This window comes from Prionailurus bengalensis, chromosome C1 (assembly GCF_016509475.1).
Source record: "Prionailurus bengalensis isolate Pbe53 chromosome C1, Fcat_Pben_1.1_paternal_pri, whole genome shotgun sequence".
In the NCBI taxonomy this organism is placed as follows: Eukaryota; Metazoa; Chordata; class Mammalia; order Carnivora; family Felidae; genus Prionailurus; species Prionailurus bengalensis.
This window is the reverse complement of record NC_057345.1, coordinates 104,283,184-104,510,138: the sequence shown is the minus strand read 5'-3', so window position 1 is coordinate 104,510,138 and position 226,955 is coordinate 104,283,184. Positions and strand designations below refer to the sequence as shown.

Here is a 226,955-nt window from a genome sequence, read left to right as displayed (position 1 = left end):
TGATGAATTGGATCAATTTGAGATCTAAAAAGTTAGATCTCACTGTTGTTTTATTTTGCATTTCCATATCTAGTGAGGGGGAGGATCTCTTCATACATTTATTGGTCAATAGTATTTCCTCTTCTATGAATTGCCTGTTCATTTTTTTTGCATGTTTTTCAAAATCACCTTTTTAAAAAATCAGTTTTTTCTCTGTTAGAGATAGTAACATGACTTTTTTGTTTTAACAAATATTTTCTCCCAATTCATTGTTTATCTTCTGATATGATGTTTCTTTCCATCAGGAAAATTCATGTTTGTGTGTAGTTAAATACAGTGCATCTATCTTTTAAGTCCTCTGTTTCCTGTATTAAGAAGTTTCCCTCAGGTTGGACTTACAGTTTTCTTCCAATATTTTTATTGTTTTACCGTTTATATCCTCTCATCCTAGCTAAGAAAAAGTATCCTCATGTCAAAAAACCCCAAACTGAACCAAAACAGTATATTGCGAAAAATTTCAGAAATGAAATTGAGGACAAGGAACAAGCCACTGTAACTGTAGGGGTCTGCGACATCATGACCTGAGCCGAAGTAGGACCCTTAACTGAGCCACCCAGGTGCCCCCTATGCATTGAATCATTTTAATCTTCACAGATACCATTACCTCCTCTTTTCAGGTAAAGATACTTTGCATTTCTTTCCTTCAGAGTGTTTCTTAAATTTTCCTAAACCTAGAAAACTTGGTGGCACTCTGATCCCAACTCTTGATGATTCTGTCCTCTCGGGCTTGTCTCAGGTCCTCACCTGGCCCGTTCCCTCACCTGTATAATGAGGTGGCTGTCTACTTCAAAATATTGAAAAACAAGCCTCAGCAACACAGATCTGAATGTGGCATTCTCCCCAGTTAAAAGATCTCAGTGACTCCACACAGTTGACATTTATCATTCTTCTGGCTACCCAGTAGTATCTTCTGGTGGAACCAGCCTCCCTCTCTTTTCTCCTCTCAGTACCTCCCTGTGAGTCCTCATAGAAAGTAGAGCTCCGATGCTCTCTTCAGGAGCCCAAAGGACCAGATACACTTTCTTCCTACCCTCCGAAAGCTGGGGTTGGGCCAGTGAGGTGTTCCCATCAGGCATTTGGGTCCTGAGGACATGCTGCAAAGATGAGGTAGAGGTAGAATGACACTCCCTCGTGGGATTCCTTCCTAGTCTGGTGCTTCCTCCTCCCACCCCTGAATCACCATCCTAGCCGACCCAAGATACAATTCACTGAATACCCTAAGCTATTTCAAATCTGCAGATTTCTGCCCATTTTGTCTACTCTTTCGGAGATGCCTTCCTTTCTGTCTCTGCCTGAGAAACTCTTTTTTTCATTTCATTTTTTTTTAAATATTTATTCATTTTTGAGAGAAGAGTACAAGTGGGGAGGGGCAGAGAGGGAGACACAATCTGAAGCAGGCTCCAGGCTCTGGTCAGCTCAAACTCATGAACCATGAGATCGTGGCCTGAGCTGAAGTTGGATGCCCAAATGACTGAGCCACCCAGATGCCCCTCTTTTTTTTTTTTTTAATTAAAAAAAAAAAGTTTATTTATTTTGAGAGACAGAGAGGAAGAGAGAGAATCCCAAGCAGGCTCCACACTGTCAGTGCAGAGCCTGATCTCACAAACCATGAGCTCATGACCTGAGCCAAAACCAAAAGTCAGATGCTCAACTGACTGAGTCACCCAGCTGCCCCTCTGCCTGATAAACTCTTAATCATCCTTTAAATTCCAGCTTATAGCCCAATAAGGGGAAGCCACAATAAAATAAAATGAAAATAAACTAATGGAATAAAGGGAAAATGGAGGAAAGTGAAAATTAGGAATAAGAAAGAAGAAAAAAATCATAAATGTAATTGGAACTAAAAACGAAAAGGGATATTTTTGTATTACCTTAAGCTGAAGAGTTAGAAAATCTGGTTGAAATAAATAATTTTCTATGAAAATACAAATGGCCAAATTGACTCAAAAAAATAGAGGAAACCTAAAGGGCCCAATGACCATGGAAGAAACAGAAAATTATTTGGTACTATCTTTCCAGAAAGCACTACTTTGGATAGTTTATAAATAAATTCTTTGAGATATTTTGATGTTGTTCAAACTGATAGCATAGAAAAAGAAGGAAATCTCATTTCTTGTTACTAACACCAAAACTTTAAAGCCTAAAGAAGACTGCAGACCAATCTGACTTATGTGAACATTCGTGTAAAATCCTAAATAAAACGTTAACAAATCAATCAAGCAGGATATTAAAAATGTAACACACCATGACAAATGGAGTGGAATTTATCTTAGAAATTCTTGGATGATTCAATATTAGGAAATCTATTAATATCAGTTACTATGTTAATAAATCAAAGAAGAAAGTCAATATTCTGATAAAATCTCATATTCATTCCCATGAAAACTCTAAGGAAAATGGTGACAGTTGAGTATTATTCAACATAATGGAGAAATATCTATCTCAAATAAAATTCTAGAATCATATTTAATGGTAAAATATAAGATCATTTCTATTAAGATTAGGAGAAAGGCAAAGGTGCTTCCTATTAACTTTATTATTTTCTATTTTTCTGGGAACATTAGTCATTGCATTTAGACAAGAGAATAAAGTTAAGGGTATAAATACTGGAAATCTTGAGGCAAAATATTTCCACTTGATGTAACTTTTTTTTTTAATGTTTATTTTTGAGAGAGAGAGAGAGAGAGAGACAGAGTATGAGCAGGGGAGGGGCAGAGAGAGATACACAGAATCTGAAGCAGGCTCCAGGCTCCGAGATGTCAGCACAGAACCCGATGCAGGACTCAAACCCACAAACTGGGAGATCATGACTTGAGCCAAAGTCAGACACTCGACTGACTGAGCCACCCAGGCGCCCCTGATGTGACTTGCATTTGGAAAACCCAAGAGAATTAAGAATATTAGAAACAATGAAAGAATATTAGAAACAACAGATATTCAGGGAATATCTGAATAGGCAGTTCACAAAATAGGAAATGTAATGAAAAGTTGTTCAGTCTTAATAGGGAAGTGCAGTTTTAAAAGTTCAGAGTCCAGGGGCGCCTGGGTGGCTCAGTCGGCTGAGCATCCGACTTCAGCTTGGGTCATGATCTCACGGTCTGTGGGTTCGAGCCCTGCATCGGGCTCTGTGCTGACAGCTCAGAGCCTGGAGCCTGCTTCGAATTCTGTGTCTCCCTCTCTCTCTGCCCCTCTCCCACTCATGCTCTGTCTCTCTCTGTGTCAAAAATAAACATTAAAAAAAATTAAAAAAAAAAAAAGTTCAGAGTCCAGAATTTCAGAATTACCACCCAACAGATGAGCACAAATGAAAATGATCAATAAATCCAATTCAGGGTGCCTGGGTGGCTCAGTCCGTTGAACTTCCGACTCTGGCTCAGGTCGTGAGCTTGTGGTTCGTGAGTTTGAGCCCCGCATTGGGCTTTCTGCTGTCAGCACAGAGCCCACTTTGGATCCTCTGTCCCCCTTCTCTCTCTGCCCCTCCCCCACTCATGTGCACGCACACGCTCTCTCTCTCTCTCTCTCTCTCTCTCAAAAATAGATAACCATTAAAAAAAAATAAATCTGATTCTACTGAGAGTCTTGGGAAATACGTACAATAGTTCACCCTGGGTGAAAATATACCCTGTACTTTTGGCTCTGCTTACAGAAATAAAAACATGAGTGTGATGGAATATATGTTTAAGGATATTTGCTGCAACAGTATTTACAATGCCAAAAAACTAGAGAAAAGGTAAACACCCATCGGTCAGAGAATGGTTGAATAAATTATGGCATATCCATAGTATAGAGTATTATGTATTTATAATTTACATAAAATAATAAGATAAACATATAACATAAATAAAATTTAATCAGATACTCACAAAATAAATACATAAAATTATAAGTATTTCCTGGATACAACTGCTAGTCAGAAAATATGATAGAAGTAGAAATGCCACTCATAGCAACAACAACAAAAATCCCATAAAATTCCCAGGAATTTAAAATGTAGCAAGATTGTATTAGGATCTATAGGATAAAAACTGTGAAGTGCTGTTAGCAAAAGAAAATCTAAATAAAGACAATTGTTGATTTTCTCTATACTTCTCTATTAATGTGCCACGATCCTAATAAAATCCCAGTGATCTGGCCCCCAGTGCTGCTGCCCTAGCCCTGACCTCTTGTTCCCTGTCCTGTGTTGTTATACTTTCATGCTGTTCCATGTCTTCATCAGAATGTCTGGCTGACTCTTGAAGGAAAACATTGAAACATTTAGTGACATGCTTTTGTGTCTAGCTACAAAGTAACATCTGACTTGAAAAGGAAGATAAAGAAGGATTGCAATTACTCATTTAGCCTAGGTTTGTAGTTAAAAGCATAGACTCTGGAGGCATCTAGGTGGCTCAGTCAGTTAGGCGTCCGACTTTGGCTCAGGTCATGATCTCAGTTTGTGGGTTCAAGCCCTGCATCAGGCTCTGTGCTAACAGCTCAAAGCCTGGAGCCTGTTTTGGATTCTGTGTGTGTCTCTCTCTGCACCCCCACCCCACTCACGCGCTATCTCTTTCTCTCTCAAAAATAAATAAACATTAAAAAAAAAAAATGCATGGGCTCTGGGGCCAGACTGCTTGTGTCTAAGACCGGATCCAAAACTTACTAGTTGTGTGACAGGCAAGTTTCTTAGGCTCCTGGGACAGGAACTGTGCTCAGCCCTTAATAAATAAATGGGCATATTTGACAAACACTGAACACCTCTGATGTGTCAGGCACCATAGGGCACAGAGAGATCATTAAAACCGAGGCAGACTGTCCTAGTGGTTCTATGCAGCCTTTAGTCAGAAGGACAGGTCTATAATCTGGCTTTGACACTTACCAGCTAGCTGTGTGATGTTAGGCAAGTTTCTTAACCTCTCTGAAAAACAGCTTACTGAGCTATAAAATGGTGCTAATATTCTCTTCCCAGGGCTGTTGTTGGGGTTAAAGGAGGCAACCATGTAAACTAGTTACCTGGTATAATGCCAGTATAGTGGCTGGCATAGAGTAAGGGCTCAGTAAATGTTAGCTATGATTATTTTTATGCTTCCTCATATTGGGGGCAATTTACAGTGTCCCATGCAACATACACAATTGTGTTCAGTTCTTCTAAAACACAGCTATTATGGTTATTTAAAAATCTGTCACTTTTACTAAGCATATGGAAGCTTAGAGAGGCACTGTGAGTAGCTTAAAATCACCGCTTCTAAGTAAAGGAGCTAGGATTCTAATTCCCAAGGTATGTGAGTCTTTCTCATGTCCTTTGTCCCTCTTCTCACAGCTATCTAGCCATTCAGGAACAGCTGCAATCCAAGGAGGGCTTTGATGACAATAATAAGGTCATAAAGTATATCAAGGAATAGGAAAAGAGAAATTCTGAACGAGGGGTCTGGAAAGGCTGCAAGAAGGGAGTGCAGTTAGGCCTTGACAGATGGTTGCTGACTTTGGGGAGCCGGTGGTGAGGGCTGGGGAGATTTGGCCTCCAATCCGGGCTCTGCATTAGCTGTGAGATGTTGAGAAGGTCATGTTCCTTCTCTAGGCGTGTTTCCTGAGGGACTGGTGCAGTGGGATGGGAGGGGGCAGGGTAGGGACTGCTTCCAAGAAGAGAGCTGCAGACTGGCGGGCCGGCTGGCAGGCGCCAGGCTTTTCCCTGTGGCTGGGCCTCGCGGTGCCTAGGGCCGAGCTGGAGCAGAGAGTGTAAGTCTATCGTGGGCGGTTCAAGAGGGCCGGGACGGGTGGGGGCCATGGGGGAAAGGATGCTCTTGGTGTAGGTGACCTTGGTGCCCGGAGGGGGGGCACCCCGGCGTGACGCGGGCAAGGCCCGGCGTGGTAGGCACAGCCGCTTCTGCACTCTGACCGCCAGAGGGCGCTGCTTTCCAGATGGAACAGGGAAGGCCCGTGAGCCGCCGGGGCGCGAGGCAGGGCGTACTGCCACCCGCGGAAACCCTGAACTACTGGGAGAGGTGTAGGGGGTGCAAGGTCGCGTCCGGTGGGTCCTGGGGGCGCAGCCTGTGCTAGAACAGCAACTGGCCCTCCACAGCGGGAAGAGATGGTGGACAGGGAAATGGGACTCTCTGGGCAAGCCCCGGAATCGGCAAGGGTGACAGGTGAGGATGGCATCCTCAACTTTCAGCCTTCCCTGGGCCCCCTGAACTATGCTGGCTGCCCAGGGCCTGTGGATGCGGAGGATGCGCCTCCGGAGGTAAGCACCCTCCTGGCCCCTGACCTTGTAAAGGTGGGGGCACGTGAAGTCCCAGATTCCAATCCAAGCTTCCTGTGGCCTCCGGCGCGTTACTAACCTTGCCCAGCCGCTCATTCCTCTTGTGTTTAAAACTCCTTTCTGCGAAATGTTGCGATAATTGATACATGAATCTGTGCCCGAGGTTTTCTGGGGCGTGGGGACTGTCGCTGGTGGGGACACGACGGTAAGGAAGAGGCTCTTCTCTTTGCTGCTAAAGCCCAGATCTGACCTCTCAGGGGGGCTGGAAGGTTAGCAATCAGCCTCACAAATACTTGTTTGCAACTCTCCCGCGAAGCTGAGAATGATGCCCCCAGACCCAGAGATGGGATTGCATCCGCCTCAACCCCGACTTCCTTAAACTAGAAACAGATTAGTAAATACACTGAGGTTAGCATATTAGGAGGCCCTGGAGCAGTTGCCTGCTTTCTCAGGCTTGTGGCTCTTAACCTCCTGGGCACACCCAGCCAGTAACCATCAGTAACCATCATAACTTCATAGTAGTGATGAGCGTAGGCAACATTTTGAGAAATCCATGACAATTGTAATGAGATGTGAAAATATTTCTGATTTCTGTTGATGGCAAATTCTGTCGAGGCTTCGTTCATAATCGAAGCAAAGGCTAACTTTCAGCTAGAGACTGGTGGAAATAAATAATGTTTCTCCCAGATTCAGGAATCCCATGAATGGACCCCCCCAGTTAAGAATTCCTGTAGAACAGGCTCCTCATTTTGCCATTAGGGAAACTGAGGCAACCAGCTCTCCTGATTTCGAAGTGAAATGTCTTCCACTAAAGTGCATAACTCTGGAACTTGGAGGAAAAATATTTATTTATTTAATTTGAGAGAGAGAGCTCAAGCAGGGGAGAGGGTCAGAAGGAGAGAGAGAGAGAGAGAGAGGGAGAGAGAGAGAGAGAAAGAGAATCTTCAGCAGGCTCCATACTCAGCATGGACCCAGACTCAACTTGAGCCCACGGCCCTGGGATCATGACCTGAGCAGAAATCAAGAGTTTGATGCTCACCGACTGAGCCACCCAGGAGCCCGAAGGGAAACTGTTTCTAAACCATTATTTTCACCCTGAAATTCCCAAGTTGACTCTCCAAAACATGCCAGTTGGCCTGAAGCCCCCTCCTGTTGGTGTTACTCCCAGAGCAAACATCTGCAGTGTGAAGTTCCCTCCTCCGGGGTGCCTTACAGGACCAAGGAGCCCAGAGGCTTGTCCTAGGCCAGGCTTTGAGGGATTCGGAGGAGAGTTGATCCAAAACTTGGTAACCTCCTCTAGTAACCACCTCCTTTTTCTTGGTGAGAACGACCCTTTGTCACTCATCACCTGTGAGCACTGAACAAAAGACCGTGGCCTAGAGGCTCCAGGACCACAGGAGAGGCTCCCTCGCGTACAGTTGCTTCAAGGAGCTTCCCCAGATTTCCCTGCCATGAACACACAGTACGGTTCTTTCTCACTTGAGGTGCCAGAATGGGGCCCGTACCCCTGAAAGCCTGCAGGGGAAGGGCGAGCATGGTGGCCCAGCTGGCACCGAGTAACACTTCTGTTTCCCAGGCTCCCGAGGGTAAAGGACATTTCAAAAATCAGGGTTTCTCAGGGACCCCACCGGGAGCCTGTCCTTACGTGAGCAGTTCTGTCAACTGTCGCATCCCTGCTCCTGGACCCCGGGTCCCCAGCGGGCCTTATTACCTCCGGACTGACGTCCTTCTTTCTTGCTCGTAGGCCGGGGGCTCTGGTGAAGGCACTTTGATGGAGCCTCAGCCCCTGACTTGCTCCTCGGGCGTCTCCCACTTCCGTCACTGCTCACACCTTCACGGCTGGTATATATGTAGTCTTTGAAAACCACAGCATGGGTTTTTGTAGCAGGCAGGGGTCGGCCTACTTCTCTCTCCTCCACCCCCACTGTGCCTTTTTTTTCTCTACCACCCCATCCTCTGCTCCTTTCTCCTTTTCCTCTTCCTTTCTTTGTGTGTTAGGGACAGACTCTGTCTGCTGAGAGGGCTGAGAAAAAGTGCTCTTGGAAATTGCTTTCTTCACATTCGGGGACAAAGGCTTTTCACTCGGTGATTCAGAATAAAGACAAGACGGGTAATAGAATGACTAGGAGATGTAAGGACAGCCACGTGCTGTCACGTATAAAGAAGAATAGCAAGTCTTCCTGAGAGACTTAAAGACAGAACAGAGTAGGGGCACCTGGATGGCTCAGTCGGTTGAGCGTCTGACTCTCGATTTTGGTTCAGGTCATGGCCCCAGGGTTGTGGGGTCGGACCCTGCGTCGGGCTCCGCACTGAGCATGGAGCCTGCTTGGGACTCTGTCTCTCCCCTTTGCCTCTGCCCCCTTCCCCTCTCACACACTCTCTCAATCTCTCTCTCTCTAAAAAAAAAAAAAAAAAAAAAGAACTGGGCAGAGTAGAGAGCAGCTCCAGGTTGAAGGGAGAGAAGGAGGGTGGGGCTATGAGGGAGGCTGGGGCGGGCACCTGAGACAGGGAGCGAGGCAGCCCAAACAGTCCTGTACAGGTGAGCAGGTAGGTGGCTGACCTGTGACGCCTTGAGCCATTTCCATTCTGCTCTGTTCTGTTCCTTCTTGGTCACTGGTGGCTGGGGGGATTGCTGGGATTACTCCTAAACTCTAGTGTTGTGCACTTTGGTGGGAAGAGCACCGATCTGAGTGAGAGTGAGAAGCTAACTTCTGCAAGGTCCTAACTTCTGCAAGACTGGGCCAGGCTCTGTGCCAGGGGGCACCCAGAGCAGCAGGAAGCCCCGTGGTTCTGCAACAAACACCCAGCATGATTGCTAACCAATGGCAGGCTCCCCAGGAGCCCAAGAGGTGTCATCAGAAGTGGGGTTGGGGAAATTTTTCATGACTGATCTAGAGTCACTCTCACCCGTGTGCGGCCAGGGAGTTCCTGTTCTGGGGCCCTCTGTGGTCCCCAGTAGAGTGCTCTAGGGTCTGAGGTCCTTTGAGGAGGCCCCACCAAAGTCATCGTGTTGTCAGGTGGACAGCCATCAGTTCTGTCTCCTGATTCTGCTACACTGCTCAGCTTTCACAACACAATGTGCTGGTTCCTGGGGGATGGAAACCAGCATCGGGCGTTGGGGTGGGGGGGGAGGCCTTTGCTCCCATCTACGGTCTCTCACCGCCACCCGGGGCACAGGGTGGTCCACCGCAGCCCAGAGGATGCCTGGCTCCACGGACGTGAACTGCTGAATGGGGCCGGGGGTTTGCTAACCCAGTCCCCACAGCAGTGGTCGCATTCGTGACTTCTCTGTTCCTTCAAATGGAGATTTGTCCATGCTTGTCTCTGTGGATACTCAGAAGGCTGGCCATGACAGCCTTCAGCCTGTCTCATCGGCCGGGAGGCTGTGCAACAGTGAGGAGGATGTTGAGGGTAAGAGGAGCTGAAGGTGAGAAAGCCGTGGATATGCGAGCTTGGGGCCCGACGGAGCACCGGCGGACACTCGTGTGTTCGCACTTAGTTGCAAACCCCGCCACTAAGTTGCACTTAGTTGCAAACCCCTCCACGTTCTGCAAAGAGCTCAGGCGTGAAACTGAACGGCAGAGGACTGCTCTCGCACCAGTCGGGGAGCGTCTGTCCATCGTGCAGACACTTGCGTACGTGATTTCCTTCAAGGGCTGCTTCTGTTCCCTCCTCACTGAAGCTATTGTGTCCTGGGCACCGTGGGGTTGGCATGACCGAGCCCCGGCTGGCCCATTCTTCAGCAGAGCGTGCTTTGTTGGGTCTACGTGGTGTGGGACGAGGCAGAATGTGCCCGGTGCTGTAAGCGCCCCAGAAGTGGGAGAAAACCCAGGAAGGAGAGACAGAAGGGAAGAAGAAATGGAAACGGCCCCCATGCCAGACAGGCGCTTTAGTGGACAAAGTGACATTTGAATTGAACTTTTAAAGAAGGTAGGATTTCAAAAGGCAGGGGAAGCATTTTTCAGATGTGAGAATGATAGGAACATACAAGGTGTAGGGGGCACAGCGGGCTTGTTGGGAAACCAAGGAGGCGACAGAAATGGCTGGAGTGTAGGCTGCCTGCTGCCGGTGGCTTCAGGGACAGCCCCTGGCCCACAGCCTCCCAAGTATTTATCCTGTCAGCCTTTGGATATCTAAGGTTCCTGAGGCCAATTACACAATGTAGCAACTGATACAATGTTTTCCAGGTATTACTAGTTAAGTGCTCAACATGAAAAGAAGATCCGGTTGGGTGTTAAATCATATCCCACTTCTGCAGCATTGTGAGGCCTGGCCTGGTCCCTGGCAGGGTGCAGAAACTTCGATGCCAGGGGTTCTCAAACTTGAGTGTGTATTCAAGTCACCGGGTGATAGTTAAAATACAGATGGCCGGGCCCTGCCACGGAGTTTCTGATTCAGTGGGTTTGCAGTGGGCTTCAAGAGTATGTGCCCCTAACAAGTCCCTGCTGCTGCTGAATCGCTCCTTGCAGACTCTTCTGTGCAATACCTCTTGCATCGTCTGCTTTCGTCTCCCTCGTGCTGTGTAGCTCACTGCCACCCAGAGCACCCACTCGGTACTCTCTGTTGCACACGTCCAGTATAAAAATTCATTCTCGGGGCGCCTGGGTGGCTCAGTCGGTTGAGCGTCCGATTTGGCTCAGGTCATGATCTCGCGATTCATGAGTTCGAGCCCCGCGTCGGGCTCTGTGCTGACAGCTCAGAGCCTGGAGCCTGCTTTGGATTCTGTGTCTCCCTCTCTGTCTGCCCCTCCCCCACTCTCTCTCTCTCTCTCTCTCTGTCAAAAATAAAATAAAAAATAAAAATAAAAATTCGCACTCATCGTGCCTTCAGATCTGGCTCCCCTTAACTTTCGACCATCGCTCCCAATTCTGCGGGGAGGCCTCCTCATGGAACATGTGTCTGGATGGTGGTTAAGTCACAGGCACAAGAGTCACACTTCGAGGTCCATCTCCTGACTCCACTGTTTATTATGTGACCTTGGGAAAGTCACTCAACTTTTCTTTCTTTTTTTCAAATGTTTATTTATTTGGTTAGAGAAAGAGAGAGACAGAGAGAGGCAAGGAGGGCACAGAGAGAAAGGGAGAGAGAATCCAAGCAGACTCCATGCTGTCAGGGCAGAGCCTGAGGCGGGGCTCCAACTCACAACCCATGAGATCACCACCTGAGCCAAAATCAAGAGTCAGATGCTTAACCGACTGAGCCACCCAGGCACCCCACTCAACTTTTCTTAATTTCCTCCTCCACAGAATGGGCCTGATAATGGCACTTTTGTCATAGGATTGATGTGCAGTTTCAATGAGAAAATGCACGTCAAATAGCGTGGTACTCGGCACGCCTGTTTTGTGACTGCTGGGACCGCCAGCATCCCAGGCGACCGTGAGGAAGTACGTCAGAAGCTGCAGATCTGCTGCCCTTCTGTGTCTGGGCCTCGGCCCCTCTTGGCTCCAGGGGCTTGGTGGGCGACCCAGTGTCTCCCCTGGGGAAGGGTGAATTGACCCCTCAGGTACAGCCAACAGTTGTCTGGAAGGAAACCAAACCTCAGAGCAGGAGGGCACCAAAAGCAAAGCTGTGTAGGCATTTTGGCCCCCACCTCCAGCCGCTGTCCCCACCGGCCTGTTGCCCAGAGTTCCTGACGATCTATGAGCAGAACGTCAGGATCGTTTCATATGGAGACGAGGTGGCAGCCTCGGGGGTTTGGTATCAAGGCGACAGAACAAGCCTTGGGAAGAATGCGTCTCTCGGTTGCAGTTTTAATTTCCAGTCTGTAGTGAGTGCTTCTCCAGCAATATCGACCTCAGGTTCTGTCTTTTTAAAGAGAAGGCAGAGAAAATCCACTCCGGTCACTGTGGCGTGCTGGCCAGTCTGTCTTGTCTCTCCCTGGTCACAGGGACACCAGGGGCCTTTGCAGCCAGGCCTTGTGCTGACAGGGGCCCCGGGCCTGCAGGACTGCTGGCTCACCTGCCCCACCACAGATCTGCACGGTGTGGGGGGTGGGGGTGGGGGGTCCTGACCTTCTCCAGGACATTACTGGCCTCATGCTGGAAATGGCTACAGTCACAGGTTTGTCTGTTCTCTGGGCTGGTGTGCCCTCTCTCACTGCCACTGTGGAGCCACACCGTGCCGTGTGAACAAATAGGAAAAAGGCTCCTCCTGGCAGCTCAGGGCCACACTGCCCCCTGGACCCCAAAGTCATGTAGCACGTGGGCCTGTAGCTGCAGATCCCCCATCGTCCTCGGTGTCTCGCCTCCTGGGAGCACCTGTGTGAATCCAGTAAAGGCCGTGTGAATCCAGTGAATCCAACCTCCCTGAGGGTCCTGCCAAGCTCTTTCTTCCACCAGAGGAGTTGAGGAAACCAGCCTCTGAAGGCAGATCTGAAGTTGGGGTAAAAATTTGGGGCTCTCAGGGATGGATCTCAGATACTGTGTGACATCTGTGCTTTCTCGGCCTCCCCACAGCCACCAGGGACCCCAGGCCTTCCTGATGCCTAGTGCTTTGAATCAGGGACTACCATTTTGTCCTCCAGGGTATTTCCAGTCTGATCTAGGGGAAAGGAAAAGATAGTGTTTAGCAGAGGATTCTTCGCAGGCACTCGTCTGGCTGGCTGGGCACAGAGGCTGCTCTTCACCTTCAGGCAGATTCTTGTCTTTGTCCTTGTCCTGACTTGGGCTTCTGAGAAGAAAGCGTACATTCTTCAGTGGATAATGAAAGCAAGCATTGCTTTTATCTTTTTTTCCTGGCACGTTAGAATTCCAAACAATGGGAAACAGGAGGAGGCACACAGATGAGTTTGCCCTCCAAGCTGGGATGTCAGGAGACACTAGAACCGTCCCAGAGGAGGCCATACTTTGAGGCAGGGGTGTCTTTGAAGTCGTGCCACAGACTTGAGCCCACAAGGCTGTTACTGGTCCTGATTCTCTCTCACTGCCCTTCCCCCCCGCATAGGCTGGTCCCCAGTGTCTCTGTGAGGGGTACGGTCAGGCCGAGGCTGTGGCCTTGACAAGCCCGGCACTTTCCTTGCTGTTCTCCTGCTCCAAAGCGTGTCCCTCGGGGCCCTGAGAAGCTACTAAAAAGACAAGGTAAGACGGGTAGGTAGATCGAAGATGGGGTCCAGCCTTCGCAAGGACCACTGATCTTCTGTTTCTGTGTTTCTCAGAAAGAGGCAAGTGAAGACCCCAATCCATACTCTGAGAGTGCCGGGACTTCTGTTCAGGCAGGAACCCAGGGCATGGCCCTGTTCTTGCTCTGCATGTCCATTTTCCTTTTAGGGGAAATGTATTGTGTATTCTGCCCCCTCAGCTGGGAAAGGGAAGAGGGAGAACATGACTGCTAAAGTATCATTTGCAAAGGTTAATAATTCGCAGCTCTCCAGGGGTACTCGGGCCTCCCCTGACCTGCCCCCCGGTTGCTGAGAAAAAACACAAAAGTTCAGATCAGCAATCACGTGGGGCCCAATGTGTGAGACATGGCAGAGCCGAGTGGCCTTGCGCTGCTGTAAAACATTTATCTCAGTTCTGCATCTGGACCCTGGCCTAATAAATTCCTCCAAAGGTATGCGGACTGCCTCTTCGGGTGCAGGATGAGGCCAGGGTCACCTGGGTAGTCAAAGGAGGGGACTGTCATAAACATGGACTCAGGACAGGGACAGAAACCCACTGGAGCTTAAAATTCCAGGCTCCAAGTTAATGAGCTACTAAAAAGACAAGGTAAGACAGGGGTAGGCAGATCTGAAGTTGGAGTGAAAATTGGGGCTGTCGGGGATGGACCTCAAGTGTGAGGGAGGGAGGCTGGAAACTTGCACTGAGCCAGGCAGATGGGTGTAGTAGAAAAGGGCCTAGGCCTTGGAGACAAAAGCGTTGGGTTGTAGCCATGGCTCTGCTATGAACCTGGGGTGGCCTTGGCTGGGTCACTTCCCTTCTCTGGGTCTTTGTTTCCTAGTCAAAAAATTGAGGCCGTACAACTCAACAACACAGAAGCAAATGAGCGGATTAAAAAATGGGTAAAAGACTTGAACAGATGTTTCTCCAAAGGAGATACGCAAGAGATCAATAAACACGTGAAAAGATGCTCAACAGCGTTCATCTTTAGAGAAAAGCAAATCAAATGAGACGTCCCCTTGTGCCCATTGGGATGACCACTATCAAAAAACCCCGAGAAGGAGCAAGTGACGGTGAGGATGTGGGGAAATCGGAAGCCTGCATGCTGTTGGTGGGAATGTAAAATGGCACAGCTGCGGCCGAAAACGGTATGGCGGTTCCTGAAGAAAATTAAACATAAAACCACCATATGATCCAGCAATACCACTTCTGGGTACATGCATCCCAAAGAATTGAAAGTGGGGATTCGAACGGATACTCGGACACCCATGCTCATAACAGCATTACTCACAAGAGTCAAAAGGTGGGAGTAACAAATTCATCACCAGATGAGGGGATAAATAAAATGTGGATAAATAAAATGTGTGTGCACGCAGTGCAGTGTCACTCAGCCTTAAAAAGGAAGGGGATTCCAACACGTGCTGTATGATGTGGATGAACTTGAGGACATTTGCTGAGTGAAATAAGCCAGTCACAATAAAACATACCGTATGGTTTCACTTATCTGAGGTACCTAGAGTAATCACATTCATAAAGACAGAGAATAATGGTGGTTGTCATGGGCGGGGGGCAGTTGTGGTTTAACGGGTGTGGAGTTTCCCCATGTCGGGCTCCGTGCTGACAGGTCAGAGCCTGGAGCCTGCTTTGGATTCTGTGTCTCCCTCTCTCCCTGTCCCTCCCTCACTCACGCACTCACTCGGTCTCTCAAAAATAAATACATTAAAAAAAAAAAAAAAGATTCTGACCAGGATGTAGAGGTGATGCCAAGGTATTGATCCCTTCCAATTTTTAAAAAAAAATTTTTTTTAATGTTTATTTATTTTTGAGACAGAGAGAGACAGAGCATGAATGGGGGAGGGGCAGAGAGAGAGGGAGACACAGAATCGGAAGCAGGCTCCAGGCTCTGAGCCATCAGCCCAGAGCCTGACGCGGGGCTCGAACTCACGAACCGTGAGATCGTGACCTGAGCTGAAGTCGGACGCTCAACTGACTGAGCCACCCAGGCGCTCGGATCCCTTCCAATTTTTTACAGAGCAGGCAGGACCAAGGGCAGCTGACACCCTCAGGGTAGGTCACTTGCAGCCTTGAAGAGCTTTCTCTGTTTACCCCAGTGTGCCTTACACATAACTTTTAAAATTTCTTATTTCTTAACCTTAGTGATCATGAAACATATGTATAGGAAAAATGCATAAAAGCAAAATGCAGAGCTCAATCTTTAATCATACACACCTGTGTAACCACCACTCAGTTCAAGAGCTGGAATCTTGTCAGCATCCCGGAAGTCAGGAGATTGTGTTACCACCTAAGAGGCATCACCCTAAGTCCTGCCTGATATTTGGGCCTTACGTACATAAGTGGAACCCCAGGATGAAAACAAATGGACTATAGCTACACTGAGCACCATGGATAGATCTCACAAATATAGCGAAAGCAATAAATCAGAACCAAGAAGAATACACCAGAACAATTTATGGAAGACCAACCTTTCCCTCTGTTCTTTGTCATAAATCAACTGTTTTTATTTGTATTGGTCTGTGTGGAGGGTTTCTAATCAATTTGGCCCATTTGTCTATCTTGTGCCCATGCCAGATTGTAGTAATTACTGTCACTCTCCTGTCTTGTTACCCTTCCTTATTTTTATTTTTTGGAACTAGCTTGTCAACTTCCACCAAAAAACCCAACCAAACAAATAAACAAACATGCCCTGTGGGAAGTTTGATGGGAAATACATTCATGTGTAGATCGGGGCGCCTGGGTGGCTCAGTCGGTTAAGCGTCTGACTCTTGGTTTCAGCTCAGGTCATGATCTCATGGTTTGTAGGATCGAGCCCCATGTCCGGGCTCTGTACTGACAGTGTGGACCTACTTGAGATTCTTTCTCTCCCCTTCCCTCTCTGCTCCTCCCCTGCTTGTGTGTGTGCCCATGTGTGCATGCACTCTCTCTCTTTCTCTGTCTCTCTCTCTCAAAATAAATAAACTAAAAAAAAAAAAAAATCTGTAGATCAGTTTGGGGGGAATGAACATCTTTACAGAGCTGAAGTTTCAATCCATGAGTATGGTATGATCTTCATTCACTTCAGTTTTCTTTAGTTGCTCCCAATAATGTTTTATAGTTTCCTCATGGTGTGGCAAAGTATCAATCCCTTTAAACGTTGAGGAGTCTGGGAAGGCTTGGGGCAGCTGGCCCATTGTGAGTCACTCCAGCTTTGAAGGGCTTCATCCCCTAGTTAACTAGACAACTATTATCAATTTCTCTGTGTGATACGATGGGAAAAAGTATTGGGAAGCCCTGGAGGTCTTTGTACTTTTCTGTTTCTGACCGGTTGCACAGAATGCTGTGTTGTGGGTGGGCAAGAATGCTATCCATAATGCCCCCAAACATCATGAACTCCTGAGTTGCCCATGGTGTACTCCCAGCCTGTTTATTTGCATAAGCTTGTTTGTACAATGTGTGCCCATAAATCAAGAGGGCATAACTTACAAAAACAATAGTAATAATGTTAGTATACACTGAGTATTTACCAGGTTCTGGGTGATCTACAAATGTCTTCTTACTTAAGTCTCCAAAATATCTTATGAGGTTGTTAATATCTCGTGCTCTTTCTCTCTCCCTCAAAAATAAATAAACATTAAAAAATACATGTATCAAATTCTTTTTCAATAGATAGCTAAACTTGGAGGGAAGGAAGGAAGGAGGTCTCTAAGGTCCAGAAGTGAAGAGGAAGCTGAAACAGCAGTAAGTAAGCGGTTTGTCCTCACAGAGTCACTTTGGGATAGGAGAGAGGACCTAGGGACTGAGACCCTCAAAAGGTTACATTCTCAACGAAAGGGTGGGAAACAAGCCAGTCATGCTGGCAGAATGAGATTCCATTTTTTGAAAGCTTGCTGTAATTTAGACTTCTATCCCAGGTACTTGGGATGCTGTGACAAATACAGATCCCTGACCCTGGGAATTTATATTGTGGTGGATGAGAGACAGAAAATAATTTAAAAACATAAGATATAAGTATGATGAAGAGGAACCTATTTAGAGTAAAAACAGAAAAGGGAAAACCCGATCAGGGAGAGCAAGGAAACCATGTATCTTGGCCTGCACTCTGGGAAGAAGAAAGAATTTCCTCCTGTGAATTCCCAATCATAGATTTGCCTTCAGAAGGGGCTGGGGTTGTAGCTGGGGTGAATGCTTTGCATGGTCTAGAAACACCAACATTGGCCCCAGGTTGTTAGCGGCTTTCTTCCTCATCCTAGCAGTATGGAGGGGTGCTGCCTCACAAAAACAAAAGCAGACCCTCCACCCGGGCTGCTATCTATCTATCCGATAGATAAAGGCCAAACTTGAGCTCGCAAGAAAAAAAAAATACAGAACTATTCATGGGTTCCATGCTCCATATTCCAAAGCCCACACTCACACCTCTTACCTTCATGCCCTTCTACCCACACACCAGGCTTATCCTGCACACCCTCATGACACTGTTGTCTTCGATCCATGGTGTTTAGGGTCACAGAAACTCCGAGCTGGAAGAGACCCAAGCTGGAAGACCCACGTCTACTAGTGGTCTATTCCTTCCCCCTACACCTACTCTGAGCTCCCCAGCGGTGCGGGATATCTCTCTGTAACAAGATACAGAACCATCAGCCTCCATTGGCATACCATACCTCTAAACAAGGAAAGCTCAGTCCCTCCCCGGACTGTCCCTTATCCAACAGGCGCAGTGACACTCACAGACAGGCTCCTTAGTCCTTCTGAACCGCGTCATCTTGGGCAGGATAATTGACCAGGTGAGTCTAGGCTTTTCTTATCTGTTAAATGGAGACAGTGTCTCAAAGGGTTGGGCTGAGGGTTAAACAGAATCATAGATATAAAGGCTTAACAGTCACATAATAGATGTTATTTTCTCTTCTCATTAACGTCTAGATCTAAGTAATCAGTAAAAAGACTGCTTTGCGTTAATCACATCATATCCATTTACAGGCATGAGAGCTTTTAAAATTCAAGTTTTAGTGAGAGCAAACCTCATTCCGTTCAACCAACATTCCACTGAGAAAGGGTTTTGTCGCTTAAAAAAATAATTGCTTGTTTCTATTTGATTTTGAGCCAAAACTTTCTCTGCATTTCTCTGCATTTTCTGTTTCCAGTCTCAAGGCTTGTGGCGATTTCTTCATAATGCTGGGGTAAAGGGCAAGTCTGAGAAGTCTCCTGGTTAATATACCCGCCACTGGGAGGGCTGTCTTTATTTTATTTTTGTCCAACTTTTTTTATTTTAGAAGTTTCAAGAATAAACATTACTGACTTAGGCTCCTTAGCAGTGGAGGTATTATTTCCATGCAGTGTAATTCACCTATTTTACGTGGATAGGTTGATGGAATTTGGTAGTTAAAAAAATTTTTTTTAATGTTTTATTTATTTTTGAGACAGAGAGAGACAGAGCATGAGCAGCAGAGGGGCAGAGAGAGAGGAGACACAGAATCCGAAGCAGGCTCCAGGCTCTGAGCTGTCAGCACAGATCCTGATGCGGGGCTCGAACTCACGAACCATGAGATCATGACCTGAGCTGAGTCGGACGCCACTCAACTGAGCCACCCAGGCGCCCCTAAAAAAGTTTTTTTTTAACATTTGTTTATTTCTGGGAGACAGAGAGAGACAGAGTGCAAGTGAGGGAGGGGCAGAGCGAGAGGGAGACAACAGAATCCAAAGCAGGCTCCAGGCTCTGAGCTGTCTGCATAGAGCCTGACTCGGGGATCGAACTCACAAACCGCAAGATCATGGCATGAGCTGAAGTATGTTGCTTAGCTGGCTGAGCCACCCAGGTGCCCCTGAAATTTGGTAATTTTAGGTAATTACATAGCCACGTGAACACTCAAGCTATAGAACAATTCCCTCACCTTAAAGCTTCCCTTTTAGGCCCTTGATTTTAAGAGAGACATTGACAGATTGGCTGGGGTCCAGGGTGAGAAGCCATGAAGTCATGGCCAAGGAATAAGGGGTATTCACAGAATCCCAGAGAAAAGAAGGTCTATGGAGGATGTAAGGAGCCTTTTAATACTCAAAGGGCTGCTATGTAGAACAAGGAGTAGACTTAGGGTAGCTCCGGAGGGAACCATTTGGATTTATGAGCAGAAGTGAGAGACATTTTGATTCAGTAAAAAAAGAAGATTTCTGAAAACAATATAATAACCACTATTTATGGATGATAAAGTGAGTCTCGGAGTTGGAGTGGATTACTCTAGATCAAACAGCTGGGAAATGGCAGAGTCAGCATTTGAACACAGGTGTTCCAGTCTTAAATTCAGATTTCCCCATTATGTCCTGCCTCTTGGGAAGACATCCACCCAGGAGGCCCAGGGCACATGGCAATACAGCTGAAAATGACCCGTTTTGAGTTAGCGGCTCAGATGTTTGTCGTTTTTGACCATTTACTCTGTGGCTTGGCCCCTGCCTTTGCAGGGGAAAGCCAAGGCCCAGCTGAGATCAGCAGCCCCTGCGGCTTGGGTGGAGGAGGGTTGAGGCCACCCGGTCCTCCCTGGGCTTGCGGTTTGCTTTGCTTTACTGCCTGGAGCGATTTCTTGCCCCGATTTCTAGTGTGGGCCAAGGATCCAGGTCAGTCAGCCGCCCGGCGTCGCGGCCTGCCCGTGTGGGTGCTGCTGCTAAGGGATCGTCTGCTCAGGGCGGCTGGGGGGCGAGGGGCTGACGCAGGGCCCCTCCCCACCGCCCAGGCGGCCACAGCTACACTGAGGACTTGTGGTAACACCTCCCACCTTCCCCGGCTGGGCTTGCCTGAGAGACTCTCAGTGGGTGCGAGAGGAAGGCAACTGTCCCTAGTTTGGAGAATAGAAACAGAGCAGCCTCAGGTGAAAAAACTAAGGGGTGAGGAGAGGGCATCTGAGAAAAGGAAGGGAATCTGGGAAGTCGGAGCAGGTTTGGCCTGCAGGCCTTCTACTCAGCGGGGGTTACATGGGTTACCCCTCCCCAGGAAGGTCTCAGCATGAGGATGCCCAGGGGGTGGCCCTCAGCCCTGAGCCTGTGCGGGGGCACAGTGGACATTCTTAACACACTGCATATGGAGGTGTTGGTTGGGGTGACCATGACACCTGGCACGGAGAGGACCGAGGAAGGCAGAGGCGCCTCCTCCCCAGCTGCCCTTTCCCTCCTCCCCCTCCTCTTCTCTGGGAGGGGCGGACAAACAGTCGCATCCCCGCAGGGTTAGGCGGACCCAGTGCTGACTGGCGTTAACACCAGCTCCGGGCCCACCAGCTGGCAGGAAGCAGGACAGAGGTCACTGGAACTCAGACCACAGGTCCCTGTTAAATACATCAGCTTTTAAATCAATCTTTGTTCAAAGTCCAGTGAGTTCCAAGACTAGAGCCGGCCAGCAGAGAGAGAATTCCCTGGTGAGCGGACCAGCTTTTCTTCTTCCCAGATCCAGGTAAGAGCTGACACTGGGTCCCCCTGCCTGAGGACGCCGGCTGCCTGGGCCTGAGCCACCTTCTTTCTCTTCCTTTCTCCTTTTCCAAGCATTGGCTGGCTGCCAGGGCACAAGGGAGGCTCATGGGGAAGGAGCTAGGGCCCTTTCGTGGGGTGGCGGGGTATTGCCCACACTCTGAGATCCTCTCTGCTTGTGACTCCTGACCCTCTCAGGTCAGGGTCTGCTTCACAAAGGGATTGGCAAACTGATCCTCAGAAAAAGCTTTCCCAGGGTTGCCTGGGGGGGGGGTGTTGGCGTGCACCCATAAGGGAGTGTGACAACAGAGCTCCCAGGAAGAAATGAGGAAAAACCAGGGGGTTTCTAGGCTGGCTGAGTTTTAAATCGACTTCTCCAGGCTCCACCCTTTGGAGTTTATAATTCTAGGGTCTTGTGTGGGGCTGAAAATCTTTGTTTCTTTAACACGCTTCCAGATGATTTAGGTGTGTAGCCACATTTGGGAACCACAGGCCGCTTCCTCAGCGGAAGGAAGAGTCAAGGGACTTCAGTGTGACTTCACCTAAGGGCTCACTGGCCAAGGTTGGGTCTGGGCTGGTTCCTCCCTCCTCAGCTGTCCCCGCAGGGTTGCACCGAGGTGTTCTCAGGCCCGGATCCAGAAGCCACGGGGGCTGGGTGTCTAGTCACCTGTAGTCACATGTTCTTTTCCTGCAGCAAATAACTCAGGGACTTTGAGTTTGTGTGTTATGACTAAGTAAATGGTTCTTATCTTTGACTCTTTTGTATGTTCTTTGCACCATAAACTATGAAGTAGCTGGTAATGATGTCTTGTGTTCCTAGACCGCTGGCTAGGCAGCTCCTTCTCCTCCAGGGAAAAGGACTTGGGACTAGAATTCAAAGAGCCTGCCCTGGGATTTGGTTGTTAGTGACAGACCGTTGGAGGAGTCAGCCAACTGGAGCTTCAATTTCAGCATCTATCAGTGAGGGCCTCTCCTTTTTCCCTAGGGCTGTACTGAACATAAAATTATAAACAGGATGTGTTTGAGGAGATTCAAAGCACAAAGGTAAGGTGTGTGCATTTCCAGTGTGTGTGTCCCAAGGCTCTGTGGGAAGAAACAGGCTCGTAGTCCATTGGGACTCCTTGTCCTGGTGTTTCATCGTGAAGAGCCTCTTTACTCACTTGTAAGTCAGGAGTCGAGAATGGATCGCTGCTAATGACTAGCTCACCAAGTGTAAGGTGGGGCTCTAAGTATTCGGAGCTTCCCGGCTGCTTGGAAGGCTGGCTCTGTCCCATCATCTGGGTCTGAATCCAAATGTTACCTTTCCAGGAAGTGCTAAGCCTACCCGCCCCCCCGCCCCCCTCGCTGTCCCACCACTGACTCTCCTCACACATAGCCTTTGTTACCAGAAATCCTCTCGTTTACCTTCTACTTGTCACCCGTGCCAGATGTCAGGCTTCAGGAGAGCAGGGATCTTGTCCTTTGTGTCACCTGCAGTAATCCCAGCTCTTAGGGCGGCTCCTGGCAGAGAGTAGACGCTTAGATATTTGGCTGAATGGAAGTTAGTGTGGCAGGGAAGGAGCTGCAAGAATAGAATCAGGATGGTTTTTTGTTGTTTATTTTTGAGAAAGAGAAAGAGAGCAAGCTGGGAGGGGCAGAGAGAGAGGCACACACAGAATCCGAAGCAGGCTCCAGGCTCTGAGCTGTCAGCACAGAGCCTGATGCGGGGCTTGAACCCATGAACTGCAAGATCATGACCTGAGCTGAAGTCGGAGGCATGACAGGGGCTTAACCAACTGAGCCACCGGGGTGTCCCAGAATCAGGATGTTTTTGATAAACTTCTCTTAAGGAGAGGACACTTAAGAACTCTGACACTGTCCGATCATCTGAGGTCCTGGGTCTGATCACATGGGCATGGGCATCTCTGGGTTGCATCTTGGTTAAATGATTTTCATATTTGTTGCATAGGAATTTGAGGAGGTTAGCAAGTTCAACTGGACAAGTTTCCTCAAGATCTCGGCAACTCCTCTCCTTGGCATTTCGTGAAGGACCGTCCAGCTTTTCTTAATCTCGTTGCCTTGTTGTCCGGTGGCTGTGAAGGGTATGGGCATTGGCATTGGCAAACTGCGTGGCAGAGCAGACACATTCTTATCCTCTGAGGCTCTGTGTCCGCATCCATCAAATGGCACAACAGTACCTCATTCTAGTGTTAGGAGGATCAGAGAGGGGAAGGCACACAGGGCCTCGCACACTGTCAGTGCCGCTGTTTTGATGATCTTCGGACACCTTTGCCACAGGCAAGACCCCAGGGGAGGAAGGAGCTCAGGCCGTGGCAAGGAGTATTGATAAACAGCAAAGATAGCCTTGAGGCAGCAACGCAGGGTTTGCTGTGGGTCTGAGATGGCCTCCGGCATCCTAGGCTCTAAGCCTCGACTGCTCTCAACACTGACGGGCTCGCTCGCTCTTCTGTAATTGACAGGACGGAGCCTAAGATTCCTCACAGTCTCACCTGACCTGCTTCCTCCTTTCAACATATACCTGTTGTCTGGGCTTGCTGAGCCATTCACGTTCCTGAACACATCGCGCTCTTCACCTGTGGTGCTTTCCTCCGTCCAGCCTAACTGCGTGCGTCCCCTAACCCAGCATAGGCCTCATGGTGGGGAGGCTGGGGAGATGGCCGAAGGAGCCCTGACTCAAGTGGCTTTGAATCCAGGCTCTGTCGCTTTTCAGAATCTTTTTTTTTTTTCCCCTTATGGAATGGAGCATTTGGATTGAATGCAAACTCATAACAGGTACCGAGGCTGGTGCTTGGTGCTTAGTAGGAACTCGATAAATATGTAAAACAGCAGCAAAGCATTTTCTTTTAAATGTTCTAGCACCCATGCCATTGTTGGGTAATTATGCTTGTGACTTTCTGCGCCTCACTAGTGGGCTCTGTGAGGGCAGAACAGTGTCTAACCTGGCTGGGGCCTTGGTATCTGTCCCATAGTAGGAACTGAATGTAACTTGTTGATTATATAAATGCTACTTGAAATTTGGATGATGGAGTGATGCCTTCAGATGGTAGTGGTCAGGAAGGGATTTGTGTTTAACTTAAAATTTGAAAATTTCAAATGGGTAGGTTTTGAATTCATTGACTTGGAAAGAATGTTTGCTTAGGAGCTACTATGAATAAGTAATCAGAGTGAGGAAGGTGCTTCAGGCAGAGCAGGTAGCACCAGCAAAGGGCAGGCTGGGTGTCGGTGACCACGAGGAGGCCAGTTTGCTGTCTGCTGAGGAGCTCTGGGGAATGAGACAGGGCTGGGTTATGCTGAGCCTGAGCAAGGGGTTTGGATTCTGTTTCTTCTGTTTGTTTTTAATGTTTATTTATTTATTTACTTTTGAAACAGAACGAGAGAGAGCATGTGCATGCCAGTGGGGGAGGGACGGAGAGCGAGGGAAGGACCGAGAACTCCAAACTGTCAGCACAGAGCCCGACACGGGGCTCGAGCCCATGAACCATGGGATCGTTTCCTGAGCCGAAATCAAGGGTTGGACATTTAACCGACTGAGCCACCCAGCTGCCCTGGATTCCGTTTCTTACACAATTCTTTTAGCGCCTGACAAGATGAGGGCAAGATCTGAAGGCAGTGACCAGGAGAGCCCGGGGGCAGGAGGACTCTGGCACACAGGAAAACAGGGAAGGGGTAGAAATGCAAGGTCAAGGGGCGCCTGGGTGGCTGAGTCGGTCAAGCGTCTGGCTTCGGCTCAGGTCACGATCTCACGGTTCGTGAGTTCGAGTCCCACGTCGGGCTCTGTGCTGACAGCTCAGAGCCTGGAGCCTGCTTCAGATTCTGTGTCTCCCTCTCTCTCTGCCCCTCCCCTGCTCACACTGTCTCTCTCTCTCTCTCTCTCTCTCTCTCAAAAATAAACAAATGCTAAAAAATTAAAAAAAAAAAAAAGAAATGCAAGGTCAAGGGGTCTTGTGATACAAGATGCCAACTTGGGGGGGGATAACCCCTGTTCCAGCCGCTCCTCAGGGCGGTCTGGCTATTTTCAGGTTTTCTCCGTTTTGCAGCAGTTTCACCCACAGCCAAGGGGTACCCTCTCGGACGGTATCTTTGTTCCTACCTGGGATCGATTCCATCCCTCTCCCAGTTTGCGGAACTCTTAGGCAAGCAAGTCGAGTACGAAAGACCCTGACCTGCAGCCCAGAGTCCTGCTGTATAGGACAAAGTATCATTCGTGGTGCCTGGAGGTTGGGGGGTGGTATTCAGCAGCAGCAGGGCCAGATGGATTTTGAGACCAGCAGATTCATTCCTTATCATAAATGAGAAGTAAGTATCACTCACTGGGCCGGGGGTCACTCTTCTCTACGTAATGCTCAATGGAATGCCCTCCATTAATTTCCTGCATTTGGAATCTGTGGCTGGCTAGGCCCAGATGGTAGCTGTGATGGCGGGAAAGTAAAGTCAGCAAATACATATTTTAGAGCCCCGTTTATCCTTCTAGTTTTGAGACTGATTCTTTGAAATGAATACACGCGAGTGTTTGAATTTCCACAGGTCTTGCTTTTCCAAGGAGGAATCCAGGTGGCCTCATCTGTGGCGAAGACACAGGATCTGCCCCAGGTGACGTGTTTTTGAAGGAAGATTTATGTCTTTATGTCTGCTTTGCCGGAGACGTCTGTCGGTACCAGCTGAGACACAATAGGGTTCCTCCTATGCTGTTGGAAGAAATGGCACTTGTGAGGCCCTGGGGCTGGCTCTGAAGGAAGGCGGGCACGCGGGCACAGGGCAGGAGGGGACACCAGGAGGTGCACCTTGGGCAGGGCCGGTGGCTGTAGGGAATTCTCGGTCCGTCTACAGTTGCTGACTTAACATCTCCGTCTCCACCAACTGTGCTTTTGCGACGGGAGTCTGGTGTTCTGTTCATGTCACAGATGCACTCCGGTGGTGTAGGAGCCCCGTGCTCCACGCGGGCCCAGTGTGCGGCCATTCTCAGCCTTGCCGGCGACGCTGTTTCCTCCTTGCTGAAGTTGCAAGGCTTTTCTAGACCAGCAAGGCGTTCAGTGCAAAGCGAGCGGCATTCGGGCTGAATGTTCCGCTGGGCCCCTGCCCTCTCTGCCCGGCCCGCCTTTGATGAAACAGACATAATTTACTTTTCGGTATCTCCTAGGTATACAATCAGATATCTATCCACAGTCACAATTCCTAGGGTTAAACATTATTCACCTGCTGTCTCGTGAAGGTGTTGTTGTTTAGTTTTTTCTTGGCTCCGGCGTTGGTTACGTAAGTGCCTTGCGAAGAGAGGCTGTGTTTTGTACTCGCTGCACCACTGGTTCCCAACTAGGAGAGAGGGCGGCACTAGACCCATGGTGCTCGTGGCTGGCGGTTGCGGGGTACCCTGTTTGTGGAATAACCCAATTGTATCCTCTGCAGAAGACAGTGCCGGGGTCCCTTTGCTCCTGAAGTCACTGCACCTGGCTGTCACCAGTGACAGCCCTCTTCTGTTTTTCTGCCTCCAAACAGAATGCAGCTCCCCCTACATCCTTTCTGTAATCTTCTAGAAAGTCAGTGATGCTACGTGGCCAGTGGGCCTTAATCACCGGTTACTCCTTGGCTACGGATGATCCACACCCGGACCAGCTTTCTGTATATTGGGTCGTGCCTCCCTCATTCCATCTTCTCTACCCTCGTCTGTTCCTTGGTCCCTGTGCTGGTTACCTCGTGTGCATGTCTGTTAGAGCTCATCTGCCTCAGGTGCCGGGACCCCCTGGCCCACTTAGCCTTGAAGTTTTATAAAGGCTCCCTGGCACTTTTTTTTTTTCTTAAATGTTTTATTTATTTTTGAGACAGAGACAGAGAGCAAGCAGGGGAGGGGCAGAGCGAGAGGAAGACACAGAATCCAAAGCAGGCTCTAGGCTCTGAGCTGTCAGCACAGAGCCCGACAGGGGCTCAAACCCACGGACTGCAAGGTCATGACCTGAGCTGAAGCCGGACACTTAACTGAGCCACCCAGGCACCCCATCCCTGGCACTTTATACTTCCTTGATAGGTGGTATTTGGTTCTATTTTTGTAATTCCCTGGCTATCAGACTTACATGAAACTTCTGGGTTATGAGGAATCTGAATTCATTAAGTTCATTATTTGCACTTTATTCTGTGAGGAACAAAATCCTCAGCCCTGACTTCCTAACAGCTAAAGCTGACTTTGCAGAGATGGCATTCAGGCCACGGATGGAAAATCGCCAACCTACTAATCAAGGGGCCTGCCTACCCCCCAGCCCATCCCTCCTTGTCTGCTTCAAAAAGAAAATGGGGAACACTGTTCAAATATTCTCACAGAGGAGGGGGTCCCCAGGGCATCGGGGCTCCCACCAGAGGACAGGGAAGATGACGCAGTGGCCTTCTGTGCTCCAGACACTGTGCTTAGATGCTCCACAGGTTCTGTGTTAAGCAGTCTTCACCGTGCCCATATGCATCTCTGATTTCAGGCACACTTCTGTCTTTCAAAATTAGGGAAGTCACCCATATTCTTGGTGCTAGTAAGTGCCAACACTGGGATTAAAAACTGGGTTATTTTTTAAAACTCTTTTTCTTACTGATATCCTTTACCCAGACTCGAGTGATGTGGGAAGATGGAAATAAAACTACAACTTCCCGGGGCACCTGGGTGTCTCAGTCAGTTGAGCGTTCGACTTCGGCTCAGGTCACGATCCTGTGGTCCTCGAGTTTGAGCCCTGTGTCGGGCTCTGTGCTGACAGCTCAGAGCCTGGAGCCTGCTTCTGATCCTGTGTCTCCTTCTGTCTCTGTCCCTCCCCCGCTCATGCTCTCTCTCTCTCTCTTTCTGAAGAATAAATAAACATTAAAAAAAATTTAAAAAAGTATAAATTTCCTTTCTATCACCTGCATACCTAGACATTTCTTTTAGACTTTTCATGACTAGAAATTACTCTGTTTTAAAGATCTTTAAAAAAAAAAGTTTACTTCTTTATTTTGAAAGAGAGAGCAGGGGAGGGGCAGAGGGGAGGGAGGGAGAGAATCCCAAGCAGGCCCCAAGTTCAGCGCAGAGCCCAACATGGGTTTCGATCTCATGACTGAGATCATGACCTGAGCTGAAGTTGAGAGTCAGACGCTTAACCAATTGAGCCACCCAGGCCTCCCTGTTCTAAAGATCTTTTAAGATGACTTTTCCAGGTCGATCCCTTGTTTTTTGGAACTACTCCTTCAGTACCTCCTTCCTTCTCCTCATTCACCCTGCTGAGTCAGTCCCTGACCGCTCCTCTCTCTAGCCCTACACTGGTCTCCCGTTCCTGCTCTGTGCTCATCCTAAGTATAGAAATCCTCATCTTCTAGCCTTCTGTTTTTTACATAGGTCAAACCCCACCTTAGGGTAAAAGTTACCACTTTCTCCTATTTTTTTTTTTTTTATTTTTTAAAATCCAAGTTAGTTAACATATAGTGTAATAAGGGCTTCAGGAGTAGAATTTAGTGTCTCCTTCTCTTGTTGATGGACCCACTGGTGAGAAGAAGCCATGAGAAACCATCCTGATTGGCCCGCTATAAATTAGTAAGATCGACCTAACTATCTGAGGGGAAAAATTTTAACTGAAGTTGTTTCTTAGATCATTGTATTCAATTTGTTGACTCATTTTAGTGAAACAATGCTGTGGCTACTGGAAATCTTTTGGCCAGTGGTTAATAAACTGCCAGCCCAGGGCTCGAGTCTGTTGCGTTTACATGGAGTTTCTTAAAAAACTGGAAATAGCTGTCATTTTTTTTTACAATGGGGACATTCTGCATACATCCAGATTTCCAGATTCTCTTGAGAAGTCGGCAGATCCAGCTTTCTGGGTTCCTATTTCCTCACTGCAGCTGTCTTTTCCTGCCAAATACCAGCTAATTCACAGGCCTCTCCCGGCCAGCCTCTGCTATTTGTCAGTTTGAGCCCACGGACACTTGGTCTGTGTTCCCAAAGATCCTCATTTGTCTCAGCTACTTTGCAGGAGGGATTGAAAGTCAGGTGAGTGGCCTTATTTTCCTCTTTCTCTCATTTTGTTTTTAACTTCTGCCCCAGTGGAAATATTTCATCCCATGGAGGTTAAACCCATTTCCTGTCCTGCCTTGATGGCAACATGCTGCTCATTTTCTTCACGTTGAAAATAAAACCATCATCTCTGCTTTCCCCTATCCCAATACTGCTATCCCAATGCTCTCCATCATCCCTTTTTTTTTTTTTTAATTTTCTTTAATGTTTATTTTTGAGAGAGAGACAGAGTGTGAGTGGAGGAGGGGCAGAGAGAGAGGGAGACACAGAATCCGAAACAGGCTCCAGACTCTGAGCTGTCAGCACAGAGCCCGATGCAGGGCTTGAACTCATAAACCTCGAGATCGTGACCTGAGCGTCAGACGCTCAACCGACTGAGCCACCCAGGCGCCCCATCTCCATCATCCCTTTCAAGATGAGTCTATATTCATTGCCTCTGTTATTTACTATTCTTTTGCTTCTCAGGCCCACTCCATCCTGGGCTTCCATGCAATTTTTTTTTTTAATGTTTATTTTTGAGACAGAGAGAGAGTGTGAATGGGGGAGGGTCAGAGAGAGGGAGACACAGAATCTGAAGCAGGCCCCAGGCTCTGAGCTGTCAGCACAGAGCCTGATGCAGGGCTCGAACTCACGGAGTGTGAGATCTGACCTGAGCCAAAGTCGGATGCTTAACCGACGAGCCACCCAGGCACCCCTGGGCTTCCATGCTATCTATGTATTTATTTTATTTTATTTATATTAAGTTTATTTATTTATTTTGAGAGAGAGCATGCACGTGTGGGAGGTTGAGGGGCAGGGAGAGAGAGGGAGACAGAGAATTCCCAAGCAGGCTCCGTGCTGTCAGCACAGAGCCCAACGTGGGGTTTGAACTCCTGAACTGCGAGATCGTGACCTGAGCTGAAATCAAGAGTCAGATGCTTAACTGACTGAGTCACCCGGGCGCCCCTTAGACTTCCATGTCCTAAGCTTAGTGACATTTTCCGTTCTCCTTCTCTCTACCTCTTGCCATCATTTCCCACTGTTAATTACCTGATCTTGAGATTCTTCTATTAGTTTTGACTACACTATAAAATCTTGGCCTTCTGATTGTTCTTTCTCTGCTTCCTCTTCTGGTTGCCCAGATATAGGATTACCCCAGGCTTTATCCTGCGTCCTTGTCCTTTTGTGTTCCCACTCACGGAGCTTCACCTTGCTCTGCCGTGCACACCCAGGCCACCGTCTTTGAGCCCACACTCCTATCTACCTGCAGGATGTGCTGTCCAGTCCTCTGATCTAAGCCCATCACAAACTGACTTTGCCACAGCATTCGTTACCATGACACCATCTTTTTAAAAACATTTTTAAAAATGTTTATTTATTTTTGAGAGACAGAGGCAGAGCACGAATGAGGGAGGGGCAGAGAGAGAGGGAGACACAGAATCTGGAGCAGGTTCCAGGCTCTGAGCTGTCAGCACAGAGCCCGATGAGATCATGACCTGAGCTGAAGTCAGATGCTCAAACAACTGAGCCACCCAGGCGCCCCACCATGACACCATCTTTTAATGGTATCGCTTTTCTGTCAGTCACCAAGGCATGAGCTTGGTTTTCTCTGACACCTTCCCTTTGCAACACTGAACTCAAGCAGAAGCCTTGTGAGTCTCCTCACTGCCATAGTAAGAATACCATAAACTGGGCGGTGGAGTGTGTGTGTGCTTAAACAATAGAAATTCATTTCTTCACAGTTCCAGAGGCTGAGAGTCTGAGGTGAAGGCATCAGCAGGGTTGGTTTTTCTGAGGTCTCTCTACTTGGCTTGCAGATGGCCACCTTCTTAGTGTGGGCTCACCTGGCCTTTCTGTGGGTTGCACTCCCTGTGTCTCTTCATCATCTTGTAAGGATTATTGGATTATTTCCCTACCCTGTGACCTTATTTAATCTTAATGATCTCTTTGTAAAGTCCAGTCTCCAAATATCATCACCTTGAGGGTTAAGGCTTCAACAGAAGAATTTGGGGAGGGACACAGTTCAGTGCATAAGAGAGGGGAGTCTGGGGCTTGAAGCAGGAAAGGCATCACAGTTGGATAGTAGGAAAAACTGAGCTAAAGTAATAAATCTGGGAAACAAACGGCCTTCCTGGAGCAGCAGGTAGAAGGAGACGGTGATGGCAGAATTAGAGCGATCTTGCAGCTCAGAACTGCGAGGAGCCAAAAGCACCCTGTGCGGGAGCCGGCTGTTCCTTGTGAGGGCAAACCACAACCCAGCTGCGTGTGAGAGAGGTCAGATTAGGGGGAGGAACAGGGGCCATTATACCCCCGGGGGCTGCCAACCTGTTGCACCTGTCCTCTGGTCACAGTGGGTGTAAATGAGTATTGTGGACACGGGTGCTGTCGAAACGGCCCTGGCTGTGGCCACCTCTGCCTCCAGAAATCTGAGGGAACAGGACTGAAGGATTGATATAATCTGTCGCTTTACTGCTGTTGCCTCCACTCTGTTCTCACAGCTGCCATGCCGGGTCAGGGCCTGACCGTCTGTGAGTAGGATTATCACAACAGCCTGTGACCTGGCCGCCCCACGGGGCTTCTTGGCTCCAGTGCATCCCGCCTGCCATTCTCGTGGAGCCCAGCTCTGAGCCTGCCCTTCCTCTGCCTGTAGTGGCATCTGCTGACCACGAAACTCAGGCCAGCTCCTCGGGCTGGAGTTCAAGGCCAAGATTTTACAGTGTAGTCAAAACTAATAGAAGAATCTCAAGATTGGGTAATTAACAGTGGGAAATGATGGCAAGAGGTAGAGAGAAGGAGAACGGAAAATGTCACTAAGCTTAGGACACGGAAGTCCAAGGGCCCGGGTGGCTCAGTCAGTTGAGCATCTGACTCTTGATTTCAGAAAGGCAAATTGGCCGTCCTTTTTGTCATGTTGGGCCTTTAACTCTTCTCTGACCACACCCAAGCACGTTCCCACTTCCACACCTGACGTCCACATCGTTCTCAGTGTTTAGAATGTTCTCTTCCTACTTCCGTACCTATTGAAGTCCTACCTATCTGTTGTCAAGATCTACATCAAGTCCTACCTAATCTGTGAAGTCTTCCTGAATTTGCCCCACGTTGTAGGTCTTATGGCGTTTAGATTGTGCTCATAGAGGTAGCTCTTTTTGTACTAAAACTTTTCCTTTGCCCCTATTCAACTATAAAAGTCCCTTGAGAATAGAGGTGGTGTTTAACTTTATCCCATCAACCATTTAAGACTATTTTGCATTTTTAAATGTTTAAATGTTTATTTATTTCTGGGGGGTGGTGGGAGAGAGAGAGCACATGCCTGCATGAGTGGGGGAAGGGCAGAGAGAGAGGAAGAGAGCAGCAGGTTCCTCACCATCGGCATGAAGCCCGACATGTGGTTCAAACACATGAACTGTAAGATCATGACCTGAGCCAAAATCAAGAGCCAGACGTTTAACCCACTGACCCACCCAGGTGCCCCAAGAGTATTCTGCATTCAAGTCAGGGCGAACATGGGTGGCCTGGACAAATGAAACCAGGGTCATATGTCTTCTTCTTGATGTTCAGTAGAAAGTGGAAGAACCTTTGATCACGATCCTAGTGGCCTTCACCCACTCCAGTATGCTAACTGAGGAATTTAAGGAGGGGGAAAGTGCTTGGAAGGGAACAAGAAGCTGAAGTAGAGCTGTCACGCACTCCTCTTGCCCAGGGGCTCACGGGATGACTGGAAGAACCACAGGATGACTGGTAGGGCCTCAGACAGGAATGGAGCTTAAGACTCCACCCACAGGGTGCTGGGGGAGGAGGCATGGCTTCTGCTTTTAAGGTTGGTTAGATTTAGGGGGTGGACAGTGGCCCCACAGACTTAACCCATAGAGTGAAGATCACATGGGAGCCGTTCAAGGTTGCTTTCACCTGCTTGATCCTGTTTGCCTGGCTCAGAACTGGAACTTGGGGAGGGAGGCATGAGGGACAGGCTTCAGGTCACCATGCACTCCTATACTGTTGGCCAAGGCATTGACTGGTCAGGCTGGATCCCGAGGACTGCACATGGTGGCCAGGGCCTCTCCTATCCCAGCTGCCCCCTTGGTTTCTCATGTTGAGTACAGGTGAGCTTAAGGTGGCTGTTAATAGTTCACCCAACCTTGACATTCTTTTCTGATCCATGAGGGTGTTATCCCAAGACTGAGGAGAATAAGTGGGAGTTAGGACAGCAAAGGGTGGTTTTAAGCACTAGTTTCTTAAGTTAGTGGGGCGTTCTAAAAAGGCTCCTGTTCAGGTTTCAAGCCTGGAGCCTGAGTCAGTAGATCTGGGGTGAGGCATAGGCATTGATGTCTAGAAATCTCTATAGGTGATTCTGGGGGCCAGCTAGGGTTGAGAATCCAATCTGTAAGGTGCTCGGGAGGTTCAGTGAGGTTGTGTACATGCCTGGCACACAGCGAGTTTTCAAATGGCAACGTGATTTATTATTGCATCACCTGAAGGTCTATAGATGTATACTCTTTCGACGAAGTATATCTGTTCACTCAGATGAAAGCGGATGGGGCCTTTGGGCATGAGTGGACAACTCCCAGGATTGAGGAGATGAACGAAGATCTTACAATTCTTGCTTTACTTCACTTTGCTAGGAGCTGTCCTTTCTTTTCCTTCCTCAGAAGAATTTGATCTCCTGACTTGTGTTTTATCTGATCTTTAGCAACTTCGGGATTCCTTTATGAAATACCTGGAGGCTCACAGGAGTTAGACAAATAACTCTGCTTTGGAGTAGGGCACGTTTCAGAGAACCCCATGTTCACTTTTGTATTGGGAAATGCTTTGTGTTCTTGTCAGGCTCCCACTGACTTTGAGACTCTCAAATATTTCTTAGGAGATCATGGAGTTTTCATGAGCTAAGTGGCTTTAAGATCCCTTCACTCCCACCCGTTTCCTGCACTGGGTAGGCTTATGAGCATTCATGTCTATGATAGTTTTCTTTTCTTTTCTTTTCTTTTCTTTTCTTTTCTTTTCTTTTCTTTTCTCTTCTCTTCTCTTCTCTTCTCTTCTCTTCTCTTCTCTTCTCTTTTAATTTTTTAGAGCATGAGTAGGGGAGAGGGGCAGAGAGAGAGAAACAGAGAGAGAGCAAGCGAATCTTAAGCAGGTTCCACGCTTAGCACAGAACCTGATGTGGGGCTCGATCCCCCGACCCTGGGATCATGACCTGAGGCAAAATCAAGAGTTGGACGCTTAGCAGACTGAGCCACCCAGATGCCCCTATGATAGTTTTAAATTAGAAATTTCCACATATAACAATTATCTTAGAACAGAGAATGTTTTATTTTTAATTTTTGTCTTTTTTGTAGTTGGCACACAATGTTATATTCTTTTCCGGTGAATATAGTGATTTGACAACTTTATACTTTATGCTATGTTCAAGTGTAGCTACCGTCTCTCACCATACAACACTATTGCAGTACCATTGGCTGTATTCCCTATGCTATACCTTTTATCCCCATGACTGATTCATTCCATAACTGGAAGCCAGTATCTCCCACTCCCCTTCCTCCCTTTTGCCCATTCACCAACCCCTCCCATCTGGCAACTCTCAGTTAGTTCTCTGTATTTATGGGCCTGCTTCTGCCTTGTTCACTTTTTTAGATTCTATGTATAACTGAAATCATATTGTATTTGTCTTTCTCTGACTTATTCACTTAGCATTATACCCTCTGTGTCCATTCATGTTGCTACTAATGGCGAGATCTGATTCTTTTTAGTATGTGTACTGCCAAAGCGAGCACAAGATCTCATTCCTTTTTATGGCTGAGTAATATTCCATTATATAATATAATGAATATATTACCTATTAATATATTAACAATAAATATATATTTGTACATTATATATTAATATATCATAATATATCATCATTAATTTATTAATATTATATATTAATATAATGTAATTAAATTATATATATAATATATATATTTCCATCTTCTTTATCCATTTGTCTATTGGTAGGCACTTGGGCTGCTTCCATATCTTGGCTATTTTAAATAATTCTGCCATACACAGGGGTGCACGTATCTTTTTGAATGAGTGTTTTTGTTTTCCTTGGGTAAATACCCAATAGTGAGATTACTGGACCGTATGGTAGTTCTCTTTGTAATTTTTTGAGGAACCTCCATACTGTTTCCCACAGTGGCTGTACTAATTTACATTCCCACCGGTAGTGCACAAGGGTTCCTTTTTCTCCATATCCTTGCCAGCACTTTTTATTTCTTTTTGTTACTGGCCGTTCTGGCAGGTGTAATGTGACACCTCTGTGGTTCTGACTTGTGTTTTCCTGATGATGAGTGATGCGGAGCATCTTTTCACGTGTCCTGTTGGCCATCTGAATGTCTTCTTTGGAAAAATGTTTATTCAGGTCCTCTGCCTATTTAAAAAGCAATCAGATTATTATTATTATTATTATTATTATTATTATTTTGTTTTGTTTTTGTTTTTGTTTGTTTTTTGTTTTGGTAGAACAGGGAAATTTCTGATGTGCAGGGTGACAGGTAAAGCACACTTCACTACAAGTCCTGTCGCCTTCAGGATCAACTGAGTGGAGCCTCACTGCTTCCCCAGCCAGCCCTGCCGAGGAAAGTCCGGCAGCTTCCAGACCCAGACACACAAACTGAGGGGAAAATGAGCCGACTTCTGAGCCTCGGCCAACCAAATCGAACTCTCTTGGCTTTTTGGGTCTGGTTTTTGTAGATCATGAACCCTTAGGAACAGCTCCTGGCTCAGACTTCTCTGTGTGCAGGCTGGTGGTGAGGGGGTGTTGACTTGGGGTCAGAGATGGGCCCATGTTGATGGTTGTCTGAGAGGTTAGAACCCTTGGCCGGCTTGGAGCTCAGAAGAGTCCTCTGGGTCCCACCAGCTATTTCTTTCGTGTGGTAAATAGCCCAGCGGCTTCAATTCTTTCTTCTCTGGCCACATCCAGAGGTCCTGTGTGCCCTCCTCTGTCGTCATTGCCTTGCCTTCCCAACTTCTAAAATGTGCCGCGTTTTTCTTCTGGGCCATGGGCATATTATTCTCTTTCCTCGTAGCAATAATCTACTCCTTTTGGAAGAAGGTGGGGTCTAAAGGTAAGATTAATAATTAAGATTGATTAGAAAAAATATCTGGCTCTCAGCCCTGAGTCTCTCCTGTCCACCAGCCAGCACTTTGTTCTCTTTCCCACAGACAAGCAACTTGGTTGCCAAGAATTGACTTTCTTCCCAGAGCTCAGAAATGGTTACAGCTTTCTTTCGTTTCTAGGGTTGATGTGAACTGGGGGAATAACGCCTGTTGAAGATTTAATGGGCTCCAGCACTGGATTATTGCTGATACAGTATTATAGAAATCCATACGCTTTCGCTAGTTAAACACTTGTCCACCATAGGGATCTGGGCTGGATTTTCTCAGGAAGCAGAAGACGGAGATTGGGGCTGAAGAAACAGGGAATGAGTACCCTTAAATACAAAGATCCTTCCTATTAGGCCCTGTGTTCCAGAGTCCCGGGCATCCTCACCACAAAGCAGCAGGTCATCGTGGATCCCAGCCCCGATTTAGGGGCCAGTGTAACACCAGGATGCGGATTAGATGGACCCAGGCCTGGAGCTGGACTGGAGCCCAGCCCCTTTGACTCCTAGCTGAATTGTCTCTCAGCAAGATGGCCAAGGAAATCGTTTCAGGGCTCTGAGGGTCCAATGGAAGGCCCGGCTTTGGGGTTTCGATATGTTTTTCTCTGCTGCTGTGGTGGAAGGGGTTACATATTTCATCAGTGTGGCATGGGCACCGGCATTAATCCTTCAGCGGCTGACCAGTGGGGAGGGCTGACGGGTGGCAGGAGGATGTAGGGGGCCGGCGCCCAGGCTTCAAAGACACAAGTGCGGATCTGAGTGATTGCTGTCTGGCTGTTGGAAAACTTTCATCAAACAAACAATTTGGGATTTTGCCAAGAAGCAGTGATCTGTCTTTTCTTGTGTGTTGAGCTTTTGGGTCTCTACAGAGACCCAGGAAAACGTTGCCTCTTCCCCCCTCCCCAAACACAGGACTAGTCTCCTAGCAAGGTGGTTTCACGTTCTATCCTCCCAGACCTGCAGAGAAAGAGATTTTGATCCTGTGGCTGACTCCCAGGGTGGGAGATAGCTGAATTTTAGGGGTGAGGGCCTGAGAAATGGCCTTTATTTTGATTATAAGGACTTGTTGCAGATTTTGCAGGATTTGGTTGAGGCTTGTTTACAATTGCTCCCAAATTTCGGAGGGCTCTGGGTTTTTTCTAGCTTTTCAGCTCTATGAAATTGCAAGTTGAGAGGGATCTAGAGGTGAGTGGACAGCGATGTGGATTCAAGCTGGAAAATGGGAGTGATACTTGCAGGCCAGATGCTCAGCAGAAAGAAAAAGTAAAGGCCCAGGGAGCCCGGGTGCCTGCATGCAAGGAAGCCCTGCTCTGGTGATGCCCAGTCCCTCCTAATGCCCTCCCCTGTCTCCTCCCAAAGCGGTGCTTTCCTGGCGATGGGTCATGCTAGGAGGGCTGCGAAGCTCCCCCACGGGTGGGTGATGACCTCACGATTGTGGCTCTATTTTTCTCTTCGCGGGAGACACAGCGGGGAGGGCTCAGCCCCGGGCCCTCGGTGAGAGATCACTTGGAACAGTGTCTATTTGTTTGTTCTCTTGGCCGCTTAGTCATTCAGGCCGCTGGTGGCGTGGCCGCCAGACTCCGCTGAGACTGTAATGGCCAAGTTGTCAGGCAGCGGGAGGCTTTCTGCCAGGTTTGAACTGTATGCCTCTGTGGGCATGAAGGTCAGAGATGGCTATCTGGGATCACCATGAGGTGGCTTCTAAGGAGCCTGGAGCACTTTGCTGTCTCTCCTCCACGCCCCACCCCCCATACCCCACACGGTCATCTGTTCCTGTCCCTCCAGGAGGGAAGGGACAGACGGTTTATTCTCTGATTTACTGGTAGGGAACTGTGACGAGCTGAGCACGAGGCTTGCGCAGCAGGCAGCGTGACCTCAGAGTCCAGCCTTCTGCTCTTGGACCTCTGCCTGGCACCAGCCGATCTGGCTTCTGTTCTCACTCTCCTGTGGAAGAAGATGCTTACGCTAGGAGGGATCGATGATGCTGGCAGGAGCCTTCCCCGTACGAACCGAGTGCCAAAGTCCCAGCTGGTGGTTTTCATACTTGTCCTTGCTTCCTCCTGTGGCCCGGGGCCCTGCTCCGCCAATGGGGCAAGAGGAAGGGCAGGATGGATGGGAACAGAAGCTGCTTCAGACAGGAGAATCTGACCCGGCCACAGGAGTCCTTTCTCTGTTGGGTATCCCTACTTTGCTCTAAAACTTCAGGGTCCTGGTTCTCTGTCTCCTCTCCAGTAGGCCAGGCCAGCTCTGAGGCCTGGCTTCTCTGGTTTTTAGTTGTTTGAGGTCTTCCTGATCCTGTCCTACCTTACCTGCCTCCCACTAGTCCTTCAGGTCTTGGGAAAGGCGTTTTCCCAGGAAGCCAGTCCCAGGGACTTCTGCCCGTCCCAGTCCCTGCTCCCAGCGCCCTCTGTTATAGTCTGCCTTATCACTGTGTTCTTTCCTAGCATATCCCTCACCACGTGTTGTTGTAAAAATGTGTGCTCCTCTGTATGAGAGGCAAAGTAAAGGTCCGTGTTGTCCACAGATTTATCCTCAAGGCCTATTACTTGGGAGGCTCTTTAAATATTTAAATGAAAGTGGGCTTGTGTCTTTCTTTCTTTCTTTTTTTTTAAAGTTTATTTATTTATTTTGAGAGAGAGAGAGAGAGAGAGAGCATGAGCATGAGCAGAGGAGGGACAGAGAAAGAGGGAGAGAGAGAATCCCAGGCAGGCTCCATGCCATCCGCACAGAGCCCAGCATGTGGCTCGATCTCACGAACCATGAGATCATGACCTGAGATCAAGAGTTGGACGCTTAACTGACTAAGCCACTCAGGTGTCCTGGGCTGGTATTTCCTTAAAATATTTAGGTCAGGTGTTAAACCTTTCTTTAGGAAACAAAGAGGAATTTGGGTTTGGAGCTATTGAAACTGAAAAATCTATGTCTGGGACCTAGCCAAATACATGGGTCTGAAACTCAAGTAAAAAGTTCATCCTTTGGGAAAGAGATTTGGAAATCCTTGGCAGGTCCTGGAAGGCGGCCTCCTAAACCTCAGTGTTGCTACAGTCTAGATTTGGTGTGATTAGAAGAAGAGAATTATGGGAGATGGAACACATGGGTTCTTTCTCCAAGGGGATTTTCTGTCCCCTGGGTTTATCCGATTTTTTTCATCACAGAAATGGCCTCCACCTTCCACCCACGAGAATGTGAGCTGTCTAAACAAGAAGGGCAAAGCTATGGCTTCTTCCTGCGAATTGAGAAGGACACTGATGGCCACCTGGTCCGGGTGGTTGAGAAGGGTAGCCCAGCGGAGAAGGCGGGCCTCAAGGATGGAGATCGAGTTCTTAGGATCAATGGTGTCTTTGTGGACAAGGAGGAACATATGCAGGTGAAAGGGACATTTGGGGTTCTTCTAGGATCTCTTTGGCTCCCACATATCTGCTGATTAGTGTTTGGGGTCAGCAGAGGTCTCCCAGCTGCCACTGGCAAGGCAGACGCCCTATGGCTGTACTTTCTGCCAGTTAATCGTCTCCTCCAAATTAACTGAGAACCACAAAATGGTTCTTAGATTGAATAGTGTCAGAGCTAATAGGCATTGTGTTTGCTCTAGGCTAGGAACTCTGCCGGGCGACTTCATAATCATTATTTTGTTGAACCTTTGTCACAACCCATGAGGTACGTATTACCATTCTGCAGATGAGGGCTCAGAGGCTCCGATGACTTACTAATGTCTTGATGCAGTGAACATGTGGGACGGTCTGACCTCACCCCACTTCTGCCTGCCTCCCCATGCACGCCCTTTCCACCACACCATGCTGTTTCCATGAGCCCAGCTGGGATCGGGGCGCTCTAAGTTCTAACAGTGCTAGAGCCCCGCCCCCTCCAGCCCGCACCTGGTTCTTGGGAGGGGTGGGGTAGAGACGGCTGGACACTGTGCTGACTGTTTGGGCTTCAGAGACCAGCATTCGGAATCCTCTGGATCCAGAGACTGAGCCAGATGGTGAGCATCCCCTGGAATCGCTTCTTGGTTCAAGTTATCTTTTTCTTTCTCCTAGGTTGTGGATCTGGTCAGAAAGAGTGGGAACTCCGTGACTTTACTAGTCCTGGATGGGGATTCCTATGAGAAAGCCATGAAAAAACGGGTAGACCTGAAAGAGTTGGGTCAAAGTCGGAAGGAGCCGAGTTTGAATGATAAGAAACTGCCCCCTGTGGTGAAGGAAGGAGCAGAGACTTGGACGCAGCCGCGTCTCTGCTACCTGGTGAAGGAGGGGAGCAGCTATGGCTTCTCTCTGAAAACTGTCCAAGGTGGGCTTGAGGGCAGGATTTCCAGAAGAAAGATACTGTTATTGGCTAATGGCTTCTTTGACCACCTTTTCAGATGCTATGGCTGTCTAATTGTAGCTTCTCCCTCCCCTCTCCCTCCTTCCCTGACCCTTCCCTCGCTTTGACTATTGTGCAACAAGGGATCAAGACACTGGACCCATCATGGGGTGACGAGGGGCCACTGGGCACTCCTGTCCCCTAGTGTTAGGCTGAGCTTTGAGATCAGAGTGTTAGAGGGCTGATGCTTCTTTGTTATTCTTTCGTAGCTTCTTTAGGGTGAGGGTGGAGGGGAGAAGGGGGAATAAAAGGCAAGAAAAAGGAAATTTTTCATAATAGCTACTTTTGAGTAAGGATGCTGTCTTCCCACTTCAAGTGCCCAGGTGATCACACATTCAACAAATTCTTGAGGGCCTGTTGATGTGCCAGACACCATTCTAGTGGCTGAGGATGCTATTAAAAATCCCACCCTCCTGGGGTGCCTGGGTGGCTCAGTCGGTTGAGCATCCAACTTTGGCTCAGGTCATAATCTTGCAGTTCATGAGTTTGAGCCCCGCGTCGGGCTCTGTGCTGACAGCTCAGAGCCTGGAGCCTGCTTTGCATTCTGTGTCTCCCTCCCTCTGCCCCTTCCCCGCACAGGCTCTGTCTCTCTCTGTCTCTCAAAAATGAATAAACGTTTAAAAAATTTTTTTTAATAAAAAAAAAATCCCACCCTCCTATGACATTTAAATAGTACCTTCTCAGCTGTGGCCCAGCCTCAACTGCTCTGAGGTACATCCCTGACCTCTGAGAGGTACACAGTGATTTGAAAACTCCTGACCACCAGAAAGTACTAGAAGCTCTGTTTGTAGAGTTTCAGAGATACAGACTATGCAATTGACTGTGGTTCCGTAATGGTGTCTCTGGGATTTAGAGCCATAGAGGCTACTGGTTCCACCTTGAATTTGTTCCTCCCATGTTCCTTCTGATACTGGAGAAGCACTGGTCATAATTAGGTAAGTGATAAAGAACAGACCGATAGTAAACATAAAACTTGTTTCCAAGGCCTATTTAACCTATAGCAAGAGATATAAACTAGGGAGAAGAGGCATTTCTCAAGTTTGTCCACTATTAAACACAGTGGTGTAGGTGGTCAAGGGAAGCCTGGCATTTCTTAGAAGTCCATTATCAGCAAAATGGTAAAAAAATTATCATAATTCAGATTCAATCCATTTGGCCCTTGTGTTAGTGAACATAATGCATGGTTTAAATGAGCTTTATGAAGAAAATGTTTTCTACGTGACAAATATATAACAAGAGAAATTGTAATGGGAGAAATTTTAAGACAGCAGTTTCTACTGTTATTCCTTACAAGTGATTTATTTTGTCATTATGAAGCTGCCCTTTGCCTAGGTTGAAATATTAATATCTTGAAAGAATTGATATCATTTCTCTATCTCTAACTCTATCTCTATCTCTATCTCTATCTCTATCTCTATCTCTATCTCTATTTGTATCATTTCTATATCTAGCTGCCTTCTGTGGCTCTGTCCTCCTAGGCTTGCATCGGTGAGATTTGGTGACCTCATTGGTACATGACGGTTGGTGATAGAACTAATTAAAGAGGACAGGGGGCACCTAGTGGCTCAGTCAGTTGACTGTCTGTCCGACTTCGGCCCAGGTCATGATCTCACGCTCTGTGCGTTGGAACCCCACGTCGGACTCTGAGCCCTTACAGCTCAGAGCCTGGAGCCTGCTTCCGACTCTATGTCTCCCTCTCTCTCTGCCCCTCCCCTGCTCACGCTCTGTTCTCTCTCTCAAAAATGAATAAACGTTAAAAAGAATTAAAAAAAAATAAAAGGACAGAATGGAACAGATGCTTTCTAATTCCACAAATGCGAAGAATGGGAGTGTGACAGCAATACAGCCCAGGCACAGCTCGGTGCTTTTCCGGTTCAAAAGGCCAGTGCCACCTGAGATTCCTTCCTTGCGTTTAGTTGGGGTCGGAAATTCTATTAGAATCAACAAAACTCAACAAAGCTCCTAGCACAAAGCCAGGAGCTGTAATTATAATTCTAGATCAGAAGGCAAAGTTAGCCTTAAAATTGGAGGTTGTAATTTTTACGTTATTGGGAGGAAACCCCTTATTGTTGGACTTTCTGTGTGATGGAGTTGTGATGCTGGTCCACTCCCTTTCAGGCAAAAAGGGAGTGTACATGACTGATATAACACCTCAAGGTGTGGCTATGAAAGCTGGTGTCCTGGCCGGTGATCACTTGATTGAAGTAAATGGAGAGAATGTAGAAGACGCCAGCCATGAGGAAGTCGTTGCAAAGGTATAGCCCAAAGGGGCACTTTTCTTACCTTTCACTCTCCTCCTGTTGGAAGTGACAGGAAGACAGGAGTGGTAGTTTATGATGGAAGGAATATAATGATGGGAAGCTAATCCTTTGTTTTCAGAGTGAATAGACTCACTAGTGGTGTCAGCAGGGTTAGCATAGGGTTTTGGAACAAGGCTAGTTTCGTGTTATTTCAAAGAAAAGTGTTCTAAAGAACTGTCAACTTTATCTTTTGGATCTTTTTGTACCTGATTGGGAGCTCCGTCTGAATTTATAACAAATTGAGTGTTTCACTAAAATGTTTTAGCTCAAGCTGGCAGAAAACCAATGTGATGATGAATATAGAGCTACGTGTAGGAGGTGTTGGAAGACCTGTTACCCCAGGTCTCATGCCCTGGGTCCATGACACATGGATTACGCTCTCAGGTTTTCCTTTGAGGTCACGTGGAACCATGAAAACTAACCAAGTTCTCCTGGTAGAATAATTTTTCACAGTAGACCTTTACCTTCTTTTCCAAACTCCTTCTCTAGACGTAAGTACTTCGCTTAAGTACCTTTCTGGGTTTTCTGAATCCCAGCTCTCACTTGGGTTCAGTTAGCATCTGTGTGGGTGAGGTCATACTTAACAAAGGGGAAAACAGCTGTAGAAGTGGGGATCGAGAAATCCCAGGGAGATCAGGAGGTAGTGTTATAGTTCAAACTCAGGCCTCACATTGCATATTTTCTGTCGAACCTAGAGACTGCGTGCCTCTGCGCAGAAGCTCTCCTCCTCCCCCGTGCCGTTCTTGGAGACCGCTGTCAGTCTTACTGTGTGTGCTGTTCCAGGTGAAGAGTTCTGGAGGCCGTGTCATGTTCCTGCTGGTGGACGAGGAGACTGACAAGCTCCACACCGAGCAGAAGACCAGATTCAGGAGAGAGACGGCCAGTTTGAAACTGCTACCCCACCAGCCCCGGCTCGTGGAGATGAAGAAGGGGAGCAATGGCTATGGTTTCTACCTGAGGGCAGGCCCGGAACAGAAAGGTGAGGCGCTAGACGAGCAGAAAGCGTGGCAGTGGAACCAATTGAACAATGAAGTCCAATTCTTCATCCTAGTCCGACTCCAGAGTTCTGTTAGGCCCCCAACTTCCGAGCTGCTGCACGAGGGGATAGTAAGAGACTAGAAGGCATGGCCGGGTCATTTTCCATGGGGGCCTGACAATGGGTGTCTCGGGTTTTCCTTAGCAGAATGATAAAGCAGAATTTTAGATCTGGGTGGTAGTGTGCTGTAAATTTGCTCTCCAGGGGGGAAAAACCCACCTAATTTGTAGCATTTGTTGATCTATTTTATTTTATTTTATTTTATTTTATTTTGGTGGTGCAAATACTCCCATTACATCTGATTTCAAGCTACCAATGTGCTGTCACAGAGTGCAATGTTGAGAAGTATTGGCGAGAAAGGGTTCTCACGAGCTTGGACAAGCCAGCTCCAGTACGCCACCAGATCCGAGGCAGAGGTGTGGGCTGGGGCCTGGGAATCCAATAGAACCAGGAATCTTTCTAATTCCTTGCAACTCAACAAGAAAAGAACTACAGTCCTTCTAGGGAAGCTGAATATATAAAAGAACGCAGCTTCAGGCCATTTTGCAAACTGTTATTCTCCTAGAAGTTGCTATGTTCTGTTCATTATGTATATTTGAATTAATCAAATGTTAATTTGATTCATATTATATAAAAGCATCCTCAGGGCCTTCTAGAATATCAAGTGGATCAAATAGGAGTTCTTCAGTCAAGGAGCCTCCTGTTTAGTAGAGGAGATGCAATACTTATGTCCGTAACTGAAGGTAGTTGTGAGGAGAACCTTAATATGGGTTAGATAAAATACTGTTGGAATTCAAGGTTGGAACACATTTTCCTTACTAAAAAAGTACAGGAAGACCTCATAGTAGAGATGGCACCTGAGCTCAGGCTTTGCAGTATGAATAGAATTTGGACAAACAGATGGTGTGGGAACAACGCAGGCCATTCCATTAGGATGGGATTGTGTGAATAAAGCAGGGAAACATGGGCACAGTTTGGCATCTGAGGTGTAGCACAGGAAACCATGTTAGAAAGGTAGTTTGGAAAGAGATGATGAAGGGCCTTTAATACCAGGTTGAAGAGTTTAGACTTGGCTCTGTGGTCGATGGGGAGTTAAAAGTTTTTTCAACAGTGTGATAAGAAAAAATTAAGCCTATAGCACCTTGGGGGCTTACACATCTCAAACACAATCCTAATAATTCTGCAAGAAGAATTTCTGAACTTAAGGGCTTGGAGAAGATACAGTAATTATTATAAAGTCAAATAGTTGTGGTTTAACTGGGACCAAACTCAGGTCTGTTCTGTTCTTTTTTTTTTTTTAATTTTTTTTAATTTTTTAATGTTTTTATTTATTTTTGAGACAGAGACAGAGCATGAGCTCTGAGCGGGGGGGGGGGTGGGTGGGCAGAGAGAGAGGGAGACACAGAATCCAAAGCAGGCTCCAGGCTCTGAGCTGTCAGCACAGAGCCCGATGTGGGGCTCTAACTCATGCACTGTGGGATCATGACCTGAGCCGAAGTCGGATGCTTAACTGACTGAGCCACCCAGGCGCCCAGGTCTGTTCCGTTCTAAAGCCCACACTCGTGCTGTTGCCCCGGGGAATGACTTGGTCCGACATTGCATCAAGAAGAATCTGAAGGCAGATCTGTATTGGAGAAGGCAGAGATCAGGGACAGGGAGAGCAATTCATAACTGAAGGTAGGTAGAGTTTAAGGCAGGAACTAATACCACCTGCATTGAGGGTAGAGGAAGTGGCTCCAGAGAAGAGGAGATGTGTCAAATATTAAGGCAGCAACAAAGGACCTAGGAGTTGATTGGAATATGGGGAGTGGACACTGAGGAAGAATTGTTCCTACGTGTCAGTGACTGGAGTGATGGTGCTCCCATGAACAGGTGACCTAGAGGAGGAGCTTTGGGATGGGGGTGATGGGCAGAGATGGCTTTTGGTTTGAGTATGTTACATTTGAGGGATCTATGGGATACCTAGTTGGAGATGCCCAGCAGCCAGCTGGAAAAGTGAAACTGGAGCTTGTTACAAAAGTGGGAGGGACAACAAAAAAGACAGTGTGGGAGATCTGAAGGCATCTGGTAAAGACAGTTCAAGTCGGGAGAGGAAGGCGGAAGACACATTGTCGAGGCACGCCCACAAACACATTCACAGTCAAATATACCTAGTGGCTACTAAAATGCCAGCATGGGTTTCCTAGGCTCTGTCTTCTTTGGTTTTGTTCTTTCTTCTTTCAACCCTCCTTTTAATGGCTTAGCTTCTCCATAAGATGTATGGGTTACAAGAGCTTCCTGGAAACTAGCTGACTCCTAATACTTAGCATGTTATTTTGTCAAGATTGAGCCTCAGACACTTTTAGTAACATGATTTTTTTTTCCTTAAGGTCCTTTCATTGGTAATGGCTAAGTTTGTTCCTGGAGTAAGTTCTGGGCAGGGAATGAGGCTGGATAGGGTGCTCACAGGCTTTCTCTGATGCCAGTGGGAGGGGCAGTAGCATTCAGCACGCCTTTTACATTTATTTATCAGATCCATCGCTTCTCGGCCTTTTGGCTAAGATCAAGTGTATTTATCAGATCCTTGGGCTCCAGCAGAAATGCCACAGTTTAATTTAGGGATCTTTCTGATAATTTTATTTAATTTTCTGGGAGGGTAGGTCAAGTCGTCAAGGACATAGATTCCGGAAGTCCAGCAGAGGAGGCCGGCTTGAAGAACAACGACTTGGTAGTTGCTGTCAATGGCGAGTCTGTGGAATCCCTGGATCATGACAGTGTGGTGGAAATGATTAGAAAGGGTGGAGATCAGACTTCGCTGCTGGTGGTGGACAAAGAGACGGACCATATGTATAGACTGGTAAATAATTCAAGGCCACGCATTCGTGCATTAAGGTTGGGTCCATTCCCTCAAGTCCTCAAACTTTGGCTAAGTTACCACTTTGATTTTCAAACTGGAAGGGGTGTAACGGTCATCATTAAGGCTGAATTGAAGGTCAAGTTGGTAGTGACAAGAGAATGCCAAGTGATTGGTACGTGAGTTTTAAATCCTTAGATTCAAGATTTTGAAAGAATTTGCGAATGTAACTACAGAATTACTCTTGCTGATCTGAGAAAAATCTACGAACATTACCCTGGAAATAGGCAGATACAGCCCTAACTGTGCCAAATAGCAAACAACTGGATTTTAAACTATAGACTAATAAATGCCATTAACCCTGCATAAAAGCCTAGAAAGGATTATTAAATAGCTCCTGAGCCCTTAGCAAGGGAATAGAAACATGGATTCACCAAGACTAACATTAGTGTCACACTAACCTTATTTGCTCTTAACTTTTAATCACAACAGGTGGTACCTGCATGTCTTTTTTTTTTTTTTTTAATAATCTTTTAATTTTATCACAAGAACTGAGGTTCGGTCTAGTTTAAAAGACATTCAGGGACCTTCAATATACCATCCACCTTGCTAGGTGGTGGTCACACAGATGAACAAGGATGAACTTATTCTATGTGATATACAATAATGGCAGCATCCGAAGGTACATAAATGATAGCGAGGAATATGATAGGGGTGGAGTTAGCCCCTTTTTACAGATTTGTAATTTCTTAGTCTCTCTAAACTTGATTTTTTTAAGTCACCCATCCCAGCCGGTATTTGAACCCAAGTTGTTTTGCCGAGTGCAGGGCTTGAACTCGTGACCCTGAGATCAAGACCTGAGCTGAGATCAAGAGTCGGATGCTTAGCTGACTGAGTCACCCAGACACCCCTGAACCTAAGTTCTTAATTCATTCCACCATATTCCCTCTCAGCACATCTTGATTAGGTATTTCAAGATACTTGTGTAAAGAAAATTGAAGAGTAAACTGGATGATAGAAGGATTTGTGGGTTTTTAGCTAGTTTACGGCCATACTTGAAGGAAAATTGATATTGGAACAATGTCGTTCTGCATAGATGTCTCCAATGGTATTCTGCGTATCCTAAGCTGTTTATAATCCAATTTGGAAACATGGAAAATGTTTAACATACTTTAGTCATACAGATGGCTTAATGTGTTGATGGGTAATTAATTTACTAGAGATTATAATATTCAAAATATCCAGTCAGGATAGAAAGAAGCATAAAAACTAGTAAGTTTAACTTTAAACAGGAATAAATTTCACATACTAATTTAAAACTAAATTGTATGCATATCAAATGGTGAGACCTGATTTGAGGACTATAAAAAAAGAACAGAACCTGATGATACCCTACATAGCTGCCCCCACCCCAAAAAGGCAATTTAAACGGACACTTGGCTTTTGGAGAGGACAGTTGGTCAGACCATACTTAAAATGACTAGTAAGTAATGTATGCTTGGGCAAGTCACCCTGGCTGTACTTGTTTCCTTAGTTGTAAAGTGGGGGATAGCTACTGTGCAGTGTTATATGAGCTAATATTTAGAACATTCAGAATAATGTGTGGCATATAGAAATGTTGTTTAAGTCAACATCGTGTCCAGTTCTGAGAACATGACTATAAGAAGTCCAGTATCAAGAAAGGTAATTGGAGCAGAGGTTCTAGAAGTCACAATGTGAGTATTTAGCTTGAATAAGCATAGACTTTTGGGGAGGAAAGGAGAGTATCTTCAAGAATTCTAAAAGCAGGGGTGCCTGGGTGGCTCAGTTGGTTAAGCTTCCAACTTTGGCTCAGGTCATGATCTCAGGTCTGTGAGTTTGAGCCCCGCATCGGGCCCTGCACTGACAGCTCAGAGCCTGGAGCCTGCTTCCGATTCTGTGTCTCCCTCTCTCTCTACCCCTCCCCTGCTCACGCTCTGTCTCTCTCTCTCTCAAAAATAAACATTAAAAAAAAAAAAAGAATTCAAAAGACTAAATGATAACATGATGACTGTGTAAGGGGACAGATATGTTAATTAACTTGATTGTGGTGATCACAATGTGTATGTATATCAAATCACACTGTACATACACCTTGAATATATACAGTTTGTCAATTACACATTAATAAAGCTGGAAAAACCATGAAGCACAAATTGACAAACTTGGAAGTGGAAATAGACAATTCCACAATAATAGTTGGGAGATTCCTCGTTCTTAATCACGGATCAAGCCACCAGACAGAAGATAAGGAACTCAAGGACTTGAACAAAATTAACTAGATCTAACAAATATAGAGCACACTCTACCCAACAACAGCCCCAACTGAAGCTGCCAGGAACAGGGTGAGCCATTTTTGCTGAGTGGTGACCTCCCAGCTTGTGGAAAAGTTCAGACAGAAGTCAGGAAGTCACTTCTCAGGCTGCTATAAAGGGGATTCTAGCATTAATTCTTTTCCACTCCCTCCTAATTCTATGACAGTGATTCAACTATAATGTTTTGGTTAATACAAGAGAGAATTTTGAAAAACATGCTTTCCCCATCTTCTTCCTCCCTCTCCCTTCAGCCCCTGTAAAGCAGGTTCCACACAGGGGTGGGTGGATCTTTGAGATATAACCGTGAATGAAACAAACACCTAAACAAGTTCCTGGCACATACTAGGCACCCAGATATCTGAAAGTGAATGAAAACTCGCTGAGTGTTTAATGTTACTATGCTTGTCCTCAAGATTAGCTGCTGTGATCACATACAGTTGATTTGCCCTTTGGGTAGTGATGTTGGAGGTATTTTTGTATGTAACAAGTCACTGATAACTTTCCACATTTCATTTTATTTTATTTTTTGTTATTTTTAAAATAGAATTCATTGTCAAGTTGACTAACATACAGTGTGTGAAGTGTGCTCTTGGTTTTGGGGGTAGATTCCCGTGGTTCACTGCTTACATACAACACCCAGTGCTCATCCCAGCAAGTGCCCTCCTCAATACCCATCACCCACTTTCCCCTCTCCTCCACCCCGCCATCCACCCTCAGTTTGTTTTTTCTCTGTATTTAAGAGTCTTGTGGTTTGCCTCCCTGCCTCTCTGTTTGTAACTAGTTTTTCCGCCTTCCTTCCCCCATGGTCTTCTGTTAAGTTTCTCAAGTTCCACATATGAGTGAAAACATGATACCTGTCTTTCTCTGACTGACTTATTTCACTTAGCTTAATACCTTCCAGTCCCATCCATGTTGCTGCAAATGGCATGATTTTATTCTTTCTCATGCCAAGTAGTATTCCATTGATATAAACCACATCTTCTTTATCCATTCATTAGTTGATGGACATTTAAGCTCTTTCCATAATTTGGCCTTTGTTGAAAGTGCTGCTATAAACATTGGGGTACATGTACCCCTATGAATCAGCACTCCTGTATCCTTTGGATAAATTCCTGGTAGTGCTATTGCTGGGTTGTAGGGTAGTTCTATTTTTAATTTTTTGAGGAACCTCCACACTGTTTTCCAGAGTGGCTGCACCAGTTTGCATTCCCACCAACTGCAAGAGGGTTCCTGTTTCTCCACATCCGCACCAGTATCTGTTGTTTCCTGAGTTGTTTATTTTAGCCACTCTGACCAGTGTGAGGTGGTATCTCAGTGTGGTTTTGATTTGTATTTCCCTGATGATGAGTGACGTTAAGCACCCTTTCATGTGTCTGTTGGCCACCTGGATGTCGTCTTTGGAGAAGTGTCCATTCATGCCTTTTGCCAATTTCTTCACTGGATTATTATTTTTTTTTTGGGGTGTTGAGTTTGATAAGTTCTTTATAGATTTTGGATACTAACCCTATGTCCAATATGTCATTTGAAAGTATCTTCTCTCATTCCATTGGTTGCTTTTCAGTTTTGTTGATTGTTTCCTTCAGTGTGCAGAAGTTTTTTTATCTTGATGTGGTCCCAATAATTCATTTTTGCTTTTAATTCCCTTGCCTTTGGAGACATGTTGAGCAAGAAATTGCTGTAGCTGAGGTCAAAGAGATTGTTGTCTGTTTTCTCCTCTAGGGTTTTGATGGTTTCCTGTCTCACATTTAGGTCTTTCATCCATTTTGAGCTTATTTTTGTGTATGGTGTAAGAAAGTGGTCTAGTTTCATTCTTCTGCATGTTGCTGTCCAGTTCTCCCAGCACCATTTGCTAAAGAGATTGTCTTTTTTCCATGGGATGCTCTTTCCTGCTTTGTCAAAGATTAGTTGGCCATCCATTTGGGCCCAATTCTGGGTTCTCTATTTTATTCCATTGGTCTATGTGTCTGTTTTTGTGCCAATATCATACTCTCTTGATGATTACAGCTTTGTAGTAGAGGCTAAAGTCTGGGATTGTGATGTCTCCCGCTTTGGTTTTCTTTTTCAACATCACTTTGGCTATTCAGGGTCTTTTGTGGTTCCGTACAAATTTTAGGATTGTTTGTTCTGGCTTTGAGAAGAATGCTGGTGTAATTTTGATTGGGATTGCACTGAATGTGTAGATTGTTTGGGTAGTATTGACATTTTAACAATATTCTTCCAATCCATGAGCATGGAATGTTTTTCCATTCTTTGTGTGTTCTTCAATTTTCTTCATAAGTTTTCTATAGTTTTCAGCATGTGGGTCTTTCACATCTTTGGTTAGGTTTATTTCTAGGTTTTTTATGGTTCTTCGTACAATTGTAAATGGGATCGACTTCTTGATTTCTCTTTATGTTGCTTCATTGTTGGTATATAGAAATGCAACCAACTTCTGTACACTGATTTTGTATCCTGCAACTTTGCTGAATTCATGTATCAGTTCTAGCAGCCTTTTTGGTGGAGTCTTGCAGGTTTTTGTAGAGTATCATGTCATCTGTGAAAAGTGAAAGTTTGACTTCTTCTTTGTCAATTTTGATGCCATTTATTTCATTTTGTTGTCTGATTGCTGATGCTAGGACTTCCAACACTATGTTAAACAACAGTTGTGACAGTGGACATCCCTGTCATGTTCCTGATCTCAGGCGGAAAGCTTTCAGGTTTTCCCCATTGAGGATGATATTAGCTGTGGGCTTTTCATATATGGCTTTTATGTTGTTAAGGTATGTTCTTTCTATCCCGACTTTCTTGAGGGTTTTTATTAGGAAAGGATGCTGTATTTTGTCAAATGCTTTTTCTGCATCTGTTGACAAGATCATATGGTTCTTATCCTTTCCTTTATTAATGTGATGTATCACGTTGGTTGATTTGCAAATATTGAACCAGCCCTGCAGCCCAGAAATGAATCCCACTTGATCACGGTGAATAATCTTTTTATATGCTGTTGAATTCAATTTACTAGTATCTTGTTGATAATTTTTGCATCTGTGTTCGTCAGGGATATTGGCCTGTAATTCTCCTTTTTTGTGGGATCTCTGTCTAGTTTGGGAATCAAAGTAATGCTGGTTTAACTTTCCATATTTTAAAGACAGAAAGAAATGTGGAACATTTGCAAGTATATAACTGAAAGGTCTGAAATGTAGTTGAATTGGGTAACTATGAGGTTCTTGGCTATTCTTGTTTAGAAAGGAAGATGTGGTCTTGTGGTTAGTCAGAGAATTGATAACCAGAGGACCCCAATCTAATTTTAGCCAGGCTGCTGAACAGCACAATTTGGGGCAGAGCACACATTGTACTCACTTTCAGTTGCCTGATTTTGTACTCATTGCCTAATAAAAGTCCTGGACACTCGTGGGCAGCAATTTAACTGCTGCCATACTCAAATCTACCTTTTTGATTCTCTCAATTAAAACCCACAGTCTAAGCTGTTAATTCTATTTAAAAAAAACAGTCATATGTTTCCTGTTCTATGCCTCTTTTGTATTCAAGACCATCACACTCTTCTTCACATGGATGGTCTGGGAGTTGAGATGGATTAGAAGTATTTAAAGATGACTTTGGCATAACAGAAGTTTCAACTAATGGTTACAACAATAAATAATAAAAACGAGTATAACAAATTAGTACGTGTACTTCAGATGGTGATAACAGCTTTTATTTTATGTATATGTGTATTTGGTTACATGTTTATACACATTACTCATGACCAAGCTCAATATTTCTTTATACCTTTTCTGGTTAGGGTGGTAGAGAAATTTTACTGCCCCCAATCAGACGTATCTGCAAGAGCTGTGGACCATGTATGACACCTTGTAAATTAAGCCAGCGCATTTAATAAAATATAACTACTCATACTTACAATTCATGTTTTTTTTTTTCCCTTTCCTTTCCTTTCCAAAGGCTCACTTTTCTCCATTTCTCTACTATCAAAGCCAAGAACTGCCTAATGGTTCTGTCAAGGAGGCTCCGGCTCCCGCTCCCGCTCCTGTGGAGGTTTCAAGTCCAGATACTACAGAGGAAGTAGGAGATCATAAGCCTAAACTCTGCAGGCTGGTTAAAGGTGAAAATGGCTATGGCTTTCACTTAAACACCATTCAGGGTCGGCCAGGCTCGTTCGTCAAAGAGGTATGGTAATCTGGTTCTAGCAGCCCAATGAACACGCCACAGTTAGGAGAGTCCTAGTCTCTCCCACTCATTGATGGCTTAGGTTATATTGAAGGCCTACATTGATGGTTTCACTTGGGTTTAAATAAATGCTGTCATGGTCCCGTACCCTTTAAGGTAGTAATGAGTACATCCTAAGCTCACATCTTTTATTTTTCTTAAACATCTAATTGTCTTTAGGTACTTTCAAGTCAAATAGAGTGAATCGACATGACTGTAGTTGACAGTCACTACCAAGTCTGACTGGGAGTGATACTTGTTTACTCCTGTGCATTTGGCGTAATGCTCCCAGCCTATAGGGAGTGGCAGCGAGACTATCCCCATAGCTCTCAAGTTGGGAATGAAGAAGGGGAACCTATGAAATCTAATTAATGCTCCAACTCAGAAGACCTACAATATGGTACTCAACCACTGTAATGCTACTTATTTTCTTCTGATGATCTTCATGATTTTTTAAAAATTGAAGTATAGTTGACATACAATGTTCTATTAATTTCAGGTGTACAATGTAGCATTTTCACAATTATATGCATTACGAATTCTCATCATTGGTGAGTGTAGTTACCACTGTCACCATACGGTTATTAAATATTATTGACTATATTCCCTAAGCTGTACTTTTAATTCCTGTGATTTACTTATTTTACAACTGGAAGCTTGTACTTCTTAATCCCCTTTGCCTATTTTGCCCATATCCCTCCCCCATCTGCCTCTGCTTTGGCAACCACCAATTTTTTCTCTAGATTTGAATGTTTGTTTTGTTTCTTGGATTCTACATATAAGTGAAATAATAAGGCTGATTTCTGTCTGCCTTTGGTCCATCCATGTTGTTGTGAATGGCAAGATTCCATTCTTTGTTATGGCTGAGTAATATTCCATTGTGGACCCCTCCCTCCCCCCATCTTCGTTATCCTTTCATCTATTGGTGGACACTTAGGTGGCTTCCATATCTTCGCTATTGTAAATAATGCTGCTGTAAACAAAGGGGTGCATAGATAGTTTCAAATTGGTGTTTTTGTTTTCTTTGGGTAAATACTGAGAAGTGAAATTGCTGGATCTTATGGTATTTCTATTTTCAATTTTTTGACGAATCTCCATACTGTTTTCCATAGTGGCTGCACCAATTTACGTTCCCACCCACAGTGCACAGGGGTTCGTTCCCTTTTCTGCACATCCTTGCTGATACTTGTCATTTCTTATCTTTTTGATACTAGCTTTTTTGATAGGTGTGAGGTGACATCTCATTGTGGTTTTGATTTGCACTTTCCTGATTAATAATGGTGAGCATCTTTTTATGTGTCTCTTGGCGTGTGTATGTGTTTGGAAAAATGCCTATTCAGGTCTTCTGCGCATTTCTTTTTTTTATTTTTTATGAAACAAATTTTTTTTAACGTTTATTTATTTTTGACAGAGAGAGAGCATGAGCGGGGGGGTGGTGGCAGAGAGAGAGGGAGACACAGAATCTGAAGCAGGCTCCGGGCTCTGAGCTGTCAGCACAGAGCCTGACGCAGGGCTTGAACTCACAGACCACGAGATCATGATCTGAGCCGAAGTTGGATGCTCAACCGACTGAGCCACCCAGACGCCCATTCTGTGCATTTCTTAATTGGATTATTTGTTGTTGTATAAGTTCTTTATATATTTTGGATATTAACCCGTCATTGGATGTATCTTCTCCATTCAGCAAGTTGCCCTTTCGTTTTGTTGATGCTTTACTCTGCAAAACCTTTTTAGTTTGATGTAGTCTGAGTGGTTTCTTTTTGCTTTTTTCCCCTTGTCTGAGGAGACAGATCTACAAAAATGTTGCTAAGGTTGATGCCGAAGTAATTACTGCCTGTGTTTTCTTCTAGGAGTCTTATGATTTCAGGTCTCCCATTTAGGTCTTTAATCCATTTTGAGCTTATTTTTGTGTATGGTATGAGGAAGTGGTCCAGTTTCTCCAGCACCATTTATCGAAGAGACCGTCTTTTCCCCACTGTATATTCTTCCCTCCTTTGTTGTAGGTTAATTGACCATATAAGCGTGGGTTTATTTCTGGGCTCTCTGTTCTGTTCGTTGATCTATGTGTCTGTTTTTGTGCCAGTACTACACTGCTTTGATTACTGTAGCTTTGAGGATACCTTAAAATCTGGGATTGTGAGACCCCCAGCTTTGTTCTTCTTAAGATTGTTTACCTATTTGGGATCTTTGTGGTTCCACACAAATTTAGAATCTTTTGTTCTAGTTTGGAGAAAACCACTATTGGAATTTTGATAGGGATTGTATGGGATCTGTAGATTGCTTTGGGTGTTATGAACATTTTAACGCTATTCTCCCAATCTATAAGCATGGAATGTCTTCCCATTTAAGTGTGCCATCTCCACTTTCATCAATGTCTTACAGTTTTCAGAGTACAGGTCTTTTACAACTCTTTCTTAACTTCCTTGGTTAAATTTATTCCTATGTATTTTATTCTCTTTGATGGAATTGTAAATGGGATTGTTTTCTAAATTTCTTTCTGCTACTTTGTTATTAGTGTATAGGAACACAACAGATTTTTGTATATTAATGTTTTCACTTTTGCAACTTCATTGAATTCATTTGCTCTAATAGTTTTTGGTGGAGTCTTTAGGGTTTTCTACATATAGTCTCATGTCATCTGCAAATAGTGACAGATTTACTTTTTCCTTGCCAATTTGGATGTCTTTTATTTCTTTTCCTTTTCCAATTTTTGCAGCTAGAACGTCCAGTACAATGTCAAATAAAGGCGGCAAGAGTGGACATCCTTGTCTTCCTCCTGATCTTAGTGGAAAAGCTTTCAGCTTTTCACCGGCTACGTTAACCGAGGGTTTGTCATATAGGGTCTTAATTATGTTGAGTTATGTTCCCTCTAAGTCCACTTTGTTAAGTTTTTATCATGCTGAATTTTGTCAAATATTTTTTCTGCATCTATTGAGCTGGTCATTAGATTTTTAACTCTCATTTTGTTAATGTGGTGTATCACATTGATTTGTGGATATTGAACCATTCTTGCATCCTTGGAATAAATCCCACTTGATTGTGGTTAATGATCCTTTTAGTGTGTTGTAGAATTTGGCCAGTTAATATTTTGAGGATTTTTGCATCTATGTTCATCAGGAATATTGGTGTGTAATTTTGTGTATGTGTGTGGTGTGTTTGTCAGGTTTTGGTATCAGGGTAATGCTGGCCTTGTAGAACGAATTTGGAAGCTTTCCTTCCTCTTTGCTTCTTTGGAATACTTTGAGAAGGATAGGTATTAATTCTTCTTGAAATGTTTGGTGGACTTCACCTGTGAAGCCATCTTATCCTGGACTTTTGTTTGTTGAGAGTTTATGATTCCTGATTTTGTTACCTGTAATCAGTCTGCTCAGATTTTCTATTTTTTCCTGACTCAGTCTTGGACGATTCTGTTTCTAGAAATTTTTCTATTTCTTCTAGGTTGTCCAATTTATTTATTTTTATTGAAGTATGGTTGACACATGTTCTATTAGGTGTACAACATAGTGATTCAACAACTCTAAATGTTATGCTGTGCTCAACCACAAGTAGAACTACCATCTGTCCCTGTACAACACTATTACAATATCATTGACTTGTTCAATATCAATAACTTGTTCTGTTACTTGTTCATTCTATAATTGGAATCCTGTATCTCCTACTCTCCTTCACCCATTCTGTCCATCACCCCAATCCCTTCCCCTTTGGCAACCATCAGTTTATTCTCTATTTATGGATCGATTTCTGCTTTTTTTTTTTTTAGATCCTATATATAAGTGAAACTATATGGTATTTGTTTTCTCTTATTTTACGTCTAGGTCCATCCATGTTGTCTCAAATGGCAGATTTCTTTTTTTTTTTTTTTTTAATGGCTGAGTAATGGACACTTAGGTTGTTTCCATATTTTGGTTATTGTAGATGATGGTGCTATAAACATAGGGGTGCATGTATCTTTTCAAATTAGCGTTTCCAGTTTCTTTGGGTAAAATACCTAGTAGTGGAATTATTGGAACCTATGGTATTTCTATTTTCTTTTTTTTTTAATTTTTATTTATTAATATTTAATTTATATCCAAGTTAGCTTACAGTGCAACAATGATTTCAGGGGTAGATTCCTTAATGCCCCTTTTAGCCCATCCCCCATTTAGCCCATCCCCCCTCCTACAACCCCTCCAGTAACCCTCTGTTTATTCTCCATATTTAAGAGTCTCTTACGTTTTGTCTCCCTCTCTTTTTTTATATTATTTTTGCTTTCCTTCCCTTGTGTTCATCTGTTCTGTGTCTTAAAGTCCTCATATGAGTGATGATATTTCTATTTTCAATTTTTTGAAGAACCTCCATACTATTTTCCATAGTGGCTGCACCAGTTTACAGTCTCACCAACAATGCATGAGTGTTCCTTTTTCTTCACATCCTTGCCAACACTTGTTATCTCTTGTTGTTTTGATGTTAACCATTCTGACAGGTGTGAGGATATCTCGTTGTGGTTTTAATTTGTGTTTCCCTGATCATCAGTGGTGTTGAGTATCTTTTCATGTGCCTGTCAGTTATATACATGTCTTTGGAAAAATGTCTATTTAGGGCCTCTGCCCAATTCTTAATCAACTTATTTGTGCTGGTGTTATCATTTGCAAATATCTTCTCTCATTTAGTAGGTTGCTCTTTCATTTTATTGATGCTTTCTCTGCTGTGTAAATTTGTTTTATTTTGGTATAGTCCCAGTAATTTAGTTTTGCTTTTATTTCTCTTGCCTGAGAGCATATATCTAGAAAAATGTTGCTAAGGCCAATGTCAAAAGCATTACTGCTTACATTTTCTTCTAGGATTTTTATGGTTTCAGGTTTCTCACTTAGGTCTTTAATTCATTTTGAGTTTATTTTTGTGTATGGTGTGAGAAAGTGGTCCAGTTTTGTTGTTTTGCATGTAGCTGTCCAGTTTTCACAGCCCCATTCATTGAAGAGGCTGTCTTTTCTCCACTGTATATTCTTGCCTCCTTTGTTGTAGATTAATTGACCAAATAAGCATGGGATCGTTTCTTGCCTCTCTATTCTGTTCTATTGATCTATGTGTCTATTGTTTGTGCCAGTACAACACTGTTTTGATTACTGTAGCTTTGTACTATATCTTAAAAAAAAATTTTTTTTAATGTTTATTTTTGAGAGAGGGAAAGAGTGTGAGCAGGGGAGAGGCAGAGAGAGGGAGACACAGAATCTGAAGCAGGCTCCAGGCTCTGAGCTGTCAGCACAGAGCCCGACACAGGGCTTGAACCCACGAATAGTGATAGTTTCTTTGGTGGAGTCTGTAGGGTTTTCTATGTATAGTATGTCATCTGCAAATAATAATTTTACTTTTGCCTTATCAATTTGGATGCGTTGATTTCTTTTTCTTGTCTGATTCTTGTGCCTAGGTTTTCCAGTGTTGTGTTGGATAAAAGTGGCAAGAGGGAAGGTTGTCCCATTTATTGGCTTCTAAGTTTTCATAATAGTCTCTTACAATCCTTTGTATTTCTATGCTGTTGCTGGTAAGTTCTTTCATTTCTCATTTTGAGTCCTTTCTTGATGAGTCTGCCTAAAGGTACACAATTTTGTTTATATTTCAGAGAAGTAGGTCTTGATTTCATTGATCTTTTCTATTTTTGTCATTTCTATTTCCACTCAGATCTTTATTTCCTTCCTTCTACTAACTTTGGGTTTTGGTCCTTTTCTAGCTTTTTCAGGTAGAAGGCTAAATTGAGAATTTTCTTATTTCTTAGGGCAGTATCTCTATAAGCTTCTTAGCACTGCTTTTACTACATCCTGAAGGCTTTGAATTGTGTCTTTATTTTCATTTGTCTCCATGTTTTTGTTTTTTTCCCCCCTTCTTGATTTCTTGGTTGACCCATTCATTGTTTAGTAGCTACATGGAGTAGCAAACTCCGTATTGGTGTTCTTTTTAGATTTTTTTTTTTTTTTTTGTGATTTCTAGTTTCATACTGTTGTGGTTGGAAAAGATGTAGGATATGATTTCAACCTTAAATTTATTGAGACTTGTCTTGTGGCCTAACATGCGATCCTGGGGAATGTTCAATATATACTTGAAAAGAATGTGTATTTAGCAGTTTTTGGATGGAATGTTCTGTATATACCTGTTAAGTCTGTCTGGTCTAATGTGTTGTTCAAAGCCCCCATTTTCTTATTGATTTCTGTCTGGATGATTATATCCACTGATCTAAGTGGAGTGTTATAAATCACCTACTGTTATTGTATTACGGTCAATTTCTCCTTTTATGTATATTAAAAATTGCTTTACGTATTTTGGTGCTATGTTGGGTGCATAGATATTTATAATTGTTACATGTTGGATTGTTCCTTTTATCATTATGTAGTGCCTTTCTTTGTCTCTAGCTATAGTCTGTTTTAAAGTCTATTTTATTGGGGTTCCTGGGTGGCTCAGTTGGTTAAGTGTCCAACTTCAGCTCAGGTCATGATCTCATGTAGTTTTGAGCCCCATGTTGGGCTCAGTGCTGACAGCTCAGAGCCTGGAGCCTACTTTGGATTCTGTGTCTTCTTCTCTCTCTGCCTCTCTCAAAAGTCAATCAACGGGGCGCCTGGGTGGCACAGTCGGTTGAGCGTCCGACTTCAGCCAGGTCACGATCTCGCGGTCCGGGAGTTCGAGCCCCGCGTCAGCCTCTGGGCTGATGGCTCGGAGCCTGGAGCCTGTTTCCGATTCTGTGTCTCCCTCTCTCTCTGCCCCTCCCCCGTTCATGCTCTGTCTCTCTCTGTCCCAAAAATAAATAAACGTTGAAAAAAAAAAAGTCAATCAACATTAAAAATTAAAAAAAAAAACTTATTAAAAAAAGTCTATTTTATCTAATGTAAGTATTGCTACTCTGGCTTCTCCCCCAGCCCCCTGCTTCATTTGCATGGTATATGTTTTCTAGCCCTTCACTTTCAGCCTGTCTTTAGGCCTAAAGTGAGTCTCCTAGAGGCAGCATATAGATGGGTCTTGTTTTTATATCCCTTCAGTTACCCTCTTTTGATTGGAGCATTTAGACCATTTACATTTAAAGTAATTATTGATAGGCATGTACCTACTGACATTTTGTTACTTATCTTCTGGCTATTTTTGTAGTTCTTCTGTTTCTTTCTTTTGTTCTCTTCCCTTGTGATTGATGACTTTTGTGTTATGCTTGGATTCCTTTCTAATTTTTTGTGTATCAATTATAGTTTTTGGTTTATGGTTACCATGAAGTCCCTACATAACATCCTAAATATATAGCAGTGTATATTAAGTTGATGGTCGCTTAAATTCAAGTATATTCTTTTTTTTTTTTTTTTTAACGTTTATTTACTTTTGAGACAGAGAGAGACAGAGCATGAACGGGGGAGGGGCAGAGAGAGAGGGAGACACAGAATCGGAAGCAGGCTCCAGGCTCTGAGCCATCAGCACAGAGCCCGATGCGGGGCTTGGACTCACGGACTTACGGACCGTGAGATTGTGACCTGAGCTGAAGTCGGACGCTCAACCGACTGAGCCACCCAGGCGCCCCTAAATTCAAGTATATTCTAAAAGCACGTTTATTCCCTCCTCTCCACATTTAACGCATGTCTTATTTTACACATCTTTTTATTTTGTAAATTCCTTATTTTTTTTTTTAAAGATATGATTGATTTTACTACTTTTGTGTTTCAACTTTCATATTAGGTTTAAAAGTGACTGATTACCACCTTTACTATAGGTTTGCTTTTATTGGTGAAATTTTTTCCTTTCATAATTTTCTTCTAGTTATGGCCTTTTCTGCTTAGACAAGGTCCTTCAACATTTCTTACAAGGCTAATTTAAGGGTTGTGATTTCCTTAACTTTTGTTTGGGAAACTCTTTCCCCTTCAATTCTGAAAATAATCTTGGTTGGTAGAACATTCTTGCATGTAGGTTTTTTCCTTTGAGCCCTTTACAGGCCCGAGGGAGAGTGGCATCTAGCTCAAAGTTTCTACTGAAAAATCAGTTGAGAGCCTCACGGCATTTCCCTTGTATGTAGCTAGCTGCCTTTAAGATTCTCTATCTTTAATCTTTGAGATTTAAATTATTATGGGTCTTGGTGTTCCTCCTTGGGTTCATCTTGTTTGGGGCTCTCCTGGACCTGAGTGTCTCCCCAGGTTTTAGGGAGGTTTTCAGCGATTATTTCTTCAAATAGGCTCTCTGTCCCTTTCTGACAGGAATGACATGAGTGTTACTATGCTTGAGATTTTCCCAGAGATTCCTTAACCTAAACTCAATTACAATTTTTTCTTTTTGTTGCTCAGTTTGGGTGCTTTCCACATTACCTGTCTTTGCAGATCACTTACCTGATTCTTCTGTATCATCTGTTGATTCCCTCTGGTGTATTTTTTCCAGTTATTTTAAGAAAAAACCAATCAGAGTTAAAGAGATAGAAAATATATTCTGTAAGTTCTGAGTTCATCCACTCAGCAGGTTGATTGCTCATCTCCATTTTGTTCAGTTCTTTTAAGTTTTGTCTTCTTTCCATTTGGAGCATATTTTTTGTTCTCATTTTGTTTGACTTTTGGTGTTTGTTTCTATGAATTAGGCAAAACAGCCACCTCTCTCTGTCTTAAAGGAGTGGCCTTGTGTAGAAATGTCCCCAGTGCAGACTGTGTGTGCCTGGTGGCTTTGGTTGGAGCCAGCATCGGTGGCATGGCTGAAGCAGGCCTGGGCTGGGGGCGGGGGATGGTATTTTGGGGTGCTTTGTGCCCTGGCAGCACAGCTGGAGCTGTAGCAGGCAAAGGCTGAGGGTGTCCTGGTGGGTGCCATCCTGGGGCTGCCTTGCGCTGGTGTGGGCTAAGGTCCAAGGGCTTGCCGAGGTGGCAGGATGGCTAGAGTGCCTGGCCCTGGGCCCGTCTGCACTATCAAGGTGGAGACGGAATGTAAACAGTGGTACCTGCCAGTAGCTGTGACGCTGGAGAAGTTCAGCAGTTTTCCTCCCATTTGGTGGATGCTCTAGGGTTAGTGAGTTGGTTCTCTTCAGTTAGTCTAGCTGCTCTTTAAACTGCTTTTTTGCTGCGCCCCAGTCTGTGTGCAGACCCCTCTGTGCTCTGTCGTTCATGCAGCGCGGTTTTCATCATGACCGTGTCTCCATGTCTCCTGCCGTTCCTTATGTGGTCTCTCTATCCTTTGTCCTGCAGATACTGTTCAATCAGCCCTCAGTTCTTTAGGAAGAATTGTTATGTAGGTGTAGATTTGGTGTCCGTGAGGGGGGGTGAGTTCAGAGTCTTGTGCTATCATCTTGGACCCCTCCAATGGTATTCATTTGAGTATGGAAGTTGAAGCTTTGAGAAGCAGAAAAGCATTAGAGCGCCTTTCTTCTGTACCTCAAGGAGAAATAACATGGTTAAGAAGAAATTCTCAAAGCCCTCTCTCCTCTGAAGGGAAGCCAATCTAACATTCCCTTATCTGTGCCTGGAAGTGATAATTCAGAACCTCTTTTTCACAGGTACAGAAGGGCAGCCCTGCCGAACTGGCAGGGCTGGAGGATGAGGATATCATCATCGAAGTGAATGGAGGGAAGGTGCTGGAAGAACCCTATGAGAAAGTGGTGGACAGAATCCAGAATAGTGGGAAGAACGTCACACTCTTAGTCTGTGGAAAGAAGGCCTATGATTATTTCCAGGCTAAGAAAATCCCTATCGTTTCCTCTATGGCTGATCCACTGGATGCCCCCCCTGATTCCAAAGAAGGAACATTGGCAGAACCAGAGCACGACTCACACGTGGCAAAAGAACGGGTGAGTGGTGATAGGTTTCTCTCAGTGATCTAACCTATCAGAGTATGATAAAGTCTTTCATAAGTACACCTCAGGTCTATGTTTGCCACAGATTTCCTAGAACACTAGAAAATTACAATGTAAAGATAAGTCATTTTGGTGGAGAGGAAGTGGTATGAGGACAAGTTTCTTTTTCATAGCATGGAGTTGACAGTAACTGTCCAGAGAAGGTAAGTTTATCAAAATTATAATGGAACCACCAGAAGAACCTGAATCAGACTAGCTATGTACAAATTCTGGTTCTGTCACTTAACGTCCTTGGGCAAATGGATTTATTCTCTCTTTGCCTCATTATCCCCACCTGTAAAACAAGGAGGATTTGTAGGACTGTTATTAGGATTATATTATCTAAGACTACTAAAGCACTTCAAACAGGGCCTGGTTAATGGTAAGCATGAAAATGAACTGTGGTGTTTAGGGACATGTTGTTTTTAAGATCATTGGCGGTGTATTATTGCTAGGGAGGAATAAGCACGACTCTGTATTTGGATTAAATTCCTTGATAAGTCTTTTGCATCATTCTTCTTTCTATTACCTTTAATTCTACTCTATTTACAATTAATTATTGGTAATATAAATTAAATACTATTTGTTAATGAATACCCACTTAGTCTGGAGGGCTATAATAAAAGACCATACACTGGATGGCTTATAAACAACACAGATTTATTTCTTACAGTTCTGAAGGCTGGCAAATCCAAGATCAGGGCACTGACAGCTTTCGGGTCCGGAGAAGGCCCTCTTCCAGGCTGCAAACTGCCAACTTCTTGCTATGTCCTCACATGGTAGAAGGGGATAGGGAGCTCTGGGGGTGGGGGCTCTCTTATAAGACATTAAACCCAACCACAAGGGCTCTGCCCTCATGACTTAATCACCGCCCAAAGGTCCTACCTCCCAATATCATCACCTGACCTCGGGATTAGTATTTCAATAGACGAATTTTGGAGACATACAGTCAGACCACAGCACACATAATAGCCACTGACCTGGCATTCGTGACTGCTTCACGAAGAAAGCATTCTAGTTGTCTTTAAAAAATTCAGTGATAGCTCTATAGCAAGTCAATTATAGGACTGTGCTAGCTTTATAGAAAAGATATATAGACATTAAGAAATTTGTTAGTGTCAAACAGCAAGCTGGAAACAAAGCCAAATGTAAAATCCAGATTACCTGGCTTCTAGTGAGGGACTCTACTCCCTGTCTCAAGTCATGCAACTGCTGACATTCATACTCGCACTTACAGATCTTTTGTTCTCTTTTGCACAGGCGCACAGTACAGCCTCACATTCTTCTTCCAATTCTGAAGACACAGAGATGTGATGAGAGCAAATAGTGGCTTTGGCTGACAGCTGTTTCTGGGCGTTCAGAAAGAATCCTTTCCCAAGGAATGAGCTGCCACCCATTTACTGTCTCTGTTAGAGAAGAGCTCCTCTGGGAACCAGTTCATCACGTGTGACTCTCTTCTGTTGTCATTTGCCTTGGGGGCAGATACCGCAATAGATGGCTTATTTATGGTCAACTTAAGGCAGGAACCAGATTCTTTTCAAGTGATCTCTTTCAAGCTTCAACTTAACTACATTTCTTTGTATGATGCTCTCTCTTAATTCTATAGGCTCCTTGAGCACCAAAGATGATTCACAAATCTGTACACGTGAGAGCTCATTATAGTATCTGAGCAGATAAGCCTATTAAAATTATGGTTTTGTAAGAATATTGTGGTTGCTAAAACAGATGCCATTAAGAATGCCTTTAGAGTCTTCCTTGTTAGCTGATCAAACCTTAATAGTGCTTTTGTTTTTGGAAAACTTGCTTTTATGCTTTAACTTTCATTTTGCCTCTGGAAGTCCCAGCACAATAAAATTCAGGATTTCCTTAAATTGCATTTCCGAATATTCTATAAACTTTCCAACATTTTCCTTTCACAGATGGAGAAAAGTAGGGTCTACAATAGGAAAACTTATTTCAGTTAACAGTTATTCATTGTTTTACCCCACAGCATGAGGGGGCAGATGGAAAGAAAAAAAAAACCTGAGACATCATCACCAACTTGAATGCACAGTAATTTACTCTCAAATACGGACTTAAAAGGAAACCAATAAAGATGATATACCTGACCTCTCTCGGTAGAATCTATTTCAGTAGCACACCATTCCATCCCCGGACAAGAACAGATAACCTGTTGGTAATTTTTATGGGGCGGGGGTTGGCTGGGGGATGCCAACTCACGTTAGATCACACAAGCACACTACCAAGTTATCCTTGATAAAATGAAGCTAAGGCCAAAGGGTTCCAATCTGATTTTAATGATTGTCAATCTTAAGGGAAAGCCAGAACCTCCTCCGTGTGAGCCTTGACAGAGATCCTGTGTGTTTGGCCCAGCTACCTCAGACTTCCCCTTACCCTAGGGCTCCAGTGTATTCTCCCAGACTAGTTTCTTGGCTCTTTTCCACCCCTCTTCCGCCATGCTGCATCAGCCTCAAACCCACGTGGGATGCGCTCCGCTGAGGGCTAGCTTGAGTTTACTTCACGCTCATGTTCTAGCTAATGCTACATGATCACAGTATCAGCTGAGGAGGAAGGCATAAGCTGGAGGTAGAATCTGCTACCTCAGTGTTTTGATTGTTTAAAAAATATTAGGCCCTGGTCCCCTCCATTGTTTTCTCTTAAATCCAAATTCTGACGCTACTGGCCCGTAGCAGTCTGTAACAGGCATGAGTTCAAGGTGCCATATGCTTCTCTGGTGCCTGTTTGTGAGCCAAATAGAGGAACAGTATGCTGGAGAGAGCACTGACCAGGAAGATCACATCAAACCAACGGTGATAGAAGTTGAACTGTAGCTCCCCCAGGACTTCGGTGATTATGGTACGATATTCTAGAGGCATGCTCATTCGAATCAGCAGCACAGAGGAGACAAAGTACATGCCCTAGAAGTTAAACAAATTAACCCAGAGGTCACTTTGTGGTCAGGGATCAAAGGGAATTGTTAAAATATTCAGAAGTACAAAACACTTCTGGTATTGTACAGTTGTAATCATAAAGCTAGTTCGTGAAACTTACCATTATCTGTGCTAACAGCAGGACAATGACGTTGGAGGACTTACTGCTAGAGATGGCATAAAAGAACTGTCAAGAAAGGGAGGAGAATTTATGCGGTACTGCTAGACACATGTCAAGTGCATTAAGTAGCATAATTAAAAATGTCTCTTCCGGGGCGCCTGGGTGACTCAGTCGGTTAAGTGTCCGACTTTAGCTCAGGTCTTGATCTCATAGTTCATGGGTCTGAGCCCCGCGTCAGGCTCTGTGCTGACAGCTCGGAGCCTGGAGCCTGCTTCGGATTCTGTGTCTCCCTCTCTCTCTCTCTGCCCCTCCCCTGCTCATGCTCATGCTCTGTCTCTCGAAAATGAATAAACGTTAAAAAAATAAAGTCTCTTCCATGCAGCAATCCCATAGGGAACGACTGATACAGTTAACGCCATGAAGAGAAACTGCTTGCTATGTTGTGCTCAGAGGGATATTTGGGGGTTTTAAGAATTACGTTACGACATGAAGGGATTCCAATCTGTATCAAGTTTGTCAGAAACTATGTGACACATATGACTTTCATATCATTATGAAATATTAGAGCAGATTACCTCAGGCCACTCCAAGCTCTTAGAATTATTACTAGGCTCCTGAGCTCTTTCCCAAATTGTGTGAGATGCCTGTAGATCCATCCTTCCTCCTCCCCTCCCAACCTCTTCACTCGTTTCATTCAAACCCTTCTTGGATTTCGAGATTCCCCACCTCGTCTCCAAGAGAAAATTTACCTTCTGCCTCCATGAAGCCTTCCTGTGTTGATCAGAAAATAGCCAAACATTCTACTTCTCCTACTCCCATGTCCTCCTTATAAGGGACCCTCACAGTTATTCTAACCTCAAACACCTCAGATACTCAAATTCTAACCCAAATACCTCCAATCTTCTTCATCCATTCCAAGTATCCCTGGAACACCTACTGCATGCCAGCTTCTGTTCCCAGATGCTGGTGCCGTATCAGTGAACGCAACGGACCATGATCTCGTTCTATGACCTTTGGTAAAAGTACGCATCTGATGGGCGTGGGATGTAAATCCAACTATTTGTGACTGTTGTTTAAGATCTCAGAAGGCAGAAATCTTAATTAGGTAAAATTATCTTGTGGTGCCACGTGTAATTAAGCAAATAAGAAATTTAAACTCAATGATACAACCTACCTTGGTAAGAGTGATCAGCAGTCCTCGGATAGATGTAACGATGATGATTCCAACCAGAATGAAGGAAATGTGTTGAGACCAGAACTTCACCTGCCACCATAGAAAGAAGGAAAAGTATCTGTGAAATCTCTGTTGAGAGACACGTGAAGGCTATTCTCCTGATACATTCTGATTGCTTATGTGACTGTGAGAGGGTACTTCATTGGGCCCTACCTGATTAAAAAAATTTTTTTTAGGAAGGGAGAAAAGTAAGGTGCAACTAACAACACCTAAGAAGGTGGCAGTGCAAATCTTTTTTTTTTTTTTAATGTTTATTTATTTGAGCAAGAGAAAAGGAGCATGAGTGGGGGAGGGCAGAGAGAGGGAGAGAATTTCAAGCAGGCTCTGCACTGTTAGCGCAGAGCAGGCCCGACGCGGGGCTTGAACTCACCAACTATGAGATCATGACCTGAGCTGAAATCAAGAGTGAGACACTTAACTGAGTCACATAGGCATCCCTGCAGTGGATATCTTAATGAGACTTAATCAAGACAGGACGGAAGCAAGTGCAGTGGAGTGATGAAAATAACACTAGTCAGTCTGAGGAAACAGAGATGGAGCTAATGATGCAGCTTCAATGTATTACGTGAAAAGCACGGATTAAAAGGAAATTAAATAGCAGCTAAATTACTTTTAACATCTGTGAAGGATAGTCCCCTCATTGCCCATAACTTTAAGAAATTATTCTTTTTATAATAAAAGAATATGTCAACATTCTCAGCTACAGTCTAGGACATAATTGACCTTCACTTGAATTACACGAGGGTAACTTTTTCTCCTCTTGGACTGCTTCATAGTGGCAGGCAGCTTTGGAACCCTGTGCTTGATTCGGGTCTGAAAAGTAGCTGCCAGGGAAGTGCTATTACTAACATCTAAAGGTGTTACTCAGAATTCTGAAATGTGGAGTATGCAGATGAATTGTAGATTAAATATATATATATACACACACACCAACTAAGTAGCCTCACAAAGCACTGATAAGGAAGAACACTTCTAATAACTGAGCCCAGGAAAAAATGAAAAGAGGAGAAGAAAACACATATGTAACAACAGTGAAGCATGGGTTATGGGATATTTTATAAACTACTTGAACGAAAGGTACCATGTTCCTTCATGTGAAAAAGTTTACACCTTTGGTTTATCATCAAAAAACGTGCTTTGGGGTGCCTGGGTGGCTCAGTCAGTTAAGTGTCCAACTTCGGCTCAGGTCATGATCTCACAGTTCGTGGGTTTAAGCCCCACGTCGGGCTCTGTGCTGACAGCTCAGAGCCTGGAGCCTGCTTCGGATTCTGTGTCTCCCTCTCTCTCTGTTCCTCCCCCGCTCATGCTCTTGTCTCTCTCTCTCTCTCCTTCAAAAATAAATAAAAACATTAAAAACAAAAACAAAAACATGTGCTTTGAATTGTTTCTCAAGGACTGGAGCTCATTTTGCTCTGGTTCATTTTCATTTTATCCAGCATCTAGCTACCAGGAGCATGTCCAGCTGAGACGGATGGCTGGGGGTAGCATGCAGTCTGTCACTAGGATCCTAGCCCAGCTAAATGGTCCTCACAGGGACTAAGAGCATGACTCTGGGCTTACTATCAAAGTGCTAATCAACTAGAATCATTGGCTATATATGTGTGTGTGTGTGTGTGTATACACACACACACACACACATATATATATATATTTTTAAAATATACTCTATTAATAAAGACAGAAAACATAAATCGGGACAAGAGTGTTTAATGATAGTGGTATCATAAAACAGGTAGAAAGAGAATTAAAACTGCACGGGTTACACTTACCATCTTTAGCTCAAAGTCCACATTAATTAATTGATAAAGATAAATTTTTTACAGCAGACATAATTTCACTTCTAACATGGAACGCTAATTAGTAGTTAATCTTCTACTAGAGGAATCAAAGGTGAGTTTTGGATTTGAAGATCTCATTGTATATCACAGAGAGAAGTATCTAATTTTTGGTGGGGAGAAACTGGTGAGGAGCAGTCAGCTACAGAAAAGCAGAAGACGAACTATAGAAATAATCGGCATCTAAGTCAGTAATAAGTACCAGCCATCACTTACGGTTTTATGCCCTCTACAAATTTGCTATAAGAATATGTCAAAAAACAATGGAGAATGGGAAGAACAAAAACAGACTTAATTCTTACATCAAATTGGATCCCCAGATAATTCACAGTGATCTCAATGCCTCTTGTGACAGGATCAGTTTTCCCAACCCGGTCAAAAACGATATTAATCGTTGCCTGTAAAGACACAGACCTTTATATATTAGAGCATCTCAATAATCACTATTTCAAAAAGTGACTCAAAATAATGAATTAATCAATATAACATCCTACAGGTAGATGTTCCATCCTACCTATCCTATAGGTAAATGTTCTTAAAAATTCAATTCTACTCTCAATCTAAATCACATATAAAACATCTATTATAGTTATTCACATATAGGCAAACAAAAGTCCTTATGTACCCTACATTTTCTGTAAAGAATAAAGAGAAAAAAAGGCTATGGCATATGGCATGTATACCTTCGGTTAACAGAAGTCAGAAAGGTAACATTCTGGTGATACAGTTAGAGTGAAATCAAGGAATTCCAGGGTCATTCCCTCTGGTTATTTTCTGAATGCTCTAAGAGCAATCACTAAAATAATGAAAAGAGAGTTACAGCTAACAAGGCAATAAGAGATCAGATGGAATTATGAAAAATATCCAATTAATCCAAAAGAAGGCAGAAACAAAGAAAAAATGGAAAAAAGAACAGATGGGACAAATAAAAAACATAACAACATGGCTGTTTTCAACCCAACCATATTAATAATCACATTAAATGTAAATGGTCTAAACCAGGGTTGGCAAACTCTGACACTGTAGTGACAGTAGCCACAGATGATACGTAGATGAATGCCCTTGGCTGTCTTTCCAGTAAAACTTTATTTACAAAGGCAGGTGGTGGTTGGATTTGATCTGTGAGCTGTAGATGGCTGACTCCTGGTCTAAACATGCCAATTAAATGGCAGAGACTGTAAGACTGGATAAAAAAGCAAGACCCAATTGTACATTGTTTATAAAAATCCACTTTAAATATAAATATACAAATAGGTTAAAAGTAAAAGAATGGAAGAAGATATACTAACACTAATAAAGAGAAAGAGAAGTCTGTATTAATATCAAAGTAGATTTCATAGCAGAAAATACTGCCAGGGATTAAAAGGGTCATTTCAATAAGGGGTTCAAAATGACCCAGAAGGTGCATGTACCAAATAACAGAGCTTTAAAATACATGAAGCAGAGGTGTCAGGAAGATGGTAGAGTAGGAGAATACTGAGCTCACCGTGTCTCAAACACATCAAGATAACAGCTATATCTGTGCAACTAACTCTACTCTGAAAACCACTGGAAGATTGGCAGAACAGACCATCCACAGTTAAGTGTTGGGAGGCCACATTGAAAAGGGTAGGAGGGGCTGAGACACGGTTGGGAACCAACCCCCACCCGTCTGTGAGACTAACCACAAACAGGAGGGACACCACAAGCACAGAGGAGAGGATCAGACCCCACCCTAGGCACGCCAGGCAGTGGGATGAGGAATTCTGGTAAAATGTGGCTTGGAAAACCAGTGGGGCTTAACTTTGGGAGCTCGTAAAATCAGCAGGGCTAAACTCCAGGTACTTTAAAAATTAGCAAGGCCTAACTCTGGAAGAGCCAGAGGGCAATAGGAAACGAAGTCCCTGCCCTTAAAGAGCTAGAATAAATAACTTGGCCTGAGAGACAGCAAAGAAGCAGCAGTTTGAAAAGTGCCCAGGGTATATGTGAAGAATATTCATTTATTAATCTCAGTATGTGCTGGAGGCGCAAGGAGACTTCAAGAACAAAACTGCTGGGCACCATTTCTCTTCTCCTCCCCCAGCCTAGATAGCCAGACACCTGTGGGCACCAGGGCTAATACTCCCTACCTATCTCGCTAGCACCAAGTGCCCTGGCCCCATGGTCACCTGGGGACCTGCCTGCCTTGGCAGGTGGCCCTCTAGCACAGCTCCTGCCCTACTACAAGCAGCCTTAACAGGGACCAGCACCACTCCAGAGGGACTGCTGTCTTGGGGAAGGGGAGAGATTACATCAGTGTGCCCACAGTTCCAGCAGCTGAGCCTCTTAGTTGGCTGTGCAGGGACCAAACCCTGCCCAGTGTGCCCAGAGCAGGCAGAGCAGGTCACTGCAGCCATCTGGGCTGAAGGCAAATGCAACTCAGCCACAGCATGTTTCCCACAGAGGAGACACCCTTGGAGCACCTGGTTTTGGTGACCAGGGACACTGCACTACAGGGCACTACCGGGTCTCTTCTACATAAGGCCATTACTATCAAGACCAGGAGTCACAGCTGGCCCCCAATACACAGAAACAAACAGAGAGCTAGATAAAATGAGGAGACAGAGGAATATGTCCCAAATGAAAGCACAGGACAAACAAAATCATAGCAAAAGAGCTAATCAAACTGAGAAAGGCAATATACCTAGATAAAGAACTCAAAGCAATGGTCATAAAGATACTCATTGGACTTGAGAAAAAGTGGATGAACTCAAGGAGAACTTCAACAAAAACATAAAAAAGAACTAGAGATGAAGAATGCAATAACTAAAATTAAAAAAAGCACACGAGAGGGAAGGGCAGATTAGAGGATGCAGAATGGATCAGCAATCTGGAAGACAGGGTAATGGAAAGCAACAAAGCTAAACAGCAAAAAGGAAAAAAAAGGAATAAAAAATGAGAAAAGGTTAAAGGAACTCAGCAACTCCATCAAGTGTAATAACATTCGTATTATAGGGATCCCAGAAGGAGAAGAGAGAGAGAGAAGGGGGCAGAAAACGTCTTTGAAGAAATAACAGCTAAAAACTTGTCTAATCTGGGGAAGGAAACAGACATCCGAATCCAGAAAGCACAGAGAGCCCCTAACAAGATTAACCCAAAGAGGTCCACACCAAGACGTGTAATAATGAAAATAGCAGGAAGTAATGATAAAGAGAGAATTTTAAAAGCAGCAAGAGGGGTGCCTGGGTGGCTCAGTCAGTTGAGCGTCCGACTTTGGCTCAGGTCATGATCTCACAGTTCATGGGTTCGAGCCCTGCGTTGGGCTCTGTGCTGACAGTTCAGAGCCCAGAGCCTGCTTCCGATTCTGTGTCTCCCTCTCTCTCTGCCCCTCCCCCACTCACCCTCTGTCTCTCTCTCCTTCAAAAATAAATACACATTAAAAAAATTTTTTTTAAAAAGCAGCAAGAGAAAAATAAAACCAGTTACTACAGAAGGGAAACCCTACAAAGCTATTAGTTGATTTTTCACCAGAAACTTTGTACGCCAGAAAGCAGTGGCATGATACATTCAAAGTACTGGAAGGAAGACCCGGAACCAAGAATACTCTACAAGCAAGATGATCATTCAGAATAAAAAAAGATACAAAAAGTTTCCCAGACAAAAGTTCAAGGATGAAATCACCACTAAATAAGCCTTACAAGAAATGTCAAAGGGAATTCTTTGAGTGGAAAGAAAAGGCCATAATTAGGAGAAAATTATGAAAGGAAAAACTTTCACAGGTAAAAGCAAACATATAATAGACAGTAGAGGGGTGCCTGGGTGGCTCAGCTGGTTGAGTGTCTAACTCTTGATCTCAGCTCACACCATGATCTCACGTTCATGGGACTGACCCCTGCATTGGGCTCTGAGCTGACAATGAAAGCTTGCTTGGGATTCTCTCTCCCCCCATTGCCACCACCCCCCACCGCCCCTTCTCCCCTGCCCGTGTGCACTCTCAAAATAAATAAACTTAAAAAAATTATACACATAATAGATTAATCACTTGTAAAGCCAGTATGGAGCAAAAGTAATAAAATCAATTATCTCTACAAAAACCAGTCAAGGAATACACAAAATAAAGAGATGTAAAATATGACATCATCTACATAAAATGTGGAGAGGGAATAAAAATGTACTTTTAGAGTGTGTGTGAACTTAAGCTCGAACTTAAGTTTGATCAACTTTACAGACTGCTATACACCTAAGATGTTATATATAAACCTAATGCCAATCACAAATCAAAATCCTACGATACATAGAAAGTAAAAAGAAAGGAATCCAAGCATAACACTAAAGAAAACCAACAAAACACAAGGGAAGAGAGTAACAGAAGAAGAAAGGAGCAGACTACTACAAAAACAACCAGAAACAATGAACAAAATGGCAAGAAGTACATAAGTATCTATCTATCTATCTATCTATCTATATTTATTTATTTAGAGACAGACAGACAGACAGACAGACAGACAGACAGACAGACACAGACAGTGCATGCTCATAGCATGCACATGAGCGGGGGAGAAGGGCAGAAGAAGAGAGAGAGAGAATCTTAAGCAGGCTCCATTCTCAGTGTGGAGCCCGATATGGGCTTGATCCCATAACCCTGGGATCATGACCTGAGCTGAAATCAAGAGTCTGACATTCAACCAACTGAGTCACTCAGGCACCCCTCAATAATTACTTTGAATGTAAATGGTCTAAATTCTCTAATCAAAAGACAGAGGGTGACTGAATGGATTAAAAAAACAAGACCCATCTATATGCTCCTTTAAGAGGCTCACTTCAGACCTAAAGACACATACAGACTGAACATGAAGGGCTGGAAAAAATGCACCATGCAAAAGGTAGAAAAAAAAGGTAGAGTAGCAATACTTACATTAGATAAAGTAGACTTTAAAACAAAGACTATAGCAAGAGACAAAGAAGGCTACTACGTAATCATAAAGGGGTCAATCAAATAAGAGTATATAACAACTAAATATCTATGCCCTCAACACAGGAGTACCTAAATACATAAATAATAACAGACAACTAACACTCCACCTATATCAATGTAGATTATCCAGACAGAAATCAATAAGGAAACAGTGGCTTTGAACAACATATTAGACCAAATGGACTTAAAAAAGATATACTGAACATCCCATCCAAAAAACCATTGAATACACATTCTTTTCAAGTACCCATTGAACAGTCCCCAGGATAGATAACATGTTAGGCCACAAACAATCTCAATAAATTTAAGAAGACTGAGATCATACCATGCATCTTTTCCAACCACAATGATATGACACTAAAAATTGATCACAAGAAAAAAAATCTAAAAAGAATACCAATACATGGAGGCTAAATAGCATGCTCCTATACAATGAATGGGTCAACCAAGGAATCAAGGAGGAAATAAAAAAAAATACAAGGAGACAAATGAAAATGAAAACACGATGGTTCCAAGTCTTTGAGATGCAGTAAAAGAAAGCCATTCTAAGAGGGAATTTCATAGCAATACAAAACTAACTCAAGAAACAAACAAAAAATCTCAAATAATCTAACCTCACACCTAAAAGAGCTAGACTTTGAAAGAACAAAGCCCAAAGCTAGCAGAAGGAAGGAAGCAATAAAGATTAGAGCAGAAATAAATGAAATAGAGGAAAAAAAAAAAACCCACACAAAACCAAAACCCCACAAATCCAATGAAACCAGAACCTGTTTCTTTGAAAAGATCAACAAAATTGATAAACCTTTAGCCAGACTCATCAAGAGAGAAGACTCAAAATCAGAAATAAAGGAGGAGAAATAACCATTGACACGACAGAAATACAAAGGATTAGAAGAGACTATAATGGGGGTGCCTGGGTGGCTCAGTTGGTTGAGCCACCGACTTCGGCTCGGGTCCTCATCTCACAGCTCGTGAGTTTGAGCCCTGCGTCGGGCTCTGTGCTGACAGCTTGGAGCCTGGAGTCTGCTTTGGATTCTGTCTCCCTCTCTCTCTGTCCCTAACCCACTCGCATTCTGTCTCTGTCTCTCTCAAAAATAAATAAGCATTAAAAAATTTTTTTTTAGAAAGAAGAGACTATAATGAAAAACTATGCCAACAAACTGGACAACCTAGAAAAATTGGATAAATTCCTAGAAACATATAATCCTCCAAAACTGAATCAGGAAGAAATAGAAAATCTAAACAGAGCAATTAGTAGCAATGAAATTCAATCAGTAATAATAATAAAACAACAACAACAACAGAAGCCCAGGATCAGATCGTCCCACAGGTGAATTCTACCAAACATTTAACAAAGACTTAACACCAAAGAGGCGAAAGACCTACACTGTGAAAACTATAAAGCACTGATGAAAAAAAGTGAAGATGAATCAAATGGAAAGATATTCCATGCTTGTTGTACACCTTAAACTAATGTAACATTATCTACAGAAAGAAAGAGAGTTAATACCTATTCTTCTCAAACGATTTCAAAAAATAGAAGAGGAGGGAATCTTCTAAATTCACTCTATGAGGCCAGCATTTAAAATCCCTGATACCAAGACCAGACAGACACTACAAAAACAAACAAACAAAAAAGCTACGGGCCAATATTTCTTTTTTTTTTTTTTTTTTTTGAGGCAGAGAGAGACAGAGCATGAACAGGGGAGGGTCAGAGAGAGGGAGACACAGAATCTGAAACAGGCTCCAGGCTCTGAGCTGTCAGCACAGAGCTTGACGTGGGGCTTGAACTCACTGACCAGAGATCATGACCTGAGCCGAAGTCGGCCGCTTAACCAACTGAGCCACCCAGGCGCCCCTACAGGCCAATATTTCTGATGTACATATATGCAAAATTCCTTAACAAATTTTAGCAGACTGAATTCAATAATGCTCTTAAAAAAAACCTGTCCACCATGATCAAGCAGAATTTATTCCAGGAATACCAGGGTGATCCAGTATTTACAAATCAAACATGATAAACCAAATCAACAAAATAAAGGATAAAAACCATATGCTCATCTCAATAGATGCAGAAAAAGCATTTGAGAAAATACAACATCCATTCATGATAAAGTGGTTTTAGAGGGAACAAAGTGGGGTTAGAGGAACAAACGTCAGCATAATAAAGGCCATATATGAAAAATGTACACCTAACACCATACTCAATGGTGAAAAACAGAGCTTTTCCTCTAAGACTGGGAAGAAGACAAGGATGTCCACTTTCACCACTTTTATTCAACATTAATATTGAAGTCCTAGTTCCAGCAGTCAGATAAGAAAAAGAAATAGAAAGCATTCAGAATGATAAGGAAGACATTAAACTGACTGCAGATGACATAATAATATATACAGAAACCCTCAGAGACGCCACCAAAAACTATTAGAACTTATAAATAAATTCAGTAAAGTTGCAGGTACAAAATTAATATACAGAAATTGGTTGCATTTCTATACACTAATAATGAAGTACCAGAAAGAAAAATTAAGAAAACAATCCTATTTACAACTGCACCAAAAAAGACGATCTAAGAATAAACTTAAACAAGGAGATAAAGACGTGTACTCTGAAAACTATAAAATATTGATGAAAGAAATTGAAGGCAACAAAAACAAATGGAAAGTTATTCTGTGCTCAAGGACTGAAAGAATCAGCATTATTAAAACGTCCATGCTACCCATAGCAATCTACAGATTCAAGCAATCCCTGTCTAAGTACCAACTGTAAGTTTCACAGAACTACAACGAATAATCCTAACATCTGTATGGAACCACGGAACACCCTGAACAGCCAAAGCAATCGTGAAAAAGAACAACGCTGGAGGTCTCACAATCCTGGAGTTCAAGATATGCTACTGAACTGTAGTAATCAAAACAGTATGGTAATGGCACATAAACAGACAGCTAGGTCAATAGAACTAAATAGAGAGCTGAGAAACAAACCCATGCTTATACGGTCGATTAATCTATGACAAAGGAGGCAAGAATATACAGTGGAGAAAAGGCTGTCTCTTCAATAAATGGTGTTGGGAAAACTGGACAGCTCTATGCAAAAGAATGAAACTGGACCACTTTCTTATACTACATACAAAAATAAACTAAAAGTGGATTACGTATCTAAATGTGAGATCTGAAACCGTAAAACTCCTAGAAGAAAACATAGGCAGTAATTACTCTGACACTGACCATAGCAACATTTTTGTAAATACGTCTTGCAAGGCAAGCGAAACAAAAACAAACATTAACTACTAGGACTACACCAAAGTAAGAAGCTTTTGCACAGTGAAAGAAATCATTAACAAAACGAAAAGGCAACCTACTGAACGGGAAAAGGTATTTGCAAATGATGTATCTGATAAGGGATTAATATCCAAAATATATAAAGAACTTATACAACTCAACACCCCAAACACAATCCAATTCAAAAGTGGGCAGAGGAACTAAAGAGGTATTTTTCCAAAGAAGACAAAGAGATGGCCCGCAAACACTTGAAAAGATGTTCAACATCACTAGTCATCAGGGAACTGCAAATCAAAACCACAATAAGACATCACCTTACACCTGCCAGAATGCCTAGAATAAAAAAGACAAGAAATAACAAGTGTTGGTGAGGATGTAAAGTAAAAGGAACCCTTATGCAGTGTTGGTGGGAACGTTAATTGGTATAGCCACTGTGGAAAACAGTATGGAGGTTTTTCAAACAATTAAAAATAAAAATACCATATGATCCAGTAATCCTGCTACTGGGTATTTACAGAAAGAGTATGAAAATGCTAATTCGAAAAACTATAGGCACCCCTATATTTACTGCAGCATTATTTACAACAGCGGAGATATAGAAGCAACCCAAGTGCCCATCAATAGATGAATGGATAAAAAAGATATGATGTATTCATACAATGGAATATTACTCAGCCACAAAAAAGAATGTGGTCTAGCCATTTGCAATAACGTGGACGGTCCTAGAGGGTATGATGCTAAGTGAAATAAGTCAGACAAGGAAAGAAAGAACACCTGGTTTTACTTACATGCAGAATCTTAAAACACATGAACAAAGAAGTAAACAGACTCTTAAATACATATAACAAACTGGCGGTTGCCAGAAGGCAGGTAAGTAAAGGAATGTGTGAAATGGATAAAGGGGATTAAGAAGCACAAATTCTTAGTTATAAAATAAATAAGTCACAGAGATGCAATGCACAGCATAGAGAATATGCTCTATAATATTGTATAACATCGTATGGTGACAGACAGTGACCACACTTATAGTGGTGAGCACTCAGCAATGTATTGAATTGTTGAATCAAATATATTGTACACCTGAAATTAACATTGTATGTTAATTATAAGTAAAAAAAAAAACGCACAAAGCACAGAGAACTAAAAAGAGAAATAGACAAATCCATAACAATGGTTTGAAATGTCATCACCTCCTCTCAATAACTGAGAAGATAGAAAAATCAGCAAGGATACAGAAAACTAACAATACTACCAACCAACTTGATCTAATTGAGATTTATACAACATTCTAACCAGCAAGAGCAAAATACACACTCTACTCAAGTGCACATGGGATGGATATTAGCCATGGTTGAAAATATTCCGGGCAGAAAACAAGTCTCAATAAATTTGAAGAGATCAAATTTAAGACAAATCAAAGTATGTTCTCAGATCACATGGTTTAAACTTGAAATCAATTACAGGATGATATTCCTCTGATCACCAAATATTGGATAACATACTTCTAAATAACCCATGAGTCAAAGAAAAGGAATTATACATATTTTGAACTGAATGAAATAAAAATACAACACACATCTGAAATGCTACATTTTGAATCAATGTAATATACTATACCTGCCAACTAAAAAGAAAAAATATCATATGGTCCTCTCAATAGATGCAGAAAAAGCATTTGACAAAATCAAACACGTGTTCATGATTAAAAACACTCAAGAAACTATGAATAGAAGGGACTTCCTCAACCTGATAAAGGGCATCTAGGAAAAGCCAACAGCTAACACCATACTTTATGGCATAAGACTGGATGCTTTCCCCCTAAAATGAAGAACAAGATTAGGATGACTGCTCTTACCACTTGTTTAATTTTGTACTTTGGTGTGATATGGCTGAAGGAGAAGAAAGATGAGATAGAATGGGACAGGATGGATGGGATGGGAGGGGAGGGGAGGGGAGGGGAAGGGTAGGGAAGGGAAGGGAAGGGAAGGGAAGAAAAGAAATAAAAGGCATCCAGAAAAGAAACAAGGAAGCAAAACTGTATTTGCAGAGAACAGATTGTCTATGTAGAAAAAATCCTATGAAATCTACAAAAAACTTTAAAAATAAGCGGGTTTAGCAAGGTTGCAGGATATGATATCAACAGACAAGAATCAACTGTGTAGGGGCGCCTGGGTGGCGCAGTCGGTTAAGCGTCCGACTTCAGCCAGGTCACGATCTCGCGGTCCGTGAGTTCGAGCCCCGCGTCGGGCTCTGGGCTGATGGCTCAGAGCCTGGAGCCTGTTTCCGATTCTGTGTCTCCCTCTCTCTCTGCCCCTCCCCCGTTCATGCTCTGTCTCTCTCTGTCCCAAAAATAAATAAATGGTGAAAAAAAAAAAATTAAAAAAAAAAAAAAGAATCAACTGTGTAACTACATAATTATACTAGATACAATTGTGTATCTACTAACACTCAGAAACTGAAATTATAAAAACATTCCCATTTATAATAGCATCAAAAATATATTTGAGATAAATCTGAAAAATGTAAAAGATCTATACACTAAAAACTATAAACAATGCTGAGTGACACTACAGAAGATCTAAATAAATGGTTACACCGTGTTCATGAATTGTAAGACTCAATATTAAGTCAAAATTAAGTCAAATTGATCTGAAGATTCAATGACATTCTAATACATATTTCAGCAGGTATTTTTGTATTCAGCAGTAATTAAAAACTGATTCTAAAATTCATATGGAAATGCAAAGGGCACAGAATGGCCAAAACAAATTTTAAAAAAGGAGAAAAAAAGAGTATTATTTATTTCAAGACTTACTAACATATATATCAATAGGAAAAAACAAATAGAAAAAATATATGGTCAATTAGTTTTTGACAAAATTGCAAAGTCAATTCAATGGAGAGAGGATAATCTTTTCCACAAATGGTGCTACAACAAGTAGATATCTATGTGAAAAAAATGAACTTGGATCCACACTCCGACATCATATGAGAAAATTAACACCAGATGGATCATGGACCTAAATGTAAAAACCTCAAACTATAAAATGTGTAGAATAAGACAAGAAAAATATCTTTGTGACCTTGGGTTAGGCCAAGATTTCTTAGATACAACACCAAAAGCATAACCCATAATAGAAAACAAAAGATACAGCAGACTTCATCGAAATTAAGAACTTCAATTCTTGGGGCGCCTGGGTGGCGCAGTCGGTTAAGCGTCCGACTTCAGCCAGGTCATGATCTCGCGGTCCGTGAGTTCGAGCCCCGCGTCAGGCTCTGGACTGATGGCTCAGAGCCTGGAGCCTGTTTCTGATTCTGTGTCTCCCTCTCTCTCTGCCCCTCCCCCATTCATGCTCTGTCTCTCTCTGTCCCAAAAATAAATAAACCTTGAAAAAAAAAAATTAAAAAAAAAAAAAAAAAAAAAAAAAGAACTTCAATTCTTTGAAAGATACTACTAAGAGAATGACAAGCCAAGCCAGTGACTGGGAGAGAATATGTGAAAATCACATTTGATAAAGGGTTTCCAGAATGCAGTGAAAAAATATGCAAAACCCAATAAAAAAGGAGCCTAATTTAAAAGATGGCAAATAGTTACCCCACCCTCTCACATATACCAGGTGGCAAATCAACACATGAAAAGTTGTTCAACATCATTAGGCATTAGGAAAATACAAATTAAACAATTCAATGCCACCTCATACCTATTAGAATGTCTAAAAGACTGACTACAAAATGTCAGCACGGATGTGGAGTAAACGAAATTCTCAAACACTGCAGGTGGGAATGTAATAGGGTACAACCTCTTTGGAAAAGTTTGGCCATTTCATACATTTGCCATGTGACCTAGCCTAAGTGTTTCCTCATAACAGGAAAGAGAGCACATGTCCACATACAAACTTGTACACAGATGTTCATAGCAGCTTTATTTGTAACATCCCCAAAGTGGAAACAAATACCCATCAGCAGGTGAACAGATAAACAGACTGTGGTACAATAACACAACGGAATACTACTCAGCAATGAGAAGGAATAAACTATTGACCACACGATAACATGAATGAAACATAAAGTAATTATGCTGAGTAAAAGCTGCCAGACAGAAAAAGGGTACATAATTTAAGACTCTATATACATAAAATTCTAGAAAATATAAGTGGTTACCTGGGGACACATGAGAGAGACATTACAAGGGGGTACAAGGAAGCTTTTGGAAGTGATGGATGGGTATGTTCTCTCCAAAGTGTGGTGATAGTTGTTGGACAGGTGTCTACATAGGTCAAAACTTACTCAACTATACCCTTTAAATATGTGCAGTTTACTGAATGTCAATTACACCTCCATAAAGCTGTTAAAAATGATATGCTCCTCTAAAGGCTATGTCTTGGGAAAAACTTTTTAGTAGCTTAGTTAATTGAACATACTATCTTCATTTATCTTCTCCACTGAATGAATCAGGATTTAAAAAGGTCCTCTGAATAGGCATTGACATCAATTTACTATAACATTAGATCCATTAAAATCCAGAATCTTCCATTCATCTATACTGATCAAAATTAACAAGCTGACAAAGCTCCTCTTTGTGCAAACACAGCCCCAGTAGGAAAGCCACCAAAACAGAAAGTCCAATCAGCCTTTTCTGTAATCACACTGAAATCCACGAATACCTACAGATGAGACACAAAATGAATGTACACAAAATGCACATAAAGAATATGGCATTGAGAGTGCCACATAAGATGAATTTATCTGTAGAAATAATGTTTCAGAATTTACTTTGTATTTAATTTTTTTAGGTATATACAGATGATTAAAAAGGAGAAGTAGTTTCTGTTCTGAGCTGAAGGTAGGGATTGTATTACATAGATATACTCATGGGTAATATGGAAAGCAGAGTGTAAAATAAAAAAAACCTTTGTATTCCTTTCATGTAGTTTATAAACTAAGACCTTACTAATGATTTCTGAATGAATAAAAATACAATTCCTCTTTTCTATGTGACATAAAACTGAGATGTGGGGGGAGGGGCACCTGGGTGTGGCTCAGTCCCTTAAGCATCCAACTCTTGATTTCGGCTCAGGTCATGATCTCATGGTCCATGAGATTGCACCCTGCTTCGAGCTCAGAATTGACAACGTGGAGGCTGTTGAGGATTCTCTCTCCCTCCCTCTCTGCCCCTCCCCTGCTCATTCTCCCTCCCTCTCTCTCAAAATAAATAAACATTAAATTAAAAAAAATTTTTTTTTAATGTTTATTTATTTTTGAGAGAGAACGTGCACAAGCATGACAGGGGTAGAGAGACAGGGAGATCCAGAATCTGAAGGAGGCTCCAGCCTCTGAGCTGTCAGCACAGAGCTCAATGTGGGGCTCAAACCCATGAACCATGAAATCATGACCTGAGCAGAAGTTGGACGCTTAACTGGCCGAGCCACCCATGCATCCCAAACATTAAAAAAATTTTTTTAAAAAGAAAAGGGGGAGAGTCAGGCTCGGGGATGTGAAAGATATCATTCTCTGTTGACTCCTTTGGATTTAGAATTTACAAACCTACTTTTCTCTCTGCCATTACCAGGGAAAATAACCTAAACCCTGACAGTTAAAACTAATATACTTACCATGAAAATTTTCCAAACACAGTAAATAGAGAAAAAGTAACCCAGAAAATTGAAGTATTTTCCCTTAAATGTTTTGGAATATTCTATTCTCTCCTGAGGGAAAACAAATACAGAACATGGTTAGTCTCAGCAAAATGTAAACTTTATACTCAGCTAAAACATTCCTGCCTCTATGAATCACTGTTTTGCCAGAGCGAAAAACCCACACATGGCTTCATAATATTAAAATAATACTAGTGGGAAACATTTACTGAATGCTTACTTTAAGCACCAAACTGGGATAAACACCTTACATACATTATCTCCTTTAATTTTTATAACAACTCTTCTATGTTCTATTATCTTAATCTTACACAGGAGAAAACTGAGGCTTACGGGGTGGGGGGTGTGGTGTTAGGTAACTTGCCCAAGGTCACACAGATAGTGAGTAGGGGAATTGAAGCTCAAGTCGGTCTTCAAAGCCTATGCTACCTCTATATTATGGCTATTCCAATGAAGTGATCCTTAAAAAGGATAAAAATAGTTTGAATGATCTTAGCTAATAGATTTTACATACTTAAATTATATGGCATTTTTACATAAATTATATGGCATTTTAACTTGAGGAAAGTTAGGTCACTTCTTGGTCTGGATCCTTTAAAACATGGCTAGATCATGGCATCACTCTTGCAATATTATTAACTTCTATAGGAATAAAAAGCAACCAGAGGAGCTACCATCTTGACCCTGAATCAGTAGGGGGTGGTGTGAGCCATCTTCCCAGATGTTGAAAAAACCTCGCCTGACTATCCCACTAATTTTTATTATTGAGAGCGTTCCATTAAGAATTTTGCAAGGGGGTAGGAACAATGTCATGAAGAACAGACTCTTAATGCTTCATGGCTGATACTGGAGCTATGAGGTCTCTCTTGTGCTGGGTGGCCATAGAGGATGCTACAAAGCTATTTAGTCTTGTTCTGCCTTCAATCGTACTGATTAAAAACCACACTTCCGTTTCCTTTCTCTGTACCTTGGTAGCATACAGATCAGCTGTTTCCAGAAAAAGCTGCCTGCTTAGTTCTTCCAAAGCGTCCACTTCCTGTTGGATAAGAGTGAGATCTGGCACAAAATGGGCATCAAGGTTTAAATCACATAGAAGTTTCAATAAATAGCAGTGAAGAAATGATATGTTTTTGGTTTCTCCTAGCCTGGATATTCAATTTCCTGCTTCATGGCCAGCAGTACTCCTTCAGAGCAGTTTTCCCAACCTCCAACACAGGTGTGAAAAAGCTTCTCCCCCAAGAGCATTACCAAATACCTACCATTCAGTTTCTCACTAGTTCAAGTGGCTCAGACAGATGGTTTTGTTGTTGCTTTTCTTTATCTAATTAGAGTAAGTCAAATGTAATCTTGAAATCTCAAATAGTTACATAGTAAAACTCCTATAATGTAGCATAATTTCCCCCTAAATTATCTGAATAAATATAATGTTAGGAAAGGGAATTAATACTACTGAGTTTAATACAGGCTGGGATTTATAAACATTCCCTTCTTTAGTTCTTTATAGACATTATCTTCTATTATTCTCATAAAGTCCCATGAGATAGGTGTTATTACCCATTTTGCAGATAAGGAAAGTAAAGCTCAGATATGCCTTCCTCCAAGGTCTGCTCTTTCCATTACACTATGCTACTTTCCAAGAACTCAGTGAGGGCCTGTTATTGTCTCCATTGAGGAAACAGGGGCTCAGAGAGGGAAATAATTTTAATCCTGATACTTTTGCTGATTTGACTTACTATCACTAAGATAGCTTAAACCTAAACTTTAGCTTTTATGGACTTTAAAGTCATAAAAAATAGTGAAAATAGCCCAAGTCAGAAGATTCACTTTGGTCCAGAGCCTCCCTAACTCTGTGACTTTTCCTGCCAGAGGCAGGCATTCTACTGCCTTCTGCAGATACTGCCCCCTTCACCCCTCCTTTTTTTTTTTTTTTTTTTTTTTTAAACAAATGGAAGGTTGTGGCAATCCTGCATTGGACAAGTCTATGGGCACCATTTGTGTCTCTACCAAAATGTATCACCTTTTGGTAATTTTCACCGTATTTCAAGCTTTTTCATTATTATTACATTTGTTATGGTGATTTGTGATCAGCGATTACCACTCACTTAAAGTTCAGGTAATGATTAGCATTTTTTAGCGATAGTTTAAACTAAGGTATGTACATTTTTTTTTTTAAGAATGCTATTGCACACTCAATAGGATACAGTATAGTGTGAACAAAACTTTTATATGTACTGGGAAACCGAAATATTCATCTGACTCACTTTATGGCGATATTTGCTTTATTGCGATGTTCTGGACCCACACCTGTAACATCTCTGAGGTATGCCTGTACTGCTCAAATCACCATAGTGCCCTTCGGCTCCTTCTTCAGTAGTGGCTGCTACTGGGATGGTCCAGGCCACCAAACAACAGGGTTTAACTAGTTACATGTCTGCCTCTCCCATGATTAGATGGTCAGCTTCTTGAGGAGAGAGGGTACATACTCTGTTCATCATTTTATCCCTTAGGACTCTGCCTGGAAATAGAAGATATGAAATAAATGTCTCCAGGGTAAATGAATTCAATGTAATCCTTTTTTTCTTCTCTCATGGTCATCCTGCCTTTCTTCGGTCCAATTCTTACCTACATTTGACACCGGAAAGATATGTCACAATTTATAGCAAGGACAGATTATATCCTTTTCCTCCAATTGAAGCAAAAGGGAATTTGTACTTCTCTCAGGCTAGAGAAGGAAGGAGGAACATGCTATCTCACCCCAGCACCCCCCCCCCCCCCCGGCAATTTCGACTTAATAGCCTGGTAGACACAAAGAGATTTTGTTGCTCAATCTGGGAATCAAACACTGCAACCAACTGGGCCAAGAACAACCCATTAAACCCAATATCCTTGATCCTTCAAACTAAAAGTCGATGAAGATACAGTGCTGCTTAAAAGTTGTTTAGCAATACCAATTGCTTTAGAAATGGGACCTTACCAGCTCATATACATACAAACCATCCATTTTCGGGAGTCACTGTGTTTTATGCTAGTTTTTCAGACCTGGGAAATAGAATAGTGTAGAGGAAAGAACTAAAAGGAGGTCCTATCTTTGCCACAAACCACAGTGTGACTTAACCTCTCTGGGTCTATTTTCTCATCTGTAAAATGGAAAGAGTGACTTTTAGGATTTCTTGAGCTCAAAGACAATGGTTTTATGATCTTTTAGGGGCACTGGAGAGATGACTCTGTATTTCCTAAGCCTAGCCCTGGCCAGCTGGACTCTGATGCAGTCAGGTACCTTAGAGAAGACCATCCCAACACTACTTTTTTCTTCTGGCCTTGGTCCAGAGTTGAGAAAAAGAATCAGGCAGAGGGATAAAGGATACTTTCACTTCCTGGTGCTGAAGTGGTAACACTTTTTATCATTCCCCAGAATCCTGATGGTTTGTTATGCACCTCCCCCTTCTGGAACATAGTTCTCCGTGTCATTGCCATCCTGAAAGGAGAGAAAAGATAAAACCTCAGCAGGGAGCTTTAATCCTCATAGTCGGTATTCATCCACCTTCTAGTCTCATAACTGCCCTTTTCCCTTGCTGAGCTGTTCAGGAAAGAATGCAAACTCCGGAGTCCCGCTTTGCCACTACTCACAACCAAGGGGAAACTATACACTCCCAAGAAGCAATGTGGCCTACGCAGAGGAGCACAGAATTTGGCGAAGGCAAGAAATGTGAAGATTGGCTCTAACTGCGAAACTAGAAGACTGCAGAGTTTTCATTTCCTCATCTCTGGCTGGGTGTGAAGATCACTGAAACCGTATATAAGAACTCATGCCGTCAACTACAAAGCTCTATACTTATATTAGTAATTTTTACCATTATCATTTAAGGACAAAATAGTTAACACACCTGAAGGGCCAGGTTCAGGGTAAGAACTAAAAAGTTTCTTTCCTTCCTTTTTGAAAGCAGACAAAGAACAAAAACTAAATGCAGGAAAATCACATAAATCTAGCCTCTTCTTTTTTTTTAAAGTTTATTAATTTTGAGAGAGACAGAGACAGCATGAGTTGGGGAGGAGCAGAGACAGAGGGACAGAGAGAGAGAATCCCAAGCAGACTCTGTGCTGGCAGCACGGAGCCAGATGCTGGGCTTGAACCCACAAAACCATGAGATCATGACCTGAGCCAAAACCAAGAGTCAGACACTTTAACCGACTGAGCCACCCAGGTGGCCCTCTGTGGGCTAGATTCTTTAAGACAGTGATTAAAGGTATTAACAATAAGAATATGAGGTATATTGGGTCATGCTGACTTAATTTTCTTCTCAAAATGACCTTTGCCTGGATATTGAGTGAATGGGATATAGCTCCAAGTTTTAGCTCTTTAATTACACATGTTCACTATAACTTAGCATTGTTGGAAGAGGTCATTAACAACCAAGAAGGGGCTCACTAGGAAGCTTTTGACTTGGGAGAACTAAGGGTTATGAGTCTTGCCATTTTCATAGGTGGAAAAGCTGGAGCAAGTGTATGAAGAAGGAAGACGTTCTATCTTACTCATTTGAAAGTTCACTTCAGTTTACTGGGCTGGATTAAAAGAGAGGCAGTGGGAAGAGAGGGAGCACTGAGGCCCATTTCTATTGTCCTTAGTTTCGATGCCTACAGCACGACAAATGCAACGACTGGCTGTGGAGTGGAACTGGTTGATGATGTCAAGGTGACCGACACTGTATCGTGGCCCCGGAATAGGCAGGGAGGCACAATCACTGGAAGAAGTGAAGGCTGGCTGCACACAACAAGCGTGACCTTGTTTTAAATGACTCACTTTCACTTTTAATTTTATCACTTTAGCCTAAACCAATTTTGCTCTTTCTTACCATAAGTTGCAGATGAGAAATAAACATGTATTTTTAAAAGAAATGGTTAACATTATCAGACTTCCGGAGATGTGGTAAAAAAGAAAGAAATAGTACAAGGTACTTGTACTTTTATCTTGAACTTTTTGTCACTATCATCAATACCACATCCTGTGACCATCATCATTATTGCCTCTTTATGATAAGGGCAGTCCAGAACGAGAAATTATTTTTTCATTATTAGCTGGATGCCATTAAAAAACCCCACAGTCTGGAAAAACATGCTCCTGGCTGAGGTTTGGTGGTAGTCAAAGTCAAGTAGTTTGCAAGTCAAGAGGCTGAAAAGTGTCTACTGTGGTTTAAATATACCATTCCACTATTCTTCTGGTACAAACTAGAAAGGTGGGAAGAAAGCAATTACTTTTCCTTTCTAATTAAACATTTTGAGGTATTGTAGATTCACATGTGGTATAAGAAATTACAGAGACATCCCACGCACCCTTTCCCCAGCTTTCCCCAATGGAAACATCTTGCAAATTTATAGTACAATAGCACACAGGGTATTGACACTGATACGGTCAAGATACAGAATATTTCCATCACTACAAGAATCCCTCACAATGCCCTTGTACAGCCCACTGCCCCCCTCTCCCCTCTGACTCCTCTTTACCAACCTAGCAACCACAAATCTGTTTTCCGTTTCCATTCTGTCAGTTCAAAAATGTAATAGAAATAGAATCAGATGGCATGGAACCTTTGCAGATTGGCTTTTTTCACTCAGCATAATTTTCTGGAGATTCACCCAGGCTGTTTCAGCGACAGTTCATTCATTTCGTTCATTTTTATTACTCAGTAGTATTCTGTACATGTGCGACCCCGTAACCATTCATTCACTAAAGGATATCTGGGTTATTTCCAATTTGGGCCACTATGAATAAAACTGCTACAAACGTCAGTGTACAAGTTTTCTGTGAACCCAACTCTTCTTTTCTCTGGCATGAATGCTGAGGAAGGCAGTTGCTGGGTTGTGTGGTCGTTGCAGGTTTAGTTTTTAAAGAAAGTGCTAAATGTATTCCCGAATTACTATTCTACATTTTAACCAGCAATGTATGAGTAATCTAGCTTCTCTGCATCCTTGCTAGGATTTGGTGTCGCTTATTTGTGTTAGCCATTCTAATACGTGTATAGTGGTATCTCAGTTTTAATTGCATTTGTCTCACGTTTTAGGATGTTAAAACATCTTTCCACCTACTTCATAGCAATCTACATATGCTCTGCAATGAATATCTCCATGTCTTTTGCCTATTTTCTAATTGGACTTTTTTTTTTTTAACTCTGTTTTGAAAGTTTTTATATTTTAGATACTAGTTTTTTCTCAGATCTGTGGTTTGCAAATATTTCCCCCCAGTCTGTAATTTGTCTTTTCACCCTGAGCAGGGTCTTTCCCAGAGCAGAAGTTTGTGGTGTGGATGAAGTCTAATTTATCAATTTTTCCTTTTATATGTTTGGTGTCAAATCCATGAACTCTTTGCTTAGCCCTAGAGCCCTCCTAAGACTTCCTATGTTTCTTTCTTCCTAAGTTGTAAAGTTGTACCGTTTGAGTTAATTTTTGTGTAAGATGTGAGATTTATATTGAGATTTATTTTTAAAAAATCTATGAAGGGGTGCCTGGGTGGCTCAGTCAGTTAAGTGTCTGACTTTGGCTCAGTTAAGTGTCTGACTTGTGGTTCCTGAGTTCAAGCCCCACACTGGGCTCTGTGCTGACAGCTCAGAGCCTGGAGTCTGCTTCAGATTCTGTGTCTCCCTCTCTCTCTCTGCCCCTCCCCTGCTCTGTCTCTGTCTCTCTCTCAAAAATAAACATTAAAAAAATGTTTTTTAAATCTATGGATATCCAATTGCTCTAGAACTATTTGTTGAAAAAGCGATCTTTGCTGACGTGCTCTTGGATCTTTGTAAAAAAATTACTTGGGCATATTTGTGTTGGTCTATGTCTGAGTTTTCTGCTCTTTTCTATTGATATGTGTCTACCCCTCTGCCCATACCACACAGTCTTGGTTAGTATAGCTACATAATAAACTTTGAAATCAGACTGATTCTTTCCATTTTATTCTTTTTCAAATTGTTTTAGCTATTCTAAGTACTTTTGCCTTTCCATATAAAATCTACAAAAAATCTTGTTGGGATATATGTTAAAGCTGTGTATCAGTGTGGAGAGAACTGACATATCTACTATTTTGAGTCTTCTAATCCATAAACTTGGTATGCCTCTCTATGTAGATATTTGATTTCTTTGATTAGCATTTTATAGTTTTCAGCATGTAAGACCTATATATGTTTTGTTAGACTTACATCTAAGTATTTCATTTTTTGAGTGATTGTAATTGGTATTGTATTTCTAAATGTCAGTTTAAAGAAATACTTTAAGTCTCTGTGTTTATTATGTACCTGCAACCCTGTTAAACGACCATTATTTTGCATTGTTCCCCTGTGGAAAATAAGCTTAAGAATTCTGTACACTTGCACCAGTGGGTTAACAAGGCTTAGGGCAGAAAGCCACTATGGGGCAAAAGTGCCCAAGGTTAGTCACTAAGTAAAACAAGGCTTAGGGAGAAAAGCCACCTCCACAGGACAGAAGCCTCTGAGAATAGAGGGACAAAGTCACTACGGGGCGAAAGTGCCCAAGGTTAGCTAGTAGAGAGGTGCCTTGTTAGCCTTGAGGCAGCGCGCTCCAGCAATCTTACACTTTGGAGAGAACAGCTACGTGGCTGTATCGCCCACAGAGAAACACTGTCCATCTGGTATCTGGCGCCAATATATCATTGTGCTTGAATCTCAACTTCTACCGCCACTTGCCCCCCAAACCCTTTGCTTCTTACAAATTAATGGTCACTATCTTATTGTTTGTTTCTGCACATTCACCATGTATGTAAAACCTTGAGAGATCAATACATACAGAGGCAAAACCCCTGTTCGGGGCTCTTGTCTCCTCCTGGACATTAGCTTCTCTCATATTCAATTCTGCATCCAATCTCTTGCTGGACAAGAGAGAGCTCCAGATTCAAAGTCTGCAACATTCCCCTGTATCATTTTTCTCTTGCTGCTTTCAAGATTTTTTCATCTTCATCTTTTAGTAGTTTGATGATATGAACCTCAGTAGAGGTTTGTGTTTACCCTACTTGGGGTTAAGCTTCTTGGATCTGTAAATTAACATTTTCCACCAAATTTGGGAAGTTTCTGGCCATTAGTTCTTTAAATGCACCCCCGCCCCCTTCTTTGAGAGAGAGCGAGCGAGCATGCAAGCACGCGCACGTGCATGCACCTGAGCATGGGAAGGGCAGAGAGAGACAGACTCTTAAGCAGGCTCCATGCCCAGTATGGAGCCTGATGCAGGGGCTTGATCTCACGACCCTGGGATCATGACCTGACCCAAAATCAAGAGTTGGATGCTTAACCAACTGAGCCACCCAGGCACCCCTCTTTAAATACTCTCTTTCTCTCTCTTTAGGACCCCAATTACATTTTGAACTGCTTGATACTGTTTTATACTTAAATACCCTGCATTTTTTCCAGTCTTTTCTCTATTCTTCAACTGACTAATTTCTTTTTTTTTTTAATTTTTTTTTTTTAACATTTATTTAGAGAGACAGAGCATGAGCAGGGGAGGAGCAGAGAGAGGGACACACAGAATCTAAAGCAGGCTCCAGGCTCTGAGCTGTCAGCACAGAGACCGATGTGGGGCTTGAACTCACGAATCACGAGATCATGACCTAGGCAGACGTTGGACACTTAACCAACTGAGCCACCCAGGCGCCCCTCCAACTGAATAATTTCTATTGATCTATCTTCAACTTGATTCTTCCACCTCTCAATTCAATTCTGCTAGGCCTACCTAGTGACATTTTCATTTCAGTTATTGTACTTTTCAGTTTTTGAATTTGTTTTCTTTTTAAAATACAGTTTCCATTTCTCTTTTGGGATGCTTTATCTGTTCACTGATATTATGTTCTCCTTCATTTCTTAGAATTCATAATAGATTTCACAAAAAGACTTAAAGGCTATTATTTGGGCCCACTTGAAGTTAAGTGTCTTATTATCTGCTTTTTATCTTGAACATAGATTGCTTGGTCCCATTTCTTTGTATGTTGAGTAAGTTTTGGCTGAAAACTTAACACTGCAGATAGTATGTTGCAGTAACTTGGGAATCTATCACCCCCCTCCCCCGAGGACTCTTTTTTTTTTTTTTTTTTTTGGTTGGTTGTTGTTCTATTAAGCAGTTAGCTTACCTGGGCTCAAACTGTGAAGCCATCATACTTACTGCATGCAGCAACTACTATCTTTGCTTAGTTTTTCAGCATCCAGCTGCTCTCTTTGTAGCTGACTCTGGTGGTCTCTGCTGAGCCTGAGCAGGTTAGTTAGTGGTTGACAAAGAATCTGAACAGATTTTATATTTTAAGGCCTATCCTTTCTCTGGTCCCTTTGTTTCTAGGGGTTCCTCTAAAATTTCTAATTGCACCTTGCCAGTCCTGAGTTCTACCTTGTGACACCTTAAACCAGTTAAGAATTTCACTTTCAATCATTCAAGCTGTGTGCCCATCTTACACACAGTTCAGGGAATGCACGCAGCCAAAGGCACCACACACCTGCAAATCACATTAAGAGGGAATTATGTCTTTCAAGGGTAGACCCCCTTCTAGTTTCTCCCTACTTTTTCTCAGGCTCTCTGGTATCTACTCTGCAAATGTATTGTTTAGTGATGAGGCAGGGACTTGGATAGTTTATACCTCGATTCTATTATTTAGTACTTCTACATGTCTCTTGCCTCCAAAATTTCACTTCCAAGTTCAAACCAGAGTAACTGCAAATTTATCAGTCTGAGTGGATGCTAGGATAGTGGGCAGTGGCTGAAGAGCAACCCCGAGCAAGAAAGCCACAAAACGTGAGGTAACGTGATACTCTTCAAAATTTTTACCTCTGTTCGTTTTCCAGTGTCTTTGAATAATATCTTTTATGATTTTTTTCTAGTTTTTATGATTCTCTATAGAAGGATTTACTTAAACTCTTTGCAGTACCATGGTTTGAAGGCAGTTGTGGTTGGTGCTGAAATTTCACCAGTGAATGTATTTTTTCCCCTATCTCTACAAGTTTTCAAGAGAGCCTAAAAATAAATAAATAAATAAATAAACCAACTCAAGAGTATAGGTTAAGATTTTTTCTTTATAGTAATAGCTTGCATTAAACTTTTACATATTATAATACTCTAGTTTTTTTTTAGTCACAAACAGAAACATTAGAAATTCAGAATTTGTGGTTGGAAAGGGGTCCTAGAGACCCTTTAGCCAACCCTGTCATTTTCCAAATGAGGAAACTAAGTCTAGCATTTGCTCAAGATCACTTAGCATGTTTACTGTAAAGTGACTGGCTCAAATTCTTTTCATTATACTATGGGAGAGTTGCATAGCTGTATTTTCTATCTTCCACAAAACCACAATTTCAAAGTTGTATTAATACTGTTTGTGAGTACAGACTATAATTTAGCTATATCCTAGATTACCGAAACAAAAACTTTGACATCGAAGTCAAAAGAAAAAGAAAATAACAGATCTCTTAATTCTTTTAACCTGAAAAAAGCTGAAGGCTTTGATCACTGAACCAGTGTGTTCATACTAATTGAAGTATGGTTTAAAAAAAATTATTTTTGAAGTTTATTTATTTATTTTGAGGGAGACATCAAGCAGGGTAGGGGCAGAGAGACACAGAAAGAGAGAGGGAAGGAGGGAGGGAGGGAGGGAGGGAGGGAGGGAGGGAGGGAGGGAGAGAGAGAGAGAGAGAATCCCAAGCAGGCTCCACACTGTCAGCAGAGCCTGATGAGGGGCTCGAACCCACGAAATGTGAGATCATGACCTGAGCTGAAATCAAGAGTCATATGCTTAAACAACTGAACCACCCAGGCACCCCTGAACTAGGTTTTTGATGAATGTTTTCCAAATACTATAAATCTCATCTTCTCTTTAGTGTTCCCAGGAAGAACACAGTGTGCCTCTTTCCTACCCCCATTTTTAACCATTAATTCTTTTGTACATAACAGATGTTATATTTCTTGTAGGTCATCTCACTATGGCTCTCTGCTGGTAAATTAAAAGATGGTTTTCTGGTCACTACTCCTGCCCAACTAGGAGTATTTGTGAAAACAGTGTTTCTAGTGTGAATCCCAAGGGCCCCAGTGTTGTCATGTTAGCTTATTTGCCCTGACAGCTCCACTGCGGTGATAATTAGGCCAAGTTAGGAGGCTGACTCTTCTGAGAGCCACTCAAATTAATAAGATCTACTAGAGGATCACAAACCATCCCAGATTCTGACTAGACAAAACCTGTAGGGGTACATGTAGGGATCAGGGTCAATTCCTAACCATGACTTGTGATGAAATGGCTTAAAAGTACACATCCAAGGAAAAGGTGTCAAAGATGGTAATGTAGGAAGACCCTGAACTCACCTCCTCCACTGACACCCCAAATCTAAGCTATTTATAGAGCAATTCCTCCTGAAGAATAACTGAGGGCTGGGGTGCCTGGGTGACTCAGTCAGTACGTGTCTGATTCTTGATTTTGACTCAAGGTCATGATCTCAAGGTTTGTGAGTTCGAGCTGACAGTGCAGAGCCTGCTTGGGATTCTCTCTCTGCCCCTCCCCAGATCTCTCTCTCTCTCTCTCTCTCCCTCAAAATAAATAAATAAACATTAAAAAAAAATGACTGAGGGCTGACTGAACAGCTTCTGCACAACAAAAGGTAGACAGACCACAGAGAATGGCAAAATAGTGGAGACTCAGTATTAAAAGGAACCTCCTCCTCCCTCCCCCCACCAATGCTGTACAATGCAGGGGGCGCAGGGGAGAGGAATTGTACTGAGGGACCATGAACAGATTTGTCTGGCCTGAGGCACAGAAAAAAAGGCATGGTTTACAAGAATGACTTGAATATAAAGGAACCAGCTCTACAAGCCTACCAGACAGCTGGGGAGCTGCTGGAACTCTCTCTAGCTGGCCAGGGCTGGCAGGTACCACAGTTTATGTTCCCCCTCCACCTTAATAGTACAGACAGGAGCAGGATCTGAACACCCTAGTCAGACTACCACCTCAGTGAGCCCCGAGCCCCTGGACCGCATCAGTCCCAGCTGTCCCAGCAAAGCAGCCCCAGAACTGTACACGCTGGGGCACCCCTGGTCAGCGTTCACTACAGCTCCAGCCATCTCACCATGTGACACAGGCACAAAGCACCCTGGAACACTCTATGCTGACACCACTTCAGCTCCAGATAGCTTGCTAGGGCACCCCTAGTGCAGATCGCACTGGGACCTCCTGGCTCACGTGTGTTTCAGCTCTAGCCACTTTGCTAGGGCACCCTGTGTATGGAGCCTCTCGAGAACCTCTGGCCTGTGCCCACTTTAGCTCCAGCTGTCTTGCCAGGGCACCCCCTGAGTGGAATACCTGGGGACCCTGGCCCATTCCCCACCTCAGCTCCAGCCATCCCCCAACTGGGTGCCCCTGGAGTGGAGCATCTTGGCCTGTGCCAGCCTTGGCTCTAGCCACCCAGTCAGGGTGCTTCCTGCATGGAGTGTCCTGGGACACCGTAGCTTGCACACATTTCAGCTTCAGCTATCTTGCCAGGGTGCCCTCTGCACAGAGAGGCCCAGGACCATCCTGGCCCACACCCACTTCAGCTCTAAACATCTCAGCAGGGCAGACCCAGAATGGAGTGCTCCAAGGCCCCCAGCCTCTGCCAGTCAACAAAAATTACCAGTCACATACAGTCTACACAGAAGATGATGATACCCGGAGCATTTCCTCAAGTTTGGAAGTAGCTGTTTCACCAAATTCGTAGAATAAAAACAGAAAGGCAAAATGAGGAGGCAGAGGAAGATGTTCCAAACTAAAGAGTAGGACAAAACCTCAGAAAAAGAACCAAATGAAATGGAGATAAGCAATATGCCTGATAAAGAGTTTAAAGTAATGATCATAAAGATGCTCATGAAATTGGAGAGAAGGGTAAGAAGCCAGTGAGAACTTCAACAAAAAGACAGAAAATATAAAAAGAGCCAATCAGAGTTGAGGAATACAATAACTGAAAAGGAAAATACACTAGAGGGAATTAACAGATTAGTGGATACAGAAGAATGGATTAGTGATCTAGAAGAAGGGTAATGGGAACTACCTAAGCTGAACAGCAAAAAGAAAAAAGAATTAAAAAAAAATAAGACTAAGGGTTCTTTTGTATCACATTAAGCAAGTAAACATTAACATTATAGGGATCCTAGAAGAGAAAGAAAGGGGCAGAAAACTTATTTGAAGAAATAACAGAAACTTTCCTAGCCTGGGGACGGAAATAGACATCCAGGTCTAGGAAGCAAAGAGTTCCAAACAAGATGAACCCAAGGAGGTCATACCAAGATACATTGTAATTAAAATGTCAAATGTCAAAATCTTAAAAGCAGCAAGAAGCAAATAGTTACATACAAGAGAAACCCCATAAGGCTATCAGCTGATTTTTCAGCAGAAACTGCAGAACAAAAAGGAATGGTAACATATATTCAAAGTGCTGAAAGGAAAAAAAACCTACATCCAAGAATACTCTACCCAGCAACGTTATCATTCAGAATTGGAGAGTTTGTCCCAGACATCCAAAACTTAAAGGAGTTCATCACCACTAAACAGGCCTTAGAAGAGATGTTACAGGGACTTCCTTAAGTGAAAAGAAAAGGCCATAAGTAGAAGAAAACAATGAATATAAAGATGTAAAATATGACAACATATAGATATAATGGGGGGGAGGGGAGTGAAAAAAGTTCTTTCAGAATGTGTTTGATCTTAGGTGACTATCAGCTTAATATACACCATTTCATACTTAGGATGTTATATCTGAACCTCATGGTAACCATAAACAAATATGTATAATAGATACACAAAAAATAAAGAGGAAGAAAGCCAAGCATACACTAGAGAAAGTCATCAATTGCAAGACAAGACAGCAAGAGAAGAAAAAAGGAACAGAAGCACTACAAAAACAATCAGAAAACAATGAACAAAATGGTAATAAGTACAAACCTATCAATGATTAAATGTAAACAGTCTAAATGCTCCAATCAAACAACTTAGAATGACCGAACGGATAAAAAAACAAGACCCATCTGTATGCTGCCTACCACAGACTCACTTCAGACCCAAAGACACACACAGACTGAAAATGAAGGGCTTAGAAAACATATTCCATGCAGATGAAAGCGGGGGTGAGAGGTGGGGAAGCCAGGGTAGCAGTACTTACATCAAACAAAATAGACTTTAAAACAAAGACTTTATTTATTTATTACTTTAAAAAATTTTTTTAAATGTTTACTTATTTTTTGAGAGAGAGAGAGAGGAGAGAGAGAGACAGAGCACAAGGTGGGGAGGGGCAGAGAGAGAGGGAGACACAGAATCCGAAGCAGGCTCCAAGCTCTGAGCCATCAGCACAGAGCGTGACGTGGGGCTCGAGCCCACAAACTGTGAGATCATGACCTGAGCTGAAGTTGGTCACTCAACCAACTGAGCCACCCAGGTGCCTCTAAAACAAAGACTTTAACAAGAGACACAGAAGGGCATTACATAAAGATAAAGAAAGCAGTCCAATAAGAGGACAGAACAACTGTAAACATCTTTTCATGCAACCACTGAATCATCCAAATACATAAAGCAAATGTTAAGAGACATAAATGGAAAAACTGACAGTAATACAGTAATAGTTGAGAACTTTAACATCACACTTACATCAATGCATGAATGGAATATCCAGGCAGAAAAATCAGTAAGGAAACTGGATTTTTTAAAAGGAAACTTCATCTTTGAATGACACATTAGCCCAGATGGACTTAAAAGATATATACAGGACATTACATCCCAAAACAACTGAATACACATTCTTTTCAAGTACAAATGGAACATTCTCCAGGACAGATCATATGCTAGCCACAAAACAAGTCTCAATAAATTTTTAAAACACTGAAATCATATCATGCATCTTTTCTGACTACAATGGTATGAAACAAGATATCCATCACAAGAAAGCAACTGGAAAAAACACAAACAAACACATGGAGGCTAAACATGCTACCAGGCAAACCAACAGGTCAGTTAAGAAATCAAAGAGGAAATTAAAAATACATGGAGACAAATGAAAGTGGAGAAACAATCATCCAAAATCTTTTGCATACAGCAAAAGCAGTTCTAAGGGGGACACTTACAGCAACACAGGCCTACATCAAGGAATCAGAAAAATCTCAAACAATTTAGTTTTACACCTAAATTAGGAACCAGAGAAAGAACAAACAAAGCTCAAGGTTAGAAGGAAGAAAATAATAAAGATCAGGCAGAAATTATAAATGAAATAGACTCTAAAAACAAGTAGAAAGATCAATGAAATCAAGAATTGGTTCTTTGAAAAGGTAACAAAATTGACAAAACTTTAGCCAGATTCATTATGAAAAAGAGACAGGACCCAAATAAATAGAACCAGAAATAAAAATGAAACAACTGACACCACAGAAATACAAAGGATTGTAAGAGACTACCACAAAAAGTTATATGTCAACAAACTAGACAACCTAGAAGAAATGGATGAATTCCTAGAAACATAGAATCTTCAGAAATTGAATCAGGAAGAAATAGGATATCTCTGAACAGACCAGCTACTAGTAACAAAATTGAATCAGTAGTCAAAAACCTCCCAATAAACAAAAGTCCAGGACCAGAAGGAATTACAGGTGAATTCTACCAAACATTTAAAGAAGAGTTAATATTGGGGCGCCTGGGTGGCTCAGTCGGTTGAGCTTCCGACTTCGGCTCAGGTCATGATCTCACCCTCTGTGAGTTCAAGCCCCGCGTCAGGCTCTGTGCTGACAGCTCAGAGCCTGGAGCCTGCTTTGGATTCTGTGTCTCCCTCTCTCTCTAACCCTCCCCCGCTCATGCTCTGTCTCTCTCTGTCTCAAAAATAAAATAAAACATTAAAAAAAAAATTAAAAAAAAATAAAGAAGAGTTAATACTTATTCTCCTCAAACCACCCCCCCCAAAAAGAGAAAGCTTCCAAATTCATTCTACACGGCCAGCATTACCGATACCAAATCCATCCAAAGACACTACAAAAAAAACTACAATACCTTTGATGAACATAGATGCAAAAATCCTCAACAAAATACTAGCAAACTGAATTCAATAGCACTTTATTATTTTTTTTTCAACTTTTTAAAATTTATTTTTGGGACAGAGAGAGACAGAGCATGAATGGGGGAGGGGCAGAGAGAGAGGGAGACACAGAATCGGAAACAGGCTCCAGGCTCCGAGCCATCAGCCCAGAGCCTGACGCGGGGCTCGAACTCACGGACCGCGAGATCATGCCCTGGCTGAGGTCGGACGCTTAACCGACTGCGCCACCCAGGCGCCCCTCAATAGCAGTTTAAAAGGATCATTCAGCACGATCCAAGTGAGTTTTACTCCAGGGATGCAAGGATGGTTCAATATTGACACATCACACATTAATGTGACACATCACATTAACAAAACAAAGGATAAAAATCATGTAATCACCTCAATAGATACAGAAAAATCATTTGACAAAATTCAACACTGGATCATAAAAACTCTCAACAAAGTAGATTCAGAAGGAACATATCTCAACATAAAAGGGACATATATGAAAAACCCACAGCTAACGTCATACTCAATGATGAAAAACAGTTTTTCCTCTAACATCAGGAAAAAAGAATGTCCACTCTTACCACTTTTATTCAACACAGTACTGTAAGTCCTAGTTGCAACAATCAGACAAGAAATAAAAGGCATCCAAATTCATAAGAAAGAAGTAAAACTGAAACTAATTGTAGAAAGAGAAATTTGGAAAACAATCCCATTTACAACTGCACCAAAAATAATAAAATACCTAGGAAGTAAAAGACTTGTACACTGAAAACTATAAAGTATTGATCAAAGACACTGCAGCTAACAAATTAATGGAAAGACAGACCACGTTAATGGATTGCAAGAATTTATATTATGAAAATGTCCATACTATCCAAAGCAATCTACAGATTGAATACAATCCCCATCAAAATACCAACAGCCTTTTTCACAGAACTAGAAAAAATAATACTAAAATTTGTATGGAACCACAAAAGACTCTAGAGAACCAAAGGAATATTGAGAAAGAAGAACAAAACTGGAAGTATCACTAACCTGGAGTTAAAGATATACTACAATGCTATAGTAATCAAAGTAGTATGGATCAGTGGAACAGAATAGAAAGCCCGGAAATAAATCCACACCTATACAACAATCTATAACAAAGGAGGCAAGAATATACAATGGGAAAAAAAGTCCTTTCAATAAAAGGTGCTGGGAAAACTGCACAGCTACATGCAAAGAATGAAACTGGACCACTTTCTCACACTATATATAAAAATAAACTCAAAATGGATTAAGAACTAAATGTGAGACCTGAAACCACAAAATTCCTAGAAGAAAACACAGGTGGTAATCTCTTGGATATTAATCTTAGAAATATTTTTCTGGATATGACTTCTCTGTTGAGGGAAACAAAAGCAAAAAGAAACTATTGGGACATCAAAATAAAAAGCTTTTGCACAGTGAAAAAAACCATTAATAAAATAAAAAGACAACCTACTGAATGGTAGAAGCTACTTGCAAATGATGTATCCAATAAGAGGTTAGTATCCAAAATATATAAAGAACTTATACAACTCAACATCAAAAAGGCAGTCTGATTAAAAATGGGCAGAGGACCTGAATAGACATTTTTCTAAAGACGACATACAGATGGATAGCAGACACATGAAAAGATGCTTAACATCACCAATCAGGTAAATGCAAATCAAAATCACAATGACATATCACCTCACACCAGTCAGAATGGATAAAATAAGAATTAACAAGTGTTGGCAAGGGTGTGGAGGTAAAGGGAACCCTTGTGCACTGTGGGCAGGAATGTAAACTGGTACAACTGTGGAAAACGGTACGGAGGTTCCTCAAAAAATTAAAAACAGAACTATAGAACTACCATAGGATCCAGTAATTCAACTACTGGGTATTTACCCAAAGAAAAAAAAACACAATAATTTCAAAGCTACATGTACCCCTAGGTTTACTACAGCATTACTTATAATAGCCAAGATACGGAAGCAACCTAAATGTTGGGCGCGTGCGCACACATGCACACACAGAGAATATTACACGGCCAAAAAAAAAAAAAAAAAAAGGATGATACCTTGCCATCTGCAACAACATGGATGAATACAGAAGTTATTATGCCAAGGCAGACATAAAGATATCATATGATTTCACTTATATGTGGAATCTAAAAATAAACACAAAACAGAAACACTCAAATACACAGAAATGATGGTTGGCAGAGGGGAAGGTGGTGGGGGATTCATTTATCTCTATATGAATAAAATATAGTAAAAAGGAGAACAATCATGGGAATCAAGATAGTATTATTCCTTTACAATTATCTTTCAATACTGAATAATGTTGCTCTTACTGTTATATTTTTTAAATCTACATTCATATTCATTCATGTAAAATAAACTGTATAAAATGAATGTGGACAAAACCCAGAGAACAAATGTATATCCATGTGTATCTACTTTCAATACCCTCGGACAGATGTACAGAAATGGAGACAAATAATTAGCTGGTAAATCTCATCCTCTTTATCATTGTAAAGTCTGTTGTCATCTCTTCCATTAAAGCCTTCTTTGACTTTGACTTGATGGGTCTTATTATAGAAAAATGTTGAAGGACGAAACACGAAATGCAGAAACACTCATGCAATTTAAAACCTCTATGTCACAGTTTTTATTTGGGTAACAGGACTTTAATAAAGACAGACTAAGTAGCTTCATGAAGACAATAACTTACTATATTGTTCCTCATTCTATCTCTATGACCGTTCAGCAATTAGCAAAGTGCCTAGCAGAAACTGGGCTTCTTATATTGAGAGAATGAAAATACATGAATGCATAAATGAAGACAAAGCACTAAAACCTAATGACTGTCCTCCAAGACTATTAATAAGTTCGATAGTTTTCCTTAGCTATGTATGGTTCACTGTTCTAGAGTTCTACATGTCAACTCATTCTTATTATTTCCATTTTACAGTTGAGGAAACCAAGACATGAAGTAATGCTCAAGGCCACACTGTGAACTCTACGGCAAGGATTCAAATTCAGAAAGTCTGAGTCTAGAGCCTAGGCTTTAACCCACCGTGATACAGATTTCTAGAAATGCCACTTTAAATTTTTTTTTTCAACGTTTTTTATTTATTTTTGGGACAGAGCGAGACAGAGCATGAACGGGGGAGGGGCAGAGAGAGAGGGAGACACAGAATCGGAAACAGGCTCCAGGCTCTGAGCCATCAGCCCAGAGCCCGACACGGGGCTCGAACCCACGGACCGTGAGATCGTGACCTGAGCTGAAGTCGGACGCTTAACCGACTGCGCCATCCAGGCGCCCCTAGAAATGCCACTTTAAAAACACACACTGTAAGTCTACTTCTTAAAAATGACAAAAAGGACAACAGCTAGAAGACTGGAAGGATTTTTCAAAGTAGTTGGAGAAAAGGAAGTTGAAAAGATTGAAATCAGGCATGCAGATTTTGTAAAAATGTAGGACAACAGACTTTTAAAGCATCCAATCAATGTAGAATACCTTCAACTATAGAAGTTATTCTAACAACTTATCTCAAGAGAATTAAAGTCAGGAAATAAATGGAATTTGAAAATTTCATTCACACAAGACTAAACATTAAGTCTTTGTTTTTGTTTTTTTAAGTTTATTTTTGAGAGTGAGCGAGTTGAGGAGGGGCAGAGAGAGAGGGAGAGAGAGAGAATTCCAAGCAGGCTCTGCACTGTCAGTGCGTGGAGCCCAATGCGGGGCTTGAGCTCATGAACCATGAGATCACGACCTGAGCCGAAATCAGAGTCAGATGCTTAACTGACTGAGCCACCAAGGAACCTCAAAATCTTTGATGGTATCTTATTGTAAAAATGAATATGATGAAACTCCCTGTTATCAATTCACAGTCACATTTTCTTGTTGAGAAATTCTAAGAGTACATGTTTTTTAACGTTTATTTATTTACTTTTATTTTTGAGACAGAGAGAGACAGAGCATGAACGGGGGAGGGGCAGAGAGAGAGGGAGACACAAAATCTGAAGCAGGCTCCAGGCTCTGAGCCATCAGCCCAGAGCCTGACGTGGGGCTTGAACTCATGGACCGCGAGATCGTGACCTGAGCTGAAGTCGGACGCTTAACCGACTGAGCCACCGAGGCGCCCCAAGAGTACAGGTTTTTTAATGTGCTGGTATCTTACCTTTTCTTTTTGCTGATGATCATGTCCATGGTTTGGAGCAGTCGCCGTTCCAGGGCGAGGATATCTGCATCAGTCACATTTCTATAATAAGCACAAACCGTTAGCAATGTTTTGGGACCCCATCCTTGGGCATAATAAATACAAGGCCGCTGACAAACACATAAACCTCAATTGTTACCCAGTAATTGAAGGACCTCTTTCTAGAGAATATTAACATGATTATAATAAACAGAAGTCCTTTTGTTGCCATGTTTTATAGCTAATATTTTTTGCAGTCTCAGGGTAGTGGAAGGTAAGTGGCTCTCTTATATAGTCTTTCTCAGCTCTGATCCAATGACATTTTTAAAAAATATTTTTAATGTTTATTTTTGAGAGAGAGAGACATTCATGAGCGAGGGAGGGGCAGAGAGAGAGGGAGACAGAGAATCTGAAGCAGGCTCCAGGCTCCGAGCTGTCGGCACAGAGACTGACATGGGGCTTGAACTTGGGAACGGGGAGATCATGACCTGACCTGACATCAGAAGCCCAACCGACCGAGCCACCCAGGCGCCCCTGATCCAGTGACATTTATGAGGTATCTGTAAGCACGCCTGCAGCTTGGCAAAGCTTTGTGCAAGGGCAGTCTTGTAGCCAATGAGGTTTATCCGAGGCACAATTAGTGCTACTTTTGGGAGGAAGCGATTGACTGAAGTTGGGATTAGCTCGCACTGCTGTCCACAAGAAATGTGCCTTTAAGAGGAGGTAGAGGGTCTGAGTGAAACAACCATTTTAAAAATAAGTGAATGTAGGACAAATAAGGACAAACAATATAAGTGATAAGACTTATTCAGGAAGACTCCTAGGATAATGCCCATAAGGGCAGAGGGAAAGAATAAAAAGTCCGTGTCACAGATCTAATACTTAAGTATTAATGATGGCAGCATGATATCACGTACGTATGCATGAAGTCATAGGAAGAAAGAAAAGAGACCAAGTTCTCTTTACCTGAGGAAGTAGGACATGTACGTGTATGGGCAGTTGACAGCACCAAATCCAGAAAGAAGAGCCATGAGAGTCACACCGATCACACCTACCCGGCTGATGAGCTGTTCTATGGACAAAATCCCTAAAAACATCAAAGCACCTTAATGTCAGCTGATAAAGATCAAATGTACTGTGAGAGGAAACATCACGAAAAACATCAACTGTTACATACAGCTTATGTAAGCCAAATTTTAATTATCAATATGTATATCTTCCATAATAAATGTATAAGTCTGTTGATTTTCGTCATATCTCACATGCTTCTAGAATCATCTCCTACTGGGTGATGGTAATAGTAATAATTATAAGTAACACTCACTGATTGCTTACTCAAGGTAGTGTGAACACTAACAGAGCAACGCACTTTCAGTAAAAGCTTTGGTAAAAAAAAATATATGTATCAGCAAAGTAAGTCTGCTGGAGATTTACTTTGCAAAGTAACACTTTGCACTATAGTTACTGTCAATATATATATATGTATATATATATATATATATATATATACACACACACATGCATACATATATATATACACATATATACATATATATACACACACATTTCCTCCTTAGGTCATAAGCTCTTTAGGTCTCAGGAGCTTATGTTTTATTCATTTGTGCCAATAAACACATAAGGCATCTAACAAACGGGCTGAATTTATACGTGAATGAGTACTTCAAACGCAAATATGTGAGTTTTTGATGATCAGTTGCATTCTAATTATCAACTGTTTCCTATGATTTGAGAATGCTGAAAGTCTGTAGGTAAAATAAATGCTGTTGAGATCTTGGATAAATGAGAGAAGGCAATGCTGAAGAACAAGCCAGGAAGTTTGGAAGCACCCGACAAAACTAGCTTTGTTTTTACTGCTGTTTCTAGGATGGGATCCACTTCAGCATTATCTACCCCTGTGGCCTAACACCAGAGCTGCCATGCAGGAATTCTGTTGGCTTTGGAACTGACATTCCAATAATCATGTTCTCTTGCTCTTGTGTTTCCACTACACCATTTTAGAGCTCTTTGTGACCTCTGGTCTCTTGTCCTTTGCTTCCCCCTACCTTCCATTTCCTTCTTCACTGAGCCTGACCTCCAAGCTTGCTTGCTTTAACTTCTCTCACTAGGACTCTGTCCCCACTGTTCTTCTGAAGTGCTGATCCTGAAAACTGCCAATCCTGGATCAATCTGACACTCGGTCTTCCCTGTGCCCGTGCCTGAGATGCTAAAACTGCTAAAACGCGTCCCAACGTTGGTGCCATTACAGATTTAGGTCTCCAGTCTTAACATGGCTTACACTACTACTAAGGGATCCTTTTCTTGCCCTTGGTCAACCATCTCTCCCCACCCCCTTAGCAGATAATCTTTAATCCATTTTCTCAATCCTTGTTCTCCTTAGCCAATGCCCTCATTACAGAAGTTATTGGTTATACCACCTTCACTCTACTATATTCACATCTGCAATCATCCTCCCACCTTGTCTCCCTCAAACAAGACAGTGTCCAAAGCTAAGACTTCTCTATGTGCTGTGATCTTATTCCCTTTCTACCTCCTCCAGAATCCTGTTCCATCTCCTGTCATCTCTCTCATCTTCAATCTTTCCTTCTGTGCTGGTTCTTTCCCTGCAGTTTCAAGTCTCTTTCCTAAGGAAGGCTAAGGCCTTGAGTTTACCTCTAGTTACCAATCCTCTATTTTTCCTTTAATGGCCACGCTTTTTGAAAGGAGTTTACACTTCCTATTACCTCTTCTTCACTTCCACTTATTCCTCAACTGGCTGCAATTCAGCTTTCATTCCATTCTCCTACCCTAAAGGAAACTGCTTTCACCAATAATTGTAACGGCAATAAAAAATTGGCAACATTCATCAAACACCTGTTATGCACCAGGCACCGTGGAAGCATTCTACTTGTATTAATTCATTTGCTCCTCATTACAGCTCTATGAGGCAAACAGTATCGAAAACCTCATTTTACAGATAAGGAAATGGAAGCACCGAGGAGGTAAATTTTGTCAAGGCCACACAGCTAGCAAGAGGCAGAGTCAGGCTTCAAACCCAAGCAGTGTAGCTCCACAGCCTATGCTCTTAACCATTACTATAATATGGTCATGAATTTTCTTCTGGTTGCAAAACCCAATGGCATTTCCAATCCTGCCTTAATTTGATCTTTTATGACACTGAATCATTGCTACTTAAAATTATTTTCCTTTCTTGGCTTTCATACCACTTCCCTCAGTTATCCCTTTTACTTCTCTCGTATTTTCTTGGTCTTTCTCTGTTCATAATGGGCCAAAATAATCTTTCATTTCAGTCTATACATTTTTCCATGGGTGGTACTGCGCTTTTCCCCAGATTCATCTAACGACATTTAGCCGATGGTGCCTGATTTTTTTAGATTCCTGGAGTTATCTCCCTGAGTACTCCTAAATCCATTCGTTGTCCTAAATTGCTGACCCCGTGTATCCAACTGCCTACTCAACATCACTTTGGATGTGCACAGGCACTTCAAATTCAACATACCTCAAGTTCAACTTATCTTCCCCTTTCTGCATTACCTATCCTAGAAAATGACATCATCAAGTATCTAGTCACCATGACAGAAAAATCTACACCACTAGTTTCCATTCTGTCTCTTACTGTCCAATGACTCCACCAGGCTTTTTTACCTCAGGGCTTTACACGATGTCTCTGGCACCTTCTTGCTGGGTCTACCTTTGTCTTGTCCTTTAAATCTCAGTTTAAATAATTCCTCAGAAAAGCTGACTCTAACCGCTTACATGTAATTTGACATCTTTATTTGCATTGTTGTCTACCATAGCAACCTGTTTGCTCTTTGATAATGATCACGATCAGCAATCACCTGTTTATATATTTATTGTTTAGTCCTTCCTGCCAGAGGGTAAGTTGCTGGAGGGCAGAAACCTAGTTAGTTTGTTCATGGTTGAATCTCCAGCACTAACAATAAACTAGGTGCTCAGAAAATATTTGTGAAATGTTAAATGAATGACTAAATCCTCATCCAAATTCTGTTGATTCTACTTCCCACATAACTCTTTACATCCTCTATTTTTTTAATGTTTATTGATTTTTGAGAGACCGAGAGAAAGAGAGAGACAGAGATGGTGTGAGCTGAGGAGGGGCAGAAGGAGGGGCAGAAAGAGAGGGAGACATAGAATCCGAAGCAGGCTCCAGGCTCTGAGCTGTCATCACAGAGCCCGATGCCAGCCTCGAACCCATGAACTGTAAGATCATGATCTGAGCCGAAGTCAGATGCTTAACTAACTGAGCCACCCAGGTGCCCCTACATCCCCTTTATAGGAAGGAATCCTGCCTTATTGATCTTTGTTTTTCTTACTGCCTGTCACATGGAAGGTGTTCAGTAGATGTTTATTGACTATGGGTACATAATTATCATCTGCTATCATAAAAAAGTCCAAGGAATTAATATAGGTTACTAAATGTAAAAAAACTAGAAAAATGTCCCCTCTACTTTTATTCCCTTTAAGGTAGTACCCCTTTATTAAATATCTTTTTCTGGTCTAAATTACTGTTTAGATACTACCGACTTCATCCTAGCATTTCTATGAAGTAAAGGTAAATCATTATTTGTTTTCTAGCTACTAGATGGAAAGTCTGATGGATGAAGTGACATGCACAAGGCCACCTAACTGTTGCCATTTGCTCACACAGACTCCTTTTAGCTTCATGTACTTTCTTAGCCTCTCTTACCCTTTTTCACTGTTGAATGCCTTCCACCTGCATGAAGGAGTATTTTCACGGACATCTTTTCATGATAGGCAAGGCCTGGGTCTTGCAGTCTTCTGTGGTCTCCACGACAATGAACCATACTGGTTGTTGGGGCAGTCCTGGACAAGCTCTACGATGGCAGGGTAAGCCTGGCTGCTTTCCATCCATTGCCTAAACTTTGCTTCCTATTTACTTCTCTTAGTCAAATGAATTAGACACCTGAATATTCAGACATAAAACCAAAATGCTTATTTCCTGGAGGAAATACTAAGGAAAGACTAAAAGTGAAACTCTCTCTCTAGCGCTTCCCCCCAGTAGCTTCTTTAGGATATCCCTATAGGATTTAGAAATAAGGACAGATGAAGATCCAAAAGATGTGGTGGTCTTCATATTCCCTCAGGCATGGTCTGGCTGTACAGGTCATGTGAACTGACTGCTCACAAGGAGAAAGCTGGAGACAGGCATCAGAGTCTCTCTGTGGTGTACGTGACGTGTGCTATCACTGTAAGCATTGGGGTCCTTTTAGAATTCTTGTCCTTCTTGGGTTTATTTGAAACCATTTATATGAGATCTGTATTATCAGGGCCTCTCTACTCCAAAATCCTTCCCTACACGGACATGTACATGTTAATCATATTAGCAAATCCTAAATTCCTACCCAGAATGTCATATTCTTAAACTCATCTACTACCTTGGAGAGACAGAAATTGCTTTTCTCATTCAGTAATGCAATAAACATGCATTAAACACTTTGTGTGCTAGGTTTCATGCTAGACACCAGGGATGCAAAGACCAGTAAGATGGAGTTTTTGACCTCAGGCTCCTCAGGGGACTCACAAGTTAAAGAGGAAGTCAGAAAAGGTAACAAGTAATTATAATCTTTATAGGTGATACAAGTATATTGAGGTGGGAGCAATTAATACCTTGTAATGATGGCCAGAAAAATCTTAAGAGGAATGAACTGACAGGAATTCAATACTGAAAGAAAAGGCATTTTCCACAAGGAATGTTGAGGCTGACAGAACAGCTCTAAAAACTTCAAGTAATTTGGTAGGACTGGAGACAGGCACAGAGAAAGACAGCAATAGTCAGGTCATAGAAGGTCTTGTATGCCATGCTAAGAATCTGAATGCTTTTGGTAGCCCATCCTGCTTTCCTATAAATAGTATAAACTCCTTAATACTCCATAATAAATCACTTTCTGCTTTAAACTAGTTAGATTCTGTTTTCTGCTAGAAGAACCCTGATACAATAGGAGAGTGAAATGAATAGATGTGTATTTTTTTTAAAACCTCTGGTATCAAAGTGCCAGTATATTTATAATAGGTGGGCTTGCTAATCTATTTTAGATAGATTCATATATATATATTTCTGAAGTACTAGGACTTTTAGCTGAGAGACTATTGTTCATGGTTTTTAGCACAGAAATTATGGCTATATAATCTGCTCTTATATTTAAAGAGGTTTTTTTTTTAAGTTTTTATTTATTTATTTAAGTAAGCCCTACACCCAACTTGGGGCTCAAGCTCATGACCCCAAGATCAAGAGTCACATACTCTATCCACTGAGCCAGCCAAATGCCCCTGCTCTTGTATTTGAAGTGAACTTTCTTTGTGTAAGAAGAGACACTGATTCCTAGAAAGCTTTTCTTTACCTACCAATTTTGAATGTTTATGTCACCGCTCTTTCCCAAAATGCATATATTCCCTAAAGACAATATTTATCATCATCTGAGCAGTGGTCATTTATCTTTTGGGTCATAGACCCCTTTGGGAATCTAATAAAAGATTATGGGTACTTTGCCTCCAAACACACACATAAATGTTTCCCCGTACTTCTGCATACGATATCAGAAGTTTTCAAAAAAAAATTTTTTAATGTTTTATTTATTTTTGAGATAGAGAGAGACAGAGCATGAGCAGGGGAGGGGCAGAGAGAGAGTGAGACACAGAATCCGAAGCAGGCTCCAGGCTCTGAGCTGTCAGCACAGAGCCCGACGCGGGGCTCAAACTCACAAACCACAAAATCATGATCTGAGCCGAAGTTGGACGCTTAACCGACTGAGCCACCCAGTCGCCCCATGGAGTTTTAAGTTAAAGACAAATTTTCCTACCCCTTACTCTCTTGAAGTTCATTCACCAACCTAAGGTCAAAAACTCCTGCTCTAAAATCATAGAGGTAGTTTCTTTCCAAAGCCAGCACTGAGACTTCCTAGGACGAAGGGAAGTTCAGTTCAAAAGCAGATCATTTTTAGAGAAATAACTTGCTATATTTCCCATAATCAGAACTTTTTAAAAAAAATTTTTTTTAATGTTTATTTATTTTTGAGACAGAGAGAGACAGAGCATGAACGGGGGAGGGTCAGAGAGAGAGGGAGACACAGAATCTGAAGCAGGCTCCAGGCTCTGAGCTGTCAGCACAGAGCCCGACGTGGGGCTCGAACTCACGGACCGTGAGATCATGACCTGAGCCGAAGTTGGACGCTTAACCGACTGAGCCACCCAGGCGCCCCAGAACTTTTAAAAAGTTATTGTTTTTCAAAATTAGAAAATGGTAAACAATTATTTCCCTCTCCCTGTCACATATTCACTCACCATGTTTCGGGCTGAGAATGGGAAATGGGTCTCCTAGTTTCCAGAAGAAGTACATGAAGGTCAACCACAGGAGACAGGAGAAGAGCAGTCGCTGCCTATGCACTAAGAAGGAGGAGAAAGACTAAGGTTAAATGGATCCACATTAGAGAGCTTGCTCTACTTCCAGATATGGAATCATGCTAACTACTATTTGACTGGCTTGTCCACTTGGCAAAGAAATGATGGAATAATACCATTTTTAGAGAAAGCGTATTTATCGTCGCAAGAGGAATTTGGCTGAATTAAGATGTGGGTTAGGGGAGACAGAACAGTAGAAACAGAAAGATAGTTGTGGCCCCACAGGTGGCTTAATTATTCATTCAACATTGATTTTATGCCTATTTTTTAAAGATGCTGGTGTGGGGCACCCCCAAACAACAGTAGTTACTGAGAGTAATACAGAAATGAAACTCTCCACAGCCTCAGTCCCCACGAATCCTTGTCTCAATTGACGTGCTGACATGAGCAGGTAAAATACTCACGTTTACAAATACTCACATAGTCGGATGTTGCTCACAATAAAATAGCCAATGTAAAAAGGCACCATGAACACCAGGATCAGAAGGATTACGCACAGGTTCATTTTCCAGTGAAAATAACGGGAACTGAAATGAGTATCAAAGAATATGGCTAAGAGGGGAAGGAGGCAGCAACTTCCACTCTCTTTAGTCTTCCGAAAGATCTCTTGCTCTTTGAACTCAATACCAGATATATCCCATCCAATTAGTCAAGTAGGCTGTTACGGTCTGCTTGTTTATAGAGGTTAAAGAATAGATTATAAAGTTCTGAAAGGTATATATGACCATCCTAACTTCCTAAGAATTTTACCTACTCAAATGAGAATGTTAATGCTCTAGTTATATTCATAGGTAGTGTATAATAACCTATTAACATATACTATCACTGGTAGAATGGCTATTGTTTCTCTTACCACTGGGAGGCTCATAAGAATTAAGAGAAAATAAATACTAATGGCAATATGTGCTATAAAGACATAAATATTTCTTACGTATCTTCAATATAAATAAACATTTGATTTTCATGACTACTTTAATGCTTATAAACTGTATTTTATTAACTGACTAAAATATTTTTAGGGCTTTTCTAACGCTATGCCTTTTATTCCCATGACTTACACATTCCATAATCAGAAGCCTGTATCTCCCACTCCCCTTCACCCATTTTGCCCAATCCTCTACTGTGGACATTTTTTAAATGACAAATTTATTGAGATATAATTCACCCCTTTAAGATATAACTCACCCATTAATAATCCAATGGTTTTAGGATACTCACAGAGTTGGCAGCCATCACAACACACTTTAGAACATTTCATCACTCCATAATGAAACTCTGTTCCCATTAGCTCTCCTTTCCTCTCAACTGCCCCAGCCTTAGGAAACCACCAATCTACTTTAAGTCGCTATAGATTTACCTATTCTGGAAATTTCATATAAATGAAATCATACAGTATATGGTCTTGTGTCTGGTTTCTTTCACTTTGCATGCTATGCCATCTATCAATACTTCATTTCTGTTTATGGCTAAATAACATTCATTCAACTGTATGGATATGCCACATTTTGTTTTTTCATTCATTAGTTGCGGGACATTTGGATTGTTTTACTTGTAAGCTATTTTTTTCTAAAATTTTTAACATTTATTTATTTCTGAGAGACACTGAGAGACAGAGCACAAGCGGGGGAGGGGCAGAGAGAGAGACACACGGAATCCAAAGCAGGCTCTAGGCTCTGTGCTCACAGCACAGCTCTGTGAGCACAGAGCCTGACACGGGGCTCAAACAAACCCACGAACGGTGAGATCATGACCTGAGCCAAAGTCAGTCATTTAACCTAATGAGCCTCCCAGGCGCCCCATTATTATAAACAGTGATGCTATGATCATTTGTGTACAAACTTTTGTGTGGACATGTTTCATTTCTTTTTATATTTATACTGAGGAGTGGAATTGCTGGGTCATATGATTACTATTTAATTTTTTGAGGACTGCCACTATTTTCCAGAGTGGCTGCACCATTTTACATTCTCCCCAGGAAGAATGCTAGGGTTCTCCACAAATTCTCCACAGCCTCGCCCACACTTAATACTGTCTTTTTGATTATAGCCACCCTGATGGGTGTTAAGTGGTAGCTCATTGTGGTTTTGATTGGCATTTCCTCTCAAATGGCTAATGACGTTGAGTGTCTTTTCACGTGCTTATTGGGCATCTGTATCTTATTTGGAGAAATGCCTATTCAGATCCTTTGTTCTTTATCAATGTGTCTTTTTATTATTAAACTATGAACAGTTCTTTATATATACTAGATTGAAGTCTCCTTCCCGTGATTTATAAACATTTTTTCCTCATTCTTGGGTTGTCTGTTTACTTTCTTGATAGTGTCTTTTGTATTTATTGATTTTGAACTTACACTTGGGCCTTGTTTCAAAAAGTTTAGTGGTTAAGTGGTTTATGAGGATATATAAAATACAGAATGATGGAATAAACTCTAAGTAGGAAAAGAAAGGAAAAACATGGGAAAAGATAGGTAAAAAAGCAGGCTAGGCCTGATGACAGTTTTGAAAATGCAAACCATAGGATTCTGGAAACTTATATGAGTGGATCATAAATTTAGCTTTAAGCTTTCTAATGGTCGACATCAAATAGAAAATTTGATCAGTTAAACAAGTGACAGTGCTACGGGAAAAAACAATTGCTTCAAGGAAGCATAACTATTACTGAAATTATTACCAAGACCGTAATGAAATTTCTCCAAAGATTTCCTAAAGAAGAAAATGTGAGGGCAATTAACAATGTCTTCAACAACATCCTTTCAAGAGAAAGGTCAAAATGAGTTTCACTGGGCTGTTCCTTACCATTTCTCCTTAGTACAGAGGGCGGGTATCATAAAATAAAGAGCTATTCATTAAAAGCTACACTACAAAATGCCAATATCATTTAGTCTAAATATACAGACAGCTTTTTACTGCTCTGGATTAACCCACTATTACAGCATCTAGAGAAACAAAGACGCTGCACATTCTCTGGGCAATTGTACTTAGTATTTCAGCTCAACTTCTAAAAGCATCGGGAGACAGTTTGAAATGACAAGGGTGACACATATTGCCAATTAAAAGTGAACCACATGTTTTAACTGTTATATGAGCCAAGAGTAAAATGACATTCTCTTGGAAAAATTGAGGATCCTAACAAGATTATATATTTGAATAGGAGACAATACCACTTCTGCTGAGAGGGGAGTCAAAAAATACTCTTGGTTAGGGCCAAGATTTTCCTTTGAAAACTTCTGAACGCAGTCAACACACCAATATAATACATAATCAAGGCCCATATTTCTGTGACATAGTAGGGCCAAATGTTAGCATGAAAGAAATAGGGGTAACTGAACATGTCTTAGTTTACACAAACCCAACGCCCCCAAAAGCACCCAAAGAACAACCAGATTTTAGCAATGCAACTTCCTATATTCCTTAAGATAAACTATTTAAGAACTATACATCAAAGTAACTGAGTTAAAGGTCTTCCCGTATGGATTAATTATAAATGAGTTAAAAGTGGGGACATCATCTACCAAAAACAATTTTGGTTTTAGAAAATATCTGAGGCACAGTCTTTTCTTTTGGCACTTAGATCAGTAGTCAGCAAACTATGGCCTGCCAGACACCTGCTTTTATAAGTAAGATTTTATTAGAACACAGCCATACTACACAGCCATGAACACAGTCATGAATTTGTTGATTCATCGCCTATGGGTGCTCTCATTCCACAGCAGCAGAGCTGAGGAGTTGTGATGGAAACCACATAAGCTGTGGAGCCTAAAATATTATCTGGTCCATTATAGAACAACTTACCGGCCTCTAGTTAGAGAGCAGTGAAAGTTCCAGCTTGTGATAATAAAATTTAGTAATTTTTAAGTTAAAGAACACTGGTCTATTCTTGATAGTCACAGGATCTGTATCTTGCTCATCCAAAAAAGGTTTGAAGAACTAGTTTAATAGAAGAGGCAGAACATACTCTTGTTTTATCATACGATAAGCTTTTAATTTACCTATCAAGAGACATTAATTATCAACTCTGATTCTCAAAGGAATCTGAGAATACAGTCTAAGTCTCAAGTGTCAGGAGTCCGAAACAAGTTATACAGCTTAGCTCAGCACCGATTCCTGACTACAGAGTCAAATGCCACCTTATTCTTGAAAGATTTTTCCATGCAGTGATAAAAACTACACAGGTCAACACAGAATAGCCGATGTACTCTACACACAACGGCCTAAAAAACCCCAAGCTTCCTGTTTAACAAGAAATACTTTGGACTATAACAAACAACATGTCTGTTATTTGGAGAGGAATAGGAGTTGCTTTTTAAAAACGCTTTAAAGAAGACTTTAAATTCAATCAGACTTGACCAGGTCTGTGAAATCAACAAAGGTAGTGAGAGCTGGAGTTCAGACTTCAGAGAAGCCCATACAGAACTAACTGAGGAATTCTGATCTTTTCAGGTAGAGATTTTTTTTCATTAGCACAGCAATGTGAAAGGCCATTAGGAGGATTCAAAGAGCAGCCTCAGAACAATAAAAGCTCTAGGAGTGTAGCCTGGGACCTAGGCTCTCTCTCACAGCCTCATTCTCAATGAGCTCAGAGCTAATGGTCAGATCTCTTTTTCCCTGTTTCTCACCGTCTGTGTCAAACCAGCTACCAGGTGGCTGGGACCCATATTTGCTAGGATTCTTATAGTTACTGAGACTAAACTAACTGCATGGTAGAATTTTTTCAGCTATGGGATTCAGGTAAGTCTTCTACCATAAAGAAATCTTATAGGTCTCTTCATGAGAAGAGCTAATTTGTACTCACTCACCTGCTATTCAATACTTTTAAGATTTCAAAGATGATGAGCTCAAACATGGTGCACGAAAATGCGAAAGTCACAGAGAAGATCACCTGTACCACGTATTGACGTACCTATTAAAAGTCAAATACAGAATACAAGTCATGTCCTTGTGCGAAATATTGAATTGATAATCTTCTGGTCACAAGTCTGACAAAGACGAAATTCTTAAATCACTGGAAACAGGGCAATAGCAACTTTCTTGGAGCTAAAGAAACAGATGGAAGTAGGTAGTATTTCTAAATCATGACGCACTTTTATCATCATCTTGTGGATGGAGAATTTAAAGCACAAGATGAAGTGACAGGGTCAGAAGTAGCACTTGGAATTCATGATGCACACTGATCAAAAAAATGGACAGATGTACACATATATGTAGGTTCATACTAAAAGGGTTTCTTCAACACTCTGCAGGCCTTGGACCAGTTTTGGAACCTCCCCTGGGAGGTCTTCTTGAGCAGAGCAGAATCTCTAGAATCCTGGGCTCTTTCAGACAACAACCCCAAACTCCCTGGGGAAGGTTTAACGGTGAACATCCTAGAAATGATCTAAAAGTAGTCCACAGCCATTGAGCTTACTACTAAATGAGGATTAATTAGGAAATGTCCAGTCTAAGCTGGTGCTTCTATGAATTCAAGACTTAAGAACCAGATCAGCCTTAGCATTTTGGTATTAACTTAGGATGTAAGATTGGTCATTAACACTGAAGGTCAGATACCCAAACTAATGGGAACATTTATGAGACGGAAGTTAAATTCTCTTCCAAAAAATATCTGCTATTGTTCTGTATACTGATATTACTAAGACATGACAGTTCTTGCTCCTAGGCTACATATGACTTGCTTAAAAAAAAAAAAAAATCAACTAAACTTAAATCATATTCTCCAATTTAAGAATTATATAGTACTCATTTGGCCAAAACTCCCTATCTTGGAAGTGAACATGACCTTTCTTGAACAGAGGCATTTTACTCGCTCACTTTAAAACAATCTAAATACATAGAGTAGTATAACCAAAATGATATCTTCTTACTTCATAGTCCTTAAACAGTTGGCGCATGAAGAAAAGCCATCCAAATCCAAAGAAAAGTATCTGGAGGAGAAAGAAAATCGAACTGTCAATATATGTCATCTTTTGAGAAATGCCTAATACAGACAATTTTATGATAAAAGGTCTGCTAAACAATTAACTTATCTCAGAGATTAAAGACAAGATCCACTTATGTCAAGTCCGTAACATTGGGAGAGGATGTTAAAATGCTCTTCAATTTTTGAAGTTATCCATGTTTTAGAACATTGTTTAAGTTAGGCAAAAATAAAATATTTTTTCCTGTAATCTTATGATTATCATTTTAGCCAGAGATGCTAGCAAACAAAAACAGAAACCAGTGATACTTGCTTCTTATATATAGATCCCTGTTTGCAAGTATCTCGAAAAACCAAAACTTTATGGGAAAGGAGTTAAAATTAAAAAAAAAAAAAAAAGGTAGAAAAACTGATTTTTTAATGTCTTTTCTTTCGTGGAGCTTTCTTAGCCTCTCCACAATCCTTCCTAATCCACGTAAAGTGGTTTTCATCTCAGTATAAAGCCAAGAGATTGAAGGATCCCACTTCAATGGTTTCAGTTTTGGTTCAAGCTGGCATCAGAGATTGTAGCCTCAAGACAGCCCTGTTCAGTGCTCCAAAAGCTGGTCTGTTTTTCACTGGTGAACAGAACCTTTGCTACATACACACACTGATAAAACTCCTTTTTTTTTTTTTAAGTTTATTTTTCTTAAAGTGATCTTTACATCCCACATGGGGCTTGAACTCACGACCCAGATACCAAGAGTCAGATGCTCTACTGGCTTAGCCAACAGGTGCCCCATAACTCCTCTTATATGGGTTAAGAACTTTAAGAATAAAATTCTTTTATGCCTCCTCACCAACTTCAGAAGGAAGTGTGAACTCTTGAGCATGGTTTAGAAGACTCCTCCAGCCTCTTGTTGTGTCCCTCCTACCCACCAAACTCACATTTTCAGCCATATGAAACTGCTTATGGTCTTTAGACACAATATTCTTCTTTCATATCAAGATTTCTATGGACATTGTCCTCTGACAGGAACTTCTCTCTAGTCCTTACAGGTCTTAATTCTTAGAACGTCTGGAAGGCTGGCTCTGACCTCTTAAAGGTAAGTTGCTCTTTTTATATAATCCTATTCTACCCTGTATTTCCAAAGGACTTGCCACACAGTTTTGTAATGTCTAATTTAATCACACTTTCTTAGACATTAGACTGTAAGCTCTGTGAGGACAACGATGTTTGAATGTCAATCTGTATTTCCAGCACCCTGTACAATGCCTGGCACATGGCAGACTCTCCATTAAAGTCTGCTGAACGGATAGATGGTCCATGGCGAAAGGTGGTTTGTTCTTGAACACTAAGCCTCAATTTTTTGGTGACAACTTCAATGTGCTGCGCTAAGTGCTGGGGATACAAAGATGAGTCAGACAGTCACCACCCTCAAGGAGCTTGAAGTATAAGTGGTGAAGACACTAAGTAAGTAATTATAATGTCACATGGGACGTGCAAGGAAAGAAATATACACATATGTAAAAGAATATGGAAGAGGGAGATCATGTAGGGAGTTAGGGTGGATTTTCTGGAGAATATCTTAGTTGAAGAAGGTTTTAATTCAGGGTTAAAACCTGTATCATGTGCAAATTTGGGGATTATATGTATTTTTCTAGGCAGAGGTTCTAAGGTATTTATCACATAGTCCAAGGTTTCTACCACCCCTAAACTATTAAACGACTACTCTCTTAAAGGATGAAAAAAAGCAATACGCAGGTAAAAGACAGGGGATGGAGGTAGGAAGACTGGGCTTTCCTTCCACGTAGGAAAGAATAGGAGGACAGGCACAGAAGTGAGAAAATAGCATGGTATATACATGGGGGTATCCTGGGAATATACATGGGTATATACAACACATGATTGGGTGCTGCTGGAAGATAAAATTCAGAGAAGGAAGCAGTTAAAAATGAGACTTAGGAGGAGCAGGAGACCAATGAGTCAGAGTCCTAAAGGCCACCCAAAGGAGCTTGTAGTCTATAGGTGATGAGTCCTATTTTAATAGGGCAAAGACATGGCCCGGTTTGTTTTATATGGAGCACTTTGGTGGCCACGTGGATTTGAAGGAAACAACACTGTAGAAAGAGAAAGTTTACAGAAGGTTGCTGCAGCAGTCCAGATGATAGATGATAAAGGCCTGAATGAAGACACTGGTTGCTGGAGAGGAGGCAATCGATTTGAGTACTTAGAAGGTTACATCTGCAGGGAGGAATAAAGCTTGACTTGTCTGGAATACACAATGAAGATTGAGGCCACCCAACTTATATAAAGAATATTGGATAAATAAAAGGTCTGGGAACTAGGCTGGGATATTAAGAGAGGAGTTCACTTGCTAAGTACCTGAGGGCCATCCAGGTCAACACAGAAGAGATTATGAAGGCAGAGCTCAGATACACCTGAGTTAAAACCATCTAAGTATGTGAGATCACCCAGGAATAGTATGTAGAGTGAGAAGAGCAACATGGCAAGAAGAAACAGTGGAGGGTAGGAATGGGGGAGAAGAGAGCAGGAGGGAGACAGAGAAAGAGTAGACAGAGACTAGACACCAGGAGAGTGGAGTATCCTGAAACCACGGGAACAGAGTTTGAAGGAGTGTTAAATGAAGCAGAGGGACAATAAAACCAGGACTGAATATCGTTCAAAGGATTTGGTTAACTTGAACGTCAATGCTGACCTTAAGGAAAACAGTTTGAATAGTGAAATGGGGGCAGGAACCAGACTGCAGGTGGGCTGGGGGTGAAAAGGGTAAGGCAAGGGAGACAACGAACATAAATTAACCTAGCGAGAGCCAAGAATGAGAAATACCAACAGCATTTTTCACAAAACCAGAATAATACTAAAATTTGTTTGGAATCACAAAAGACCTTGAACAGCCAAAACAATCTTGAGAAAGAAGAACAAAGCTAGAGGTATCACAATTCCACATTTCAACATAGACTACAAAGCTGTAGTAATCAACACGGTGTGGTACCAGTATGAAAACAGACATATAGATCAATGGAACAGAATACAGAGCCCTGAAATAAACTCTAGCTTATATGGTCAGTTAATCTACGACATAGGAGGCAAGAATATACAGTGGGGAAAAGCCACACTCTTCAATGAACGGTGCTGGGAAAACTGGACAGCCATATGCAAAAGAATGAAACTGGACCACTTTCATATGCCCTACACAAAAATAAACTCAAAATGGATTAATGACCTAAATTTGAGACTGAGATTTTTTTTTTTAATTTTTTTTTTTTAATCTTTATTTTTGAGAGACAGAGAGACAGAGCACGAGCAGGGGAGGGGCAGAGAGAGAGGGAGACACAGAATCCGAAGCAGGCTCCAGGCTCTGAGCTGTCAGCACAGAGCCTGACGCGAGGCTCGAACTCATGGACTGTGAGATCATGACCTGAGCTGAAGTCGGACACTCAACCGACTGAGCCACCCAGGCGCCCCGAGACTGAGATTATTAAACTCCTAGAAGAAAACACAGGCAGTAATCTTTGACATTGGCCTTAGCAACATTTATCTAGATAGGTCTCCTCAGGCAAAGGAAACAAAAATCAAAATAAACTATTGGGACCACATCAAAAAAAGATTTTGGACAGCAAAGGAAACCACGAACAAAACAAAAAGACAACCTACTGAATGGGAGCAGATATTTGCAAATGATAAATCTGATAAGGGGTTGATATCCAAAATATGTAAGTAATTTATACAACATCTGAAAGGCAAATAATCCAATTAAAAATGGGCAGAAGACCTGAATGGACATTTTCCCAAAGAAAACATACAGACATGTGCCAACAGACACATGAAAAAATGCTCAACCTCACTAATCATCAAGGAAATGCAATTTTTTAAAGGGAAATGCAAATTAAAACCACAAGATATCACCTTATACTTGTAAGAATGGCTACTGTTAAAAAGACAAGAAATAACAAGTGATGGCAAGGATGTGGAGGAAAAGGAACCCTTCTTGTGCACTGTTGGTGGGAAAGGAAATTGTGTAAAATGGTACGGAGGTTCCTTAAAAAATTAAAAACAGAAATTCCATAGGATCCATTAATTCTACTATTGGGTATTTACCCAAAGAAAACAAAAACACTAATTCAAAAAGATATATGCACTCCCATGTTTATTGCAGCATTATTTACAAACCCCAGGATCCACAGATAGATGAATGCATAAAGAAGATGTGGTGCACGCGTGCGCGCGCGCACACACACACACACACACACACACACACACACAGTGGAATGTTATGCAGCCATAAAAAGGACGAGATCTTGCCATTTGCGACAACACATATAGACCTAGAGGGTATGAGGCTAAGTGAAATTAAGTCAGAGAAAGACAAATACCATATGATTTCACTTATATGTGGAATCCGAAAAAACAAGACAAACAAAAAGCAGAAACAGACCCATAAATTCATAGAACAAACTAAAGCCTGCCAGATAGGAGGGAGTGGGGGGATGCACTGGATGGGTGACAGGGAATGGGAAATACAGGCTTCCGGTTATGGAACGACTGTCACAGGGATGAAGATACGGCCGAGGGAATATAGCCAATGGTATTGTGATAGCAATGCATGGTGACAGAGGGTAGCACAGCAGAACTCCCAGACTGGTGCAATCACCATGCTCTCTTTTGTACACCTGAAACCAAAGTAACATTATGTATCAACTATACTTCAATTAAAAAAACAACACAAAAACAATTCTGACTGCTCAAAAAAGGCTGGAAAAGAGAAAACATTACATAGTAGCCTAAGGACAAATGTGGGGAAAGAGAAAGTTTATAGGTCAAGGGGAAGAGAGGAGTAGAGTAAGGGGATAAACACGCGAGAAGGAACTGATGGGACACTAGAGGAGGAGTTGTTGCATCTGGTATTTCCACAGTAACCATCTTGGCCACAAGCAGTTTTGCTGCAAACATTCTGCTGTGTAACTAATATGCCATAAGGCAGTTTTGCTGTAAAAGATAACAGCAAGTTATCAGTTTGGCTCATTTCTCCATCAATGCAATACATCCATTTTTATATTATATATAAATATATATAATTTATATACATATAGCCCTCAGAATGGTCTATACAGTGACACAGTTTTGTACCCACACTGACTGTAGAACCTTGATCCATCCATCGGCGGACATGTGGCCGTGCACCAAGAACAAACAACAGTGAGGAAGGCATTCAGGGTTCAATGAAAAGATCAGTTATAAATATACATCCCGGTATTTGGAAACTGACACATCTCTTAATGAAAGAAGAAATTTTAGAGGAAAAACAAAAATATGTAATACCAAATGAGGAGACAAATCAACAAGCAAAAAAACCCCCAAAAAACACGTATAATACTATGAATGAAATACTGAAGATAGTGCTTAGGGTACAATCCACAAAATGAAATCATTTATTTGCCTAGTATTGCCAGGTGTGCTATGTTACACATTTTGGATGTATTCAAATATTTTATATCTCACAATAAGGTCTATTTAATTTTGTTATCCATTTTTCATGTTTTATGATGTCCTTTTATTTTTTTATTTTTTATTTTTTTATGATGTCCTTTTAAATGAATGTCCCGTTTTATTTTTGTAAGTTTATCTTTTACAGCAAAATTGCCTTATGGTCAATCAATTACGTGGTGAAAATACTTGTGGCAAAGATGCATACAGGGAAACTGAATTGAAGGTATTAATGATTTATTATGATTAGCGGCAACTATCCTTTATTGACCATGTACTATATTCCAGGAACTCTAAATACTTAGCATTGTAATCTCATGAAATCATAAAAACCTATGGTATGTGTCATTATCCTCATTTCAGAGAAAGCTGAGGTTTACAGAAGTTAATTCATTTAGTAATTGTCAAAATCAGGATTGAACCTGAAGTCTGTGACTGATTCCAAAGCTTGTGCTTTTAACCACAATAAAGCTGCTCTAAGATCAAAGGCACAGGTAGAGAGGATGTCCTTAAAAAGGAGCAGCGGGCACCTTTTTTTCTGACCAGGGAGGAAAGCAGCTGGAAATGGTTGTAGACATACATTAACTGCTTAGATTAAGACCTACGGTGTAGAAGGAGATCAGATCTTTTTTCCTCACTTTTATTGATACAGTGGGAGGCAAGGTTATCTGCCAAGAGTTTAAGAGATGAGGCTGGAAAAGGGGCTTTGAGGACTGATACAGATTCAGAAATGATGAGGAGAATGGAACACCTGGTTAAAGTCAAGAAAAAGAACTATTTCAGACTTCATGTTATCATTTATTTAAGTAGGCTCCACACCCAACATGGAACTTGAACTCACGACCCTGAGATCAAGAGTTGCATGCTCTATCGACTGAGCTAGTCAGGCTCCCCGAAACTTCATTTTATTTATTTATTTATTTATTTTTAATTTTTTTTTTCAACGTTTATTTATTTTTGGGACAGAGAGAGACAGAGCATGAACGGGGGAGGGGCAGAGAGAGGGAGACACAGAATCGGAAACAGGCTCCAGGCTCCGAGCCATCAGCCCAGAGCCCGACGCGGGGCTCGAACTCACGGACCGCGAGATCGTGACCTGGCTGAAGTCGGACGCTTAACCGACTGCGCCACCCAGGCGCCCCCCGAAACTTCATTTTAAATAAATCTTTCAGGTCATACAAAACAGGAAAAAATGAGGAAGAGGTATTTCTAAGGTAACTAATATTTACTAGGCCTCTATGCGTCAGCAGCTGATTTAGATGCTGGGGAATACAGCATAGAACAAGAAAGAGAAAATCCAGAACCTCAAGAAGTTTATATCTAACAAACACACAAATAATAGTGATAGAGGCTAAGAAGAAAATAAAACAGGAAAATGAGACAGAAGGTGGCTGGAATGGGTGCTATTGTGACGGGGTAGGGAGTCAGGAAAAGCCTCTCTAAAGTGACATTTTTACTGATACTAAAATAATGAAGTAGCCACATAAAAAATGGACAGACAACAGTCTACACAAATGATTCTTTGGTCTTAGTTCCTCGTTTATAAAGAGCATTAAATATTTAATATTGCATATGAATGCATGTGTGAAAGTTAAAGTATATGATGTAAAATATCAGAAAGCCACTTTCTTGCTTCAATTTGTCAATTATATCCGTGTTAAAAATCTTAAAGGCTACAATGCAATGCCAATTTCTTCACTCACATTTTTTTTTAATTTTTTTTTTTTTTACAACGTTTATTTATTTTTGGGACAGAGAGAGACAGAGCATGAACGGGGGAGGGGCAGAGAGAGAGGGAGACACAGAATCGGAAACAGGCTCCAGGCTCCGAGCCATCAGCCCAGAGACCGACACGGGGCTCGAACTCACGGACTGCGAGATCGTCACCTGGCTGAAGTCGGACGCTTAACCGACTGCGCCACCCAGGCGCCCCTTCACTCACATTTTTAAAAATTTGAGTAAAAAAAAAATTGAGTAAAGAAAAAAAATGCTACTGAAATATTGTCATTTTTCTTGAGTTGGTAGTAGAGCTAAAAATAAACCTGAATTGTCACAAAGGGACAATTAGAAAAGCCTAAGAAAAGTTAAAAAAGAGAATTATGGGTCCAGATTTTTGTGCATCAATGTATTTGAATATTATGCAACCAATAAACCAATTATGAAAACCATATAAAGGATAGTGAATTTTAAAATAAAAAGTTATAGGGGGGCGCCTGGGTGGCTCAGTCGGTTGAGCATCCAACTTCAGCTCAGGTCATGATCTCATGGTCCGTGAGTTCCAGCCCCGTGTAGGGCTCTGTGCTGTCTGTCGGTTCAGAGCCTGGAGCCTGCTTCAGATTCTGTCTTCCTCTCTCTCTGCCCCTCCCCCACTCGCATTCTGTCTCTATCAAAAAAATGAATAAACGTTAAAAAAAACTTTTTTAAATAAAAAGTTATCTTATTAGGGCATTCCTCATCTCATAATTTCCGAAATGTTGTAATTAAAGTTTTTCAAGAGACAAGGACGATGCTCCATTCCAAAGACAGAAGCATTAGGATGAAGCAATAGGAAAACTGGATCAAAGATTCAGTTTCCCTTAAACCCTCAAAAGGAACTGTTTCTGTCGTTTGCCACTTGAAAAAAAAAAAAAAGAAAATATACTCTAAACGCTGGGAGATGACGGGGGGGGGGGGGGAATCGATAATTAAGATAATCTGAGCTTCTACAAATATTAACAGCTGGCCGGCAAATAATTGTGTTTAGTGCTCGAGCTTAGAGGGAAAGGGAATTCAGCTTTGAACAAGACAGGACCTCAAAAATTAAATTAATAAACAAAACATAAATATCAGTGCTACGAAGAAAACAGAGTGGCTTAGCGAATGAAAGCTGGTAAAAGCAAGAGACCCCCTAGACACAGCTTCTATAGAGCAGGAGTTAGTGTTTTATTTGTGTTTGTACCCTCGGAGCTTTATACAATGGTCAAGTCTGCTGACTGTACGAATGAAGGTGCCCGATCGGTAAGAAAGGAGCGTCGGGAAAAGATCCGAAGAGCGTGAGCAGCAGAAAGAGGATTAAACGATGAGGTGTTGGTGCACAAACGAAACCTTCCACAGTACTTTTAAGATCTCTTAGCTGACCGCGGCAAATTCCTCCAAACCCGGATTCAGGATTTGACAACTAACCAGCAAGGTCCCCACGTGTCCCCAGAAGCCGGCTCCGATTGGCTTGCTGCACACTCCGCGCCCGGAACCACACTCTTCCCCGAGCCATGGGTCAGCAGCGCGGTCCAGAAGCTTCGGGGCGCTTTGGGGACCGCTCCTTACTCGCGGCACCGGCTCGGAGCACCGAAGCCGCCTGACTCCCTCCAAAAGTGGACGAGGAAGCGGGGAGATGGAGGCTGGGTGGGGGCACGGACGGCCGCAGGACGCCTTCCCACTACGAGGGCGAGGGAACCGGACGCAGCAAATCCCACACCCTCCCCGAGCTCTGAGAACCGATGAGGCGGGCCCAGGCCGCGGAAGAGCAGAGCGAGACCCCGGGCCAAGTCGGCATCACCGAAGCCCCGAGAAGATTCGCAAAAGAGGCTCGAGGGTCCCGGGGCGGGAGGCAGTAGCTCACCTGGGAGGTAATCATGATACTGGAGTCGATCAGGAAACTCATGGCGAAGTGTAGGGAGGCCTAGTGCCCCCGATTCCCCCTCCCCGTGTCCGCAGAGAGCTTGGGCCACTGGCCCTCTCACACAGGCGGCCTTCGCCCCGGGTCCACCCGCGGGACCGCAGCTCACCAGCCCGACGCCATCAAGCTGCGCCCCAGTCAGCCAATCCGTGGCTCTATCCAGAGCTTCCCGCCCCGGGCCGAGGGTGGGCGGGGCGAACGCGAGGCGCTTGGCAGCCAAGGGGGCGGGGCCAGGGAGGGGCCGTTCTGGGGGCGGGGCTTAATAGAGAGGGCCTGGCTAAAAGGAGCGAGATAGAATTAGGAGGTCTGAAAATCCAAAAGCTGATGTATTGCAAGGTAGCATTTAATTTGTGAGGCTGAAGATGGGGGCGGGGGGAGGGGGGGACCTGAGCTAACATCTTTTTTTAAGTGGTAATTCCATTTTCTAATGGTCATGGCTAATAAGATGAAGTTAACAATTATAATGAGTTAGGTGGTAATTCAGGCATCGTGTTTTAGATGTTACAACTTATACTTGGCTATACAAACAACTGCATCATTACAAGTGAGGAAGAGTGGAAAGGCAGATGATATTTTTAGCATATATAACTAGCCAAGTAATTTCTGATGTAATAACAAAAAAAAGCACACCGTGTATAACAGAGTGATAATCTCATCGTACTTGGTACCCATCAGCCCACACATTGAGTACTACGCTCTTTGTACCACTCTTTAAGTGGAACAGAAATGAATCGGAGCATGCTCAGAGGTGAACCTGATGGAAGGAACTGAAGTAAGGAGACTCAGGAACATGATAACTGTCTTCTTGTGAAAAGAATGGGTAGAATTGATATGGCCCCTGGAGATAGATGTAAGACAAAGGACTGGAAGTTAAATGAAGCTTGATTTAATTCAAAACAAGGAATAATTCTTTAAGGGTCTGAAGATGAGTTATTTCGGGAAATGGCTTGAAGTTGCTCAACTATAGACTGAATCACTGCTTCATCCATCCAATACTCATTTCATGAAGGCCTCACTGCTGTGAGGCTTATCCTATCCCACTAGGGCTCTAGCTAGTTCTCGTAGTTCTTGTAGTCTCCTAGCACTAGAAGCAGGCTCCAGCTGATGGCAATGGCCCGGTGTGGGAAGACCTACAGTCAATACCCTGAAGCAGTCTTGAGTACACCTGGCATTGAGGACCTGAGCGTTTAGAGTACTGTAATCTGAGTAGCCGAGACTCACACATTTATTACACACGGGGGAAGGTGTCTCTCTTTCTTGGAGTTGAACTCTGCCTTTCTAAGCAGCCCAAACTACCTGTCAAATGTCCAATCCCTTGGGGCGCCTGGGTGGCGCAGTCGGTTAAGCGTCCGACTTCAGCCAGGTCACGATCTCGCGGTCCGTGAGTTCGAGCCCCGCGTCAGGCTCTGGGCTGATGGCTCGGAGCCTGGAGCCTGTTTCCGATTCTGTGTCTCCCTCTCTCTCTGCCCCTCCCCCGTTCATGCTCTGTCTCTCTCTGTCCCAAAAATAAATAAACGTTGAAAAAAAATTTTTTTAAAAAAATAAAAAAAAAAATGTCCAATCCCTTATCCAGAAGGCTAGGGAACAGTGGGAGTAGCCCTACTATGGGAGAGTCAAACCAGATACCTTTGTGTCCTTGGCTACAGCTCTCAGGGATGCAGGTAGATACCAGCACAGAGGCTACTGTGTAGGCATTTACCTTACGCGTGATAAATTGGAATCTCACCTCACCGAGATTCAAGGCAGTGTAATAGTGCAGAATTCTGGGAGAGTATATTAAGGCAAACAGTTTACCTTGGTGGCTTACTGGGATGTATGGTGGGGATCAGGGTCTCAGTGAACTTGGCATAGCAGAGAAAGGTATGTAGTCCCACTGGCCCCAGCCCTGTGCAAAGCTTTGAATGGCACCATTCAGGATTTTCTCCCTTGTAATACCTGTTTCCAGGTCAAGGACGGGCCTGGGTGACCCAGAGAACTACTACCCCTTGCTTTTGATTGCAGAATGTCTCCAGAAACCTTCATACTAGATTAATATCCACTTGACTCACCTCTCAAAGCATTGGGAGGGATGGCTGAAACTGAGAGGCATGAGTTTTTGCTTTCTTGTCCTCACCTTCGCTTCTCTTTCCCATTAGAGCTATTACCAATCCCCATGACCAACAGTGACCTCTGAGAGGGAGGGAGAGCTCTCCTCTCAACCCCTCAAGACCAAGTGCACAAACCCTTCCCTTCTCTGTATCTCAGTGGAGTCTAAGGTACAGCGTTTAACAATAAAACTATGCTAGTCATATGTCACAAGATGATGACAATAAATCACATAGAATAATATATTTATCATGGTGATAATAACCAATACTTACCAAGTGTTTACTATGTGCCAGATACTATTCTTAGATCTGATAATAACTCATTCACTCCCTGACTTACTCCTGACTTGCCTCTATATGGCAGACACCATTGTTGTTTCTTTGGAAGCATATTGAGCACATTGGCACTTATTGGATACCGGGCCTAAGAGAGTGAGGCTCAGGCAGAGAAAGGAGTTCCTTTTTCTTTCTATTCCAAGCAAGAATCTTTCTCTTTTCAGCATTTGACATTGAAATATCCATTTTCTTCACAGGAAGCCTCACCTCCTATGGACAGGGTGGGATCCTGCCCTATGTCCACAACTGGACAAGAATGTGGAAACGTAACCATTCATTAGCAGTACACAAACAACAGCAGGAATTGTTTTCTTATACTTCTAAATTTGTAGGATTATGTCTTTATACTTGCAAATCAAAATTTGTCTAGATTTTTTCCCCCCTGGTACATGATGAATTCCTTTCAATTTGTGTTTTCAGGTCTTTTATCAGCTTATTAAGGAAGTTTCCTCCCATTACATCTTTGATGCTTATGGTTCTCTTGTCCTGACTCTCCTTCAGGAGGATGCATATTTATGTGTTAGATTTCTATTGCCTTCTCTCCATGTCTATTATCTCCTCTGTGATAATTTTCATGCCTTTGTTCCTTCTCTTGGCATTCTGGGAGAATTCCTGGTATCGATTCTTTACAATACTGATTTGGCTTTATGTGTTGCTAATTCTGTTCTTTATACTTAAATCCTATTGTGGCTTTGCTTACTGACCGACAGCTCCTTTTCCAATTCAATGTACTATCTTATTATCTTCTGTTTCATCTCTTGCTTTACAGAGCCCATGTTTTCCTTAATTTTTTTTGAGAGCACAAAACAGATTTTAAGCTTACTTTTATTTTTTAAGTAAATTGAAATTACACTATTCTTTTACTCTTGGTGTCCACTGTTGGTTTTCTTCTTGTGTCTCTGAGACCTTTCATAGACTCCAGGTGGTTAGCCATCTCTTTATTGTTATTTTCCTTGTCTCTTACTCATCTGTAAAGATGAGAATCCCATCTGGCCCAGTATACACGTAGAACTTAACTGGACACAGTAATTAGCTCAATTTTTAAAAAGTCAAAAAGAAGGGTCTTTGACTACTGGATAAGTATCTAAAAAATATTTAAAGGGGGGCTCCTGGGTGGCTCAGTAGGTGGGGCATCCGACTTCGGCTCAGGTCATGATCTCACAGTTTGTGAGTTCAAGCCCCACGTTGGGCTCTGTGCTGACAGCTCAGAGCGTGGAGCCTGCTTCAGATTCTGTCTCCCTTTCTCTATCCCCCTCCCCTGCTCATGCTCTGTCTCTATCTCTCCCTCAAAAATAAATAAACATTAAAAAATTTTTTAAAAATATTTAAAGGAAAGGCAATTAGTTGGCAATGAAAAAAAGATACAAAGTTGTCCTAGAAATTACGGCTTCAGTCTGATACAATCATGAAAAAAGATATTGGAGAAAGTTGAAGTTCTGATCTGAGAGACATTAGAGATGTCCATATTTATCATAATGCCATAAGAAAATCCCTTGTCAACTGTGTCTGCCTTCAAGACATGATTGAGGATTTTTGGGTCACATTATATTCTTTTGGTTCGGCTCACTTATATTTATTTGATCTCATCCATTTTCTGGAGGTTTTATTAGTCTAACTCAATTCTGGAGATGCTTTGTTCTTTCTTCTATCTATATAGGTCCAGCCATATAGGTTCTTTCTTCAAGCTATATAGGTCATCTATAAAGATGATAACTATAGTAAGTGAGAAAGATAGAAAAAATGCCCCTGGAAAACCTGGATGAATTAGAAAAACTGAACAGTGTTCAGGAAAGCTGAGCATTAGAGAGCGGAAAAGCCCCTCAAAACTCTGTCCTAGCCAAAGGAGTCATGACCAGACGCTATAATTGGCTAAGGGCTTCCCTCATGGTGCAATCCGGAATTAGCATTTTTATTACCGTCTATTCAAATCCTGCCTACTTCCAAGAGCATTTGGAGCAGATTAAACCACATATCATTTGTACAATGAAAGCATTAAAACAAAGGAAAAGGAACCACACTTGATGTCTTTACCTCAAATCTTGCTCCTCTCTAGTTCATTCTTTCCACAGGAGTTGGAACGGTCTGAGGGAAAGTGACCAATAAAAATATGCTGGAAGTAATGGAATGTGACTTCTAAGGTTAGGTCATAAAAGACATGGAAATGTTTGCCTTGATCTCTTGGTTCACTTGCCCAAGGGGAAATCAGCCACCAACTCACAAGACCCTCAAGTAGACCCAAGAGCAACCAACCTGCCAGCACTAACTTGCTAGTCATGTAATCATGTGAGTGAGTGCGTCTGACCACCCCAACCGCAGGCCCCATCAAATTCTGACTACAACATCATGAGAGACCCCAAGCTGCTCCAGAATTCCTGACCCGCAGAAACTGTGAGAGATGATAGATGGTCATCGTTGTTATAAGGCACGAAGTTCTGGAAAGATTTGTCACTCAGCAACAGATAACTGATACATAAATCATCACAGGTGACATTTTTACTAAATATGTGCATGGCATAGCCTGGAGTTCTATCTTTGTAGCCTTTGATTTTCATTTGTTTACCACTCACTGTTCAACTGATAAGCCAAAGCAACAGATTTTAGATTTTTGTTATAACTGCATCTAACCTCAGTTTCTATAAATATACAAGGTATTGCTAGATCCTATATGAGATAAATCTTGAGCTATCAGAGGACTAACACAATAAAGTTTATTTTTATTTAACTCAAAGTTCAAAAGTCCAAATAGAAACTGGTAGGGATGGGAGGCCCTCTGATCTACAATCATTCAAAGACTCTGACTGCCATCTTCAACATAAGGCTTCCAAGTTTGCTCTGGGTGATGATATCCAGCAATTCATATGAAAATCTCCACCACCACCCCCCTTCCTTTATTTATGATAAAGCAAGCCTGCCTGCCTTCAAGCCTGGAACTCCTGGAACCTCAAGGGAATCTTTCTCAGATATATTCCTATGTAGTGTCAGCTTCCAGTACATCCCTTTGGTGATGGGAGCATCTGCCAATTATTTCCTTCCCACCTCGGGAGATGTCTCAGTCCTCATTCATGCGTTCACCAAACATTACTATGTTCTAGGCCCCATGCTAAGTACTGAATATTCAGAGATCTATAGGGTGAAATCTCTATCCTAAAGTTGCTTGCAGTCAGAAGAGAGAAAAGCAAGAGAGAAAACTTGATAAATGCTATGGTAGAAGTGCACACAAGTATCAAGGGATCACAGACAAGGGAGCAACTAACACTGTCTTGGGAAGTTTGTGGAAATTTGATAAAGAAGGAGACAACTGAGCTGAATGTTGAAGGGTGAGAAGGAGCTGACCATGGAGAAAAAGGTAGGCCAGGACAGAGTCCTGAAACATCACGGAATTCATTCGTCACCATGGGCTAGGCCTGTCTACACTGGGAACTGGCCAATGGTCCCAGAAGGCTAGGACACATACACATGAGTGGATGTGGGAGATGAGGCTACCAAGGTGGTATTGACTGCAAGCAATAGAGATAATTTTGGCCATGTTAAATCAAACAAACAAACAAACAAAACTCTGGAGTAGTTCTGCAAACTAAAGGAAGGCTAACGAACAGGATCTGGAAAAAGTGGAACCAAGCATGGTCCAGAAATCTAGGTAATTAGGAACTCACTGTGAGTCTGTTCAGCGGCTTTTGTCAAGATGAATGAAGTCCAACCAGGTTGCATTTCTCTGTTACTCCACTCAACATCTGCATTCCAGGGAGGGAAGTTTGCCCATTTGGATCAAAAAAACCCTGACCCTTGACCAGGGGAAGTCAGATAGGCATTTCTTAGAGTTCTACCAAGTTCCTCCAACTGAGGAAGTTATTATAGGAGAAGGAAGAATAGATTTGGGCAGGTAAAAACAGATGTCTTATCTGGGTGGGTTGAGGTCACTTATGAAGGCTTTGTAAGCTGCTTTGAGGAACGTAGAATTTATTGGGTATGTAATGAAGAATGGGAGGATTTTAGCAGAGAAATGACATGGTAAATCCCAGGCAGGATCTTTTGGCCAATTTAAGTTATCTATTTTTATCTGTAATGAGTAACCTTAACTCTTCCCACAGTTCTCAGAGACACAGGAGAGTGTCTTTTGCCTCTTCCCATAAGGCCAAACAAGTATACTTTTTGATTTTTCCTGACATTTGTGTAGAGAAAGAGAAGGAACAAAGTGACCAAATCTCAACGGAAAAGGAGAGTTTTCATGTTCTTTCTGAATCAGAGTCCTCTCCATTCTACTCAGTAGTGAGCTAGAACTAACTACGTATACTGGCACGAAAGAATCATTTGCTAAATTTCCTGGACTTTTGTAAGCCAGTTGCTAGGTACAGTCATTATTAACAATTAAACTACATAAACTTGAAGAAAATGTGAGACACAAGGGAATAAATAGTCAAAGCTCATCGCTTCTTAATTATTTGACTATTAGCTACGCTAACGGGGTTATTGGTATCTATTATAAGGTGGAAAGCTTTTATAATGTTGTGCCACTATACATCTCTCCCCAGCTCTGTTTTCAGTGACATTTTGTTGGAAGCCTGAAATTAGTGGGGAATGGTTGGAGAATTTACACAGAGGAAATTGGCAAATGCTATAAACCAGAGCTTCTTCACCCTGCAGAGAGCGGTTTGTGAAGTGTTTACCAGAATACCACTGCCCCCCTCCCAAAACCCCAGTCCTCTTCTTCCCCAACCCCTCAATTCCAAAGGCAGGTAACCACGAACTGGGGCAGTCTCTTCACAGTCTAGCTTGGTTGACAAGTCAAAAGAAAAAAAAAAAAAACAAAGATGGCGAAAAGTCAAGTTAGTTTTATTTGTTTTGTAACAGTCTAACATGTGACTATTAGCTCTAACATAAGGATGTGGAGGGTCGGAGAATTCAGGACCCAATCCCAAGAATGCCTTTCTCCCTTGCCGGAGATTTCCCCCAGGAAATTTGTTAGGAATATGCTCCTTAGCTGAGTCTTTACTAACCCTGTTTCCTAGGTGGAACGTTTTGCAGAAAAAGGCAATGGAGCCATCAATTTTTCCTTCCAGGAAACTTCATGTGATTCTTCCAGAATTCTTTGTCTGCCCTAGAGAAAGAGCTTCCAGAAAGAAGTGGGGCTAGAGCTAACAGTATGTCCCACTGCTGCCTTGGTGGTCGACTTTGGGAGCTGCAGTGTCTAGGGCAGTGGAGACTGACTTGTCTTCATTAAAGTCTTCTTTTGTCTAACTGCTGAACCTTGAGTTTTGTTTCCTTTTTCTCCTCCCTTCCTGGTTACATATTTAGTTATAGTACAATGATTACAAGAAGGGAAAGTCTCCCTATTTCAGTATCACTTCTAGGCACACACTGACTTTGTTTTACAGATCGGATTTACGCTTACAGGAGTTTTCCATCCAACCAGGCAAACCCTTTTGCATCTAAATGTTGCTAACTTGGGTTGTGTGGTCATTTGCACACAGTATGCATCGAGGAATAATTCGGGGTGGGGGGGGAGGGGAGGAGTGGGGTGGGCTATGCTGTGTGGGTGGTAGCTTCTTTTTCACCCTGAGCATGACTTAACCACCCTCCCCAGGAGCTCACGGAGAGCAGCTGCCCACACTAGCCTTGCCCCTGGCCTTCCACATGGCTTAAACTGCAGAGTTCCTGCACATAGCTCCGCCAGTATCCAGGGGCTGCCTTCTGCTATGAGTCAGAGACTCTGGTCTCAGGGGCTGGCACATCTCTACACATGAGCCCTGGGAAGCTGACCACCTCCTGTAGCACCACCTTGAGCACTGAATTCTCGCGTGATTAAAAATGTGCTCTTTTCACAGTGTAATTCTTAGGAATTCAGGACGACAGAAACATTGCCCATCCCCTCCCCACCCCCCACCCCCCCATTTACTTCCTTCACTTTACTTATTAGCTGACTTTTTGTCGGGATCTTAGTCAACAATCTATGCCGGATTTGAAAGTGGTGACTGTCCTTGCTTCACTATGCATTTTACAATAAGGACTTCTGACAAATTTGGACAAGGCCGTCTTCCCTTTCCTTGATTTCCAAATTAGTGAATTAAAAAAAAAAACACCCACGTATTTCTTCTAGTATGCTCATGGTGTTTCCTGGGTATCAATTCACTTGTTCTATCTTGTGAAGGAGGGGTAAAATTTGTTACCCCCCCCCCCCCCCCCGCAGGTGACTGAGGGAAAATCGTCATATGGAGCAGGTAAGTGACATCTTGGGGTCCTGGGGCAGCCAACACTTCTGACTTGACCTTTATTGTTCTTTGTGGGTAAATCTTATCCCCAGGTCACAGTGACCCTCAGGAGTATTTGTCTGATTCTGTGTGGGAGATGTCACCTGTGTGGCAAGTTGCAGTGTCACCGTGAAAAGCAGATAGGCCTTTTTATGATGCCCCAAATGCTAGGCCTAGGGATTACAGACCCAGGTTTGAAATTTCCGAACTGAACTTTGAGTTACTCTGTCCCTCCCTGTCACAGATCTCCCCTGATGGAGGAGGTGTTATAGCTGCTGTTAAGTGATTGGCCCTTTTCCTCTGGAGCAGGCTGTACTTTGGATATCCAGCTGTTCACTGATTCTTTTTATCAGTAGGTCTACATGCCCTAAGGATTTTAGTCTAACAAGGGAAGGACCCAGAGTAGGATTTAAAGCTGGACCTACTGAAGCCCAGGGGGGGATTATAATCCTGAGTCGGTCATAATTATTTGCCTCCAAACAGATACTGAGGGATCCAGCTGTACAACGTTAAGGGCCTCCATGGACACAGAGCTGCCTACAAATGGAACCTGGGACCTCTTCCAGAGGATGAAAGTAATTGCCAATCTGTCCCCAGTCGTTTCTCAAGGTCAAAGAGCCTCAGGTTCCTACTAAACATATGGGGGTCCAGATTCTGTTTTGAGCCTTCTCTGAGAAAACTGATCTCCAGAGTGTCTATTCCACGTTGGAAAAACTCTCACTAGGTAAATGCAAAGCAGGTTGAGAGGGGGGGATGGAAACCACCCATCTCCCTTCCTTCCCAGTCTCCCTGCTGCTAGAGGAATCTTTCAGGGAGTGGTGACACTGGGGGGGGGGGTTGGGGGGGGGGCTCCAGGCTTGGCGGCCAACTCGTTAATCCTTAACGATACCCCTGGAGGTAGGTTGGTGGCAAATACCATCTCTAGTTTGTAGACAGAAAACCAAGAGACACAGAGGTTAAGGGATGACAACAGCACAGCTACTAAATGGCAGAAATAGAAAAAAAAAAAAATCCTGGTCCCTTGATGTCTGTGTCTATTTCTGCCCCCAAATAGTCTTCCTCTTTTATTGGGGAGACTAAGAGGGAAAATGGCAACTTCCCTGGTGGTGGGGTCGGTACAGACAGTGAGGCAGGATCCTGCTTCCTCCCGGGAAATACACTCACTCGCAGGCTCATGCCAAGACAAGGAGGCCTGCAGCCTTCACCCCTGCACCAGCAGTTTTCACTTAGAGCAGGGTGAATTCTCTTTTTCGGATGAGGTCCTTGTGGAGATAGACACTCCGTTCTGGTGATGATCAAGCTGTTCTCAGGCTCTGAGTTTATATCTTCTTAAAATGAGTGTGCAGGAGCAAAACTGTAGGAGCAATTGTGCAGCCATTGGGGTGAGCGCAGTGGCGCAGTGTCTGTTCCCAGGCCCCGGGGCGTGTGACTTGTCTCACCATAGGGAAGTTCTGGGTGGAGCGGTGTTGATTGCCAGGGGAAGAGTCAAGCAGTAGCCAGAAAGTCACATGTCTCTGAGATAAATACACCTCTTCTATTCAACTATCCACTGCCTGATACATTCTTTCACTGAAGGTTTGTCACTGTGGATTAACCTAGGTAAAATATATTTTAAGCTGTCTCTTTGAAAATGTAAAAGTTCCCCGGAGTATTTATCAAACAACCATACCTTAGAACGAATTTAATTTCTAGACCACTTTGTTTTAGAATGGGACACCACGGAATGGGAGGGGAGGAATAGTTTGGGAGGAGGCTCTCTCTGCTATGGAAAATCCCCTTAAAAGGAAGGGGATAATCAGAGGGGCAGCAAAAGGGAATTCCTTACTCCAGGATGGGGCTGGCTGGGGGAAGACAGAATTAAGGCAGTTTTCTGGGTACTTCTTTCGGGTTCCCTGGTGGTCCCATGTCCAGATCTCTGCCGTGTCATTTTGGTTTCTATCCCTCGAAGCATAGCTTTGGTTCAGATAAACCATCCTGGTTATCACTTTGTCCCTCAGCTCTGGGAATTGATTGGCTCTAGGTGAAATTGCTTCCTGTGGGAAATATGTACTTGTACTTGAGGGTTTCCCCAAACTGGACTGCATGTTTGAGGAGTGTTGGTTGTAAGGGTCAAGGGTAGGAGAACTTTGAGATTCTTCTTGTTCCCTTTAAGCCTCTGTGTCCCTTCTAGGGAGGAGGCCTGGCCTGGGACCAGACTTTGAGATTCTGGCTGTTTGAGCTCCCACTTGGTAAGAGGCTCTCCCTAGTACCGCCGTGATGGTCCTCCTTGTGCACATCTTATGTCTGGGCAAGGCCTGAGAGCTGACTCTCCTCAAGACGGGCCAGCAGACAGTTTATCTGCTGGCTCAGAACTGGGCTTACCTCCAGCCCCTGATAGGAAGGAGGCGTGGCTCTCAGGGTGAGCACTGATATTGGCAGAGGAGAGGAAAGAAGGGCACGTTCTTTCTTCAGGGAAGAAGACTGCGACCAGACCTCCAGGCCTTTTCAGCTCAGGGAGAGGGTCTGGGGCCTTGCCCTCTTTCCCTGATGGTGCCCCGGACAGAATTCCCACCAATTCAAGGGGTATAATCGCATCAGAAACCAGGAGCTACGGTGACCTGAGAGAGAGGTCAGTGAGAATACTGGGTATCTCCTGGGCTGATGACTTTACCCGGACACTCCAAATTGGTGAAATGAGATTTGGGCGGCCTAGACACAAGTTGAGACCATAAGTAACATGACCAATTCCACGGGAAAGCCGGGCTCACTAGTGTAGGCTCACCTTGCACATTGGTGCCCCATGGGTCAAATCTGGCTGGCACACATTTTGCTTGGCCCACATGGCATGTTTAAATTTTAGCTGGCAATATTAAAGAGGTTGGACATTTCACTGAGAAGTTTGGGCTTCTGGATTCTGTGGAAAACTCTGAAATTTCTGTGGTAACACTGCCCGGTAATCAGTGCCTGGCACTGAGCGACAGCTGCCCTCTGCCCTCCCCCGCCAATCTTCACACCCCTAGATGTCCCATGGCATTAGAAAAGGCCCACCCCACCGATTTAAAGCACCTGCCTGCATCCTGTAGGCATTTGAGTTTGGGCCCCCTGATACTTGGTCACACGGCGTCCGCTAGGGAAGTGCTGGGGTGATAAAGTCTGGCTGAGCCAGCGGGCTTGAGTCATGGCTGGTAAACAGCTGTGAGGCATCCACAGTTCTGATCGGAAGGATTCCGATGGAGAAACGGGGGCGAAAGCAGAGTTCCCCACTGCAGCTGGGGTAGAGGGGCAGGGCAGTCATTTGAGACTGGGAACTTTGAGGGGACAGTGGGTTTATCTTGGTGGCCCTTTTATATGGGAAAGCTGGTTTCCTAGTTGAACAGCAAAGTACCGTACCCCTGCAGTACCTGTCCAACCAGGGGTGGGTGGGAGGGGAGGGACAGAAGACTCCAATCATGGTGGCATCCTTTACGTTTCATCTTGCCCTAGGTCAGCTCAGGGGTTTTCTTCTCTCTCTTTCTTCGGCAACACTTCACACGGTTAGATCGTCGGACCTGGCGCGGCTGCTGGTCTTGCTCAGCCTGCTCAGTGGTCTGGTGTCATCCCTGCTCGGGTCGGGACACAGTGAAGGCGACTTCTCCACGGGCAGCCCTTGCTTGGCTACCTTCTCAGCCTGCAGCTCGTCCTTCTCACCCTCCTTCCCGACCTCGGGAGTCTCCACTTTCTCCCCCTCCAGCACTGCCAGGGTCTCCTGCCCTTCCGTGCTCACTCTCTCGGCTTCCTGCCTCTTGTCTCCCACCTCCGGTTCCGCCCCCTCCTCCACGGGCTGCTCTCCCCCCTCTCCCTCCTGGGCTCCCACCTGAGCGTAGGAAGGCAGTGTCTCTTGGTAAGCCCGGGACAGGTCCCCCAGGGGCCCGGGGCCCATCTTCTCCTCGAACTGCGCGAAAGGCTTGGCAGAGAGGGGGCTGGTCTCCACCATCCCAACCTCGGTCAGAGGGAAATAGTGGGACACGATTTTCTCTTCTTCCAGCAGCTGGTAGCCCTTGGCTTTCTGGATGGAGGAGACGGCGATGGAGTGCAGGGACTTCTCGGGGATCTCCCCCAGGGGCTGCTCCACGGGCCTCTTGAAGGCCGACCGGATTCTCTTCAGGCCCAGGTGGCTCATCTCCAGAATGTTGAGGAAGAGGGACACGGAGGCCACAGACAGCATGAACAGGATGAAGATGGTCTTCTCCGTGGGCCGCGACACGAAGCAGTCCACCACGTTGGGGCAGGGCCACCTGCTGCAGCGGTAGAGGGGCAGGATCCGGAACCCGTAGAGGAAGTAGTGGCCCACGACGAAGCCCACCTCGAAGAGGGTCTTGAAGATGATGTGGCAGATGTAGGTCCTCAGCAGGGTCCCCTCCAGCCGGAACTTCTTGGTGCCTTTGCTGCTGTTGCTGCCCTTCTTGACGCTGCCCTGGTCGGCGGCTAGGGGCGCCCTGTCGCCGCCCTCGGCCGCCCCCTGCTGGCACAGCTCGTCGGCCTCGCGCTCCTTGCGCTTCTCCTGCATGCGCACGTGGTGCACGGCGTGGCCCACGTACACGAGCGACGGCGTGGACACGAAGATGATCTGCAGCACCCACAGGCGGATGTGCGAGATGGGGAAGGCCTCGTCGTAGCACACGTTCTCGCAGCCTGGCTGCTGGGTGTTGCACACGAAGTCGGACTGCTCGTCCCCCCACACGAACTCGGCCGCCGTGCCCAGGATGAGGATCCGGAAGATGAAGAGCACCGTGAGCCAGACCCTGCCGATGACCGTGGAGTGCTCGTTCACCTCCTCCAAGATGTTCCCCAGGAAACTCCAGTCGCCCATGTCTCACCCACCTGGAGGAGGCAGAAGGCAAGAGCTGAGCGGCCGCGGGGCACCCCCGAGCGAGGCTGTCTGTGCCAACCCTCGGGGTCCCTCTCCTTTCTGAGTTAACTGCCACAGTCCGCGCGTGAGCCGCGCCCATGCAGCGCTCTTGGCGCAGACGGTGAGGCGGGGGTGGGCGGGGTTGGGGGGGGGGGAAGCAGCCTGAAGGATCTGCTTCCACTAGCTTCCTCATCTGTAAAATGGGTTGAACGCTAACACCTGTTCTCAGTCACTGTGCAAGCAAGCGGTAGTCTGCAAGGGTACGGGAGGCAATAGGTATGGAATTCCTCGAGTTCCACCCCAAATAAGGGTTCGCGGTGGACCATAGATAGAAACCCCATGGTTTCATGGATTTAAATCGAGACCACAAGCTTGAACTAAGCCTCAAGACGCATAACCCTTAAAGAATACCCCACCCCACGGGGGTGCGGGCCCCCAACACAATTCTAGGGTGTGTGAGATGGTCTGTAGCCACCTTACTTTTCACCGTGTGGGGATGTGTAATGATCGGGCGTTTGAAGTGGAAGGAAAGGAACACTTTTTGAACGTCTCCTTTGCGGCAGACTTTTGACATTACATTATTCCGTTTAATTTGATTATGCTGGACTCTAATCTCCACGAGGATAAGGACCACGCCTGTTTTATTTACTGCTACGTGCTCAGTGCCTGCCACAGGGCCCAGCACGTAGTGAAAACTCAAAAGGTATTTAACCCGTCTGGTTTGATGAGAAAACAGAAGATCAGAGAGGTTAAATAAACTAAGATCAGACAGCTAAGTAGCAGGAGTTTTGTCCTCCTGGTCCCAAAGCCTGACTTCTTTCCACCACTCTGTGGAGATAACATTGCTTTCGATCAAAACTACGCAACTCCTGTACTCACAATTTATGTTTCTTCTGTCTCTGGGTTGAGATTTGGAAACCATTCTTAATAGCTTCACAAATTGAGAGCAATATTTTTTTATATTATTGGTATAACCCTTTTACATCCAAAGGATGGGGAGAGGGCTTCAGGGAGGAATCATGTTACGGGGTGAGGAAGGTCCACGGAGACGCTTTTAGTGTCCCACTGAGTAAAAAAGGTTTTAGGGTCTGTACCATGCGGCTATTTTAATACAACTAAAAATTTGTTGGAAAAAAATGCCATTAAACATGATAGCATATAATGCCCCTAGCAGCAGCAACGACTAATGCACATGGGATCGAACTGACAGGGTGATGTGTGCAAACTGGGGCGTTCATCCACTGCAACCCTGGGCTAACCTATGAAGGACTATAATCAGAACTTCCATTTTGGGGCGTCTGGCTGGCACAGTCCGGGGAGCGTGGAACTCTTGATCTTGGACTCATGGGTTCGAACCCCACGTTGGCCATAGAGATTACTTAAATAAATACATAAATAAAAAAACTTAAAAAAAGAAAAAAAAAAACCCTTCTACCTCAACCTGTGGCAGATATTCCTCCAGCTTGCACATCTCTAGAGTTGCAGTGTTTTCCTCATCACTGCTCTCAGACCAGGACAAGAGCCCTTGCCCGAGTTGCTGCTCAGGGCTTCTTTCCGCCTCGCCCTACCCTACAGGATTAGAAGCCTATGGGGGCAAAGGAATATACCCACCACTGACAGTGGTGACTTTAATGACAGTGATATTTGTTAACCACTCGATGGGTAATGAAAAGTGATAGTTTGGGTGTAATTTTCTTCTTTTTTTAAATGATTTTTTTTTCAACGTTTATTTATTTTTGGGACAGAGAGAGACAGAGCATGAACGGGGGAGGGGCAGAGAGAGAGGGAGACACAGAATCGGAAACAGGCTCCAGGCTCTGAGCCATCAGCCCAGAGCCCGACACGGGGCTCGAACTCACGGACCACGAGATCGTGACCTGGCTGAAGTCGGACGCTTAACCGACTGCGCCACCCAGGCGCCCCGTTGGGGTGTAATTTTCATCGCCAGGAGAGGATAAACAAAGTGGCATCTTCAAGCCTCCTTCCGACCTGTGGTTTGGAGCCTGGCCAGACAGTCCTGGGTGGCAGACAATGACGACTGGCATGAGTAATGCCCAGCCCATGCCCTCAGGTTATGTACAACCACTGTCTGCTTTTTGTTGCTCCTCTTGGAACCCCAGAAACTCCCAATTAGGTAGGGCATCCAACAGCAGCTTCTCTCCTCCTGGGAAGGTGAGAGCATCCGGGGCTCCCTAATCATGACCCCAGCATTGGAAGGAGTTCCTTGTAGGCATGGGGGTACCGAGAGTGGGAGAGGGTCCTCTACTCAGAACCGGATGTTCGGAATCCTAATCACATGTGCCTAGTTATACTTCTGCACTTGACACTCCTCAAAGTACTGTTAAATCTAGTCCTTGCCCTGTAACAAGTGGCAGCCATTTCCATCACCTTTGGGGAAAAGATGGGAAGCATCACGAACAGACAGCCCAAGCATAAATCCTAGTGGTGGCAGAGCTGGGAAAATCCAAGTTTCTTACAACATGAGTCAGTCTAACATTCATGTTAAAACAACAATTTATGTAATTTACTCCCACAGGATCAACTCTGGCTTTAACATACTCTAAATCTCGTGTTGCTAATGTCTTATCCCCATTGATATGTCAGCTTGCTTTTGACACTCTTCCTTGTACTGTACTGCATCAGTCCTTTGGGATTTCCGTGTGTATTTCACTTGTGTGCCACAATGAATGTGTGCAGCGAGCACACACTCCCGGAACCGTACGTCTATCAGTCTTGTTTCTTCCTTTGAGAATCAAAAGCTCTTGGAGGGCAGGGACCATTTTGTTTTCATCTTCTGTGAGCCATCATGACACAAAACAAAGACTTTCACAGAGTGGGCCCTCCATAAACACCAGTGCATGGGACCAATAGTAATCATTTCAAACCTGAACTTCTCAATCTCTGAGTGTGTGGAATACTGATATTACTTAAAGTCTGGAGAACTCCAGTCTTCTTTGCTGCAGTTAGCAATGGGGAGGCTGGGAACTTGCAGAGAAATGCTAACTACCAAAAAAAGGATAGTAAATTAATCCCAAACTAGCTCTTTTGAGGCACTGTTTTGTATAAGATCAAAGATATAAATAAACTGGAATCTAGAAAAGATTCTTGACATGTGAATGATGTGATATATGTTCGTGAAACAAGAGACCCTCCTGAGCACCCCATCAGTAATTTCCAAAGTAAAGCCAAACAGGGCTGTGTCCTTCCACATTCCATGCTGCAATGCTGGGATTGAGCGTATGTGTGTGTATGTGTGTTTCATGTCTCATTACAAGGTTTCTCATAATAATGGAAAGAGAGAAACTAATTTAGGATGAAATCTTTCCAATTCCATCCTATTGAAACAGGCCAACTATGCTTTTAAGAAGAGAAGCTTTAGGGCACCTGGGTGGCTCAGTCAGTTGAGCGTCTGACTCTTGATTTCCGCTCAGGTCGTGATCTCACAGTTCATGGGATCGAGCTCTGCACTGGGCTCTGTGCTCACTGTGTGGAGCCTGGCTGGGATTCGCTCTCTCTCCCCCTCCCCTGCTTTCTCTCTCTCTCTAAAATAAATAAACATTTTTAAAAAAATAAGAAGAGAAGCTTTAGAGGTGCTAAGGGAAAGGTTCCTGACTTCTGCACATGAAAATTATACTCAAAGGAAGTCAGATCAGAGTATATCTGAACAAGCTATTCCACTGGAGCAGGGAGCGATCTATACCAAAGAAAGAATATTTTTCTGCTCTTCTTCAAAGAGGAACAGATCTCTTACAGATGGAAAATAAACCGATGGAGTTCAAGCCTCCACCCCCAGGACATCCACCAGAACACCCACCAGAGGATTATGGTTTTAAGTAATGATAAAAATGACATCTTATGTTTGGGTCTCCCTTGTCTATTTATAACTGATACACTTTTCCATATCTTATTTCAGCCCTTATAACAACCTGCGAACGAGGCCCGTGGTTCTCAGCCTTGGATTTCACAGACTAGTACAATAACAACAACAAAATAGAGTGACCAACATAGGGCTACCAGCTCCTGATTGTACCAAGCAAGGGCATAAAGATAAGAAACTTATTAAATCACTAATTATGACTACAGTCTGTTTTCACCATCATTCCACAAAAGGGGAATTTTCACACCGCAAAACTAGAAAAGACACAATTTCAGAATAATAGGCCTTTAGACTGAACACATTTAAGTTGGTGAAAAAATGTGCTACATTGTTTACTGCATTATTACTACAGGCTGCTGAAAAGTTCATCTTGGACCAGAACTCACAGATCCACAGAATGACTATTTGAGAAAAAGAGAACCAGGCATTATCACCCCCCTCTCCGCCCCCCCCCCCCTTACCAGATAGGAAGGTAGACTAGGAAGTTAAATAAGTCTAAAGGGTCTCAGCTAGTGAGGGCAGAGCAGAGATGGGAGCCCTGGTTTTCCCGCTTCAAGCCCAGGGCGATTTCCAGTATAACATAACCTTCTCTTGGCTTTAAAGGGGCAGAAAACACACTTACATCTGTGTTAACCAGTTCCCTGAAGGATTAGATGGCCACTGACCACTCTGAATTGTAAGGGAGTGTAAATATGCCTCCATTCATGTCTCTAGAGCAACTACTTTAAAGAGCAGCTCTCCTAGGGAGCCAACAGAGTCTGCTCCCAGGAAGACTTTTAGGGTCCTTAGCTAGACCTGTTCTTGTGCCCCATTAAATGCTCCAACATGAAAACACAGAGCATGAAGCCTCCTCTACACCCACAGCACTCAGTAGTCACTACCATTACTCCTATCACAGAGTTCAAGTGAAAAAGTGCAAAACTCTTTCATAAACACCAAATACTCGGTTTAGGTCCCTCGGGATTCCTGGAGGCATGTTAATTCATTCTGAAAAATGAGAAGACCTTAAGAAGTCAAGTTTTAGTTAGAATTTGGACATCTCCGCTCCCCTCCCTCTCCCCCACTCCTACATTCCTTTCCCTTCCAAACCTCTGCCAACTCTTAGGCCAATTCCAAGAGGGTTTTCAGAACTGGACTCTAAATCCAGCCATCCCAACCCAAGACCGAACCTTAGTGACAACGTTTTTCCTTTTGGAGAAGCCTGGATATGGCCCTTAATTAGGCTGGGAAGGAAGCTGGGGTGGCAGGGGGGAAGGCTACAAACCACCATCACCCAAGGAAAACTTGCCAATAGGAGTAAGGTCCCCCGGAGAAATATGTGCTCTCTTTCTCTCTTGGCGCTCAGCAGCAAAATGGCAACTTTGGCCTCCTTCCTTTGGCACCTAAAAGCCCACCTCCCACTTCTCTATCCCGCCCCTACTGTGCTGCACGACTGAGCAGATATGACTGGATTGGTCCTGATGGGTAGGTTTTACTGTCCAGCAATATTTTAAGCTCCCAGCCAGACAGCTTTTATGAAGGGAGGGATGTTTGGAAAACAATGGGAGAGAGAGAATGGGAGAGAGAGAATAGGAGAGCTGTGTTGGGCACAGAGGGGAGGAGGGTGGAGAAAAGCTGATGCGGGAAAGCTTAGATGGGCTTCTGCAGCCTCCAAAAGTGTCTTTTAGCAGCAGACTGGGCCTCTGTTGCAGAAAGCCCTTGGCTTCTCTCCAGAGGCCCTGAGCCTGGGGGGATTTTCCCCAAGCCCCACCTTCAGCTTAGAGAATCCTAGGGAGGTAGGGACAGACGATGTTCACCTGTGGGCATCCCTCTGCCCCCGGTCAGACTGTGCCAGAGTCACCCCAGAAGAAGAGTGTTTGGTCTTTTTCAAAGGATGATCTATCCTCTTCTCTTGGGGGGTTGGTCTTGGGTCTCATAACTTGGAGCAGAGAGTGTCTTTCTTTGGAAGGAGGCTTAACACTCCAAAGAATTCTGGTGCCGTTTATCAATATAGTAACACTTCCCTCCTTGGTTTCCTCATAATTACAAATACTTTCGAGAAACTGCAGAGTCAAGGGGATTAGGCAGCGTCAGCTAACAGTTTTAGACACTAGTGCCTCCATCTGTGAAATGGGGCTATGATGGCTTAGCTCCCCAGGAAGCTCTGGAATGAAATACCAATGTGGCCTACTGAAGAATGATGTTTGGAAAGCTAGCTTGGAGGGCAAGAACGCATGCTCTCTGTCTCCCTGAGGCCCAACCCTCTTCCTGTTGTCTGGGACTGACCATTGCACTGGTATGAAAAATGGTTGTTTCGACCACAGTTTCCAAACCCCAAGCTGGGGCATTTTATTATACAAGTTTATGTGTGGAAATGATGGAGCAAAAATAGTCGAAACTGGGATGGTTTCAGGAAATCTACAAGGTATGATTACTAAATGGAAGGCAATTTTAGGGTAAGCCAGAGAAAAATAATCTAAGCACTTGCCTCTTCTCTACCCCTATTTCCTGTCCTTTCTGGTGTCCTGGGAAAATTGCGTTTTGATGGTGGCAGTTTGAAGGGGGATAGTACCAAGGCCATAGGAATCTCAAATTCCAATCATATTAAAATGTTCACTAGTCCACAGCCTTCTTCCCTTTAGAATTCTGATTCCTTTTGGACTTCAAATTTGAAGGACTACTTTAACTGGGACAGAGCCTTCTAGAGAATTCCTTAAAGACAAATGGCCCGTGGCTATTCCTCAATATCAATGAGTCAGAAGAGAGAGGGAAGGAAACCAAATCAGACTTTCTTTTGAGAACATTTGGCAAATGTTGATTCCTGAAGCTTGGAATATTCTGGAACCTACAGACTTTTCAAATGAACTTCTCTCATTGATGGCATCCCTGGCTAACTTGGCTCATATAGTGGAGCAGCCCCATCTCCTGACATCACTGTGTGGAGAGATGGCCATAAAGGATGTGTTTGAGTCTGGAAAAACAAGGAATGTCCTCATAACTCTGCACCGACTCTAGTCTCTTGAGTTTGGACAAATCTAGCTTTGTCACTGAGCACTTTCTTTGCTTATTTACTCCGTTGACATTGAAGACACTCTACCAATAGTGCCCATTTTTGTGGTCAGTTGTTTTTGAATTATTTTTGTTGTCAGTTCTTCTGTTTGCAGTCTTTGAAAACATAAACACTCAACCCCTTACGTCTTGAGGAATGTTTTGAAGGAGATGGGGAGAGAGGCTCATCTCAGGCTCATCTGTCACTCAGAGATGATTGTCTATTCCTTTTTTTATTTAAAAAATTTTTTAATCTTTATTTATTTTTGAGAGAGAGACAGCGTGTGAGCAGGGGAGGGGCAGAGAGAGAGGGAGACACAAAATCTGAAGCAGGCTTCAGGCTCTGAGCTGTCAGCACAGAGCCCGACGTGGGGCTTGAACTCACGAACTGTGAGATCATGACCCAAGCCAGAGTCGGACACTCAACTGACTGAGCCATCCAGGTGCCCCTCTATTCCTTTTTTTTTTTTAATTTTTATTTAATTTTTGAGAGAGAGAGAGAGACAGAGCAGGAGTGGGGGAGGGGCAGAGAGAGAAGGAGACACAGAATCCAAAGCAGGCTCCCGGCTCTGAGCTGTCAGCACAGAGTCCGATGCAGGGTTCGAACCCACGAACCATGAGATCATGACCTGAGCCGAAGTTGGACGCTTAACCAACTGAGCCACTGAGGCACCCCATGATGATTGTCTATTCCTAACCAGCAATTAGAGTCATTTTCTCAGGTCTTTCAGAGGGAAGACTTCTTGTGGTGGCTCTGTTGTTTTATTGGGTGTAAATAAATCTCTAGAACATGGGACATAACTACATTCAAATGCAAATTCTACTGTTATGTTCTGTAGTAAGGAATGGATTATTAGATCATTCACATGTTGGGTAATGTAATGGTGGCATTCTTCTACCAGGGGTACATTTTGGAAACAGTGACACAGTTACGTGTGGGATGATCATGGGATTTTCAGTGGGAAGCTCTGGCTCTGGGTGTGGCCCTTTCACTTTCTGTTTGTGAGCAGTTTGCTCAGCCTCTCTGGGGCTCAGTTTTCTCATCTGTGGACAAGAGATGATAATGACTGCCTTTCCCGTTCTGTGAAAAGGATTTTTTACAACGGTGGTGGCCGTTGATGTAACCCGTGCAATGCTGTGAATACCTTTCCACTTGTTAGTTACGTTCACTGTGATCTCCTCCCCTCCGAGTCTGACCGACTGTGTCCTGCCACCCCAGGGTCATGGGTTGGTTTGTTTCTAAGTGCGCCTTGACTACAGTCATGTATGCTCCCCTTCCAAAGGGAAAATGTCCAAACTGGAAAAGAGCAGGAAAGATCATTGGCCTCTGTTCCCTCATTTTACAGATGGGGGGACCAAAGTTCAGGGTGGAAATGACATCCTGAGGTCGCGGTGCAGCTCTGAGGCCCGGGCACTTTCCATGGCTCTGGATGTGTCCACGTAGGGGGCATAGACTCACCAAGCAGCAAGACTCTAGGGAGAACCAGGGGGGCCCTATGGTGGGTAAAAGGGCAGGCAGATGGATGGGGCCTGAGGGGCCTGTTCTCAGTCGATCCCAGTGACTACAACTAGGAGACACAGAACCTCTTCCAGCTGCTAGGGTGTGCCAGGGAGAATGAGTCTCTGAGAAACCCAGGACCAGGGGCCGTGGGTGAATCGGGTCATTTCCCTGAATGTCCAAGCCTGGCTCTGATGAGTGGGCAACGTTTAGTGATTTATTTCACAAGCCTTTCCTGAGCTCCTACCCTGTGAGGTGTTGGGACACATCAGTGCGTAAAACAAAGATCCCCTGCTGTGGCAGAGCTTCTGGGCGAGTGAGGGAGACGGGTGATTCTCATTAACACTGGGAATCAACTCCGGGAATCACACAGTAGGTTGGGAGGTGATAAGAGTTACCCCCAATGGCCGGGTGGAGAGGGGATTGGGAGAGCCAGTGGGGGGAGGTGGCGCTCACACAGGCCTCACGGAGAAGGTGAGGCTGGAGCCCACCTTAAGGAGGCTGAGAGAGGGAGCTGGGAAGGCGTGGGGGAAGAATAAGTCAGGCTAAGTCTGGCAGCAGCAGGCAGGCCAGGGCGGGGCCGCACCAGCGGGGGTGGACACAAACTGCTGGGAATGAAACTATTGTCTCTGGACTGTTTATCCAAGTACGGTCCGTCCACCTGCAGGTCTTTAAAACTTCGACAACACCAAGAAACAAGATACCCAGCATCCGACGCACCACTCTGCCCTTCCTTTCGGTCACACACTTCTGCGAAGTAGCCAGCGTGTGCCTGGCGCTGTGCTGGGGGCACCAGGATGGGTGAAGCACAGGCCCCCGGGTGAAACCTGGCACACAGAGCACGCAGAGGCCTCGTGCCCATCTGCCCGAGGAGTGTGGGGGGGGGACCCTGGGAATCTGGTCTCCCAGGCCCCAATTCCCACATCTGGCCTTAGTTGCTGGGGCCTCCGTCTGGTAGGAAGCTGAACAGAGAAGTGGTAACACACCAGGCTTTGGCGTGAGATAGGTTTGAGCCCCCTGCCCCCGCCCCCCCAAGTCAGCTACCTGACCTCACTTTTGGGACTTTCCACGGCTCCTCCTCACTTTTCTCTTGTGAAAAACAGGAACCAGCGTCTCCTCAAAGAGTCATTGTGATTAAATGACATGATGTGCATGACCCGGAGTTGGGTACTAGACATTCGGGGAGCACTTGATGCATAGTAACTGCCATCACCACTGCTAGGAAGGTTTAGATACTCCTGGAGTGGGAGCAAGGGTTCTTTGCTTAAGCAGCATGGGGATCAGTACCTGCTTTCCCTTGTCTGTGGCACCTGGGGGGGGGGGGGCAGTGGTGAGCCATGGCCCTCTCTGTCCCTCCTCCCTGGCCAGTTTGGTCAGGAACCAGAGATTGTTCTTTATCACGGCCACTTGGCTGAGATTCAAGGGCTCCTGTGCCCTGAGGGGCAAGGGGTGGGCTGGAGCGGGGGACAGGGGTCACTTTCACTAGGGAGAGGATTTCCTGCACAGACGGCTGTCAGGACAAGGCCGGGCACTCTATTGACCGGAGCAGCTCATGCGTGAGAGCAGATTGCGCCAATTCTATAGAGCACGACCCCTCGGCCCTGGCTTCTCCTGCTAACAAAGTTATCTTTCCCAATCTGCTTAGGCAGAAGGGGGACACACTTCCCGACCTTGTGCTGACCGTGCAGAGCAAGCAGGACCTGGGCCAGGGCTAGGTCTGGCTCTCGGTGTGCCCCCAATTCCGCCCCTGTCCCCACCGGGAGTCTTGGGTTCTCCTCAGCTGCCCTTTTGCCTCGGTGAGAGCAGCACAGGCTACAGAAACCGGCCATTGGCTGGGGGTGACAGCAGGGAGTGTCCTGGCATTCTAGCTGCCTGGGGAGGTTGCAGAGAGAACATTCCAGAAGAGGGGTAGGGAAAGAGGCTGATGCAGCCTCAAATTCACTGGGGTGGGAATAGCTGTTGATGCTGTAAGTCAATGGGTCTCAAACTGTGGTTCCCCATCCCAGCATCTCCTGGGAACCTGTCGGGGGTGCAAGCCCTACCCCAGACCTACTGAGTCAGAAACTCTGTGGGTAGAGACCAGCAAACTGTTTTAAAAAGCCCTCCAGGTGATTCTAACGCATACTAACATTTTAGAACTGTTGCTGAAAGTAACCCCGGCTACTAGAATTGGTCATCCTGGCCTTGGGGCCCAGAGCCTTTGCAGTGCAACCCTCCTTGATGCCCCCCTGCACTTCCTGACACTCTGCCTCCACCGCAAGGCCCTGGAAACATTTCTCTGGGTCCATCCAGAAAACAAACAACTCTTGTGGAGTTCCCTGTGGTCTCTCAGCTGCCATATTAGCCCATCCTACATATATAATATCATAAATCAGAACGGGAGAAAAAAAAATTGTACATACATGGCGTAGGCAATTTTACTTCCATTTACCGAGACACTGCGAGGTTAAGTATTTTGCTCGGGGTCATAGACAGAAAGGGGCAGGGCGAGGACTGGGACCAGATCTGCTTGACTCCAAAGCCCATGTTTGCTCTGGCGGCCCATGCTGTCGCCTTTAATTATGAGATTCAGTCCTACAGTGCTGACCTTTCAGAGCATTTGGGGTCTCCGGTCTTTGTGCTAATCGGTTAACATTTGTGTGTTTAAAAAAGGGTGTTGTTTTTTGTTTTGTTTTGTTTTGTTTTGAAAAACCCACATAGCTGCAAATATTTTCTAAATAGAGGAATTCACTTGCACGTATTCATATATTTTTTAAAAATTACAAATGTGCAGCATGAAAAAACAAACCATATAGGAACAGGCAGGATAAAAAGTAAAGATCTCAGCTCACCCTTTCTTTCTATCTCCTCGTCACTGCAACCGTGTTTAACAGTTTGGTATATGTCCTCTCAGGCGCATTTTGCTTTTTAAAGATATACTTAATATATGCTTAATATATCTTGATATCTTTGCTGTATATGTACAGATCATTTTAATGCCTCCAATTGTGTTCCATACTAAGGACATCCTGTAAATCCGTTCAGTCACATGGTTGCTTCCATGGTTTTTGCAATTACAAACTTAAAAAAAATAATAAACATCTATATGTACGTATTTGGGGGTAAATGTAGGAATAGGTTTGAAGGATGTATTCCTAGAGGTAGAACTGATTGTTCGAAAGATAGGTGAAATTTAAAAGTCAGTAAGTACTACCAATTACTCTCAAAACAGACTGCCCTAGACTATACTCTCAGTATAGCGTGTGAGAGGGCACTTCATGGTCTGTTCCTACCACCACCGGCTATTGTCCATCTTTACATTTTCTGGACAACAGGATGAACAGAGAATGTTCTTTATTTTAATTCACAGTGTTCTGATTACTGGATGACTCAGATATTTACTAGCCCGTTTGCATTTCTTCTCTGAATCGCCTACTCATATCCTGTGTCCATTTTGGGGGAGTTATTTGTCTTTTCATGTTGGTTTATAAACTCTTTTTATAGACCATGGCTGTTATTTCTCTGTCATAAATATTGTAAACTTTTTGCAAACCGTGACTTGTAACTTTGCTTTTAGTGTGTTTTGCTGTACAGAGGGTTTATATTTTTATCTAATCAAATCTGTCTTTAAAAAACTTGTGGTTTCTCGTCTCTGTGCCTGGCTCAGAAAGGCTTCTACATTTCACTAAAATTCAGGAGACCATTCTGAAAAAACGGAATTGTCAGAGCAATATGAATACTGCCTATTCTCTCCTAGTTTTGTCTATAGTGGCCTTTTAATTTTGATAGTAAAGGAATTATATGAATTTTATTCATCATCTTGGTGCATTTGGCAACAGATTTCATCTTCATTACCGTTTTCCAGGGCCCATTCTGGTTTGCAAATCAGAAAACCAAACCTGGGGATCATTCGTGTCATAGATGTTTTGTTTTGCCTCTTTACAATCCTGGATGCCTGATCTGTACTTCTATTCAGATATCACGCGTGGGTGGGAAGAGAGCAAGAACATTATTATTTTCTTTTTCACAGGCGTATTTTCTGCCCTTTAATGGGGAGGACATTTTTTCTTTTTCTTTTTGCCTTGTCTTTGTAGCAAAGAAAATAGCTGTAGTCTGGGCCAGTTACCCCGAATTCCGGAAAAAGCCTGCCTCTTTTCTAATCCTTTACCACTTGGTTTCTTTTTGACTTAAGTAAGAGGCTTGAATCTGACCAGATTTGTCGGGAAGAACATGGTTCTGGAGGCCTGGAAAACTTCAGTCTATGGCTTCATCTAGTTGGTCTCTCCATCACCAAGGACTTCAGTCCCTCCATCTTTGAAGTAGGGATAATGCCGATCTCCTGTACGTGACCTACCATGGTTCCTAGTCCAAAGAAGACTCAAAACAAATATTGCTTCGTGTCCATCCCTCAGCTTCCTGAACCATAACATGGATAAACAGTGTGACGTACCTGGCTGAGTTGTTTTGAGGGTTAAATAAGAGAATACAGAATTTTACAAATGAACGCGAGGAAAAGGTCAGAAGCAAGCTTGGTTCTTTTTGCCGGGGGTCATGCTGCACTTGTACCACTAGATGGCATTATTAACACAGCAAGCTGGCTAAGGTGGTTCTGTCTGAAGTCCAAGCAGGGAAAGGGGATCCCCCCCTTCATTTCCTTCCCTGTGAATGAAATATATTTAGCAACAATTATTACAGAGGTAACAAGGAAGCTTTCGTTTTTTGCTGTAAATCATTTGTTACCGCCAGAGCTTTTCTTAGGCAATAGACCGCCCGAGGAGTGGTTGCAAGCAGGGCCTGGAAGCCAGAGTGGTCTTTCTGAAACACAAACTTGGCCTTCCCAAACTTCGAACCCTTCTGTAGCCTGTTATTATATACAGAGATACTATTTAACAATTTTTATTTCAGTTTCAACCTTACTTTGGAATCGAGAGTATAAAATAAGTCATTCAGGTCAAGGGCAACATGCCCCTAGTCCTCTCTCCCGGGCACCACAGTGGACCCCTAAAGCTCTAGGAAGGAAGGCTCAAGAATAGCCACAGAATGAAGTTTGGGGCCTGTAACACGCCACATAGGGTCTTCTGCTGTCTGCAGCTTGCCTACTCCTCCAGCCCATATCTTGCCACTCATAGCTTTGCACTGGACCCTCAAAAGCTCTGATCTACTGAGTTCCCTGTACACAGCACCCTGATTCTTGCCTCTGAGCCTTTGCCCATGCAGTCCCCTCTACTTTGAACCTCCCTTTCCAATTCTGACTCATCCATCAAGGCTCAGTTTGGGCTTTACTTTCTCCAGAAATTCTTCTCTGACCCCATCTAGGTTAGATTTCAATAGTTCATTCCTTTGTCTGTCTCCCCTACTGTTCAATGAGATTTGGGAGTGTGGGGAATGTGCCATTCTCATATCTATTTTAGGAAGACCAGGCAAATGAGAGCACTTGGTGGGTTTTTGTGGAATGAATAAATGAATGAATGATGAACAGAGAGGACATTCCAGGTAGATAAGATGGCAGGAGGTGAAGCTACAGAAGTTGGAAAGGGAAGTGAGTGTTTCAGGGAGTGGATTGTTTGAGTCCAGGAGTAAGGGGAATTCTTCCCATGCCCCTGGCTGAGCCACTCACGGGAGACCAGGCCCTGTCCTCTCAAAGCCCCAGTGGTGTTCATCATGAAGATCACAGAAGGTGGGGACTGTATGGCAACTGTAAGAGAAGCCCCAGCAGTGGCCTGTTTCTAAGAATGATTTTGACAGTGACCTTCAGCAGCCTAGGATCGAGGAGCTAGAGCTTCTCAGGCTACATCTGAAAGTGAGGACCCTGCCACACATGACCTTTGCGAGAAATTGCACACACACACACACACACACACACACACACACACACTCATACACTCTCTTTCTCTGTTTTCTTCCTCTTCTGAGACCAGATTCTCTTTTTCTTCTGAGGGTCCCTGAGAAGGGTAGGACAGGACTCCAGGGTTCCTCGGGTTAATGAAGATGACCTTTCTCAAATGGGCAAATACTGGGGGAGCAGCCCATATGGTTCCAGGGGGGGAAAAACTGCAGGGAAAAAGGGGCCAGGAAGCAGGATGGTGGTTCTGGTTCCTTGCGATTGCAGACATGGGGATCAGTCTTGAGCCGGCACCGTGTCTGGGAACCAAGACAGTGGACCGCAAAGTTGTTACCTTCCGGCCTCTGGACCTGTAGGGCATTAGGTCTTCGAAATAACCAGAAGATTTGCTTTCCCCCTAAAAGCAGAAGTGGAATTGCCACCCTCCTCACTCTGGCAGCTTCCTAAGCAGCAGACTCACCCTGCCAAGGTGTTCCAGGTCATACTTTCAAGGTAGGATGTTGCCTTCTTAGAGCCTCACCTCAAGGCTTTCCCAGGGACTGACACCACAGCACCCAGTCGTCTGGCCCCCCAAACCGGAGTCTTTCTTTGCTTCCACCTGTGAGGTTATATGGACCTGAAGAGGCTCGGGTCCCTGGCCCATTTGTGCCCCATCCCACCCTCCAGGGTAACCAGGGGAAGAGGCTGCCCTTTTCCCAAACACTTGCTACCCCAGGGATCTGTTCTTCCTCAGGTCCTGTGGCTACCGAGGAAGTGAAGATTTCCCTCAACTTTCGTGTTTCTGACATGATTTGCTGGGGCCAGCCTCTTTGCAGGCCCCCGGTGCCTTTTCTCTAGATGGTCCACCAAAATAGATCAAAGCCAGTTAATAGTCGCTCAGGCAGAAGGAGACTCTGGACATGTAAATGGAGGGTGTGGGAGCCCCAGGGGAGAAACTTCTCACCCTCCTGACATCACCACGGTCATAGGGCTTCAAATGTGCCCCTAGAGATATGTTAGGTGCTCCCCCCAAACTAAAGAGGGGGCATCCTGGTGACAAGTCCCACCTTACCTGAAAGTATGAGAACTCGAAAAGGATGGAGAAGAGTGTTTTTTGAATCCCCCAGATTCCTGGTGGTGGGTCTATTGCAGTTTAGAGCCAGATCGGCTCAGCCCAGCCCAGGACCCCAGGGAGGCACACGCCTTCCTGTCTTAACTCCAAATGTCAACCTCCCTAGAGGGCAGAGGGGACTCTTGGCCTAAAACTGGGAGAAAAACCACTTGGAATTTTTTAAAAAATTGCTTCTTACTTCATTTTCCTTCTGAGCAGGTCCCCAGGCATCCAAACAATGCCTCTCCAGGCAGCCTGGCATGGCTGTCATAAAATGCAGCTGAAATCCGTATCTATGGAAACGGGCCGGCTCTTGTTGCCTCTCTTCCTCTCTGCTTCTGCGCTGCCCAGGGTGGGCCTAGACTCTGGGCTCTGCACTCTGATGTAGGGGCTGGTCTGGCTGTGCCCTGAGCAGCCTCTGTGCCCACTCTTCTTTTCCCAGGGCAGAACGGCACTGGCAGGACAGTAACCCCGGTGTGGTGGCAAAGCTTCAGGTCGACCCAGACTGATAGCGCAGAAGGGAGAGAGTGTGTCTGCCTAGGGCTTGAGGGAAAGCCGGCAGTGCCGCTCAGTGGGGACAGCACTGACCCGGGCACCCAGAGTTCCGTGCCGCTGTCCTGGCCTTTGAGCTCAAGACCCAGGCACTTACTCAGTCAACAAAGTTCATTCCCTGCCTTCTCCACTCATCCCGGGCTTGGCTACGATCCTCTGGGCCTTTCTTCTTTTGCCTAAAAAGGCAGTTCATTATTCCTTAGGGGTACATATGTGATGGTGTTTGGTTTAAGAGGTTTTTTGTTTTTGTTTTTTGGATTTAAGACAAATGAAAATCAGTCTGCTTCAACTTGGTGGAATGGGCTGAAATGAAAACAAAGACATCAGAGCTCTCTTTTCCTCCTCAGCCCTCATCTGCCGACTTACCAAACTGAACATTTTCTTGCAGGGGCAACCTGTCTTCAAAACAGGCGCTGCAGACAAGTGTAGTTGGCTGGGAGGGTGGCGGGGCAGGGTGATGTTAGGGGAAACTCCCTATCCGACAAAACGTGTCATATGTAACAGAAAGGTTCTAAGGAGATCATCTCCATTCCAACAATGTGCCTCTGCCTGGGCAGCCCAAGAAAGCATCCAGAATAAGCATCCAGAATTCCACCAAGATGGTCCTTGCATCACTCCATCACTAGGGGGCGATGCTGTCCCTCTTTTGCTCCACCCAGGTGTGTGTTTTTTGTTGTTGCTTGTTTGTTTGTTTTTTTTTGTTTGTTTGTTTTTTTACTTCTTCAGAGATTGTGGGCCAAGAAAGAGGTCAATTCCAGGTCTGTTTCAGGGTTGGGGTCAAGTGAATTCTATTCATCACCCAGAATAGAAGGGCATGATCTAAATGTGAGTGGCTGAGAGGATTAGGAATGCAAAAGGGCAAGACCCGGCCTTAACTTGGGGGGCTTTATTGTGGGACCATATTTACTTGCCCTCCCTCACTCTGTTTACCTAACTGGTGGGGCAGGTGCCCCAGAAAGTATCCCCCACTCTCCTCTTTTCCTACTCAGTAGCTCCTTCCATCACTGAAATATTTGCCCTGTTTCTCATGGCCCCCCACACCGCCAAACCTGAGAGTCCCAAGATTCTCTGCTACACCCCCCTTCCCTCTCCCAGGCCTGCCCTGTTTCCTCTGCTCCTGCACTGTTTGACTGTATCCCTGATCGAAAGGGGGGAAAGATTTGATTATGAAAGGGCAGAAGTATATTTTATAGTGTTGGTTCATGTGGTGGCAAAGCAAAGGGTGAATCAGCAGGTGGCAGGCTCTGACCTTGGAGAGTAGAGGCCCAGGAGACAGCAGCACTCTGGGGCCATTCTGGCTAGGGTAAAGGAGAGTCCGTTCTAAGAGCTATGGCTGAGATTGTGTGAGTTTAACTCACCCAGCTGCTTGCTACCAGAGGCCTCTGTTGCTGGAGGCAGGGTTGGTGGGGTTCCTGGAGCCACGGAAGGTGGTGGGAAGTGGGCCTCCTCTCCTGCCAGCCGCCTACCTTGGACTTGCCCTCCAAAGCCTGCAGACTGATCAAAAGCCCGTGCGATAGAACTTCGAGGCTCCTACTCATGAGTTCATTCTCTCCTTGGACTGTCTGCAAACCCATTAAAGTGAAGACTTCCGAGGAATTTCTCTCCCAACTGGATCCAGTGGGTGCATTTTCATGTCCTTTTAAAAGATGAGGGGGGCCTTGCATGGAAGGCTCTATAGTTGGAGTTCATCGTTGACTTTCTCAACATGGTGGAGTATTTTCTTCGCTCTCAGACTCTATTACCAGACTGCCTGGCTCTGAACCTACCACTTACTGGCTGCGTGATATTTGGCAAATTAACCCTTTGAAATCTCAGTTTTGTCATCTGTAAATGAGGATGATTGTTATGGGGATTTAATGAGATAATTTATGTAAAGTTGGCCCAATGGCTGGCACATAAACGGTCACTGTCATTATCTTGAAATGCTCTAGAGGGTAGTAGCTAAGCCAGCTGGCTCGAATCGGGACTCTACCACTTACCTACTAGCTGTGCACTCTCAAGCAAATCATTTAATCTCTCTGTGCCTCGGTTTCCTTATATGTAAAATGCAGCTTCACAATAACACCTATTTGTTAGGATTGGATAGCTCATGCCCGCAGAACCCTGAACACAGTTGCTGACACATAGTAAGTGCCCAGAGAAGGCTGGCCCTCATTGCCTGCAGAGCTGTTGCTTGGATTATCCCAGGGCGAACTGCATTTGGCTCTGGGGTACTGTGATAGATGTTTCAGGAGAATTGTTTTCTCGTTTGACTTAGTTTGCACTAAGATGAATCTGTATTTGTTGCTCGTACAACTGGTAAATGCTGAGGCCAGGAGCTCAGAACACGGCTGAGGGAAGCCAGTTAGCAGTGCAAGATATGAAGCAGAGAGTCCAGAAAACAGATCCTTTTGAGGCACTTGTATGGCGCCTTTTGACCATGGCCCTGGATAGTTTTTCTTTGACTATATATCAATGTGGAGAGAAAGAGGATATTGTCAAACCAATTTTGCAAGTGGAGAAATAGGTGAAAGAGACAGATTATGTGCCCGGCACAAGGCGTACAAATCCATGCTTCACCCTCACACCAATTGCATTTAGAAATAAAAACTAATCAAAGTAGCTTTTGGCACTGCCAGACAGAACAGGCCATGGCCAGTGTGTCTGACGTGTCATCCAACTGTGTTGGCAGCCCTAGGCACAGCTACAGTGAACTTGGGGTAACGCCAGGAGTAGAGCACATCTCAGGGCGCCTATCACACCTCCCTGATTATTTATTTATTTTTAGAGTCTCCAACAAGAAAATTTTAAGGGAAAGAAAGAAAGAGAAAGAAAGAAAGAAAGAAAGAAAGAAAGAAAGAAAGAAAGAAAGAAAGAAAATACCATAGGTGGGAATCAGGAGAGGGCAATCTAGAAAAATCTGAAATTCTCCTAAAAATGTCCACATATATATTGTGAATTTCAGGTTGCTTTCTAGGTCATGGGCCACTGTGATAAGACAATCTTGAAGAATAGAAAGATCAGAATGAGGGTGATGTGCCATCATATTTTCTAAAAAAGTGCAAAGAATTAATCTGAAGAAATAACCTGTTAGGGCTGACAACTGTTTAAGTAAAACTGATGAAATGGAATTGGGAAGAAAATCCTCTCCCGACTTCTTAAATGGGACGATGATTTATTAGCAGGGAGAGTTAGGGTGTCTGTTGTCCTTTGCTGATTTGATAATCAGCATGGATTATCCAAAAAAGATCTTCGGAAAATGTCATGGTATTTGTTTTGGCGGTAGATTAGTTTTTCAACTAAACCTGTTAGCTTCGTTACAAATGTTTTATTAGAAAGTGATGGGCTTGTGTGTGCTTAACCTCTTTTTATTCAAGAAATATTTATCGAGGACCAACTGTGTGCCAGGCACTGGGCTAGGAGCTGGAAAGACAATGCTGTGCTAGTCAGGCATGGTTCCCATTCTCCTGGAGAGAGGCATTGAACAAATAATATACATAAGTAATCCTTACATTAATACCGTCTCAGTGAAGTGGACATACAGGGTGCAAAATACGAATACGGTAAAGAGTTGGCCTTTCCAGGAGGTTGGAAATACAAAAGCACTTGGAAAACTGTGAAGTGCTCACTGTAAAAGATGGAATGGTGCCCAACTCCAAGCTTCATCTGGAATCATGGTTAGTTTCTGAACGCACACGAGTTTGCTCCTGCCTAAAGCCTCAGCTGCTGTTTCTGCTGGAACTTTCTCTCTGGAAGGAGGCTAACCTCCTTCTCCAAAGCCTCCATGGTAAGTGGGAAAGGCCCCAGAGGTGGATGGGAACAGGTTGAGAAATGGTTCTGCCAATTACCGGAACAGAGAAATTGGTTCAGCTCTATTCATCATCCACTTTGGTTGGAAATCTCAGACCACACACACACACACACACACACACACCCAGTACAGCAACTCCTTGATCAAAACTATCAGCAAGAAGGTCTGCTACTGTCCATCACTCATGCTATAAGGGACTGACACGATGTAGTTCTCTCTTACCAATTATATCCTAAGAGTTAGACATATGTGCATGTGAACATCAATGTTACTATGAGAAATGAAAACGTTAGACACCTAAAGCTGAAAAGGCTCTTTTCTAACAGTTAGCACTTATTAAATACACACGTAAGGGCTTGTGCTTTTACAAAATACACCATGTCATTTAATCATTGCGTAAGGTCTATGAAGCAGCTCTTTTATTCCACAGATGGAGGAATGGAGGTTAAATGCATTAGTTCACATGTTCAAGGTCACAGTGCAAATGCATTAGCTCACATGTTCAAGGTCACAGTGCTTAAGAAGTGGCAGAATCAGGATTTACACCGGGGCCCCCCTGAACTTTTTTTTTTTCTAATTTTCAGGTTTTTTTTTGTTTTTTGAGAGAGAGAGAGAGAGAGAGAGAGCGAGGGAGGGGCAGAGAGAGAGAGGGGGACAGAGGATCTGAAGCGGGCTCTGCAGGCAAAGCAGAGAGCCCGATGCAGGGCTCAAACCCACAAACAGGTGAAATCTTGACCTGGGTTGAAGGCCAATGCTTAACCGACTGAGCCACCCAGGCGCCCTCCTCCCACCCTGCCTTGAACTTTAAAACCCGTGTATTTTTCCACTATGCGGTACATGTCCTTTGGAGAATGTAGAGGTAGAGATAGCAGCTAGAGTTTGAGACTCGGGTAACATGATTTGCTTTCTCTTGATAAAGAAACAAGTTGGGGAGGGGAGGAGAGAGTCTATAACCAAGCTTTAAACTGGGGATATGTGGAAGTAGACCTTGCATCATTTTGAGTGCAGCACACTTTATTGGGTGGGCCTGGGACAAAAGGCTGGGAGATGTGACGTCTGCTCTGAGATGGGGGGTGGAAGGTCCAGTACCTTCACATGCCTGTTAGTATAATCAGTCAGGAGAGGGCTTGGGTAAAAGAAACTAAGACATGTAACTGGCAAATAAAAAAGAACATACAAGGGACCAAGACCTAGAGGATCATAGAGAAAAGGGACACATAGCTAGTCGCCAAGCTGGAATTATTTTGGTTGCAACAGACACCAAAGTCTTCCCCTAGTCCTTGTCCCTCAGTCTTGGTAACATGGAGCTCTGAGGGTCATTCATGCTAACTTCGTCCCCTTGATGGCTCCCTGTGTAATTAGATCCAACCTTTTAAGGAAGAGGGCCCTGGCAGATATGTCTTATGGTTTATGCATAACCCAGTTCCTTTCATGTTTCCTGCTGTAAAGTTTTGCTTGTAAATTGCTTTTTTGAAACCCTGTTATAATGATTCCTGGGGGTGGGGCTTTTTTTTTTTTTTTTTTTTTTAAATAACCAAACCAGTCGGCTGCTCTTTGGCAGACCGCTAAAATAGATTGGAAGAAGAGCTGGTAAAAGAACTGTGCAGAGACAGCATGGTAAGAACACTGAGGAGATTAGTGTCCAGGGATTTGGGGTCTCTGAGCTTCCTTCATCTTGTACCGTCTGTAAGAAATCAGCCTCGGACAGCCTTCTCCAGCTGCCTTATAAAATGTTAAATTTCCAGTTGTGACTTTGCTTGTTGCCATTTCTTCTATTCTTGGAAATAAAGAAGCTTTGGTCCCGAAGGGATCTTTCTTCTCTCTCATGTTGGTTTTGTGTTTAATGATTTTTATAACCTCTTTAAACTGGTCTTTCTATTAGCATAGTCAAATGGGGTTCGTATGTATTCCTGCTTAGAAGTTAATCAGCTTAGTTGAAGAACGGACTTAATGCACTCTAACTTGAACTTAAGAACAACTGAAATAATAACCACAATAATAACCCTGATTGTAATCAATGAAAGCAGACCGTACTGCAGTGGGGGCTGGTGGTTAATCCATTTGGAATATTTGTTCGACACACTTACCTGTTGGTCTGACAAATATCTAACACCTATCATTCTTGATAACCTGCTCAAAGTCTGAAAGTGTTTACAGTGAAGGTGATCACTCTCATTTCTTGAAAAATATATATAAAAAAAAGAAAAATAGTTCATTATCCTTTTGTTTGGTTGGGATGATCCCATCCTAGTCATATCTCTGTTATGGAATTTGTTGAGTTGCATGATGATTATTAGTTAACTTGGCTGGCTCCTCCAATAAAATGTAGGTTCCTTGAGGGCATATTAATTAAAATTAATTTTAAGAAGAGTTTGTGGATTCTTGATTAAATTGTGTCCAGAAATTCACTAATAAAAAATGAGGAGTCAAATTAATTCAGTTAATGAGATAACTGGGGCCAGCCAGCTCAGCTAGCCAGCAGGGAGCTCCCCTCGAAATTTATCACCACCTGGCTATGTTTTGGCATCTCCTGGTGGCAGTTGTCTGTTCTAGGTTAAATATTGATGGGGATGCTTCTGGATCCTGTTGTTTGAATTTCCAGAGCAAGAGCAGTGATTCTGGAAATCTCCTGGCTAGTGGTACCCATTTGTTGGCCCAATTTAAGTAGATACGTGGGGATTCTGGGGCACTCCACTTCTCTGATTTCAAAGGCAAAATTTCCCCTATCCTGTCTTCTTCTCCTTACACATTCCCTCCATTTCCCCCCAAATAATAAGACATTTAGATGGCTACATTTGAAAATGGGGGCTGGATGGAGGATAGGAGCCAATTTATAATGGTCTTCATTCTAATTTAATGTCATTGCAGGATTTTACTGTATTGGGTGCTCAAAAAGTGTTTCTTGAATGAACAAATCTAACTTGTCTCACTCAACATCACCGAGCAGTGAGTTGAACTTTTTTAGAAAGACAACAAAATGTGTGAATAACCAATGAAAGGGATCAACATTTGGTCCCACTAAATCTTGGGTACCTAGCCACTAATGTACTAATGATATATTAGCAACCCTAGATCTGAAACCCTGAAAGAGCATCTACAACAGATAAGCCTGAGTTTCAGAGTCAAAACTGTGCCTAATTCTAGCCTAAAGAAAGTCTTGCATTTGGGCAAAACTGGAAATGGCTGTGGCTGTTACTCAAGATTGGACAACTCAACTGGTGCTGAAGTAGAGTAGAGTGTACCAGAGCATCCAACGTAGTTGACGACGGGAGCAGAAAACAAATGGTGATGAAGGAGACTGAAAACTTTTAATTTTTAAATATATATCATCAGATTCTTGGACCACTGAATTCTTCAAATTATGCTGGCAAAGACTGTAACAGCCTTTTATGTGTAGTGTGTTGGAGAAAGCATGTTCAGACATATTGGAACAGAATCATCATGACAGATCAACAAATCTTGGCCAAAGACAAACTGATCTAAAAAATAATAACAAAATTTCGTTTTGATGGTTAGGGGATAAAGTCTTTTGTGGTTTCAGAAGAGAAGCCAGCACAAATGTGATGGTTGGGAAATGTGAAATTACCTTAACCAATTATCACCTGGGTAACTATAGTAGTTTTGACCCCAAAAGGCGAGCAGCTTTGGGAATTAGGGTTTCCTTACATGATACTATCAATTTATACCCTATTTCTTTAGAATAATCCACATATTTACCATTTCTGTTGTCTTTTTACCTTTCTGTGTCTCCAAACTACCATTTGGGATGATTTTCCTTTTTCTTAAGGAAATAACTTTAGTATTTCTCTTAGTGCCAGCCTACTTTTGATGAATTTTCTGTTTTTGTTTAAAAATGGATTAAACTTCATTTTTGATGATGGATTTTTTTTGATGAGTTATAGAATTAAAGACTAGTAGTTATTTTCTTTCAGCATCTTAAATATGTCGTTGCCTTCTGGTTTCTATAGCTTCTGTTTGACAAGTCATCTGTCAGTCTTGTTTTGCTCCTTGGTAGGTAATGTGATTTCACTCACCCACTGATAATTTTACAGTTTTTTTCTTGGTCTTGGTTTTCAGCAGTTTTGCTATAATGTGCCCAGTGGTGGGGCTGGTTGTGTGTGTGTGTGTGTGTGTGTGTGTGTGTGTGTGTGTGTGTTGCTTGTGTTCATAGGGATTCCAGTATGTGGACTGATGCCTTTATCGGTTTTGGAAAATTCTCACCTGTTATCACTTCTAATATTGCTTCTTCCCCATTCACTCTCTCACTTCCTTCAGGACTTAAATTTCATATCTTTTAGACCTTTCACCATGTCCTGTGTGTCTCTAATGCTCTTCTCTTTCTCCCTTTCTCTCCCTCTTGATATTTTCTATTGACCTGCTTTTTTTTCCAGCTCATTAACACACTTTTCAGCTGTGTCTAATCTGCTTTCAAACCTCTTCATTGAATTCCTAATTTAAATTATTTTATTATTTCAGTTTTAGAATTTCCATTTGATTCTTTAAAAAATAGATTCCAGTTCTGTGGAGAAAGTTCCTCATATGTTTTTTTGAATATATTATTCACAGTTATTGTCGTTTGATAACTTCAAGATCTGAATCTCTCTTGGGTCTGCTTCTATTTTCTTTTTATCCCTCCTTTTGTTCAGTTAGTCTTGTCTTCTAATGCACCTGTAACTTTTGTTTGAATCCTAGACATTGTGAATAAAATATTGTAGGGATGTTTTGAGACTCTTAGTGACATTATTTTACTTCAGATGATATATACTTTTGCTTCTAGCAAGCAGTCTAGAGGCAATTTATCTCAACCCAATGTATAAGTGAGTTCATAGAAAACTGAGATTTATTCTTTTTGAGGGGTGGTCCATTTCTAGTTCACATTTACACTTAAAGTCCAGCCTTTTAGAGGTCCTAATTGAAAGCCTAGGGTGTTATCAGATCTTTTCCTCTTTGGTAGACACTGACCTCAATTCTCGTAAGGCTGCCAACAGCTCTGCTCAGTTTCCTAGCCCCACAGTCACCCTTTTGAAGCTGAATGTCGTACTGACCTTTTCTGAGTCAAAGATCTTTGTCCTCAAGGCCTTGCTGCCTTGGTAGCTGTCTGACCCTTCCAATTGATGTTTTTATTTCAAATAGTTTATCCAGATTCTCTAGCTGTTCTTGGAATGAGGATTGGTCTGTGCAAGTTGGTCTGCCACGGCTGGAAATCTCAATGATGTCTGTTTCAAAGATGAATTTTCCAGATAATTCTCATGTGATCAGTCTGGGTTGAGTTTGGCAGCAAAAGGTTGGTCTGTACAGTGCTTGGCTTATGATGTTTATATTGTGTTAAGAATAATAAGTAATAACGACAATGACAACTTAAAGGTAGCTACTCAGGGTAGCATGAGGATGGTTTGTCATGACCCTGTGACCAGTCTGCCTGCTCCCAGGCCCAAGGCAGTACTGAGAGGAAAGTGAAGTAAGAACCCTGCCACCTACCTTTTCTTCTCAAGAAATTTGTAATCTCCCCAGCAAAGTAGAATCCCTCCTTGATTTATTCTGGCCACCACTGCACTTATCGTAGTATCTTGCACAAACTTTGTGCATGTGTTGAGTGACTGACTGTTGTCTCTCCATTGCTGTCTGTCACTTAGTAGCTTGAGGAAAATGCCATTATCCAATGCCACAACAGCAGTCCGGGGTTTGCAGGCTTGTGTTCTTGTCACTATGTGACACAGGGAAAGCCATGCCCTCTCTCTGGGTCTCAGTTGTCCTTATCTACAAAAATGAGAGGTTTGTACTAGATGCTTTTAAAGAGTTCTTCCAGCTTAAATTGTAAATGTTTATAAATATAGCCATCTTAGCAGCATTTTTATTTTTAAAATAATAAATGAACTTCTTTTTTAAAATGTTTATTTTGAGAGAGAGAGAGAGATAGTGCACGCTCGTGTGCATGCACCTAAGTGGGGTGGGGCAGAGAGAGAGAGGGAGAGAGAGAATCCGAAGCAGGCTGCGTGCTGTCAGTGCAGAGTCCAGTGGGAGGCTTGAACTCATGAACCTTGACGTCATGACCTGAGCCAAAATCAAGAGTTGGAACTTAACCAACTGAGCCACCCAGGTGCCCCTAAATAATGAATTTCTAAGTGATAAGATTTGCGGAGTGAACTAGGAACGGGGACTCCTGTCTTTCCCATAGGAAATTGCTCTTATCATCACTTCCACCTGAGAGTTAAAACACTTACTGGGTGCTTGCAATGTGTCGGGTGCTTGCAATGTGTCAGGTGCTGTACTAGACTACTGAATCTCAGCCTTCACTGTCTACTAGAAACTCCTCTGGAAATGTATACAATGCCTAAACCTCATCCTGAAAGATTTTTTTATGACCTAGGTAAGGCTGGAGATCAATATTTTTCAAAAGCTCCTCCTATATTCTAATTCTAATGTATAAACAGGGTGCTGCTGTGCCCTGCTGTACTTGGCATGATGATGGTCACTGCATCGGAGGTCAACTCTATATAAACGGAAGTCCATCAAAGGAAAGCACCTGGACCCTGGTTACACAACCAGTAAGTTGGACTTAAAACCTAGGTCTTTTGATTCCAAGTTCAGAGCTCTTTCCTCATCCAGCAGCTAGTGACTGAATATCTTGCAAGCTCAAGATGCTAAGTTAGGCACTTGGGGGGATGGAAAGATGACAAGGATATGGTCCCTGCTCTACAGGTAGAAAGAAACCTTGGCCAAGTGTCTAGTAACTCTCAGTTGCTTTTATACACATCATCTCTATCAGTCCTCAGAATTACCCTCTACTGGGGGACATTATCAACCCAATTTTAATATGGGAAAAAGGAGATTCAGAAAAATTCAGCAATTTAGCAACTTGTACAATTCCAACTAAAAGTAGTAAGTGATAAAGCCTAGATTTGAATCCAGGTCCATTTGTCTCCAAAGGCTACTCCAACAAGCTGCACTTTAGTATCGTAGGTGGGAAACATACAGTGATGACTATGTTGTAAGACAGTATACAATTAAGTGTAATACAAAGTACAACCTGGACTAAGGAGGGATGATTTTTTTGAGGGATGATATGGCAGTGCTTTGGTATCTGACTTCTAAGAGACTTCTCTGCTTTCTACAGTAGGATATGTCTTCCACGATAGTTTGAAGAGTGCTCTAAATGTAATCATGTCAGTGGTTTCCTACAGAATCGGTGAGAAGATAACCCTTTAATATCCAATTAGCAGATGGAAAAACATTTTCCCCAACAAATTGCAGGATGATCCTGGCATCAGCAGCCAAGATAGATGGGCGCCTGGGTGGCTCAGTCTGTTGAGCGGCTGACTTTGGCTCAGGTCGCCATCTTGCGGTTCGTGAGTTTGAGCCCTGCGTCTGGCTCTGTGCTGACAGCTCAGAGCCTGGAGCCTGCTTCGGATTCTGGTCCGAATCCTCTCTCTCTGCTCCTCCCTTGCTAGCACTCTGTCTTTATGTCTCTCAAAAATAAATTTAAAAAACTTAAAAAAAAAAGAAGGCAAGATGGGCTTTCCCCTAGTAGGGGATTAACCTTCTGCTTCAAAGCCCTGGGAGGAGGAGGGATCCAGTCAGAAGGAAGACTTTAATTGGCAGTGGTACCATCTCCTCATCAGGAGCACTGAATCTGTCCTTTGGAGACATGCTGCTTGGCCCTGGAGGCCCAGGGTCCTGCCATTACCTTCTCAGACTACCTTCTCTAACCTACATGACTAGGACCCTCCATGTTCTGGGGCAAAATGAGTCTTTACCATGAGAGCATGCTAGGGATGTTTCTTGGCTAGCAGAGCCCAGGAAATTATTTACAAACCCAATCGCTATATATACATTGTGTATGATCACACTACACTATAGTACCGTGGTTAAGAGTAGAGGCTTTAGAATCAGACAGATCTGGGTTTGAATACTGATCTTGCTGCCTATCAGCAAGTTGTATTTACTCTTTGGGTTTCAGTTTTCTAATTTCAAAGTATGGATAATAATATGTACCCCTAGTGTTGCTAGAAGTAGTAAATAATATACTTAAGGTATCTAGGTCAGTACATACATAGCACATGATAGGTATTTAATCAATATCAATGGTAAGAAAGTATACTCTTGTCTAAGTTTAGTTTTGGTTCTGGGCTGTCATGTGCCTCAGTTTTCCTTCTAATTAAAGGGGGAAAGAGACCCATCCATCTCCTAAACTTTGCTTAAGATTAGGAAATGGACATGAAGATTTTGAATGAAATGCTCTAAGTATTGACTTAACATATCCCCAGATGTGTTCAGATGATAATTGGTTCACCAGACTAGAAAAGATTTCAAGCGACTCTTGAATTCATTCCTGTCTACAAGCATTACCTGATTATATTTTAAACCATCCCAGATAGATGAGGATTGTTCCAATTTTAAAAGATTTATAAGAAAGGAATACAAATCACAAAACTCCCCTGTTTAACTAAGCAAGCCCTTCCTTAGAGCTAATCTAAATCCTTTGTGCTAGAGCTCAGACTTATTTCTTTTCACACATTTGCTAGATGGGTAAATTACTCCAGGATGGGTGCATTTCTCCTGCTCACTGTGGTATCCCCAGCCCTTGGCACATAATAGGCCTTTAGTATTTATTTGTTGAATGAATGGATGAATGAGATAACCCCAAAATTCTGAAATTGAGTTATAGAACACTACAGTTTGATGAAAACATAGGTGTTCGCTAACCCATCCTTATGCCAAAGACAGGATCAACTTCTCCACCTGCTTGATAGGGCTTTACTGCTCCTATTAGAATACTTCTGCAACGAGTAACTCACTTCTTTGAGACAACCTGTTTCATTATTCAACAACTCTGGTTATTAAAATGAATTTTATTTAGGTAGAGCTAAAGGACTGATTAAAACATTTTTTTTGCAGAGTTTTATGTGTCAGGCCTGAAAACAGCATGCATGGCTTCCACTCACATGCATGTAGCTCCAACCTAACAAGGGGGCCAGTTTAGCCAATTATGCAGGAGAAAAAGAAAGGGCTTCGTGAACACATAGCACTGACTGTCATACAAATTAGGAAGGTAATTTTTAGTCTCCCCCAGAGAAGCAATACATAGACATATTTTTAATGTGTGTTTTTTTTTTTTGACAAAGAGAGAGAGCATGAGTGGGGGAAGGGCAGAGAAAGAGATGGCTCCAGGCTCTGAGCTGTCAGCACAAAGCCCACGCGGAGCTCGATCTTGCAAACCGCGAGATCATGACCTGAGCGGAAGTCAGAAGATCAACTGACTGAGCCACCCAGGCGCCGCAACATAGACATATTTTTAAATTCACTTTGTACTTTAACAGATATCCTATCTCTAAGTCCCATTTTCTAGGGGCAACTAGGCATTTCTTCTGGTATTTATCTCACTATTTCATAATAGAAGATAAGAATATAGGTTTCTTAACATAATCCCCTTTCACACACATTTCCCCCCTTTCCTCACAATTTTGATTGTGTGTATTACGTTTTTCCAAACAACATCTTTGGGAGACTCCCAGACACCAGGAGACTGGCATGTTCAAATACGCCTTCTTTCTACCTCATACTCAATCAGCATTGTACTCAGAAATGCAATTCTAGATTGGAAACATTTCTCTTCAGAATTTTAGGACACTGGTCCACTATCCTTTAGCATCTAATTTTGTTTTTGAGAAGTCCAACACCATTCTGATTTCTGAACTTCAAAATTTTACCTTGCATTTTTTCCTCTTTCTCTTTCTTCCAGGGATCCTGGGATCCTGTCTTTATCACCACCATTCTTAAATTGCATAGTGATGTGCTTGATGTAAATCTATTCATTGCATAGATTTTTGATGGATCCTTTCAATCTGTAACTTTATGCCCTTCATTTTTGGGAACTTTTCTAGTATCATTTCTTTTGTGATTTCCTCCTCCATGTTTTTTCTTTAAAAAAATTTTTAAAAAAATATTTATTTGTTTTTTGAGAGAGAGATTGAGAGTGTGAGCAGGGGAGGGGCAGAGAGAGAGAGGAAGACACAGAATCTGAAGCAGGCTCCAGGCTCTTAGCTGTCAGCATGAGCCCGATGCGGGGCCCAAACTCACGAACCGTGAGATCATGACCTGAGCTGAAGTCGGACGCTCAACCTACTGAGCCACCCAGGTGCCCCTCTCCATGTTTTTTCTTTCTGAAACTTTTAATTTATCAGCAGTTGGACATCGTGAATTTATCTTTTAATTTTGACTTGTACTTTTATGTCTGTTTTCTTGTTCTACTTTCTTTTTTTTTTTAATTTTTATTTTATTTTTATTAAAAAAAATTTTTTTTTTCAACGTTTATTTATTTTGGGGACAGAGAGAGACAGAGCATGAACGGGGGAGGGGCAGAGAGAGAGGGAGACACAGAATCGGAAACAGGCTCCAGGCTCTGAGCCATCAGCCCAGAGCCCGACGCGGGGCTCGAACTCACGGACCGCGAGATCGTGACCTGGCTGAAGTCGGACGCTTAACCGACTGCGCCACCCAGGCGCCCCATTGTTCTACTTTCTGAGAGACTTCTTCAATTATATCTTTCAATATTTCTATTGAATTATTTTGTTCCTGCTTTTATATTTTAATTTCTAAGAACTCTTTCTACTCCTCCTTCTTCTCGTCCTTCTTCTTGAGTCTCTCTTTCAAATTGTTTGGTTACATAGCTAGGACACATCTTTTTGGAGATTGATTTCATTATTTGTTAGATATCTGTGCGTTTTCTCTTCATGAATCCTCCCATATTTCTTATATTATAGTATAATATTTCTTTAATCTTTTCTCGTGGCTTTCCTTTTTTCACCTCTTTATTCTGGATACCTAATCTCAATACTCGCCAAGGTCTTCATTGCCTTCTTTATCTGGTCAAAGTATAAATAAAGAAATGTTTCAAGAGATTTAATCTGCAATCTGAACACACTAGTCCAATTTTCAGTGTTCATCAATTCAATTCCTATTCAGGAAATTATAGTCAAACTACAATCTTGAAAATCAAAAATAAAATCTGGAAATAGACCCATGGTCACTTAATCTACAACAAAGGAGGCAAGAATATACATGGGGAAAAGACAGTCTTTTCAGTTAGTGGCAGTGGGAAAACTGGGCAGCTACATGCAAAAAAAATGAAACTGGACCACTTTCTTACCCATACACAAAAATAAAATGGATTAAAGACCTAAATTTGAGGCTTGAAACCATAAAACTCCTAAAATAAGATACAGGCAGTAATAGACATTGGTTTTAGCAACACATTTATGGACATGTCTCCTCAGGCAAGGGGGGAAAAAGCAAAAATAAACTATCGGGACTATACCAAATACAATCTTTTGCATAGCAAAGGAAGCCATCAACAGAATGAAAAGACAATGTATTGAATGGGTAAAGATATTTGTAAATGGTATATCCAATAAGGGGATAATATCCAAAAAACACAAAAGATGTATACAACTTGAAACCAAACAGCAAGCAATCTGATTTAACATTGGGTGAAAAGAAAAAAAAATGGGCAAAAAAGACCTAAATAGACATTCTTGCAAAGAAGACATGCAGATGGCCAATGGACACACGAAAAGGTGCTCAGTGTCACTCATCATCAGGAAAATGCAAATCAAAACCACAACGAGGTATCACCTACCACCAGTCAGGATGGCGAGTATCAAAAAGGCAAGTAATAACAAGTGTTGGTAAGGATGTGGAGAAAAGGGAACACTTGTGCACTGTTGGTGAGAATATAAGTTGATCAATCACTGTGGAAATCAGTATGGAGGTTCTTCAAAAAATTGAAAATAGAAATACCATAGGATCCAGTAATTCCACTACTGGGTATTTAGCCACAAGAAACGAAAACACAAATTCAAAAGGCTATACGCAACCCTGTGTTTATTGCAGCATTATTTACAATAACCAAAATATGGAAGTAACCCAAGTGTCCATCAGTAGATAAATGGATAGAGAAGATATGGTATAGTGGGACACACACACACACACACGCATACAAATATTATGCATCCATAAAAAAGAATGAGATTTTGCCATTTGTGCCAACCTGGATGGATCTAGAGGGTATTATATGCTAGTGATAGAAGCTAGACAGAGCAACACAAATACCATATGATTTCACTTATATGTGGAATCTAAAAAAACAAAACAAATGAACAAATAAACAAAAAAAAATGGACTCTTAAATACAGGTGGTTGCCAGAGGGGAGGTGGATGGGGGGATGGGCAAAATGGGTGAAGGGGATTAAGAGGTACAAATGTCCAATTATAATTTTTTAATGTTTATTTATTTTTGAGAAAGAGAGGGGGGGGGAAGGGCACAGAGAGAGAGGGAAACACAGAGTCTGAAGCAGGCTCCAGTCTCTGAGCTGTCAGCACAGAGCCTAACGCAGGGCTCGGACCCATGAACCGTGAGATCGTGACCTGAGCTGAAGTCGGACGTGTAGCCGACTGAACCACTCAGGCACCCCTAAAAATGTCTAGTTATAAAGTAAATAAGTCATGGAGATGAAAGATACAGGAAATATAGTCAATAATACAGTCATGTTGTATGGTGACAGATGGTGACTACACTTACCGCAGGGAGCATTGAGTAATGTATCGAATTGTCAAATCACTTTGTTGTACACCTGAAACCAATGCAACATTGTATGTCAACTATTTTAATAAGCAATTAAAAAGTAAAGGAAATAAGAAGGAAAGGCTTAAAAGCAGCCAAGTTGGGGAGTGGGCACAACATACTGGGAAACCAAGAAACTTGTTAGAATTGACTTCTCACAGGAAATAATGAAGGCCAGAAGAAAATGGAATGACATATTTCATAGGTGGAAAGAAAAACAAGCCCCATCCACCCAGAATTCAATATAATTCAATATACTGTGACACTATCTCTAAAATATGAGATGGAATAGAGCATTTTCAGATGAATTACAGCTAAGAGACTTTGTTGCCAGCAGACCTACATTACAAGAGATGCTAAAGAGTAGTTATGAGGCTGAAGGAAAATGATACCGGATGAAAATTCAGATCTACAGGAATGAAAGAGGAGCATAAATATGTAGGTAAATATGGAACACTACCTTATTTTTCCCTCTTCATTTCTTTAAAGGGCAAGTGACTGCCTAAGACAAAACTAGCAAGAATATATTGTAGGGCATATGATATAGGTAGAAGTATAATATGTGACAATAATAGCATAAAGGATGGAGGAATAGATGAAAGTATAGTGTGGCAAGCGTCCCACATTCCATGTAAAGTGGCACAATATTAATTCTCACTAGATTATGGTGGATTAAGGATACCTATGGTAATCTCTAGAGCAACTACTAAGAAAAAAATCTCCGGAGATATAGCTTGCAAACCAACAGAGGAAATACAATGGAATCCCAAAAAGTCCAATTAATCGAAATAAAAACTAAAAGACGAGGAAGGAGAAATACAGGGGAAAAATCCAGATGGGACATGTAGAAAAGAAAGAGCAAGATGGCAGACTTCTACCCAATGATCTCGAAAATTACATTAAATAAATATAGACTAAAGATTTTACTTAAGAGATAGATTTTCAGATGGGTTAAAAAATATCAAGATGCAGGTATGTGATATCTAGAGGAGACAGAGCTTAAATACAAAGAGCACGCATATAGGTTCATCGTCAAAGATGGAAAAAGATCTACAATTAAACAGTAGATAGAAGCAACTTGGTGTGGCTATGTTAGTATCAGTAGACTTAAAGTCAAAGAATATTTCCAGATATAAAGAGGCACATTTCACGATGACAAAAGGGTCAATTCATCAAGAAGACACAACAATCCTAAATATAAATACATCTAATAACAGAAGCAAAACGTGACAGAACTGAAGGGAAAAATAGACAAATATCCAATTATAGTGGGAGATTTTAATAACTCTCCCTAAGCAATTTATAGAACAAGTAAATAAAAAAGTGAGTAAGGATAAAATGTTTAGAACTACTTGATTTAATTGACATTTATAGAACATTCTACCCTGTAACACCAGAATAAACATTTGAATGCTCAGGGAACATTCCCCAAGTTGGACCATATGCTGGGCCATAAAATAACTCTCAATACTTTCAGAAGACTAATATTTTACAGAAATATTCTTTGACTACAATAAAATTAAATTAGAAACCAATAACAATAAGGTACCTAGAAAAATCCCCACATATGCAGCAATATAACAACCCATGGACAAACAGCATGTTGTAAAGAAGATATCATGAGAAACTGGAAAATGAAACAAAATGTCAGTATACTTCTAAAGGAATACTTGAAAGGAAATTTAAAGTGTTTTTTTTTAAGAAAAGAAGAAATGTTTGGGGTGCCTGGGTGGCTCAGTCTGTTGAGCATCTGTCCAGCTTTGGCTCAGGTCATGATCTTGCAGTTCATCAGTTTGAGCCCCACATTGGGCTCGCTGCTGTCAGTGTGGAGTCCGCTTTGGATCCTGAGTCCTCCTCTCTCTCCCCCCTTCCCTCTCATGCTCTCTCGAAAATAAACATTTAAAAAAAGAAGAAGAAATGTTTAAAATCAGTGATCTACATTTCACCTTAAGAAACTAGAAAAAGAGGAACAAAATTAAAAACAAAGAAAGTAGAAGGCAGGAAATAATAAAGAGCTGCAGCTGACTAAGTAAAAGACACACAGAGAAATTAATAAAGCCAAAGCTGATTCTTTGAGAAGATTAATAAAATTCATAAGCCCCCCAAGGAGGCTGATCAAGGAAAAAAATTCAAAATCAGGAATTAAAGAAAGAACATCATTATAGATGCTACAGATAAAAAAAAAAGGACGAAATGAAAAATTATGAACAATTTTATGCCAATAAGTATGACAGTTTCAATTAAAATAGACAAATTCACTGAAAAAAACGTAATTTGAAATTGACTCAAGAAAAATAAAAGCTGAATAAAAATGAAGAAAATTCACAAGCCTTCTCACAAAGAAAACCACATGTCCAGATGGTTTTATCAGTGAATTTTATTAATCATCTAAGGTCAAAAAATACTATTTCTACATAAACTCTTTCTGAAAACAGAGGATGAGAAAAAACTTGCAAATCATTTTATGAAGTCAACATTGTACAGACTAGAAAACAAAGATTCTAAAACCAAAAAGCAAACAAATGAACAAACAACCCCAAACCAAAAACCAAAAAACAGTCTACAAGGAAAGAAAAAAGAAGACCATTGTCTTTCAAGAACATATTCTTAAAAAGTCCTCAGTGAAACATTGGCACACTGAATCCAGCAATGTGTAAAAGGGATGATTAAAAAATAAAAATATTTTTTTGTTTTTTAATTTTATTTTTAATTTTTTAAAATTTATATCCTAGTTAGTTAGCATATAGTGCAACAATGATTTCAGGAGTAGATTCCTTAGTGCCCCTTACCCATTTAGCCTATTCCCCCCTCCTGCAACCCCTCCTGTAACCCTCAGTTTGTTCTCCATATTTATGAGTCTCTTCTGTTTTGTCCCCCTCCCTGTTTTTATATTCTTTTTGTTTCCCTTCCCTTATGTTCATCTGTTTTGTCTCTTAAAGTCCTCATATGAGTGAAGTCATACGATTTTTGTCTTTCTCTGACTAATTTCACTTAGCATAATACCCTCCAGTTCCATCCACGTAGTTGCAAATGGCAAGATTTCATTCTTTTTGATTGCCGAGTAATACTCCATCGTATATATATATACCACATCTTCTTTATCCATTCATCTGTCGATGGACATTTGGGCTCTTCCAGACTTTGGCTATTGGTGGTAGTGCTTCTATAAACATGGGTGCATGTGTCCCTTCGAAACTGCGCACCTATATCCCTTGGATAAATGCCCAGTAGTGCAATTGCTGGGTCATAGGGTAGTTCTATTTTTAGTTTTTTGAGGAACCTCCATACTGTTTTCCAGAGTGGTTGCATCAGCTTGCATTCCCCCCAAAATAAAAATAATTTTAAAAGGATTATATATTAGATCAAGTAGAGTTAATCCCCCAAAATAAACAGATGGTTTAAAATGTGAAAATCAGTATAATACACCACATTCACAGAAGGAAGAAGAAAAGCCAAACAATCAACTCAATAAATTCAGGAAAATATCTGAAAACATTCAACATTCATTCATGGTTAAAATTCTCACCAGAGAAGGAATAGAGCCTCCTCAATCTGATAATGAATGTCTATGAAAAATTCTACAGCTAACATCATACTTAGTAGTAAAATATTGAATGCTTATCTCCTAAGAACAGAAAAAGTGCTCTGGGTTTCCCACTGGATATTCTTTCCTACTTTGTCTAAGATTAATTGACCATATGGTTTTAGGTTGATTACTAGGCTTTCTATTCTGTTCTATTGATCTATGTGTCTGTTTTTGTGTGAGTACCATACTGTCTTGATCATTACAGCTTTGTAATACAACTTGAAGTCTGGAATTGTGATGCCCCCAGCTTTGCTTTTCTTTCTCAAGATTGCTTTGGTGATTCAGGGTCTTTTGTGGTTCCATACAAATCTTAGGATTGTTTGTTCTAGCTCTGTGAAAAATATCAGTGGTATTTCAACAGGGACTGCATTATCAACATTAGCCAAATTATGGAAAGAGCCCAACCAACTGATGAGTAGATGAAGATGATGTGGTAGATATGTACAATGGAATATTATTCAGCCATAAAAAAGAATGACATTTTGCCATTTACATGACTTGGATAGAGCTAGAGAGTATAACACTTAGTGAAATAAGTCAGTCAGAGAAAGACAAATACCATCTGATTTCACTCATATGTGGAATTTAAGAAGCAGAACAGATGAACATATGAGGGAAAAAGAGAGGCAAACCAGGAAATAGACTCTTAACTATAGAGAACAAACCGAGGTTTGCTGGAGGGGAAGTGGGTGGGGGATGGGCTAAATGCGTGATAGGGATTAAGGGGGGGGGCATTTGTTGTGATGAGCACTGGGTGTTACACGTAAGTGATGAATCACTACATTCTACATCTGCAACTAAGACTACACTGTATGTTAACTAACTGGAATTTAAAAACGTGAAGAAAAAAAAAGTTAAACATGAACCTATTCTGCGACACAGCAGTTTAACTCTTAGGTGTTAAGCCCACAGAAATAAAGATACATTGCCAAAAAGACTTGCGTCAGAATGTTTACAGCAGCTTTATTCGTGAAAGCCAACAATCCTAAGCAACTCAACAGGAGAATGAATAAACAAATTGTGGCATATCTATACAATGGAATTCTATCCAGCACTAAAAAAGAGCAAATTATGGATACACACAACATAAATAAATTTCAAACGAATTATCCTCAGTTGAAGAAGCCAGGCACAAAAGACTATGATTGTATGATTCCATTTATATGAAAAACTAGAAAAGGCAAAATTACAGTGATGGGAATGAGATGCATGGTTGCCAGGGGACAGGGAATGTAGGGGGTGGGGATAGACCGTAAAGAGGCTGGAGGAACTTTTTTGGGTGGTGTAAGTGTTCTAGATCTCAATTGCCGTGGTGATTACACAGCTGTATACCCTTGTGGAAATTTAGTAAAGTGCATGCCTTCAGTGGGTGAGCTCTATTGTGTGTAAATTATGCCTCGCTAAAGGTAATTTAAAAACACATCTTTTTTTTTTTTTTTAAGTAGGCTTCACGCCCAGCACGATGCCCAGCATGGGACTTGAACTCACAACCCTCAGATCAAGACCTGAGCTGAAATCAAGAGTCGGGAGCTTAACTGACTGAGCCACCCAGGTGCCCCTAAAAACACCATCTTAGGAGGATAGGCATTATTACCCCTATTTTATGGATGGAAAGAGTGAGACCAGAGAGGTGACATTAACTTGCCTAAGTTCATACAGCAAGTAAGTGGCACAGCCAGCGTTTGAACCTTCGCATGTCTTTGATGCCAAAGGCCATATTCTTTCTGTTACACAAAGAACTTAAAAATGATTGTGTGTATGTTTATTTATACATGTAGGCATCCTCTGTTCCTTCAACTAGCGTGGAAACTCGAATGCTCTGTAACAGGGTGGGGCCGTCTGTACACTTAAGCTCGCCCAGCAGTGCTGTGTGCGGTGACCTTGAATGGATTACAGGCACGTCTGAGGTATTGGTCCCCTTTGTCCTACAGGCATCGGGAGTCCCTGGGTTAGTTGCCCTGCTGAGATCAGCTCCATATGTCACCCCAGGGTGCCATACAAATATTATCATTTTCTCTTCCATGAAAAAGATTAGGAAGCACGGTCTTAGACAGGAAGTGCTGCTGGAACTCGAGAGTGAGAGAGGCTAACTCTGTCTGAGAGGCTCTGGGTCAAGGACCCAAGAGGAGGAATTTGCTAATCAGAGAGGAAGGGAAGGGAGTGTGTGGAAGGGGAAGAGGAGAATGGTTTGGAGTGAGATTGGGCTTGACACACGTTTGAAGACAGTGAGCAGAGCCCCCAGGCTGGCACTGGGCTTTTGGAGATATATTGGAGAGGGAGATGGATGCTTTTCTGGTGAGGGCCTGGCACGGGGCTAAGGAGTGGGAATGTGCTCTGCAGTACCACGCTCCCTGTTCAGATTTCACACAAGATTTCATGTGTGTGTTTAGGAGGCTGGGGGTAGGGAAGGAAAAGTGTGTGTGTTTAAGAATAACATGCTGTTCCCGGACTCCACGGCCGACGGTCCTGCTGGATGCTGGGAAGGGCCAGCCCCCCAACCTGGAGCCGCTGGCGAAGTCTGGCTTTCCTTTTCACACAGCATTTGTTCCCAGCCCCTGGCTGTCTCCCCCAGGAGGACATCCGTGGGGACGGTTCCTGTTTCCCTGCCTTTGCAGGCCCCTGCCTTCCTGAACGTGATATGATTGTTTCTCTGGGCACAGTGCAAAGATGCCAGTGGAGAACGGAAATATCTCATGCCTCGGCAATTTTTTAAGGCAAAAAAGAAAAGGCTATTGAACTTGGGAACCCTGGGCCTGAAGTCCTCTCTTCCTGGTGTGGGAGGGGGGACATTGTACAGGGTCGATCAGTCAGTCGTATGGGCCAGATATCCAACATGGGAACGATTTGACTCCCATCCATCAGCTGAGCAGTGACAATACTACTAAATTCCTTCTTGCTCTTGAACTGCTATATTTATGCTGTTCCCCTTGGGAATACTGGGGCATGGAAATAGAGGGCTCTATCTTCTGGTTCCTCCCCCACTTCTCCTTCCACATCCTCAGCCTCTTTTAATAGTCTTTCATTCATTCACTCATTTATTCACTTGGTCAAGAAGCATTTCTTGAGAATCTGTTATGTGCCGGATACTGTCCTACACAATGAAAAGACAGCGGCTCTTAACAGAAACACCCATCCTTGATCTTATGCACTTAGGGTCTGCGGGAAAGGATCGTCCGCTGGGTGCAGGTGTGGGAGGACAGAAAATACAGGACAAAAGAAGTGCAAGATGAGGAGTATATCTCAAAGCTCTTTGAAGCCTGGGCTTGTGTCTGGTTCATCCTTGGCCCTCTTCTAACACATGCTACAATGCATGGTACGTAACAGGTGCACTGTGACTGCTGAATTAATGACGCCGAAGTAAATGAGAAGTCACATAATATAACACAAAAAGAACACAAGCGCTGGCGTTCCACAGGCCTGAATTTGATTTCCAGCTCTACCACCTCTGGGCTGCTGTGACCTGGGATAAGTCGTATAGCCTCTCTGGGTCTCAATTTCCTCATTTGAAAAATGAAGGTAATAATACCTATTTCAGGGAAATTTGGTAAGGATTAATGGTTAATGAGTGTGTAAAGTGTAAGTATGTATAGTACATAGCACACAGTGAACAAGAAAGAGCTTACATCATTTTTTTTTGGTGTCACCAATAAGGCATAATAATGATTAAATGGCTAGTAGAGAAAAAAGTTCTGGAAGTATGAAGGAAGGTGTGGCTACAGAGGGCTGAGGTCCTCATGGAGATGGGAGGGCACTGAGCTGTGCCTAGAAGGTCACCCACAGGTGCATAACTGCCGAGGGGGCCCGAGGCAGTGCAAAGGGCACAAGCAGTAAGAACAAGGCGCCGGGCACAATCATGATGCACCTCCGGGACTCAGCAGAGACAGCCCAGATGCAGTGGAGGGGACGGAGCAGCTCAGAGAGCTCCTGCAGGATTTGACTCTGGCCCAGTGGAGTCTTAAAGTGGGGTATGTGCCAAGTGGTGTTCTGGAATCATCAGTCTGGGGCAGCGAGCTGGGGTGCCGAGCAGGGAGGCAGTGAGAACAGCTAGGAGATCATACAACAATCCAAGTGGCATGGGGCCCGGATCCAGGGGACAGCAGCAGAATAAAAAGGAAAGCGTGCCTGTGACACACTTTGAGGTGGAAGAATCAACAGGATGAGCTTTAGAGAAGCTTGTCCGGGATCATAGAGTCAGGAGGTAAAGAAACAAATACTCCCCCCTCCCCCAAAGGAACTGCTCCTCTAGTGAGCTCCACTTCCCTATCTTAATACCTTTTCAGGATTGTTAAGTATACTCATATTGCTGTGCAACCAATCTCCAGAACTTTCTCACCTTGCAAAACTGGAAACTGTACCCATTAGACAACAACTCATTTCTCCCTTGCCCAGCCCTGGGAGAACACCATTCTAGTTTCTGTTTCTAGGGGATAACCCCTCTTTCCCGCCTTTATTACAACTTGAACATGAGTATTCATCTTGAAGGGGCCTCTATAAGGAGACCTGAAGACTTTACCTTACTCTCTGGGCCAGTCTTTGTTTTTTTTTTTTTATGTTTATTTATTTCTTGAGAGAGATACAGAGTGTGACCAAGGGAGGGGCAGAGGGAGAGAGGGAGACACAGGATCCGAAGCAGGCTCTAGGCTCTGTGCTGTCAGCACAGAGCCCGATGCGGGGCTTGAACTCATGAGCTGCAAGATCATTACCTGAGCCGAAGTCGGACACTTAACCTACTGAGCCACCCAGGCACCCCCAGTCTTTGGTATCTTTATGCAAGAAAATGTATACACCTTTATCAGGGCCCTGCTGCATTTGGGCTGAGCCCTCGGTCCTGCCGACAAGAGGCCAAGATCCCTGGCATCACTGGCAATAAGCCAGTTGTGAGCCCAGTGGTGAGCTCATGACTTCCACATGAGCAGGTGGGACCATGATCCTGAGCTGCACCCTCACCTTCACGTGCTTTGTATTCAGGTTGTTGACGGGTCACTTGAGCTCGGACTCACGACCCTGGTTCCCATTTGGAGCAGGTTTTGAAGTTTATGTAGGTGATTCCCCAAACTTCTGGCTTCAGCTTCAGCCTTGAGTATCAAACGCGCGCAGACGCTTCACTGGCACTTCAAACTCAACCGGTCCCACGCTGAACTCAGGATCTTTCGTTCAAAACTTTCTTTTCTCTCATCTCTGTAAATAATGTTTCCCTATTTCCATGTTCCTATTCCTTACTCTTTAGAATCTTCGTTTAATTTCCTCCCTCTCCTTCACCCCCACATTCCATCTACAGTTAAGACCATACGAGTCTAGGGGCGCCTGGGTGGCGCAGTCGGTTAAGCGTCCGACTTCAGCCAGGTCACGATCTCGCGGTCCGGGAGTTCGAGCCCCGCGTCAGGCTCTGGGCTGATGGCTCGGAGCCTGGAGCCTGTTTCCGATTCTGTGTCTCCCTCTCTCTCTGCCCCTCCCCTGTTCATGCTCTGTCTCTCTCTGTTCCAAAAATAAATAAACGTTGGAAAAAAAAATTAAAAAAAAAAAGACCATACGAGTCTAATTCAATGCCTTGCCTGTCTTCACTCTCCTCCCCAAGGAAAACTCCAAGGTTTTCCAGTCTTCTTTCCTTCTCATCAGGAGACCATGGGGTCATCAACAGTTTTATATAATTTCTGAACTCGGGGGTCTCTGCCCGTTCCAACTCCTCTTGTGTGCCACATCAGTGTTTGACAAACCTATCTCTAGTCATATCATCATTCTTTTAATATCTCACATTTGGCATGTGTTATATCAGATATAGACAAGAGAGAGATATCAGCCATAGGGCACATGTGTCAGTGTGCTCCCGAATGTCCTCCCATCCTTTCTAGGTATATTAATTATGTACTGCTGCATAACAAATGATCCCCAGACTTAGTGGCTCAAAACAGCACACGTTTATTATCTAACAGTTTCTGTGGGTCTAGAGGATGGGTATGGCTTCAGCTGGGTCCTCCAGCTTGGGGTCTCTCATAAGACTGCACTCAAGGCATCACCTGGGGCCACAATCATCTCAAGGTTCGACTGGGTCAATAATGTTTCCAAGCTCACCCAGCGATTATTAGTAGGATTCAGTTTCTTGTGGGCTGTTGAACTAGGGGCCTCAGTACCTCATAACATGGCAGTGGGATTTATCAAAATGAATGAGAAGGAGGGAGAGAGAGAGAGAGAGAGAGAGACCGAATGAACAAGATGGAAGTCTTTATAGTTTTATTACATGGGAGTGTGGGGAGGGGATTCCACAAGGAGGGTGTGGAGGTAATCACTAGGAGGCATTTCAGAAGCTGCCTCCTATACTAGTCTTCTGCATTTGCTACTCCACTGTTTATGCCCTATGTTCTGGCCACCTGGTGTGCTGGCTGTGACTTGAGTACATCCCATTTTTTTCCACCTCTATGCCATTACTTAGGCTATTCCTTTCACCTAAATGACCCCTCCACCCCCACAGCTACCTGTTCATCCTTGTAAGAGCATTTCAAATGCCACTCTCCCTGCAGAGCCTTTCTTGACCAGATCTAGAGTAGATCTTCCACTTTGGAGCCCTGGGGAGCCCCCTGGGGCATGTGTCTCTCTTGGCTGTTAATCACATTCTGCTCCGTGGCAGACTCATTGGTACAAGTCTACTCCACAACTCTCAGTAGACTGAGTTCCTTGAGGGTATGGTTATATTTCAGTCCATTTTTCAATCTCCTTATGGCTGTAGAACAGTTCTTGAGACACAGTGAGCAACCAAACATTTGCTGAATTGTAAACAATTGTGAGGTCCAAGAGCCCAGGTCTGTGCAGATGGAATGCTGTTATGGGCAGTGGTAGGGGAGAGGAACCCCATGCTTCTCAAATAGCCCCGCTTAGCTGACTTATAGAAAAACAGCTGCCTTGCTGTGACTCCAGGGATTAGTCAGGCACTGGGACAGTCTGCAGGGACTGTGGGCTGCCGGGGACCAGAAGCCACTGATACCTGATCTCTCTGCAGGAACTTGGGAAGACTAGTCAGGGTGTCTTATTCTGATTATTCCGTTTAAAGAAACCCTCTTCGTGACCTCAGTAGAGCCAATGAGCTAGAAATTGAAGGGGAAAGGAACAAGTATTTATTTAACCTATGAATTTTGCTAGCATTTAATTTTTTTTTTCAACGTTTTTTTATTTATTTTTGGGACAGAGAGAGACAGAGCATGAACGGGGGAGGGGCAGAGAGAGAGGGAGACACAGAATCGGAAACAGGCTCCAGGCTCTGAGCCATCAGCCCAGAGCCTGACGCCGGGCTCGAACTCACAGACCGCGAGATCGTGACCTGGCTGAAGTCGGACGCTTAACCGACTGCGCCACCCAGGCGCCCCAAATTTTGCTAGCATTTAGTACTCAGGAAACAGTCCTCCATAAAGTGGTTGCTATATGCCCCTTTGGAAGATGAAAACAAAAACAAAACAAAATTCAGAGGGTAAAAGTAACTAGATGGAACTTAAGAGTTAAAATAGTGATTCAGATGTAAGCAGGACTGCAAAGAATGGGCTCTATTATCATCACTCGTCTGCCTGTTTTTATTGAGTACCTGATATGTGCAAATCTCTGCGATAGAGTGTTGAAGGTTTGTAAGGTACAAGGCACGGACCTTACCTTTCAAGATAATCTAGAGTTGAATTTGGGGTGGGTGAGTTGGTTGATGGAGGATAACTGAGTTTAATGTGAACAGTCCTGTACAGACAGATGGACACCCTCCCCCCCGCCCACATTTGTCTGTAGATGGGAATATATATAGTGAAAAACTGATTAATTGCACTGGGAAGACTGGGCCAAGTTTCTTGGAGGAGATAGAGATTCCAGAAAGGTAGGATTCTGAGTTTAAAGAGGGAAATCTTATGTCTCTTCCCAGCCTCAGCGGTGCCTTCCTGTCGAATCCTGGGCACAGTACACACGCTATTGACATTTGTAGGTGTGATAAGGATTACAATGCAGCTGTGCTTGGTGATGCCCCACGAACTCAGGCGTAATCAAACCTAAGGAAGGAAATACTGAATTTGCAACCAAAATGATAAGTCAGGGTAAATTTCTATCTAACACGTCACATTCACCAAAGCGAACTTCCTGGGTGATTAAATGAGAGACGAGTGCTCTGTGAACAGCAGAACACTGGTCGTATGTGAAATACCGAAAGAAGAAGTCCAGCAATATTCCAGTCTTTATGTTTGCGCTGCTGTGCAGCTATTTTTGTGACTCTAAATACAGGACTTTCCATTTATCTTGATTACATTTCACCTTGTTATCCTGGGGAGATGGGATCCTGGATCCTGACTCTGTCAATCTTTGTATTTTCTATTCTTGGCTTCGTTTGGGCTTTACGTTGATAAACATCTTCTCACGTTTTCATCCAGTGTGTTATTAAAAACGTTGAACAGACCGGGACTGCGGTCTGTGGACAGGGGCAAGCAGAGGTGGATGTGTAATGTCTGGGCACAGTCATCTCCACAGTACCTGGTGGGGGGGCTTGGCGAGGACGCCTCTGGTAAGCAGAGAGACACGAATTTGTTCCACTTGGCTCCTTCCCCCCAGAGCGGCCGGGGCACACAAAAACAACCACCCTGAAATGTTGTATAAAGACTCTGCGACAATTAAAAACTCATATCTCTTGGGTTTTCTAATTGCTTTCACATTGATTATCTCATTTGGGCTTCCCAAGAATCCCATGTGCAGGTGTGGCTGGGCTGATTTTCGGAGAATGCTAATGAAATCAAGGCTGTCAGAGTTAAGTAACTTCTTGAGGCTCATGTAGCAACAAACAGGAGGACTGGGTCTCAGATCCTCTCCTGATTCCGAGACCTGGGAGGCTTTTACTTGCCTGATAATAGCTATGTTCAGTGAAGCGAAACCAGTCTGGTTCCCCACCTTATTGTGATATCATTGACGTAGAACATCGCGAACATTTCAGGTGTACAGCAGAATGATTTGATATGTGTATATAATGCAGAGTGATCACCACACATAATTATATATATATATATATATATATTTTGTGATGAGAACTTTTAATACATACTCTTAGCAACCATCAAATACGCAATACAGTATTATTATCTATAGTCACCGTGCTGTACATTCCATCCACAGAACCTATTTATCTTATAACTGGAATTTACACCTTTTGACCACCTTCACTCATTCCCCCCACTTACCACCCCTTACCAAAATGTTCTTTTCCTGTGAGTTGGGTTTTTGGTGTTTTGGGGTTTTGTTTTGTTTTGTTTTTAGATTTCACATTTAAGTGTGATCATAGCCTATTTGTCTTTCTTTGGCTGACTTATTTCACTTAGTGCAATGCACTCAGGGGTCATCCACAACTGTCCCTAATAGCAGGGTTTCCTTTTTATTTGGGACTGAATAATAGCCCACTGTATATATACACACACACCACACTTTCTTTATCCATTCATCAGTCGATGAACACTTAGGTTCTTTCCGTGTCTAGGTTATTGCAAATAATGCTGCAGTGAACATGGGGGTCCATATCACTTCAAGACAGTGATTTTGTTTCCTTCAGATATATACCCAGAGGTGGAATTGCTGGGTCATGTGGAAGTTCTATTTTTAATTTTTTTTTTTTAATTTTTTTTTCAACGTTTATTTATTTTTGGGACAGAGAGAGACAGAGCATGAGCGGGGGAGGGGCAGAGAGAGAGGGAGACACAGAATCGGAAACAGGATCCAGGCTCTGAGCCATCAGCCCAGAGCCCGATGCGGGGCTCGAACTCCCGGACCGCGAGATCGTGACCTGGCTGAAGTCGGATGCCAAACCGACTGCGCCACCCAGGCGCCCCTATTTTTAATTTTTTGAGGGACAGGATTTTTCTCTTGTTGTCCGTCCCTGCACTTGTGAGGACTGGCTGGTTGCATATCTCCCCACCAGACTCTATGCTCCGTGAGCTATTATTCCTAGCTGCTTCCTTTGTTCCTGTTTGGTGATCAGCACAATGTATGTGCTCAATGAATGTGTGTTGAATGAGTAAGTAAGTAAATAAATCTTATTACCTATAATGTAATTGTTAATAATAACAATCCTTATTTTATTTAGTAAAAGCAGGGCTTAAAATCGCTCCCTTCCAATGCGCCCTGAATAAATACAGCAGTATGACTATCTACACTGCTCTCTTAATAAAGAACTCAAGATTCTCTAAGTACGTTCTGTTTATCCTCACACACACCTTGACAATAGGTATGGGCTAGTGGTGTTATCATCATATTACCCACAAGAATAGAGAGATTCTTTATCTCACCCAAGACTGCACAGACATTTTCAGGCACAGCTGTTAATAGATTTTATGTTTCTTTATATTCAGTCCATTGCTGAGGCTGCTAAATCCTACTAAAGCTATCAGGCACCAGAGCCTTACGCTGCTTTTCAAGGGTCTGCAATGCTCCCAAGTTAATTCATGGAAATGGTTGCAGGATTGTGCAAAAACAGCTGGTTACCTCCCAGCAGAATTAGCTGTAACCAGTTTCCTCACTTGCTGAGAGAAAGCAGGAAATCAAATGTCAGCAAAATCCCCCCTGATATAATAGCAAGTAAGTCTCTTTCTGAGGAGACCCAGATGGGTGGTTGGTTTAGGAAGATTCAGGGACGGGAAGAGATCTGCGGTCTACAGAATGGGAGAGATTTTAGAGCCAGACCTGGGTCTCTGATTTGGTGATGATGTTACAGATGGGGCAAATCTCGGGAGAATGGTGAGAATGGTTTGCCAGTGAAGTTAAAACAGAAATGTGGACAGGGAACCTTGAGCCGCACTCAGTCAGCTGCTGCTATTGCGTCTCCTTTCCACAGCCTGAGATCTGCAACAAACTCTTGCTCTCCACTCCCTCTGTTCCGGGAGGACCCACCAGGAAGAAATGGGGGATACCCTGCCCTGGGGAGCTCAGGTCACAGCCTATTTTTTTGATAGTATCCTTTTCTATGAAGCAGACTGGGAAAGAATTACAAAGTTCCTAAACCCTACCAGTACTTGTAGAAGTTAACAATTTTTCCCTTAACCATTCGAGAATAGATTGCCAATCTGATTCTCTGTGAGCCCGGAACTTCGGTATCTCCTACAAATAAAGACATTCTTCTCCATCCCAACAACACAATCAACCAAATTAGAAAATTAACCTCAAACCATTAGACCGCCATCAGACCTCATCCAAAGTGTAAGTGTTGCAATGGTACTTTCTGCAGCAGAACGATCCAGTTGAGAACCACATGATGCACAAATCTGTCTCTTTGGTCCACTGCCGTGTGGACAGTTCTTTAATCTTTGACTGTCACGACTTTCCCACTTTTGAAGATTATAGACCAGTTACTTTGTAGAATGTCTCTTCATTTAGGCCTGTCTCCTATTTTCTTGGATTAGATTATTCGGGTTATGAAGTTGTTGGAAGGAACAACACAGAGCTGAAGCTGTGCTATTCTCAGTGCATCGTATCAGGCGGTGCAAATTCCAGTTTTTCTCTATTCCTGATTGATGGTAGCTTTGCTTTATTAAGATGGTGTCCCTCAGGCTTCCCCAGTCTCAAGTTACCTCTTTTCTCTTGGTAAGTAATAAATATTTTGTGTGGAAAAATTTGAAACTATGTAACCATCCTATTCGTCAACAAGCTTCTAATTTATTCAGTTGTTGTTTTCTATCTGTAAGGATTCACTGTTTCTTTCCTATTTTATTCCGTGAATTATGGGTTTTTACTCTCATTATTAATTTTAATACTCCAATTGTTCCCAGTTTGCCCAGTGGAAGTCTCTTCGATCTGGCATTTCTTTATCCCTATCATTCTTTGGGTACTTCTTTGCCTCTGGCAACAAAAGAATTTATAGGCTCATCTTATGATTTCCCTGCCCCAGCCTTGAACTCAGACATTTCTCTAAGAAGCCCCAGTTCCTTTAAGTGAAGAATGGTGTTTAGAAGCCACAAGTTGGATGGGGCGTCTGGGTGGCTCAGCCGGTTGAACGACTGACTTCAGCTCAGGTCATGATATCTGGGTTCATCAGTTCGAGTCCCAAGTTGGGCTCTGTGCTGACAGCTCAGAGCCCGGAGCCTGCTTCACATTCTGTGTCTCCCTCTCTCTCTGCCCCTTCCCCACTTACACTCTGTCTCTCTCTTTCTCCAAAATAGATTAATATTAAAAAAAAAACATTTTAGAAGCCAGGAGTTGGGCAGTAGTTATGCTTATTGCTAATAAGCAAGGCTCCTAAGACTTCTCATTAGACAGAGCTAGGGAATACATGTATGTACACATACACATGCTTACCTCGACACTTATTTCCATATCTAACTATATCTATTGCAAACTGCTAGCTCCAAATTCAACATCACAGAGTTCATTCTGATTTTCTGTGTTACCGTACTTGTAATTGCATTTTCTGATGGTGAGGAACCTGACTCCCGCTATCGATAGCATATTTAATTGCTTGATTAATACCCCTGTGTGAAACTGATTTCCCGTCTTCATGGCCATCCCCTGACCTGCGAAGATGCCCTCCTCTCTCTACCTCCCTCTCTCCACTTCAGGCGGAGAAGAGGACCCTGAGGCACTGGCAGGAAGGATACTGCTGAAACTACTTTGCTACAACAAGTGCTACTTTTTGTGGAAGAGGAAGGATGGCTCAGAGGGCAGAACACAGGGTCCAGAGGGTGGAGAGCCAGGGAGAATTTATTCTCAAGCCTTGAAACCTAATCAAGGAAATCTAACATGTGCCCGACTGAATATCAGAGCTGTGAAGGACCAGGGACTCTTTCTTACCTCCCATCTTCCCAGTTTTTGAACCAAGGTATCTATAGCTAGCATCCTAAGGCTGTCACACCATTGTATTTTGGGCATGTTGGGGGCAGATAGCTTGTCTCTTTCGTTTCAATGGAGAGGAATTGCATCCCAAGAGCTGTACTTAATAGATTACACCTGGGATTCTCATCAGCACTGATTTAGATGATGAGATTTTGGACTTTGAGTTGATGAAATGATGAGATTGAAATTTAGATGATAAGATTTTGCTGACGATGCACTGAGATGAGGATTATGGGATAATGAATTAGTCTGTTAGAGGTGTCATAACAAAGTAACACAGAGTGTGTGGCTTAAACAACAGAGATTATTGTTCACAGTGCTGGAGGCTACACGTCTAAGATCATGGTTCAGCTGCATTGGTTTCTTTTTTTTTTTTTAATTTTTTTTCAACGTTTTTATTTATTTTTGGGACAGAGAGAGACAGAGCATGAACGGGGGAGGGGCAGAGAGAGAGGGAGACACAGAACCGGAAACAGGCTCCAGGCTCTGAGCCATCAGCCCAGAGCCCGACGCGGGGCTCAAACTCACGGACCGTGAGATCATGACCTGGCTGAAGTCGGACGCTTAACCGACTGTGCCACCCAGGTGCCCCTGCATTGGTTTCTTCTGAGGGCTTCTATCCTTGGCTTCTGGATGGCTGTCTTCCCTCCGTACAAATTTCCTCTTCTTATAAGGACACCAGTCATATTAGATTAGGCCCCACCCTAATGACCTCTTTAAAGACGCTGTTTCCAAATACAGTCACATTCTTAGGTACTGGGGGATTAGGACTTTAACATATAAATTAGTTGGGGGGGGGGCTATAGCCTATAGCAGATGGGGGTGAATGTATTTTGCATGGGAAAGGACATAAATCATTGAGGGCCAGAGGGCCAACTGTGGTAGACAGAATTCTTGGATGGTCCCCAAGATTCCTGGCATCTGGTATGCATACCCTGTATAATCCCCTCCCCTTGAGTGTAAGTGGGACCTGTGATATGATAAGGTAGTCCCTCCTGTGGTTACATTGTATGAGATCCCATCTAAGCAGACTGGAGAGAGTGAGTGAGAGGCAGAGAGAGAGTGAGAGAGAGTGAGAGAGCGCTTCTCCTGTGGGTCTTGAAGAAGTAAGTGGCCAGCTTGTGAGAGGGCCACCTGACAGGGGATTTGGGGGACCTCTAGGAGCTTAGAGCAGCCCTCACTGACAGCCAGCAAGAAAGCAGAAATCTTAGTCCTACAGCCACAAGGAATTCAACTCTACCAACAAACACATAAGCTTGGAAGAGAACATAGAGCTCCAGAACAAAATGTAGCCTGGTGGACCCTTTGATTGTAGACTTGTGAGACCCTGAGCGGAGAACCCAGCTACACCATGCCCAAACTCCTGGCCCCCAGGAACTGGGTGATAATAAAAGTATGGTGTCGTAAGGTATGTCTGTGATAATTCGTTACACAGCAATAGGAAACTAGTATACCATCCAAAGTTTCTAGCCCTTGTCAGCTCTAGGCTGCCATTCTCTGCCTTTGCAGCACCGCCCCCCCCCCCCCAAGATCTAACCAACTTTGGACTTCCTACCAACCCCAAAACCGAGCACACACATAGTTTTTACAATAAGTATTGCAATCCATTAAACTCACTCTTGCTTCTGCAGCGTCTTCAGGGTTGGCTTTCATGCAAGGAGCCAGCTGACTAGCGCTAGTTTGTTACACTGTCTCCATGACCCTCAGATTTGCATTTGAAGATCACTCTTGATTCTATGTGGTGAATGAATTGGCAAGACCAGCTGGGAGGTTGCTGTAGCGGTCCAGGTGAGCGGAGACAATGACTTGATTAAGCAACAGCCAGGAATCTGAGGAGAAGTGGTGGACTTGAGGAAAGGCCATAGAAGTCACCCTCAACCTCAGTTCCTGGAGATAAGCTAAGTGTTAATGTGAACCATGTTAATATTGCGGTGTGTTTTCTTTCTATCTTCCTTTTCTATGTACGTGTATATATATAAAACCATATTTTTACAGTGTTGGGACATGACATTGTATCTATCACTTTGGGTATGGATCATTGCCCTTATCTTGTGACCACTTACCTGATGTATTAAGTAGATTTGGAATGTTATTTTTATTTATTTTATTAAATATTTTAAATGTTTATTTTTGAAGGAGAGACAGAGTGTGAGTGGGGGAGGGGTAGAGAGGGAGGGAGACACAGAATCGGAAGCAGGCTCCAGGCTCTGAGCTGTCAGCACAGAGCACTAAGTGGGGCTCGAACGCATGAACCGTGAGATCATGACCTGAGCCGAAGTGGGATGCTTAACTGACTGAGCCACCCGGGTGCCTCTGGAATGTTATTTTTAATAAATGGTTGCCTTTCTTCATGGTCTCTGGAACCACAGTAAGACATATTAGTGGAAAATTCCCAGAATAATTTAGGAGAAAGCAAATGGAGTGAATTATGCCAAGAGCTAGGGGGAGCACACACCTGTAGACACCACTGATGGAGAGAAGGAGGAGCGGATGCCCTTTACATTTGCATTTACAGCTGGGTGGTGTGGCGTGGGGAGCAGGAGCTGGTTCCACGGTCAGCCCTGACAACAGTACACAGCACCCGCCCCTGCCCCGGCCAGAGCTCACTGTTCCCAGCTATTCCGCGTGTTATAACCTATGCATCTCATACCAGTCAACAAGTTTGTCATATTGTAACTACTTACTAAGTGCTTAAAGTGATCTGGAGTGCATAAGGGTCCATTTTCAAATGGACTGTAGAAGGGAGGCAAGAACAAGTTGGGTATTAGGAGAGCAGCTGGCTGTGAATTTTTTTTTTTTTTTAATGCGTCCATTAAACAACAGATCAGCCTTCCCCTGAGAGCCCACATACTCCACTCAGGCCTCCCAAACTTGCCTGCAACCCTCTTTTCAGAGCTTGCGGTCGGCTTCCCAGGAGTCCTCTCATAGATTATCCACATATACACCCCTCCCGCCCTCCCTCTGTCCGGCTCCCACAAGTGCAGGGCCAGTAGAAAGGGGTCAAGTTAGTGGGGGCCTATCTCGGGTCCTCCTGTAACTATTCTCTCCTCCCACCTTGCATTCCCCAAACCGTATCTCCACTTTTCACCTCCCCCTGTGAGGGACAAAGCAGGGTCTCTTTCCCACACACACTTGGAAAGTTGTCAAATAATTTAAGCCAGGGTGTTTGCTGATAACAAAGGTGCTGTGGCCGATAAGGAAAGTGTTGGCCAGATAGGCTTCACATCCCAGGAATATTTGCATTTTCAGGGGGGCCTTCTGAAGAGAGAGGGAACTGAAATTTGGGGTAGTTCCCCGGCATAGTCTTAGACCTCGCTAGTCTTTGCGGAAGTGTCCCCACCCCTTTTGGATCAATGCCCACCTGCTACTAGATGGGTGGTCAGAGACCTGCGGGCCCAACTAGCTGGATACCTGTGTCGCCCTCACATCCCGCCTTCCCCTGGTCTCTCGCAGCTGTGGGAAGGATGGCCGGGGAGGAGGTGGGGGAAATGCTGGTTTCACCCCAAATTGGGAGACACAGTGTTAGAAGATTATTTCCACTTTTAGCGGCACAGTTACATGAGAAACAAATTTGTATAAAGATTATGATTTGAAATGAGCTATCTAAACAAGATGGACCATCAAACTGCACTTTTTAGTGCACTGTTGAATATAAATCTCCAAACTGGCCAACAATGACCTACAGTTTAGTATCGTAAAATACAAACTGAACTTGTCTCTTTCAGTGTTTTGTTGGTATAAGTTCTAAATATCCTCTCATGGGAAGAACTTACTTTTATTCTGAGATTCTTTCCTATCTTTTAAAACAGTCTTCTTTCCTGTGTTTGGTATTTTTCCGATGTTTTGGTATTATTATTTCCAATCCTTTTTCTTATATTTTATATTATTATGGTTTCTATGTTTAGACTTACTGTTATCTGTGTGTGGTATTCCTATTTCTCATGTGTTTATAATAACAACCGTTTAAACATCTTTGTGATATTAAAACATCCTTGGTATTAAAACATGATAAATGACGATCACAGGAGGCAGAGACGTGGTTTTGTTCATTGCTGTGCCCCCAGCCCCTAAGACACTGTGTGGGGCATAGTAGAGATCAATAAATATTTATTGAGCAAATGCATATATGAATGATGGGTCTTAGAAATTACATTCTTATCTGTCATACGAGTTGGCAATTCTGTATCAATCCCTAAATTTTAAAGTTACCAATTCATGAGATCCATGGGTTTGGAACACAGAACAGGGAGTCAGAGCAGCTCTAATTTAACTTGACCTTGGACAAGTGATTCTATCTCTACAGGCCTCAGTTTCCACACCTGTGGAAAGGAATTGATACCAGTCGTTACTTTGTTGGGTCATTTGAGGATTGCAGGAGGTGTCTTGCAGGCCCTGGCGGGGGGCCAGGGGTAGGAGACTCCGTCCAGGGACTGGACTGGCCTCCCGGGCAATGAGGTGTGACTGCCATTCGTGTTTATGCCTGGCCAGCCCTCTGGATACAGCTTACCCCCACCCCTAGTAATTCCGCTCTGAACATCCGAAGAACATAGAGGTATTCTGATGATAGAACGACCTGCCAGTTGGTTTTCCTCAGGTGTAGGGAGCGAGAATAAAATGAGCACACCCTTCAGTGAGTTCTGATTTTTTTTTCTTAAAAGCTTAAAATTTACTTTTTCAATAGGGCAAATATTTTTATTCTTAGAAAAACTAAGCACTTAGTATTAGCAATTGGTTACATACCGGGTTATGGGTTTTCCCCTCCCCCCCACACTCAAAAAGAATTCCAGGACGTATTATTGTTATCTTACAGTTATGGAAACAGAGTTCAGGTTGATTAAATGGCTTGATCACCGTCTCTTGTTAGCAGGTGGGAGAGCTGAGGTTGGGGTTTAGGTCTGATTCCCAAAGCCATGCTGTAACTGCAGCGTGCTGCTGCACGGAAGGGAGATTGCATCTCTTTGTCTGTTTGGGTGGAAAATTTGGAGACAGGATTCCCTTTAACCTCTCTCTAGATAAGATTCATTCAGCCTCTGAACGAAATCCTTTTCCATTCTGACTGCTAGAGATCAGGCTCTGCAACTCATTAGCTGTGTGACTTTGAATAAGCTGCACACCCTCTCTGAACTTCAGCTTTTCCTCTTGCAAAGTGGAAACAGCAACTTCTGCCTCTGTCTCTAGGTTGATGCCTTGTGAAGGTGCCTTGTAAAGTGCTAGATACACGTGAGATAGCGTTGTTAGTGAGTCCCCACGATTTCCTAGCCAGCTTCCTCTCCTCTATGGATCTGTTTCACTGATGAAAGAGTTCTTTGCAAAGCTCTTCCTTGTATATTTTTAATTGCCTTGGTTTTTACTTTACCCCAATTGTCTATTTCCTTTAACTTTCCCTTTCTTTCCCCCCACCTTGGGCTATCTTTCCATTAGATTACACTGATTAGTCAGGGAACAGAACTATTTCAAGTGCTTGGTATTTTGATCCATTTCACACTCTCCTTTTGCGCCTCCCTTACCCCCCACCGTGGGCTTTCAGTCAATTGTGCTTAGTCTCCAGACTTCTAGCGCATGCTGCCTTTAAAAATTCTGCCTTCCAGTATACTCCCTGTGTTGCTACAACCCCTTCCCCCGCCCCAGGCAGGAAAAAAGCTCATTGCACCACATGAATGGAGGAGAACAGTGCCTCATGACCTTGGAAGGTTGTGTGCCGGAACAAGTGGTGTCCGTAGTGTTAGAAATGTCCCAGCACTCAGTGAGCTTTAGTTCTGCCTCTAAGTGGGTTTCAAAGTTCCAAATATGCATTTGCAACCCAAAACACGGACATGCTCTCTGCTCTCCTCAAAACGATCATCCTTGTTCTAAGTATCAAAGAAGTTCTCGAACCACCCCTCTGTGTTCATCGGGCAGCAACTGTGTACCAGGTCCTAGGTTAGGCGCTGTGGGGATGTCAAGAATGGAACGGAGCCCTTGATCAGTAGGGCTGCTGGGGACAACAGACTTGCAGACAACACGGACATAAAATGAATTCCTCCTTTTTCTCCTCAAACAAAAACCTCAGCCTCAGAACAACACTTCAAGGGATTCGAATATAACCTTCTGAGAACAATCTTATGTTAAGGACCACCTCCGGCTGAGCCTGATATCCTGGAGCCCCAGATCACAGCTTTAAGTTCACCCCCGAGAGACTCTTTGCATGCAAGAGGCTTACGTGTGCGTGCTTTGGTTGTGGTCAGTGCGGGGACAGCGTCCACCCCCGCCCCCCACCTCTGTACCCTGTCCCCAGGGCACCTCAAGGAATCAGGCCAGGTGAGGAAAGCGGTCACTCTGTCAATCCCTGGAGGGGGAAGGGAGGAAGACTTTTCCCCTTTGATTCCTCCTCAGCTCTGGCCAGGTGCTGCCCTTACAGTGTTATCTCCAGCGGCCAATACCTGGGTTGACCCTGGACTAACTGGAAGCTTCTCCCTACAGAGGCTGTGTGGTGTGAGGGACACATCTTCCATTTCCTAAGAAGGTCAGGGCCACTGTCTTAGTTTGCTAGGGCAGCCGTAACAAAGTATCCCAGACTGGGGGCTTAAACAACAAAAATTTATTCTCTCACAGTTTTGGAGGCTGGAAGTCCAAGATCAAGGTATTGGCAGAATTTGTTCCTTCTGAGGGTGTGAGGAAGAATCTGTTCCATGCCTCTCTCCTAGCTTCTGGTGGTTTTCTGGCAATATTTGGCGTTCCTTGGCCTGTAGACCTCTCAGCCCATCCTCTGCCTTTCTCTTCACATGGTGTTCTCTCTGTGTCTGTCTCTGTGTCCAGATTTCCCCTCATTATAAGGACACAGTCATATTGGCCTAGGGCCCATCCGGCTGACCTCATCTTAACTTGATCATCTACAAAGATTCTATTTCCAAATAAGGTCACGTTCCCAGGTACTGAGGGTTAAGACTTCAACATCTTTTGGGGGAGACAGACTTCAGCTCCTAACAGCTCTCTCCCTCAAATGGCTCAACTTTTCCTCAAGATTCCTTGGTATTTCCACCTTCTTGCTCCTCCTCGGTTCCAGAGGAGTCTCTCTCTTCCTTGCCCAGGCTAACGCCTTCCCTGGGTCCCCTGATTCTGTCCCTTCCCGCGTCCTCCAGGGCCTCCTCTGTCAGTTAGCCTGTCCTGGGTGCCTCTTCAGGATCTTCCAGACTTATAAACTTGTTTAGGCTTGATAGCTGCTTCCCATGGTCCTGCCGTTCCTGCGTTCCGTTCTCCTGGTTTTGTTTTGTTTTCTTTCACAAACCGCTGTGTCTATTCCTCTATCAGTCACCCCCCCTCCACCCCCAAATCAAAGCTTGCCCTGTCAGAAGAGCATTTGAGAAGCGGTGGACCCTGATGTCCAAGTGTGCAGGCTTCAGAGTCAAGACTACCTGGGTTCAAATCCTTGTTCACTTAATCTGTCTAACCCTCAGTCTTGTCCGTCGGTCCCTGTGCATGACAACAGTGTCTACCACACGGGGTGTTTTGAGGATAAATGAGGTGGGGCGTTCATTACCTTAGCACAGCTCTTGGTAGACAGGGAGGTCTCAGCTACGTGTCAGCATTTCAATTTTTGGTGATTTCAGCTTTTCCTATTGCCACGAAGATGGTAATTATGTCTATGTGTTCTGCTGCAAGTCAATTACTTCCCACCTTTCCACCTCGTCCTAGACAATTTATTTAGAAATGCTACTAACATTTCAATATATCCCCCAAACTAAGCCCTGTCCTTGCCTTCCCGTGTCCCCCCTCCCCCCGCCCCCAACACACACACTCCTGAGCTTCTGTCTGATTTTTCTATTTTTGCTAATGGCACCATTACATTCGTATCAGCTCTGGACACAAAACTTGGAGTCTCTGTTCCCTTTCTTGTACCAACTATATCTAAGCAATAGCTAAGTTCTGTAAAAGTTATTAGTGAGACATTTTACAACACACGTGCTCCTATCTATCCTGTCCTTCCATTTCTTTCTTTTTAAAAAATTTTTTATGTTTATTTATTTTTGAGAGAGAGACAGAACACAAGCAGGGGAGGGCCAGAGAGAGAGGGAGACAGAATCGGAAGCAGGCTCCAGGCTCTGAGCTGTCAGCACAGAGCCCGACGCGGGGCTCGAACTCGGTCAACCACGAGATCGTGACCTGAGCCGAAGTTGGATGCTCAACCGACTGAGCCACCCAGGCGCCCCCAGACTATTCCAGTAAACTGCACTCTGGGTCTCCAGTCCCTTCCTATCATGATCACTTACACACACTGCCACCAGATTATTCTTCTTAAAATGCAGCTTGATCATGGAAACTCTCCTGTAGAAAAACATTCAATTGCTCCCTATTGCTTATCAAGTAAAACCCAAACTTTGGCATTCAAATGCCTTTATAGTAGGGCTTTTCTTCCTTCTAACCTCCTTGTAGGTGCTTAAGCTTTGACTACACATTTCAAACATGTACAGTATCCTCTATTTTTCATTTTTAAAAAAAATTTGTTTGAATGTTTATTTTTGAGACAGAGAAAGAGACAGAGGGAGAGAGGGAGAGAGAACATGAGTGAAGGAGGGGCAGAGAAAGAGGGAGACACAGAATCAGAATCAGAAGCACACAGACAGATTCAGAAGTAGGCTCCAGGCTCTGAGCTGTCAGCACAGAGCCTGATGCAGGGCTCGAACTCACAAACTGCAAGATCATGACCTGAGCCAAAGTGAGATGCTTAACTGACTGAGTATACCCAGGCACTCCTCTATTTTCCAATATTCTTCTTAAATATACTTTCCTTTTGGTAGGCTTTCTTGTTCACTTTACTGGGGGCGGGGGGTGGTTCTCTCCCTTTGCTGGTCTTCAATATCTTATTTGGTATCTACCCCTCGCGGGGCCCTGAACACAATCTGTCCCATATTCCCTGGTAGCTAAGAGGACAGAGACATTCTTCTGTCCCATTGTCATATCTCCTGTAACTTTCAAACAGTGCCTGATACATGTCGATACATATAATTGTTGAGACTTTTGACCTGAATTGAAGAGTACTCAACTTTCCATATAGGTTTCCTTTTCAAAAGGGCTTCAACAGACAAATGTGAATGGATGCTGCAGTCAAGTGTAAAATCAGAAATTCATCTCTCAGCCCCCTGGAGCCTCCCTCTGCCTGCCCCGCCCGCAAGGTCTCTTCATGGCTTCCCTTGCCTGTCATCCACACTGGGGGAAATTCATGGTTTCGGGGGAAGTGTGAACTTAGGACTTGAAGACGTACCTCCTTCCTCCCTTCCCACACTCCTTTTTCTTCCTAATCCTGGCAGTCTCTCAACTTGTACTTCATGCTCAGATTCTTTCTTCTCTCTGCTTCTTTTCTTTCTACCTTTTCCTCTTTGCATTACTGTCTGCATCCGCATCCAGTTGTAAACAAGATTCTGAGTCTGGGGCTCGGCTGGGGATGGGCAGCAGAGAGAATCAGACATTAGGGCTGGGGAAAGGCTAGCCCATGGGGCCAAGTCATGGCCCCCTCTGGCTTCCTCCTGGTCCAGCAGCCAGGCTGCAGACTTGACCTAACTGTCCTCCTCACTAACCGGGGACTCTTAGACTTGCAGCAACTTCTCTTTGTCCTATTAGTGGGATTTAATGGAGAACAGAGAGGCTTTCAAAGTGATGGCTTTATTCACAGAGACCTATGGAATGCAAAGTACTTTTCTCTTCCATTTACAGAACCAACAGCTGAGAGTCAGGAATTCTCCCCACAAAGCCCTGCTAGCCATTCCTTCCCTCCCCCTGGCTTCTCACCTCCAGATCCCTCTACCCCACAAGTGCACTATCAAATGACTGTGGGCGCCCCGGGGAGGTGCAATTTAATCTTCAACCTGTTTCTCCACGGAGACTGCTTTTCTGGAGCACATTTTTGGGAAAGCATAAATGTTTTAGGTCTGATCAACTAGCATTCCTTGTCCTGCCCATGGCTGGGCCCCTCTATTAATGCGTCCCTTTGTCTCCATCAGCAGTCTCTTTGTAAACCTGTTTTGTGATCTCTGGCCGCATCGGTAACCCCCCCCCCCCTTGCTGTCATGATTCCTCAAGCCAGGTTTGCACCAAATCACCCATGTGTTTGGAGACCATTGCACTAGGAAGGAAGATGGCTCACATGGGCATGTCCGAGTGCTCAGTCAGCCCTTGTCTGTCGCAAAATAAGCCCGACACCCCATACACTCTGAATCCTCTCAAGGAAACCAAGTCGTTGAACTACATGTTAAGTTGAATTCTGTTTCTGGTGTAAGCATTTTCGGGGACTAAGAGCACACTTTGTAGACTAGGTTAAACTCACACGAAACACATTTGTAAATCCAAGGTATTCTTTATCACTTACTGCTATTACTCAGAATAACCTGGTTTTAGCACATTATAACAGGAAGGTGGTATTCCTCGAGTATACTGCAACCCCTCACGCTTGGGGCTAAATTTCTTGCGAGTGTAACAAATGTCTAGAGATTTTGCTTTCTGAGCTGACCTCAGTATAGGATATCTGTAACTCCCAGGGCTCCTGGGGACAGCCAGCCAGTGCAGCTGGCTGCACTTCTGAAAGTGGTTGGTCGACTATAACCATCCCCAACACTATGGATAAAATTCACAAATAAAATGTCGAGAGAAAGAAGAGAGTCATAAACAATAAAATACTCTAGGATTCCATATTTTAAAGTTTAAAAGTAGAGTAAACAAATCTATTATGCTACATGTCAGGATAGCGGTTACCTCGGGGAGGTAGTGACTGACACACAATGGGGAGCACCTGGGGTGCCGGTAACATTTCCGGCACAAGTAGGTTCTCTTTGTGAAATTTCACAGCACTATACTTTTGTGATTTGTGCACTTCTTTATATGTGTGCTGTATTCTGATAAAAAGTTCTGTTCAAATGTGGTTTGTCAAGATTCTGGCTGCTGGGCTTGGGAGCAGTGACAGGTGAGAGGATTACATTGCTACTGTAGTAAATTATCTCCTTCAGGGACTCTTGAAGGTAGCAAGTTCCTTCCAGCCTCCACAAACAGCTGTAGAAGGGGCAGGCTCAAGGGCCGACTCTCAGTCAAAGTACACGGTAAAGCTTAAGAAGATCTAGGGATTTTACCGGACACTCCTCATGCTCTTGGATGCTCTACTTCTGAATCCTAAAATAAGGGAGGAGGGTGAGAAGATCGAGTCTCCCATTAGGAAAGCCAAGGAGGGAAGGTAGCCTTCTTCCTGCTCCCTGCCACTGGGGAGTGGCTGTGCAGCCCAGGCGTGGCCAATGGATGCAGCGGCCCTGGTATTTGAATCTTTGGGGCAGTTGAAACTGTTCTAGGCAAGAGAGGCGGAGATTGAGGTGCCTAGGGACTTCGTACTGAGTGTCCAGTAGAAGCGAGGGGCCATCAACGGCGGAGCCTGCCACAGCCTTCTCGACGGCCTGGTTTTGTTGCGTGATCTGAACGAGTTCTTGGCTGCCCAGCCTTTCTTAGACTCGGTCTCACTTCCAAGCCTCCTCCTCAGTTCTGAGGATAATATCAGATACCTTTTCTAAGTCCCTTTTCTGGTTAAGGTAATCAGAGTAAGTTTCTGTTAGTTGCATTCAAGACCCTTGACTAGTAGAAGAGCTCCCCAGTGAAAGAGATTGCCAATTCCGCTTGCAATTCTTTACCAAAATTTTATCACATGGCTTCTCATTCACTAACTAGAGATTATTTGGGGTTAACTATGCTGCTGTTTCAAAAATACCACTGTTCCTACAGGGCAATTTGTACCTCGATGTGAATTCTTTGAACCCAGTTGGTTTTTCCTTTGTGTCTATCTGCGATCAGTACATTAAGAAAAAAGGATGGAGGGGGCATCTGGGTGGCTCAGTCGGTAAAGCATCTGACTCTTGATTTCGGCTCAGGTCATGTTCTCTAGGTTTGTGAGTTTGAGCCCCACATTGGGCTCCTCGCTGACAGTGTGGAAACTGCTTGGGATTCTCTCTCTCTCCCTCTCCATCTCCCTCCCTCTCTCTCTCTCCATCTCTCTCGCTCTCAAAATAAAAAAAAATTAGGATGGAGGGGGGTGGTTCAGGAAAAGTTCATTTTGGTCTTGGGCCATTTCAAGGAGGGCAGGAAGGTGGGGTGGGAAGGTACCAAGGTGGGGAACCTTACGCGGTCAGAGGGTTTCACAAGGTCACAGGATTCATAGAGGGGGAGGGAAAAGAAGACACCATGAAATAGGAAAGGGATCAGAGCAATGTGTCAGAGAACCAAAGATACATTTTGCAATTTACCTTCAGGCCGCTCTCTTGCATTGGAGTATTTTTTGTTTTGTGTTAGGGTAGGTAATTGGGAGCTCTGGTCTGTTAGAGTTCTGGGAGTGATTACAGGTGATTTATCATGTTACTGCAACTCCCAGCTTATGTACAGACCCCATCAGGAGAAGCAGTGTGGGTTCAGGATCCACCCTGCCGGACCAATCTTCATAAAACAACGGGAGCTCACTCAGAACCAGTTATGCCAGACTAAGCTCATTTCCTTTGTTGATGGGGTTACTAGGCTGGTGGGTTTCAGCAGGATATAGGACTTGTGAGCCTGGTACAGTTAAGTGGATTTGTAATTGGTTGAACCATCCCACACAAAGACTAATGATTAATGAATCTGTGTCAACTTTCAGGGAGGTCTCTAGTCATTTGCTGCAGGGTCTCAGTCAACATTGTTATTAATGACTCGGACGGGTTCACAGAACATAGTGATCAAATTTGCTGGGAGGGTTAGCAACTACGTTGGATGACAAGATCAGGATTTAGAATGCTCTCAGCGGACTCAAGTGACATCCTGGGCGTAACAAGGTGGGATTTAACAGGGATAAAGGGGAAGTCTTACACTTAACCCTAAAAAGCCAACTGTACGTGTAGAGGCTGGAGGTGACTTGGGGTGACGCGAGCACAGCTGAGGGAGAATCACCCTGAGGCGGGGCCTGGCGTGCCTGAGAGCACGGCGACTCCGCCTGCCCCCACCTGCAGAGGGGGCTTCATTCCGGGTGCCGCCCTTAAAGAGCAGCAGAGACAAACTGAAACATGGCCAGAGGTGGGACCCGGCCATGAAGGGGCTCTGAAGACATCTTGTAGGACAGTGAACAGCTGAAGGACGCCTAGCCTGGAGAGGAGAGGGCTTGGAGACAGGCCACCTATTTTGAATCTTGGCAGGCCTGTAAAGTGGAAGGTGATTCAGTATGGTGATCTGATGTCTCAAAGGGTAAAACTCACAGCTGTGGGTGGAACTTTTGGCTTCTACCTAAAATATAAAACTTAGGAAAGCTTCCCAACAACTAAGGAAGCAGGAAAGCGCAACAGTAAGACCCCAGGCTTGGGAGTTCGGCTTTGGTTTGAATCCCAAATAGTCGACCTATTAGTTGTGCTTTTGGGTAAGTTTATCTCACCTTTCTATTTTCAGAGGGATTAAGTGAGATAATACTACAGCACCTAGCCTGTGGCCTGTTATACGCAGGGACTCTGTAAATGAGAGCTATTTTATAATGGTTGTTACAATTGCTCACAAGTACCCTGGTGGTGGTGGGGCAGCTCCTGGCTTGGTCCACTGAGCGTCCAACTCTTGATTTTGGCTTAGGTCATGATCTCATGGTTCCAGTGTGGAACCTGTTTGGGATTCCCTGTCCGTCTCCCTCTCCCTCTCTGCCCTGCCCCTGCTTGTACACTCTTTTTTTCTCTCAAATAAATAAATACACATTTGAAAGAATGTATTCAGGTGGAAGTGAGCTTGAGCATAGCTGGAATGAGGGAGAGGGAATTTTATGTATTTTATGGGATGGTAAGGGAAAGGTTGGTTGGTAGGACCCACTTAATTCTGAGATTTGATGTCTTTTGGACAAAATGAAATGTACGTCTTAGCAGAGGAAGGAACAAGGGCTATGCCCCATGTCTGTATTTTTTTCCAGATGTATTCCCAGAACAGCCAGGTTTTATGATTTACACTGCCTAAGAAGTTGTTCTCTTCCTCAAACTCTGTACATTTAAAACTTGACTTTTGGGCCAGATATAAAATATAAATCCTAATCTTAGTGAGACCTTCTCTTTACTGAGGCTATATTATAGGCTAGGCAGTGTGTTAAATCACCTTCCATATATCTTTATGACAACATCCTAATATGATGCCAAAGGAATAGTGTATAATAAATATGGCATAATAAACATCTAATATAATGACATAGGAATATTGTATAATAAGTATCATAGAACATTTTAATATGATAATATGAAGTATTATATAATACATGTCACAGGAACATTGAGAGGGAAGCAATTAATTCTAACTGGAGGATTAGGAAAGGCTTCTTGGAGAAAGTGGCATATGAGTTGGGTCTTAAAGGATGAGTAAGACTTTAATTGATGGGAGGCAGTGGGGGCAAGGCCATCCAGGCTGGGAAATGGCTTAAACAAAAGCACAGAAGTAATTAGTGGAGATAATGAGCCGTCTTCCCAGGGCAGACTCTGCCTTTCTGATTATGGATGCCATCATCCTTGCCATCCTTGGTGATAGCACGTTAGTATGAAATTATAGGAAAGATTTTGCAGTCAATGAGTTGTTACCGTTGCTCCTGTACCGAGGTTATTTTCGTGTGTTCTCATTAAAGTAGATGGAATGCTTGCGACATGCGAGCAGAGCCCCGAGGTCTGGACAGGCAGGTGACCCTGGACAACTCAGGAAGGGAGATCAGTCAGGGAGAGCTACGCGGCAGGGAAGGAGTTCCGGGAACCCACACTGAAGTAGGCCTTCTCCACCTACCGGGGAGAGGCTGTTGTGGCTTTGAGAAGGTCATCGCTGGCTGGAAAAAACCCACCAGGTGGAAGAGGCTCCGTGGATGGGAATCTAGCAACACTCGGGCTGGAGGACCCTGTGCCGTTGTTTTCATGCATGCCTGTACCTATGGGAGGAGGCCTGGAAGCTGAGAGTGACCAGGGGCCAATGGGAGGCACAGAGAAGCAAGACCTCAGGTCAGGGTGGTTTCCCATGGATGGATGGAACCCCCTCCACCCACCCCAGTCTGTCTGCTCTCAGAAAATGAGGCGCTCTGAGAGTAGCTGCACCTAGCTGTCAACCAGCCTTAGGGCAGGACAGTACTTGAGGAGCTACCCTGGTCCACATTGACCACAACTGACCTATCAGTGACCAAGGGGAGTAGGGTGAGTGATGACTCCAGAATTTCCAGATCTGCGGCACTTAGGGACAGAAATCAGGTTGGGGGAGGTGTTGGGATTCTTGTCTTAGAGCTGCTGTTGCATATCATGCACTGTTTTCACTTGGATGGTATGGTGTAAGTCAAGGAGCAAAGCAATGCTTTTGAAATATGCTTTTGTTCACATTTCATATAAGATTAAGAATATGCCCACTGTCCATTTCAGTGGGAGAGGTGCTGATGGAGATTAAAGGGACTGGGCTCGAAGCCACCCCTTAGCAGGTGGACCAGGTAGAACCCGGGGCAGAGCCCTGGTGCCTGGAATCGTTCCTGGGCCCCAGCCTGAAATGGGATTCAGGGATAGGACTCCAGTGTGCTTGGTGGAGGGAACGTTTAGTCCTCTCTGGAGAAGTGGGAGAGGGGAAGAAGGCTAAGATTGCCTAAATCAAGACTAATAAGTGAAGTCATCATTTATTGGGCACTTACCATGTTGTAGATATTGTCTCACTCCTGACAGTAATGTAGGTTACTGACGCAGGTATTTCCTGTACCCATTTTGCTGAAAGGCTGTGTGACACGTTCAAGGTCACAGAGCTAGACTCCAAAGCCCATGCTTGCAACTACCACCCTAACCTTGGGATGGGCCTGGGAAATGGGGCAGGGCTAAGAATAGAGGGAGAACGGCTAATTAAGGGGCTGGAATATAGTAGGCGGAGGCAGGAGCTGGCTTACACCCTCAAACTGATGCTAACTGACACATACTGACCCGATACAATTTTCATCAAAGAATTTATTCTAACAAGGAGGGGTAAGATCTTGGGCACTGGTGGAGGGGGGAGGGGGAGCAGACAGTGATTATCAGAAGAAGACATAAGGGGAAAAAAAAGGGTTTGAGGCACATTTTGCTAACTCGTAAGTTTTTCATGGGCGGGCCTGGCTATAGATAAGACTGGTCTAGTGAATGGGGAGAATTCGAGAATTGAGCCAGCGAGATGAATACCACCGTGCGTCTTAATCTAGTCAAGCTGGTGCAATTCCATCTGAGGAAGAGAAAGCAGCTGGAGAATTCTCTGTGGTTTTGGGGATTAGCTCTCTGAAGGGCAGTGCTAACCAAGGGGGAGATGACTATACAGGACAGTCATAATTATGTCTTTCATTGAATGAGCATCTTCTAGTTGAATTGGTCATTTGAAGCAATCGATCTCTGAGCTGGGAGGAGAAAGGTTGGGGAAAGGTGAAGGGGAATAACCAGTCTTTTTGCCTCGACTGAGGAATGTAAGGCGTGACACCAAAATGAGCTATCGCATTAAACCACCCAAAGCAAAACAATAATACAGCAATTTGACCGATTTCTCAACCTTGCATCTGGTTACGTGTCTATTTTTGGAGGATTTTCCTCTTCATTCCCGTCACTTGAATACTGACCGCTTTCCAGGCACGTCAGCTCAGTAACACTCAGGGTGTATGTCACAAGATCTGTGGGCCTGAGGAAATCGCAGCACACACAGCCAAGGACCAAAATGTCCCCGGCTGCTTGGCAAAGAAAGGTCAACCCACGGCAGGCGCCGGGGACATAGCATCGCTGGCTTGCAACGCTAACAATCTTTAGTGATTAGCAAATGAAGAAGATGTGTCTGTGATGACTGTGCGGTCTCATACAGTCCCAGTGTCAAGGACTTCTTTTTCCTTCTGAATTTGCTTTTTTTTTTTTTAAACGTATTTCATTCTTCAAAAAGATAGTTCTTTAAATACATACCTGAATGTGGCTTACTTGTTTTGCCTTTGGAAGACTTTTCACATGAGTAAGTTAACATGTCTGAAGGAGGAAAACACCCTGCCTATTATCCATATGGTGACATCATGCGTTTCAATGTTTGGTTTTGGAAAATATAGTCACAGTTAGGGAGTCAAAGTCTTTTTCCCTCCACCTATGAGAGCCAGCTCCTTACCAGAAATAGAGTTTAGAGGGTGCCTGAGTGGCTCAGTTGGTTAAGCATCCGACTTTGGCTCAGGTCACGATCTCATGGTTCGTGGGTTTGAGCCCCGCATCGGGGTCTGTGCTGACAGCTCAGAGCCTGGAGCTGCTTTGGATACTGTGTGTCTGTCTCTGTCTGCCCCTCCCCCACTCATGCTCTGTCTGTCCTCTCTCAAAAATAAGGAAACATTAAAACAAAAAATAGAGTTTAGGACAGACCAGGAGAAGAGTGTAATAGGGGTTTTGGCATGTAGCGCCCCAAGTAAGTTCTGGGGCTACAGTCAGCTGACGAAAGTTGGAAAGACAGCGGATATCCATGAAGCAACTTTCTCATGTGTGGCTCCAGCCAAGTGCTTCACCACGCAGTCTAATCTAATTTCAGAAAGACCCTCTGAGGTGGGCACCATGAACCCACTTTATAGATAAGGACACTGAGGCCGCCACCCCTATTGGTGCCCCTTAAAAAGACCGAACAGTGGATTCTTTAAGTTCAAAATGTCTTTTTACAGGATGTACCTATAAAGAAGTGACTTTTTCCTAGCAGAAGAAAAAAAAGGAAAAGATGACTTTGCCCAGAAGGGAGAAGCCCTCCTCTGCTGTGCTTGCGTCATGCAGCCCGACTCTTCCTCCAGGAAATCTACAGGTGATATGTCGTTGGGATCTGTGATGGCTTCTGAGATGGTCTTACATTTGCACCTCCTTCACACTAGAAACAGAGTTTCAAATCTCCCCAGGGGCTCCCATATCTTGCATGTAAGTTGTTTGAGATAACTCTGTGGACCTAACATGATAAATCTTTCCTGGAAGCTTCTGCTTTGACTCAAGAGAACCTAAATAAAAGCTTTCAGAGTGCCATTGCATATTATCCACACCGTTTCAAAGGAATCCAAAGTGGAGATTACAATATATTGTTTTAATTACAAAGGGATAATAGCCTCAAGTAAAGGAGTTTTCACAAGAAGAAATGAGTCTCACAAAATGGGGGGGGGGCGGGAAAAGCCACTGTGATTGTTATTACTGGTTTTATTCAGGGTGAGACCTCAGTAAGATTGGGACAGAGGCCAACGTGTATTTGAGCACCCCCCTACTTCCCTATGCCATGGTTATGGAGAAGCCTGTTGACCTTGTCTCTACAAAGGGATGGCCCTATGTACTTTTATTTACTGCTTTCTGAGTCAAAATGAGTCATTAAAGAAGTAGCTTAGCTCAACTCCATTCCTCTGGTAGAGTGTAAATTCACCATAGTGTGCTGCTACATACAAAGCAATAAAACATGGTCCTTACCTCGGGGGAGATGATAATTCCTGGGGAGGTAGAACTCGTTCTCCTCCAGGATGTGGTAGGATAATATAGTGCATTACTGAGGGCCATCTGGAGCTTTAAAGTGATCTTCTGTCTCTGTCCTCTGCCTCCTTCCAGCAAGATTGCCACCTCTCATATACTACACGGAAGACTTGAATCTTTACTTGTTAGCAATTTGCTGGGAGACCAATGCGTTTAAGAAGGTGATGGTGTGCCTTTCTCTGCAACAAATCAGCTTAATGCCACCCACAGTTCTTCCTTTTCTGTGGCATATTATGGTTTATAATAAGAAGTGTATATTTGATCTTTGCCATGTCTGGCACAGAGCTTCTAAAACCCTTGGGATTTCCTAAGGGCTAAGCTCGATCAAGTTGTCTTTGTTTTATGCATCACAAAACCCTTTCAACCACACCTGAGTTTGGGCTAGTGAAGTGACTTTTGGGAAACTCCTAAGGATGGGGCCTGGGGAACTGAGCAGGTGATTGAAACTTTCGGCTTCACTCACCTACTTGAGAGGAGGGGAGAAGGGGCTGGAGTTTGAATCAATCACCAATAGCCAATGATTCGATCAAGTGTTCCTACGTCATTAAGCCTCCATAAAAACGCAAAGGACAAGGTTCCGAGAGCTTGTGGATGGGTGAGTGTATGGAGAAGTGGGCTGGTGGGAGCGCCTGAAGAGTTCAGGGAAGCCCTCTTTGCACATACCTTGCCCTAAGCATCTGAGTCACTGATAAGCCGAGCGCTGAAATTTTTTCAGAGTTTATTTGAGAAAACATCAATTCCAATTGGGCGACACCAACCCAGAAGTGGTCAGGAGCTAAGGGCAAGGTTCTTATAGAGAAGACTCCCAAGAAGAGCAAGGAAATTCTTTGATTAGCTATAGCCTCAGGTTGCATTATTTGGGAAGCCTAGTTGGCTGTTGGTGATTGGTTGTTCTTAATCTTGAGGCGTTGATAGGAGTTGACTCTGGCTTAGGTTTCTATTTGCTGATGCGGCTTATGTAGGCTACCAAGGTGTCAGAGCCACCTCAGTCTAAGGGGCTCCTTGTTTGATTACTTGAATCCACCTTTTCCATCTGGCTGTTTCTGAGTTATATCCTCTTATGATAGTAACCAAGTAAATAATAAACATAATCGGGTAAATAAAATGTTTTCCTGAGTTCTGTGAGCTGCTCTAGCAAATGAACCCAAAAAGGGGGTTGTGGGAATCCCTGATTTATAGCTGGCAGGTAAGAAGCACAGGTATCGGCGTGGGGGGTGAGCTGTCTTGTAGGACGGAACCTTTGACCTGTGGTATCTGACGCCATCTCTGGCTGGATAGTGCCAGAGTTAAGTTGTAGGACCCCAGACTGATGTCACAGAATTGCTTGGTGTGGGAAAACCCCTCACCGCCCACACTTGGTAACCAGAAGTGTCAGAAATGAAGTATTGAGAGTAGAGGCATCACACAAGAAGTGTTTTTCCCCAAACGCATGGGAAGCCACAGGTTCCCCTAAAAGGGAGACTGCCGGTGTCCATCTCAGCCTCCCATTCTCTCTCTCTCTCATTCTCACTCTCACTCTCACTCTCTCCCTCCCTCTTGTATTGATTCAGGTTGCAGCTCCCTTGCCCAGTTTTTCTTTCTGGACCACTGTGGACTGGACACTTTATTGGACTGTCTCTGGGTCTTGGGCCCTCTTTTGCCCCTGGAATGCTGATTTCTCTTCTCCATTCACTCAATACTCCCAGCTGTGGCTGCCTCTGTTCCCTTGCTGGTTCAAGCTCTACCAGGACAGCACGGGTCAGACTCCTTGGCCCCTGTTTGCTTAGGAGGGCAAGCTAGGCTCTGTGATCCTACTTGGCAAGAACAGCTGTGGTATCCACTGTTCTTTGAGGTTATTTAGATCAATAGATGGGGACTGAGTGATTGGGGGAGCCCCTGGAGAGTCTTGAGATTCTAAAATAACTTTTCTACTGTGTGCTTTCTCCATGACGCGTGCAGAAGTCAGGAAGTCCTCCCACATCACCCTGGAGGGATAGAATGAAAAGAAAAAAAAAAATATATATATATATGTAACCAAGATTTCCAGCTATTTAGTTCCTTGGATGTTGAGCCATCATAAATAACTTTAAAAAAGAGAAATTCTTGGGGTGCCTGGGTGGCGCAGTCGGTTAAGCATCCGACTTCAGCCAGGTCACGATCTCGCGGTCCGTGAGTTCTTGCCCCGCGTCAGGCTCTGGGCTGATGGCTCAGAGCCTGGAGCCTGTTTCCGATTCTGTGTCTCCCTCTCTCTCTGCCTCTCCCCGTTCATGCTCTGTCTCTCTCTGTCCCAAAAATAAATAAAAAAAAAAAAAAAAAAAAAAAGAAATTCTTAAGCGTGGGGGATATGTTGAGTTTCATACAAAGGCCAGATTGACGGTCAAAGCCAGGAAGCACTCTGCACGTGAAGCATCCACCTGAATCAGTTGGGGTCATCTATCTCATGGAAACATGGTTTTCCCCATACAGCTGGGATGTTTGCCATCATTTTAGAGCTGAGCTTCTCAAATTATGATTCCTAGACCACCTGCATCAGAATCATCTAGGGAGCTAGTTACAAATGTAGATTCCTGGGCCGGGGCCAAGTTAGGATGCTTTCAGTTGCAAATAAGAGAAACTCAACTCAAAGTGGCTACCAGAACTGGTTAAATCAGAGTCTCAACAACCTTCAGAGACCTCCTTTCTGCCTTTTCTCCTTACATCAGCTTTGACCTCAGCTTAGTTCCCCTTGTGCTTAGAAGATGGCTCTCACGTGTTCCAAATGCAGCAGCAACGCTTTCCAGCAGAGGGAAAGACTCTTTAAATGAGGGGATGACCCCCTTTCCAGGAGCCTTCCTTCCTGGGCTGGTTTCCTGGGCATGACGTCCGTGCAGTCACATAGGGCCCTGTCCTCAGAAGGGCCTTGTCTTGGTTTAATGCTTGCTTAAGACAGCACTGTCTTGAAATTCTTAGTAGTTTTATCTTTGAACTTGTGTTTGGTGAGTGAAGCCCAGTGAGACAACGGATCAAGCACACAAGCAGAGGAACCACGTGTCGCTGCCCTTCCTTGCCTCTTGATTCCCAGAGAGTCTTGGCAATGTCCCATAACCACACAGCATGTGGGACTTTAGCAAGGCTCAAAGCTAGGACAACGTAAGCATATCATGGAAACCACTGGCTTCAACAGCATACACACATCAAGAAGTAAAATGAAATAGGTGAGTTTTGTACATCCATTCCACAGTTGCAGTGGAACAAAGTACGAGCGTGAGCTACCTATATGAACAGTGTGATTTCAAGGATCCTGCGTATAAAGTAAATGCTCTTATACTTACATTTAATACTGGTATTATGCAATGTAATGACAAATCGTAAAATTCGTGGTAATAATTAAAAAAATTAATTTGCGGGGCACCTGGGTGGCTCAGTCGGTTGAGCGTCCGACTTCGGCTCAGGTCATGATCTCGCAGTCTGTGAGTTCGAGCCCCGCGTCGGCTCTGTGCTGACAGCTCGGAGCCTGGAGCCTGCTTCGGATTCTGTGTCTCCCTCTCTCTCTGTCCCTCCCTCACTCATTCTCTGTCTCTCTCTCTCTCTGTCAAAAATAAATAAACATTAAAAAAAAAAGAACCGGGACTTTTTACTATTAACTTTTCATTCATTTGCATTGCTGCAAAGTAAATCCTTTCTCCATTTTCCTCAAAATGTCGGCAAAGGCCTTGTAAGATTTGTGGGGGGTGTGAGTTAATCAAGGGAGGGGACTGGGTTTTCACTTCCGGGTGAGAAGGGCCACGTGTGCTGGAAGGTGAGCATTGATAAACTGAATTAATTCCAGAACCAGAAGAGACCATGGAAACGTAATAGCTCTGTGAAAGTGCAGACGTGTGGGGGAGAGCATTGAATTTTCCACAGGATGTAGACTAGAGATTCAAGCCAATCTTATCTGGATCTCAAGTGGCCAGTGTGCCTGCAGCTGACTTTTGGGTTATGTTAGATTTTTATCTTACTTATAATGTCAAGTCCATTTCCTTGACCTTCCATAATCTTGCCTCACCATATGAAGCCAGCCTCCATGCAGAAGCCCTCTGCTCCGCTACAGTAATATTGCTACACTCTCACGAACACATCACACTGAGCAGCCTTGCCTCCATTTTCCCTGGATCTCCAATGCTCTTCCTTCCCTCCATTCACACTCCGCATCCCTCCGCCTTGCTCAGCCGCTCCTCCCTGCACACTCTCTGTTTCTGGCACTCGTTGCCCCTACAGTTCATACCCAGGAGGTCTTTCTTTTCTCTTTTTTCTTTTTTCCCTTCTTTTTAAAAAACAGACTTAATTTTTTAGAGCAGTGTTCAGGTCACAGCAGAATTGAGTGGAAGGTACAGCGAGTTCCCACATACCTCCTGCCCCCATATGTGCATAGTGTGTCCCATTCTCAACATCCCCCGCCGGAGCGGTACGTTTTTTACAACCGATGAAACTGCACTGACACATCATGGTCACCCAAAGTCCTTAGTTTACATTAAGGTCCCTTTTGATGCTGTGTGTTCTGCAGGTTTGAAGAAACGTATGAGGACATATATCCCTCGTTATAATGTCATACAGATTATTTCCACTGCCCTAAAAATCCTCTGTGCCCCACCTGTTCACCTTTGCCAGAACGTCATGTAGTTGGAATCATACAGCATGTAGCATTTTCCATTTGGCTTCCTTCACTTAGTAAATATGCATTTAAGTCTCCTTCATATCTTTTGGCTTGATAGCTCACTTACTTTTAGTGCTTAAGTACTATTCCATTGCCTGGGTGTGCCACAGCTTATTTATCCACTCACCTACTGCAGGACGTCTTACTTAACATACTATTTTGTATACATTGCCTGTTGCTGTTCAGATCTACCTGGCTTTCAACCCTGCTGTGCTGTGGGCTCCTTAAGGCCAGAGCCCTTCTTCTTCCTTGGATGCCCCACGGTGCCTAGCAAGGTGCTTTGTATTAACACTAGATTCTGCCAGCCTGACTGACACTGTCCTCTTTGGGGCCGTCCATGCACCAGAACCCGTGTTTTTTCTGCTGCCTCTAGGCCCTTGGTGTTGTCCTGGGGCTCAGTATCTGGGATCCTCCTCTTCTGAGACTGTGAAACCCTCTGCTCAGGCTCACTCACAAATCACATTCCTCTGCAGATGCACTGATCAGCCCTGGGCAGAGGTGTTAGGCCGCCTCTCACAGAGTTCATAGCCCACAGTTCAGGAAGCCCTAACTTGCCCTTATTGAGTGGGTAAGGTCAGTCCTGGCTTTGGAAGACTTTCTACCACAGCCTGTAATAGGTACTGTTCTTTTACAGGCAGACTCTGTCATCACCCAGGAAAAAATACACTTAATACTCAACCGAGAATACTCGACACTCACAGACACGTACACTTACACATAGTACCTTCCTGAAACAAAAGTTTTAAAGAACAAGATTCACACTTACTTTGTGCAATGCATACCGAGAGTTTCTTATGTATGTATGTATGTATGTATTATTTTTGAGAGAGAATGAGGGAGTGAGAGAGAGTGAGGGAGTGAGAGAGGGCACATCTGCACAGGAGCAGTAAGAGCAGGGAGAGGAAGAGAGAGAGGGAGAGAGAATCCCAAGCAGGCTCCACGCTCAGCACAGAGCCCGACTCCGGGCTCCATCCCACAACCCTGAGAGCATGATCAGAGCCCAAATCAAGAGTCGGACACCCAGGTGCCCCTTTCTTTTTCTCTTTTAATTTATTTTATTACAATGGTGATGGCAGCCCACTCCACTGATTTCAGTGTAATTGTAATTGGAAGCTCAACAAAATAGGGTTCTGGAGGGTCCAAGAACAGTTGGCAGAGGAAGAGAGGGGCAGGGCCATTCCGAGGCCCTTGAATGGTAGCCCCTGGTGATGGGGGGGGGAGTGCTGGTTCTGGGTGATCACTGCTTCTGCAGGTTCCCTTGGCCCTGCGAGTTCAAGTTCAGGGCAGGTGAAGAAGCAGCCTGCAGACGAGCTGATCCGGCAAGTACACCCACGTCACTTCACTGGTCTCTGCATGGGAGCCGGGTGGCCAGCTCCCATAGAGTGACATCCAGGGAAGGGCCTGGGTTCTCTGGTGGGGGCTGTTGCACCGTGAGCGGTGGGGACACTTGGACAGTATCCTGGTGGTATTCAGTAAACCCATGTCGAAGGAAGAATTGAACAGTGGTGACCTCCTGTTTCTATAGTTCTCACTCAGTGACTACTGACCAGGGAGGGGCACTGGGGAAGGGGAACACAGGGAGGGAGGGATGAACACAATTTCTTGCCACCAGTGACAGTGGACGTTGAAGCGTCCGTGTGTCAGCCTTGAAAAAGGTGGGCAACGAGCCGGGGAGTACTCTGAGTTCCCTCTCCATCCAGAACTGAGCATGCTCAGTGAGGGTCAAAGACAAATGCAGCTTCTTCAAGGCCTTTGCCGGTGGACAGTGTTCTCGGGCCTGAGCAGAAGGGAGGCTCTGTGGGTGGGAGAGGGAGGGAAGCGTGAGGAGATGATACCGGCTGTGGCATGGTGTTGGAGAGGACGAGGAAGTACTGAAAAGTGCTGCTGTTGTCCGAGCTCACCTTCTTCCTGCCGGTCGCTGTCACACAGAGTGAACGGTGGCCTCCCTCCATCCTCCCGACACCAACCTCCCCACCTCCCACGTGTAGGCTGCCAAGTTCTCTACCCGTCACTCTCCCTGGGGAGCAGAGCGGCCAGGGAGCGAGGTTCTGTTGGCCCACAGGGTGTAGGAGACCCTCTCCATGCTGTCACCCTGGTCCTGGGAAACAGAGAAGCAGCTTCTGTGTGTCAGCTACAGCCAGAAGGACTTGTCTTCTTGTGGAATATGGTAGTTTGGGGGCCCTGAGCTGCATGACCTCAAGAGAGTTATATTATTATTATTATTATTATTATTATTTTATAGTATTATTATATTATTTTATTTTATATTATTATTTAATTATTATTATTTGATTTTATTATATTACCATTTTATTTTATATTATTATTATATTATTATATTATTTTATTTTATATTATTATATTATTATTTCATTATTTCATTATTTTATATTATATATTATTATTATATTTTCATTATTTTATATTATATTATTATATTATTATTTTGTATTATTATCATTATTTTATTATATTCATTCTCTGTGTTCTCCTCCGTTAAGTGGAACTCGACAATATCATATATATATTTACATAGTTTCCATGAAGATTAAAATTAGATCAATTTAAAGTCTGTACCATATATTTGCTCAATGAATTAATTCAACAAATATTAATGGCTCCCTGTTATGAATCACTCACTATTGTCAGTGCTGAGGACATAACAGTGAACAATGCCTTGATCTCATAGAGCTTATATTCTAAAAGATGGAGCCAGATAATAAATAACATAAAAAAATAAGTCAGTATGTAATATGTCAGATTGTGACAAATGCTATGGAGAAAGAAGTGAATCAGTGTAAGGGCCACACGGGTGTGGTTGGGCAGAGGTTTGTTATTTTATTGAGGTTGATCAGGGAAGGTGCTGTGGACTAAATGTTTGTGTCCCTGCAAACTCGTATGTTGGGCCCTAACCCCCAGTGTGGTGGTATTTGGAGATGGGGCCTTTGGGAGGTAAATGGGCCATGAAGGCAGGACCTGTTCGAATGGGATTAGGGCCTTTATAAGAAGAAACTCCAGAGAGTGTCTGCTATTTTGTTGTGGGAGCCCAAGTAGACTAACACAGAAGGCCTCTCCAAGAAGATGACATTTGAGCAGAGACCTGAAGAAGTAAGAGAGTGAGTCAGGCAGACACTTAGGAAGAACATTCTAGGAAAATGGGCTAGCAATGCAAAGGCCCTGAGGTGGCAACATGCTTAGTGGATTCAAAGGCTACCAAGGAGGCCAGCTTGCCTGATAAAAAAGTGAGTGACGAGAAGAAAACTAAGAAATGAGGGAGCATGGGGCACCTGGGTGGTTCAGTTAGTTAAACATCTGACTTCAGCTCAGGTCATGATCTCGCGGTTCATGAGTTTGAGCCCCACATCGGGTTCCACACTGACAGTGTGGAGCCTGCTTGGGATTCTCTCCCCACCCCCCCACCCCCCACTGCTCCTCTCCTACTTGTGCTCTCTCTCTCTCTCTCTGTCAAAATAAGTAAATAAAGTTAAAAAAGAAATGAGAGATCTTAACAGGTGACATATTATCATGATCCCCTTTAAATAATCCACTCTTTTTTTATTCGTTACCTGAGCTGGTAACGAATAAAAACGTTTGAAACGTTGGAGCAGGTGTGTAGGAAAAGGGATGGCGTAGGGGTGGGGTGGGAGTGGAAATAGATTTGGGCATAGCCATGCCTTTCCTTTGGACTCCTTGGACATTACATTCCCATCCTTCTCTAAGACCCCTTGCATCTCCCGGGTACCGTGAGTCTACTCAAGGGCAGTGGCCAGCAGAAGGCCACATGTGGTAGAGCGCTTCACTTGTTGGCAATTATCTGTGCTCTCCTATGTTTGCCATGCTTCTCTGCAGGTGACATCCCACCCAGCGGCCTTGGGCTGGGCCATGGGATTTACTCTGGCAGGTGGAGCATGGGCAGACATGTCAGAGCTGAAGGTTTAAGTGTGGTGACATGGGTCAGCTCTGTCCCCCTCGGAGCCTGCTCTCCACGGGGAGCAGAGCTTGCCTTAGAGAGTGGCTGTTCCTCCATCATGAGCCACTGAATGAGAAGCCAAGGGGGAACCCAGTGGAGTCCAGTCCTCAGGAAAGAAGCGTCTGTGCTTGAAAACCGCTGAGATTTGGGGCTTCTTTGTTGTCGCAGCAGAGTCTGACCGCTAAGAAAAGATTCTGTCCTAAGCACTTGCAAATAGGATTGCATTTCACCTTCATACCGGTACTTCTCCGTGCAGTGGGTGTTTGCATCCCAGTTTTGTGGATGAGGAAGCTGAGGTCCGGCAAAGTCAAGCAACTTGCCCAGAATCGTACAACCGACAAGAGGCAACACTCAAATGAAGGTCTAGCTGGCTTCCCGGCCATTATGTCATGGGCTACTTCCTTGCTTTCCCATGTGATCCACGGGAGGGTAATAGACAAAGAAGTTGCTAAGACAATGCTGCGCGAGAAGGGCTGGACTTCTCTCTCCCCCTCAAACCCTGTTGACTCCTTTCCTTTCTTCTTCCTCCCCTCTCCCACCACCCCCACTGCACCGCACTCCCCCACGGCTGAAAACGCTCTTTGTCTTCTCGTTCTCTTCCCAAATGGCTATTAAAAACTACCTTCTCTGGTGAAATCTTTCCAAATAACAAGAGAAAACATGGTCTTTCTTACCTTTATTATTTCCAAACATGCATGAAAATCTCTTGGCTATTTTTTCCTCCATTCTTTATTCCCAAATGCACAAAGTTTTTTTTGTTTGTTTTTTTTTTTTGGTTTTTTGGTTTTTTTGGTTTTTGTTTTGTCTTTGTGCTGTAAATGTGTATATTGCCACATTTCGTGAGCACCTCCTATGTGGTAGCTGCTGTGCTGGGGCTGGAGAGTGACAGGTGAGATATTTTGCTGGAAGAGTTTAAAACCTAGTGGGAGACAGCATTAAGCAGTTCATGTTATTAGATGTGCTAAGTTCTAGGGTCACCTGGGTGGCTCAGTCTATTAAGCATCCGACTCTTGATTTTGGCTCAGGCCATGTGTCTCGCAGTTTGGTTCGTGAGATCGAGCCCTGCGTCAGGCTCTGGTCTGGCAGTGCGGATCTTGCTTGGGATTCTCTCTCCCCCTCACTCTCTGCCCCTCCCCTTCTCTCTTTCTCTCTCCAAAATAAATAAGTAAACTTAAAAAAATAAATAAAGTGCTAAGTGCTATCAAATCAGTAAGCACACGGTTGTGGTCACACAGAGGAGGGCTCTGTGCTCAGCTTGGAAAGAATGACTGAGAAGCTTTTTGGGGCAGATGACACATAAGTTGAGCTTTGAGGGATGAGTGGGAGCCAGCCAGACACAGTGGCAGGGAAGGGAACAGCACAGCAAAGGTGTTGAGGCAATAACCACAAGGCATTCTTGGAGAGTCCCAAGTGGCTGGGTTTTGCTGAAGTATAAGTTATAAGGGAGGATCGCAGCAGGCTATGGGAGGCGGAAGGCAGTGGCCAGAAATGGTCTGGAGACACAGAACAGATGTACCGTCTGATGGCCTGCTGTACAACTCAACGGGTTAACATGCTGACAAAGGTCAGAGTGTGAGACCACATCCTGGTCCTTGTAGATACAGCCCTGCTTCAATCAGAACAGCTGCTGCTGGAGTAGGCTTGTGGACAGTGTGTTTTTGAAGCTCCCAGTTTTCTCACACCTGTTTGCCTATTGCTTCCTGTGCGTTCCCACCCTGACCTCCCGGCTTCTCAAAAGCCTTCCTTCACCCCAGGAGGCAAGGTCAAAGCGGTCCTCTTTCCCAGCGTGTCAGCCTCCTAACAATGGGCTGCCAGCATCCGCAAAAGCAACAGTTTCCTGACACGTTATGTGCCAGGCTCCGTACTAAGTGCTGTAAATGCAAACGTAATATCATTCAATCCTTTGTTACCCTTGCTTTAACAAGGAGGAGACCAAGCCTTCTGGAAAATCCTAAGCCAGTAACAGCCAAGAGATGAGAGAATTTTGAGGGGGAGTGAGCAGGATTCGGGGGGGTGGGAGCAACTTCCAACTCCAACATCCCGCCCCACAGACTGACTGTGGACATGTACTCTTGAGGCTATCAGTCCCGTGAGACCCAAATACTCAGCATCAGGAACAAGGCTAAGGAGAGCTTCGTGATCTGCTGTCCTTGGGGTCAGCGATTATTATTTTCAGGCACAGGACTTGGCCAATGGCATATAAGTTATATACGATGAACTATATAACTGGACTCCCTAAATTTAGTGTTGTTTTTTTGTCTTAAGAGGGAGGACTAGAGAGGCCTATGTCTGTACCTTCTGCCTGCCTCTGGCCCTTTGAACCACCTGACCCCGTTATTATGCTAGGTGAAATCAGTCAGACAGAGAAAGACAAATACCATACGATTTAACTTGCATGTGGAATCTAAAAAACAAACCAGATGAACAAGCAAACAGACAAAGAGAGTCTTCGTCATAGAGAACAAACTGGTGGTTGCTGAAGGGGAGGCGGGTGGGGGGATGGGCGAAAAGGGTAAAAAGATGAAGGTACAAATTTACAGTTATAAAATAAAGAAGTTACAGAGGTGAAAAGTACAGCACAGGGAATATAGTCAATATTTTGTAATAACATACGGTGACAGATGGTGGCTCCAGGTATCGTGGTGAGTGCTGGGTAATGTATAGAATTGGTGAAGCAACATATTGTACACCTGAGACTAGTATAACATTGTATGTTGATTATACTTTAATAAACAAGCTAAGAGACAAAACTGCCCGGCCCCATAGGAGCTCACCAGCCCTTAAAGGCCACAGAGGCCAAACCAGGAATTTATTGAGATTACCCAGGGCCACCTTGCTCACAGCCAATGTATCCTTGATCTGACCCTCTCTCCCCCAGCCCTCAGCTTGACTTACTCAGGTTTCTCCTTCTGGTTCTTTGGGCTCAGTTTTCCCCACTTTTCCAGAGGGATTCTATTACCCTCTCCCTTGGTTCCAGTGCTTGCTGGATCTAGCTCTACTCATGCAAACCCGGCTTCTTACCGAGTGGCAGACAGGTGGGAGCAGAGATGCTGATACAACTGGGTGCTTGATAGAGCCTACTGATGGGGGGCAATAATGAGAGCTGATATTTACCGAGCACTCCCCTGACCAAGTACTGCATGTTAATCAACCACATTCTTAAATCCCATGGTTACTTTTCCATACTCATCTTCCTTAGAATGACTGTAGGCTACACTTGACTTTGTCCACCTGCCTTGCGGGACATCACAGTCTCTGGATTTTCCTCTTTTGCACTCTCTTTCGAGAACTCTTCTTCCTGACCCCTGAATATTGGTGTGGCCATGGCTTGGTCCTTGGTCTTCTTTTCTATTTGCACTCACTTCCTTGGTGACCCCACTCACTCCTGAACTTGTATATCTAACTACCTACTTGACATACCTGCATCTAATAAACATCTCAAATCCGTGTCCTTCCGATCAAACCTACTCTACCGTCAGTCTTCCTCATCTCAATTGATGGCAACTACATCTTTCTGCGGAGTCATCCACTTTCCTTTACATCCAATCCTTCAACAAATGCTCTTGGTTCCACCTTTAAAATATGTCTGGAATCTGGCCACTTCTCACCACTCCACTGCTAGCACCTTTGTTATCTCTTGCCTGGATTATTGCAACAGCTTCTTAACCCATCTTTCTGCTTCCATTCTTTCCCTCTATCGTCTGTTATATCACATGGTAGCCAAATCTTTTAAGACTGTGTAAATCAGACCATGTCACTCCTCTGCTCAAAATCCTGTGGTGGCTCTCTCTTTTCCTCAGTGCAAAAGCCCAAGTCCTATGAGGTATCCTGACACCGTCTGGTCTTGTTACTTTTCTGACCTCATCTCCTACCCTTCTTGTCCTCCCCTACTTGGTTCTAGTCACACTGTCTTCCTTATGAAGGAGATCAGAATATGCCATCCCAAAATACGGCATATCTTTCTGGCATGTGGATTATTCTGAGCCAAAGACAATTGGCAAACAGCAGATGTAGGATGAGCTCTCTGTCCTCTTTCTGCCTACCTAAAAGTGGGTCATAAACTCCCCTTGTGAAGCTCTTCCCCACCCACCCCGTTCCAAATCAGGAAGAGGAGACAACTCTCATATTGGAGGTGGGGCCAGCTTGAATCTGCATAAGAAACCTCACTGAAACAACCCTTGTATTCCATTAGTTTCCTTCTGTATAACTATTTACCCACAATTCACTGCCCGTGGAAGCCCACATCCTTTTTCTTTGTACGGTACTTCTCTACAAATTCATTGTTCTTTGTTAAGATGGTATATAAGCTCCCAGCCCTAACCACTTCTTTGGGTTTTTACTTCCTTTTCTGTGTATACATTAAAAAAATTAAAATATTAACATCAAGTAAAATTTGTTTACCTCTTCTCCTGTTAAGCTATCTTTTGTCAATTTAACTTGCAGTGCCCCAGAAATGGAATACAAGAGGATACTGGGAAGTTTTTTCCTCCTCTGCACTCTATTTCTCAAACATGCCAGGTGCACACTTGCCTTAGAGCTCTTGTACCAGCTGATCTCTTTGCATAATACTTTCCCCCAGATGCAGGCTTGACTCACTCTCTTATCTGCCTCAGTTCTTTGCTCAGAGGTCCCCTTCTCAATAAGACTTACCCTAACCACCACATTAAAGACTGCAAGCCACCCCCTGCACACTCAATCTTGCCTTTCCTGCTCTATTTCACGCAGCACTTATCACCTTTCATATTAAATAGTTTAATTATTTATGACCTCTGCCCTTCCCTCCTGTTAGAATGTAAATTCCAATCAGGAATGCAGTACCTAGAAAAATAGCTAGTGTTATAAAGTCGTGTGCTTCAGGCCCTCCTATAAGCACTTTACATATGTTAAGAAATCTGGTGTTGGTATCAACCCCATGAAGTGGGTACAATTCTTATCTCCATTTGATGGATGAGCACACTGAGGTGTGTAGAAGTTAAATGACTTGCCCCAAGTCACACAGCTAGGCTATACTGCCTTCTGTCTTCTGTCGCATAGCACATTGTAGGCATCCAGGCAGTGTTTGCGGCATGAATATATGAATAGACAATGAGGACAATCACTAAGTGAATCATTTTATTGCTACCATACAGATGAGCTGAGGGTCAAAGATAATGAGCAACCTGTTAACATAGGTAGGTGTGAAGGCAGGCGGCAGGGCTGGGGTCTGAACTCAAAGTACTGCTTCTATTTCTATTACTTAACACCATAGGCAGGGGGTGATCATAAACGGCTTGGGGATGCCCGGTGGCTCAGTCAGTTAAGGGCCTGACTCTTGGTTTCAGCTCACGTCATGATCTTACGGTTCGTGAGTTCAAACCCTGAGTCGGGCTCTGTGCTGGCCACGTGGAGCCCGCTTGGGATTCTCTCTCCCTTCCCTCTCTCTCTGCCCCTCCCCCCCTCACACGTGCTTGCTCGCTCGCTCTCTCTCAGAATAAAGAAATAAACTAAAAAAATCAATAAATAAACTGCTGATCAGCATGAATTTTCATAGATTCTCATTGTAAACCCTTCATGCGAACTTTCCCTAATGCACGTGTCCAGGCATCCTCATGAAATACCATGAAGGAGGTGGGAAGGGCATTAATTTCCAACACACTAATACGAAAACTAATCTCATATAGGTTGATTAGCTTTCTCAAAGGAAAAACATAACTCAGGGGCAGAGCTACTGTTTCCCAGACGGATTCCAATTTCCCAGTAATCTACAGAAATGCAGAGGAAATGAAGAGTTACTCCCATCAACTTAACTCCTTTGTCTTAAGAAGAATGCTGGAGTTGAGACCTGCGTCAGTTTGTGACACCAGATTTGGGTGGGGACTGGCCATGCGTGGTCACTGCTGTTCCCAGTTCCCGTCTGAGAATCACTTAGGGGTGCTAAGTCATTTTTGTCAGCTTTCCAAGTGTGCATTGGGGACCAAGTTGTCTTGCTGCTGGCCCAGCCAGCTCTCCGTCTCACAGAGACACCCCCTCTCTGAGAAACTCATTTATTTATATGTCTGCATTCTTGACTTCACCATGTAAACAGTGATGGATATCAGGAATATCTGGAAATGGAACCCTCTTAGAGTGTGTGTTGTTTCTGAACGCTGACAACATGGGCGGCTCAGAGAGAGGGCAGCTCAAATCTCCCCTGGCTGGAACAGCAAGCAGTTGTCAGGTCTTAGGCTGGACTGTGTCATTAGGGCCGCTGCAATGTCTCTTCTCCCTTATTCTCAGCTCAGATGGTTCCTTCTAAGCCCTCTCCCCTGGGCTCTATGAGAGCCCTCCTCATTTTGGATTGTCATCATCTGTTTACTGTGTCTCCCCAGCTAAACTGTGAGATCCCCCAAGGGCAGAGGTGGGTTCTGTTCATCTTTGTATCACAGAACTCAGTGCACAGCCTGTTGGGGTCATAAAATTTGGTGTATGAACTGATGACAGACACTGATGACGTGTGACCTCAGCCAAAGGGGGGAATGGTGATCACATTGGGTTTGTGTTCTAGTTACAGGACCCATTTTCCGCTCCTACCAACCTGTCAATTACTCTTTTTGCAAGGGGCTTGCAAGCCCTGTCCCCATTGTCACATTACAGGTAGGGCCATGCAGAACCGGGGTGGGGGGGTGCGGGGGCAGAAGGCAGGCAGCTGAGGGAGAGACACGAAGATGATGAAGGGCTGTGGGCGGGATGGTTTGTCACATGTTTTGGAAGGCCTCTGAACCTTATTAACAGTGAGTACTCCGTGTACATTCAGACCAAGCCAGGTAGAGACGCTGAGCTTCTCCTGAAAGCTTCGATGAGGTCACAACACGAGGAAGTGACCTGTCCCCAGGTGGTGCTGGGACAAGCATAGTGTGGCATTCCGGAAAGGATCGGCAGTATCTGGGTAGAGAAAGAAGACATGAAATCCAGATCCACTGAGATGCTGAGGAAGTCTCTTGGGGACTGCAGGCTAAGAGTCGCTACCAATTCCTTACTCGGGAAGGGTGGCGCGTCACCATCAGGTTCTCACTGTGAGGTGTTTGCACCTGTGTATGATCATGCTGTCCACTTACCAGAGAGTAAATGGCACACAGTTCTCTTCCCCCAGCAAAGATGAAATTAATGTTTTCCTTAACGTTTTCATAACTCTCCAGATGTCTGATCTCAACCCCGTAGATCTGACAACTATGTTGGTCCTGATTCTAGAGTTCCGTTGGGGTAGGACTTGTTTCTTAACAAAGGGTATTCTTGTACACGTGTGCTCTGGTTCAACCTGGGACGTGGGAAGTGCTCTGTCGTGATTCAGTAAAGGAAGGAATTTGGCCCAGGCGCCTGGTGCCTTCCTTGGTACGGCTTCTCCACAATGCCCGCTTGGCACCCTTTCTCTAAAGCCAGTGCCTTCTCCTCTGGACCCATCTGTCTCAAAATTTTTTTTCCTTTTTTTAAACACTGAACAAATGGCTAAGCATTGAGGAATCAGGGTACAGCCCACAGTACAGCTCTCTGCTTCATCACTTTGCCGAAGAGCGAGAAACAAACTTACTCAAAGGAGTATCTGAGTGGCTGAGATTTATTCCCTCTCATCTTTTCCTCAAGTTCAAGTTAAACAGTGACAGATTCTGTTTTGGTTTCCTTGCTTTCAATTCCCTAGATAGGAAACCATCTGCCTCGATGAAAATGATTTATCCCTGGAAGTGTGTGTAACAGACAGAGAAAAAAATGGGGCCCACTTGGTTAATGTTGACTATGAATTTCTGGTGTGAACCGACCACATCAGCTATTCAGTTGGTAGCACTACTGTTGAGAAGACGGCCAGCCGACTCCAGATTTGGGGCGTCGGCAGTTCTAGATTTGAATCCAGGCTCTAACACTTTCTACCTGTGGGACTGGGACATGCTTCTTCGTGTCTGTGAGCTTCACGTTCCTCATCTGTGAAATAGGGACTTTAATGCCTACTTGGTACATAGCTACAGTTGAGTCATATTATTGTGGGAAGGAATGTCATCAATATATCCAGCGAAGGGTGCCGATATTGGACTTTCATTTAACATGCTCTCTCCTTCCAGAGACATTTTAATAGGGTCCAGCACCTTGCTCCAGGGGGGCCCGGGGGCATTCTGAGAGGGGGCCCGGGGTCATGCTCAAGGTCTTGGGCGAATCACACTGGGTACATCAGAAGAATAAGAGCTTCCAGAATCAACAAAGTTTAGAGAGCCTCAGAAACAGGCAGGGTGGTGACCAAAAGGAGGACACTGAATTCACTTAGCTGATTATTTACGTACCAAGTATGTGCCAGGCACTGTTTGTAGGACTGGAGATCCAACGGTGATTTAAGACAGATCAAACCCTTACCCTAATAGAGCTTACCTTCTATTTGAAGCGATGTCTAATAAGCATAAGAAATAAATTAAATATATGGTATATCAAAAGATGTATAAATCTAGATAATTTGTGTGTGGGGGGTGTTTCTGGGGTTTACAATGTTTTTAAGCTTATTTATGTATTTATTTTGAGAGAGAAAGAGAGAATCTCAAACACTGTCAGCGTGGAGCCCCATGGGAGCTTGAGATCACGAACTGCAAGATCATGACCTGAACCAAAATCCAGAGTTGGATGCTTAACTGACTGAGCCACCCCTGCACCCTGGGGTTTACAAATTTTATTTTATTTTATTTTATTTTATTTTAAACGTTTATTTATTTTTGAGACAGAGCATGAACGGGGAGGGTCAGAGAGAGAGGGAGACACAGAATCGAAGCAGGTTCCAGGCTCTGAGCTGTCAGCACAGAGCCCGATGCAGGGCTCGAACTCACGGACAGCGAGATCATGACCCCAGCCGAAGTCAGACGCTCGACCGACTGAGCCACCCAGGCACCCCTACAATTTTAAACAAGGTGGTCAAGTCAGCCTCCTTGAGAAGGTGACATTTGAGCAAAAACTAAGGGAATGAGGAGGTATGTCTCCAAAAGATACTGGACAGCCTGGGTTGGGGTGGGGGGTGAGTGGACAAGGAGTAAAAGCCTGGAGGGAAGCATTGCTCCCAGGCCCCAGCGTCAGGCCTACCCACAGTGCCTGGTGATGTCAGAGAAGGCAAAGGGCAGTGTCTGTGCTCATTATGTTTTTTATGGACCAGCCGGCGAGGACTCTTCCTCCCTCCCCCCCACCATTACTATACTGGATCTCTGCTTGTCTCCAGCAGCCTCATTTTTTTTAATTAATTTTTTTAATGTTTATTTATTCTTGAGAGAGAGACAGGGCGCGAGCAGGGGAGGGGCAGAGAGACAGGGAGACACAGAATCTGAAGCAGGTTCCAGGCTCTGAGTTGTCAGCACAGAGCCCTACGTGGGGCTCGAACTCAAACTGTGAGATCATGACCTGAGGTGAAGTCAGACGCTTAACCGACTGAGCCACCCAGGCGCCCCTTGAGCAGCCTCATTTTTAACAAAGCACATGGATCAACCTTCTCTGAATTACTATTGCCGTGTACGGTTGTGCAGGTTGGACACTGCGTAGGATGACATACCTAAGAGGTTTCTGTTTACATTTTAGACATTCTAGATTTGTATATCATGATAACTTGCTGGCAGGTGGCAGTGAAGTGTCCCAATGAAAGCAATATATTGCAATGCTCTTCTGACTGTCAGGATAAAGTATTTTGAAGAAGAACTTTTTCTAATTCACATTAAGGCACCTGGCAACCTTGAAGATCCAGATTTCCAAGAGGCGCCCCCTGTGGTTTGTCGGGGATAGATTTACCGGTTGAGACAAGTCTGTCCTCTGTCGAAAATTCTACTGTGGCTCTCAGAGTGGAAATTCCCGCATTTCTGTGTTGGAGGGTCTTCAGATAGCAGTCTGATCAGAAGAGTGAGCGAGCCCAGAAAACGCAGGGCCAAGCTGCATTTGCAGGGCAAGCACGTGGTGCTGTTTGAGTTTGGGGAAGCAGCACTCGCACCACCCCTCGACCCCACCCCTGCATTGGTTCCTTCTCAACTTGGGCTCAGCTACCTCTTCTAGTCTCGCTCTCATCAGCCCTGACTTCCTCTGCAAAGCCTGTTCTAATGCCCAAATCCCTCTCCACACACACGCGGTCACTCTGTTCTGGTGCTCACAGACATTACACCAGTTCCTTTTTTTTTTTCTCTTTTAATTGTTTAATGTTTATTTATTTTTAAGAGAGAGAGACAGAGAGAGAGAGAGAGAGAGAGACAGAGTGTGAGTGGGGGAGGGGCAGAGAGAGAGAGGGAGATATAGATACAGAATCTGAAGCAGGCTCCAGGCTCTGAGCTGTCAGCACAGAGCCCGATGTGGGGCTCGAACCCACAAACCATGAGATCATGACCTGAGCGGAAGTCAGATGCTTAACCGACTGAGCCACCCAGGCACCCCTACACCAGTTCTTTTTAAGTATTTGTTCTCTCTCTGGAATTAAAACGACAGCTTCAACTGCCTATGTATCCCACTAGCCTGTGGACTCCTTGAAAGCTGGACTGTGTCTTATTGACTTTGGTAAACCCTCCCTGACACAGTAGTTGCTCAAGAAATGTGCTGTCGAGCACTGTTTCTCAAGCGCAATTACTAAGCATCGTCTGGTGATAATAAAGAAAACGGTCCTTAAAATTGATACATTTTAAAATTGCGGGACATGCCACAAGCAGCTTCTAAATCCTTTGTCTTAAAGGCTGTTTTTTTCCATCTGTCACATTTGCCTTAAGCCTGGTAGTTTCTCAGGAGCTGAGATACTATAGGCATCAAGTAAACACACGTGCAGATAAGAACAGCAACCTGTGATTACGGGGTCACGGATCGAATAGCCCAGGCTACAGCCTTTGGGCTCGAGGGTGTTCATTGTCCTTCTTTGGGGTTGGAGAGAAATCTCCTACCCCAATATGGCAAGCATGGGCCGCCCGAAGCCCTGAGCCTGTATAACTGGGCCGCCCTCTGGGTCTTACAGCCAGTTTTGGTTTCTGCCAGGCTTGATCACTGGGGAAACGTACAGAGTATGTGGCCTTGTAACCCCAACACATAAGTCTTTGTGGAAAGTTGCCATTCTCAGGCGTCAGGCATGTCCGTGAGCAAAGTCCCCAGGGGGACTCTGGGGCAGAAATATCCCAATTTAAAAATATTCTCCAAGTGGCTTCTAAAATGTGTACAAGTTCAATTACTCTCGACTTCCCTGTGCTGTGGCAGCTGGTCTGTCTGTGTTTATTTGCTCCTCTGACGCGTGATTATTCAGAGGGACTGCATTTGTCTTGCCCTGTCTCCTCCGTGAGAGGCCGGGAGCCCCTCAGAACAGAGGTCAGCTCCCTCACATAAGTGGTGGGCCTGGCTGGGACTGCTGTGCTCCAGGGGTGGACATTAGTGGAGGCTGGGGACAGTTTGGGCAGCAGTGGGCAGGGCTGGGTGTCGTCTGGGTGGCAGTGTGTCCATCGAGAGAGAGTAGCATGCTGGTATTTTCTCGACTGGTAGTGGAAACCATTCTTGGTGCTATCTTGACTCCACTTTCTGTAGGCGGCCAGTCCTGCCTGTTCTGTGTCCTTGGAGGCAGAGTGAGAGCAGTCACTGGCCTAATAAGGCACAGTGTCAGAGGGTAGCTGGCAAACGTTATAAATATGACTTAAGCAATAGAATCCAGGGGCTCCTGGGTGACTCAGTCGGTTAAGCATCCGACTTCGGCGCAGGTCATGATCTCGCGGTTCGTGGGTTCGAGCCCCGCGTCGGGCTCTGTGCTGACAGCTCAGAAGCCTGGAGCCCACTTTGGATTCTGTGTCTCCCTCTCTCTCTGCCCCTCCTCTACGCGTGCTCTGTCTCTCTCTCAAAAATAAACATTAAAAAAAATTAAAAGAAAAAGTCTCCACAACACCCAGTGCTACATTTGGATGTCTCTTTGCCATTATTAGCAATGTGGCCTCGGCTGGGTTACCTAATCTCCTGCTTTCTTCATTTAGAAGATCTACACTTGCCTCCTAGGGTTTTCATGAAGGTCACCTAGGATACTTTAAGTAATCAAAAACATATATGTCCCAGGGTGCCTGGGTGGCTCAGTTGATTAAGCGTCCTACTTCAGCTCAGGTCATGATCTCAGTTCGTGAGTTTGAGCCCCGCATCGGGC

At 43.6% G+C, this 226,955-nt stretch overlaps 3 protein-coding genes, 1 long non-coding RNA gene and 1 other non-coding gene across 12 annotated transcripts; 2 read left to right on the top strand and 3 right to left on the bottom strand.

Moving 5' to 3' along the window:
• Positions 1–5,727: 5,727 nt before the first annotated feature.
• On the top strand, positions 5,728–64,840 carry PDZK1 (PDZ domain containing 1). Of its 6 annotated transcripts, XM_043576034.1 has the most exons (11): positions 20,608–20,788; positions 25,327–25,392; positions 36,062–36,134; positions 39,081–39,292; positions 39,960–40,209; positions 42,403–42,539; positions 43,368–43,563; positions 46,260–46,456; positions 52,723–52,947; positions 62,453–62,743; positions 64,049–64,840. In XM_043576034.1, the coding sequence occupies exons 4-11, from the start codon at positions 39,083–39,085 to the stop codon at positions 64,100–64,102; spliced, it is 1,560 nt and encodes a 519-aa protein (XP_043431969.1). In that variant the 5' UTR covers positions 20,608–20,788; positions 25,327–25,392; positions 36,062–36,134; positions 39,081–39,082; the 3' UTR covers positions 64,103–64,840. The 6 variants fall into 6 exon arrangements, with proteins under 6 accessions (XP_043431971.1, XP_043431969.1, XP_043431970.1 ...); XM_043576035.1 differs by lacking the exon at positions 25,327–25,392; XM_043576032.1 differs by lacking the exon at positions 36,062–36,134 and having other exon boundaries at positions 20,609–20,788.
• Positions 64,841–65,064: 224 nt separating this feature from the next.
• GPR89A (G protein-coupled receptor 89A) lies at positions 65,065–144,278 on the bottom strand. 3 transcript variants are annotated; one of them, XM_043576039.1, is made up of 14 exons: positions 144,239–144,278; positions 116,343–116,402; positions 115,281–115,384; positions 110,906–111,012; positions 110,369–110,470; positions 103,997–104,117; positions 103,013–103,093; positions 86,140–86,249; positions 83,742–83,830; positions 82,733–82,825; positions 69,211–69,306; positions 67,014–67,103; positions 65,840–65,905; positions 65,065–65,706 (listed from the first exon to the last, which is right to left on the bottom strand). In XM_043576039.1, exons 2-14 carry the CDS (start codon positions 116,367–116,369, stop codon positions 65,500–65,502), a joined length of 1,293 nt encoding a protein of 430 aa, XP_043431974.1. In that variant the 5' UTR covers positions 116,370–116,402; positions 144,239–144,278; the 3' UTR covers positions 65,065–65,499. The 3 variants fall into 3 exon arrangements, with proteins under 3 accessions (XP_043431974.1, XP_043431973.1, XP_043431975.1); XM_043576038.1 differs by lacking the exon at positions 144,239–144,278 and adding an exon at positions 125,482–125,709; XM_043576040.1 differs by lacking the exons at positions 115,281–115,384; positions 116,343–116,402; positions 144,239–144,278 and having other exon boundaries at positions 110,890–110,985.
• Positions 103,617–103,751, top strand: LOC122482205. Its single transcript, XR_006297011.1, has one exon. It is a non-coding gene; the product is annotated as a U4 spliceosomal RNA (small nuclear RNA).
• GJA8 (gap junction protein alpha 8) lies at positions 132,771–144,343 on the bottom strand. Its single transcript, XM_043576041.1, has 2 exons — positions 144,239–144,343; positions 132,771–139,045 (listed from the first exon to the last, which is right to left on the bottom strand). The coding sequence occupies exon 2, from the start codon at positions 139,032–139,034 to the stop codon at positions 137,712–137,714; it is 1,323 nt and encodes a 440-aa protein (XP_043431976.1). The 5' UTR covers positions 139,035–139,045; positions 144,239–144,343; the 3' UTR covers positions 132,771–137,711.
• Positions 144,344–191,789: 47,446 nt separating this feature from the next.
• LOC122479643 lies at positions 191,790–194,518 on the bottom strand. The gene is made up of 2 exons (XR_006296390.1): positions 194,342–194,518; positions 191,790–192,071 (listed from the first exon to the last, which is right to left on the bottom strand). It is a non-coding gene; the product is annotated as an uncharacterized LOC122479643 (long non-coding RNA).
• Positions 194,519–226,955: the final 32,437 nt, after the last annotated feature.

Excerpts from the sequence above, each read along its gene's own strand:
- PDZK1 (XM_043576036.1), top strand. The coding sequence starts at position 39,083 with ATGGCCTCCACCTTCCACCCACGAGAATGTGAGCTGTCTAAACAAGAA. Across the intron at positions 40,210-42,402 it reads CTCTCTGAAAACTGTCCAAG|GCAAAAAGGGAGTGTACATG; the intron begins GTGGGCTTGAGG and ends ACTCCCTTTCAG. Across the intron at positions 62,744-64,048 it reads CACACGTGGCAAAAGAACGG|GCGCACAGTACAGCCTCACA; the intron begins GTGAGTGGTGAT and ends TCTTTTGCACAG.
- GPR89A (XM_043576038.1), bottom strand. The coding sequence starts at position 125,523 with ATGAGTTTCCTGATCGACTCCAGTATCATGATTACCTCCCAG. Across the intron at positions 83,831-86,139 it reads TTCAGCACCAGGAAGTGAAA|ATCTCACTCTTATCCAACAG; the intron begins GTATCCTTTATC and ends ATTTTGTGCCAG. Across the intron at positions 67,104-69,210 it reads ATCTGGGGATCCAATTTGAT|GTGAAGTTCTGGTCTCAACA; the intron begins GTAAGAATTAAG and ends CTATGGTGGCAG.
- GJA8 (XM_043576041.1), bottom strand. The coding sequence starts at position 139,034 with ATGGGCGACTGGAGTTTCCTGGGGAACATCTTGGAGGAGGTGAACGAG.